Here is a 270,709-nt window from a genome sequence, read left to right on the forward strand (position 1 = left end):
AGCTAGTCGTCTTTTAGCTAACATTAGCTAGTCGTCTTTTAGCTAACATTAGCTAGTCATCTCTTAGCTAGTCATCTTTTAGCTAACATTAGCTAGTCATCTGTTAGCTAACAGATTACCTGCATCCATCAGCTTTACTGAACTCTGTCGGTTAGTTTGGGGGAAAAACTGTAAAGTTTTTTGTGTTTTGCTACCATGATTCTAACACACCTGAGCAGCTCTGCGCAGCAGCAGCAGGTCTCCTTCTGCTGCACAGGTATAAACTCAGCGCCAGCATCATAGCGCTCATGTTGCATTAAAGGCGGCTCGGAAGAACAGGTTACGTGTTAACAACGGATTAAAGTTTTAACTTCTGAAAAAAAGTGACAGAAGGCTTAGATATGGGAAGTGCGGAAGCCGCTACTGTATCAAACCGATATAGGAAAATCAGAGAATTGGCATTTTAAGGTAAAAACAACAAACAGCTTCCAGTCCAGGGGCTGATTCTGTGGGCCTGGACCAGGTGGATCTTCAGGTTCCTCATCACTGACATGAAGCAGGAAGTAAGTACACCCTCTGAACTGTCACTGAGAAACTCAGACATGAAAACAGAAACCTTAAAAATATTTCAGCTATTATTAAATCCAGAAAAACTTTATTAAAGATTTTAACTCTGATCTCCAAAAGTTCCTCTGAGTCGATGCTGATGGCAGCAAGGGGCTCCTGTAGCAGTCAGTGTTACAGTGGCTCTGAATTGGCCTCTGTATCCACTTTGCTCCATGGAACCAGAACTCCAACACCTGTCCAGCTGTTTGAATGGACTCTGATGAGCTTTGGGTCGTTGTTCTGGCAGAACCAGAACCAGGAGGTTCTACTGCTAGGAGCAGAACCTCCTGATTACAGCCCTCAGCATGACTCTGCCACCACCGTGTCTGACTGCAGCCATGATGCAACAGAACCAGCAGGTTCCATTGGGTCCAGGGTCCTGAGACGGGTCTCTGTTCTGCTGGGGCAGCAGAGGTTCTGGTCTGTCACGTTGACCTCTGACTTTTACTGGATGAGCCAGCATGGAAATGTTCTGGTTCTGCTGAGGAGTTCTGGACCTTCTGGACGGTTCTGAACCTGTTTGGTTCTGATCGTCTTTCTGATGGTTTTTAGTTTTTTGCAAATTTTTTCTTTGAAAATGAATATTTAAAATTTTCCTTCAGATTCAGATATATTTTTTTAAATGTTAAAATAATTAAAGCAAAAAATACAAAAACATCAAAATGACTGTTAACAAGTTTATTAGAAAAATAAGTTCATCATGTACAGTAGAAAACATTTAATCTGCAGGAGCGCGCACACACACACACACACACACTCACTCAGAAACACACACACTCAGATAACTCTCTGAAAGCAGCTCATCATCTCAGAATCCGACCAGAACCTCGATCCAGATTCTGTTTAATGGCAGAAAAGCAGCAACACGATCCTGTGCTCGACTACATCTCCCACAATGCCTTTCACCTCTGAGCCACCAAAGGAAGCCAGGCCAGCTTTCTGACCCAAACGGTCCTGGCTCTGGACCGGAACCGGGTCTGCAGAGGGAGTGTGGGGCGGGTCGTGACCGTTCCGGAACAGAACCGAATGAACCCGACGACCTTCGGGCTGTAGCTCAATATGTTGCCATGGCAACCCCGTCCTCAGCTGGGGAACCAGCGACCGGCAGAGTGGAGCCGGATCATCAGGAACCAGAACCCGGTTCTGACCACCGGTCCGGTTCTAGAGCTGGGATAACGAGGCGTTCAGGGTGAGAAATAAAAACCGGAAAATGGAGCTTTTCAGTGATTTTTGTAAAAATCCGTTTAAATCTGATTAGTTTCTGATCCGAGGAAACGGATTTAAAAATAATTCACTTGGTAAATTTATTTTAGATTTACGTGAAAAATATAACAATGTCAGATAATTAGCTTTTTAAGCACGTTGAATAAGTACACGATGCTAAAAGCGGAGCTAGCTCTTAGCTTTAGCTAACTTTGAAAACGTTTAGCGCTCTTAGCTCCAACATTTTCTACTTTTATTATGAATTTATTCTGGTGTAAATGAAACCAGCCACTATGTCGGGGTCATTTATCTCCTTCTGGGAGAAAGCAGAACTTTCAGTCGCTGATTTTAAGCCAAATTTGCTAAATATTTTAGTTTTGCGCTGCTCTGATGGAGGTCGGGTCCATTCGAGGCGGTTCTGATAAACATGTTTGACTAACTTCTGCTTGGCGCCTGATGATGGACTCCACGCAAGGGGTCCGTCGGGTCCCCTCCTCTGGGTCAGAACCGGAGGCCTGAGGACGGCCTGGGCCGGGGCGAACCTCCGGCGCCGTCCGGCCCGGACTCTGGGTCCTCTGAGGTAGTTAGCGGTCGGCTGGAACGGCTCGGCGCTGATCCCAGATCATCGAGTCCGTCTTCAGAACAAAACCAGAGTTCACTCCAAGCTAGCAGCAAAGCTCGGTCCAGAAGGATCCCGTCCAGCGCCGGAGGTTCCTCTGAGTCAGCTGACCTTACCGTTCCCTCCAGCAGGGGGCGCCGCCCGGCCCGGTCACAGCGACTCGTCGGCGGCGACCTCCGGCCCTTTTTCCTGCTAGTCGGGTAACAAAAGGAAGAATTAGAGACGGAAACGAGACGCGTCACATCGACACTCATCGTCTGCTGCAGCAGGAAGCATTCACAGCCTGACAGCGCATGCATGTGTTAATGCACACCACACGCTAGCAGGACACGCTAGCAGCACACGCTAAGACAGCAGGGAGCGGACAGGTGAGCAGCCATAGAGCTAGACTGGATAGATTGACGCTCAGGTGAGTCATGCAAAGAAGCAGCAGCACATGCAGGGTTAGCAGTGGTGGGCACGCTTCCGCTAATGCGCTAATACCGGTGCTAACTATTAGCTTAGCGTTTTAGCGAACTTTGAAAACACATAGCAAACTTTGGTTCGACTTTACTATAGTATTATTACGAATTGTCTTATTGTGAATTTTTTTAATTCTACGACTTCATTCACGTCACGACTTTTTTATATTACGAATTTTTTGCGAATTGTGACTTTATTTAATTCTCAGAAATCAAATTTATTCTCCTCATTTCCCATCTTCAAACTTTTTCCCGTAATATTGCGATTTTCTTACATTACAAATTTTCTCAACATTACAATTTTTTTCTTTATTGTCATAATATTACAACTAATATCCTATCACCAAGAATTTATTTTGGTAATATTACAATTTATTCTCATTGTATTGCGACTTTATTGCATTATTACATACTTTTTATGTAATAATGCAATTAATGACTGTCGTATATAACAACTTTATTCTTGGATTATTAGGAATTTAATCAATAAATGAAGTTTAATAAAAAGCAAACAAAGTCAAAGCACATTACAGAAAATGATGTCTAAATTAAATTGATGTTTCGACGCATCCACTGAATACGGCGTTGGTGTAGCACAGCGGCTAACGTTTTGCTTAGCGCAGCTAGCGTGTCGGTTAGCGGTCCCACCACTGCGGTTAGAATCCAGCAGGGAAACAGCGAGGAAGATCCTTCTGGGACAAGAAAAGCTTCGCTCTGAGACTAAAGTCAAATTGTGCTTCGACTCCCCCCCTCAGCTGTTGATGCTGCGTCCAGTGAATTTAGGACACCAATTTGTGAGACATTTATGTTTTTGGACATGAGAGGAACTGATAAGGATGGAGTATGTCACTACACATACAGAAGTAGGTGATCTGGGATCTGATGGCATGCAAGGTGACGCTGGAGCACGGGGCCAACACTGGCAAACCTTCAGTCCATTTCTTCCACAAGGAGCCTTAAATTTGAAGGAAATTTGAAGAGAGAATTTGCCCAAACATGAATTTAACACAATTTGAAGTAGTTTTTGTACACGAGTGTGTGTATGTTTATTAAAGCAGACAAACAGCAGAGAATACAAGCCGAACAGGACTGCTGGGTCCTCTGGTTCTTCTCAGGAACAACAAACGCAATACAAATCGTCATTTCACCGCTTTAAATACATGTTTAGGAGACAAATGCTTTGTTGCTGTTAGCTACTCAGAACATGGAAACCAGAGTGTGTAAAAACATACAGAAAGCTTGAGCCGCAGCACAAATCTGCCTCTAAAGTACGGCCTTTAAAAGTGGTCAAAACAAAGGGAAGAAGAAGAGCAGTTCGCCAGAAACAGGTGGGGGTGGGGTTATGTTTGGAGTCCAAGCTGATTTTTAAAATATGTACACACATCTTGCCAGATGTCACCAATTTGGAGGAAAACCTGCAGGCAACCAATCAGACCGAGTCTTTAACCAGAAGCGGGTTTGTTTTAGAGTGCTACTGGTTTCACTGGTTTCACTTCCACTGCTGCCCAAAAGAATCCTGATAAAATTCCTGGTTGTCAGATTTGTACCCGGAATAGTTACCAGCATGGTCCCCGCAGTGGAGCGGCTGCTGAGCAATGGGTTGGGAGCCCCAGTTCTGACTATTGGTCTGGCGGCGCTTGGAATCTGGCTGGCTGTAGCCGTCAGCTTTCCGCTTTCCTCCCACATTTCCACCGCGGCCGCCCCGCGCACCACGTACCCCGCCGCGCCCGCGCGCCGCCGCCACGCCTCCTCTTGGTCCGCGCCCGCCGCGGCCCGGCCCGGGCCCGACGCCGCGCTGCGAGAAGCCGGCCCGGCCTCGGGGAGCCCCGGCGCCGCCGCGACCTCTGACCGGCGAGGCTCCACCCCTCGGGCCCCTGCCGCTGCCCCGCCCCCGGCCCGGGGCCTGGAAGTCGTCATAGCCGTAGTAGGGGTCGTCGTAGCCGCCGCGGTAGTTGTGGTAGTCGTAGCCGTAGTAGTCGTAGTAATCCTCGTAGCTGTAGTAGTCCTGGGGGAAGCCGTAGCCCCCCCGGCCACCGCGGCCCCGCCCCCTGGAGGGGAGGGGCATGTGGGGCTGCGGCGAGTAGTAGTAATAATCATCATACCTGCAGGAGGGAGACAGGGCAAAGGTCACACACAGAGACCAGTTAGCATGGAGAGCGCCACCTACTCCTCAACCCGTCCTGACCAGAACCAGTGGAGGTCCATTTAAGGTTCTAAATGTCCCCAGTGGTGTGGGACCTGTCTTACATTTGGGACTTGGCAGCTTGTCTCTGGGCTTTCCTCTCCTTCCTTTTCTGATCAGGCGGTTTGGCAAAAACTATTTCGATGGGCTCTCCCTCCAGCTCCGTCCCGTTCAGCTCCTCCAGCGCCTGCAGCAGGACCAGAGTTCATTCAGCCGTCCAATCAGAGACAGGAAGCGTACGCCGGGGGCATGGCTGGTACCTTCACGGCTCCGTCCCGCTCTTCGAAGTGGACGAAGGCGTAGTCTTTGAGCTTCTTCACTCGCTCCAGCTTCCCAAACTGGCTGAAGGATTTCTCCAGGATCTCCTCTGTGACGCCGTTGGCCAAGTTCCTCACAAACAGGACCTTCACCTGCAGAGACAACGCCCAGACATTCAGTCTGTTCTTCCTTCCACCCAACTTTACAGCAATATTCTTCGATCAACCTTTGCTTCAGCAGTGGTTTCTGTAAGTTTCAAATTCCTTTAAGACCATTACGATTTGAATATTAACATAAAATAACCTGAAGCTGATGTAATAACTCCAGAGGAAAATCCATAAGGAACATTTATTTCAGCAGTAAAAGTAACAGATGTTTAGTTTTTATGAATATAAACCAAATTTTGTCACACAGATGTTGACATGTTTACACTGCAAGGCTTCCTGGATAGTTGATGTATGCTATGTGCTCTTGCTAAAGCTAGCTCCTAGTAATGCTGTTAGCTAATGTAGTAACCAGTAGATCCAATCAGGTGAGCTCATGTCAGCAGGTATCTGGTGTTTTTTGGGCCTCCTCAGCCTCCATCGCTGCCTTCCTGCAGCTCCTGATTGAAGCTCGTCTTCATCTCGCCCGGTGAGTTCTGGGTTTTGACTCACCTTGGCCATAACTTCCGGGTCGGGGTCCTCGATGGGGTCGGCCCACTCCACCGTCACCAGGTTGCCCCAGACCTTGACCTTTCCGCTCATGAGCCGGCGCCGGGCCTGCGCCGCCGTTTTGTGGTCTTCGTACTCCAGGAAGCAGAAACCGCGGTTCTTCTTCTTGTCGTCGGGTTGGTGGTAGAGGATGACATCACTGAGACCCTCTGGACGGACACAGCAGAGCCGGAGGTCAGGCCGGGCGGAACCGTCAGAACCGCCGCCGGGAGCGCTTCTTACCTGTAACCTTAGAAAACTCCTCCACGATCTGCTCCTTGGTTTTGCTCTTGGGTATGGAACCGACAAACAGCCTGTTGTTGGCCACAGATATGCAGACGCCGATGTGTTTGCCGGGCCGGATCTCGAAGTTATTGCACTGGAAGAGAGAGGAGAGGTTGTGGTACCGGGCCCGGCTGGGTCTATGTGCAGCGTGCGGCTTGCGGCCCTACCAGCTTGACCGCCTCCTGGGCGGACTCTTTGGCGCAGAAAGTGACGAAGGCGTAGCCGCGGTTCAGGCTGCTGAGCGGGTCCATCATCAGCCGCAGGTCCCAGATGGGCCCGGCCTTCTCGAAGAGAGGAACCAGCTCGTCTTCAAACAGATCGCGGGGAATCTTCCCCACGAAGATCTGCGGGGAGCGGCAGCCGTCAGGAGCGGGGCCGTTGCTAAGCAACAGCCTGCGGGCAGCAGGCCTACCTCGGTTCCCACTGTGGGCTGCGGCCCGGCGTAGACGGCGTCTGGCGGCGGGCCGCCGTACTTCCTCTGGCCCGTGGTGACGTCCAGCGTGTAGCCGGTTCTGTCCAGCAGCTCCCGGATCCGCACCTCGTCTGGACCTTTGGAGGCTGGAGACACTTTGGTGCCCTGCTTCTCCCGCTGCCGGTACGTCTTCATCACCCCGCACAGGAAGGCACTTTTATTCTGGAGGAGCACAAACGGGTAAGACGCCGCCGCTGGCTCCGCCCCCTCGCCCAGGGAAACTCACCTGGACGTGGGATAGGTCGCTCTCCTTGAACTGGACCAGAACCTGCAGCGCCCCGTCTTCGTTGAACTCCTTCAGAGCCTCCAGGGCGCGCTCGTCCAGGTCACTGTGAGCCACCAGGCCTGCAGGTTCAAAGGTCAGCATCAGGTCAAGCTCCACAAACATTTTTTAGAACTTAAGTAGCTCAATTTGTAACTCGCCATGTCAATCAGTCGACTGTAACAGTGGAGCCACCTGCAGGTGGGAGTTGGCATCACTGCACATGAATGTTTTTGAGCATTTTGAACGTTTATTATGGAAACACAGAAAGTGTGTCGGTGATGTTTCCTCCTAAAGAGCAGCTGGCAGGAACAGCAGCAGCTGTGTGTGTGTGTGTGTCCTGACCTGCTACATAAAGCTCGTCCAGCTTCTCAGCTACGTTCTGCGACAAGCCGGAGTCCAGCAGAGCCTGGAAATGTTCGGAGCGGGTCACGGTTGCCATGGTTTCCATGGGCTCCTCGGTGCCGTTCCCGTTCACGTGATCTGTGGCCAAATCTGCAGACATCTGGAACGAAGCGACGCAGAAACCTGTCAACTGTTTCCTGTGGGATTTAAACCGCAGGGTTTCCCCCGCCATGCTTTACAAGCTCCACCGCCAGGCTAGGCCTTTCTTGTTTATGTCTTTAGGAAAATAATAATGTAGAAAAATAAAAATCGCTTTTTTAAAGCTGCATTGCAAGACTCACACTGGCGGAGCAGATTTACTCCTAAAAGATGAGTTTATAGAAGATGGGTTTATTGTTTATGCATTTAAAGCCGGACCAATAGCACCGCTGGCGCCTGTGTGTGTTGCCTCGCGCGCTGCAGCAGCTGGATGTCTTAAGTTTACCTCAGATCGCGCACCTCCTTTCACTCAAACTGGACTCAGGCTGACCTGTATGGATATTTACATCAACCCCCTGTGAGGAATTGTTTCTTTCCAAAGTTTTTGATCAAGATAGGAGTTTAAACCCACCGTGTTAGCTCTGGTTGTGCAGCTCTATGTGAATAACTTGTAGTGGCTTTCAGAGGAGCGTTGAGCAAGTGGCGAGAATGATTTATATTTATGGACAAAGAATTTTGTGCGGCTTTTCCATCTCAACTTGCTGCCCAGCGCCTGGCTCTGTCTGCGCTGATAAAGGTTATGTATTGTCCCAGTTGGTCGGCGCGTTAGCGCTAACCTCATCATGCAGGTTCAGCCGGTGAGGAGCTTGGCGCTCTCCTCGTAGTCACGCTTCATGCTGGTTTTATATTATTTTATTATTATTTTTCCGGTTACGAAGCATCAAATCATACCAAATGCTTTGTCCACTTAGTCAGAGTTAATGAGCGAGGAGATCTGAGAAACTGGAGCAACCAAAACAGTTTCTGTGGCTCTTATTAAAAACTCAAGAGACAGAAATGTTAGAGCTCATAAAGCCACATTAGCATTAAATTAAATCTCAGTTTTTTGCTCATCTCTACGCAGCAGATTGAACTCATCCTGCAGGGCCGGTCCAAGGCTGCATGAGGACTGGAGCAGAATCTGACCTAGGGGCCCCTCTTGCTGCTAAAACCATCAGCACCTCTAACAGCTTCTGTGTTGGATTTAATCTGGGAGAGAGAGAGTAGATTAACTGGCCAACCTGAAAACAATCAGTGTAGCGGCTAAAATCCTATATTTTAGGCTACTGGTTGTTATGCTTGAAAGGCGTTGGTCTTACGTGCGTTCAGTAGAGATTTATCATGCCGATCTTTAGTTTGACTTATAAAAAGGTCATTTATTGTACAGAACAATGTCAATCGTTTTGCTACTTCCATGTAGTTACATGTAAATTCGACATCAAACCCAAACACAGTAGAAAACTGTTGCCTCTTCCCATTAACAACACCTGAACAGAATCAGGTTGACCTTAAATACCCATCCCCCATCAGACACACAGAACTCAAAATGAAATTCGCCCCCTGGTGGCGATAAACACAGAAAAGGATAAATGGCTCCTACAATCAGTTATAATTACAGTTTATTCATTTGCTCAAACTCAAAGATTCAACTCGCAGCATCAGATTGTTGCTATGGTAACAAAACAATCTAACTATGAATATTGTTCTTTGAACTTTTACAAAGTAAACTTGCCAGCTCCTTAAAATCTTACATTTAAATGTTAAACAATTTTAAATATTTTAATCTATTTATGCTGAAACCATCAAATCAAATTTAGCAGCATTGCTAATCTCAATAAATAAATGTTACATTTATGTATCTGTGTTAAAATATTATCATTTATGGCCCCTGAAGCCCTGGGGGCCCGATAGAGCCGCTGACTTCATTTGGATTAAACAAAAGTGCAAATAATTGATATTCATCTTAATTGTATTTTTTGATTTGTTGTTTTTCAGACTAGTTGTTGGTTTAAATATCGTTTCACTGGAGATGTTTTCCTGTAACATTTAATTACCCAGTAATATTTTTACATTTCCTGCCTAATTAACATCTTTTAGTACAAAAACAGGGCGGACGCCTCAGCAGGTTTACTGGGGGAAACTCTGAACCCGTTTGTGTGACTTTAATGTTTCGGCGTCCAGAGAATCAATTCTGAGTTTTAGGATCATGATTTGCTTGTTGTGTATTTATTTGTTATATCTAGTCATTTTGAACTTATCACTCTTATATACACTCAACAAAAATATAAACACAACACTTTTGTTTTTGCTCCCATTTTTCATGAGATGGACTCAAAGATCTAAAATTAATTCCAGATAAACAATATTACCATTTCTTTCAAATGTTGTCCACAAATCTGTCTAAATGTTTGATAGTGAGCACTTCTCCTGTGCTGAGATAGTCTATCCCACCTCACAGGTGTGCCACATCAAGATGCTGATCTGACATCATGATTAGTGCACAGGTGTACCTTATACTGCCCACAATAAAAGGCCACTCTGAAATGCGCAGTTTTGTCTCACAGCAAAATGCCACAGATGTCGCAAGCATTGAGGGAGCGTGCAATTGGCATGCTGACAGCAGGAATGTCAACCAGATCTGTTGCTCGTGCATTGAATGTTCATTTCTTCTCCTTAAGCTGTCTCCAAAGGCGTTTCAGAGAATTTGGCAGTACATCCAACCGGCCTCACAACCTCAGACCACGTGTAACCACACCAGCCCAGGACCTCCACATCCTGCAGGTTCACCTCCAAGATCGTCTGAGACCAGCCACTCAGACAGCTGCTGAAACAATTGGTTTGCATAACCAAAGAATTTCTGCACAAACTGCCAGAAACCGTCTCAGGGAAGCTCAACTGCATGCTCGTCGTCCTCATCGGGGTCTTAACCTGACTCCAGATCGTCGCCGTAACAGACTTGAGTGGGCAAATGCTCACATTCGATGGCGTCTGGCACGTTGGAGAGGTGTTCTCTTCACGGATGAATCTCGGTTTACATTGTTCAGGGAAGATGGCAGACAGCATGTGTGGCGTCGTGTGGGTGAGCGCTTTGCTGATGCCAATGTTGTGGATGGAGTGGCCCATGGTGGTGGTGGGGTTATGGTATGGGCAGGCATCTGTTATGGACGAAGAACACAGGTGCATTTTATTGATGGCATTTTGAATGCACAGAGATACCGTGATGAGATCCTGAGGCCCATTGTTGTGCCATATATCCATGAACGTCACCTCATGTTTCAGCAAGATAATGCACGGCCCCATGTTGCAAGGATCTGTACACAATTCTTGGAAGCTGAAAATGTCCCAGTTCTTGCATGGCCAGCATACTCACCGGACATGTCACCCATTGAGCATGTTTGGGATGTGCTTGACCGGCGTATACGAAAGCGTGTACCAGTTCCCACAAATATCCAGCAACTTCGCACAGCCATTGAAGGAGTGGACCAACATTCCACAGGCCACAATTGACAATCTGATAAACTCTATGCAAAGAAGATGTGTTGCACTGCATGAGGCAAATGGTGGTCACACCAGCTACTGACTGGTTCTGAGTCCCCACATCCCCAATAAAAGAAAAAAATGCACATTTCAGAGTGGCCTTTTATTGTGGGCAGTATAAGGTACACCTGTGCACTAATCATGATGTCAGATCAGCATCTTGATGTGGCACACCTGTGAGGTGGGATGGATTATCTCAGCACAGGAGAAGTACTCACTATCAAACATTTAGACAGATTTGTGGACAACATTTGAAAGAAATGATAATATTGTTTATCTGGAATGAATTTTAGATCTTTGAGTCCATCTCATGAAAAATGGGAGCAAAAACAAAAGTGTTGCGTTTATATTTTTGCTGAGTGTATATAAACTTTGCATTTATTACCTAAGATGGAGTAGCTTTCAACAAATAAGCAATTTTCCCTTGGGGATCGATAAAGTATATTCTATTCGTTTGACGAACATTTAATCTGAGTTTTGATAAAAACTTGTTTTAATATGAAAATGACAGGCTGACTTTTTAATCCAGAAACCTGTTTTTTAGTGATATTAGGAAGCTTCAATGTGTTAATTCTTGTTCTGTTGTTTTCAGTCAGATTAAGGTCAGAGTTCAGTCAGGATCCCGTTTCAGTGAGAGCAGCAGGATTGCTGCTCAGCATTTTTACAAAAAGATCATATTTCTTCAGGGGTATATCTTGTTATTTTGGAACTGATTCAACTTAAAAGCGAAGTATCCATGACAACAGTATCGGATCACCTTGATTATTTACCGCTGCTCCCAACTGGCCAATCAGAGATCACCTCTGGAGGTGTGCTCTGAATAAATGGACTGTTGGCGCCACCGTCCTGTTTATAATATTAGAAACTGGGCTGCTAGCTCATTAAATGGGTTTTCTGCACATGATAACTGAAGCCGAACATGTTCAACACGGAAACCAACATATATCTATGCTCTGCCAACAGTTAGAAGCATTTATAACGGATAAACTGAGCGCTGGAGCAGCCTGCAGGTTTCCTCTCACAGCCACACGCCGTTAGCCGGCAGCGCAGGCTTCTGCAGGCTGCAGGCCTCAGCGTTACACCAACCTAAGCAAACATCTTCGTCTCCTCTTCATTACCTCATTATAATGACCTTTTATGTAGCTGAAGTTACCTCATGTTCTCTGGCAGTGTCACGTTACTAGAATGGAACCGTTTCACCGCTTCAAAATGCCGGTTAGCCATCAGCAGAGGCCGGAGCGAACAGCATCTAACACCGGCTCTAGCTAAACACCCCACCCTCCAAAGAGCAAGCCTTTCCGGGTACATACCATGCGGATGTAACGTTGAGTGCACGATGCTGACCCGCTGTGGTGATGGTGGTCCGAATTAGGGAGGAATACTGACCCCGGTGATGTTCACTTGGTTTCCTTTTTTCACCCCGGGTTAGAAAATGGCGGCGAGGTAAAGTCCCGAGGTCCGCTTCTTCCCTTTTAGAGAAACAGGGTTTCTGAGGAGGGGATTCAGGGGCTGCTCCGGTTTCATTCATCTGGGTTACGGAGGCGGGAAACGGGTCTGGTGATTGCCATCACTGTAAATCCCAGTTAATGTAGTAATAACACGCTAACACATAGTTAATGTATAGCTCATGCTGTAATAAAACACGGTAACCATGACTTAATGGTCGTAATAAGGTTAAAAAACAGTAATGGACCACAATACCACCCGCCAAATGGTAATAACATAGATCAACACAGTAATAAAGTTACAGAAAATAATAACTTAGTGAAGATAGTCAGAGATCCCATAACGGATTCCAATTCACCCCAATCCTTCCAGTAATATAGACAGACTCAAAGTCAGCTTAATCTGTCAACATTTTTCTAGTTATAAAATAATGTTACAAAACAATGTTACATTGTACAACAATGTAAGTTTACATTAATGATAAAAAAACAGGTTAAATTTGATTATAAAAATTATAATTGTGATCCAAAATAGTATGAGAGTAATTTTCTTCATCTTTCTGTCTCCCGTTCTCTCTCCTGTATCCCCCAGTGCTTTTAGAATAGAATAGAATAGAATTACTTTATTCATCCCAGCAGGGAAAATACTTTGCAGTTACAGCAGCATAGAGACAAGACACACAACAACCACCACTGAGTAGCAGTTGTAGACAAAATAAAAAATAAAATATAATATGCTGTCAATATAAAAAGCAACTTAGAGCAGTCCTTGCAAAGATTCAAAAAATGCAGATATAGTATGTATATGTAAATATATGTACAGCAAGTGTGCCACAGTGCAGTTGTGCAAAATTGGACTGATTAGTGCAGAACAATGATTTAGCTTTTATTGATTTATCACTGTTTTCTTGTGTTGGTTAATAGTTGGATGCACCATTCATTGCTTTCCATTAGCACAGCCTGCTGGAAACTGCTTCTGAAAATATTTTTGGTGAAACCAACAGTTTTCTAACTTTTAAACAACTTCAGTATGAGAGGATCAGTAGGAAAGACAGGACCATCTCTATCTGAGGGCTCCACAAGATGTTTCCACCAGTGCCTAGGTAATGGGAAGACTTTTGAAAGTGAAAGTTAGTAAAATAAACAAAAAGCCCTGTGACAGGATTCAGGAGGAAGGACAAGTTATCTGTATTTTATAATTTTACTGATTAGTCCATGAAAAATTCTTGACTGTCACTTTAATTAAAACATTTTTTTAATTGATTTATTTTATTTTGACTCAATGTATTTTACTTTGTGATTTTTTAAAATTATTTTTGGTTTATTTTAAGCTAGTTTTGTTTGTACTGACAAGAACCTCCGCAATTCTGTACGTCACTTCCTGTTTCTCATCAGGGGCGTGCCTTATATGCATTGTTGGACGCCCATTGGTTGAGCGCGAAATTTTAAACGTAACACAGGAACAGAGCCAGCAACAGGAATTGTTATTGTAGTTAAAGTGCTAAAACAATTCAAAATGTACACAGTAATATAATCTCTGTTTATCCATAAGGTGAATCTATTAATAGTGAGTGAAGTTTTAGCCCGGGCTGAGATGGATATCGCTTCATATTTACGGTAAAAACGCTAGCCCGAGTTAGCCTCCTGTAGCTAATACCAGTTATTAGCTATATTTTGGACGCTGGGCTTTCCTCCTTAAAGTTATCTCCATATTTCCCCATTTTTAGGTGTTTTGAAGAAAGTTTGGCCTCCTACAGCGGAGACGACCCGCTGGATCCGTGGGACAGTTAAGTATTTCCGCTAATTCTGCTGTTTTAATCTGAACCGAGGTAGGTTAGTACTTCAGACATATAAATGAGCTTGAATTCAAAATCAATTTCTCTTCAGCTTTAAATAATAAAATCTTGTCTGATCAGATGAGTTAATTCAGCCGCTAGGAAGTCTCCTCTGATTTTTGTAGAACAGTTTGGAATCCTGACAGCTTTAATCTAGAGGTGGAGAAAATGGGTCTTAAAAACTAGAAAAGACGCAACAAATTTCTGAAAATGGACGATTTTATTTATCATAAAATAGTACAGGCCATTTTTTTTATTTCAGTGAAGGTTTTGAGGTAGCCTTGACTTTAATTCAGTCTTGAACATATTTATATAAACAGACACACCCATGAAATGTGTCTCCGCAACAACACAAAATGAAACTAACAATATAAGCCAGATTCAGCAGAATTTTCAACATAATAATGCAAGTTTGTTCTCTCAGAAACCAATACGCTTTAATTTTGTAATGACTGCTCAACAGTAGAACTGGAAGATATTTTAAATAACCAAAATAACACACAATAACCAAAAACGATAGATAAAACGGAAATATAACCACACACAGGCGAAACCACAAATAAAATGGATTATTATGTCTCAGTGGAAGATTTGCAGTAGAAAATATTAATCATCTGAATTGAAATCAAGCTCATTTTAATTTATTTATTCTATTAACTGATTGTTTATTGCTACAGGCTAAAGAAGTTCAAATTATGTTGCACAAGCTCACATAAATACAGTAAAGAATGCAAAGAAGTCTAATAAATAAATACAAAATCTGTTGAACAAAATATTTGTCTGCTGCCCCAGAGAAACGTTGCTTGCTGTGTTTGTGACTTTTCCGTTCTCGGGTCCTGCAGGTTTGTGGACTTCCTGGAGCAGAGGCAGCCAGCAGGGGGTAGCAGTGAGATGTCCCTGGTGTTTAAAGCGCTGGTCCAAAGGTTCCTCAACGTGGATCAATATGCCAACGACGTCCGCTACGTCAACTACTGCATCAGATGTGTAAGTCAGACTCGTTGTTCCGGCGCTGAGCAGTAGGACCGAACCGCTCATCCTAATTGGTTCGAGTTACTTAGAGCTAACTAGAAGTAGTTACAGCTAGTTACCTCAAACAGCGAGAGTGTCCTTTAAGTTTACTGATGGAGAAAGATGGAGGTGTGATTTAGTGAGTTTTAGGTTAGCTTGATGAATCTGAATGTTTTCATTAAAATTCAACCAGCAGTTTATTAGTCAGATGAGACCAATTCATATTCTGAATCCAGTCACAGATTTACTGAACTGAAATTGTTCCTGGAGCCAGAAGGACGCTTCCTTCCTTCCTTGCTTCCTTGCTTCCTTTTTGTTCCACCCTTTCTTCCTTCCTTAGTATCTCAGTCTTCTGCAGATTTAATTGAATCAGGTTTTCAGTGGACCATGATGAAGGTCCGGTTCTGTTGTAATCCCTGGTGCTGGAAGCTGTTGCATTGCTCAGGTTTCCATGGAAACCGTGTCTTCCAGGCCAGTTACTGCGCGGACCCCGCCAACCTGTACGCTCACGTCTTCAGTCGCGGCGTCGGCAGCAGGACGGCGGCTCTGTACCTGGCCTGGGCTCGGCACTTTGAGCAGAAGGGAATGAAGGATCAGGCTGATGCCGTTTACCTGAAGGCTCTGGAGAACCAGGCCCAGCCGGCGGACACGCTGCTCCACGAGTACAGGTGAGTACAGCTAAAGCGCTAAACCAACACTGTTTGCAGAAGAAGCTAATGCTAAAGCACTACACCAACATGGCATTTTGAGAAAGCTAATGCTAATGCACTAACCTGAAATAACATCTTTTCTTTAAAGATTACAACCCTTTAATTTCAAGCTGAAAATTAGCTCTGCTGTTAGCGTATTAGCAGATTAGCGGAGGTTTGCTGAGTGCAGTTTATGCTGATGTGAAGTGTGACCTGCAGGCAGTTCCAGAGCAGAACCAGAACCGAGCCTCCAGCGTCCGGTGAGAGTCTGTCGACCCGATTCTCTCATGATGCCATGTTGGATCAGCTGCTGATTCTTCCTGTGTTTCATTGGACAGGAGCCCAAGTCCCTCTGCAGAACTCCCAGCTGACCAATCAGATGTCTCCCCAGAAAAAGGTTCCTGTCTGTTACTGTTTGCAACGGTAGCACCAGTATGACCCACTAAACCTCTGGTTCTGTCCAGGCCGCCGCTGATTCTCCATCCAAACTGCCTCTGAGAAGAACCGTCACGACGTAAGTCCTCTGAGCTCGTTAGTCCTGGTCTTAACGAGGCGTCCGCTCACTTGTGGTGTGGTCCGCAGCGTGTCCCGCACCGAGACGTCGGGGACACAACCGTCCAGTCAGGATGCCGCCGCCCCAACGGTCTCCGAGTACAGCGAGGACGCGTTGGTCAGCGACGGCGTCGAGTTCTGCTTCGAAGAGGTCCGGGCCGAGAAATACTTCAGGAAGATCCAGGAGAGGCAGGAGCGGGAGTGGAGGGAGAAGAGTAAGAACCTGGCGTTCCCTGAGACGGGAAGTGACCCGTTTCTCCCTGAGACAGGAAGTGACCCGTTTCTTGTGTTGTCCTTGCAGTTCAGCTGCAGCTGCGGCAGCTGCCGCAGGAGGAGCAGGAGGTGCAGATGCTGCAGAGCATGCTGCAGCAGGTCAAGCAGAGCCTGCAGGCCTGTGGAGGATCTCCCTGCACAACGCTGCAGGTCACCATGGAGACGGAGCGCTGGCTGCCTTTCTCTCTTTCTCTCTGCCTTCTGCGTTTCTATTCCTTCCTCTGTCTGTCTCATCGTGTGACCTTTGACCCAGGTAACCTGGTGATGTTTCCCCCTCCAGGCCTCTGCTGCCCCCTTCATCTTCTCCTCCTCCTCCTCTCGTTCCTCTCGTTCCCGTCGCTCCGTCGGTCAGGGGCTTCTCTCCGACCTCAGCCTGATCCAGGAGGCTGCCGGTACCGGTTCTGGTTCTGAGGCGACCCGCCTTCTCCCCGTCCTGTCCGACTGCAGTGACGCAGCAGAACCTCAGGCTCCTGGGTCGTCAGCCCAGAGGAACCCGGAAGCCCGTCGGCCCGGCGGGCTCGGCGCGGCGCCGCTGTGAGTACCTGATGACCTCCGGAGGGGAAACTCGCACGACTTCCTCAAACTCTCTGACCCTCCATATTTCCCATCAGGCATTGCGGTCTGGTACCAGAACCTGAGGAGAAGCTTGATGGTGAGTGATCATCGCCCTCCTCCTTCTTCCTGCTCTTCATCCTCCTCATCATCCTCTTCTTCTTCATCGTTCCAGTGTCTCAGGGAGGAGCAGCCAACGTCTCCCACGTCACGCCCAACTCCTCTCTGGGCTTCGTCCAGGCCACGCCCTCCAGGGCGCTGCCGTCGCCCACCGTCAACACGCGGGAGGCCCTGGGTGAGCGCCCGGCTCAGGGGCCTCATGCATAAAGCGGCGTGCTCACAAAAAATGTGCAGCGCCATATTTTACGCACAAATCGGCATGTATAAAAATTAACTTTGCGTTAAAGTTTGCGTAAATATACGCAAACTTTTTCACTGGCGTGAAAATGTGCAGCAGCTGCACAAACTTTACTTGTGAACAATAATAAACTATAAACATGCATTTACAGGATCTCTTTATTTTTTTATATTTTTAATTTGGATTTTTTTTCTTTAAAATTTATTTTTATTTTTGTGAGGTGACATTATCTGTCCTCAAAGTGCCTTTTAAATAAAATATACAATTATTATTATAAATACTTATTCTGCTATAGACAAGGTCGTTGCCATGGTTACTGCTTCACGCAGCGACAGACCTCCTGGTATTTATACTAATTTACATTAATATGTATTTATGGAGGCGACAGCAGCTGCTCTGTTTCTGCAAATTAGGATTAATAAAGGAAACGTTCGAGGCCACCGATTTATGCATCCCAATTTTTTGTGCGCCGCGTTTTAATACATTTTTCCGCACGAAAAGTTTTAGTGTGAAAACCGCTCAGTGTTTTATGCATGAGGCCCCAGGTTCTGGTTCTGACTCGTTGTTCCCTCTAGGCGTCATCGTGTTCTGGTTCTGGTTCTGACCCGTTGTTCCCTCTAGGCGTCATCGTGTTCTGGTTCTGGTTCTGACCCGTTGTTCCCTCTAGGCGTTATCATGTTCTGGTTCTGACTCGTTGTTCCCTCTAGGCGTCATCATGTTCTGGTTCTGACTCGTTGTTCCCTCTAGGCGTCATCATGTTCTGGTTCTGGTTCTGACCCGTTGTTCCCTCTAGGCGTTATCATGTTCTGGTCCTGACCCGTTGTTCCCTCTAGGCGTTATCATGTTCTGGTCCTGACCCGTTGTTCCCTCTAGGCGTTATCATGAACATGTTCCAGGCTCCGACCTTCCTGGACGACCCGTTCCAGGGAGCCTCCATGCTGCACCGGGCTGCTGTTGAACCCGACCCGGACCTGGAGACCGGCGGTAAACGTTCTGGATCTGTAGAACTGCAGGCCGGTTCTGGTTAGCCCGGTTCTGACCCGTTCTCTCCTTCATTGGTCACAGTGGTCCCGCTGGTACCGGAGCCGCCGGCTGCCGCCCCGTTCACCATCTTCCAGGATTATGAAGACAAAGAGAACGGCAGGTAAACCTTCCTCATCATCAGAGGCTCCTGGAGCCTCCTTAAAGAGACAGTACCGTCCTGTGACCCTTCCTTACTTCCTTGTTCCCTTCCTTTCTGTTTTGATCTGTCTTGTTCTTGATTTCCTTTCCTAGTCGTTGATCTTTGGATCATCTTTCCTTCTGTCTCTGGATGCTCTGCAGCTGGAAGGATTCAAGCTCCTACGTTTTCAGTTTTGGACATTTATCATCTGTAACCATGGTAACACATGGACTGATTTGATGTTTTTGTTTCCTTCAGCACCGCGGTTCCATTTGAGAGGTCCAAACCGGCCAGGGCTCTGACAGAACTTGGCGGGCCGAGAGCGGACAGACCCAACGTGAGTTTGGGACAGTTGTTGGGAATCTCCGGCGGTTCTGGTCCAGCTGGTGCTGGCGGTTGTCGGGCTGAATCTCTGTCCGTGTCCACCAGGAGACGCCGTCGGAGCTGATCCCAGACGAGAGCACCATGTGGGGCGCGCGCCACAACTCGCTGGCCGCCTGTCCCAACAGCACCACCGACTTCGCCCCGCTGGCCCAGTTCGTCTCCACACCGTTCACTCACAAAACGCCGTTCAGCGGCGGCTTCTTCCTGGCTGAAGGTACCGGCGGAGGCTCCGCCTCCTCCTCCTCCTCCTCCTCCTCCTCCATGATGCTTCACTGGATGAGGCTCTGATTCTGATGTTCCTGCAGAGAATAACGGAGATGGCGGCGACGCAGACGAAAACGTCTTCATCAGACGGCAGACGAAAAAACTCAGGTGAGCCAACATGGGGGTCACAACCTGTAGGAGGGTCGCAGAGGTACTGCAATGGGGTCGTGAGATTTTCTGTATGTTTTTATTGAAGGTTTTGACTTTAAATACACATTAACATGAATCCAACATGAAACAAATTGATAGAGGTGTGATCACATTGGTTTGTTTTGATTAAAGTGTAACTAAAACCCAAATTAAGTTTTTTTTGCAGATAAAGTGTAAATTGGTACTTAAGGATCCGATCTTTGTTTCTGTGCACATTTTGACATTTTCCTGTAAATGTGTTTAGTTCTGCAATATTTGGCCTAAACCTGTCTGAGTGCTGCCACCTTGTGGTCGAAGTGTGGTACTGCAGTTGAATTGTCCCATTGGTTCCTCCGGTCCAGCTTGGTTGATGTCGACATCACACAGCTTCCCTCCGACCCGCCGACCTTTTTTTATAAGGAAAAAAAGTTGTTAGATTTGTCATGTGAATCACTTTTTCTTTTTTTAAAGAGTTGCTAGATTTGTTGCTATTTTCTTTTCGAAATAATAGGTGGATTTGTCAAAACAAGTTACTAGATTTATCACGAGTCACTTTTTTTAAAAGTAGTTAGTTTTTTCTTTTTTATACCCCTCCAGGGGGTCTTTTGTGGGCTCTAGTGTCCCTTATATGACAGCAGGCTGACAGGAGAGGGGGGGGAAGACATGCGGCAAATATCGTCGGGTCCGGGAGTCGAACCCGCGACATCCGCGTCGAGGACTAAGGCCTCCAAACGTGGGGCGTGCTAACCCCCTGCGCCACCACAGCACGGCCCATGTTTTTCTTTAATAAAAAGGTGAAATAAAGAAGCTGTGTGTTATTGGTATTAAGTGAAAGATGGTGTTGGTTCTCCCTCAGCCCCATCATGGAGCAGAGTCCAGCCGATGACGCGGCGTCGGAGGCGGCCGGCGCTCCGCTGCTGCCGTCCTCAGCGCGGCAGGGTACCATCATGGCCGACGGCTTCGCCTCCTCCTGCCTCAGCATGACGCAGCCGCCGCCGCCTGCCCTGCTCTCCTTCAGGGACCAGACGCTCTGCCCGGCAGAGGCCTCCGGGGCCGCCGGCTGGGAGGCCAGCCCTCTGCAGAACCCGCTCAGACCTAGCAGAGAACCGTTTCAGATCCTGGAGGACCCAGAGAGGCCCGGCAGCCCAGAACCAGACGAGAACCGGCTCGGTGACATTCCCATGAGCCCGCAGTGCGCCCCCACGGCGAACTGGCTGGACATCAGGAGTCCCGTCACCTCAGCAGAGCCGGACCTGGATGCCTTCCTGAGTCCCTGCCGACCCGGTTCGGCCAGAACCCGGGACGTCCCCATGAGCCCGGCGGAGCCCGGCGGCCTCCGGCTGGTGTCCGACCCCTGGGACGCCGACCGGATCTCGGACCTGCTGTCCCGGCTCCGCCCACCGCTGACCTCTCACCCCTGCTGCTACAGCTGGCCCTGCGCTGTCCCCAACATCGGCCCCAAGAACATCCTCAGCCTGGGTAGGACCAGCGGGGTCAGAGGTCACAGCCTGAACCGCTCACATCACATAATGAGTCAAACCAACATAAGCAGCAAATAAACAGCTGAAAAGTGTGGCATGCGCCTGAATTCACACCCTGATGTTTTTAGGGTGAAAGAGTTCCTGCTGGTATCAAATAAAGGAGCTCAGGTCTGATCTGATTGGCTCACACCTGACACGGTGGTGGCAGCATCATGCCTTGGTTTAGATCAGAGCAGAACGGCCTAGTCAAAGATCTGATTCGACTAAGAATCTGCAGAAGGACATGAAAGCTGAGTCTGACTGAGCTGCAGATGATATAAACCCGCTCCACACTTTTCAGATTTTTAGCAGTAAATTGTTAAATGACGTTTTAATTTCCAGCTGACAGAAAATCAGTTAAATCTAATAAACAGGGAAGATGTGGAAACTTTGAGTAGGACCTTCTCAGACGTCTTGCTGTCTCTCGTCCTGCAGGATCGTCGTCCCTCAGAGTGGACGCCGTCCTCGGACAGGGAGCCTTCGCCACGGTCTTCCAGGCCACCAACCCCGCGACCTCTGACAGGATGGTCCTGAAGGTCAGGAGGGGCCGCCCCGTACCACTTCTTGCTCTCCTTTCCTCTGTCCTTGGTTCCTTCTTCAGCTCATATTAGCTTTCCTCACTTCCTTTTATTTCCTTATTTCCTCCTTTCTATGTCATCATTTCCTGTCTTCTGCAGGTGCAGAAACCGGCCAATCCCTGGGAGTTTTACATCAACACCTGTCTGGACGCCCGCTTGCCTCCTTCTGTGCGCCACCTGTTGGGCAGCATCCGCTCTGCTCACCTGTTCCTGGACGGCAGCATCATGCTGGGGGAGCTGCACAACTACGGCACCCTGCTGGTGCGTCGCGGCCCGTGTGCTGACACAGCGTTTCCTGTGGTAACGCTCCGTGTCGCTGCGGTAACGCTCTTGTATTTTTTTCTCGCTGCAGAACGCCGTTAACCTGTTCCGGGCGCAGAGCGACAAGGTGATGCCGCCGCCGCTCGTGCTTCACTTCGCCATCTGCATCCTGCACACCGTGGAGCAGCTGCACGCCGCGCACATCATCCACGCCGACATCAAACCTGACAACTTCCTGCTGGGAGAGAGGTGTGTCTGTCTGCTGGTTCTGGTTCTGGTTCCGGTTCTGGTTCCGGCCCGTCTGACGCTGTCGTCCCGCCCCTGCAGGTTCCCGGAGAACCAGTGCTTCGACGCTGACGGCGTGGACCACGGCCTCGTTCTCATCGACCTGGGTCAGAGCATCGACATGGCGTTGTTCCCAGAATGCACTGCGTTCACCGCCAGGTGTCTGACATCCGGCTTCCAGTGCACCGAGATGCTGAGCGGGAAACCCTGGAGCTACCAGGTAGAGGGGCGGGGCTTGAGGAGGGGCGGAGCTGCAATTTGACTGGGTCTGCCATTAACCCTAAAGGAGATTTATTAAAGATCTAATTAATCAATAATAAGAAATGAAAGAAAACTAAAAGTCAGAACTGCGTGAAAAAAACATTTACTTATTTGTGACAATGTTTACCAGTTTACATTCATTTATTCTCATATTTATTTATTGTTATATTTTATTATTATTTTTATTTAATTATTATAATATTGTTATAGTGAGGTTTGGTAAAACTTTCTGCATCAATTTATTAACTATATTATACACATTTACATTGTTATTGATATTTATTGATCATTTTAATCTTTAATTTATATTTATTTTATATTTTTTCACTTACTGATTGGTTGGTAAATGTTTATCAGTTTGTATTCATTTATCTTTTAATGTAAATATTTAATATTTTTTAAATTTATTTCTTGATCATTAATATTTTTATTTCTTAATATAATTATATTTTAATGGAACTGGACACATCTGGTCACATTTCTGTAATAACACTTCAAAGTGATGAATCCACTGCACTGATTGGCTGAGCTGTGGCGGTCTGACCAATCAGAACCAGAGCTTCCATTTTAAACAGCCAATGAGTTAAAGGCAATCCGAGATGAACCAGTCAGAGAAAAGTTTGATCTTTGACCCTCAGAATGATTTCTGAACTAGATTAAAAAGTCAAAGCTAAATTATTGGCTGCAGATTAATTCTGGTACAGAGTGAACTCTGGGTTCTGGTCATCAGAACCACCAGAACCCGGACCAGGGTGTGAATGTAAATCTGCTCTGTGTTTCCAGACGGATTACTTTGGGATCGCGGGAACCGTCTACTGCCTGCTGTTTGGGACCTACATGCAGGTCGTTAACGAGGGCGGCGTCTGGCAGACCAATGGCATCTTCAGACGGTAACCCGATCACCTCCGGTCCCTCTGGATCCGGCTCGGTTCTCCCCCTAACCGCTTCCTCTCCCTCCAGGAAACCCCACGCCGACCTGTGGCTGGACTTCTTCCACACGCTGCTCAACGTGCCGGACTGCGGCGCTCTGCCCAGCCTGCAGGGCCTCCGCCGCCGCCTGGCCGCCGTCCTGCAGCAGCACTACAGGAGCAAGCTAGCTACGCTAAAGAGCCGCCTGGTGGTGCAGCTGATGGAGAACAACCGGGCCCGCAGGTGATCCTGTGGAGAACCGCTGGATCACACAGACTGGTTTCAGTTAATCACACCATCTGTAAATATCTTCTTTTTTTATGGGCTTCATTTTGTAGTTCTGTGAAATTACTCTTATGTTGTTGATGACAATAAAATGTGTTGGAGTCTTGTTGATTTTTGTGTTTCTGCTTCAAACGGACCTGAGTGGCAGCATATTGTCCCAATCCAGTTAAAATCGCAGAGGGAAATGTTTCAGGATTTCAGTTCTGATGGTTCTGGCTCATAAAAAACAAGAATTTAGTCTTAGATGATTGTAATATTTTAGCAGATCAGCAAAAAATGCTATGGTCATTAATGAAAAATACATTTTGTTTGAGAAACTTGTCTTACTTTCTAAATTCTAGTGAAGTAAAGATAAATCATTAAATGAGAAATGTTTTTGTTTAATTAAGACCATTAAATAAGGCTTTTATTCTGAAATTTTACCTGTTATGTAGGAATTTGGATTTGATTTAAAACAACTTCTTGTTTTATCAGAATTGATCCAAATTCAGGTGCAAATGTTTCCTTAAAATGTAAAATTTGAGTTTATTAGCATATTTAAAAAGTTGACATATTTTATTATTTTAATGTAATTAGCTTAAACTCAAACCGATATACTTTTGTAAATTTATTTATTTTGAAAGATTTGTTTGTTTTTGCACAGTCTGTGTGGCTGGTTGTTTTCACAGCGCTCCACATTCCTGCAGCACCTGAAGGCATCGTGAAGCCGGAGGAAGATCATCATCATCATCAGTCATGGCGGGCAGAGGACTGTCGGACGCCGCCTGCTCCGATGGACCCGCCGTCACCAAGGTAACGGGCGCAGCCTTCCCCTCCGCAGCGCGTCGTTTCCTCCTCTGAGCCAGAGAGGCGAGATTCAGACTCTTCTGGAGTTTTTTAGTTTGTTTTATGAAATCAGGTTTCTGTTACTGGAGCCCAAAGAAACGACCTAATCTGTCAGATTAAACAGAACAGTTCTGTTTAACCGGTTCTGTCAGATTAAAAAGAACTCTCTCAGTTTGATGGTTTGCAGCAACATGTTTGCTGAGAAGCCGAGCGTAAAGACGGAGTTTCCGTTGCCAAAGTTTTCCTTTCAGAGGGAAGGAAGAGCAACGACCCGTTTTATTTACAGGATCAAACTGAAAGGTTTCATCTGGAAATTTAAAAACTCAAACCCAAACCTTTATCTGGTTTTGGTTCTTCTTGTTCTGGATTCCTTGAGACAGAACCAGAGGTCACAAAGGTCAAGCTCATGTTGATGAACCATTTGATTGGACCAATCAGTGCTGATTGGCTGACTCCAGACTCATGTCAGCCAATCAGCTAGAGGAGGAAGTGAGGCAGTAATGTTTGAAAAAGGACGCCGTTCTGTTCGTCCAATCGGGTTTCTTCCTGAGAAACGTTTCTGCAGGCAGGAAACGGCTCCAGTAAAGAAGTAGGCCTGTCCCAATAACCAATTAATCAATTAAACACATCATAAACTAAAACAAATTCAATAGTTTCTCATTCTACCAACAACTGGATGGACTCTTCATTCTGCTTTTTCTTTTATTTTGAAGGATAATTTTGTTTCAGAGATTTCATAGTTCATTTTATTTGTTGTTTTATTTATTCTGGATATTTAAAATTTTCCACTCCAGTGTTAGATGTTCATTAGACTTCAGAGTTTATTGATCTTTGTGTTTTGCATTATTATTAAACCGTGATATTAGTTAAAAAGCCTCAGAAAAACAAAGTTCTGTTTTATTGTGAAGCCTTTGGGACGTTTGTGGCCCAGGAAGCGTTTTTGCAGCAGTGCAGTAAAACGGTTTCCTCTCCATGCTGCGGGTGAAGGACCCGGTCCGCTACACCTGGGCATGTCGTGAGCGCTCACAGTTCCTACGGTCTTTGAAGGCAGCAGGCGTAGGGCGGTGACTTCCTGTCTGCAGAAGATCGACTTCCCCTCCATGAGCTTCAGCCACAACGTCCTGGGATACGAGAGCAAATCCGAGATCCCGGCAGAGAGAGGCTGGCGCCGTAACGCAGCATGCACGCCCACATTTCCACTCTTTAACAAACTCAAACAGCCACAGCGTCCTTCACACTGGTTTCATTCTTAAACTTTGACCTCTACTGCCTTCAGTCTGAAACATGACCCACTTTCTACGGTGGCCCAGAAGGCTCAACAAAACGCAGAACAGCAGAAATCCACAACAGAAGTTCATTAAAAAACGGTTTCGGCAAAAATTTAGTTGTGTTGTATGTTTTTAGCATAACTTCAATTCTAGCTTAGTTTCAATTTTAGTATACAGTAAAATTTAGCATCACGTCCCTTCTGGGCCACCGTACTTTTAATCAGCAAAACATTGAACTGTGCAGCCATTTCTCTGAACTGAGAAACTTAACTTTAATATAATTATATAGATATATATGTTTATAATTATATCATATGATATACAGTATAATAATAATTTCATTCCTGTATTATTTTGTTGCTTTATTTCTTCTCTGGACTTAAACTTTTTCTCAGCCTGGTTCTGATTCTTTATCAGGAGAAATTTCACATTAAAACTTTTAAACAGATTTTAGATAAACAGTGAAACGGATGTGAAGGTGGTTCTGGTTCTGGTTCTGGTTCTGGTTCGACCATCAGAAATGGACAGGACGTGCTGCCGGGGTCAGAGGTCATAAGGCCCCCACCTCGGAGCTCCAGGGTGGGTGGGGGGGCTGTGAGGAAGAGGAGGAGGGGAGGAAGGGCAGAGCGAAGGGGAAGGAGAAGAGGGGGGCGGTGAGAGGAGGGGGCAGCAGGGAGGAAGAGGAAGAGGAGGAGGAAGGTGAAGGTGAGCTGGAGGTCACATCGTGCTGCAGCAGCTCCACCGGCCTCTGGGGGGCGCCGCCATCCGGTCCGAAAGGCGGCGGGCGCAGCGTCGCCACCCAGTGGCTGTAAGGGGGAGGGCGGGGCTGCAGGCGGGCCGTCATGGCGGCGGCGTCCCGCTGGGCCGCGCAGTAGCTGAGGTGGGCCAGCAGGCGGCGCCGCAGCGCATTGCAGGAGTCCAGGGGCTCCATGGCGCTCAGGTAGCAGAACGCTTCGTTCACACACTCCCTGAAGCCCAGAGACAGGAAGTCCAGCGCCAGCGCTTCCTGCTGACCTGACCAACAAACACGTCCATTTTGAATTGATTCATTTTTACAGGAAAAGAAATATTCATAAACAAACCAGTTAGCCAAACAGCTAACGCTAAAAAACACCTGAAGGAACAAAATTACATTACATCACTTCCTGTTGAACATTTATTTGCTCTCATACAGGAAGTATTCACCCCTCTACAGGAAGTGGCAGCACTGCTAGCTGGAGGAGCAGCTGAACTGCTTCCCCACCTGCTGTAGGTGTCTCTGCGTCGCCATGATTACCTGTTCCCTCCCCACCTGCTGCGGGTGTCTCTGCGTCGCCATGGTTACCTGTTCCCTCCCCACCTGCTGCAGGTGTTTCTGCGTCGCCATGGTTACCTGTGCCTCCCGCCTGCAGCGTCCTCAGATGCTCCACGGTCATCTGCAGGATCTCGGCTTTCTCCAGTTTAGCAGAACCCTGCGGGAAGCGGCGCCGTTAGCCGTTCTGATGCTAACAGACTGAAAATTCTCTAAAAGTTTAAAGATTTAAAATTTTGTCAATTTTTTTTCTCTCAGCTGGTGATTGACTATTTAAACAGATTCATAGATTTATTCTAGTTTCAAAGTTCTGATTTCCACTTTTCTTCTAAAAAACACATTTCTAGTAAACTACAGACGGAGTTCCTCAGGGCTCCGTATCACTTCGCTTTGATTCATGGATCCATTTTTCACCTGACAGGGAAAATATTTGAGGAATAAAATGTTCAGTTTTATATCAGAAAACTTTATTAAGATTTTTAGGTGGGAAACCGTCTGAGATCCAGATTCATTCTGGTGTTAAAATCCAGTAAAACTTTAGAACTGTTTATTATTTCATCTGATAATTTACATCTTTTTAAAAATAGAAAGTCAAAATGTAGAAACATTTTTAATAGTTTTAATTTTGCAATAAAACATAGATTTTTTTTAAACAATCTTTTAAAATAAAAAATCATTTTAAAATAAATTCCTTTTGAAAGGTGACAGACGAGTTTTTTATTAATTATAAAACTAAAAATTCACTGGTAATTTAGAGATTAAAAATGTGATAAATCATGATTATCTTCAGAAAATGTGGTTATTGTTTGTTTTGCTGCACAGATGCATCAAAAACACTGGAGCTGAGAGGTCAAAGGTCAGGCTGACCTGTTTCTCCCAGGCCGTCGGGACGAGTCGCCGTAACTCCGACAGGCTGCCGTTGATCCGATCCCTGCGCCGCTTCTCGATGATCTGGAACCGACAGGAAACTGAAGGAGCGTCGGAGGCGCCGGGCCTCCGGACGCGGCGAAGCGCCGGCCGACCTACCCCTCTGCGCCGCTTCCTCGCCATCAGCTGCGCCGCCGGAGACGCGCGTCCGACCGGATCCCTGCACAGGAATCCACAGAAATCACTGGAATCTGCAGCAGATTTTAATCCCTAATTTCACCTGGAACCTCAGAGAAAACAAACATTTTTAGTTTCTTTTAGGGTTAATGTGGTTTCCATTAAAAACAATAAATCCAGTTTATTCCACACTTTATATGAAAACAAATTCTGATTATTAACATTTTAACTATCAGTGTTGGATCTCAGTATCACTGCATCCAGAATAACACATTTCTGTTTGATTTAATTATTTGTTTTAGAACCAAAAAAATAACAATTTATAGCTTTTCAAGTTGATTTATGTAAAACAGAGAAATTATTGACTAGCAACTAAATATATTGGAGTTGCTAATGAAAAAAATAAATGAAGCAGCAAGAATAATTGTTTGCATGAATATTTCTGGACTTACAAACTGAAAAGACATTTTTAAACTTGCATAAACTCCTGAACATCTTTACAACAAACCTCCTAAAAATAACTATAGCAACTCTTTTATCTACAATAACACTGTAGAGTCTGAATTACTATTAACAACATTAAATTTCCCTTTGGGATGAATAAAATATTTTTGAATTTGAAGTGAATTGGAAAGATTTAAATCAATTAAATGTTAATTGAAAATTAACATTTAATTTTATTTTTATAGATTAATTTGATCTATCAACAAATTAGTAGATCTGCTTTTTCACAAAGAAAAACTAAAAAAGTTAAATAACAATAATGATGAATGATCACACAGTTAGTTGCAAAAAATCCTGAAATTATAAAGCCTGAATGTTAAAATAAGCCGGTTTTAAAATGATATTTTTTGTATTTTAAGACGAAATATTTGAGAGAATTTCTGCTAAATAAATAAAATGATCAACGCTGGGCATATTTTCATAAAGATTAGAACATTTCTTATAAAAGCAGAAAAGTTCATGACAAATTGTTGTCTTTAATTTTCATTTATTTTTGCTTTCTAAAGTCATAATTAGTGATGGGATGTTAAAGGTTCTCCAGGCAGGACGGGATGTTCTCACCCCGCAGGAAGCCTCTCACGCTCCGCCGGGCTGCTCTCCTCACACGGCCGCTTCATGGCGCCCGGCGGCGGGGAGAGCTGGCGGGAGTCCCCGGGGAGAGCCGGGTCACAGCCGGAGGAGACCCGGAGCCGGCATTCCTGGTTTGGACCCGAACCCGTTAGAGTCTCGGAAGTTTTCCAGAATCAGGAATCTCCTCCGGATTTCCTCCAGGAATCAGAACTTTTCTCTCGGATCCGGAGCGGATCTTCCAGCGGAGTGTCTCCGGTGAAAACCCCGCGGCGGGAGCCTGCGTGTCGGCGGCGGACTGGGCTGACGGCCGCTGTGTCCCGTCTCTTCATCCTCCTCCTCCTCCTCTGCTGCCGGAGCTTTCCCACGGAGCAACGCGCACGCGCACTCAACCATCTCCTCTGAAGCTGCTTCAGAGTGGGAGCGCGCGCGACAGAAATGTATGGAAAGCAAAAAGTGCCAAATATTATCACGGCTGAAAAGTCACGCAAAGAATTTACTATTTTTGTTAAATACGTTGAAAATACCTTCAAAACGCCACTTTCTACATCTTTATACAAGTACCTTCCAAATGGCGAAATTTACTCAGGTCATTGAACGCCACTTTTATACATAATGTTGTTCAAAAGTACTGCTTCTACTTAATTATACATCTATAAATCTGGGATTACTGGTGCTGTGCTTGTTTTTCTTTCATTGTGCTTGTGTTGTTTTTGTTTTTCTTAATTTATGAATTGTTGCTGAAAGAGTGCTTCTTCTTCGTCTTCTTGGCCCCCTAGCGGCATGGAGGGCTCAAAGCATCTGCTGGGTTTGCTTGGTTTCTTCCCGGTTCCAGAGAGATCAGGCTCCACTTGACTATATATATATATATTTATATATAATTTATTACCATATTAAATTATTAATTGTGTTTATTTTTACTTCTTATTTCTAGCTGTAGAAAACACTAGTTGCCGGGCAGATCCAGGAACTTTATTTTAATTTTCTAGGAAGCTGATTGGCTGACACTGATTGTCGTAGCTGACCAACATGTTTTACATCAGTGATGGAAACGCCCACCTGACTACCAAAAACTTTAGGGAAAAGTGTGAGGAAAAGTAAAAAGTAAATATATTAATAAATGGAATACATTAATATGGAAATAACTAATTACATTGATTTATTTACTTATTTCCAAAAATACATATTTAATTTTATTGTCTCCTATTTTTGATTATTTATTTACTCATTCAGCTTTTTTTTGGTAATAGTTTTATTTCCTATAATTTATTTACTTATTGACAGTTTTGGCAGGATCAGCCTTCCGTAGAATCAACTGCTTTGAATAAAAACAACTGAAAAAGGAAAACAGGTGAGGTTGTTTCATTACAAGTAATGAAATTAAGTTTATCTAAGTAGAAATATTAAATTTAATAAGTTCCAATGTTAAACAAACAAATAAATGAAGTTTGACTAATTTAATTTGATTAAATGTAACAAATTATCTGAGTTTTTTTAAAGTTTGAACTTCTCTTTTATCACTGCAGAAGTATGACTTTAAAACCAAAGTAATCCTTTTCCACTTTACCTTTTATTCTATGCTTTGTTTTAAATTCAATTAAATGTTTTTCCTTCTCATTTTGTTTCATTTTAGCGTTTAGTTCATTTATCGATTCGATTCTTTCAGATCAAACCAGAACCTGAAGTTTTTTCTTTATGCAAATTTTAAGGCACAGAAAATAAAACAAACAGTTTAATCATTAATAAAAACGTTTAGGTTTAAATTTTAGATGATGAAGGCCTGGAGGAGGATGAGGAGTGATGAAGGTGAAGACGTGTTGGAGACGCTGCGCTCCGTAATCTCCGAGCACTTGAACGCCTCACACAGCAGGAGGAAGATCTCCCTTCATCTTCATCGCGCCTGCAGCCGGCAGCAGATCGTCTCGGCTCACCGGCCGCTTTCGACACCCTCTTAAAACCCTCCAGAACCAGAACCGGGTCGAGCAGAACCAGAGATAGCTGCTGGACCTGAACTGATACCAAATAAAGAATAATCTGATTATCATCTGAGAAAACGAATAAAAACATCACATGAAAACAAATCTTTAATAAATCTATAAAGATTTGTAGGTTCTTGTTTTCAATATGCAGAAATGGGAAAACAGAATAAATCTCTGAGATTAACAGAGGGAATGATCCAGAAATAGAAATTAAATTTACATTTTTAATCATTTTTTAAACTTCTAAACTACTTTAAACTACCGTCATTAAATCCATTTTTTCCCCATGTTTTTTAGTTTTAACACTTTTTTGTGTGAAAAATATATTTTATGAGTGTTAAAACCTTTTATTTAACTATTTTAAATAAAAACGGAATATTTTTGTAATAGAAACGGGATCATAGATCCAGAAGTCCACCTGGTTTTTCCTTCTGAAAATTGTTTTTTCCCCTTAAATCCGTTTTTATTTCCATGAAAAACTTCCAGTTTGCTTCTTATTTTGGGTTTGATTGAATAAAAGTGAAGATATTTTGTCTCTTCTCAGATCAGTCTTCATTTGAAAACACTTCCTGCCTTCAGTTGAGTTTTAATCCAGCAGTTTAAAGCAGATCTGAGTCCCCAGGCTGTAATTTTGATGAGTAGATTTTAATGTAAAAGTCGTAGTTTTGACCTATATTACTCCTGAGCTGCGGCCGCAGACGGCCCTCGCCCCCCACTTTGAACACCTCAGTGTTCTCTCTTCTCTTTCCGGATCATTCCGATGTTTTCCAGCCGGCTGTCGCTCCGCATTCCTCCTGTTATCTGTCTGGGCCTTATCAGGAGCGCCGCCGGTCTGGAGCGGAGGACGGTGAGTGTTTCTGGTCACCAGAACCAGAACCAGAACCGGGCTGATGCTCATGTCAGCAGGTTCTGCTCTGCCTTAGTCACACCTCAGCAAAAACATTTCTTTACATTTGTTCCCTAAATCTGAGCCTAGAGTCAAAATCAAAAGTAAGACACTTTTGTTAATAGCAGAGCTAACTTTTAGCTTAGCGCTTAGCTTTGAATCATTTAGCTTAGCACTTAGCTTCCCCTAAATAAATTGTTCAGTTTCAGTTGGATAAAGTTCAACATCTGTGTTTAAGTTTTGGTTATTAACGTTTCATGCTCTTATTTTGAAGTTTGTTTACACTGCAGTTCCATTTCCTCTCCTTTTTTTCTTTAAACAAACTTTATTGAGCAAATGGCAAAAATTTAGCAAACAAAGGAATGAGGTGAACCGAAGAACCATCAAACTTCGGTCACTGCAGGTAAAAAGAAATTCATTTTCCACCAAAACAACTCAGAAATTTAGCAGAAAAAACAACAAGGACATTTCTGAGTTAGAAAAGTAAAACATTTCTGAGAAAAAACTAATTTTGAGATTAACCTTTGAACTTTGCTAAAAGAAATGAGTTTAAAAAATAAACTATTTTAGAAAAATTCCAGTATTTTTAGCTCAATCTCAGAAGATTTCTAGAAAAATTATGGACATTTGTGAGATTTAAAAGTTACATGATGTCAGTTGGTAAATCTTTAACTCTTCCGGATCAGCTGCATGTCACCAGAAATCCTCATTTTCTGCTCCGATGCTCAGCAGAGCGACAACAAACTCCTGGACTTCCTCTGGTTCCTCTGTTGGTGTCATCTGGCCACCGTCAGTCCACTTCATCGGACAAAACTTTGACTAAGCCACTGGTTAAAAACGGCACGAATCCAAATGAAGGTTTTTGTTTTTGATGTGCAGAAATGGAAACACATCTGAGTTTAACAGGAGGAAATGATCCAGAAATAGAAATTAAATCATTTTTCATTTATATCATAAAAAAGTGTTTTTTTTCCATTAAATCCGTTTTTATTTCCATATTTTGACACATTTTTCTCCTAAAATGATTTAATCTCATGATGAATGCAGAATGCTAGTAGCCATCGTTAGCATTGTTGCAACAGGAAAAGCTTTGGGCAGTTGCCCAGGGCTGCATATGGGGGGGGGGGGGGGTCACAAGAAAAAGTAAAATAGAATCTTTTCATCTCTTTGCTCAGCTAGAGGTTACTAAAGATACATTTAAGCTTTTAGCATTAACCTAATAAATATAAACCTGGAACATATCAAGAAACTGGTGAATAAAAGCCACAAGATTTTTTTCATTAAACAAAAAACAAAAAGAGAGTTTTCTAAATAAACTAAAGTTCTGCAAAGCTGGCAGTGCAGCAGCAGCCTCACTGCAGGCTGGTGATGTTCCCGCTGCATCGGGTCGACTCCGGAGATTTAGGTGTCTTTTTCCTGCCTGAGGGAAAAACATCCTGGAAAATTTCCTTTGAAATCAATCAGATACCAAACTGGAAGAATGAAGAACATGGAGACTGAATTCTCATTTCTACCAGAGTAAATGTTTAATATTTATGTTTATTATCAATTCAAAGTGACTAAAGATGAATTATTCTCAGGCTTTGCTACTTTTTCCACCAATCAGAACGCTCCTTTTTTATCATTTAGAAAATCTGGCATATAAAAAGTTTGCTGAAAATAAAAACATTTAAAAACAGACAGACATTGAGAAGCAGAATAATGATCTTTTATTCCAGTACCATCAGAACCTGAGGAGAAGCTGCTGTTTAAGGATCAGAACCTCAGCGATGGATCGGAGGGTGTTGGTGTGTTTCTGCGCTGAGAGACGGCTTTGTTCCCCGGTTCTGCTCATTGTTTTCTGGACCGGTCAGCAGAGATCGCACAGAACGACAATCACCTTCAGACCTGATGGCCACAAACCGACGGAGGAGGCTTACCCAAGATTATCTGCCTGATCCAACTGCAGCTGGTGTCCAATACAAAGTTCTGGAAATTAGACCCAAACAGCTTCATCACAGATGCATGATGGTCATTTCTATTGACGCATGTTTCAGTTCCAACCCACCGCAGCATCAGTGTTGGAGCGCATGCAGTCAGATGCAAACCGGACACGCCGTCCAATGTGGTGGCCAATAAGATAAATCATCACAAATCCCGGACGAGCCCCCAGTTTATCATGAACCAGTCCACCGGCTATGACCAGCGGTGGGGACCGCTAGCTAAGAAGTTAGCAGTATTAACCCAAAAACACTAATCACAAGCTTCAGGTCTGCTAAAGTACTATAACAATATAGTATTCAGCTTAAACTAATGCTAAGGTGCTAAAAAATTAGTCCAAGTTAATGCTAAAGTGCTACTGCAAAATAGCAATTAGTGGATGCTAATGCTAAATGCTATCAATACAGTATTTAATGGAAACTAACCATAAAAAGTGTCATACCAGTTACTTTAACGGACTTCAAATTAAGAGCATGAATATAAACCTCTGATATAAACTTCTTGGAGAATTCCTAACAGTTTACAATCAAACTTTCAACAGATGTTGAACTTTATTCAACTGAAAGTTTATAAAACAGCCAAGAAGTTTAGCTCTTTAGAATTTATCTGGAGAAATGAAAGTAGGGGAAGCTAAATGCTCTTTGCTCTCTGAAAGTCGCCAGCAGCAGCCTCCGCCCGCCTCTCCCCTGGTTTTCCCAGGCCTTCGCTCCCAGGGTGGTTTGACCTGACTTTCTGCCCCGCGCTGCCCTCTTTCTGCCCCGCGCTGCAGGGACACAGCGTCTCATTGTAGCTGGGCCCACGCCGCTCCGCCGGCTCCAACATGGAGGTCAAGCAGCAGGACAGGAGTCACATCTGATGTTCAGGAGAGAAGCCTGGCTTTATTTTATTCTACTGGAAATAAAGTAATAAATAAGAAACAGAAACTTTGCAGAAGGGAGAAGCTGCAGCCAATCTGTTGTGCTGACATGAATCCACCTCAGCTTTCTGTAAACTGGACTCTACAGCTGCTACTGCATGAACAACATCTGTATTTATGGGGTTTTAGGTCCCAACAAAGATTTATAAATGTGTTTCATTCAAGGAAACTTCCCCTTTCAGCTGAATTTAGTGGAAAAGACATAAAAACAACTTTTCATCCTGTTTATGATGAATAAATGTACTCTCTCTTACTGTTGGCCAGCAGGTAAAACTAAAACAATCATTAAACCTCAAATCAACTTTTCTTTGGCAGATAAACTCTCTAAATCTGTTGTTTGGGGTTCTTTCTTCATACTTCTGTACAAATTGTAACATTTTGGTGTAAATTTGTTTTATATAATTTTAACAATAATAATTTATTATTTACATGTGTATTTAAAATTAAAACTTTTCAGCTAACTATCTACCTATTATGTCAATTTAACATTTTGTTTATGTTTATGTTTTCAGGAGGATTGTGGCTCTTTTGGCCTGACAGTTTTCTGAAAAGTCAGACATTAATGTCGGTGTTCTGATGTATTTCCCAGTTGGATAACTGCAAATTAATTAAACTTGATGCCTCAAAATACACAACAGAGAAAAATAATAGAAAAACACTGAATAACAGACTAATTTCATAATCAGTTCTTTGTCTAATAGAATGAAAATTTGCATTTATTGCTGGAGCTCTGCAGAGCTTCTGGGTTATTTTTTGGTGAAACACCACCATCTAGTGGTAGAAAGAGGGATCGTCCTAAATGTCTCATCCGGGTTATCAAGTCAGCTGATCAAAACACGGAAGTGTTTTCAGCTGTGCAGCTTTTGGAGGAGCGAGTGGAGAATGTGAGGAGCAGAGGATCTGCTTACATGTGGAAAACCTTCTTTTTGTTCATTTTTAAACGGTTTTCATCAAAGTTTAACGGTTAAAAGAGACACTGGAGCGGAACCGGTGAGTTCGGACGGACTTGGGATTTTTTCTGGAATCAAACGCAGTTCAGTTAATTATTGGTTATTTAAGATTAATGTTAGAAACAGAAACCTGAGTCTCGAATGATTTCAGCTGAAAAAAGTCATTAACGTGTTTGCAGTGTATTTTCTGCGCAGCCGCAGTAAACTCAGCTTTGGGACCTGAAATCCAACAAATGGAACAAAAATAACGGATTAAATAATTCAGCATTTTTCTTCTAGCATTATTTACTGTAGAGATTTATTAACATTTCTATCGTATGTAAATATTTATCATCTAATCGTTTATGTTTTCTTAAGATACAGTTTGTTATTTTCTGTATTTGATTTTTAAAAGTGTATTTTGCCAAAAATTGTATATTTATATGTCATATTTTTAATTTTAAAAATTGTTTACAAATTAATTTTGTATTCTGAATTCCTACTATCCAGTTGCATCTTTCTGTGTTGAGGAATAAATAAATAAATAAATAAAAACATTGTAAATTGACTAAGATTGAATAAAAAAATATGAAAAAGGTTTAATTCTGATATATTACTTGGATAATTTTCTCAAAATGTATTGTGGAAAAAACATGTTGAATAACACAAAAATAAGTATATGGATAAAAAAATCAACTTTATTAATAAATTATTGCAGTTAAAAATTAAAAGCAAATTAAATGGACAGGGACACGGATGGTGGGTGAAATTGTATTGTTTTTTATCTCAGGTTATTTATAACCAGCTTGTTTATCACGTTGGTCACATTTTCTGTAAATTAATTATTGATCCTTCAGAGTATTTCTATAGTTTTCCTTTGAACTTTAACGTCTCCTCTGCAGTATCTGATGACGACGATGAAGGTGTTTCGCTGTCCTGGTCGCCATGGTTACGCTGTGGAGGCTTCGCCATTCCTCCCGAACCGACTGGCCTGCGCGGCGTCCCAGTACTACGGAATAACTGGTCAGTGTGGAGAGTCGGTTCATACCGAAATAAATCGCAGCAACAAAATAAAATAAAATTTATCAGTCAGAGCCACAAAACAGAACCTGGTTTTCCACTTCCTGGAAAAGATTCACATGAAATATAATCAGAGAGAAATGACCTCAACAAATATTTAAGATTAGATAATAATGAATGTTATTTTAATGAAAAGAAAGAATATAAAAAATGCTGAATTAAAATACAAAATTCAATGTAAATCAGATTTGGTAAATAATATCAGTAAAAATAGTAGAAAAATAAAAATAAATCTAAAGCATATATAAAAACTGTCAAACTCAAAATTAATAGTAAAATAAATTAATGAACACATGAGTAAAATTACAATAAAAATGCAGATTACAACATTAATGAGAATAATAATAATAATTGTTAATATAATGAAGAATAGAAAGTTACTGCAGAAGGTAAGATAATTTCTAGATGACTCAATGTGACTGATTTCCTAATAAAATAAAAAATGAAATATTTTAAATGAATATTTAAAAAAATAAGAAAACAAAATCTAAATAAAACTAAATAATTATTAATTAAATGAGTAAAAGACCTAAATGTATAAGAAAAAAGTAAATAAAGGGAGTATATGAATGAATATAAATAAATAAACTCTTTATAATAATATGAATATGAATGTCTCTGCAGGTTCTGGATCTCTGTTTGTTCTGGATCAGACAGAAACTGGGATTGTTTTAGTGAGAAGGTAAAGTTTCTGGATGCTTCATTTTTTATTTTTACCACAAACAGGAAGTGCAGATGTGTCCAGATTCGGGTTAGGATGTGTAAAACTCTTAGACCGCTCTAAGGTGGCGAAACGCTGAAAACACACAGAATGAATGATGCAAAATCCAAAACACACCAAGAAAACATTTGAATGCAACACAAAAACGCTGCAACCACAGGAAACAGAAGCAAAAGGGAAAACAAGCTACATAAAGCAGAAGACCTCCAGGCCACCAGGGGGAGTCTGGAGTCGGCCATATTAGCTACGTAAATATGCTGCTGCTCTCTACGATTGTAAAAACCATGAACCATAGAAAACCTTTTCCTTCTTCCACTCAACTTTCTTCTGGAATCTCGTCGTTCCTGAGTTTGTAGTTCCAGATGAAGCGGTCGGCTCCCCCTGCTGGTCTGGAGGACTAACGTCTGTGGAGTCAGTTTGGAGCCTTTTATTCTTGCTGATGTTTTTGTTTCTGTTTCCTGTTCTGGTGCGTTTTAATGTTAGCTGCAGTTTGGTTCCTTTCAGCCACCGTAGTTTCACTTCCTGCTGACAAACTTTTATGATCAGAGTCTCTGGAGGATTTCCAGAGATTTTATTGGGCTTGTGCTGCTTGTCACACTCTCTCTGTGTATGTGTGTGTGTGTGTGTCTCTCTCTCGCTGTGTGTGTGTCTGTGTGTATGTGTGTGTGTGTGTGTCTCTCTCTCGCTGTGTGTGTGTCTCTGTGTGTGTGTGTGTGTGTGTGTCTCTGTGTGTGTGTGTGTCTCAGCTGGCAGTGGGGTGACGGTCTCTTCGATGTTGCGTGGAGTGAAGCTAACGAACACGTCTTGGTGGCTGGAGGTGGAGACGGCAGCCTGCAGCTTTGGGACTCAGCCAATCAGAACGCTCCGCTGAAAGTGGCCAAGGAGCACACACAGGAGGTACGACGCACACACACACACACACACACACGCACCCCGCTGTGACTGACCGGTGTGTGTGTGTGAAGGTTTACTCTGTGGACTGGAGTCAGACCAGAGCAGAGAACCTGATCGCCTCCGGATCCTGGGACCGCTCTGTTAAAGTGGTGAGGCTCCGCCCCTTTATTTGAGGCTCCGCCATCATTTCACAGTGGCTCCGCCCATAACGCTCCTCTCTCTCTCCTGAAGTGGGACCAGAACCTCGGCGCCTCCCTGGCCACGCTCAGGGGTCACGAAGGGGTCGTCTACAGCTCTATCTGGTCTCCTCACATCCCAGGATGCATTGCTTCAGCCTCAGGTCAGCCGCCGCTCTCATTCTCCGTCAGGAATCCCAGAATTCCCAGCATTCAGCTGTGAAGGCTGATGGTTCAGCTTAGAGTTTGTTAGCAGCCTTTGGCCACAGGGGGGCGCCCTGCAGCGTGAAAGTAAATCCGTCTGATCTGATAGAAAATGGGCTTAAATATTTTTCACTCATGAAATCTGAAAAGTGTGGCGTGCTCAGCTCTAGTTCAGGTTTCAGTGATTTTAGGCTTTTAGGTTTTCTATTTTTAGCGCAGAATTCAGATCCAACTGGACCCAACCGGGTCGTCAGAGCTAAACTGGACCCGGTTCTGCTGTGGAAAGTCCTGGCCGGGCCTGAGGAATCCTGGCCCAATGGACCGGTCTGCTCAGCTGGGTCGCGTTCTGATCCGACAGGTCTACGTTATTTATTCAGAAAAAAGTTGGATTTAAAAATAAATGTCACCGTTCTTTTGTTTTTTTCAACATTTTACTTCTATCATGACTTTTTAAACATTTTAGGAAAATATATTAATTTGCTCCTTTTTCTGATTTTTATTATTTTTCTACTTTTTTAATGTGATCAAAAATACTTTGAAAAACTGACTTTCATTATTTCCTTCGTTTCTATTTGCATTTTTTTATTTATTTGTTTAATATTTTTTCTTTATTTATTTTGAAGAACAGCATTATTTCTATTTTTGTTTTTAATATATTTTTTATTTGTTTAGTTTATTTTCCTTTTTTGTAAAACTTTTTTTTGTCTTTCTTGTTTTGAACCTTCATTTTTCTTTTAAATCTGTTGCTCAGCAACCAGTCGGGTTCTGTTGGGTCAAAGTGGTGGGTTCTGGTCCTGTCGGGCTGGTTCTGTTTTGGACCTTTGAGCCAGCCGGTGCTGCAGCAGAACCCTGAAGCCCGGCGGCTCTTTGTGGACCCGACTCCGGCCGGTTCTGGCTCAGTTGAAACAGCGTCACATGGGTCTCTGGTCCCAACAGAACCGACCGCAGCTCACGAGACGGCCAGCGACCCGGTTCCTCACAAGCGCTGCTTTGTTTCTGAGCTTTTAGTCTCAGTTCTATCAGGAAAATGTCCCGGCTGAGTATTAAGTGTGATGTCATGGCTACATGTAGCGAAGGTTAGCATGTAGCTTCAGCTGCTAGCTAAACGTGGATCAGTGAGTCATCGTTCCACTACATGCCAACACAGTGTTTGGCTGAGGCTAACGCTAAATGCTAGTCACGAACATTCATTTTGCTTGTGGAAGTGATTCTGTGTGACTGAGCTTTCAGGTTTCAGGATTGTTGAGTTTTGCTAACTCTGCTGCTGCTTTAGCCTGATTGGCTGCAGTAGAGCTTCGGTCAGAAAACTTACCGGACAGTTTATAAACTGTTTACTGTGGAACTACAGCAATGCATTCTGGGTAGAGGATAATACCCTCAGATATTGTTTCATGTTTGTCTTCTTCTCTACTGTTGGCACATTTTCACACTGAAATATGTGAAAATGTTTTTTACCGTCTGCATGGATTCATCAGTTTAAAACCTAAAATCTGTCAAATTCTCCAGATTCATTTTCAGTGAAAGCATCTGGAGCTGCGTGTGTTTTCAGTCCCTGGATTAAACTCATCTCAGCAGCTGATGGCGGTTTTGTTGCTGTGATTGTTGTGATGCCGCCCGCGCGGCGCGTCGGTTCGCTCCGTAACGATGCTGCGGCGGATTAGAAGTGAAGGTGGCTGCGCTGCGCCGCGGCTGGCAGCTTCCTGCTCACCTACGCACTCGCTACCATCCGCCTCAACGCCGCTCAGCTAATGAGATAAAGGCTGTTTCAAAACATGCAGATGAAAAAGAAGCGGGGATTATCTGCAGGAGAACAGGCGGATCAGGTGGGAGCTGCTCTGATTGGTCAGGATGATCGTCAGCCAATCAGAGCGTCTCTGTGTGGGACGACTTTATGCTCATATTTAATCTGTTTGCTCTTTTTGCCTTTAATCCATTTAGATCAGATTAAGCAGAATTTAAACGCCGTGCAAAACATCATGAGTTTCAGCACAGCGGACTGAGGCCAGAAGGTCAAAGGTCAAAGATCTCCTCTGGCTCTACGGCCGTTCTGAGCATGTGCAGCACTTCAGAGATCGAGACTTGAGTCTACTGAGCTTCCTGTTGCCAGACGGCTAACAGGAAGCCCACACACCTCCAAATTGCACCCATCCCAGCTGTGCTGGTTGCTAGGCGACTGAGGGAGGGGGCTGGGCTTCCAGGCTGCTTTTTAAAACACAAACACCAAACGTGATTATATCAACTAAGTCAGCAACATTTTCAATTCAAAACGTTTTTGCTGCCAAGTTCATGAATAATTATCATTTTTAATCAACCATCAGCAAAGACTTTCAGGAAGAACTGAAACATGGAGCTAGCTCCTTTAGAAATGTGGACATTAGCACTAGCTGCTACCTGATAGCGTCAAGATGCTATTTCAGTTTAGGCTAACTCCTTTTAGCACAACCTGAACACAACAACAGTCTTTTCCAGCGTCCAATCAGATCAATTAGAAGCAGAAATGAACCCAGAGAAGAAGAAGCTTCATGGCTGCTGTTAGCGATGTAGCTTTAGCATCTCTGGTTCCAACAACGAGAACGCACCGCTAACCTCAGAGCCACCAAACGCCGCCTCAGCAAAAACAGCTGGAGGAAACGATTCTCCAGAGACGTGTGTGTGTGTGTGTGTGTGTGTGTGTGTGTGTGTGTGTGTGTGTGTGTGTGTGTGTGTGTTGTACGGTTCAAAACCGTCTCACATCAGTGATGATGAAAGAAGCTGCTGATGCAGCACTGATAGCAGGTTTAACAGAGGACTTACACACACACACACACACACACACACACACACACGCACACCCAGGCCTGGTTACCGGTGGTTAGCGGTTTAGCCGTGTTCTCCGCTGCGGCTCGTTCTCCCAGCGGTGTCTCTGTGCGAGTGAGGAAGAGGAGGAGGAGGAAGAGTGACTGTAATGTTTAATCTGATGTTTGTTTTTGCTCTTTAATGTCCTCTGTGCAGCAAATGATCAGAAACTGATTAGTGCGGCTGACTGAAGCAGCTGAGAGTCTGGGTTGTTCTGATGATGGAGTTTCTAACATGGCGCCGCCTCAGGACTTCCTGCCGTCGCCACGTTTAGCTTTTAGCTCTCAGGTCACGTGTTGGCCAACCGAACATTTAGAAATAAAAACCATCAAACTTTCAGAAATCGACTCAAGTGAAGCTTTTTGAGGTTTTATTCAATGTTCAGCTGATAGTTTAGTAATGCAGCGAAGCCCACCGACCCGTAACCAGTGGCAACGGTTTGGGGTCAGATGGGTTCATAAAACCAGACAAAGTTTTCATCCTTCAGTCTGAGAAACTTTAAAACTTCCTGCTCCCCGAGTTGCTGGAGGTGAAAGGTTTAATCTCAGCTCCGACGTCATCAGGTTGGATTATCCTGGAGGAAGTTTGAGGAGGAATTAATAATCTGTAATCCTGCATCGTGCTAGCACTTTGGCTGTCCTGACGCAGTGCATGCTGGGTAAAACCTGCGTCTGCTTCCAGGCGACGGGACGCTCAGAGTCTGGGATGTGAAGGCCGCTGCGTGCCGATTGGCTGTTCCTGCTCACAAAGCTGAGATCCTGAGCTGCGATTGGTGCAAATACGACCAGGTGGGTCAGACACGACTAATCGATCACAGAACTCGTTTTGATCACTGATCAGAGTTTAACCTGCTTTCATTTTCACCTGAAATTAACAGCAAAGTTAGAATAAAAATGATTTTTTAAATCAGATTATTTTAATCTGTCTGCAGAATAGGGGTTGAACGACTACATATTTTTTAAGGTCGACTACATCATGATAATAGTCGAGTCGATGTCGACTAGTCGCGGTGACGTCATAGTGACGTAAGCGCAAAAACCCTTCACAACTACTTGGAGGCTTTATTAGCTATTTTCACGGCAAATATTGACACCCCCCCCCCCACACACACACACACACACACACACACTCTCTCCCCTTCTCCTGCTTTTACTAAGTCTATTATGGAGATTCTTCGTGAGCAGCGGGGAAAAGTTTGCTGCACAAAGTCGGGTCTGACTTTTTTTTTCTAAACACCGGCTGATGCTGATGATCTCTGGATAGTTACTATAGGAGTCAAATGATCACACTGACTACATGGTGCTTTTGGAACATCACAAGCCGAACCTGTTATGAACGGATCCCGTTTGGTTACAGCTGAATTCAACGAAACCACCTGCTTCTCCTCCGCCCGATGCGCGGCAGGAAGCTCTGCTGACTCAGCAGATTGAACGATTTAAGATATTTTCTAGTCAACGTCAACATGATAAAAGTCGAGTCGATGTCGAGTTGACTAGTCGTTGTGACGTCATAGCAACGCAAGACGCAAAGCTTTGGAGTAACGTACAGGCTTTATTACCCGTTTTCACGGAAAAATACGGCATTTACACAGAACAGCAACAAGTGAAACAACAAAACATCGGGATAGTTTATGATGAATAACAAGTTGCTGGGAAACCAACATTCAAAAGGAACGCACATTTTTTAGATGGCATGTAAAAACAATAAAAAGAGGTGGCACGGGGGCGGGGGGGTAAATAAAGTTCACTCGCTGTCAATATTCTCTTCACTAAGAGTTGTTGGGGTTTTTTCTTGGTTGACATGTAGGAAAACAAGGGCATCAACATGAGCCGGATGAAGGCTTGCCCGCTTCCTCGTAATGGTATTCCCAGCGAGAGAGAAAATCCTCTCGCTGGGAGTGCTGGTTGCCGGAACAGCTAAATATTTTTAATATTTAAATATTTTAAATTTTTTCGTGACAAAGACACTCGCGAGCCGGCTAAGTGACATCATTAGCGGGAAGGGGGCGAGTTTTAGACGGCTCCTGTTTTGTAGTGGACTGCAGCTGCAACTCCATCTCCTTTTAAAAACACTGTAAAACCACAAATATGCATCCATCTACATATCATTTAAACTAATGTATTAACTTATTTTTCTTGTGTCTTGTGACGTATACTGTGCTGTCAGATCAGTACAGGCTGTCACCACCGGCAATCACATGACTGCGACTAGTCGACATGAAATGTAAAAACTCGCGAGACGTCCTAGAGTCGACTAGTCGACTAGTCGACTAATTGGTTCAACCCCTACTACAGAATCTGGTGGCTACAGGATCAGTGGACTGCAGCGTGTGTGTGTGGGACCTGAGGAACGTCACACAGCCCGTCAATCAGCTGCTGGGACACAGCTACGCCATCCGCAGGGTCAAGGTGCACACACACCCTCACACACACACCCACACACACACACACACACACACACACACACACACACACACACACACACACACACACAGATCTGTCCCTCTCCATCCCGCTGCCTCAAACTGAGAAACAGTCTGTTGGTCCTGACAGCATCAAAACTCCCACTTTAATGGCCCAAATAGGAATACACACATTAGCCTGTGTGTGTGTGTGTCTGTTTTTACTGCAGAAGCTAAACTCCGGTTATCAGCCGTTTAGCTGGAGTTGTGCTCCTGTAGCAGCGCTTGTTGCAGCTCATTCTGGGGGCAGACAGACATCACCAATCGATGAGACGATTCAGCACAAAGAAATCTTCTTCTTCTGACTCGGCAGGACTGAACTTCCTCCTCAGCATTTCATCACTTCTGGTTTCAAATCTAACAAATTAAGGAAGTTTATCATTTTATTTCCTTTAATTAAAATAACTTTAAAACTTACTGGCAGCTGGTGATAAAACTCTGAATTACATTTTCCTTTTATTTGTTGAATTATTTTATTTTCTTATTTATTTTTCCATTTAATTCTTATTATTTCTAAGCTATAATTTACTCTGGTTAATGGGTCGGTTCTGGTGGTTCTGCTGGGTCTCATTGACCAACTCATGGGGATCGGACCCGAAACAGATTAAACACAGAACGGTTCAGAAGGTCTGGATCAGCGGAGCAACCAAAAGGTTCTGTCAGCGTTTCTGAACTGGACTGGGTTCAATGAGCAGAACCGCTGAGTCTGCTCTGTCCTCTGGATCAGAACCGTCCTGCTGCTGCTCGCCTCAGAACCGACCGACCCAGAAACCTCTCAGGCCGAAGCTCCTCAAACGTTCTCCATGTTTCTGAAGAAATCGTCCAGGTTCTGCTCCGTGTCCGGTCAGATCCAGGTCTCTGCTCCAGAACCAGGAGATCCTGCCGGTTCTGCCGATCCCGCCTCTAATCCCGCCTCTGGTTCTCTCCGCAGTTCTCCCCATTCAGTCGGACCGTTCTGGCCTCCTGCTCCTACGACTTCACCGTCCGGTAAGTTCTGGACCGGTTCTGATTCAGTTTTAGACGTCTGAAAGAACCGCAGCCTCTAAACCCGGGGTGTCCAACATGTGGCCCGGGGGCCATTTATGGCCCTTGAGAGGATTTTGTTTGGCGAAGCAAAAACGGTAAAAATGTTTCCCAGAGACGGACTGAAGTTCTGTTTCTGTTCTGGATCTTTATGATGAACCGGTTTCACAAAAACTGTAAACTAGCAAATAAACAAATTTTTACATTTTAATTTCACAAAAGTGGTTTTCAGAGAGCCGAGCGTAAAAACATGGCGGCTCCAGAATATTCATCTTTTTATTGGATTATGGACTGAGGAAGAGGAGGAGGGAGTCTTCATCAGAGTAGCGATGATGATGATGTTTAATGATGATGATGATGATGGAGTGTGGGATGAAGATGAATCATTTCTGGCTCTGGGAAAATATCCAGAATAATAGAAAAATTCAAAACATATTAAATAATCCAGAATAAGTGGAGATTAATTTATATTTCCTTGATAATCTGCATAAAACTGGAGTTAAAAATTTATTCAGTTAATTATTATTTAAATTTATGCAACGTTAAAAACATTTTTAAAATCTCTCAAAATCAAAATTAAATTTGAGATTTTATTCCATGAAGAAATTATACTGAACAAAATCTAAACATGTGAAATATTGTTGCTACGTGGCGTCAACAGCTGATGTTTTATTGTTTAATAGTAATATTTCTCTTCAAGACGAAACAAAATAAATATTTAAAAAATACTTATTTAATTTGGGAGCTTATTTTGTCAATTACAAATTTTTAATTTTATTTCTTGACAAATTATATTAATAATAGTAAATATAATCATTAACATTAATTAAAAATATTTGTTATTATTAGTTAATGTTAATAAATTTTTTTCACTCTTGAATTAAATGAATAAAATCATTTAATTTATTTCCAGATTTCTATTTTCAGTCTTTGTTTCTTGAGAAATAAAAAGATAATAAGAGAAACTCCGCCCTCTTTTCAATATGGAAACTTGAATTCAAAGCTGAACTAACGTTAAATAATAAAAGCAATTATTTTACTTTTATTATTTAACTTTAGTTCAGCTTTATATGTGAAATATATTAATATAATATCCAGTGTCAGCTGGAGAAGTTAAACTTATTGATCTCTGATGATCAGTTTTCTCCGTCCTGCAGGTTAAATCATTTCAGCGTCATTGAAATAATTAAAGCTTTAATTGTTTGATTATGATGAGTAAACTGATAAAATGGCCGCCATGCTGGTGGTTTCATGTTTGCTCTAATGATTATTTCTGCTTGTTAACATTAATTTCCTGTGTAAGAGTCTCAGTGACTGACGCAGAAGAGCCGCCCTCTCGTCTTCATGTTTTCTCTGGTTTAGATTTCACCAAACGTCCATGAAGTTTCATTCTGCTCCAGTCTGCAGAGAACAAAGACGTTTTGTAATAAAGTTACATTAAAGTTAATTTAATTTGCCATTAATGCGGCGCCGTAACGGCACTTTAGACCCGATTCAGACTGAGGGGTCGCCATGGGTTCTCCAGGCTGGTTGAAGTTTTCTCTGATGGGTTTCATCTGTTCCACTGATCTCTGACACATTGAGGCGTTCCTGAAGTGAAGGGATGAACAGGCGAGTGACCCGGTACCGAACGGTTCTGTCCAGGTTACAGAACCGTTGGATGTAACAACCAGAATGTGGCTGGTCTCTGAAACCAGTGGACTAAAGTTCCTGAAGGTCGTGGAGAGTCTTCAGCGGCCGAACATCCTTAGTGACCGGTTGAATCGGTCCGTTCAGCTTTGTCCTCGTCTCCCATGCAGGGGATCGGCCAGGCTGAGCGCTCAGGGTTCAGGAGAACATCTTCCCTTCAAAATAAAAGGAGGTTTCTCCACTTTTCTGACACCCATCGAACGTCTGAATGGTTCTGCAGCAGAACGGTTCTTTAAGGAAAAGCCAAAGCACACCAGACCCGATCTGGCATCAAACCTACAGAAATCTAGTCTGATGAGGTACACAACAGTTGGATCACGTTAAAGTCAGGAGGATCTCGTTGACCGTTAGCCATTCCCTCTGAGGTCTACTTTCAATGAAACTACGCAGGAACCTGACAGGAAGTGAGGCGGTGTCCAAGTAAAACTCATCTGATTTGGATGAAAATACAAAGTAGAATCTTTTACTCAAAAACTCAGTGAACTTCGTCAGGGTGAGATCGTCAGACGGTGATCTGGTTCCAGCAGGTTTGAGTTTTACGGCCGGATGGTTTCTGGTACAAACTCTCGTGAAAACTCGACCCCACGAGTCTTCGGGTCTGTTGAGGAACCTCCGAGTCGGATCCTGTATGTCAGAGGAAAGGGGAGAGTTTTGGTCTGAAGACTGATTTCTGTCTGAACATCTAAATATCCCAAAGATGAGACAGTTTGACCTGTAAAAACAGGATGTTGGGCTCAACGTGGGACTCCAGAGGACCTGCTCGCTCTTCTGACTGTTGGTCCAAACGTTACAGTTTGGCTGCTTGGAAACAAACTTCATGATGGATGGAGATCATCCGCTGAACGCTTGTGATGTTTCCTTTGAACAAACCATGGTGTTTGCTTTAGATAATCGTTTCCCTGCCGTTGTGTGAGTTTGCGCTCGTCTGCATTAATTTCCTGCCTAAGCTATAATCATAACAGCCTGCAGACACGTCGTCCCTAAATATTCCATGGAAATACTGATTGTTTTCTCAGCCGTCGGTCTTTAGATCTCGGTCCGCATGCAGGTCCTGTCTGCTGTGACTGAACAGGTTTCATGTTAACGGCACAAAGCGGCGGCTGAATGGACGGTTCCACTGAATGAAACACAAAAGATGTTAAATAATTACCTGGAATCTGCAAACAAAAGAGACTTTTAGTTCCCAACCTGGACTCATTAAACCTCCTTTCACATCATTTAATCACAGCTTCTGCGTCTCCATGTTCCCTTCCACTATAATCCTTACTCCACTAAATATTATAGTTGTGCCTTCACTCCACATTTAACATCCCTGCAGCCAAATTACCACTGGATATGGATATCAACAATATGATCACATATCATGACTAGAGATATCCATGGCTGGGTTTCTCTCCTGGATCTGTTGCCTTCATTTGGTCAGCAGTTGTTAGTCTGTAGGGTTGGTTTGGTGGTTTAATGGTTTACTAGTCTGTTAGTTTGGGTGGAGTGGGTCAGATGGTCGGTCGGTCGATCTGAGCCTGCTGGTGGAAAATGTTTTGCTTTCTGTGCAGTCGTCCCTCCAGCCCAGTGAATCTCGGGCGTTGCTCAGTAGGGCAGCGATGAACGCTGCAGTGGCTCCATGCTGCAGGTCGTTATCGTTCCTCTAAAGCGCTGAGCGGCGCTACGACAGAAACGCTTTGGTATTTATGGCCACTGCATCCATTAAGCCAGAAAACTGATCTGCACTTTGGTTATTAAGTCTGAGGGTCTGTTAGCGGCACGTTGCTGCTCTATGGAAAACACACCAACAACCAGACATCAACTCTCTGATTGATGGATGAAAACTAACTAGTAGCTACTAACTAGTAGCGCCTGAGCTGTCGGTCCACTTTAACTACGTCACCATTTATTGGAATAAAACCATTTCTAATGTTGCTGAGCTAAAAAAATGGGTTGAGATTTTACACCAACAAGTCAATCAGTCATTGAGGAAAACCTCTCAGAGCCACACACACTCATCTGTGTGTGTGTGTGTGTGTGTGTGTGTGTGTGTGTGTGTGTGTGTGTGTGTGTGTGTGTGTGGGTGTGTGGGTGTGTGTGTGTGTGGTGGTTCCAGAATTAATACTGCACTAATGGAGCCCATTGAAACCTGCAGCCCCTCCCCCCCCCCCGGTCCGAAAATGATTTAATTGCATTTGCAAAGTGGATGAGTCTGGAGGGAGTGTTTGCTGCGTCAGGACACACACACACACACACACACACACAGTCTCGCTCTGTCAGGACCAGGAAGAGAAACGGTCTTTCAATTAGCCTGATTGGCTTCCTGAGCTGCTGCTTCGTTGCCTCTCTGCTCTCACGTCTCATAACCAGGTTTGGTGGACCATCGTCTTCCCCTCCGTGTCTCCTGGTCCGTGTCCCTCCGTGTCTCCTGGTCCATGTCCCTCCGTGTCTCCTGGTCCATGTCTCGTGCTCCGTGTCCCACCGTGTCTCCTGGTCCGTGTCCCTCCGTGTCTCCTGGTCCGTGTCCCTCCGTGTCTCCTGGTCCATGTCTCGTGCTCCGTGTCCCTCCGTGTCTCCTGGTCTGTGTCCTTCCGTGTCTCCTGCTCCGTGTCTCGTGCTCCGTGTCCCTCCGTGTCTCCTGGTCCGTGTCCCTCCGTGTCTCCTGGTCCATGTCTCGTGCTCTGTGTCCCACCGTGTCTCCTGGTCCGTGTCCCTCCGTGTCTCCACGGACCAGGAGACACCATGTCCCACCGTGTCTCCTGGTCCGTGTCCCACCGTGTCTTCTGGTCCGTGTCCCTCCGTGTTTCCTGGTCCGTGTCCCTCCGTGTTTCCTGGTCCGTGTCTCCTGGTCCGTGTCTCGTGCTCCGTGTCCCTCCATGTCTCCTGGTCCGTGTCCCTCCAGCCCGTTTCTGCTGCTCAGCCTCTATAATTCATCTGCGCTGTGACGTCATTATTATGTTGTAGGTTTTGTTGAGAATAAATAATTCTGTGTTTCCTCTTTTAGATACCTGCATGCTGATACACACACTCTGATACACACACTCTGATACACACACACTCTCACACACACGGAGCACAAAGCTAAGGTTAAAGGAAATGCTTCACTAGCCTCTTTGGGCGTAGCTTCAGTAGAAGCTAATAAAGAGGATTGTAAACTGATAGCATGCTAATGCTAATGGACTAGCGCTGTATTTTGGTCTTAATAAATGAAATTCATAAATTCAACTCTCCGACTCTCCTTCAGCCTCATACATCAAGAGCCTGATGGAGAACGGATAATCTTCAGTTTCATAAAACAACCAGAGAATCTGAATTGTGTCAAACCAGAAAAAGCTTTTGCTCATCAGAACCAGTAGAACCAGCAGAACACAAATCATCAGGAAATCTGCAGTTATTCTCCTGTTTCTACATCAGAGTCTGGATTTTTCCAGAACTTATCGATTGGCCCTGCAGATTAAACTTCCTGGAGGTTTCCCAGGTTCTTCCTGCTCCTCCTCTCGTCTCACGGTTTGTGTTTTTGTCCTCAGGTTCTGGGACTTCGGCAGACGTCTGCCTCTCCTGGACACAGTGGAGCATCATTCAGAGTTTGTCTGTGGATTGGACTTCAACCTCCACATCCCCCACCAGGTGATCCGTTTATCCCACTCATCCTCTTCACTTCCTGTTGTCGACCAACTAAAACACTCAACCTATATACCTTCATATGGTAAATTAAATTTCATCACCCAGCCCTAAATATCCCACTCATCCTCCTCCTCATCCTCCTCCTCTTCCTCATCCATCCAGTCTGACTTCTGTATCTTCCAGCCTGTAAATCTCTAAAATCGCAGCTGTTTCATGTCCTAACTGCATGAATGAAGTGAACTAAACGGTTCGGATCATCGGGAGTTTCCCTGATGTGGGAACATCCTTCCTGTCAGCGCTCCGCTCTGAGATAACAGAGTGTGTGTGTGTGTGTGTGTGTGTGTGTGTGTGTGTGCGTGCGTGCGTGCGTGCGTGCGTGCGTGGGTCCGGTCCAGGCCGTCGGGTCAGTCTGAGCTCAGAAGCTCACCATCAGGCGACGCAGATCAGCCTGGATCAAAACCAGCGTTTTATTGATCTGATGGCAGGTTCCCATTTTTGAGAAGCTGAATTTCAGGTTTTCTTTGAAATCCAGCAGATTTCAGAAACGAGTTTCACTTCTGGAGCAGATGAACCTTCAGCCACAGCGCTGAGCAGCCGCAGCACGGCTAACTTCCTCCTGATGATGATGATGAGCTGCATGTAGGTGAAGGGAAGAGATTCTACCTGAGCTTTTTAAAGAAGCTCATTTCCATAAACCTGACAGGAAGTTCAGACGGATGGTTAATCTCATCTTCGTCTTTAGCTTCGTCTTTAGCTCTGACTGAAATCCTGGCCGGGGTTTATGTTGTTTCCAGCTGTTTTTTACCTTCATGTTTTCTCCTGTGACTCTGAAAATGAATTCAAACTGGAGTTTTAAATGAAGCCAACAGTTTGACGCCGATGTACTGCGGGAATGTTCTGAAGCATTAGTTGTTTTTAATTAGTGTTTTTCTTTTTTTCTTGTAATCATTGGGAGACATTAAAGGTCTGTGTGGCTTTGAGGTCCGTCATCCCTCCGTCTGCGTCGCGTTCTGCTGCAGCCTTGGCTTCGCGAGCGCTTGTTAAAGGCGATGACAGAAGAGCCTTCCTGTCCTGAGGCTGAGTCACCGCGCTGCTGCTCCAGTCCTGAGAACACTTTCAGCTCCTTTCTGAGCTGGAGGTGGAACTGGAGTACAACCAGCAGGCCCGGCGGTATGGGCGGGAATTGGGCGTGTTGGAGGGCATTGGAGGGCATTACCCGCCCACAGAGTCAGCCCCTGGACTGGAAGCTGTTTGTTGTTTTTACCTTAAAATGCCAACTCTCTGATTTTCCTATATCGGTTTGATACAGTAGCGGCTTCCGCACTTCCCATATCTGAGCCTTCTGTCACTTTTTTTCAGCAGTTAAAACTTTAATCCGTTGTTAACACGTAACCTGTTCTTCCGAGCCGCCTTTAACGCAACATGAGCGCTATGATGCTGGCGCTGAGTTTATACCTGTGCGGCAGAAGGAGACCTGCTGCTGCTGCGCAGAGCTGCTCAGGTGTGTTAGAATCATGGTAGCAAAACACAAAAAACTTTACAGTTTTTCCCCCAAACTAACCAACTGAGTTCAGTAAAGCTGATGGATGCAGCTAATGTTAGCTAAAAGATGACTAGCTAATGTTAGCTAAAAGATGACTAGCTAATGTTAGCTAAAAGATGACTAGCTAAGAGATGACTAGCTAATGTTAGCTAAAAGATGACTAGCTAATGTTAGCTAAAAGATGACTAGCTAATGTTAGCTAAAAGATGACTAGCTAATGTTAGCTAAAATATGACTAGCTAATGTTAGCTAAAAGATGACTAGCTAATGTTAGCTAAAATATGACTAGCTAATGTTAGCTAAAAGATGATTAACTAACACCAGTACAGCACCTTGCGCTTGCTAACTAGCAGTCTGTAGGCTACTGGTGCTTATGTTCTGAAGTGGGAAGTACTTGTTACTTTCACTTGAGTAACAAGTACTTGGAAAAAGGTATTTATAAAAGTAGTTTTACTGCACTGTTCCTTTTTCTTTTACTTGAGTCGTATTATTGTTGCTACGTAGATTCATTTTGCCCCCGTCAGACTCGTCTGGAGCCGGGGCTGACAACCAGTATGACCAACATTCAGACTGGAACTGGTCATCTTGGCACCCAAAAACTTTAAAGAAATCTTTATCCAAACCCATGGTTAGCATACAGTTAGCGACAGATGGGACAGCTAGCATGAACTCAGCATATTACACGGCGCTGAAGCTAATTTAGATTTAGCCGAAGGCGATTCCACCGAATCCTTCACACATTTTATTAGCTGCAATCTTTAAATCTTTGTGATTCATGAAGACATTAATATGACCTTTAACAAACCAAATATCATGTTCTTCAGATGATTCCCAACCGCTTTATTCATGAATCACCCTGAATACAGTTAGTGTGGTTTAAGTCGTTTCCATGGTTACAGTATAAACGGTGCGTCTGCTTCATCGCTTTAAACGCCTCCAGGCTACAAAGTTTTTACTCTGAAGAAGCTCCAGTCACAAAAACAACAAAAACATTTATTCCAAAATAAAATCAGAGCAGATTTTTTCCCTGCAGCTGGAAACACGAACAGAATAAATAAAGCCGAAGGTAACGGTGGCTGAGCCGAAGCAGCAGCAGGATTAAAGGTTGGTTACAGGATGAAAGCTGCAGCCAGCTAAAGCTAATGAGGCTCTTTTTGATGGAAACTCGCTCACCGTCCGACCTGCCGCTGGGCCCGGACGGCCGCTTCCAGCAGAACATTCAGTCCGTCTAACAGAACCAGAACAGAAAGCAGATAAACATCACAGCAGCTTTTAGCTGCAGGCGGCATCTGTCTGCTGATCGTCACAGGCTGACGCTGGCAGCACACTTATCACCGAACAATAAACAATAAAAACTCTGAATTACACATTTATCTCTGCAGTGACAAACGGCAGAAGCTCCAAACAAACTGAAGAGTGCCAGAAAAACGTCTGAATACAGATTTTAATTCAGATTTTTCTTGTCATCCAACCTTACTGCAAGCAGAAAGCTAGCCGTGCTAACATAACGCGCTACATTAGTTCAGCTAATGCTAACGCTATACCAACCGGGTCAGCACCTGTTCCTGAGCGGGCCAAACATAATCTATTCCACCGTTCATCCTCCTCGGTCTCCATCTGATCCGGTCCGGACCAGTTCTGCTAAAGATGACCTTTGACCTGACCCTTCAGAGCCACATAAAGCCGGCTCCAGCGTGGTTCTTCTCCCAGCTGCAGAACATTTCCAGGACCAGAGACTAAAGTCTCGGATCAGAGAAACTCATCCAGGCTTTAGTTTCTCTTTAGTGGCTTTGATTCCTGCAGCAGCGCCTTCACAGGTCTGATTGACAACCCAGTGGTCCAGAACGCTGCTGCTGGAGTTCTGACTAGAACCAGGAGGATAGAGACACCACCTGGTTCTACACCATCTAGTTCTACATCACCCAGTAGTTTATAAATTACTGAAAGGATTAAAGATTTGCTGCTGGATCAACCTTCTGGTTCTGGTTCTGGTTCTGCTATGCATCAGAACCAGAACCAAACATGTAGAAGCAGCATTCAGCTTCTATTCACCACAGATCTGGAACAAACTTCCAGAAAACTGAAGACAGTCGAAACCCTGAGCTCCTTTAAATCCAGACTGAACCCAGCTGGTTGGAGCTGATTTAGAAACATAATCAATGAAACAATAATCAATAATCTGATGTACAACAACAACAAAATGTTTCTGTTTCTATGATTTTGTATATTTGTGTTTATGATGTAAATCATTTTTAACTGCCTTGCTGCTGAAAGGTGCTATACAAATAAAATTTTATTGATTGATTGATTGATTGATTAGTAACTGCAGCTGTTTGGTTCTGCAGGTGGTGGATTGTTCCTGGGACGAGACGGTGAAGATCTACTCACCTTCCTGCCTCACTGCAGCATCATAACACACACACACGCAGACACACACATCCTAACACACACACAGAGAGAGACACACACACACTAACACACACACACACACCCAAACACACACATCCTAACACACACACACACAGAGAGACACACACATCCTAACACACACACCGCTGGGCATCGTCAGGATAGTGGGCGGTTCTTCCGGCTGGATTTGAGCTCCTATTGGCTGATTGAACTCTGAGTTCATCGTGAAATATAATCATAAAGTGTCTTATGTAAATGATGTTTATAATGTAATAAATATTTTCTTTATCATCCAGCCGTTTCAGCAGCAGAACCTCCAAACCGTTTGGTAACTAAACCCTAAATCCATGTAGGATTCAGACAAACTGAATAGTTTTTATGTTTCTGTGCAAATTGTGTGATTGCAAGTGTCTCAGTGCTGCCCTCAGGGTTGCATGGTGGTACTGCAGCTGAATTTTCCTATTGGTTTCAGCGTTCCAGCCCTGTGATTGGCTATAAAACCCCCTCACTCTGACGCGCCCCCTGGTGGCGAGTCAGGAGGTGGAACAACGAACAGGGTGAGCGTTGATCAACAGCGTTGCCCTGTGATTTATTAGCAACGTTGACTGGAGCTGTTTGCTGCTGAACTCACTAGATTTGTTTCTAGTCACGTTTTTGAAAAGTTAACAGATTTGTTGTGAATTACTTTTACTGCTTTACAGTGAGACGGTGAATTAAACTGACTACATGGAGACATTATTATTATTATTATTATTATTGCCATCAGTTTTCAATGTTTTTGTTAAGAAATAAAAACATCCTCCATATTTTAGATTTCTTATTTTATCTTCCAGTTTGTCTCTGATGTCTGATGAAGAAACATTTTCACATTTAGTTGAAATTAAAAAGTATTTGAAGAGTAAATGTGAGTGAACCCGGAGCGCTCAGGTTTGTAATGGTTCCTGATCTTTTCTGTTCCTGAGGCCTGATGACCCGCCGGATGTGGGCGGGGCTTCCCGCCTGCCGCCCTGAAAACTGATTTTCTGATGAAATAGTTCAATTAAAAAGATTTCCCCGCCTGTTGGGAGCTCAGCTCAACCTGAACAGGAATCATTGTTAACATTCATCCCGAGAGAAAGCAGAACTTCAGCTCTGAATACATTCAGTTTGTTTAAAATGACGGCAGATGAATAAATCCAGAAACGTTCAGGAACCAGAAGGAAATCTGCTTTTAAAAATGAAAATAAACTATAAAAAGCGACTTTTATTTGAAGTGATTAGTGTTTTTAGCAACTATTTCATATTTTATTCTGTTTACCTTGTTTTGTTTAACTTTTCAGTCTTTTTATAAAATCGATTGTCTTTTAGTTTTTATTTGATTTAATATAATTTTATTTATTGCTCTTCATCTTTGTGTTGTCTTATTTTATTAAAGTTTCATTTTATATAATATTTTTGTCCATTCCGTTTGAATTTCACTCTTTTGGTCTTTTATTATTAAGCAGCCGTGTTGGACAGTAGTAGTTTTATTAGTGTTTTATCAAATCATCAGATTTGTTTCCTGAGAGGTTTTGGCGTCTTTAGAAACCGCAGCAGCAGCTCGGAGTTCCTGGGAAGTTTCTCCGTGGATGTGAGGAGTTTGGCCCCCGTGGAGGAGCTCCGGGCTCCGGGCTCCGGCTCCCCCTCCCCCCCGCTGCGGTAAAATCTCCTGAGTGGCTGCGGTTCCTCCCGCTCCGCCCCCCGCCGCGCCGCCTCCCCCTCAGTGCGGAGCCGGAGCGCAGAGAGGAGAATCCCTCCTGAGGATCAGCTGGAGGCCCCCCGCCGCCCGGGTCCAGGTGAAGCCATGGAGGTGTTCCGGAGCCGGCTGCTGGGGATCTCCGTGGCCGTGGCGCACGGCGTGTTCTCCGGGTCGCTCAACATCCTGCTCAAGTTCCTTATCAGTAACTACCAGTTCGGCTTCCTGACGCTCATCCAGTTCCTCACCAGCTTCACGGCCATGCTGGCGCTGGAGAGCCTGCGGCGGCTCGGGAGGATCCAGGTGCCGCCGTTCGGCATGCAGCTGGCCAAGGTAGGAGCCGGAACCGGTTCTGGTGTTCCACCTCAAGTTTTATAGGTTCTTTCTTTTTTCAGATTTCTGCTGCAGGTTGGATTTAGCTTCTGAAATAGTTTTTTAAATTTTTGATTCTAAATTGAGGAAAACCGTTCTGTAGAGCCGGACCTCTGTAGAACCGGACCGTAGAACCGAATCGGAAACTTTCTGCAGCTTTTCTCACTTTCATCAGGATGTTTTACTCCAACAGTCACCCATCCATTTCATCTCCAGTTTTCTATTACAAATTAATAACTTTTATTCACTTACCCATAAAAACCTCCTTCAGATCCTTTTTTCAAATATCAACATTTAATTCAAATTGATCCCAGAGGGAAATTAAATGTTGAAACTCATTCATTTCAATTCTCCAGAGTTATTGTTGTTATAACAGAGAGTCGTTCAGAGAATCCTTCAGATGATCAGATTTAAAACGTTCCTTCCTCACCAGAGGAGAAATTATTTTCTGACGTTTCTACATTAAAGGCGCTCTGCAGATGTTAGATCCAGAAAATGCCAACTAGAAGTCATTTTCCCCATTTCCTCGGCGCCCGTGTGGCGCAGCGCCCCTGTGGTTTATATGCAGTTCCGGTTCCGACACAGAAAATGTTTTGTTCTAATTATTATGTTTTTTTTAATCAGAATAAATCCGTGAATTTTCCGGAGCAGTTCCGTCTTTCTGAGGCAGAGAGGATCTCACTGCGCATGCGCAGCAGAGGGTGAAAAAATGATTTCTGTTCTGATTCCTTGAAAACAGGAATGTTTATTAATAAAGACGATGTAAATATGCTGCTGTTTTTTTCATAAATGGATCCTACTGGGCAGATCCACAACCTGGCAGATATCTTTACCGAACCGAACCGGGATCAGGCGGTTCCGAGGTTCTGAAAGCTCCGCTGCTGAACATCCGCATTCAGACTTTCTGTCACATTTAGTTCTGGACTCCGGTTCCGATGTTTCAGAACTTCAATGTTCCTATCATACATTGAGGAGCCCCCACAGCATGATGCTGCCACCGCCGTGTCTCAGAGTGGAGTCCCTCAGTGCTGGCAGCTGGGTCAGGCTCAGAACCCGACACCCACACACACCCACCCACCCACACATACACACACACACACACACACACACACACACACACACACACACACACGCACACACACACACACACACACACACACACACACACACACACACACACACACACACACACCTGTCTGCTCATCCAAGCCGGGAGGAAAGCAACAGAATCTGCAGCGACTGAAATATTTGAACCAAAGTTTCATGACGTCATATTTCTCCTTCCTAAATGTATTTAATGTTTGAATATTAGGGCCAGCTCAGAATATAAAAAATAAAACTACGACAGTAAAGTCGTAATGTTATGACTTTAGATTTTACTCTAGAAATATTGACTTTACAATCCTATTATTTCGTCTTCATTCTGGTAATAAAGTCACATTTATGACTTTTAATATAGTTATTACATCTGAAGTCCTGCTTCTGACTTTGATCTGGTAATATTTTTAATATTTTATGTTGCCCTAATACTCCCCGTGGTGCTGATGTTGTGTGTTTTGACTCTTTGCTCCTGTTTGCGCAGGAGTTTGCGCCAGTCTGCATCCTGTCCACGCTGCAGTCCACGCTGACGCTGTGGTCGCTGCGCGGCCTCAGTCTGCCCATGTACGTGGTGTTCAAGCGCTGCCTGCCGCTCTTCACGCTCTGCATCGGGGTGTGCGTTCTCCGGAACGCGCTGCCGTCTGTGGGCGTGGTGACCGCCGTGCTCATCACCACAGGGGGCGCTGTTCTGGCAGGTAAGAGCCAGGGGTCAACGTTGGTTGTGTTCATCCGTCCAGTGGCGCGCACATTTCTTCTAATCCGCTAATAACAGAGCTAGTTTTTAGCTTAGCACTTTAGCTAACTGAAAACATTTAGCGCTAATTTCCCTGATTGGTAAACAACTGAATAAAAGTTCAACGTCTGAGTTGGTTAAAAATTCTTCTAGTAGTTATGCTCTTATTTTGAAGTGGGTGAAGTCTGTTCAGTTTCCTGTCCTCAGTTCTCTTTTACTCAATAATTTGATTTTAAACAACAAACAGTAAAGAACAAAGCTAAGAACCATGTTAGCATTAAATAGCATGTTGGTATAGCACTTCACAATTAGCTTCCACAAACTGCCATGTTGGTAGTGTTTAGCATTAGCTTCCACTGATTACTGTGTAGCACTTTAGCTAATGATTGTGATGAACTCTTCAGCTAGCTGCTCAGGTGGAAACCTGCCTTCACCGACTGCAGGTTCACTTCTTGTCTTGATTGTTTCCTGCAGGAGCCGGAGACCTCACCGGGGATCCGTTTGGTTACGTCACCGGGGTTCTGGCTGTAATCATTCACGCCTCCTACCTGGTTCTGATCCAGAAAACCAGTCTGGAGAGCGAGCATGGACCTCTGACTGCACAGTACGCCATCACCATTATGGCGTCGCCGGTGTGGAACCTTGTTTCAGGAATTTCCTGCTTTCATCCTGTTTTTGTTGTCTGACGTTCTTCCTGTTTCCAGGTTCTGCTCGTCTGCTCCATCATCTCCATGGACGCTGTCAACATGTGGTCCTACGCGGGCTGGGAGGAACCGCAGATCACCATCATCTTCATCCTGTGCATCTTCATCGGCTGCGCCATGAACTTCACCACCCTGCACTGCACCTACATCAACTCGGCCGTCACCACCAGCTTCGTCGGCGTGGTCAAGAGCATCGCCACCATCACGGTTGGCATGCTGGCCTTCAAGGACGTGGCGCCCACGCGGCTCTTCATTGGCGGAGTGGTGGTGAACACCATTGGCTCCATCACCTACTGCGTGGTCAAATACTTTGAGACGCAGAAGAAGAGTTTGTACGAGGACCTGGAGAAGGACGCAGCGCAGCCTGGAGACCCCTACACCGAGAAACCACCGCTGAACGGGGAAGGGTCCGCCGCCGGTCCCGAGCCGGGGCCGTCGGAGAGCGGAGACGGGAAGGAGGACGAGGCGCCTCAGTTATCGAACGGAGCGCTGTCGGTGGAGGGCAGCGCCGGAGGAGACGGTGACCTGAAATCTGTTGTGATGACGGAGAGAGAGGCGCTGGAGATGCAAAGGGAGCACCTCCACCAGGAGAACGCCGCCGCTGGCCGGTCCGCCACCCAGAACCTCGTAGGAGCATTGAGGTCCATCAGGAGTCTGCAGCTCACCAAGAAGGAAAATCTGATTGATAACATAGAACTTCAGAGTCCATGAGGGCGGGATGGAGACCCAAATGGACTCCTGAGCCGAAACAGAAAGGAACTCAGCGGACATACTGGACAGACCGGACAGACTGAACAGAGACCGGACAGACCGAACAGACCGGACAGACTGAACAGACCAGACAGAGACTGGACAGACTGGACAGACCGAACAGACCGGACAGAGACCGGACAGACTGAACAGACTGAACAGAGACCGAACAGACCAAACAGACTGAACAGAGACCGGACAGACCGGACAGAGACTGGACAGAGACCGGACAGACCGAACAGACCGGACAGAGACTGGACAGAGACCGGACAGACCGAACAGACCGGACAGAGACTGGACAGACCGGAGGATGTCTTTCATTAGCATCGGCCCGCTTGACAAATGCTTGATGGTCTTGTTGGCTTCGTCTCTCTGCTGAAGATTTCACGTCCCAGAACTGCAGAACCAGGAGGCGACTGTCTGTGTCTCCATGGTAACGAGTATGAAGCAGTTCCAGTTTGAGCCAGCAGGGGGCGGAGCTTCTTCTCGGCATGTGGATTGGGCGGCGCAGAGCACGGCTAGCATGACGCGGTCTGTCTCCCAGGTCCGGTTAGAACCCGGCTGGACTGAACCCTGCAGGTCTAGTTTACTTTTCATTTGCTTCCATTTCATCATCAGATCCAAAATAATCAAAATGAATGTGTCGGCCATGACGGTACCGGGTTCTGTTCCGTGTCCTTTGGGTCATCCGGGTCACTGCTCAGAGGTTTGTCTGTTTACCTAAAAGCCAAACGAAGTTATAAATTCATAAAACTGAGAAGTTTGTTTCTATGACGTTTTACTTCTTCACCACACAGCAGGTGGATTTTATTTTAGGTTTTATTAAACTGCTTTTTTTTCTTTCTGGTTTGGTTCTGAACTCATGCGTCTCAAAATGCCAAAAATGTTTCTTATTTTATTTGATGTTTTCAGTGTTTTCACAGCTGAGAAGGAAAAACTCAGTCGCAACGATTTGATTTCCACTGTGGCCTTTTTATTTACCGTAAGTTTTTTATAAAGCCTCAAGAAGAGAACAACGTTTGATTGTTTTTGCTGTTTTATGATAAAAGGACTCCGTCATGTCAGCTGTTTATAAGATGTTTGTTGTGTGTAATATTCACTGAGTTCCTATTAAATGGCTGCCAGACTGATTTTGGCTTCTGCCTAATAATCTGTTATGGAAGCGAGAGAAATATGTTTTTATAATATTAACTAAACCAAAATAATATTAGCTCTTTATTTAAAATGTGAACAAGGTTTTTACAAGATAATGTTCTGTTTTAAGGTCAAATCAATAATAAGGTAATTATCCTATTATTATTATTATCCATCCATCTCATCCGGGGTCGCGGGGTCAGCAGCTTCAGAAGGGAGGCCCAGTCTTCCCTCTCCAGCCTCTTGTTCCAGTTCATCCAGGGGAATCCCAAGGCGTTCCCAGCAGAGGAACATCGTCCCTCCAGGGTGTCCCGGTTTTCCCCTCCTCCCGGTGGGACCTGAACTCCTCACCAGGGAGGCGTCCAGGAGGCATCCTGACCAGATGCTCCTCTACTGGCTCCTCTCAATGTGAAGGAGCAGCGGCTCTACTCTGAGTCCCTCCTGGATGACTGAGCTCCTCTCATGCAAAAAAAAGCATGCTAATATTCCATGGCTAAATAGTCAATATTTCAGCTGTTTTAGGAGATTTTTGGGAAATTTTGTCCTGAAATTCATCCAAACTGTCAACATGTCAGAAATATCTGCCCCCATGTCGTCGCAGGAATTTTCTGCTTTATCTACACACAGGATGTATTTATAATAATGATAATATCTGTGGTATTTTGAATGAACTTTCACCAAAAATATTCATAAGTTTTACCTCCAAATGAATCATTTATCATTTTATTCTGATAATTCTGTTGATTATTGAGTTTTGCTATAACTCACATTGTCACTAATTGAAGCTGTTCATTTTTGGGTAAACAGAATCGTTTCAAACCAACACACAGCTGGATGGATGAAACCTGTCGGACATTTTGTCAGCAGCTCGCCTCGTGTTTCTGTTCCCGCAGCAGCTTGTTGCTCTTGGTGGTTTAAGCGGCTCGGCGCTGACAGAAGCTCAGCAGAGCCGGTTCTGTGTCTGCGGAGGCCGTGTCCACCTCCAGGCGACCCGGCGACAGTTTCTAATGAAATCAGAGGGAATCAGGCGGGACGTGTGTGGGTCGGAGAGCCGAGCTAACGTCGAACAGAATTACTGCAGCGTCACGGACAAACACTTTCTATTCCAACCCTGGGCTGAAGCGTCCAGATGTTCCTCTCATGCTGATAAGACTGATGTCTTTACTCTGCTTTATTTCAGCGTTAGCCTCAGAGCTAGCTGATACTTCCGGTTCGGGGTTCGGCGGGTTGTGATCAGAAACCAGCAGCTTTTGGTTCCGGTTCGTAAAACGGAACATCAGCTGGTTGAGCAGTTGAATGTTTTTAAATCTGAAGCCTTGAAATGTGTTTACTGTAGTTAAAGCTGATGTGAAAACACAGAAAGACATTTATTTAAAAAAAACACCAGGTGGGCGGAGCCACGAGCCGCGGGGGGCGTGGCCTAGTCCGGAGATGAGAGACTTATCAAAAAGCGACTAGCTGGAAATTTAGCAATTTTTTTCCAGAAAGTTGAGTTGTGGAGTTTCATCTAAACCCAGCAGCTGGTTGAGACCCGATCCAGCAGCTCTCTGAGTCCAGACCGGTTTTGGTCGGATAAATCAGGCCAGCGTTGAGGTTCTGTGATGGTCTCCCTGTTGGTAAACTGTGAAACTTTGACTAGACCCTGAATGAAGCGTATCGTGATGCTGATTCCTGCTGAGGTCCGATCAGTGGTTCTGGTTCTGTTTTTTTCCTCTCTTGTTCTCCTCTGACCGGTGAAAAGCTGCCGGCGCCTTGGACTGAAGAAGCTGTCAAGTCCAGGTATTGATCCGTATTGATCTTCTGCTCTCACACTCTCCCAGCTTCATTTAACGCTCTGGCGGCGGCGGCGGCGGCGGATCATCAACACGTCCAGCAGAACGTCGATGAGGTTTCTGTTGACGCAGACGAACCAACTCCATTTTCCTGCTCATCCTGAAGTTCGATCATTCAGCGTCAGACGGATTCACTAAGACAAAAAGCAGGAATGTTCCGATTTTTTACTGCTTTAATGTTTAAACAGATAAAAACACGAGTTTTAATTTTTATATTTTATTCTTTTGCTCTGCAGGTTTGACAACAAACAAATCGACACCTACACATGTTCTTGGTTTTAACTCTTTCTTTGTGTCTGAGCCAAATGAAGGTCTAATTTAATTTTTATTCCCTCTATTAGCCACATGTAGCATTAGCTTACAGGGACCAGTAAGAATGAAGTTAATGATGGAAAAATCGACGGGCTGGTATTGTGTGAGAATGCTGATCAGAACTGGAGCAGAATTACAATGTCTTCCTTTTAAATCTCTGGGTGTGGTGACAGTTTGTTAGGTCTCCAATCTGCTGCTCTCAGTTTTATTTTCTGAACTCAAACCAGACACTTCGTTGTCTCTGCTTCTACGTCTGGTGGCCATTTTGAGTTTGATGTTCCTCTCGTGACATCATCGCTCAGCTGGGATTCCTGGCTGTTTCTGACTTTTCTGTTTTATGTTGTTGAAAATTTTCAGCTGAAAGACAAGTAGAAATAATCAATTTCTGCGCAGATTTGACTCAGAGTTAAAAGAGTCCTGAAGAATCTGCATCGTTTACCTGAAAGCTGATCAGCAGCTAAACTGCAGCCTGAATGAGGAGGAAGAGCAGATTAAAGGTCCGAGGCAGACAGACAGCAGGTGTGAGGAGGAGGAACGTTTGACACCCGGCTTTTATCTTCTCAGGGGAATTGGATTAAATTTGGCTCAGACTCTGACAGGCTGTGATTTCATCTCTGCTGAGGCTTTCAGACCCATTTTGTTATTAGCTTGTTGGCTCGTCGCGCTGCAAACCGACGTTTTCCTTCATTCTGAGGGTCAAAGAAACGTTTAGCTTCAATGTGAGAGAAACGGCTGAGCAGCTAAAATGTTTCTGCTCATCATCAAACAGGAAAATGTTCTGGAAGATTTCTGCAGAGCTCAGAGTCAAAGAGGAGTTTGTGCTGCAGGACTTTCATGTTTGACCTTTGGATCAGAACCGATGAGCTTCATTCTGAAACCTCCAGACGAAACAGCAACAGAGAAACGAGTTGAAACTTTTTATCATCAGTTCATTTAACAGATTTCAAGGCGGAAGTGTAACTGGACAGGATTTCTCAGGAATCGATGGTTTCTCGGTTTATTCCTGACGAGAAAGACAAACAGAAACTAGCGTAAGCGCGTTAGCGCACTGCAGCACAAAACCAGAATACATAACAGAACTAAAGTTAGTTTCTGTTGATTTGCATTCGGTTCATTTAAATATTTACATTACAGAATGGATTCATATATTACATTGATGATCTATAAATAAACTAGATGTCAAGTTGTCTCCCTCAGGATCACGTGAAAAAGGGGCGGGGCTAAGAGGCGCAAACAGTTTAAAAACAATACCACAGAAGAAGAAGTAGAAAGGCGGGGCTTCCAGTGGTTAAAACAATGACAGAGTTTCTAAAGGTGTTTGAGTCAGGAAGGAGCAACATGAATAACTAAAGAAAGACATTTTATGTAATTATAACAAAAGAGAAACACAACCAGGTTCCAGAACCAGAACCAGAACCAGATTTCCTGCATTTCTCTGGTCCTGAACTGGGCAGCAGAAACACCAGACAAACAAACAACAAGAACAAAACATGACAAAATGACCTTCCTGGCATCTATGGGACACAAACACTGAGAACGAAACAAAGGATGAATGGAAACTCAGTGGTGGTCGCGGCTAACTGCTAGCTAACGAACCAGCAGTTCTGCTAACGCTAAAGCGCTATGGTATTTAGAGGCTAATGCTAAAGTACTAAATTCAGCCATACTATCCCACCATGTCAATAATGATTCTGTGGGACAGAACTCCTGGATTCAGGTTGTGAAATTTTGACAACTATCAGTTTTCTAATTTTGCCCGATTCACCATGGCAACCACGTAAATTAGTGCCTTTTATGTATCCAGAAAGATTAATTTAGGAAAAGCTAAGTGTGCTAAACGTTTCCAAGTTAACAAAAATGCTAAAGCAGTAATCTAAAAATTAGCTCCATGTCAGCGTCAGATCAGCGGTGCTGTAAAAACCCAATAATGAAATAAAACTGTAAAAAGCTACATTTGAAACAAAAATGATTCATTTATTTCGTAGAACTTGTTCATTTCAGAGCGTTGATTTTATTTAAAAATAATGAAAACATAATGTTGTATTCATTGAAAGCCATTTCCGCTCAGCAGGAGGGATCGTCTCCATCAGTGAAGTGAGCCGTGAGCGGGTCAATAGAACCGGAACCATTTCACACTTCATCAGTGATGACAGCGGAGCTCTGGGCTCAGACTGACCCGGCGCTGCAGCTCTCAGCTCATTTCCTCAGCAAAATGTTCCGAGGACAAAGCGGCTCGGTGTGAAAATGAGAAACGTTTCTTTAAAAAATCTGACGGCAACATTTAGCGTCCAACCTGGAGCTTTATGGAGTAAAACAGACAAGAATCAAACATTCAGACTTTTGCCATCTGTCCTGCAGAAACACAAAGCAGGACCAACAACAATTCAAAACATTTTGTGTTTTTAATAACTGCTTTTTATGAGAACATCCAGATACCAGAACATGCGCGGACCGGTACCGGTTCTAATGACCGGACCAGCAGCTTGATCAGTACCAGGGCGCCCTCTGGTGGAGAGTCCGCGCTTCCGGCCCCGCAGGTGGATTTTTCTCCGTCCAGCCGTCAGACAGGTGAGCTGTGGACTCGGGTCTTCTTCACGCATGCGCGTAAGAGAACTGGCTGAAGCAGGTGCGTTTTGGTTATTATTTTTAGAGACCTCTGTTGCTGAGGTTGCCTCTGACGTAGGCCTTTGTTCGGCCTGCGACTGTGACGTCACAATTTGCCTATGATCTCGTGACGTGAACAGACGTCAGTCCCCGTTTCTCGGTCAGTTTGGATCATTTCAGTCCAGGAGCCGCTTGTTGTCGGTTGTTTGTTCCAAGAGGAGAAATAAATCAAGTTATTTTGAATCCAAAATGTCTTTCGATGATGTAGAGATGGTGAATGAACTGAGACAGAACCTGGTCTACGGTCCTCCTGGGAAAAAAGACAAGATCAACACCATGGTGTGTGTTATGATTGTCAGGACTCTCAGAAACTGCGACATGAAAGCCAAAGGCATCCTCTCAGAGAGCTGCATGGCGAAGATGAAGAAGCGTCTGAAGAAGCTGATGATTTCCACTGGGGACCCAGACGGAGTTCTGGTCATCATCACCAAAGACAACTTATCGGACATCGTGACCACCGTTTCTGAAGCTCTGCACCAGCGGTTCGGCTCGTGTGAAGACATGGTGAAGGCGGCGATGAAGAGAGACGAGGAGTTTGACGAGGCGCTCATTGAAGTTCTGGCAGAGCAGCTTGGAGTTCGAATCCCGGACTGCCACAGACACGATGCCAGCCCAGATCACGAGTCCGATTCGCCGTTTCCAGGACGCGCAGACAGCAGCGTCATCTTCTGCTGTCTGCTGCTCAGAAATATCATCAACGTCCCTGAGGAGCTTTACGAGTTCTTCCCCTCAGATGTTCGGAAAATTATGGTGAGCCGTCTGTGCGGGTTGATGGTCCAACAGAACCAGATGACTGCTTCCCAACTGGAGCTGCAGACAGAAAACCTGGAGCGCATCGCTGCGGCCATTTCCAAGGAACTCCACGAGGCTTTCGGGTCAATCCAGAGACTTTTTAAAATTGCTCTGCTTCCAAGAAACAGTTTCGACCTCTTGCTTCTGGATTACCTTGAAACCAGAATGAGCATCATAAGGAAACCCGAGAACACTCTGGCCCGAATGTTTGGAGCCTTCGACCGGGACCTGGAGAACATCTCCAGGTGGTTCTACCGGCTCCGCACTTCTCGCTATGCAGGCCTGTTCTGGTAGAGAACCGAAAACCTCCCGAACACAAATTTATGATTTCTGTCTCATTCCAACCAAAACAGATTCTCCTTTCAGCTACAGACATATCAATTATCTGGTCTTTAAAATGAAAAAGTTTCCTGCTTCCATAAAAACTGAGCCGGTTTGGTTTCAATCCCAGCCGATTGTTTCTACTCTTTTCTTTTTGGGTTTTCTCCGGGTAATCCGGGTTTTCCCATTTAATCCAAAACCACGAAACTAACTGGTCTCTAAATGATAAAAATAAATCTCTTCAGGATAAAATACAACCTGACGGAGATTCAGTCCAATCAATGGTTGGATTTTACACTTTTATTAATTTCTCTAAAGCACTTTTTGCTTCTTTCCTTTCTTAAAAACTTCTCTATTTAATGTCAGCAAATTATTTCTACTCTTTCTACTTTAGGCATAAAAATATATAAAATAACCAATAAAAATGATTAGTAAACAAAAAAATATAAATATATGGGGCTATCTTTGTATAGCTATCAACATAATGTTCTATGTTGCTAAATATCTATAGAGCTTTCTATGTAACTATATATCATTTATTTATTTATTTAGCTATCTAGCTATCAATGTGGCTATGTGATGGCTGTGTTGTTCTTTTACTTGATGGTTAATTTTATTTTATTTATTTATTTTTATATATTGTACGGTCTGTTTTATCTTGAAAGATTTTCTTCCTCTATGTATCGTTGTAGCTTCTAGCTATCTGTCTAGTATGTGTAGCTATTTATGGAGCATCTATATAACTGTCAATGTAGCTATCCAGCTATCTAGCTATCTATGTAGCTAACTAGCTAGCTAAGTAGCTTCACATCTATATAACCATCTATGTATCTGATGTCTGTCCAGCTGTGTGTAGCTATATTTATGTAGTTATATATCTATGCACTGAGTACAGTCAGATTTTCTCATCACTGCCATCATTTATTTGTGACTCAGTGAATAATATTGTGTCATGTTTATTTTTATCTCTTTTGTCTCTATAATAAAGATATGATGCTGCTGACGATATATGCTACACAAATATCTATGTAGCTAACTATTTATATAGCTACCTACTTGTTTATGTAGCTTTCCAGCTGTCAATGCAAAAATCTGTCCAGCGATGTTTGTGCTAACTAGCTGTTTATATCGCTAACTATGTAGCAATCTGTGCAGCTTTTTAACTAGCTATGAAGCACTGTACAGTAGTTATCTGTATAGATGTTTAGCTATCAAGCTATTCATGTAGCCATCCATCCATCCATCCATCCATCCATCCATCCATCCATCCATCCATCCATCCATCCATCCATCCATCCATCCATCCATCCATCCATCCATCCATCATCCATCCATCCATCCATCCATCCATCCATCCATCCATCCATCATCCATCCATCCATCCATCCATCCATCCATCCATCCATCCATCCATCCATCCATCCATCCATCCATCCATCCATCCATCCATCCATCCATATTGCTATATATTTATGTAGTTATCTAGTTTTTCTTATGCTTATTTTGGGTTATTTGTTTATTTTGGTCATTTTAGTGTTTAAAATACCATAATTTGCTCATAAGGTTAGAACTTTTCTGCCTAATTACTTAATTGGTAAATATTAAATTTGATCTCAATACTCTTGAGGATTTCTTGGATAGTTCCTTTAGATTTTTACTTGAATACATGATGCTAAAGCAGCGATGTTCTTCGCTGTGGTTCTGTTTTTATCTGTGATTCTGCTCTGATTGTTGTCATGTTGTTAATTATTGTCCGTAATGTCTTTCCATATTCTGGTGTTGTTAAGATCTTTCCATAGCGATTCATTCCTTTGTATTGAATAATTAAAATGTGTTTTTAAATAAGTCTGTGGTCTGACTGTAGTTCCGTGGCTGACGAGAGGGGGCGCTGCAACTCAGCACTCTGCTGGCCAAAGATATGCCTTTTTAAAAAGCAAAGAGGAAATAGTTTGAAAACATTGAAAATAGTTGAAGTTAGATCCAGTTTCAGAGCAGAGAGCAGATTTCTCACTGAGGAGGAGGAGGAGGAGGAGGAGGAGGAGGAGGAGGAGGAGGAGGAGGAGGAGGAGGAGGAGGAGGAGGAGGAGGAGGAGGAGGAGGAGGAGGAGGAGGAGGAGGAAGGCTGCTGATACCCAGCTGTCTGGAAAAGCCTGGGTCAGTGTTCCGCTGCCGGGCTGAGAGAATCGGTTAAATTTAGAGCAGAATCACCCCTGATGACCTCAACCAGCCGCCGTGAGTTCGGCCGGACGTCCTGAGGTCCAGAAAGTACCGGGCTGGACCCGCGGAGCTGCGCCACCTCCACCTGTCTGAGGCGGGACCGCAGTCCGGACTGAACACAGTAGGCGGTTCCGAAGGTTTGGATCGATCAGAGGGCAGAACAGGTGAGTGGTTCTTGTGGTTCTGGAGCGGCTGAAGATATTAATAATAATAATAATAATAATAGTCAGCTCTGCTTCTGTCTCCTTATTATCTGGTTGAACTAATGGTACCAGACCGGTTCTGGTTGGTTCTTTTAGCAAAACAACAGAAGTGATGAGAAGTTCTGTAAGGAAAACTAACAGAACTAATCGGACCCAAACAGCGGGTGGAACCAGAACCCTGCTGGACCGGGTCAGATCAGAGAGGTTTGGGTTTCCCAGCTCCAGCCTCCTCCCAGAGGGTTTCCACGCTGGACCCGTCCAGAACCGGCCCGCTGATAAACACCATGAGATCATCGCTCTAATTCGGTACCGTCGCCCCGCTGTTTGGGTCATAACAGCTGGTTGCCATGGCAGCAGGCTCAGTGTCTGTCACCCGGATCTCTGTGGGAGTGATGAAGAGGAAGTCCGGATTCTTCCTCAGCTCTGGCTGAAGTCCCAGTTAAATCACGGAGATTTCTCAGCTTCCTCACACATTTAAAGGGCCAGTGTTGTTAGAAATGGATGTTTTCTGATTTTCTATGTTTGAGAAATCCTTTAGTCTCCATGGCAACCATTCAGCTGCACTAAACACCTGGATGGACCTAGCCCCGCCTTCGAGGCGCAGCTCCTCCCCCACTCAGATCCTTCAGACTAGCCAGCAGCAATTAGCAAACAGCTGCTGAGCTCGTTGTAGGAGCAACGCTGGTAAAAACCTTATAGGGTTAAAGAGGAGCCATGTTGGGATGACTTCCTGGAGGCGGAGCTCCAGAAAGAGCAGGAGCTTCTTAAAGAGACACAGACACAATTTGAAGATTTTAAATCAGGATTGAAATGTCTTTTAAATTATGTTTGATATGTAATATTTTTATAACACATGACACTAGCCCTTTAAGAGGATCACAGGTCACCATCAGAGAGCAGGCTGACTGCTCTTCCTCTTCTGTTGTTTCCTTTCATAACTTTTACAGACAGAATTAGTTGGCACGGCAACGGGCCTCCAGGTTTCACCCATTGACCTCTGACTTTCTAGGTTCACCCAGCGCAATGAGCTCTGGGTCACAGAATGAGATCAGACAGATGGATGTTTCAGCCTGGTCCTGTTAGCAGGTTCACCTGGTTCTGGTTCTGGATGATCCGGGTCCAAACATCTTCCTCCTCCTCTTCCTCGGTCCTGGAGGGAAGTGACCTCATGGTGAAGGCCTTGACTCCTCCGAACCCCAGACGGAGCGGTTCTGTTCTGTTGGACCGGGCCTGGGAAAGTTCCCCGGGCCCCCAGGGAGCGCCGGCTCATGGTGTTGGCTCGGTACGGCGAGCAGCAGCTGGACCCGTGTGAAGCGCCTCAGTTTCTTCTTCTCTGACCAACAGCTGCAGCAGAGAGACGGGTTGGTCAGGAAGGTCCGGTTCCTCTGATCCGGTTCCTCTGACCCGGTTCCTCTGATCCGGTTCCTCTGACTCGGTTCCTTAAAGTTGCGCAGTCAGAAATGAACTGGACCCCTCTGAGTTATTCGAGGTTCATATTTTCAACCAGGTTTATTTTTGTTTTCCTCAATAAAAACATAATTTATCAAACAAACAATAAATAATAATCATCAACCCTCGGTGTTTTTTATTTTTTTTATCATCGTTGTGAGCCTAGCTACATATTAATCCATCTGGAAAGAGGTTAAACTGGAACCAGTTCAGACTGGGAGGACCTGGACTTCAGTCCACTGGTTAAACTGGTCCCAGTGGAAATCTAAGAATTACAATTTTTGCCTTAAACATAAAAAATTAAAGATAAGAAACAAATAAACCCTAATAGGGCATATTTTGTGTTAACTGCAGTTTGTTTAATTTCATGGTGTTGGTCTCCTAGCAGCAGTAAGCTCTGGTTCCCAGTGCTAACTGGGAGCCAAACTGGTCTGGTGTTGCTCCTCATGTTGTTGTTGTGATATTTTTATGTTGGTATTCCAGAGTAAAAAATAGATGCTGCAGATGCCGTTCCAGCTAAAAGCAGCCGGATACGATCCAGTTGTCTTCAGTTACCGGCAGCAGATCAGAACCCAGAAGTATTCTCACCCGGCAGGTTCTTCTCTCTTTACGCTTTCGGGTCTCAGCGTCTCGTCCTGGATGGACCGGTTTCGCTCTGCAGGGTGTGAATTCTTCTGGTTCTGTGAATGACCTGGTCGTCTCGTCAGGTTTAGAATATAAAGTCATCCAGATTATGTGGAGAGGTGATGAGCAGTCAGTATCTGCTGTGGATTAATGCCTTAGATTAGAACGTCTTCATCTGCTGAATGAAGCTGCCTGGTTCTTTCTGCTTCCCTGCAGATGAGAAATGCGATCCAGGAGCTGCAGCACCGCAGGTCCAGAGGATGGACGCATCCAGACGCACGGCAAGGCCTTCACCAAGCAGCAACAGGTGGAGGAAGGGGAGAAAGAAGCACCAGAGGTGATGAAGAGGAGGAAGAAAATCCAAAAACAGGAGAAAGATGACCGAACGGCCACGACGCAGTCAGGAGACAAAACTGCAAAATGTCCAGAGAGCTGCAGGACAAATCCTCCGGGCCCGACCAGAACCGACCTGCTGCAGCTGCTGGGGATCATGGAGGGGGAGCTGCAGGTAGCACAGCTGGGGTAAAACAGCTGGAGGGTAAAACAGCTGCAGGTAGCACAGCTAGGGTGAAACAGCTGGAGGGTAAAACAGCTGCAGGTAGCACAGCTAGGGTGAAACAGCTGGAGGGTAAAACAGCTGCAGGTAGCACAGCTAGGGTAAAACAGCTGGAGGGTAAAACAGCTGCAGGTAGCACAGCTAGGGTGAAACAGCTGGAGGGTAAAACAGCTGCAGGTAGCACAGCTAGGGTAAAACAGCTGGAGGGTAAAACAGCTGCAGGTAGCACAGCTGGGGTAAAACAGCTGGAGGGTAAAACAGCTGCAGGTAGCACAGCTGGGGTAAAACAGCTGGAGGGTAAAACAGCTGCAGGTAGCACAGCTGGGGTAAAACAGCTGGAGGGTAAAACAGCTGCAGGTAGCACAGCTGGGGTAAAACAGCTGGAGGGTAAAACAGCTGGGGGCGGGGGGGTTGACTGTTTGTGGATTTTTTTATCTGAAATATTCTAAAGAAAATCCCAAAGCATAATGCTGACACGCGATTGGCTGGCCTTTCTTTTCCTTGATGCTGATTGGCTAAAGACCGGCTGTTAGCTTGTGCATTAGCGTCCAGGTCACCGTGTCTCTGCTGGTTCAGCAGCTGCCAGATTAAACCTCAACCTGGATTTTATTCAGGTATTTGTATAATAAATTAAAAACTTCCCAATAATTTTTACCACAGTTGTTAAAGAAATGCTCCTTTAAGATGGCTGAAAAGCCGCCATGTTGAGAAACATTTGACTCCCAGCTGGTCTGCACTTCCTGCCGCTGCAGCCTGTTTCCTGTCTGAGATGAATTATGATGATTATTGTGATTTTTAATGGAATTTTGACTTTAATCATTTTGGGTTTTAAATATTTCAAATGTTTTTAGTCACAGTGTTAAATGTTCTTTAGGTGATGATGAATGGAAACATGGCTGCACAGTGGCGCAGTTGGTAGCACTGTTGCTTTGCAGCAAGAAGGTCCTGGGTTCGATTCCCGGCCCGGGGTCTTTCTGCATGAAGTTTGCATGTTCTCCCTGTGCATGCGTGGGTTCTCTCCGGGTACTCCGGTACTCCGGCTTCCTCCCACAGTCCAAAAACATGACTGTCAGGTTAATTGGTCTCTCTAAATTCTCCCTGTGTGAGTGTGTGTGTGTGTCCTGTCTGTCTCTGTGTTGCCCTGCGACAGACTGGCGACCTATCCAGGTTGACCCCGCCTCTCGCCTGGAACGTAGCTGGAGAGGCAGCAGCTCCTCCTGACCCCATTAGGGACAAGGGGTGAACAGAAAATGGATGGATGGATGGAAACATATGATAAAAACACAGAGATCGACTGATTGATTATCTGGTTGATTGATTTATTCTGTTTCTGTCGGACTCTTCTCGATGTTCCGGTTTCTCTTTCCTCCGGATCAGAACCGATCTGAGCTGCTTTCTGTCCTCAGGCCCGGGATGATGTCATCGGGCTGCTGCGGTCCGACAGAACCGGACCGGAGACCCTGGAGGCCCACTATGGCTCTGCTGCCCCCTGCAGGCCGCTGCAGGCGCTGCAGAGGGACGCGGCGCTTCTCCATGGCAACCAGCGCACAGAGGACGTGTACGAGAGGCCGATGGCTGAGGTCAGAAGGTCAAAGCGGGTCTGGCTGTCTCCTTCCAGCTGATTGGTCACTTTGACCCGGTCCGGTTCTGATTGGTTTAGATGTTTGTCTTCACATTCTGAGCTAAACCTCAAACAAGCCCTCAAACTCAGCATGATGCTGCCACCACCGTACTTGGCAGTTGGTATCATTTTTTTATTGGTCGATTTTTAAAATTTATGTTTAAATTATTTATTTTGTTTATTTTTTATTTGTTACAAATATTTCAATTTAATTTTATTAATTTTGTATGTTTTTTCCTTTTTTATTTATCTTTTGTATTATTTTTCCTTTTTTAATATTTTTCATATTTGTTCTTTTAAGTTTTTTCTTATTTGTTATTCTTTTATTTTCTTTCTTTATTTTTATTTTTTCAAAGACTATTTGTTATTTATTAAACAGAATTAAATTAACGGTGTGGTCCAAAGCTGCAGCAGGCTCCCCAGGCTCTCTGGAGCTGCCGGTTCCAGCGTGGGAACTGGACCGGACCGGACCGGGCGGATTGTGCTGACAGGCTCTCGTCTGGTCCTTGCAGCTGGACCGTCTGGAGGACAAGCAGAAGGAGACGTACAGGCGGATGCTGGAGCAGCTGCTGCTGGCGGAGAAATGCCACCGCCGCACCGTCATGGAGCTGGACGGCGAGAAGCGGAAACACGCCGACTTCATCAACAAGAGCGACGACTTCACCAACCTGCTGGAGCAGGAGAGGGAGAGGTGAGCGCAGCGCCTGCTTCTGCCTGGGCCCGGCTGAGCTCAGCTGATTTATGAGCTTCTAGTTGTCCAGAACTCCTGATCCGAAGAGACGAACCGGAACCGGAGCAAAGATCCGGCTCCAAACCGGATCTGAAGCTCTGAAGCAGCTGTTGTTGCTTCGCTGCGTTTAGTTCAGTTCAATTTAAATTCTGTTAAATTAATTTAAAATATTAATTACATTTTTTAAATATTCAATTTTAATTTCATCTTTTGTGATTTAATTTCCTTTTAAATTAATTAATTAAAATTAATACATTTTAAATTAATTTAACATTTTCCTTTCATTAATTTAAGATTTAATTGAAGGACTCTGTCTTGGCCCGGTTCGGTCCGCTGACGTTTTCCTTCCTCAGACTGAAGCGGCTGCTGGAGCAGGAGAAGGTCCTGCAGGCCCGGCGGGACCAGCAGCACCGCAGGAGGCTGCAGGAGCTGCAGGACCAGCTGGGGAAGCTCAGGTCCTTCACTCTGCTGCTGGCGGACGAGCGGCAGCTGCACGTCGAACACATCGACCAGCAGAACCAGAAGATCCAGGATCTCAGCCAGAAGCTGCGGGACCGGGAGCAGCGGCTGGCTGCGACCAGCGACGCCGCCCTGCAGGACGGGCAGAAGGCGCTGCGCCTGGAGGCGGAGCTGGAGGCCCAACAGGCGACCTTCAGGCAGGAGAACCAAGACCTGCTGGCCAAGATGGCCGACCAGGAGTCCCAGAACCAGCAGCTGAGGCTGAAGCTGGATGGGCTGGCGCAGAGGGCTGGGGAGCTGCAGGAGAGGAACGCCCTGCTGCAGAAATCAGAGGAGGACCTGCAGCAGCTGAGAGAGAAGATCAGCAGCGGAGAGTGCGGGAACTCCTCGCTCACCGCAGAGCTGGAGAACCTGAGGAAGAAAGTCCTGGAGATGGAGGGCAAAGATGAAGAGATCACCAAGACCGAGACGATGTGCAGGGAGCTGAGGAACCAGCTGCAGGACCAGCAGAACCGCAACCAGGAGCTGCGGCTGCAGGTGGACAGCCTCCAGAAGAGGATGGCGGAGCTGGAGAGGCTGGAGGCGGCGTTCGGCAGGAGCCGGACGGAGAGCGCCCAGCTGCACCAAAACCTGGAGAAGGAGAGGAAGGTGGTGAAAGACCTGGGCACAGACCTGGAACGGCTTCGGACTCGGCTGAAGGAGCTGGAGTCGTCCGAGTCCAAGCTGGAGACAAACGAGTCGGCCCTCAGAGAGGAACTGCTGAAGCTGAAGTCCTTCACCGTCATCCTGGCGGACGAGAGGAAGACGATGGGGGAGCGGCTGAAGCAGGAGGAGCAGAAACACGAAGACTTGAGTACGATGCTGAAGGCAGAGCAAGGGAAGGTCACGGAAGTTACCGAGAAGCTGATAGAGGAGAGCAAGAAGTTCTTCAAGTTCAAGTCAGAGACAGAAGTCCAGCTGGAAGGTCTGACTCTGGAGAGGGAGGAGCTCCGATCGATGCTGAGGAACAGCGAGGAAGAGCGTGACGAACTGAACGAGAAGCTGAAGAAGATGAGAGCAGACAGACTGGAGGAGACGGAAAACAGAGACCGAGAAGAAGACAACCGAGTCCAGAAGCTCACCACCGAGATAGAGAGGCTTAGAGGCCGGCTGGAGCAGCTGCAGGTGGTGGAGGGAGACCTGATGAGGTCAGAGGACGAGTATGACCTGCTGGAGAAGAAGTTCAGACACGAGCAGGACCGAGCAAACACGCTGTCCAACCTGGTGGACGAGATGAAGGCTCAGGTGGCCAGGAGCAAAGCAGTGGAGCGAGGTGAGGCCAAGAGTCTGGAGGCCCAGCTGAGGATCCGCTGCAAGGTGGAGGAGGCCAAGACCAGAGAGCTGCGGGTCGAAGTCCTAGCGCTCAAGGAGAAAATCCACGACCTCATGAACAAGGAGGACCAGCTCTCCCAGCTGCAGGTGGATTTCTCTGTCCTCCAGCAGAGGTTCCTGGAGGAAGGAGAGAAGAAGAGGCGCCTGAGTGTGGATCTGGAGAACCTCGCCAGGGAGCTGGAGGCCTCGAAGCGCTACAGCCGAGCCCTGAGGCCCGGTGTGAACGGCAGGAGGATGGTGGACGTCCCTGTCACCTCCACAGCGGTCCAAACGGAGTCAAACGGGTCGGCCGAGGATGAGACCGCAGCCGGATTCATCCGGAAATCCGTTCAGGAGGAGAACCACCTCATGAACAACCTCAGACAACACAGCCTGAAGAGGCCCGCGGTTCTGGATCGATACCCTCCGGCGTCAGCAGACCATGGAGGGAGACCCTCAACGCCCTGGATGGGCAAGAAGGAGGCCGTCACGCCGACTCAGACCAGAGGTTCCTCATCAATGTCCCCGAATCTGGGACGACCTCTTCACATCCGTGTGACACCAGACCACGGGACGAGCACGGCCACCCTGGAGATCACCAGCCCGCGGTCTGAGGACTTCTTCTCCAGCACGACCATCATCCCAACGCTTGGTCTTCAGCAGCCTCGCATCACCATAGTCCCCAAACCCTCAACTGTCTGCACTGTAAGCGGAGATTCTGATCGGGTCAAGTCTCCAGTTACGATCACCAGCATCTCCAGGACCAAGAGTCCAGAAAAGCCCCACAGCATTGCTGGGGTCCTGCAGTCGCCGGTGTCCATCATCACAGTCAGCACCACCCCGGTAGCCGAGGTGTGTGCTTCCTCCGACCCTCACGAGAGCACCGCCAGGCGGACGCTGATCAAGATGACCTCCGAGAAACCACCAGAGAGGAAGTTCAACAGCAACATCGTAACGACAGAGGACAACAAGATCCACATCCACCTGGGCTCCCAGTTCCAGAGGAGCTCTGAGGGCAGCAGCAGTCCTCTACTGACCCTCAGACCAACAGGAAGTAGCTGCGACTGCCAGGAAACTGGAACGGTGCTCCGCTCCCCGCGCCTGAACAAGATGACCAGCAGTATAACCATCAACCCTGTCACCTCTGCAGCGTCCAGACCCACGCAGCCTCTGGTGAGTGTCTGAAGATCTCGAGTGACATCTGATCTTCTGACACTTCAAATGATTCTGAATTGTTTCAGGTGACTGAGGATTCTGCAGGTATCAGATGGTGTCAGGACCAAAACACACTGGATCCGTTTTGGCATCCGATCCAATGGAAAGTTCGGTCTGACAATGTACGCAGCAATTAGAAGACGTTAAAGTCAGTGGGTCCTCACAGACCACTAGCGATTTCCTACAACAGCATTTCCGACTGCCCAACCACCCGAAACATCAGGTCTATTTTTGTTGAAACTACGCAACAATTAGAACAAGTTAAAGTCCATGAGGCCTTGTTAGCCACTGCTAGCCATTCCCTGCGACAGCATCTCCAACTGCCCAACCAAAGGAGACCTGGGGTCTATTTTTGTCGGACAGTTGACTGTCCAACTGATGGACCAAGCAAGACCTTTGGTCTATTTTTGTTGAAACCTTGTAGCAGTTAGAATAAGTTAAAGTCATTGTGACCTTGCTAGCTACTGCTAGCCATTCCATGTGACTGCGTCTCAGGTTGACTGACCATGACAGACCTTGGGTGTGTTTTGGTTGGACGGTTGGCAACTGCATCTTCGACTGTCTGACCAAGATGGACCGGGAGTCATATTTAGGCCCTGAATTTGATGGGAATGTCATGAGTGAGAGAAGAACTTAGAACGGTAGAAAAGTAAGATGCAGAAGTACAGCACAAGAGAGAAATGGAGATCTTATGTGAACATTTTTGAGTTTTACTTCCAGACCGTGTTGTTTATGCTAACAGAGTTTCATTGACACATGGTGGGTATCAACATGGCTGAAATGAGTGCTTTAGTGCTTCATCAGTAGCTTCCACTTATTGCTGTGTTGGTATAACTTGTTAGTGTTAGCAGAGCTAATGTTTATGATTAGTGCTTTATAGTTAGCTCAGATAGCTTTTTAGTTAGCGGTGCCCACCACTGGTCGTTAGCTTGAAATGTGGAACACGCTAACAAAATCTACTGCTGGTAACTGCTTAAAACTTTACGTGAAAAGTCCAGTACTATCCCTTTAAGAGTCGGGTCTTCAAGGTTTCTCCATCCAGGACCTGTGTCTCCTGTTCATCCTGGGTTTTATGTTTTCAGCTCAGTTCAGATATGCAGTCGGCTCCGAGCGCAGCCTCACGGGTCCCTGTGCAGCTCAACGGGAAGACGGTTGTGGGTGTGTCCGCTGTGACGAGGTTGGAGTCTCGGGCCGAAGGCCAGGCGATGAAGATCGAGCTGAGGAAGTCGACGGTGTGCAGCTCGGCGTCTGCAGCAGCAGGAAAGAGCTGAGAACCTGATGAGGATCCGCTCCCAGCAAGCGGCTCCGGCTGCTCATCGGTCCCTTCTTCGGTTTGCTGCTTTGAACGGACGCAGATCCCAGCCTGGTTCTGTTGGGTTCTGTTTGCACCGTCACCATGCTGCCATCACTGTTCCTGTTTGATGCCGTGTAGCTTCGCTGCTGCTCGTGCAGGTTTGGACTTCCAGAGGTACCGTGAAACATTTCTGACCAGAACCAAATAAACTGTTTATCTAAACTTCAGCTTCTTTCTCTTGTCTCAGCTCTCTGAGTCAAACCTCATGGTGAACGACTTTGACATGTTCACCTTTCTGAATTTTAAATCAAGTGGCTTTTTAAGCCACACGTTTCGGGTAAATTGAAATTAAATTAATTTAGCTATTTTGTCTGACTGAAATCGTCCATAAAAATGTCCAAAAACACGCAAATGTATGTTAATTCATCACACAGATTAGTGCTGCATATTTTGTACTTAGTTTGTCAGTTTGTTACATTTTATTTCAGCAAATATTTCTTTAGTCAAGTACAATATTTTGAACAGATCATCACTGTTTAAGTCAGTATAATTATTTTTGATGTTTCAATTAATTAAAATGTTTCATTTTTTCATCATTTATTAGTTTTACTGCTTTATGTGTCCCATAACTGCAGCTACATTATTTATATAGTTTTGATTGACTTTAAATCATTTTTCTGAGTTTTATATTCTGTTTGTATTTTTACTTCAATCTATGGAGGAGATATAGGGGTCACTGAAAAGGGAATTCTGAGATGTAAGTCAGAATTTAATTGCGTCTTTTATTTAAAGTCCATTTTAATTATTATTTTTTTCGGCTTTGGTGTTTTGTTATTTTAAGTTTCTAATTCCAGATTTATTAACTGTATTACCAAAACGAGCCAGAAGATGGCGCTTTTGAGACAGAAAACAAACACTGTCCTTATCTGGACGGCAGGGGGCAGCACTGGACCTAGAGAAGTAGGAGGAAGACGTTGGTGGCTGCTGTGATTTTATAACAATGCTTTGAATCCGACAGTTTAACGGTCAACAATTGTTTTATAAACCTCTCACTGGAAACAACCGCGGACAATGATGGCCTCCAGCTACAAAGACGAGGACGGACACATCACCGTGTCGGGGTCCGGAGCCGCGGCCGGGGCCGGGGGCGGCTCTCTGCGGAGCAAGAAGCCTGAAAACACCGCGTTCAAGCAGCAGAGACTCCCGGCCTGGCAGCCCATCCTGACCGCAGGGACCGTCCTGCCAGCCTTCTTCATCATCGGCCTCATGTTCATCCCCATCGGCATCGGCCTCTACGTGACGTCCAACAACATCAAGGAGTTCGAGGTAGCCATGTTTGTTAGGGAATCAACAGAAACCGTTAATCAACCCAGTGACGCGCTGTTGTAGCCCAACCAAACTCCGCTCAGAAATCTGGTGTTTTAGAGACATTTCCTCCTGGCCGGTTTAAACAGCTCTCTCTGTTGGAAAGTGAACATTTGTTTCGAAGACGTGGCTCCTCCGGATGATTCCGCAAAAAGAAAAGAAAAACATAATTAACACCAAAGATATTAGCGGAACTTTAAAAAACTTGCAACCAGACTTCTAAAATATGGCATTTTAGTGACATTTTATTCCAATTTATTTTATAAAACACGCCCTTTATTACAATTTCATAAAGATTTATTTAAAACACTGTTATTCTTGATGATTCGGCATAAATAAAAATTTCAAATATTAGCATCAAAGCCCTAAGACCAAGTTTTAAAAAATTGTCAACCAAACACCATCCAGAATGTTGGTGTTTTAGTGACATTTCTTTCCTTTGTACAGTGGTATGAACATTAATTTAAAATACTGTGTCCTGTTCTTAGTTTTATGGATTGAACCAGCTCTATATTTACTGTTTCTATGGAGGATTTGACAAATGGAAATAAAATAAAAACTGAATCCTTCAACGAAGCTCCATTTTTTCTGTCTTTGTAAAACATTCTCTTTATCACATCTGCATAAAGATTTCTTTAAAAAGCTGAGGTCCTCTGGATGATTTGGCAAAATTTTAAGTGAAAAACATAATTAACAGTAAAGCCAAGTTTTAAAATGTTTCAACAAACTCCATCCAAAAATCCTTCATGTTAGTGACGATGTGTGTCTGGTGTGTAGTGCAGCTGCTGGGTTATAAAGTTTCAGATCCATGATGCTGAGTGATTATGTACTGTGTATTTTGTAACTCCAGATCGATTACACGGGAGTAGAAATGTCCAGTCCGTGTTTTACCTGCGCACAGAACTTCAGCTGGAACGGCACCAAGCCGTGCACCTGCTCCGTCCCCTTCCACCTGGACCAGCCGTACGAAGTAAGACCCGCTGCTTTCCGGGTCAAAGCCCGCTGCATCCGGGGCATAACCGTCTCTCTTCCACCCGCAGAGCAACGTCTTCATGTATTACGGACTCTCCAACTTCTACCAGAACCACCGGCGGTACGTCAAGTCCCGAGACGACAGCCAGCTGAACGGAAACGAGGAGTCCCTCAGGGTGAGGCTGCGCTGCGGAGGGCTCCCGACGTTCTGCTTCATCCAGCCGTTACGTTTATTTCTCTGCTTCCCAACAGAAACCCAGTAAGGAGTGCGAACCGTACGCCAAGCACGGCAACAAGCCCATCGCGCCGTGCGGCGCCATCGCGAACAGCATGTTTAACGGTGACGACTCAGAGTTTCCCCTCAGATCCGCTCCACATCTTCTCCTGAATTCATTCAATATTTGTATTTTTTAGACTCACTGGAGCTGATTTACAACGACCCAAACGGCACGAAGGTCCAGATCCCGCTGACGGCCACGGGAATCGCCTGGTGGACGGACAAACACGTGAAGTTCAGGAATCCTGGAGCAGAAAACACGAACCTGACCGTCGTTTTCCAAGGTAACGAGCCGCTACTGATCTACTGGATCCAGATCTCTGCTTCTGATTCCCGAGGAATCAAAGTTGACAGAACCTGGTGACGCAACTGGACCGGCTGCAATACATCAGTTAATCACACCATATATTAAAATGAGATCAATAATTTCCTTTTACAGAAATGATTGTTTTTCTCTTTCTCGCCGTTCTGCTGCTCTTCGTTTTTTCATTTTATTTCTTGTTTTGTTGATTTATTTTGGATATTTAAAATGTTTTCTAGTTCCAGAGTTAAATGTTCATTAGAATATAAAGTCTTTATTATTATATCTTCATCATTATGTTAGTGAAAAATGGCTCCAAAACAACAATATCATCATTTATCAGAAAAACTTCTTGGTTGATTTATTTATCACTGTGAGAAATGTAAAGAAATAAAGTAAAATAACTCAAATGTACAATATAATAATAGATTAGACCATCAGGTTGGTTTTGGTCTCTAAAGACAAAATTAGATTTTCTGACATTTCACTCAAATTTCCATCGTAAACAAAATGTTTTCCTTTATACAAGTGGAATGTGGCTAAACTGGTGCTGACCCAGTCGCTGTTGACCTCTGACCTTCCTCCGGTTCAGGAACGACGCAGCCGGTGAACTGGCGCCGGCCCGTGTTCCAGCTGGACTCCGACCCGGACAACAACGGATTCATCAACGAGGATTTCATCGTGTGGATGCGGACCGCCGCCCTGCCCACGTTCCGGAAGCTGTACAGGATCATCCAGAGGCGGAGCAACGTGCATCCCACGCTGCCGCGCGGCAACTACACCCTGGAGGTGGTGTACAGTATCCTGACAGAGGTCAGAGGTCAGTTTGAGCTCTACCACAGTAATCCATGTTCCCAGTAGAAACCCAGGTGGGATCCAGTCTTCCTCCTTAACGAGCGGATCCCAGATTATCCGGTGCGGAGCTTCGAGGGCCGGAAGCGGATGATCCTGAGCACCATCTCCTGGATGGGCGGGAAGAACCCGTTCCTGGGCATCGCCTACATCAGCGTGGGCTCCGTCTGCTTCCTGCTGGGCGTCGTCCTCCTCATCATCCACCACAAATACGGGAACCGCAACAACGCCGCCGAGATCTCCCACTGAGAGCCAGCCGGGCCGGGCCGGTTCTGCTGCAGACAGCAGCGTTGAGGTTGAAATCAGCTTTTTTAGATCCTAACAACACGGCAGGGCGAGGCGGAGCAGGACAGGAAAACAAACCCGATAAGTTCTGGAGCGACCCGCCGGGTCGCAGACGTAACGTCCCCACTGCAGGAACCAGGTCCAGCTACCAGAACCGACCCAGGTCGTTGGGATGGGTGGTCAGGAAGTCCGGTCGGTTCCGTTCTGACGTCTCAGTAAAATCAGTGCAGCTGCAGGAGTCTGTGCGCAGGGAGCTGGTTAATCCTTCTGACTGAAGCGTTCAGCGGTTCTGTTCTGACCCGGATGACCAGACAGCGCCTGCGGTTCTTTTGAAATGAACTTCCTCAGAGCTCATCCTCAGAACCTCTGGGTTTAGTGAGTTTCTCGCTTTCATTCAGTTTGGAGACATTTTTATTTTTTGGTTTTAACGAGAAACTAATTTTCTTGTTGTACCGAGTTTTGGCATCATTTTCATGAGAAGGTTTTCTTGATTAGTCAGAAACTTTCTCCTCCTGGCGATAAAAAGCTTCTGAATCTGTTCCAGGATGGAAACGCTGTGAGACAAACGGATTTGAACCTTTTGGTTTTCTGCCCCGTTGTGAAGCTTCCTCCCATCCTGCAGGGGGCGCTAACCCCATCCAACTGTGAATGTTAGCGCTAGCGTTAGTAGAGTAGCTGAGGCAGCAACACCTGGTTAGATAAGGCTATAATAATAATAATAATAATAATCTGTCTGCAGAAAAGCAGGATGATCATTTAAAGACAATTCCTTCACATTTTGGTCATAAATATTTCCAGCATTTAGATCCAGGAATTATCCAGGTCCATTCATCATTTCTTTACATTTTCCTTCTAATCAGTTTAATTTTAATTGTTTTTAAAAATTAATGTAGAAGAAAAAGCAGGAATAGATCTAGAAGAACCTCCGCTGTATCAGAGAACAGCGATCCGTCTGAGCGGTCCTGGTTCTGGTCCTGGTTCTGGTCCTGGTTCCTGCGGTGGGTCTGAGCGTTGCGTTGCTGCATGTGATCACGGCGCTGCCGGCGTCTTGGTGCCTCGTCTTCACTTCCTGAAGCGATGACCTGATTAAACTCTGTGGTTCTTGGTGTCTCTGTGCTGCATGAACTAAATGCCTCTTTTGTTTCATTTCTGCACTGATGACGTTTGTTTTTAATATTATTGTTGCTTTAAATTAATAAATTCTTCATTTTTAAAACATGATTGTTGTTCCTTTGACTGCTCTTCACTTCCTGTCTGGAAAATGTCCTTCATCCACATCAGAGAGTGACGAAGACGAGGAGAAAGTTCCTCAGATTTGCAGCTTTTGGGCTTTAACCTGGAACATCTCACTGTCTGGTCGGGACTCGGAGGAAACCAGTTCCTCTTACTGGTCTGGACAGTTGAAACCTGCAATGTGAACAAAGTTCAATGGATTTCAAAATGGAATAAAGAAGTTTTTAGGAGGGAAAACTTTAGCTTTAACTGCTGGACTGCAGAGAAATCTGGGCAGGAACGTTTCTGAAGCCTCCTTTCAGGATTCGGAGTGAATTACAGTCCTGAACATCTAGAACTGAAATTAGAAAATGATCTGAAAGATTATTCACTTCAATCAGAAAGTAAAGCTCACGTGAAGCTTTTCCTCTCAGAGAGAAACAACTGGCGTTTATTCTGATGGTTCTGGTTCCGGGACATGAAAGCCTAAACTTTAGACCCACTGAACAGAATCTCCATTTTCTGTTCAGTTTTTGCTCAGTTCTGGGTCTGGGCTCCTTTTACTTGGAGGAGATCAGGCGTAGTTCTGCTGAGGTCTGGAAGTCCAGGCAACAATAAAACACACATGATTATTTAATACCCTTCAATCTGAACGTGAATGCGCAAACACTACTTTTTTTGGGGGACTGGAGGTTAAACTGAACATGTAGTTTGGCTGAGTCTCCAGCAGGGGGAAGCGCAGCGCTCAAAGCGGAAAACTTCACCCAGCGAAGAAGAAGCAGCAGCAGCATCAGTTGAGTTCCGGTGTCCTTGTGTTAGAATCGCGCTACCAGACGGGTCCACTAAGATGTTCAGAACCATGAATGTGAGTAGATTTTACTGGTTATTAACCTTTCGGCTGTTGGCGCCCATTTAGTTCTGACCAGTTACATTAAAGCGGCTCAACTCAACGGCTAGTTTTAGCTTCACTTAGCTAGCCGGGGTCAGAGAGCTTCCGGACCGGCTCTACCTGTAACAGAACCTCCTGTCAGCCTCCAGCTGGTTCTGGTTCTGGTTATGAACCCGGTCAAGAGGAAGTTTATTAAAATGTTGTAGCGGGTGTGTGTCTGTGAGTGAGTTTGACCGGTGTCCGGCTGCGTTTCCCAGGCGGTCCAGCAGATGGCGCGGCGCAGCATCTGCAGCTCTGCGCGCCGGCAAGTGGAGAACAAGGTTTCCCAAAAGCAGAAGATGTTCCAGGTGAGCAAACGCCCCAACACACTCCTCATGCGTCCAGGTCCACGTTCATACACCGGTGACGTCACGCTGGGTCAGAGGTCAGGCTCCCGGAAGCTGAATGGAGGTCAAACTGTTGATCTGCTCAACAGTACTGCAGGTTTTCTTTGCTGGTTCTCTGTCTTGTTTGGATCATTTATCCCCCAGAACCGAACAGAACCTCTTAATTTAATAAAGAACTGAATGTTATTGATAATAACCCAGAACCTTTTCAGAACCAGACCCAGTTTAGATAGTTAAGGTGTCAACTGAAGAACTTCAGCAACTGAAACGACACATAAAACTGACAGTTTTACAGAAGAAGAAGAAGGAGACAAAACTTTTGGGCTCGAAGCAGAGAAGAAACTTCAGAGGTTTTGGGTTCTGCTGAATAAACGAGTAGTCGGTGTTCATGTTAAGTATGATTAAAAAATACAAATGGCTTCCTGTGATGATGTCATAAAGGAGCGTCGGGCATTCTGAAATAATCGAAACTCTTTGACTCAGATCGACTCTGTTGCAGAATAATACAAAAATATAGTTGAAATAATACAAGAATAAAGTTATAACATTTGGACAATTAAGTATTTTTAAAGAATTCCTCCACAAACATATTGGAAAAGATAACTATTGAGCGTCTTGTGAAGTTTTTTGGTATCAGTTTTAGAAATAATAAATATTTTATCTTTTAACTCATCAGCATCAAATAGAACCAAACGGATCATATCAGATATCAACTATCGAAGCTTTTTATTAAAATCACATTTTTCTCATAATTTAAAAAGATTCTTAGTATAAAACTCAAATATCCACCACAGGAGAAATAATATCTGGAAGGTTTTTATTAAACGACCTTTTGACCTTTGACTGATCTCTGGTCCTATTGGTCCATGTCTAACCCGTCTGCTGACCCGGCAGCAGGTTCTGACCCTGTTTCTCTGATGGTTCTGTTGCAGGAGGATAACGGGATGCCGATCCATTTGAAGGGCGGCAGCAGCGACGCCCTGCTATACCGGGCCACCATGGTTCTGACCGTCCTGGGTGAGAAAAGTTCTGATCGATCCGATCCAGATGTCCGGTCCGGTTCTGTTCTGACGCTCCGTTCCTCATTGCAGGAGTCGGCTTCACTCTGTACGAACTGGTGAAGGCGTCGTTCCCTCAGAAGAAGGACTGACTCCGATCCGGATCGTTGTTCCGGTCCGGATCGTGGTTCTGGTTCCAGCCAGGCCCATTTGTATAAAGAGATGATATTCCAGGATCAGATCCGACCCGTTTCCTGCTCTCTCTGTGTTCTTGTTTCATGTTCTTGGAGCGATAACTTGATATTTCTGTTCACTTGAGGATCAATAAACACAAAATACCTCTGATGACCCAGAACTGCGGATCCGACCCGTTTGTTCCAGAACCAGAGCGGTCCACGCAGTTGACTTTTATCTGCAGCAACTTTAATATTTCATTAATGTCTAAACTTAAAATTCAGCTATCAATTAAAAGCTGAATTTATGTCTATTTATATTTTTCTGTTGCAGCAAATCATGATTTTATTAAAAAGGGGTGGGGCTTATGCGGTTGGGAACAAGCTGATTGGTCCCCAGGTTGACCAACCAGATAACAGGTGGAGTCAAAATATTTAAATAATGACATCATTCGTTTTCTTCCTATTTTAATCACTTTATTTTTTTGTGTGAATTTTGTTGCGTAAAACATTTTTTAATTAACATTTTGTTTAGAATATTTATTGCACATTTAATCTAATTTTCTATTAAAATTTTAGCTAATAAATTCAGGGGAAAAAAATAAAATTTCAACAAAATATTCAGAAGAAGCGGTCCATAAATATCCAGGTTTTCATTTGTCGGACCTCGCTGCTGCAGCGCCACTGGTGGAAAACATTAGTGCGGCCGGCTGGCCGCCGCCAGGGGGCGCCGCAGGCCGCGCAGTTCCCTCCTGACTCCAGTTGTTGGCTCCGATTAAAACGTCAAAATGCGGCCAGACAGCAGTGATGACGTCATGTTTAATTCCTGCCAGCATGTTCTGGTTCCGATCCAACTTCAACAGAACCAGGCTTCAACTCATTAATACACGAACATCTGCAGATATTTATTATTCTGACTGAAATGAGTTCTGGATGTTTGACTCTGAAACCTGCAGATGATCCAGAAAAACTTTCCCAGTTTTCCAGACAGTTTTCTGCCTCCTTCCCTTCCCGGCCTGCTGCGCCGCCGTCTCCATCTGCAGCCGCGCGCGCCTCCATCATTGGAAAGGAATGCAGAAATATGGAAAAGTTTCCGTGCGCGTGCCAGCCCTCTCAGAGATTACGCACCACTTTCTGGCCCGGCTGCGTGTCGTAAGCGCTGGGAGCGCTGGGAGTGCTGGGAGCAGCCCCCCTGTTAAGTAGCGGGCCGCGTGGAAACCCTCCCCACTTGGAAGAGGCTCCCCGACGCGTCTGGGAAGCCACAGAACCCACGGAGATCCCGAACCGGACCGGACCAGCCCGCGCGCCACCGAAGCTTCCTGCTTTCTTCCCGTTTTCAGAGCAGAACCAGCAGCTTCCCGCAGGTCAGTCCGGTTTCTGCTTCGTTTAGAGAAACCTTTTTTATCCGCTTAGCGCGCGGAGCAGGTCTTGGCACCGCAGTGCGTAATTGCGCACGGTGCCAAAACTTCTCCACCTTTTTCCTCACCAATGGAAACATTTCCCCTCTTCGCAGTGAATTTCTCCCGTTAGGCAGGAGTTAAACTGCGTTTGTGTCTGATAGTTGTGCATCAGAACCGAACCGAACCGGACCGGGAGAAGGAGCGCGGAGTTTCTCCAGCTGCTTCCTCACATGATGAATGTTAGATTTGTGATTTAATGTTTAAAAGTGTTTGTTTGTTTTTTCGGTTAGTCGGTTCTTTGTCAGGTTTCCTCTCTGACCTTCTTCTTCTTCTCGCAGCTCGTCGCATGCTGAGCTGAGGAAGAGGAGCAGAAGATGAAGAGCGCCCTGCTGGCCCTGCTGCTGCTCCTGCTGGCCTCCTCCCGGGCCCAGGACCAAGGTAAAGCTTCCTCCTCCTCCTCCTCCTCCTCCTCCTCCTCCTCCTCCTCCTCCTCCTCCTCCTCCTCCTCCTCCTCCTCCTCCTCCTCCTCTCTGCTCCCTGCAGTAAATCCTGAATAAACTCTGAGAAACAAAACGCGTGTTTGTGATTTGATTTGTTGGATTATTTTCTCTCTGCTGCCTCAGTTTTGCTTCTTTTTGCAGGAATTTGAAAAATGTGTCTCAGATTTATGGATGGCAGCTTTCAGACCAGATGTTCTCTCTAAATCATGACTTCAGCTTCAGCGCAGTGCTGATCGTGACTCTTAAATATATGTTCAAAACCATAAATCACGAGAGAATATCACACACTTTACCACTTTATTACATTTTAAAGGACAGAATTTGTTTTTTCTGTTTCTGCGGCTCTTTGTGTCAGATGGAGTTCATTCCTGTCACAGCAGGAGGCGCTCTAGCCTAAAGTCTAACCAGAAACCTTTTAGACGAAATGTTCCAGTTTAGTGAAACAGGAGCGAAGGGCCCCCTTGGATTCAGGTGGCCAAGGTTCCTCCCAGCGTCTTTCCTCCTGACTGAATGGAAAAAGACTAAATATGACTTCCAGCTTATTTTCCAGAGCAGAAAATCTGGATTTGCTCAGAGGTCAGAGCCTCTCCTGCATGGGGCCTCCTCTGCGTCATTTAGAGCCCTGTCCGGGGCCCCGCGCAGCTTCTCCGGGGTCACGAAGAGGCCAAACGCTACAGAACAGGAGAAGGTCCGGGTTGTGTGTGAGGCTCGGTGTGTGTGTGTGAGCGTGTGTGTGTGTGTGTGTGGAAACGGATTCCCCCCGGTTGTTTCTGGACCCGTCGAGAAGCGGAAGGCCCCCCACCGCCCGGGGCCCCCGCCGCCCCAGGGATGGACTCACCAGGTTGGTGGCCCCTCCAGCTCTGATGTTCTGTGGTCTTCCGGTCAAGCCGCGGCTCGGCCTCCGGGTCTCGGCTTCACGATGATATTTCACGGTGATGCTCTTCACAAACCCTCTGACCGGTTGGTGGTTTAGGCTCTTCTCTGCTCTCTAGCTAGAACCAGAACCAGAACCAGCTGCTCGGGTTCATTCAGATCAGATTCTTCTTTATCCAGGTCCAGTGAACGTTTAGTCGGTTCATGGAGTCAGAACCGTTTCTCCTGCTTAGAGAAGGTCAGTTTCTCTGGATTCATCAGTTTGCATGAAGCTTTAATCCAGATGACCAGAAGCTACTAGCTAGCTAGCTAGCGAGGCGCCGGTAGCTCCGCACACCCCAACCTGAAGAGGATCATGGTGAAATATTGAGGTCCATTGGCCCTCTGTCCACTCGTCCCTCTGTCCACTCGTCCCTCTGTCCACTCGTCCCTCTGTACACGGAGACTTTCTTTTTGTCGCTCCAAGTTGTCCAAAGCAACTTTCCGTGTACAGCTGCATGTCCTGCTGTTCCTCTGGTTCCTCTGCTGAGAACTTTGGTTCTTAAACTGGTTTTTGCTGAATTCACAACAGAACCAGTGAACTCGCTCACCGAATCACCGGCCACTTTATTAGGTACACATGTAGACCAAACGGCTAGTCAGCCAATCAGATGGCAGAGGATGAAGATGGCGACCAGAACTAAACCAGAACCGGACCAGAACCTTAACCCAACCCGGTTTCTGGACCTTCACACGTCTCTCCAGTCAGCAGGTCTTCATCCAGCGGAGAACCTTCGGGATGTGGTGGATCCTCAGGTTCTGGTCGATCGGGTCCAATTGGGTCGTAGCAAGGTGGCCCCGACAAAGAGTCTGGTTGGCGGCGGGAGAACCTGAGCGGTTCTGGTGTTTGTGGTGAAGCAGGTTAAGAACCTGTGGAGCAGAAGGAGAAAAGATGCAGCGGCTCAGAGGAACCGCTGCGTCTTTTAGGTCTGCAATGGAGGCGACAGAAAAGTCTCAGATCAACGACCTGATCGGGTCGTCTGGTCGATCCGACACCAGGAGCTGGACTGAGGTCAGGGAGGTCAGGGAGCGTCCGCTGGTGCCGCCGCATGGTGGGTTCCGGAAAACGTTCAGCAACCCGAATTACTGAGACTGGAAAGGGAAGAAAATTCAGTTCAACATCATATTATCACCGTTTGTTCACTCACGAATAAATGTCACTGTGTCAAGCTAAACGTGTAGCGTGAAGCTAAATTAGTTAGCATGTAAACATGTAGTTAGCGTGTTAAACATGTAGTTAGCATGTAAACATGTAGTTAGCGTGTTAAACATGTAGTTAGCTTGCTGGTTAGCGATCTGTGACATGTATACATGAATGAATAACTTGGAGATAATGTGACTTTAAAAAATAAGCCTCCATTTTTTTCTCCTGATTAAGAAAATAACCCAAATTATTTCTGCAGTTTTCGACCTGAACTCGTGTAAAACAGTTTATTCCGGCTGCTGGGTCTGACGGTTCCGGTCCAGTCCAGTTTCACAGCAGAACCAGACATGGAGACGTTTCTCTGGTTCAACACCAGTTCAACTTATTTCAGTTTCACTGGTTTTTCTTTAAGCCAATGGTTTTTTCTAAGAACATTAGATAGATAATAAATAATTCCTCGCAGTTTCATTTACTGATGTTTTAATGTCTAAATTCATTTATTTTACTTCATCGGTTGAAGAACTGAGATAAACTCTGTTCACATTCAGGTTTTCAGTCACTGCTTCCTTCCTGATCAGATCCTGAACTCTCCCAGTGTTCCCAGTATTCCCAGTATTCCCAGAACAGAATCACCTCTGGGTTTGGTTCTTCTTCTTGTCGTGTCGTCTCTCTCTGTCTGTTCGTCTGTTTCCTCCAACAGTGAGCTGCTCTGACTTCCTCCAGGAAGCGTTGACTGTTGGCCGCCCTTCAGATTACCCTCTGAGCCACAGCGCTAACCGCTAACCGCTAACTGCTGACGTTTTGTCTCCACAGTGGACGCGCCGAGCGATTTAAGGTTTAAGATTTTAAATGAGAACACGGTTCAGATGATCTGGAGCCGGCCGCTCAGCAGGATACAGGGCTACAGGATACACATGACCTCTGACTCAGGTAGGAGCTCCTGATGATGTAACGATGACATCATTACATGCGTGGCTAGAGCAGATCATGTGACCTTCATCACATCTGAGACGTTCTGATAAAACTCATCATCCGTCCAAAGAAAACGGCAATCAAAACGAAGCTCAGTAGCAGAAACTGCTAGCTAAAAAATGTGTTTAGCAGGTTAGCATTAGCATCTGCTAATTTTTTATGTGTTTATCGCTGGCTTCCATAGTTTTTCTTTTTGTGTTTAGCATTAGCATGGCTAAGATTCTTGTTTAGCGAATTAGTGTTTAGTGAAGCTAACGTTTTGGTTAGCTGTGCCCACCGCCGTCAGTAACTGCTGATGATTTTAGGGCAAACACATATAGTCTCCATTACCACCATGGCGGCCATTTTGAGAAATATTCACAAGAACAAAAGAAACAAGATAAAAAAAAATAAATGATTCAAAATATGTAGTTTATTAGTTGACACATTAATATTTTAGTGCAAAAATTAATTTTCTATGACAACTGTGGCAGCCATCTTGAAATGTACATAAATGATCAATAAATACGACTTTAGTGAGTCTGATAATCTATGATTTGACACCAAAAATATAAATCTGGGAATTATATTGGCACATTTGTATTGACAACCATCTTTAAAAATGGCGGCCATTTTGAATTTTTCAGGGGCTTGTGTTTATTTAGTGTTTTAAAAAATGTCCCTGGGAACATTTGTGCCATTTTGCTGAATTATTCAGTCGTCATGTCAGCCTGATTTCATTTTGGTCAGAATGAAAACAGACACTTCCTGTTGGCTGGCTAGCAGCTTTGAAGCACGGTGATGGCAGCGTTATGCTGTGGGTTCTGCCCTAAAGCCATCTGAAGGTCTGGCTGACTGTGGAGAGTCTGAAGGTTCTTCAACCCACTCAGCTGTGGGTGTAAATACTTTTTCACATCAGGTTTCTCTTTTCCTCCACTCTGGAAAAGTTTGCGAAGGTTTTTTCGCTCTGCGCTTCGTGGAAACGTTTCAGGGAAAACATGAACCCACCATGACTGACAGAGATGAAAAACAACATTCCTCTAAATGTCTTCCAGCGTTCAGCTCCTGATCCAGGATTCGTCTCCTCTCTACCTGGAACCAGGAGATGTTTTTCTGCAGCAGTTACCAACCATTTAATGCCAGATTTGAGAGTATTAAGGAGTTAAAGCATGTGTTGAGCTTTAATGTGGAAAGTTTTCATTAAACTGTTGTTTCCTCAGCTCTTCCAGCGCTGCAGGTCAGCACTTGGAGTCAGATTTGACTCTTGGAGAGATGAAGTCATGTCATAGTTTCCTAATGGCTTCCTTCTGACTCTCTACTTTGTTGCAGGCGAAGCGGCGAGACAGTTTTCTCTGCCTGCCTCTGCGACTCAAACCTCCATCTCAGAGCTGAGTCCTGATGTGGACTATGTGGTTACGATCGTGGCGTTCGCCGGATCCCAGCAGAGTCTGCCCATCTCTGGCCAGCTCACACGTGAGTCACCAAACGGAAAGCTGAACGCCGTCCAACCGAGCACTTCAGCAGCTGGTAGCTCCAACACACCAGCAGCAGTAACTGGGAGACATAACAGGAAGATGGCTGATGAGTCAGCGGACGCCTGGATTTCTGATTTAAACAGAAACTTTGTCATTTATTTTAGACGTGTTGCTGCCAGGCGTTCAAAGCTGGAGCTGAGATTTTATTACTAATGCTGCTACTAAACAGTTTTAGGAGAAAGTTCATTTCCTCTGATCAGGTCAGTAAAAACTTTAAGGTGGCACAAATAAATAAATGTATTTATTTTATATAATTCATAAAACTGTTGTTTTGATGCCCACCTTATCCAGTGGAGTGGGCTCTGGCCCCCACCGGCCCTCCCTTTTGTTTGTCACTGCTTCACTTATGTTCCCACAAACAATCAATCTGTTAGAAGCTAAAAACCTTCAGAGGAATCCAGTTTGATTGATTTGAGTTATTCTTTCCAACGAGAACAAACTGAACGGTGTTTATTTAATCAATGTTACGTAAGATAGTCCAACATTCCTGATCCGAGCCAGAAGAAGAATTTAAACTACCTGATTCCAGGCAGACATAAAATGAATGTGAATGTTTTCTAGAACCAGTGGATCCAGGGTTTGTAATGAAGGGAAGCAAGATGTTAAAGTTAACGACACTGGAAAAGTCCCAGTTCCTCCTTCATGATCCAGTTAAGAACAGCTGGTTCTGGTACCAGTCTGCTGCTGGAACATGGCGGCTGAAGGAGCTAATGTAGATCAAACTAAACTCAGAGATCTGAGGATGAACGTCCAGCAGGTTGTTTCAGTTCTGGCTTCAGGTTTTAGAGCAACAGATTGTTAATGTTCTCACTTTAACGACGGCTGAACCGTTTCTCTTCCAGTTGAGTCGAGCAGCAGCTCCAGAGGAGGAACCAGGAAACCCGATTCCTCCGATCCAGTCAGTAAGTTCTGATCTGCTTCTTCTAAACAGGAAAACTTCCTGCTTTACAGCAGAGGCACTCAGCAGCCCAGCGTCCAAAACAACTAAAACTTACAAAGACAACATAGCAGTTTCATTAAGAGCAAAGTGTTTAACCAAACTAATTTACTACCAGAACTGCTGTTGTGCTGGTTTAGCTGACTAATCTAACCTGCTAATTACTAGAATAATTAAATAACAAGAACATAAAAATAATAATGTATCAATGTCAGTTGAAATCTTGGTTCTGTTAGCAGCTACGAGCTAGCTGGCTTTAATATGCGTTTAGCTTTTAGCTGGAGGTGAAACTGTTGCGCTAGCTGACCTCATTAACTCAGAACCTTTTTCATTTAAAAACCTGATGTTACTGAACGTTTTAATATCCAGTTTCTGTCGCTGCAGGGTGGGTTTCATGTTATCTTCAGGCTAACGGTAGCAGAAGTTGGTTCCCAACAAACTGGACCCAACTGTACAGTAATATTCCTGATTGGACCCAATAAAGCTCAAATGTTCTTGGTCGTCAGGGACGGTTTTCTGCCAAAAAGTGGTGCCAGTTTCTGAATCAGCTGCAGGCGCTCACTGCGGGGGTCATAGGTCAGGACTGAGGCTGTTGTTGGGAGTCCAGCTCTGATGCCCTGGTGGAAATGGAAACCATTACAGATCTGCTGGTTTATAGGAACGCTGCTGCTGCCTCTGTGGGCCCAGATCTGCAAACGATGACGAACTTGGACTGAATTTTCCTCCTTTTCACAAGAGGAAAGTCAGAAGGAAACTTCCAGAAGGCAGCTGGTTGTTGCCTCTGCCTACAACAGGCTGATCTAATGTGCAGCGTGAGCCAAGCCTTGTGAAAGCCCTGATGATTCCACTGAAACACTGAAACCATGATTTAGAAAAACCAGTAAATGTACAACCCAACGCTTCCTGCTGGAGCTCCTTTTAAACTCCTTCTGCTTTTCAGACTTTATTTGTGACTCACTGCTGCTGAGTCATTTAGTGGAGTTTATTACTGCAAAAATATTTCAAGGATACAACTTTTAAAAAGCAGCATTCTCACCTCAGGTCATATGTTATTCATATTTCCCATTAGCCACTTGGGTTTCAAGATGGCCGCCATTTTGAACCTTTTAAGCCAGTTATTTTTATAAAATGTTACCCATTTTATGACTTGGATGAACTTTATGTTTGGTTGTCGTGTATATTCAACTTTAAAGTAATAAAATGCAGCAGAATCAGAAACAGGACTTTACTGTTGGTGAGTTTCAACTGGGAGAAGAAGAAGAAGAAACAGACTTAGAGACGGTCGTCCCAACGACTAGCATTAGCTTCAGTCATTTTTTTGTACTTAGCAATAGCATAGCTCTTTCTTATGTGCTTAGTGGTTTGCCTTTAGTTTCCAGTAATCTTTTTAAATATTTGGTAGTTTAGCATCAGCTTCTGCTAATTTTATTATGTATTTAGCGGTTCAGCAATAGCAAAGCTAACTTTTTAAATGTGCTCTGTGGTTTAGTGTTAGCAGAGCTAAAACGATTGTTCAGTGGATTAGTGGTTAGTGGCTAGCGGCTAACTGACAATAACTACTTCAGACTTTAGTGAAACATAAACATGATAAAGAAAATATGTCTATGATTCAAAATAGGCTGCAGCTTAACAACAAACACTTTCATATAGTTAGCAAATCCAGGGTAAAAATTAATTTGGCCATTTTAAAAAACAAAACAAAACGATTTCTATGGATCCACTTAGTATGACTTTAACTGGTCCAGAGGTGACTCTGACTGGTTCCGACTCTGACTGGACCTGGTTCTCACTGGTTCTGGTTCTGGTTCTTTCCCAGGGTGCCCGGCCTCTGCTGCCGCTGACCTGCTCTTCCTGGTCGACGGCTCCTGGAGCGTTGGCAGGCCGAACTTTAAGCACATCCGCAGCTTCATGGCGGCGGTGGCCGGAGCGTTCCAGATCGGCGAGGACAGAACCCGCGTTGGCCTGGTCCAGTACAGCGACGACCCGCGGACCGAGTTCAGCCTGAACCAACACCTGACCCGACCCGCTCTGATGAAGGCCATCGGCTCGCTGCCGTACAAGGGAGGCAACACCAGGACAGGTGAGACTCGCTGGTGGCGCCCCCTGCTGGTTTTACTTCCTTTTAAATCACCACACTGAAAAAATCTGAAACTTTCTCAACATTTACTCAGTTTTGTTCTTTTAATCTGAATAAAACTTCTTTAAACCCAGACGATCTACGCTTTAATTACACATCTATGTTATTTAGTTCTATATTCAGGAACGTTCAGCTTCTTTTAACAGTTTTTTTTTTAAATCCTCAACATGTGGAGGGATTTTCTGACTCCTCAACCTTCAGGTAAAAACAGAAAAACTGGGTTTGAAACCCATTGCCATAGCAACAGTGACAAGTGCTCAGCTGGTTGTGTTCCTCCCGCCCAGACAGGAGGTCTCACTCCTGACATTTTCTCTGACTGTAGAGAAAACTAATGTTTGGTTTTTGTAATCATTTTTCAGTTCTCTGGACTGCGACCCGGTTCTCTTCGTCCACACAGAACCGGGTCACTAACTGTCCGGCTGCTGGTTTCGTGATGCATTCACTTGCACTCTGACATCTGATATCTCCTCATTTAAACACAGATTCAGATGATAAATTCAAAATCTGCACTAAATATGAGAAGCTATTTTAATTTGTGTTATTGTTTTTATTATAACATAATTAGCTTCAATATTATCATTATTAGTATTGTTAATACTATTAGTAATATTGTATTATTGAATGTATTGCATTAATCAATCATCTGACAGTAGATTGCTATATTGATTATAAACAGGAGATCATAAATGTGATGTTGCTGCAGATTTTAATATGATTATATTTCTCCCCACTCTGCAATATAACTGCAATATTATTTATTGCAGTTATTTGTAATTTATGATGTTTAATAAAAATAGGAATATGCGGGTTCATATGGGATTAAATGTTTCTTTTTCTGTAATAAATTCATTTTAATATGTAGATCAATTCTGCGACAGACTGGCGACCTCCAGGTGACCCCGCCTCTCGCCCTGAACGTTAGCTGGAGAGGCAGCAGCTCCTCCTAACGCCGTTAGAGAAAATGGATGGATGGAAGTAGATCAGTTCAGATCAATAAAACTTTATTTGTGGAGCAGCATAAACACAGAAACATTAAAAACATAAAAAAGATTAAAAGTTTGAATTTGAATCTGGAGAAATAAATATTTCATTAATGTTCTGCTGCAGGTTTCTGTTTCTATTCACTAAACTCTGTTTTGTCTTCATAAATCATAATCCAGATTGAGGTTTAGATAATCTGGTTATTTAGATAATCTAGGTTTTCAGTCGAAATGTTTCTGTCTGGTTTCTGCTCAGGCGATGCGCTCAGCCATCTGCTGGCCAGCGGCTTCACCGAGGTGGCCGGCTCCAGGAAGGGCTTCCCCAAGCTGCTGCTGATCATCACGGACGGGAAGTCTGACGACCCGGTGGAGGGCGCCGCCCGGCAGCTGAGGAGCCGGGGCGTGGACGTGTTCGTCCTGGGTGAGCCGCCGGACCTTCTGGCATGAGAAGCAGCGAACAAAACGCGTTTACATTCCGGCTCCCCGCCAACTTTCCACAGACTCAGACTGTTGCCACGGCGATAACAGGGGGAACTGACGCAGCCCATCCTTTAGACGGCAGAGGTGGAAAAAAGGGTTTATGAGTTATTAAAGCAAACATTTTTCCAAACTGTGCAGCAGACGCTGATAACAGCCATAAATATAGACTTTGTTTCATGTGGCAGGATGAGTTAGAGCTGCAGGAAAACTTTCCATCCAGATTAGTTTGAAAATACAGCAGACGGAAAGTTAATAGAAAGTTGCCTCTGTTCAGGCAATACTAACATTAATACCAACATTAATACCGAAATTATGACCAACATTATAACTGAAATTATTGATTGATTTTTGTTGGTTTTTGTTGGTTTCTGTTGGTTTTTGTTGGTTTCTGTTGGTTTCTGTTGGTTTCTGTAGGTTTCTGTTGGTTTTTGTTGGTTTCTGTAGGTTTCTGTTGGTTTTTGTTGATTTTTGTTGGTTTCTGTTTGTTTTTGTTAGTTTCCGTTGGTTTCTGTTGGTTTCTGTTGGTTTCTGTTGATTTTTGTTGGTTTCTGTTGGTTTCTGTTGATTTTTGTTGGTTTCTGTTGGTTTCTGTTGATTTTTGTTGGTTTCTGTTGGTTTCTGTTGGTTTCTGTTGGTTTCTGTTGATTTTTGTTGGTTTCTGTTGGTTTCTGTTTGTTTTTGTTAGTTTCCGTTGGTTTCTGTTGGTTTTTGTTGGTTTCTGAGCTGAAAATGTCCCAGACTGGAAAAATAAATCTGGATAATTTCCATTTCTTATAACTGGTTTCTTCATGATCTGATCTGAGTGTTATTGTTCCTGAATGTTTTTTTCAGATCTCAGAGAACATGTGCACAGAGACTTCAGAGATTTTATATTAATACTCTGAAGTGTTTGGCTGCTACAGTAAAGCTGTTTTCCTCTCTGCAGTGACTCATTCAGTTGAACTTTAAAGAAACCGACAGGCTGCAGCTCGTATAACAATGTCAGAGTATTACAGAGCATTATAGGACTGTTAAACTCCAACCAGCTTCATATTTACGGCACTTATTGTCAGACTTTCCTGCCAGAATGGAACAAAATCTCCTCAGTCAGCGAACGTGGAAAAGTCATGCTCATTTTCCACTTTTTACTGGCTTGGAGCGAAAGCAGAATGAAATTTCCTTCAGTAAATTATAACGGGGTCGCCTTAGAGCTCAGGACGGATTTGGCAGACGGACGGGAACCAAAGAAGCTTCATGTTTGTGATGGGAGTGAGAATATCACGCACTGAGAGAGTTTCTGTCCCCGCCAGGTGTCCACCATGCTGACGAAGAGGAAATGAGGCTCATGGCGTCCACGCCCTACAGCCGCCGCGTGTTCGCCGTGGCGAACTTTGAGCAGATCCGGTCGGTGCAGAAGGATCTGATCAGCCAGATGTGCTCCAGCGTGGAGGATCAACTCGGCTCGCTGGTCAGCGGAGATGAAGGTGAGGCTGCCCCGCCTTGCTCTGCCCCGCCTTGCTCTGCCCCGCCTATTTCTGCCCCACCCTTCTCTGCCCCGCCTATTTCTGCCCCACCCTGCTCTGCCCCGCCCCTACATGTTGCTGAGACGTTAACTGTGAGCTCATTTTGTCTTATTTCAATTGTCTTATTTTCTCTAAAAACTGAAATACTTGTTAAGATTTATTGTTTTTTGCTGTGTGGATCTTTATCATCTTTATTGTCGAGTTTTTCTTTTTTCAGTTTAGAAGAATCTTCCTTTTTTGTGGAATTTGTTGATTTTCGTTCTAAAACCTTTTTAAGGCATCAATCAGTTAATTTCCTTCTTCAGACTCTGTCATGTTTAGCAGGGACAGTTCAGGTTGAAACATCTTGTTCCTTCAATAATCACCTGTTTATTTCAGAGAACATTTTGTTTTCCTCTCTGCTGCAGGAAAACTAAAGTTTCTTTGTTTCCTGACATGTTTGCACAGTCGCCTGATTCCCTGTAATTTACAGATTTCTGACTCTAATCAGCCATAATAAAGCAGCTGAAAGGGAAAACATTGACTTTTGGGTTGCCATGGTTACCGCCTGTTGGTGGCTTCAGGTTCCTCCAGTCTGCAGGAAATTACATCTCCGTTTACAGAAGCATCATAAACAGAAACACCTACTACTAATCAGAAGCTTTTAGCACAGCGCCGCTAACCTGCTAAAAGCAGTGCTAGTTTTTCATTTAGTGCATTAGCATATTTGCTAAGATTTAGCACACTTATCTTCCCCTAAATGAATTTTACAGTGCTACATTATTTGGCTGCTTTGTAATCTTTTAGTTGAATAAAGTTACAAGGTTTTTTTGACCCATCAGTTACTGAAGCTTTGCCATGTTGGCATGTTGGCTCAACACTTTAGCATTAGCTTCTGCTAAATACCATGCTAGTTTAGTTCTTTAGTGTTAGCTTCTGAAAAATACAGTAAGTTTAGCACGATAATGTTAACTGTCAGTACCATGTTAGTTTAGCTGGTTAGCGTTAGCAGAACTGTTTTTTATTAGCTGGTTAATGAATCTTATAAACTCGGAGATAGAGCAGCGAAAAAGTACTTGCACCGTTAAAAGTTATTCTAGTTTTGCTTATTTTTTCCACTTTAATGTTTCAGATCATCAGACGTCTTCAATAATAATAAAAAGAACAGAGTTAATAGAGTTTATTTTAGTTTAAAATTGAGCTTAGTTTATTTCCCAGCAGCTGTTTTAGGTTTGGTTTTGGCTGTTTTTTTCTGCAGCTTTCACTCTTCAGATGAGAAGAAACAAAATAAAAACCAGCTGTTTGGTGTTTGCAGTAGTGGATCCAGCCTCTAACCTCCGAATCCTGGAGGTGGCCTCCAAGTCCATGCGAGTGAGCTGGGACGCCTCTGGCGGAGACGTTTCAGGCTACCGGGTCCAGATGATCCCCATGATGGCCGGCAGCAAGCAGCAGGATTTGTACCTGGCCTCCACTCAGACCTCCGTGGTGGTCAGAGACCTTTCTCCTGACACCGTGTACCAAGTCAACGTTTTCACCATGAAGGACCTGATGTCCAGCGAGCCTGTGACGGTCATGCAGAAGACAGAACCTGTTAAAGTCTCCCTGGGTGCGTCCATGAAAATGTTTGACTCTATTAAAGCTGAAGGAATGTTTTCTTGTTGTTTGAGCTGAGTTTAAAGAAGCACTTGGTGTTTGTGGTTTCCATCCAGAGTGCTCTCTTGGAGTGGATGTGCAGGCTGACGTTGTGCTCCTGGTTGATGGATCCTACAGCATCGGCGTGACAAACTTTGCCAAAGTGAGAGCTTTCCTTGAAGTTCTGGTGAACACCTTTGACATCGGCCTAAACAAAGTCCAGATCGCCTTGGTGCAGTACAGCAGGGACTCATACACCGAGTTCTACCTGAACACTCACCAAGACGTCAACGCCGTGGTCAAGGCGGTGAGGACTTTCCCGTATCGCGGCGGCTCTACCAACACCGGCAGGGCCATGACCTACGTCAGGGAGAAGATCTTCCAGACCAGCAGGGGGGCACGTGCCAACGTGCCCCGCGTCACCATCCTCATCACCGACGGCAAGTCGTCCGACGCTTTCAAAGATCCAGCCACCAAGCTGAGGAACGCAGATGTGGAGATCTTTGCCGTGGGCGTTAAAGACGCCGTACGAAGTGAGCTGGAGGCTATCGCCAACGCCCCCGCGGAGACTCACGTCTACACGGTGGAGGACTTCGACGCCTTCCAGAGAATATCCAAGGAGCTGACGCAATCCATCTGCCTGAGGATCGAGCAGGAAATCCGCAGCATCTTCCAGAGACGTAAGTCATATTTACGCTTTACGCAGACGACGCTGTGGTGTGTTCAGATTTATCGGCAGAGGTTTAGTATCGAAAGACAAGCAAGAAGCAGAGTTAGATCTCTGTTGTAGCTTCGTTTATGAAAAATCTGAATAAGTTTATAATTTTCCTAAAGCCACAGAGGCCATTTTATCTCTCATTGTACACACTGTCTTTATGAAATTAATATCTGTACCTCATTGTATTGGGATTGGCTTCAGAAAGGTTTTTATCTGTATGAACCAACATAAATACACTCTTGAATGTTGCTTTAAACCAAACCTACAGGGGGCAGTGTAGCGCTAAACTGCTTTTAAACATCAGAATGTAAAGTTATTAAAACATAAGACGATATATGTGGCAATATTAGCTCATTATTTGTCGCAGTAATTTGAAGGACCGTAAATCTCCGTTTTTTTTCATGAACACAAATACAGAGTTTTCTCAAATCTAGTCATAGTTTTTATAAATTATCATTTTTAGTAATATAAAACTCTACTATAAAAATGTATCTGTGTATGTTTGGACTAGGCCTGAGTGGGACTGTGCTGACTAGGAAATGGTGAACAATCACCTGTGTGTTTGGTTGTTTCTGGTTCTGTTAACCTGGCAGATTCTGGGTTAACATCTCACACAGCTGTGCTGTCATCACGCAGGATTATGACCTCTGACCTCTGCTATAGTCTCAGGAATTACATGCCGGTTCCAGAGCCAGACGTCCACCTGAGCCGATGCTGTGGTTAGGTGGAAACAGATGTGGAACCGTCACAACATCTGTTCTGGGGTTTAGCAGCGGAGCGTGTAAAGTGAAACATGTCCATGTGTTGCTGCGCGGCGGTTTATTAGCGTCCAGAGGAATGCGGGTCAGAACCGTGGTTCAGGATCCTCCAGTCAGAGCCAGGCTGCCCCCGTAATTATCTGGTCTCCTGCTCAGTTAATTATCAGTCTGTGTGGAATGATGTCAGAACTCCAGGTGGTGTCTGGAACCAGCTGCACTGGTTGACATTAAACCAGTTCAGCACCAGCCACGTCAGCGAAAGCCAATAAAAAACGTCCTTTCTATTTTACCTCCACTGGTGGAAAGCACGAAGTTTCCTCATCCTCACTGACTGCTGCACTTCATCTGATCTGTACCATTGCGTCTGTTTCTGCTGGTTGAAGAGGCTCCAGGTTTTTTCTGCTGGTTTTAAATCTGGCTGATCATCAGCGAGAAGGCCTGTTTCTGTTTGATTCAATGAAACCAAAGAATGTGAATCCTTACTTAAGTTTAAAAATGTAGCTTCTTCTGCTTCCACATCTGCTGCGTAGAATGAGTAACGTTTCCACACGAAGAACCTTTTCCAAGAACCAGAGTCGTTTTCTGGATCCACCAGAGAAAACGGCTCATTTCCTGTTCGACCAAACGAACATGGAAACGGCAGAGAGGCCGGGAACTTTCACTCTGACTGGAGAAGACATCCGCCTCTGCAGAAAACATTTAGTGAGTTTTTCATTAGACATTTTATCACAATGTTCTGAAACACAAATAAAGTCTCCAAGATGGTGGAAACATTTCAGTTTGGAAACGAGGCGACGCAGCAACGAGTTTTAGGATCAGGCCGTTACCCAGGAGAGTTTTCTACATTAATAGCATAAAGTTTAAATAATGCGAGAAAGAGACGCTACATTAAAATAAATCTGATGACACGTACGGTTTATGAAATAAGTCGTATTTCAGAAACTTTATTTCATAATAAAGTTGTTTCAACCAGAATAAAGTCATAATAATACAATAATTAAGTTGTAATATTAGGAGAATATAGTCGTTATAACATGAGAATAGTTGTAATAATACAAGATTAAAGTCATCACAATACGAAACCAAAGTAGCAGCAATGTGTGAATAAAGTTGTTATTCTATGAAAATAGTAATTAGGTCATAATATTACCAGAATGAAGTTGTAATAATAAGAGATTTTTGCTGTAATATAAACAAAAAACTCATATTAGGAGATGAATTAATATTTTTATGAAACCTGCAGGTTTAATGAATCTAATTTATTCCAGCTGTTCTGTTTCTTCTGCTGACTCTGTGTTGCGGAAACTATCCACTGTGCCACAACCATTGGCCACAAAGGCCAGTGGGCAGCCAATCAGAGTCACTGGGGCTGGAAAACAACAAAATGTTAGTTTGGTGTAAGGAGCTGAGCTTCAGTTTTCTGTGAGTTTGATGTTGGAGACGACAGAAAGGACAACATTTAGTCTTTAAATCATTAAATCATTTAGTCCTTAAATCATTTAGTCATTTAATCATTTAGTCCTTAAATCATTTAATCATTTAGTTTTTAAATAATTTAGTCATTTAGTCCTTACAGGCTTTCTGCCTTACAATCCTTTCACTTTGGCCCTTATGAATTTCATAACCAGTATCTGAAATAATTCACCAGCCAAAACTATTCATCAGAGCCGTAAACAGCAGAAACCTGAGCAGCCTTCAAACGTTGCTCCTCATCCTCAGGCTGCTTTTATGTTTCATGTGTTCATGCTGCGTTTCCCTGGATGTGTAAGACACATGGCCACCTTTTGATCTCTGAGTCCAGAGAGAGTCCAGCATGTGGAAACAGTAAAACTGGGTCAAAGTGTTGTTGTTCTGCAGAGTCGCCGCCCGTCACGTCTTCTGATGTGATCAGACGCGGCGCGGCGTTCCTGCAGCTGAGGTGACTCACACCGCCTCTTATCGCTGATTATATAATCCTTACACAATGAGGGCTGGATGTGAGGGTGGCGGCGGCGGCGGCCATGCTGCTGCTGACTGATGGAGCCGTCGGGCCTCCAGCCTCTTCATCTCCATCAGAAGACACCGAGGTCGGCCTCTCCACCTCCTGAACTACCGTTTTCCTTTCAGCGCTCCTAAAAGCTCCCATGATTTGTGTTTGTCTCCCTTCTGGCTCGGAGAAAAGCATCAGTGAGTTATTGAGATGCTTTACGTTTTCCAGATGAAACAGAGGTGATTGATGAGGCCGGTTCCTACCATCATGTGTTCACCGTGCCATGATGAATAAAGACCAGAAGGATAAACTGCAGACTTCATTATCAGATCTGAAAGAATCCAATGAATAAAATCTGCTTTTTACAAGACCATCAAAGCATTTCTATGCGATGACTTTCAAAGGAAGACTTTATTTTTGTTTTTACTTGAATTATTTAATTCTGAACACTAAAAGTAAACTCACCTATTATTTTTTATTGAATAAAGCATCTGTGGCCCACATGGTGAGGAGAAATCCACTGGCAGACATCCAGCCTGTAGTCAGAAAAAACCCAACATGGCTGAAATTCAGCGTCTGAAAGATGATGGTTTCTGGTTCAGATGAGTGGAAATCACAGCGTGGAAGCTGGAATTATATGATCCTGACCCGAATCCACTCAGCTCTGAATATGTCAGCTAATGGACTCTCCACCAGGTGATATATTTAAACAAAGGTTATTAAAAACAAACCAATTTCTTGGTTTGTTAAACTTTATGTCCAGTTTTATGAACAGACATCAGTTTCATCTAGTTCAAGTGATTTATCTTCTGAAGCCCCAAACAGACCCTGAACCTTAAAGTTCCAGAGAAAAACTGTCTAATGGAGCACCGGCTACAGAAGTTAGCTACAAATAGCTAACCTGTAATTTCTGAAGGATAATTTGAAAATCAGAGGCGGTAACAAGGTAATCTTGTCACCACTCAGTTTCGTAGAAAATAACGTCAAAAATACATGAAACAAAATCTGACGTATAGAAATGTATCTAAAAGTTAAAGATAAGATTCAGATGAGATAAAGCTGTTTTTGACACATGGTAGCATCAACATGGCTAAAGTAACGCTTTGGCATTAGCTTCCACCAAATACAGTGCTGTTACAGTGACTTAGCATTAGCTTCTGCTACATACCATTTTAGCATAATGTTTTAGTGTTAGCTATTGCATGACGTCGGAAGTGACTGTGAGGGAAGGCAGTACTGGTCTGGTGAACTCAGGTGACGACAGGATTTATAAAAGTTGCAAATAGCTAGCTTCAAAATCGACCCGATCCTCCTCCCTCCCAGCATGTTGCTCAAACTACCAACTTTGCCTGAATTCACACCACAATTCACGATTATTCTTTGTTGAGTTGCATTCATCGTTGCAAAATACCATCCGTATCTGGAGGAAATGTGTGTTAAAAACTGTTATGTAACGCCTCCGTGTGTGTATTCAGTAGCATTGAAGCTAAAGTGGGGAAATGCCGCTGCACCAGTGTGTCGTTAGGGCCACAGTCAGCGCTAACCAACAGGAACACGTCTTACATCATGAAACAAATTTAAAGCTCGCACAAATTTTAAACAAATTGAAACATTTACCCCTAAAATAGAAGATAATTACAAACAAACCTGTGACAACAATATTACAGTAGAAGAACTTAATAAGGCTGTTAATCATTAACCAAAGCACCGGGTCCAGATGGACTGACTGGAAACTTTTAGAAACACTTTTGGGAAGACATAAAAATATTACTGCATCAGGTTTTTACAGAAATGTTTAAAAATCATACAATACAAGGAATAATCATATGTAAACCCAAACCAGACAAGGATCCAAGATTTATTGAGAATAGAAAATGTATTGCTCTCAGAAATTCAGATTATAAATGACTAACATCCATATTTACCAAACATCTAAACATTATTACAGAATCACAATCTGGCTTCTTAAAACGAAGGTCAATCCACAACATCATCAGCCTGATGAAGGACCTGATTAAATATAGGGACATGATCAATAATGATCAATAATGATCGATGATGATCAATAATGATGACATTATTCTTTTCCTTGACTTTTATAAAGCTTTTGACTCGGTGCAACACCAATTCTTACTCTCGGTTCTTGAACATTTAGGTTTTGGAGAAAACTTTATTAACTTAATTAGAGGTTTATATCAAACATTAATAGTTGTGTAATATTACCTAAACCACAGCTAGATTTAACATTAATGTTTTAATCCTCGGGGTTTCCTATTTCCCCGTATCTCTATAATTTAGTTACGGAAATGTTAGCAATCTATCTTAAAAACTCAGCAGACATCGAGAAACTAGACGTTTTCTGTATATAATTAATCATTAACCAGTTAATATGACGCCACCGTTTTCTTAAAAAATCACAAGCAGGTTCCAATTGTAATTGATAAAATGAAACTTTTTTCAGAGGCTCCAGGACTAATGATAAGTTTTAAAAAGTGTGAGCTTATAGCCATTCATGGCACCAACCTCAAAGAAATATCTAGCATTCCAATTAAATCTGAAATTATATACTTGGGAACTGTTATAACCAAAAACCAAGAACCAACCTTAACTATTGAAAACAAGATTAAAGAAGATAAATTCAAACTTAACTCGTGGCTCCAAGAGACGTTTCTATTTTAGGACTAATTTACTTATCAAAAATGGAAAGTTTGTCAATATTAATTTATTCAACCCTTAGTACTGCTGTCCCAAATAATTTAACTAAAACTATTAATCAAATGAACATGAACTTTATTTGGAGAAACAGGCCACACCACCTAAGGAAAGGTCATAGGTCAAAGAAATCAAAGATGGCAGTCTGAAAGTAATTGACTTTGAATGTTTTAACGGAACCTGATATTAATTCTTTCCCCCAAAAGCTGAATTTACCAGATTATTTAATGCCTTACCAAAACAATTTATTAATCAGATTAAAAATATAATAACATATCATCCCACAATTCCCCAATTTATCTATTAATGGAATACCATTCACTGACCAAAAATTCAATAACCACACAATTAGAAGCTGTCTAAATGAAACTTTATTCCCTGGGAAAATGAATAAAAATAACTTTCTTTGCACGTTTGAAAAAACTCAACTGAAAGTTTAAGAAATCTTAATTTAAAATTCCCCATAAAACCAAAAGCTAAAGAAACGAAACACAATTTAAAGTTTTAAATGCAATTTACCCCCCAAAAGAGCTGCTAATAAATGGCTTTAATATGGATGACAATAAATGCTCATTCTGTGAAAGTGATGTAGAAACGATGGATCATATCTTCTATGAATGCAATCAAACCAAAACTTTCTGGAATTGCTTAGAAATGTGGATCAAATCTAAAATAACACTTCCTGAATCTATTTCTAGAGATATGGTAACTTTTGGAGAGTTATTGAAAAACAAAACAATAAAACTCTGTTGTAATATTTTGTTGACAAGTTTGGTTTTTGTCCTTGTCTTTCTCTGCAGCCGACCGCGCAGCGCCCTGTGAACATTTTTAATGACTAAATATCAACTAAATGGAAGTGATATTAGGTTACAGATGCTGTTAGACGAGCTTTACAAGGCGGCACTGGTTGATTTGACGTCCATCATGGCGCAGTGGGCGGGGTTTCGAAGAGAGTGACGTCACGTGAAAAGGGTCAAAATATTTCTGTATCTAAATAGCATGCTACGGGTAATATGCTAAGTATATGTATAGTAAAGTAACAACTAAACTATTAAAATAGTAAAAATCTGAATATTTCAGTTTTAGTAATTCATAAACGTGTACCTAAAGCATACTTTAATAAATAATTAAAATATGGAGCAGGACTGGCAGTATAGAACAGTATAGATAAGAGTATCTGTGATATAATACAGTAAATTGTGAACCAAAGTTAATACGTCACGTGAAAAGGGCTAATGTCACGTTTACATCAGTGGAACTAATGATTAGTGCTGCAGGCGCAAGCTGTTAGCTTGAAATTAGTTGTTAGCGCAGCTAACTTTAAGCTGTTAGCTTGAAGTTAGCTGTTAGCGCAGCTAACTTTTTAAATTCTGTTGAAGGTCCATGAAGGAAACCTGTACGTTTCCTATGAACGTTACCCGTATGATATCATTTATGATTTGATTTATATAATTTTTAAATGTTGCTTTTGTTCTCAATTTATCACAAAAAGATGATAAATAAATGATTTAATCTTGATAAAAAATTAAAATTCAGAAATACTTTATTAATCCCAAAGGGAAATTAAATGTTTCTGTAGCTTATTAATTTAGATTCTTCAAAGAGTTATTGAAGATGGTGATGGTTGTTGGCAAGAAAGATCTCCTGTAGCAGTCTGTACTGCACTGAATCTGAAGAACCCTCTGACTGGAGATGCTCTCCCTTCCTGAGACATGAAGAGGATGGTCAGGGTTGTCCATCATTTCCTTAATAATCTTGCAGTAATCCATCTTTCATGATCAAACAGAATCTGATGAATATTTGAAATAAAAACTGTTCTGTTAAAACGTCTTCTGGGTCTCCCCGGCCCGGTTCTGTTAGCAGGATGTCTTACCTGTGCGTGTCTCTCTCCAGAACTCGTCCAGCCCAAAGCGCTGACCTTCTCTGACGTCGGCTCCAGGAGCTTCAGGACCTCCTGGGAGATCGATGCCGACAACGTGGACTTCTTCTTGGTCCAGTTCAAGCCGGAGGAAGACGCAGAGGGACACTACGTGTCCATGTCTGTCTCAGGGGACACCCGCACCACCGTCCTGCCCCACCTCACCCCTCTGACCCGCTACGAAGTCAGGGTGTCGGCTCAGTACGCCAAAGGGGAGAGCCTAGCGGTTAGCGGCTACGAGACGACCACAGAAGGTACGCACCAGAAAACCACAGCACTGCTTCCATTTGACCTCTGACCCACTGACCGGACAGTTTATCATTCAGTCTGTGGAAAGTATGTTGTTCAGGGTTACACTTTGACTAGGCCACTCTTTACACCACTCTAAAAGCGCTGCCCTCCCCCAGCAGCGCAAGGTTGACGGCAGTAAAGATGGCCGCCGTCTCTGATGGATTGTAAAGTTGCTGAGAGCGACGGCCATAAAACGGTCACCAGCTGGAGGCAGCTGATAAAAGCTAACAGCTAACAGCAGCGGCTTTTAGCATTGACTGCAGCTTCTGACCCGGTTCTGACCCGGTTTTGTTGGGATGTGGAGTCGGATCAGCAGTGGTGGGGTTGGGATGTGATGCGTTCCCTGAGTCAGGCTGCTGAGTCACTTTATTATCATTTCTGTTGTTTACGTCCAGATTCTTCTTCTGCTGCTGAATTAAGATGCTTGTCTCACGTTGATGATGTCACCGTCGATAAAACGTTTAAATTCAGACGCTTGGAAACAGTTCACATCATAATTAGATCCACATAGAGCGGATCAGATCGGATTCTTGTCAGGTAAGAGGATCAGAATCGGGTTATTCAGACTGCTGGGACCGGGTTGGACTGGACCAGACCGGGTCGGACCGGATCGTCCTGCTGTGAGCGCAGCCTTTCATGTGAGGAATGTAAACAGGTCGAGTTGTTTGATCTGGTTCAGGCCAGGGTGACCGCGTTCGGCCCAACAGAACCAACCGAGCCACTGAAGCTCTGGCTGGAATGTTTCTGGACTCTTTGAAGGTTCTGCTGGGTTTCCAGTAAACTGTCTGACAGTTTTAGAGCGGCGCCGTTTCCTCCTCCTGGCTGGGTCCAGAACTAAAAGCCCTGTGAGTGGTTCCGACCCGCAGGCAGTAAAACCAAACTTTAATCTTTAAAGCTGTAAACGTCCCGATTATTGGAGGAGATCCTCTGGTTGTTCCCGCTGACCTTTACCCTACGACCCCCAAGGAGGGTCGGGGCCTCACACATTGCTGACCTCCTGACCCAGGAGGCTCCGGGTCGGACCGGACCGCCCTGACAGGCAGCAGACGGAGGCATCGGTGCGGGCCGGTCGCCATGGTAATGAGGGGAGGATCTTCCTCCTCCAGAGGGCCGCAGCACTGCTCTGGTTCTGGTCCAGATTCTGTCCCTGGCCCGGTTCTGGGAACAAGCAGCCATAAGCCATGTTGTGTAATGATCAGTAAGTGTTAACAACGCGCTGTAAAAATGACTCACTGGTTCATTTAACTGATTTTTTAGCATCAGTTATTCCAGGAGCAGCTGCTGCTGGAGGCGCTGCTTTCCCAGTTGGCCCAGTATAAACAGCGTGCTGGTCCGCAGGAGCAGCTGGGAGTTGGGTTCCGGGTCAGCGGATGAAAGTTTTCTGCGGCTGAAGCCGGAAAGCCGGTTTGGATCCACGTCGCATTTTATAAAACATTGGTTTCATCTCAGAGTGACGACATTAATCTCCTGTTCATGAAAATGAACCAGCTGGGAAGTTTCTGAGGCGGGTCTAAATGCCACATGATGGACATGAAATAATGTCAAGAAGAAGAGGAACACGGCTCTGTTTCTGGTTCTGGGTCGGGTCCAGCAGTTCTGCTGTGAAACGTCCGGGCCAGGAGGAACCGTGTTCTGGTTCTAGACAACCCGTTTCCCTGTTGCTGCAGGTTATGTACTGTCCCTAAACTCACCGGTTGCTATGGTGATTAGCGCCTTTTTTTAAAACTTAAAGGTTAACTAAATCACAAATGAATTTATTTTGCAGATTAATTGATCTAGATGTGTTGCTAATCACCTTTAAAAAAAAAAAGTCAGATCTGTTGGTTTCTGTTTTGATAAAAATTTGCTGGAATTGTCACTTTAGAAAAAAGTCACTAGATTTATTGCTTTTTTGAAAAAATGTCGCTAAATTTGTACTTTTTAAAGAAGTTGTCAGATTTGTCGCTATTTTGAAAAAGCACAAGTAGATTTGTTGCTCATTTTGTTGTTTTTTAAGTTGCTTGCAGTGTCTGAAAAGTTGCTACATGTTCATTGACTTAGCAACAACAGACTTGGCTCCACCCACTTTGGTTGGAGGCGGGGCTTTGCTGACACGGGGGACTAGTGACCCTTAAAGTTAGTGGTTGCCATGGTGATTCCCACCATTTTTTCTGTAAATTTTTCTCGTGCACGGACTCTGACGGATCAAACAGAACCTTCAGGTCCGGTTTCTCCAGAACCAATCAGCTGAAATTTACTGGGAGTGGATGAAAGTGGGCGTGGCTCTGTGCACTCTGGGCTCTGATTGGACAGGAACCTCTGGCAGTGGCTGGAAGGAGAATTGGATTGAAGCAGGTTAAATCCAGAAGATTCTGAAGATTTAATTGGGTCAGAACCACCATCATTCTCTAAGATGAAGATTCTGGGGGAAAATCAGTAAAAAAACGTAAAAGTTAAACTGTAAAATGGATCAGAATGATTAAACTGAACGATGCTTCTGGTGTTTTCTAGAGTGTCTTTTGGAGTAATAACTTATTGTTGACATGCAGAGCTGAAATAGATTTATTATAATTTCTTGATCTGTGCTTAAACGTCTGATGTTGACACGTGAGACAAACATTGATGTTTAAATCCCTTAATGACTGAGTCAGTGGAGTTTTAAAGGGTGGCCCAAAGATGCTGATCCTTTAAAACCATCAGCTTTTATGGCCTGTGCAACTCAGCTAATGGTTGAGGTTTACAGTAATTGCTCTATAAACTCTGGCAGAATACCAAATCCTAAATCACACAAGTCTGAGGCTGCAGCAGAGAGCTGCGGCGATCCGGCTTTACAGACTCACAGGCTCTGCCTTCATTAAGGGAAGGTTACCTGTTAAACCACAGGGTGAAGCACTGAGCATGCTCAGTAGGTGTTAGCGCTGACTAGGTATTAGCGCTCTGTAGGTGTTAGTGCTGAGTGGGTGTTAGCGTTGAGTGGGTGTTAGCATTCAGTAGGTATTAGCGCTCTGTAGGTGTTAGCGCTGAGTGGGTGTTAGCGTTCAGTGGGTGTTAGCGTTCAGTAGGTGTTAGCGCTCTGTAGGTGTTAGCGCTGAGTGGGTGTTAGCGTTCAGTGGGTGTTAGCGTTCAGTAGGTGTTAGCGCTGTGTAGGTGTTAGCGCTGTGTAGGTGTTAGCGCTGAGTGGTGTTAGCGTTTAGTAGGTGTTAGCGCTCTGTAGATGTTAGCACTCAGTAAGTGATACTGGAGCTAATTTCTGTTGCCATTTGGCTAACATTTAGTCAACTTAGCTTCCCCTAAATTAATTTTTTAAAATTCTAATTAATTCAAAGATTGTATTAATTCAAAAGTGCTAATTTTCTTGCCTGTTTTGTAAACCTGCAGCTGAATAAAATTCAATGTCTGTGCTGACGTTTTTAGACGTTTATATTCATGCTCTTAGTTTGAAGACGCATTTGAAGCAGCAGTTGTTTCCTCTCCTCATGTTCACTCCTTTTCCCCAATAAATTTATTTCAAACAAGCAACATACAGAAACAACATTAAAGAACCAGATACAAACATAAATTCAATATCTAATAGCATTGCAGAACATGTAAATTGTAATGTCCAATTGAAGTTGGTAATCAAGGACAAATGTAATTTGAATTGAAGTTAACAATTTAGCATTAGCTTCCACTTGATATTGTGTTGGTATAACGCTTTAATATTAACTTTGCTAAGTACTGTCTTGGTGCCGAGTTTTAGCGTTAGCTTCTGCTAATAACTTGGGTGATATAGTGATTTAGCATTAGCTTTGGCCACATTCTTTGTTGACGTAGCATTTAGCGTTTGTGGAACAAATGTTTGTGATTAGTGCGTTGGTGTTAGCGCTGCTAGCGTCTTAGTTAGGAATGCAGCATGGGAGCTTCTGATTAGCAGGGAAAACTCATTCCTCCCCGGCTCCGCCTCCTTGTTCCTCAGTTGTTCCCCCCCAGTGGGGCAGAAGTCTCCCTCCTGCCCCAGCGGGGCGTTTCCGTCCTTCAGCGCCGCCCTAGTGGCCGTCTGGCTGTGAAGGGTCCAGGAGGCTTTCCAGGTGTTCCTGGATTTGGGCCACATGGCAACAGGAGGTTCTGATTCTGGACCCACATAAGGCCCGGTGAGGTCAGCCCACTGGCGGGAGGCTCTTACTGCGGAGTCCGGACCCGTTCAGAACCTCACCTGGATCTCGTTACGGAGGTTGTAGGGGAAACATGCGCTGCGGGCCAGAATCCAGTGTTCCCGACAGATTCCCGGGTTTTATCATCAGGCAGTAAACGTGGCTCCCTGAGCAGCTTTTCGGCTCGGCGTTTCGATCGGACCGACTCGGAAACTCTGACGTCCTCCAGAACTGTCTGGGTCCAGTGGAGCGGAAAACCTCTCAGTCAGGATCATGTCTGGGGTTCTGCAGAGTGATGTAATGTTGTCATTAGTTTCCACTGAGTGATGAAACAAGAACCATCCAGAACGTTCCTCACCGAACCTGGTCCCCTGGTTCTGGTTCTCTTTTTCACATCAGAACTGGTTCTGAATAAAGTTTCATGAAGTCCATTGAGCCTGGCAGAAGTTTTCACACCCTTTGGTCTGAACTTCCTGTCACAGAGTTCTGCTTCCCAGCAAAGGTCATCCAACCGTTCATCCAACCGTTCAACCGATTCGTTCATCCAACCGTTCAACCGATTCGTTCATCCAACCGTTCAACCGATTCGTTCATCCAACCGTTCAACCCATTCATTCAACCAACCGTTCATCCAACCGTTCAACCAACTGTTCATCCAACCGTTCAACCCATTCATTCAACCAACCGTTCATCCAACCGTTCAACCGATCCGTTTTTTTTCATTGGATCCGTTTTGGTTTCATTCCTGGAGTTTGGATCTTTTCTTGCCGTCTGTTTTCAGCGTTCAGGAAGCAGCAGAAGGTTCTGTGTGGTGTTTATGGCTCCGCTGTTCACTCTGTGACATCATTCTTTCCATTTTAAAGATATTTTCATCTGCCAGTAGATCTAACTGGTCCCTTTGTTTTGAAGAGACGATGGATTTTAAAAATGTTCTTGGCCACTGAAGACCTGGAAGACTGTGACTTTAAGCTTGAAAACATCTGGGATGCGGGGAGAGAGTTTCACCAAGCGAACAAAATCAGATCTAGAACAAACATTTCTTTGAAAAGTGAACATAATCCTGAGGCCCAAAGTTGATTTACTTTAGTAAAAATCAACATGTTGATTTCAGAGGCCGGGCCGGCTAAGAACCTGGTCACCAGCGACGTCAGCGCCTCCAGCTTCAGGGCGTCCTGGACAGCGGCGCCCGGAAGAGTCCAGGCCTACAAGGTCCGCTGGAAGTCCCTGTTCTCTGGGGAGCAGGGGGACAAAACCGTCCCAGGGGACGAGACGTCCACCGTCCTGGACGGTCTGAGTCCAGAGACCCGATACCAAGTGTCTGTGATCGCCGCCTACGACCACAAAGACAGCGAGTCGCTGACCGGGCTGGAGACCACCGACGGTAAGAGGCTCCATAAGCTAAATGTTTAGCTGGCTCAATATATAGTTAGATGTCTAGCATGCTAAATACTTAGCTTCAAGCTAAATATTAGATTAACAAGCTAAATATTTAGCTTTAGGCTAAGCATTCAGCCTGAAGCTAAATATTTAGTATCAAGCTAAATGAACCAGAAAAAGTAACAGCAAACATTAAGCTGCTGCACCGAACCTAAACCAGACAAAATGATCGATTTTTATTTTCTAAAGCTACGGTGAGTCAGGAGGCACAATCTAGACAAACAAAAGTAAAAAAAGAATTATGACTATGATTATTTAATGTTGTAATTATCATGAGTTGTAGTTAAAATGCTCCTTTATAAGGTATCATTTGTAAAGTTAAACTTTAAAAATAAACAGCAATAATTAACATTATTTAGCCTATTGCAAAAGAGAAGACTGGGGATTAATTTTTAAAGTCATATTTTTACAATGTTATTCATTATTTTATAAATGTCACACCTTCAAACTCAATATTTAGTTAGCAAGCTAAGTATTTAACTCCAAAGGTTAGTTTCAATTAAATGTTTAGTTCGAAGCTAAATGTTTATCTTTGAGTTCATTATTTAGTTATTAAAGTAATTATGTAGTTTGAAGTTACATAAAATTTCCAGGTAGAAAGCTAAATATTTACTTTGAAGATGGATGTTTATCAAGCTAAATATCTATCCCTGGGCAGTTAGCTTTGAGCTAAGTTTTTAGCATAGCAGAAAGAACCATTAGCGCTGTAATGTAGCGCTACGCAGAGCTAACGCAGTGAAACATGTTTCATTGGAACAACAAGTGTAGCTCCAGCATAAAGTTAGCATAAATAATTGTTGTGTATTTTCTCTCTGAGAGCGGCTAACTGTCCGTCTTTAAGAACCCCGCTGCTAAGCTAACCAGCTGAACATGACAGCTGTCAGAAAACCTGGAGCTGCTGCTGCGTTTCCACGGCTCTGCCTGGTGGCTAACGCATTCATATCAATCTGTAATTTAACAGATATTATACCAAATCAATAAAAAGTTCATATTAATAATAAATATTAGTCATGGTGTTGTGTAAATAAGTATCTCACACAGTGTGTTAGCTCCTCATGATGGGACACACTACCTAGTTCTTTGGAAAAAAGATCGCTCTGATCTATTTTATAGGAAATTCATAACATTAAATTTGTAAAAGTGTGTGAATACTTTCTGGTGACGAAATATTTAAAAACAGACGTATTATCACCTTTAAGAGTTAAAAAACTGCAGCTGAGAGAAGTTTAGAGTCTGACTGTGCCTCCCAATAAAATCCTTCCAGGATGAAATGAGGCATTTAGAGACCGTGGGAGCGCTAACAGTCCATACCGCAGCGTTCCCCCGCATGGCTTCTTTATCACTTCCAGATGCATCACAATGCTTCAGCTGTTCCAGGTCCATCGCTCAATACCTGGGGAGCTGCAGCCTGAGGCAGGGGACGATGGTGGGGACAGAAGGGCACAAGGACTGTCCCTCATTAATTGAACTGAGGATCGGTGGTGTTTGTGTCCCCAGCGTCTCCAGCGGCTAAGTCTCTGACGGTGTCCCATGAGACGGAGCGGACCATGAAGGTCACATGGACACCGGCTCCAGGGAACGTCCTCAACTACCGTCTGAAGTACGTCCCCATGGACGGAGGCAAAGAGGTAATCCTGAAGCTGCCGGGGACGGCGGCGTCCACCGTCCTGAAGCGCCTGCAGCCTGACACGTCCTACAACGTCTCCGTCCTGCCCGTCTACAAGCGCGGGGACGGAAAACCAAGGCAAGGAGTAGGAACGACACGTACGTTGGTCCAAGATTCAGCCTGCTCACCAAGAGACACGTCCACAGAGACAGAAACACGTCCACAGAAACACATCCACAGAGACACGTCCACAGAGACATGTCCACAGAAACACGTCCACAGAGACAGAGACACGTCCACAGAGACAGAAACACGTCCACACAAACACGTCCACAGAGACAGAGACACGTCCACAGAGACAGACACGTCCACAGAGACAGAAACACGTCCACACAAACACGTCCACAGAAACAGAGACACGTCCACAGCAACACGTCCACAGAGATAGAAACACGTCCACAGAAACACATCCACAGAGACAGAGACACGTCCACAGAGACAGTAGCTGCTTTTCTGTTACAAATGTGAACAAATTTCTGTCAATTTTCTGTTAATTTCGAAAAAAAACACAATTTCCTAATTTCTGTTTCCATTAAATAAGAAACTAAATTAAAATCATTTAGAAATATTTTTGTTTTTTAATAATGTGATAAATATTAGGAATCATCAAACTACTTCCTGTTGTCTTCTTCTTTGTTTTATTGGCGGTTGGCAAATAAGTTTTGGAGTACTACTGCCCCCAACTGGTGAAGATTATGAACAACATTCCTGTTTGCTTCGTGTTATTAAATTGTTTTTTTCCCATTAATTACATTTATTTTCATAATTCTAATTTTGCAATTTTATTGTTAATAGAAACGCAGCTGCTGTAAACTCCAGTTTTATTAGTGAAGAACATTTCAGCAAGAATCCAGATTTTATATTAAAAAAACATCATAAATTATGGCCAAGCAACAAACAAACGTTACATTTTGTCAAACATATCAATCAATGATTCATCTACTGTTAATCTGATCAGATCCAACCAACTGGCTTCAGTCTGGGTTTAAAGGAGCTCAGGGTTTCACCTGGTTTCAGTTTTCTGGAAGTTTGTTGCAGATCTGTGGAGAACAGAAGCTGAATGCTGCTCCTCCATGTTTGGTTCTGGTTCTGCTCTGTATCAGATCAGCAGGTTGATCCAGCAGCAGCAGATCTTTAATCCGTTCAGTGATTTATAAACTACTGGGTGGTGTAGAACCGGGTGGTGTCTCTATCCTCCTGGTTCTAGTCAGAACTCCAGCAGCAGCGTTCTGGACCGTTGGGTTGTCAATCAGACCTGTGAAGACGCTGCTGCAGGAATCAAAGCCACTAAAGAGAAACGCCTGGATGAGTTTCTTGATCTGAGACTTTAGTCCTCTGGTCCTGGAAATGTTCTAATGTTTGCCTCAGCGATGCTAGCTACTTTTACACCATTCAGATTCATTATACACTGGCCTCCAGAAGGGGGCGCTGGTCCACTCTGGTTTCCTCTGGCCCCCTCTGGTCTCCTCTGGCCCCCTCTGGTCTCCTCTGGCCTCCTCTGGTCTCCTCTGGCCTCCTCTGGCCCCCTCTGGTTTCCTCTGGCCCCCTCTGGTCTCCTCTGGCCCCCTCTGGTTTCCTCTGGCCCCATCTGGTCTCCTCTGGTTTCCTCTGGCCCCCTCTGGCCTCCTCTGGTCTCCTCTGGCCTCGTCTGGCCCCCTCTGGCCTCCTCTGGTCTCCTCTGGCCCCCTTTGGCCCCCTCTGGTCTCCTCTGGCCTCGTCTGGCCCCATCTGGTCTCCTCTGGTTTCCTCTGGCCCCCTCTGGCCTCCTCTGGTCTCCTCTGGCCTCGTCTGGCCCCCTCTGGCCTCCTCTGGTCTCCTCTGGCCCCCTTTGGCCCGGCCCCCTCTGGTCTCCTCTGGCCTCGTCTGGCCCCCTCTGGCCTCCTCTGGTCTCCTCTGGCCCCCTCTGGCCTCCTCTGGTCTCCTCTGGCCCCCTCTGGCCTCCTCTGGTCTCCTCTGGCCTCCTCTGGTCTCCTCTGGTCTCCTCTGGCCCCCTCTGGCCTCCTCTGGTCTCCTCTGGCCCCCTCTGGTTTCCTCTGGCCCCCTCTCGTTTCCTCTGGCCCCATCTGGTCTCCTCTGGCCTCCTCTGGCCCCCTCTGGTCTCCTCTGGCCTTGTCTGGCCCCCTCTGGCCCCCTCTGGTCTCCTCTGGCCCCCTCTGGCCCCCTCTGGCCCCCGCTGGTCTCCTCTGGTTTCCTCTGGTCTCCTCTGGTTTCCTCTGGCTCCCTCTGGTCTCCTCCCACCCAGAAGGAGGTCCTGACTCCTCCTCCTCTGTCCCTTGTAGTGCCGGCCTTCAAGGCCCCCAGGAACCTGCAGACCTCTGAACCCACTAAGACCAGCTTCAGGGTTTCCTGGGACCCGGCTCCGGGGGACGTGCGGGGCTACAGGGTGACCTTTCACCCCTCTGGGAACGATGTGGACCCGGGGGAGCTCATGGTCGGTCCGTACGACAACACCGTGGTTCTGGAGGAGCTCAGGTACGCTCACCTGCAGGTGTTTGGTTCATTCTGGTCAGAAAGGCTCATAAGTATACATACAGGCTCTGACATGTCCTGCTATGTAACTTTTATAACAAATAGGATTTTACATTTTTGCCTGTTATGATAATAAATTCAGCTACACGATAAACAAGTTATTGCGATAAATGATAATATTGTTGTTTTGAGACCATTTTCCAGTAATCAATGGTAATTATTAATGACATAATAATTTTATTCTCAAAGAATAAACTTTAAACTCGAATAAACATTTAACTGGAACTGGGAAACATTTTAAATATCCAGAATAAGTAATTAAATAAATTATTAAGTCTACGTAACAAAGTTATCTTTTTTGCTCCCTGCTAGTCTACAGCTAGCATGAATGCTAAGGCTAGTTAGCATAGCCACAGTTTTTCTGTAACAGTAAGCGGTTTCTCCTCCACTAGCATATTTAGCAGCACCAGCATAAGGTTAGTTGACAGCGCTAAGCCCCGCCTCCTGGCTCTGATTAGTTGTTTTTGGTCCAGATCAAACTGACAGTTTAATAAATATGTAATAAACCTTTTTTAGTTTTTAATAAGCCTTTCAAATGAAGAGACCTGCTTCCTCTTCCTCCACCAGAGGTCAGAGCGTTGGGATCATCTCTCTGTGTTCATGTTTCATTGTTCCACTTGTAATGATGCTGCCACCGCCGTGCCTTGCAGCTCCTCCTCTTTAGTTTGACTCCAAACATGTTTCCTGAAAGTTGAGGATCTTTCATCTGGAGAAATGGTTGGCGGTCCGATGAGACGAACGTTGAGCTGAGGCTTGGTGGTGGCAGCATCATGCTGTGCAGGAACTGATCGGAATGCTGAAGAAGTGGGCCCAGCTGGGTTCTGATTGGGGTGAAAGTCTTCCTGAAGCTCCGCCCCTCTCTGTCAGGGAAGAGGAAGTGATGTCATTTGTCTCCCTGCAGGGTGGGAACCAAGTACTCTGTGGCTGTTTTTGGGATGTTTGACGGCGGCGTGAGCTCGCCACTGGCCGGGGAGGAGAAAACCACACTGATGGACGAACCGGAACCTCTGCCTCTGGACCCCTCTGGTAAAACCAGATCATCCTCCTCACGCCACTTCCTGTCAGAACCAGGCGCTGCCGCTTCACTTCCTGCCTCTGGCCAGCTGCCGAGCGGCCCACGCTTTCCTCCGGTCAGGCCAGTTGGTTTGGAAATTGCTGATTGAAACTTGGTGCAGATTTCAGGTTCTGCTTTCATTTTACTTCAGAATAATCTGAAACGCTCTTTAAAGGTGACCTACTGCACTTCCTTTAGCGGGTTAGCATCAATCTGTGGCCTATACAAAACATGTTCATTACAGTGTTTGCACAGAATCATTCTTACATAGCGAGCTTTTTTAGGGCTTCTGTGTCTTTAAATCTAAAAGAGCTGCTGGCCACGCCCTCAACTCACCTAAAAATGGCTGCAAACAAATGTGCAATTTTACAACTGTACAACTTTGAAAAGCATTAGTGGAGCCTCCTGCACAACCACACAGACAGCAGCAAGTCAACAACTGAACTCTTGTCTTATCCAGCAGTCATTGTATAGCGAATATCGCAGCAAACCAGCTGACCAAACATAATGCTTGGGTTGCTAGGTAACGGGCTGAACTCTCCAGGGGTTGCTAGGTAACGGGCTGTGTGACTTAAGAGGTTTTTGAAACAGCTCGTTTTCCAGAAACCAAAGAACGTGAACTTCCTGCCAGAAAGCAGCTGGCTGTTTTTTAGAAGCAGTTTGAACTAAAAAATTTGTAAAATGTGAATTTTTGCGTAACAGGCTGTAATGTTTAGACGTTGTTTGGATGATTGGCTCATCTTGATCTTTCATGGAACAAACTGTTTCATCCGTTCAGCAAATGCTCCTCCACTCATGAAAAATGACATATTTCCATATTTACGTTTCCTGAAATATGGAACAAGCAGCTTTTGTTAATCTGAACCAGAAGGTGAGCTGCTGCAAATGGAGGATTTTGTTTCTCAGTGCTCCTCATGTATGGAAACCCTGTAGGGCCAAAAAACATGCAGCATTTCATTTGTCTTTCACACGTAGAGTTTTTTAACGTTCATAACTTAAAGCCGATCAGAGACGATTGGTTTTCATCTGATCCATTTGTCAGATGAAAAAGCAAATCAAAATACTGCCCCTAGTGGCAGAAATTATAAAAAATGTAAAAATGAAAATGTAGAAAAACTAAAGGAGTGTGTAAACGTTTGTTTTTATTATTTAAACATTTTTCTGTTTAAATCGGAATAGTTTCCGTCCCGACTGGACGTGTGTTTATGTGATGAGATGATCCTCAGACCGCTGGATCTGCACCAAGTTCCTGTCAGATGCTTCACACCTGCTGCTGCTTTCGGGCTTACAGGAAACTGTGGGGTTGCTGGCTCTATTCCAGCGGCGCCAGAGCAACTGCAGAGCACCTGGTTCTGCAGGGCAAAGAGGCAGCGCTGTATGTAACGCCGGGCGTCTGGCGGCGTGCCGTCCTGCAGAGGGACGAGCCCATGTTTTTCCTCTTGCAGGTCGCTGAGGGAGTGCCGAGCGTTCGCCGAGCGTTCGCCAAGCGTTTGCCGCTGCTGCAGGAAAACAACGCAGCCGACCTGCTGGAGACACTGGATCTGCTGCAGCAACATGAACTGTCACTGCTGTTATATGATGTTACTGAATCATCTGTAAAGTGATTGGTTGTGATTTGCAGCTTCTCTTCTTCTTCTTCTTCTTCTTCTTCTTCTTCTTCTTCTTCTTCTTCTTCTTCTTCTTTTCTGTCGCTTCTCGTCACGTGAACCGATCCGACGCGGTGGAGCTCAGCAGGACACTGTCATTAAAACCAGATCAATTCAAAGCTTTTCTGACCTCTAATGAGACGATAATCAGCTGGAAAACCAACAAATCAGAGGGAGGAACATAAACAATAAACAGCCAGAATAAGTATTCACGCCGGCCCTTTAAGCAGCTTTTCATTCCAACTTTAATCAAACACTTAAGACCTCAATTTATATTCAATGGTTCAAAAAGTGTGTTGTGAATTAATCAGAGTATCAATCTGAACATTTTATCTGTAACTAGTGTCAACTTAGCCATGATGCTAATTAGCGACAGCAGGCACTTAAGAAATTAAACGTTTCAGATTATTTTACTGCTGTTTAACCAAGACTTTCAATATGTATTTGAACATTAATTGATTTAGCGTCATTACAGTTTTCAGTTGAATTCCTTTGCGTCACGCTCCCAGGAGCTTCTGGATCCTTTTTGCAACATAAAATCAGTTTTACAAACTGAATATGAACATAAAATATACATATTAATATTTGTCCTGCAGTGTTTCAGCTGAATACTGAAATCTGTCCTTGACGCTTTTATCCCATTTCGCAGTAAAAAAAAACGTTGTATTTGGGTAGTTATATATAAATTATTTACGGAGATTTCCGGCCATTGTTTTTAAGAAACATGTAGTTCACACTCCAACCACTAGATGGTGTCAGAGCACGTCTAAAAGCAGCCTTACTGTGAGAGGAAAAGGCATCGGCCAACATTTGTAGCTTCACTGACTAAACCAAAAAGAAGTTCCCAGATATCTGTTGAACAAATTTATCAGTCAGGAGAAGGGTTACAAAAATCCCACAGCATTATTCACACACTACTGTGCAGTGAAGACAGTTTAAACATATCAGAGAGGAAACGTCTCATTAAAGACGAATGAAAATCTTTAGAATGATCCAACATGGCGGCTGAGGTCCTCTGAGCTCCAGTGAACCGGCCGGTTCTGGTCGGCCGGCGTGACGCAGGCTCGCCTCGTGTCTCTGCAGACAGCCAGTGCCGGACGTCGGCCAAGGCTGACATCGTCCTGCTGGTGGACGGCTCCTGGAGCATTGGACGCATCAACTTCAAAACCATCCGCAGCTTCATTGGCCGCATGGTCGGCGTGTTCGACATCGGCCCCAACAACGTCCAGATCGGTAACCGGCCCTCGCTTTCACGCCGCCATTTGAAGCTTAGCAACATTTCGGAGCATCAGTACAACCCCAGTATAATCCCAGTACACCCCCAGTATAACCCCAGTATAATCCCAGTATAACCCCAGTATAATCCCAGTATAACCCCAGTATAATCCCAGTACAACCCCAGTATAACCCCAGTACAGCCCTAGTATAATCCCAGTACAATCCCAGTACAACCCCAGTATAACCCCAGTATAATCCCAGTACAATCCCAGTATAACCCCAGTATAACCCCAGTACAATCCCAGTATAACCCCAGTACAACCCCAGTATAACCCCAGTACAACCCCAGTACAATCCCAGTATAACTCCAGTATAACCCCAGTATAATCCCAGTATAACCCCAGTATAATCCCAGTACAACTCCAGTATAACCCCAGTACAACCCCAGTACAACCCCAGTATAACCCCAGTACAACCCCAGTATAACCCCAGTATAACCCCAGTACAACCCCAGTACAATCCCAGTATAACCCCAGTATAATCCCAGTATAACCCCAGTACAACCCCAGTATAACCCCAGTATAACCCCAGTACAACCCCAGTACAATCCCAGTATAACCCCAGTACAACCCCAGTACAACCCCAGTACAATCCCAGTATAACCCCAGTATAACCCCAGTATAATCCTAGTACAACCCCAGTATAATCCCAGTATAATCCCAGTATAAGCCTAGTACAACCCCAGTATAATCCCAGTATAACCCCAGAGTTCCCGTGGTTCGGTCAGCAGACGACCAATCATCAGGATGATCGATCATTCAGTTAAAGATACTTTATTGATCCAGAGGAAATGAAATGCAGCAGCTGAAGCTTCAACATTTCAGCAGCTTTGCAGACTAACAGGGATTAAAGAGCCGAAAGTCGTCTGCATAGAAACGGTCAGGGGTCAAGGGTCAGGATGTCGTTGTTAACTGATGGTTCTGTTTGTCTTGCAGCTCTGGCCCAGTACAGTGGCGACCCGAGAACCGAGTGGCAACTGAACACACACCCGACCCGAGAGTCACTGCTGAAGGCCATCAGCGAGCTGCCGTACAAAGGAGGGAACACCATGACAGGTGAGGGAACACCTGGAGAGGGAACACCTGGGGAGGGAACACCTGGAGGAGGGAACACCTGGGGAGGGAACACCTGGAGGAGGGAACACCTGGGGAGGGAACACCTGGAGGAGGGAACACCTGGAGGAGGGAACACCTGGAGGAGGGAACACCTGGAGGAGGGAACAGGATTTATTGAAGAGGATTATCATTACTGAAAAAAGGCTTAGAAAATCCTGAATTGTGAGAATTTGTTGGTTAAAGTTACAATTTTGTCTTTCATCTTAAAGTGCAGATTTTTTTAAATTTGTACTTTAAATTCAAACTGTAACTTTAATATCAAAATTCTGACTTTAAGGTTAGGATTTTGACATTATTCAGAATTTTGCCACTAATGTTAAAAAATAATTTTTAACAATTTTGTTTTATTTTTCAGAATTCTCTTTTTTTTTAAAAAAAAAAAACAGAATTCCTGAAGAATTTTGTCTTAAATTTCAGAATTCTGAGATCAAAATCAGAATTGCTCAGAATGCTGAGTTTTAGTGTTGACGTTGAACCGTAGATGAAGCGTTTTTGACGAGCGCGCTGTTAAACCCAGATTTTATCAGCCCTGCAGCGTCTCCTCTCTGATCCGGTTCTTTCTCTGGTTCTGGTTCTGACTCAGTGAAAGTGAAGCAAAGGAAGTTCTGGCTCCAAGCAGAACCGGGTGTTAAATGTTGCCACATGTTGGTTTTATAGCAGCGCAGGACGTTTTTAAGGCCGATGATTTATTTCCTCTGAGTGAGTTAATAGTGACCCGGATGTTGTCGGTGTTCTGGATGTTCTGGTTAACCTTTTTGGACCGGCATTCCCGGTTCTGCTCAACACCTCTTAAAATAATCTTTCCAGTCTGCTGCAGTTTGACAGCCAGATCAGGATGGTGAATGTCCTGAGACAGCTTCCTTCTAACCTTCAAAATAAAAGTGCTCACAATATAATACCATAAAAATATAATATTTCTGCTTAGATCCTGACGACATGAACCCAAAATTATCACAATATTTTCATTTAACAGTTTTGATAATTAGTTTAAATAAAAAATAATGTTTCAGTTAGTAGAGCTAATGTTTATGGTCAGTACTTTAGCATTAGCACCTGTTAAATATGTTGGTGTAGTGTTTTAGCGTTAGCACCTGTTAAATATGTTGGTGTAGCGTTTTAGCGTTAGCACCTGTTAAATATGTTGGTGTAGCGTTTTAGCGTTAGCTCCTGTTAAGTATCATGTTGGTGTAGCGTTTTAGCGTTAGCTCCTGTTAAGTATCATGTTGGTATAGCATTTTAGCGTTAGCTCCTGTTAAGTATCATATTGGTGTAGCGTTTTAGCGTTAGCTCCTGTTACGTATCATGTTGGTGTAGCGTTTTAGCGTTAGCTCCTGTTAAGTATCATGTTGGTGTAGCGTTTTAGCGTTAGCTCCTGTTACGTATCATGTTGGTGTAGCGTTTTAGCGTTAGCTCCTGTTAAGTATCATATTGGTGTAGCGTTTTAGCGTTAGCTCCTGTTACGTATCATGTTGGTGTAGCGTTTTAGCGTTAGCTCCTGTTACGTATCATGTTGGTGTAGCGTTTTAGCGTTAGCTCCTGTTACGTATCATGTTGGTGTAGCGTTTTAGCGTTAGCTCCTGTTAAGTATCATATTGGTGTAGCGTTTTAGCGTTAGCTCCTGTTAAGTATCATGTTGGTGTAGCGTTTTAGCGTTAGCTCCTGTTAAGTATCATGTTGGTGTAGCGTTTTAGCGTTAGCACCTGTTAAATATGTTGGTGTAGCGTTTTAGCGTTAGCTCCTGTTAAGTATCATGTTGGTGTAGCGTTTTAGCGTTAGCTCCTGTTAAGTATCATGTTGGTATAGCATTTTAGCGTTAGCTCCTGTTAAGTATCATATTGGTGTAGCGTTTTAGCGTTAGCTCCTGTTACGTATCATGTTGGTGTAGCGTTTTAGCGTTAGCTCCTGTTAAGTATCATGTTGGTGTAGCGTTTTAGCGTTAGCTCCTGTTACGTATCATGTTGGTGTAGCGTTTTAGCGTTAGCTCCTGTTAAGTATCATATTGGTGTAGCGTTTTAGCGTTAGCTCCTGTTACGTATCATGTTGGTGTAGCGTTTTAGCGTTAGCTCCTGTTACGTATCATGTTGGTGTAGCGTTTTAGCGTTAGCTCCTGTTACGTATCATGTTGGTGTAGCGTTTTAGCGTTAGCTCCTGTTAAGTATCATATTGGTGTAGCGTTTTAGCGTTAGCTCCTGTTACGTATCATGTTGGTGTAGCGTTTTAGCGTTAGCTCCTGTTACGTATCATGTTGGTGTAGCGTTGAGGTGCTGGTGTCTTTCTCCAGCAAGACATTTCGGGCAAGAGGCAAGGTCACCTGGACAGGTCTCCAGTCTATCGCAGGTAGAAATCCCAATTTTAATCTAATCTGATATTTGTTTGCCATGGCAACGAGTTTGGCATCAGGAGGTCCTTTTTCCAGGTTCCTTTTTAAGATAGAAAACCCAAATCTGTGGGAAGGAAATTTCATGTTAAGTTCAGTTTTCTGCTTTATGAACTTCCTTGTTTGATAAATGCTGCATTCTTATTGGTTGAGCATAATGCCCTATAGATCAGGGTAGACGGAGTTTTCCTGTCAGTCCCGGTTCATTGGTTGGGCCTCTGCTCCTCGCTCAGGAATGGCTCTCCGCTACATCCTGCAGACCAACTTCCAGCCGTCGGTGGGGATGCGTCCCGACGCCCGGAAGATCGGCGTTCTGATCACCGACGGGAAGTCGCAGGATGAGATCATCGTGAACTCCCAGACCCTCAGGGACAGCGGCATCGAGCTGTACGCCGTCGGTGAGCGCCGCCGCCCGCTCTCCGGCTGCTTCCTGCGATCAGGCGGAGCGGATCTCTCATCATGTTCCCCGCAGGCGTGAAGAACGCCGACGAGAACGAGCTGCGCTCCATCGCCTCCGACCCGGACGAGATCCACATGTACAACGTGGCCGACTTCCGCTTCCTGCTGGACATCGTGGACGACCTGTCCAGCAACCTGTGCAACAGCGTCAAGGGCCCAGGTAGGACGGGGCCGTGGAACCAAGGTTCCCCCTCACGGCGTACGGCTCACTCTGCCTCACTCTGCCTCACTCTGCCTCACTCTGCCTCCAGATTCTGGTTCCGAGCTGGGCCCGCCCACCGACCTGGTGACTTCTGAGGTCACGCAGTACTCCTTCAGAGCCTCCTGGATGCCACCAGAGGTCCCCGTCGAGCAGTTCAGGGTCACCTACAGGATGGCCGCCGGAGGCCCCACCATGGAGGTGAGCCGCAGCCCGACCCGGTTCTGGGTCCGGTTCTGAACTGTGGTGTAAAAACCACAGAAACTGTGAACCTGCTGGGGCGGCAGGCGGGCGGTGAATATTTATCACGTTTATTGGAAGTATTTTTATCAGTTCTCATTTTAAAGCTTTTCTCTGAATTAGGATGATTTGTTTACCTAAAATACAAAGAAAGAACCACAGACAACGTTTGAGTTTTCAACCAAGCTTTTGCAAAAGGAGAAAACAGAGAGAACTGTTCCTCTGAACAGCTCACCATGTGTTCTGAAGCTCTGCAGTAGAACTTGTCTTTTATTAACACAAAATAAAAAGAAAGGGGGCTGGAGGTGATAAGACCAGCAGTCACTCAGGAACTAACACACAACAAAAGATAGATTTACGACTAAGGAATCTCTACATAGGAGGCACAGAGTAAAACAAACTGGTTTACGACTAAGGAAACTCTCAGAAGACCATCTACAAATAACATGTTTTAAGGCTTAAAGAAAGGTTAGCTCTCTCTCACACATGTTCACTTTAACCTATAAATGTACTAGTAATACTACTAATGTAACAATGATAATAAAATTATTCCAACACAGGACTTTTTCACTAATATGAAGGAAATCTGGACTGAAAGCAAGTTTTCAGTGAGATGTTGTTATTTTAGTTTCCTTTCCAGATATTTGTGCTGACAGTGACGTAAACTCCCGGCTTGGTTTTTCTTCCGTGCCGTAGAGCGATGGTTTCTGAGCGGGTCAGCCGGTTCTGGTAGAGAAGATGGGATTATTAAAGAACAAAGACCCGTCGTGGGATTTAACGAGCGCCCTCATCGCTCAGGAATAATTAAACCTCTTCACTTTCAGGCAGAATGTTTTCCAAGCTGTTCCTGATTTTCCAGCAGGAGTTCTGAGTAGATCTCGTCATTAAATGACGTAACGGCTGTAAAAGCAGGATTCCTGACACATCACTGATGAGTAACAGCTGATTCTTTTCCTTTAGTCTCTAATCAGCTTCATTACAAACACAGCCGGCTGCTTGCTGCTTGTCAGCAGCAGGAATGAAGTCACTTCCTGCACCAAGCCGGACGGATTCTCCCAGCGACATGTTGGAGTCCCGCATGTTTTAATGATCAGCTGGCAGAGAAACTTGTGGAGCGTCAGCAGGATGTATGAGAGCAGGAAGTCATAATGTTACAGCAAAGTTGTTCTAAAGCCACATCAACTCTGACATCCTGGATAAAAACCCAATTAGGCCAGAATTCATTCTTAATATGAAAATACTAGAAGGTTTTTATCATTAATCTATTCTGATCATGCTGTGACGTCATGCTGGAGGTTGAAGTGAAGCGTCGCTCCGTTCCAGGTTCTGGTGGACGGCGAGGTGACCACCACGGTTCTGGAGAACCTGACGCCGCTGACCCAGTACGTGGTGAACGTGTTCGCCGTGCTGGAGGGCGTCAGCAGCGAGCCTCTGAAGGGAACCGAGACCACCTGTGAGTGTTCACCCCGCTTCCTGCTCCTCCTCCAATCAGCAGCCGCTCACACAGAAAGTTAGCGTCATGGCTAATAGCTAGCGCGCTTCCTGCTGCTCTTACGGGCCGAGTCGGTTCAGACGACCAGGTGAACTCTGACCCGGCTGGATTCGGGTTAGAGTTCACTGCTTCACCTTCACAGACAACGCTACACACAAGAGCACTCCACACTTTTCAGATTTGTTCACTGGAGTTTGTTTGGACCAGAACAAAGTTTAAAAGGTGTGAATACTTTACTCTTCTAGCTGGTTTTAACTGGTTCTAACTGGTTCTGACTGGTTCTAACTGTTTCTGACTGGTTCTAACTGTTTCTGACTGGTTCTAACTGGTTCTGACTGGTTTTAACTTTTTTAACTGGTTCTGACTGGTTTTAAGTGATTCTAACTGGTTTTGACTGGTTCTGACTGGGTTTAACTGGTTTTGACTGGTTCTGACTGGTTCTAACTGGTTCCGACTGGTTCTAACTGGTTCTGACTGGTTCTGACTGGTTTTAACTGGTTTTGACTGGTTCTGACTGGTTTTAACTGGTTTTAACTGGTTCTGACTGGTTCTAACCGGTTCTGACTGGTTTTAACTGGTTTTAACTTTTTTAACTGGTTCTGACTGGTTTCAACTGGATCTAACTGGTTCTGGCTGGTTCTAACTTGTTCCGCTTGGTTTTAACTGGTTCTGACTTTCTTTTGACTGGTTCTGACTGATTTTAACTTGTTCTGGCTGGTTTTAACTGGTTCTGACTGGTTTTAACTTTTTTAACTGGTTCTGATTGGTTTTAACTGGTTCTGACTGGTCTTAACTGATTCTGACTGGTTTTAACTGGTTCTGACTGGTCTTAACTGGTTCTGACTGGTTTCAACTGGTTCTGACTGGTTTTAACTGGTTCTAACTGGTTCCGACTGGTTTTAACTGGTTCTGACTGGTTTTAACTGGTTCTGACTGGTTTTAACTGGTTTTAACTGGCTCCCTCCCCCAGTGCCGCTGCCTGCTGCGAGCAACCTGAAGGTTTACGACGAGACGTCCAGCAGCATGAGGGTGAGCTGGGAGGCGGCGGCCGGAGCGAGCGGCTACGTGCTGCTGTACCGCTCCATCAACGCCTCGGAGCCTCAGGAGGAGCAGGAGGTGAGGATCCCATTTAATCTGCTTTGACGCGACTCCGGTCCGGTTGGTGAGGTGTGAACGCTAACTGACCTCTGGTCCTCCAAACTACAGTCTGGGTTTGGTTTGTATGTGAACACCAAGTGCACTACAGCGAAGGGCATTCTGGGTAAATACAGTTGCGCTCAGTGTCTCCAGAGGTTGTTGGTGCAGCGCCTCCACAGGCGCCACATTGCTAATGTTGCCTCTTTGGTCCCAGTTGAACCAACTCTACAGACTCGGGGTGATGTCACATAAACTCAGTTGGGCACATGTGAAACTCTCCAGCTTTTGTTCGTTTGTGCTATAAAATGGAAATACGTGATACCGGCCCTTTAAGAGGAACCATCGCTCAGAAAAGTCTGAATTGGATTCAAGTATTTTTCAGGTTTGGATTCTGATGGAAACAGAGACAAGAGAACAGAAAAAATATTTACGTCTGTACTAAACTGTTGTTCCGCCCCCAGACTGCGGCGCCCTGAGTGGAGAGCCTCAGACCCACCCGGGGATTTCAGTTTAGAAATTAAAACGTCAGATGAGTTTTCAGGAAACACCTCGAGATGATTCGAAGCCTCAGTCGGCGTGTGTGTGTGTGTATGTGTGTGATATAGCTGACGTCTCTGATGTTCTGCAGAACCCAGTTCTGTAATTTTCTTCTTGGGTCCGTCAGAGACACAAGGCGGTTCTGGCGCCGACCCGGACCCAAACACTCAGAACTACGCAAGTCTGCCCGGTTCACATCTGGACCAGGTCGGCCCAGCGCCGCTCGGCGGGTCGGGTTTCAGCTTCCAGATGGAGGTGCAGCTGCAGCACCAGAACCGGCCCTTTAAAGAGACGGAGGGATGAGCTCATGTTCTGATGGGCCGGGTCAGAACCTCTGAGAGTTACGCTGCCGCCATGTCCTGATTCCTTTGCTGCTGCCGTGCCGGAGCGGCTCAAGGTGACCTTGACCTTCTGGATGACCTTGATGACTAAAGCCGGCTGAGGTTCCTCTGACGTTGATCAGACATTAGATTCCAACCACAAAACAACTTTGACCCACTGGATCTGGAAATCTAGAAACCCGAGATCTAGAAACCTGCCTGGACTTCCTGAGCCTGGAGGATTTTCAGGTCTGATCTCCTGCATTTTGTCTGAGCTTTTCCTTCATGGTTCCGTTGGATTCGTCCCGATTCTTTCTGGTTCTGGACGATGTTTACGTTTCATTTCATCGTTTGTTTAATCAAGGCAGATCTTCTGTGTGGCTGCATCACAGATTAGACATAGTAACACAAATGAAAGAATGTGTTTAAAAACAATTAAAATATTTAACAATCAGTTCAGTTCTGGTTCATCTTTATCCCGTTCTGAAGCCACATTAAGCTGAATATTACAAGGTGAGTCCTGGTTCTGCGTCAGACGGTGATGCGCAGCGGTCTGAGCATGCTCAGTGCCTCCAGGTTTCACTTTGGTCCGTTTGTCTCTGCAGGTTCGCGTTGCTGGAGACGTGACGAACACCCAGCTGCTGCAGCTCATCCCCAACACGCAGTACGCCATCACACTCATGGCTCTGCACGACGAGGCCACCAGCGAGGCCCTGGAGGGCCGCGGGGTCACCTGTACGTAACCCGGCTCCGGTATCATCGGGTCGCTAGCAACATGGCCGCCTCCTGGGAAAATGGGTTCAAAGCCAAAACCTCCAGCAGCTCCACACAGATCAGTCACTTAACAACTAACAGCAATAGCCTGGGTCAGACAGACAGAACTAAACATTTAACTATATATGTGCCGATCGATCGGCCATCCATCATAATCGGCCGATTTCCGTGAAAAAGTGTCTGATCGGTGATCGATCAGCGTCTCTAGTTGCAGATCACCTGTATCCTCCTTCTCGGCCTGCAGCTGGTCTCCTGCCTTCTCGCTGCGCAGCATCAAATCCTGTAGTGAGGAACTTTAACCCTCTGAGTGAACCAGGATGTTTGCTTGTTGATGTGGGAAATGACCTTGGGGGAGAAGCTCTCCACAACGCATCAACACAACCAATCTAATATGATATTTAAAAAACAAACACTTGATTGATTTGGCTGCACGGAGGCTCAACGCAGGAACAAAATACCGCCGCTACTGTGGTGATGTTTCCCAGACGGAGCCACTGAACCTTCAGACGGTGAACTGTCACAGCGAGCAGCTGCTGAGAGCTGCAGCAGGGAACTTAGAAAGATTTTAGATATGTGGTAAAATATGTCTAACAGCTCTACATCAGGTCAGTTTATTGCCAGATAACAGAATCATTTATACCTAAAGTGAAAAATTAACAGCCAGGTGATCAGCAGAGATCGGTGATCGGCCTCATGGATGATCGGTATCGGAACCGGCAGCAAACAACCTGATCGGACCGTCACTAGTTTAAACTAAATGTTTAGCCTGCTAAATAAATACTTAGATAAGTTATATATTTATCTCAAAATAAAATATTTAGCTTGCTAACTAATTAGCTTGAACATTTTTTTTTGCTTCAAACTAAATATTTAGCCCTTAGATATTTAGTTTAATTAAATATTTAGTTTGAAGCTGTGACATTTTTAAATGAGTGAATCCCAAGGTGAAAATATAAATTTGAATAATAAACTTCACTCTTTCTTCTTATGACTGGCTAAATTAGCCCCAAAAAATTGAGTTTGACCTTTAACCTTTGTTGGACCAGAGGAAGCTCCCAGTTTTCTGAATGAGCAGCTCGGCAGTCTGACTGCATCCAGTGAGCCGGACTGACCTGGTGGTCCGTTCCTGGTTCCGGTTCTGGTTCCGGTTCTAACAGGTCTCTGTCCTCCCTCAGTACCCCTGTCCCCTGCTGGAGAGCTGAGGATCAGCGGCGTCACACACAGCAGCATGATGCTGAACTGGGACGCAGCTCCTGGAGCCGTACGCAGATACATGATCGCCTACAAACCTGAGGAGGGGGAGCTGAAGGAGGTAAACAAGGAAGTTACAGGAAGTACCCTGTAGCTAACAGGAAGTACCCTTTGGCTAACAGGAAGTACTCTTTAACTAATAGGAAGTACTTTTAGGTTGCAGGAGGTAAACATTAGATTTCAGGAAGTAGCCTGTCAGATCCAGAGCCGTTCCCTCAGACTAGACATTTTTATTTGAATCAGCTGAGCGACTCGGAGCACTCCAAGTTGCTCTGACTCGTATGAAACATCGTGACAGGAAGCGTACCAGGCCCGGTTCCAGGAGGTTCTGCTCTCGCTGTTGGCTGCAGTCATGGCCGAAGCGGTCCGCCGGGCTGGGTTCTGGTTCTGGCTGGATTTTCACAGATCCTCCCTGTCCTCCCCACTTTCCTTCTGGACGTCAGCAGAGTCTCTGACGCCTCCAGGAGGTTCTGATGGATGACCCGGATTGGCCCGGATCAGCCTGGCGGTTCATCTCTGCTTCCTGCTGCCCTGGAACATTTTCCTTCAGATAAAAACGGTTTCACCTCCAGACTCTCCTGGGTCTCGGTTCTGATTAAAGCTCTTCAGGTTTTGCAGATCCAGATCTAGATGCAGCGCTGCAGCGCTGCAGCTTTCTGGACCCGGTTCTGACCGGTACCTGTCTCCTGCAGGTGGAGGTGAACGGTGACATCACCACATTGCAGCTGACCAGCCTGATCTCCCAGACGGAGTACGACGTCGCCGTCACCCCCATGTACGACGAGGGACCCACTGCCCCCATGCTCGGAACCGCCATCACAGGTCCGGACCCGGCTCATTCAGGCTCAGATCACTTCCAGCTGCAGTTAGTCCTTCAGTTTGTCAGTTTTATGGCTCTGGTTCTGAGATGTCCCGACCTTTTCTGGCCCGGTTCTACATTTCATCGTGAAGCTACAGGTTTTTAGGGTGAATATCAGATCAGACTCATGGAGTAATCACAGTTCTGTTGGGCTACAGGACCGGACCTGGTGCTGTTGGATTACCAGGACAAACCTCAGAATTAAAGTGTTGACAGTTTTATTACCTCTGCTGGTTCTGGTCCAGTTTGCAGACAGGAAGTTCTGAGCAGCTGGTGTCATTTCTGGAAGCGTTCCGTTTTTTTAAGCAGAACTTTGGTCTTGAGAGTTTTAGTCTTCTGAACCAGAACCACTGAGGTTCTGATTGAGTCCCAGCAGCCTCATCTGTCTTCCTGCACAGCCAGACGTTTGTAGATTCATGGCTTAGAGGTCGCTCCGGTTCTTTCCTCTGGAGTCTGCAGGAATGTTGGAGTAAAATCTGATTCCTGCTCCAGTTTTCAGGCTTTTTCCCGACTCCAGGTTCTGCTGGTACCAGCTGGGACTCGCGCTGCCTCCAGCCTGCGAACCCCAGGCTGTTTCACTCCAACCTGTGGTCAGATCTGCTTCCTGTCTCCTTAAACAGATGTTGTCCCGGCTCCAAAGAACCTGCAGTTCTCCGAGGTGACCCAGAACTCCTTCAGAGCCACCTGGGAACATGGCGCTCCAGATGTGGCGCTCTACCGGATCTCATGGACCAGGAAGGGCGAGAACGACTTCAAGAACGTAAGCTGTCATTATCCCTGAGAAACTATCTAGTTAGACTCTTTACCTGCTGTTAGAAGCACGGTGGTGGCAGCATTATTCTGTGTGGCTGTTTCACTGGGAAGTAATGACCTCACACCATCAGTTTAGATGGTTGAAATCTGGACCCGGTGGTGGGCAGCACCAACCATAAAGAAGCATTACCTCTGCTAATGCTAAAGCGCTACACCAAAATGGTATTTAGCAGAAGCTAGCACTAGGTCGCTATACCAATATAGTATTTAACAGAACACAATGAATGCTAAATGCCAAATCAACAAAGTAATTTAGCACTTCAGAATTTTTCTGGAAAAATGAATCTATGGGAAGCTAAGTGCACTGCACAGTTTCAAAGTTAGCAGCGATGCTAAGTTTTGGAATGTTTCTTGGTTCCGTCCTCAACAGGAAATCCTGAACAGCGATGAGAACTCGTACGTTCTGGAGAACCTGGACCCGGACACGGAGTACACGGTGACCGTCACGGCCATCTATCCCGACGAGTCGGAGAGCGAGGACCTGATCGGAACCGAGCGGACCTGTAAGTGATCCCGCCCCCCCAGCAGAACCTTCTGCTCTGGGCCGACCTGGAATAACGCTCTTCTTCTTGACGTCTCTTTCTAGTGCTGAAGGCTCCAGATGGTAGGTCATTGAGAGGTCACGACCTTCTCAGAGTTTGTTCACGCTTTGAGGCGACGGGCAGCATGTTTGTGTTTCAGAGCTTCGCTCTGCGTTCACACCACCAGCAGCATCTCCTTTAGCTGTGGGTTAGCTTAGCTTCCTTTCAGGGTTAGCATAGCTGCAGTAAACCAGGTGGAGCCCGGTGGAGCCTGCTTCTGGCTGTGGTGTGAACGCAGAGTCAGGATCATCGTCATCAGCTGTGTGTGTCTCCATAACCTCACCATCGTGTGAATCCATGTTGTCGCATGTTGTTCAGCCATCCTGCTGCAGCGATGGAGCTCAGTCTAACTTCATCGCCATGGCAGCCCCTGCTGCTGCTATAGGCTTAGCCTGATCCTGGATTTTCATCCGTATGCTGCACTATTAGGGTCCAAGTTCATAATGTAGGGGTGAATAGTACAGACGCCATATTCAGTCCAAAGCTAGCTACTGATCTGATCAACGATAAACTGACACCGCTAACTGAACATCCGACCCTGGCCAATCAGAAGGAGACAACTCACTAGCGTTAGCTTTGTAGAAGCTAGTGACTAGCATGCCTAGGATGGTCTTCTTCCCCTACTGTGTGCTAATGTGTACATTAGCACAGCAGTCTAAAAATAGCCTATGATAGCTTAGCGTTATCCTTAGTAAGCCTATTGTTATCCTGGATATGTTAGCATTATTGCTGGTTAGCCTAGCATTAGCATTTGATAGTTTAGCATTAGCCCTGGTTAGCTGAGTGTTAGACATTGATAAGTTAGCATTAGCCCTGGTTAGCCTAGCGTTAAACTCTGATAGATTAGTATTAGCCTTTGTTAGCCCAGCGTTAGCCCTGGTTAGCCTAGCATTAAACTCTCATAGGTTAGCATTAGCCTTGGTTAGCCTAGTGTTACCCCAGAGCTGTCCTCTGGTCCTCGGTCTTCATGGTGCTGCTTGTGAAGCCGGGTCAGATAACTGGTTCTGGACCAACCAGAACCATTGGGTTTGGGTTGAACAGTCAGGGTTCTGAAGTCCAGTTCTGCTCCAGCTTCACTCATCATCATCATCATCATCATCATCATCATCATCATCATCATCATCATCATCATCATCATCCTGCTTCCATCCTAATCCTGACCTTTGCAGCTCCATGACCTGCTGCAGAGGAACCACCACCATCATCATCATCATCATCATCATCATCATCATCATCATCACCACCTCCCCCACCTCACTGTGTCCTGTCTCTGCCTCCAGTGCGACCCGAGCCGCCGCGGAACCTGAGGGTGTTCAACGCCACCGTCTCCTCGCTGACCGTGAAGTGGGACGCTGCTCCCGGTCCCGTCAAGAACTACAAGGTCACGTACCTGCCGGTCGCCGGCGGCGAGCCTCAGACGGTAAGGCCCGGCCCTGATTCTGGAGGGGATTCATTATGATGATCAGAGAGCAAAGGGGTAACACTTCAAAAAGTTTGATAATAACAGAATAAAGTCAGAACTTTACAAAAAACAGTGGGAATTATGTGAGACCGACCTTATTTAGTGATTTTCAATCAGTTTTGACCAATAAAACGGCTTTACAACCAGAGAAACGTCATAATACAAGAATATACGGACCGGATCCGCCTCTGTCTACGGACCGGATCCGTCTCTGACTGCAGACTGCAGAAAGGAATGCTGGGAATATGAGTCTTTGAGATGTTCTGACTTCGGGCAGCAGGTCGGGGTGGCGGACTGATGGACCTCAGAACCAGGAGAGGCCCGGCAGAACCTTCTGTCCCAGATATCAGACATCATATCTGAAGGATCTGGACTTTGACTAGGCCGTTAGTTCTTCTGTTTCAGCCGTCCTGTCCAGTTTGGACCAAGCTGCAGCCGTCAGACTGGAATCCTTTAGGAGTTGAAGGTCCCGCAGCATGACTCCTCCTGTGTTGACCTCACACCGACTGGTGTGCACAGGTTGAGACGCCGTCAGCCAAACTCTGTTCCTCTGGTTCAGAACCGAGGCACCGGGTTTGTTTCAGGCTGCAGAGATCCAACAAACAGTCTGCTGGGACATTAGAAACCATAATCTGAGATTATAGAGCCTGTGTGTAATCTGACTCTGTGTTTCCCGTGAGCAGCTGCAGGTCGGTGGGAAGAAGACCAACGTCGTCCTGCAGCAGCTGCAGCCCGACACGCCGTACTCCGTTACCGTGGCAGCCGTCTACCCATCAGGCGCCAGCAGGGACATCAATGGAGAGGGGAAAACCAGTAAGAGTCCGCAGGAACTGGGAGCTACTGGGATGAACTGTTAATCCAGTAAATCACAGAGAAAACTGACAGAATAAAGCTGTTTTCAATTGAATAATCCCAGATTGAAGCTGTGTTTCAGTGAATAATCCCATTTTGAAGCTGTGTTTCAGTGAATAATCCCAGATTGAAGCTGTGTTTCAGTGAATAATCCCAGATTGAAGCTGTGTTTCAGTGAATAATCCCATTTTGAAGCTGTGTTTGCCGTTGCAGAGCCCCTAGGCGGCGTGAGGAACCTGCAGGTGCTCAACCCCACCATGACCACGCTGAACGTGCGCTGGGAGCCGGCGGAGGGCCGGGTCAGCGAGTACAAAGTGATTTACGCTCCGGCAGCCGGAGGAGCGGAGAGCATGGTAGGACTGGTAGGAACCTGCTTCCCTCAGCGCTTCACTGGCCTAGTTAAAGTTCTGCCGCTGGGTCAGGCTGAGCTGAGCTTATATTCTGATCTGGAAACCTGGCAGAGTTTCAGTCTTTAATGTGTTGAAAGAAGCTGTAGGGTGAAGCTGGGAAATGCTGAGTCAGCGGTTGTTATGGAAACACCCTGGTTTCCTGTTGAGCACAGGAACTTTAGCTGCACCAACTCTTCAGGTGTCTTCAGCTTGGTTATCAGTGCTAATGTGCTAACAGCAGAGCTAACTTTTCATTTAGCGATAGCCGCCACAGCTAAATGAAAACATAATCTGGGCCAGAGCAGACAGTTGTTCATAATGTGAAACAGCAGATTATATTCTGAGAAAGCTGCAGGTCACGTCGGTCTGATGCTGAGGCTGTCTCCAAGCGGCTGATTAGTGTGGCCTGTTGCTGCAAACAGGAAACGGTGTCGGCGGGAACCACGGCCACCATCCTGCGCGGCCTGCAGCCCGACACGCTGTACTCCGTCACGCTGGTTCCAGTTTACGCTGAGGGAGACGGGAAGAGGATGTCTGAAAACGGGAAAACCAGTAAGTCCCAAACCCGACATGACTCGGAGAAAAACTCCGTCGGCTCAGCGGCGGTCTGTCTGCTTCAGGAGCGTTAGGCGGCGTGAAGAACCTGATGGTGACCGACCCCACCATGACCTCCCTGAACGTCCGTTGGGAACCCGCCGACGGTGCCGTGCGCCTCTACAAGGTCTTCTATGTCCCCTCCGCCGGCGGCCGAGAGGAAATGGTGAGAACCGCCGACCGGGCCGCCGTCGGTCCGACTGACCAGGCGGCGTTCTGACCCTCTCCGTCCGTTACAGGAACAAGTTCCCACAGGAACCACGGCCATCGTCCTGAGGAACCTGCAGCCCGACACGCAGTACACCGTGTCCGTGGTGCCGGTGTACCCGGCGCGCGAAGGCCGGCGGCAGTCTGAGGACGGGAAGACGTGTACGCTGCTGCAGAACGTTTGGGCTCGCCCTCCCTCACACTCGACCTCTGACTCCACATGTCGGCATGTTTCTGCCCACAGTGCCTCTGAGCGGCGTCAGCGGCATGAGGGTCAGCAACCCCACCATCACCACGCTCACCGTCAACTGGGACGCCGCCGACGGCAACGTCCAGGGCTACAAGGTTATCTACATCCCGGTGAACGGCGGCCTGGAAATCGTGGTGAGGTCATCAAACTACCGACCCGAAAACTACTGAAAACTACCAGATCAGAACCTGAAGGGAAAATAATCCAGCGAGAGCAAAAACATTAAGAAAGAGGAAGAAAAAGAGAAAAACTGTTCTCACATGAGAGTAGAAATACTTCAAAGTTACTCAAGTAAAAGTACAGCGAAGTAAAAATACTCCTAACAGTACATCTTTTCAAAACAGGTACTGAAGTAACTGTAACTGTAACAAAAGTAACTAGTTACTAGCCGACTCCTGAAAAGTAACTGGACACAGAAACAGTAAAATGAACTTCAGCTCCAATTATCTCTGCAGCTTGAAGTTTCAGGAGGTCAAAGGTCATTTCCTGATGATTCTCCGAAGATTATATAATAAAAAGTTTTTCTTTCTCTCGTTGAGTTCAGAAACTTCAGTATAAAATATTCATTTTATTAAGAGTTTTATTTTTATTAAACTTCAGGATTCTGGCTTAACGTTGAATTAAAACTCAACGTTTCCCAGAAAATATTAAAAGTAATTTAATAGCTGAACAGAAGTTCTCAGTAACTGCACACGGCTCTGAAATGACTACATTTTCCTTCCACTCAACTTTCCGTCAACATGCTTGGATATAGGCAGCTGCTTGTTTAGAGCTTTTCTCTGTTAAAATACTTTTCAAACTTTCTTTGGGCTTTAATTAGTGAAATGTTTTCTTTAGGTCACATTTCTGCCTGAGGAATCGTCTCTGAGCGTTTCAGCTTTGCTCCCATCGCAGTAACTCGGGGATGAAAAATAATCCTGCTGATCGTTTTTCAGCCTGACATGTTGAGCCTCCTGCTGCAGGGCGGCTAGCGGCTGTCGGGGTTTCGTACCGTCGTCTCCGGAGAGCCGATCAAAGCCTTTGCAGGGATTTATGGAGCGCTGCCTCTGATGGGATAATCCCTGCACTCCGCTGCCAGACGGCAGCACCGGCTGCTGCCAGGAAACTCCGACCTCAGCTGGTCCGGACGGATTCTTCAGTTTGTGGATTTACTGTTTTTAAATCCCGGCGATCCGACGGAGAAACATCTGACTCCTCAGACGCTGCGGAGATCCAAATCCTTCTGCCGTTACAATACGTTCAAACCAAACGTCTCCGTCAGCTTCCTCTGCAGGACCCGCTGCTGGTTCTACAGAACTCTGACTGTTTTGGCCTCACTTCCTGTCCTGACCTCACTTCCTGTGTCTCCGGCAGGAACAAGTGTCTGAGAGCACCACCTCCACTGTCCTGCAGAAGCTGCTGCCCGACACCAGCTACACCGTCACCGTGGTGCCGGTGTACGCTGAGGGAGACGGGCCCAGCCTGACCGACACCGGCAAGACCAGTGAGTACTGGCCGGCCCGGAGGGGGCGGGGGCAGAGCGTGTTCTGGGACGTGATTAGTCAGTTGGCTCCAGCAGCCCAATGAGTCAATAAATTGGTTGGAAGTTAACGTGTGATAAACAGATTTAAACGAGCATTAAAGGGCCGGTATCATCTGAACTCAATTTTTTTAACTTCTATTGTTTTCATGTTTTGCCTGCAGTGTTGCTATGATTCTTTCATGTTTGAGAAATCCTTTAATCTCCATGGCAACCGTTCAGGTGTTAAAACACCTGGGTGGACCTAGCCCTGCCTTCCAGGTTTAGCTCCTCCCCCTCCCAGCTCTTTCAGACTAGTCAGCAGCAATTAGCAAACAGCTGAGCTCAATATAGGAGCTGCTGCTCAGAGCAACGCTAGTGAAAACTTTAAAGGGTTAAAGAGGAGCCATGTTGGGATTACTTCCTGGAGGCGGAGCTTCAGAAAGAGCAGGAGCTTCTTAAAGAGACAGAGACACAATTTCAAGGCATTAAATTTGGAGTAAACATAGTTTCTGCATTTGTTGTATAAAATGTGTTTGTGCCTGGAAAACATGTAACACTGGCCTTTTAAATGAAGTTGCTTATGGAGAGTGAAAAGTGATAAATTACGATAAATACATAACTGTCGTTAATTTACTAAAACTGGAGAGAAATACAAAAATAATCGATTGAATACAGCTATAACTTTATAATTGTTACATTTGAATAAATTTCATGTTTCGGCTCCACCTGTAGTGGATCAGTTAACAGACGTTTTTGGCCGACGGATCAGGAACCGACGTGAAGACAAAACCACGTTTCCTCTGCTTGATCATGTCACTCAGTGGGCGGGATCAGAGGAAACCCTGACGTCTGATTGGCTGCTTCAACAGCAACGCGACTCCTTCCTGTTTGCTTCACTCTGTTGTCACAATAACTGCTATAATAAATTACATATAAATATTTATATCCAGTTTTTAAAATGAAATCAATACATTTAACTGAAGAATATACAATTAATTCTATATTTATTTCCAGTTTTAATTGACTGTTTCATATTGAACTGTTGTAAAGCTGCTGTTAAAGTAGAAACCTGATATTAACGCAAATACTGAAGATAAAGGCTCAGATCCACTTAAATCCATAGGATTTGAAGGGATAAAGCGGATCCGGTGGGACGGTTTGTGATGTTTGTGGCTGTGCGCTCAGGGCCGCTGGGATCCGTCAGGAACCTGCAGGTGACCGACCCCACCACCAGCACCCTGAACGTCCGCTGGGAGCCGCCCGAGGGAAAAGTCCGCGAATACATCGTGATCTGGGAGCCGACGGCCGGGGGAGAGCAGGAAGTGGTGAGAGCCGCTCCGAAGACGCCCAGATGCTCATTCCTGACCGACATGTTGGACAAATAACTTGAAACCGATTTTAAGATTTAAATGAAAATATCAGTGGCTTTCCTTTTCTTCTGCTGCTCAGTCTTAACCTGAAGTTAGTTTCCAGACCTCAGCAGGTTGATTGTTGAGGTTTTCCTTCTTCCTGAATGAATGTCTGTAGTCCTGAACAGATTCAGTTCCACCATCAGATTCTCCTTTGTTTGGGATCCCTGAATTCCTTCACATTTCTAAAGCCAGGCTCAAAATTCTGTTTCCACTCAAATTTTGGACAAATTTAAATTATAAATACAAAATTTCAGTCAGAATTTCTTGCATTTCTGTCAATGTCTGGTTTGAAATGCACAGAGAGGAGGAACCTGGTCTTATTTTTCATATTTATCCTGGAGAAAGCTGAGATTCCAAACTGAGTTTCCTCCAGTGGATCCAGCAGTGATCCCTCTTCCTGTCAAACTAGGACCAGGTCCCTGGAACCGTGTCCAGCACCGTCCTGAAGCAGCTGCAGCCGGACACGGAGTACTCGGTCACCGTTGTCCCCGTCTATCCGGAGATGGAGGGGAAGTCCATGTCTGAGACGGGGAAGACAAGTGAGACGCTTTCCTCCCCGGGATGAACGCCGGCTGGATTTACAGTTCAATCCGAAAGAGCTCTGATAAAAATCTGCGTGTTTCTCCAGATCCGCTGGGCGGAGTGAAGAACCTGAAGGTGGTGGATCCCTCCATCAGCACGCTGACCGTCCGCTGGGACCCGGCCGTGGGAAACGTCCGGACGTATAAGGTTTTCTACGCCGCCCAGCCAGGAGGAGAACAGGAAGTGGTGAGAGCCGTTTCCTCTTCCAGATGACCTGAGGAGAAGCAAACAATCATCCTCAGGTCCAGCAGAAACTGATGGGGTCTTATCGATGGATGTCCAACAGGAGGAGGTTTCCGGCGGCACCACCACCACCGTCCTGAGGAACCTGGAGGCCGACACGCTCTACAACGTGGCCGTGGTTCCCGTCTACCCCGACGTGGAGGGGATCCGGCAGGAGGACCAGGGCAGAACGAGTAGGTCCACCAGAACCGCTTCGTGTGTGACCGACCCGCAGACCGGTCCGACCCGGTCCAAACGCGTCCGACCTGATTAGAGCCGCTTCTCTGCATGGCAAACCAGCCAGGAGAGATGGCAGCCTGAAGGGGTCAGGGTTGGTTGTAAGGTCAGGGTTCGTTTTAAGAAAATCAACTGGAGCTTCACTACTTGTTAAGTATTCGTAGAATCCTAGTTTATAATTAGTCTACCTTACTCTACTTCTGCTCCATATTTTAATTATTTATTAAAGTATGCTTTAGGTACACGTTTATGAATTACTAAAACTGAAATATTCAGATTTTTACTATTTTAATAGTTTAGTTGTTACCTTACTATACATATACTTAGCATATTACCCGTAGCATGCTATTTACATACAGAAATATTTTGACCCTTTTCACGTGACATCACTCTCTTCGAAACCCCGCCCACTGCGCCATGATGGACGTCAAATCAACCAGTGCCGCCCTGTAAACCTCGTTTAACAGCATCTGTGACCTAATATCACTTCCATTTAGTTGATATTTAGTCATTAAAAATGTTCACAGGGCGCTGCGCGGTCGGCTGCAGAGAAAGACAAGGACAAAAACCAAACTTGTCATTTGGTAACTTTTAACAAGGAAAGATGGCGGCTATGGACAGCAGCCATGTAGCCTAGCATGTATGGAAACAACTGGTTACATTTTTAAGGCTGCTCTGGTTTAAGGGGAAACGCCATTTATGACATAGTGACATAAATCATGTGGTGTGAATTCAGGCAAAGTCAGTAGTTTGATCAACTCGTCAGGAGGGAGGAGGCTCGGCTCAGTTTTCAAGCTAGCTTCTGTAAATCCCACCGTCTGAGTTACGTTCACAGACAAATTAGCTCGACTCGAACAAGGAGAAGCCATGAATAAACTGGCAAAAACAACTTCAGTCGCTTTGTTCGGTACTTTCGTCCCTCACTTCTGACGTCCATCATGGCGCTTCGAATCATTAAGTGACGTTGTTGAAAAGAGTCAATATTTCTCTGTGTAGCTAGTTAGCCATCTAGTTTAGTTATATCTAGTCCTGTCTATCCAGGTAAACTAGCTAGCTAGCTAAAAACCTGTTTCTGGATCAGCAGTTCCTCTCTTAGGTTTCGGATGTTGCCGTGTTGCTAGTTGCTGTCCTTTGACCCAAACGTCTGTTTTCAGTTTTTCAGTTTAAAAGGTTAAAATGTGCAGCAGCTCTTCAGATGGAAACTCCTTAAATCAACATGCTTACAGCAGGATGGGATAATGCTTTTAGAGCTTGGCTGCTCGATGTTCCCAGGAATCCAGACAGATTAATCCCCAACAGAAGAGCTTGGGCTGGTTTGCAGCACTTGAGTCACTTCAGATGTTTGGATGTGTTTTACTGTGAAGCCTGAGGACAGGGATCCTGCTCAGAGTTTATCAGCTGCCAGTGGAAGCTGAAGCCCCTCATAAATCAGCGTTAAGGAGCAGGACACCGACACAACCCGTTTCCAGTTGGTGACAGTTGGGTTCGTTCCTTTCAGAGTCTCTGGGCGGAGTGAAGAACCTGCAGGTCACCGACCCGACCACCAGCTCCCTGAGGGTCCGCTGGGAGGCGGCCGAGGGCGACGTCCGTCAGTACCGGGTCCTGTACGCGCCAGCGGCTGGCGGCGCCGAGAGCGCGGTGGGTGGGAGTTTAACTCCGGTTCCACCTGGACCGGTCCGGAACCTCATCGTTATCTGAATGAGGACGGGTCGGGAGCGAGGAGCTGATGCTGTGTTTGTGCTGCAGACGCAGGTTTCGGGGCTCACCACCAGCATGGTTCTGACGGAGCTCAGCCCGGATACCGAGTACAGAGTGACCGTCTTCCCCGTCTACGAGGACGTGGAGGGAAAGCGCATGTCTGAGAACGGGAAAACCAGTGAGTTCCTCCCGAACCGGACCGGGCCGTGGTTCTGCAGACCGCCGGGGGTTCTGACCGCTTTCTGTGGTCCGTTCGCAGAGGTTCTGGGCGGGGTGAAGAACCTGCAGGTCACCGACCCGACCACCAGCTCCCTGAGGGTCCGCTGGGAGGCGGCCGAGGGCAACGTCCGCCAGTACCGCATCTTCTACGTCCCAGCAGCCGGTGGCGCCGAGGACATGGTGGGCGGGCCGGGCCGGGCCGGACCGGACCGGACCGGACTGGTTCTAGATTAAACTCAGTATTTCTCTGGATTCTGAGGAAAGCTTTCAAACTTTAAAGGGCCGGTATCGTGTAAAACCAACTTTTTTCATCTTTCCATCGTGTTTTTGTCTTTTCCCAGGAGAACTCAGCTCCTTCAGACTAGCCAGCAGCAATTAGCAAACATCTGTGAGCTCATTATAGGAGCTGCTGCTCAGAGCAGCGCTGGTAGAAACGTTAAGGGTAATACAGGAGTCATGACTTCCTGGAGGCGGAGTTTCAGAAAGAGCAGGAGCTTCTTAAAGAGACAGAGACACAATTTCAAGGTGTTAAATCAGGAAGTAAAAGTTCCCGTTGAGTCATATCATGAAGGTACCGTAGTTCCTGCCTGGAAAACACAAGGCACCGGCCCTTTAAGAGGAAAGCTTCCTGGCTTAGTTCCCCTCAGAACCGACCCGCCTCTCTGTCTCTGTGGGAAACAGGAGCAGGTTTCGGGCGGAACCACGGACACGGTGCTGAAGAACCTGCTGTCGGACACGCCCTACACCGTTACCGTGGTTCCCGTTTACCCCGAGGGCGAAGGCCTGCGCCAGGCCGACAGAGGAAAGACCCGTAAGTACCGACCCGGTTCGTCAGAACCCACCGTTCACCTCTCTGGTATGTCAGCTGTGTTTTCCCCTGCTTCAGCTTCCTGGGTTTGGACCCGGTTCTGACTGGACCCAGTCAGTCAGGGTTGATGTTCTGGCCTCAGTGTTTTCCTCCTTGAGCAACATTAATGGATCCAGAACCGCCAGAACTGAACTAGTTTGTATGTGGACAAAATAAAAATAAATAAATTTTCTGCTGAATTATTGGCTGAAGATCCATCAGAAATATTTCTAGTTTTTAATCTTCAGAATTTAGCAAAGAGTTTCAGGATCCTGATCATTCATGGAGCTTCTTTACAAATGTGGGCGCTAACATTAGCGTTAGCTGCTACATGTTAGCATTGAGATGCTATTTCAGACTATTTCAGACTAGCATAGCTTCACTGATATGCTAACTCCTTTTAGCACAACCTAAACACAACAGCAGCGTTTTCCAGCATCCAATCAGATTGTTTGAAGCAGAAATGAACGGAGAGAAGCTGCTTCTATCGCTAATGTTAGCGGATGTAGCGGTGCGCCAGATTTACGGTCGTATTAGAAACATTCACACAAAAAGGTTGCAGCTGGAATGAAAATGTGATTAATAGCATTAAAATTTTTTAAATGTTAACAGTTTTTCATCAGTGACTCCAGTTTTCCCAGTAGGTGATGGTGAGCCTGGAACAGAACCTTCTGCTTTTACTGCGTCGTTTTGCACATCTGGTTGTTTATCTGTTGCTGTAAAACTGGTATTTTCCCCCCAACCGGGTCGACGGGTTCAGAGTGAGACCAAATGACCTCTGACCCCCGGAGGAACCCGGACCGGGCCGCTCTCGGTGTGTTTCTGCCTGACCTTGTTTTGACCTCTGACCCCTGCAGTTCCGCGGACGCCGCCCAGGAACATCCAGGTGTACAACCCGACGCCCAACAGCCTGAACGTCCGCTGGGAGGCGGCGTCGGGCCTGGTGCAACAGTACCGCGTGGCCTACTCCCCCCTGAGTGGCGCCCGGCCCGCCGAGTCGGTGAGTCACACCCCGCCGCAGAAACCGGGTCAGAACCGGGTCGCAAACGGGCCGACATGAACCGGATAATGGAACCGGTTTGGTCCAATCAGCTTTGTTTTGTTTCATTTAGTAAATTATTTTGTGTGAATCTGAAGAAGTTTAAAACGTCAAGCTGAGGGTTTAGATGTTTGGATTTGTTCTCTGCACAGATACGAAATGTTTTTAGTGATCCGGTTCCGGCTGGTTCTGGTCCAAACCGAACCAGTCGGGTCAGGAATTGAGTCAGAACGTTTTAACTTCCTGGAAGTTCAGGATTTATTTTGGTCCAACAGCAGGATCGTCTCTGTCTGTAACCCGGTCCTGATCCGGTCCAGGTCTCCCAGCTGGCCGTCCTGCTGGGATTCGCTCCCAGCCCAGTAAACCAGTCAGGGCTTCCAGTCCCGAGACCCGATCCGGGACCAGGACCCGATCTGGCCCAGAAGTCCTTTTTGTTGTTTTTGTTCATTTTAACAATGTTTTGTTTATTTTATTATATTTTTATCATTAATTTCATGAATTTTACTGAGAGCGTTCTGCACATCTGGTTCCCATTCTCCTCACTTTTACATTTTTAACTTTTATACATTTTTTGTATTATTAATAATTGTTAATTATATTTATTAAATAATAAATGTTTTATTTATTATTAATATTTTTTTGTTTATTATTAGTATTTATTTACATTTATTTCCGTGTTGGTGGTTCCCATGACGTCAGCTCTGGTCTTTGGCCCATAAATGGCGTTCTGGGCCGAGCCTGGAGAACCTGGCGACCCGTGTTGCTAGGAAACACGGCGGGCAGAAGAGCGGGGCGGTTAGCGTTAGCTCTGATGAACTTCCTGTCTCAGAGTTTTCTAAGCCGGACCGAAGTGATTGTTTCTGGAATCTGAGCCGAAGTCGGTTCTGGAAAATCGAGCAGAACTGGACCTCATTTCCTGTTTTTGCTTTCTCTCTGGTCCTGGAAGGTTCTGATTCCCGGAAGCATCACCAACGCCTACCTGGACAACCTAATCCCGGACACGCCCTACGCCATCACCGTCTCAGCGCTGTACGCCGACGCTGAGGGGGCGCCGGTCAAGGGCGACGGCAAAACACGTAAGAACCCGACCGAATGCAGAACCGGCCCGGTTCTGGTTCTCTGCAACCAAATCACTGAGAGTTATTGAAAGAACCGGGTCAGGAGAACCGCACTTTAAAGCAAAACAGGATTCCTGTAAAAAATTAGATTGTCATTTTTAGGTAAATAATTTATTTCTTCCTTTATAATCTGTAATGTGATTAATCAGAATAAAATAATAAACAGTAACAGAGAAAAAATGGAGAAATGCATTTTATTTTCCACTGATGTTTAATCTTTGCCTCACCATGACAACCATGACAAACATTATCACAGCATAAAACCGTCACAAACAGAGCCTGAAACAACAACGTCCAAAATTCACATCCTACAAATTCAAATGGCGTAGATTAATTACTTAAAGTTCAATTTAGTCTAATTTTAGTTTATACCACAGCAGTTAATATTTAACTCAGATGTATTTTCATAAACTATGTGACAAGGTTATTTGCTTTGGTTATTTTTTATTAATTTTCATTTATTTTTATTGGTCTTTATAATTTTATTTTTAATGGCCATTTTTTGTTTACATTAGTAATTTATATTTTTAAATGTATTAACATTTTTAATGTTTATTTAAAAAATTTTATTGGTATTTTTCTTTATTTAATTTTTAAAGATTTCATTAAAATGTTAGATCATAATTTTTATTTATCTACTTTTATTCATTTATTTTTATTTGATAAAATTGGTTAATGATCATTTTCAAACTTTAAAAGTTCCTGATATTTTTTCTTTTTGTTTTCGTTGACGCCGAGTCGTTGATGTGATTCGCTGAGTTTCAGTTTCCAGACAGAATAAAAACCAGAATCACCTGCAGACAGAAACTAAAGGGAGCCGGACAACGTCCCTGTGGCGCTCCGGACAGACTTCCTCTCCCTGCAGGTTTCAAATCCCAGGTGTTTTTTCCAACCGTGTGTGTGTGTGTTCCAGTGCCCCGAGCCGGCCCTAGGAATATGCGCGTGTACGACGCCACCACCAGCAGCCTGACGATCGGCTGGGACCACGCCGAGGGCCCGGTCCGCCAGTACAGGATCGCCTACGCTCCCATGACCGGAGACCCCATCACAGAGTTTGTGAGTTCAGCTTTCTGCCTTGGACTGGAAACAGGAATCGATAAAAACCCGAAAGGTAGACCAGCGGTTCTGGTTCTGTTAGCAGAACCTGGGCTGAGATCCAGACGGAGGAGTCTCAGCTGAAGTCATTCTAGCTCTCGGCACAAACTGCTTCGTTAAAACCCGTCTGCTGAAAACAAATGGTCTGTTTTTACGCTCTGGCTTTGTTTTGGGTAAACTCTGCTGACGTTGCGGCTAAGCTATGCGGTGAGGTCACTTCCCAGGACTCCCTGGCCTCCTCCAGCCTATGAATCACCATTAGCGCGGCTAATTACGGCCTCTGTTGGACCAACACTGTCACGAGGAGCATAATGACGTTATTAATAGCTCTGGGAACTCCCGGTGAGTCGCTGCAGACTGAGCAGAACCTCTGCGGTCCAGAACCGTTAGCTTCACCAGAAGTGCCAACCGTTCTGCAGTGACTCAGCTTTTGGTCCCACAGGAATTTAAGCTGTAAAATTCCAGTTTTCCTCATTAAAACAGTCTTTAATTTAATTACGCTGCTGTTGCTGGAAATCCACATGCCACTGTTGGACAACATGCTGCTAACAGCACTTAGCTGACATTAGCCTTTTGGCTAATTTTAGCTTACATGTTAGTGTTTGCGTACTGAATGGAGTACGCTGATGTTAGTCAACATGTTAGTAATAACCTACATCCTGATGATAGCAGTTAACTTTCCATTAGCATTGTAGCTAATTTGGATTTAGAAGCTAAACTTAACAAATTGAATGGAATAACTCAATGCTAGTCAACATGCTATCAATACCCTACATAATATTGACATAATTTTAGCTAACATAAGCACTTTACCTAAACTTAGCTATCACACTTGATTACATATTAGATGGAGTCCATAACTGAAGGTCAACATGCTACTGATAGCCCTCATGCTAATGAGAGCATTTAAGCTAAAATTAGCATTTTAGTTAATTTTGATATGCATGCTAAACTTAGCACTTACATTCAGGGTCTTCCTAATAAAACAGAATAAAAAGCAGATGAAGTCCAAAAACTTCAGAACCTCAGTGGAAGTGTTGAGCCAAATCTCCTGAACCGGAGAACCAAAGTGGCTCAGTAGAACATCTTAAACCCTGCTCTGTGAAACTGTGACGCCTTTCTGTCTCCTGATGTCCCAGACAATGGTTCCAGGGAACCGGAACAACGCCATGCTGCCCAATCTGCTCCCAGACACGCCCTACAACATCACCGTGGAGGCCATCTATGCCGAGGGGCCCGGAGGGTCCCTGAACGGGATCGGACGGACAAGTGAGGAAGCCCAGCCTGGCTCAAAACCGCTAGCTTAGCAAGAACCGTTAGCTTAGCGAGTAGCTAATGGGATATAAAAGCTGTTAGCTTAGCGAGTAGCTAATGGCGTATCAAAACCGTTAGCTTAACAAGTAGCTAATGGCATATAAAAGCTGTTAGCTTAACGAGTAGCTAATGGTGTATCAAAACCGTTAGCTTAGCTCTTCCAGATCCACTGGAATTGACGGCTCCTCTCCCGTCTCTCCAGTCGGCATGCTGAGTCCCAGAAACCTGCGGGTCTCAGATGAGTGGTACACCAGGTTCCGGGTGTCCTGGGAGCCCGTCTCTGCTCCGGTTCAGGGATACCGGCTCACCTACTCGCCTCAAGGTGAGCGCTGCTCCATCTGTCTCACCTGGTTCCTCTGGTTCCTCTGTTTCCTGTGGTTCCTTTGGTTCCTGTGGTTCCTCTGGTTCCTCTGTTTCCTCTGTTTCCTCTGGTTCCTGTTGGATCTAGCAGCCTCTGTTGTGTTTCCAGGTAAGAACCAGCCTGTGGACTTCTTTGTGGGTGACGTCACCTCGTTCACTCTGACCAACCTGGAGCCTGGAACCACCTACGATGTGAAGGTTCTGGCTCAGTACAACACCGGCATCAGCGCGCCGCTCATGGGAGAGGGAACCACGCGTAGGTCCCACCCAGATGCATGATGGGAGTTCAGGTTAACATGGAGGCTGCTGTCATGATGGCTTGTTGTTCTGATCACTGCAGTTTATCTGAACGTCACCAACATCGAGACCTACGACGTCGGCCATGACAGCTTCTGCATCAAGTGGAGTCCGCACCGCGCGGCAACGTCCTACCGCATCAAACTCAACCCTGTGGACCGTAAGTCGCCTCCCTCTTTAGTCCACACACTGCCTGGAAACATCCTGGAACTTCCTGGAAACATTCTGGAAACATCCTGGATTATTGATCAACAATTTTATCTTCTATTATTATTATTTTTACTATTATTATGGTCTTTAGTATTACTATATTTGGTCATAGTAATAACAGAAAACATGTTAATTGTAACAACAGTTTAATTTTATCTTTAGAACATAAACATAATGTTATATGTAACTTTTATTATTACTATTCCTCAAGGTAGGAACAGTTGTTTTTTATTATTAAATTTTATCATGATTTATTACTTATAATACAATATTAATTATATTATTTACATGTAAACTTGGTATTATTGTTATTATTATTGGTTATAGTAGTAATAGAGATTATTTTAATAGTAATAGTGAAATCATTTTGCTTGTGATTTCCATTTTATCTTTATTGTTTCTGTTATATAATTACCTTGATAACAAAGTAATAACCTGATTTATTGTGTAATTTTATTGTTTGTTGGATGATAATAATGTATCAACAGTTGTATAAATATTATTAACAGTGATAATAGTAATAAATAATATCGATGAAGTCCATATGGATCAGAGGAGGACATGTTGTTCCCCTCGGGACGAGCCGGTGTGGCCGGTTCTCCGACCTTTGACCTGGACTGGATCATGCAGAAGCGGTTCTGGTTCCGACCCCCGGCAGCTGGAACCGGGTTTGGGTTTGACAGGAATCCGTGGTGTTGGTTCCCTCCAGCTCTCTGAGGCCCATCTGGTTCCTGTTGCTGCTCAGACTCGGGTTTGGAGATGAAGCATCGCTGGATGTGTTAGTCGTTAGCCGTCCGAGTTGCCGGAACAAATCGATTTGTGTGAAGGTGGAGAACCGCACAGACGGAGAACCGCAGACAGACGGAGACTCTGCTGGGAGCCTGTCCAGTGAAACCAGTGGCTTCTCCAGAGAAACAAAGGCTCAGTGTGAGGAAGAAGCTGGCAGCTCTCATCTGCAGTTGGCTAGCTTCCTGATGTCAGCCTGAAGGTGGGATTCATCGGTGTTCCGGTGAGCAGCAGCTGGTCGTCACAGATCCATCCTGTTCCCAGAACGCTTTCAGCTCATCCGGACCTGAAGACTGCTAAGCGCTGCGTTTAGCACTTTTAGCTCTCCATAAATCAATTCTTCTGGATAAATTCTAAAGCGCTAATTTAATCGGCTGTTTCATAAACTTTCAGTTGAATAAAATTTGGCGTTTGTATTGAAGTTTTGGTTGACTTTAGGAGTTCCTCAAGTAGTTTGATATTTGTATTCATGCTCTTATTTTGAAGTCAGTTTATGTAGCAGTTCAGTTTCTCCTCCTCAACTTTATTGGACAAAAGCTAAAATCATGCAGCTTTTGGATCAATCAGTGAGAGATACTCAACAGCTAAAACACTGAGGCATGCTGGGAACCAACAGTGTGGAGTTTAGCGATTTAGCATTAGCTTCTGCTTAATATCATGTTGGCTTAGCATTAATGGCTGGTTCCACTTGGTTCTGGTTGGTTCCACTTGGTTCTGGTTGGTTCCTGTTGGTTTCTGTTGGCTCCAGTCGGTTCCTGTCTCTGACCCGTTCCCGTGTTCATCTTCCTCAGCCTCCAGTTTGGGTCAGCAGGAGGTCACCATCCCGGCCGGCCTGCCCCAGTACTGCTTCGACGAACTCTCTCCGGACTCTCTGTACACGGCCACCGTCTTCGTTCAGACTCCCAACCTGGAAGGTCCAGGAGTCAGCGCCAAGGAGCGGACACGTGAGTCCAGAAGGTTGCTGAACTGTTGGTGGTTCTGCTCGGTTCTGAAACATCTTGTTCATGTTGCAGAACCGAGTCTTCAGTTCTAGTTTGCTGGAGTAAGGTGACATTTTCCTGCATTTTTTTTGCTACAGTGAGATTAAAATATGAACCAAAGTCAAACTGGGTTCCTTAGCTGCAACTGGTTTGTTGCTGGTTCCGGTTTATTGATCACATGTTGGTTATTCTGTTTGCTCACAGTGGTGAAACCGACTCCGGTTCCGACTCTGCCCCCGACCCCGACGCCGCCCCCCACCATCCCACCTGGATGGGCAGGTGAGTCTGGAGCAGAGAGAGAGTTTACCTGGGCGAGAAGCGGTTCTGATCTTTGTTTTGTGTGTGTGTGTGCGTGTGCAGTGTGTAAAGGAGCCAAAGCAGACGTTGTGTTCGTCATCGACGGCTCCTGGAGCATCGGGGAGGAGAGCTTCACCAAGGTCATCCACTTCGTCTCCAGCATCATCGCCGCCTTCGACGTCGTCGGACCGTCAGGGATGCAGGTCAAAGTTCAAACATCATCATTCATCTGAAAATCATTGATAAATCATTTCATAATCTGCTGATCAGCAAATTATTTATATTTAAAATAAAGGAAATTATATTATTAGATTTTTACACATAAATGATTTTCACATAAAGATTCAAACAAAATAAATAGAATAAATAAATCTTTGATGGATGCAGAACACGATTAGAGCCACTAACAAAATCTGACTCTTTTCTCACAATTTAATTCTGAAAAAAAAAAACTTAAGAAAGATTTTTTTTGTGGCCCTGATTCTGTTCCATAGCGATGGGATGTATTATATTTATATACAAATATTATCATAAGGTCACATTTCAAGAATAAATATTTTAATCTTTGTAAAATAATCTAACTTAAACAGTAAAGCTTCACATTGCACAGATTTTCCTTCCACTCAACTTTCCATTTTAATACAGCGCTCCCTGTATCACATGCTCACTACAAAACATTTCTGTTGAATTCATTTGAATTGTTGCTGTGATGTGATGAGAAGCAGAAGGTTTGCTTTCCACTCACTGTAAAACAGAACCGGCCGTGTTTAGTTTATCCTGGATCTCCGTCGGCGAGGATCTGGATTCATTTCTGGATTCTGATGAAGTTCTGTTCTGATGAAGCCGCTCCTCTTCCAGGTTTCCTTCGTTCAGTACAGCGACGGCTCAAAGACCGAGTTCAAGCTCAACTCATACACAGACAAAGGCGTCGCCATGGCAGCGGTGCATCACATCCGCTACCGAGGAGGAAACACCAAGACAGGTGTGTTTGGGTGGTCTGGTCTGGTCTGGTCTGGTCCGGTCCAGTCCCGGTCCGGGTCCTGGTCCTGGTCCCTGTCCGGTCCTGTCCTGGTCCAGTCCGGTTCGGTCCGGGTCCTGGTCCCTGTCCGGTCCTGTCCTGGTCCGGTCCAGGTCCGGGTCCTGGTCCCTGTCCGGTCCTGTCCTGGTCCGGTCCAGTCCAGGTCCAGTCCGGGTCCCTGTCTGGTCCAGGTCTGGTTCGGTCCAGGTCCGGTCCTGGTCCCGGCCCGTCTGTCTCCAGCCGGCCGCTCTAACCTGTGGGTGTGAACAGGCGAGGCGCTGAAGCACACGTATGAGAAGGCGTTCTCGGTGGAGAACGGGATGCGGAGGAACGTCCCCAAGGTGGTCGTGGCCATCACGGACGGCCGGTCACAGGATGAGGTGAAGAAGAACGCCGCCAAGCTGCAGCATGCAGGTAACCGCCGCCACAGGCTCTCCCCAACGCCGCCGCCGCCGCCGCCGATTGGCTCAGGGAAACTTAGACCTAAAACATCTGCTGAGTCTAAATGTGGCCGTTTGTCAGCTTGCTGGATTTGACTGTTTGCTGATGATGCAGCGATTTACGGCTCTGTTTCCTCCTAAAGGTTTATTATCCACGCTACCAGCAGAGGGCACTAATGTGCTAGTAGAGGAGCTATTTTTTTGTTTGTTTGCTAACTTTGAAAACATCTAGCGCAAAGTGCTAATTTACTCAGCTGTTTGGTAAACATTCAGCTAAAGGAAGTTTTATGTAGTTTTGGTTATCAGCTGTTATCAGATATTTATATTCACGCTCTTATTTTGAAGTTGGTGAACACTGTTTTATGCACTTCCTGCAGCGCAAACTGTACAGGTCGGTGTGTAATTACACATGTAACCCTGCAGAGGGCGACATACTGTGTAGTACAGTAAGTCCAGTCCTCCAGAGCCGTCCTGTAACTTTGAGATACATCTTTACTCCAAAAGACTGGGACGGACTCAGAACCGGCCTGCAGCGGTCCGATCATCTGATTCAGGTCTGCTGGAGCAGGAAGCAGCCGAGAGCTGCAGGACGGCTGTGGAGAGCCTGAGCACCGCTGGGCTGGTACAGCATATTGTGTCATTGACACATGGTTGAAGTTAGCGCTTTAGCATTAGCTTCTGCTACATGCTGCATTGGTACAGCGCTTTAGCATTAGCTTCTGCTACATGCTGTATTGGTACAGCGCTTTAGCATTAGCTTCTGCTACGTGCTGTATTGGTACAGCGCTTTAGCATTAGCTTCTGCTACATGCTGTATTGGTACAGCGCTTTAGCATTAGCGGAACTAGCTTTGTAGCGCTCCAGGCTAACAGCTGGAAGTTATTTGTTGCTGCTTATCTTTTGGACCCTGAGGGAACCAGGAACTGTTTCTCTCTGGGAAGCCATTTTGTGTCCGTTATTGTCTCCATGTTGACCCAAACATCTGGACGTCCTCAGTTTCACCAAATGGACCAAAATGTCCAAAGTCTGAACTTTTCCAAACTTACATCAGGATTCCTCTGATCTGAGGTTGTTTCAGATGTTGGAGACAGAAATCAATGAGGTTCTGACCCGTGGTTCTGGTTCTGACCCCTGGTTCTGCGCCCAGGTTACAGCGTTTTCGCCATCGGCGTGGCGGACGTGGACTTCGTGGAGCTGCAGGAGATTGGCAGCAAGCCGAGCGACAGACACGTGTTCGTGGTGGACGACTTCGACGCCTTCGACTCCATCAAGGAGAATCTGATCACCTTCATCTGCGAAACGTCGACTTCCTGTCAGTCCGCCTCCGTTTCTGCCTCACACTCTGAAACCGTTCCCCAATGATCGCTCTGTTCCCTCCGCAGCCTGTCCTCTCATCTACCTCAACGGCTTCACCTCACCTGGTGAGTTCTAGCTTCAGGTGGACCGGGTCAGAACCCTGCTCCTCCTCTTCATCCTCCTCCTCTTCCTCAGGGTTCAGGATGCTGGAGGCCTTCAACCTGACGGAGAAAACCTACAGCTCCGTCCCCGGCGTCTCCATGGAGCCCGGATCCTTCAACAGCTACACGGCGTACCGGCTGCACCGCAACGCCTTCCTGACCCAGCCCAGCACGTGAGTCTCAGCCGGGCCGCCGGGTCTGCTCACTGGTTCTGGTCCAGAACCGATGACCTGGTTCTGGTCCAGATTTATGTTGCGTTAAAGCTGCTTCTCCATGCTAACCAGAGGACCTGAGGGTTCTGGAAGGCAGGCCCAGCAGCAGCAGATCTATGCTGTGTTTTCTGGATGTTCTCCAGGCGCTGACACCCCTGCATTGATTTGTTGTGACTGTTCAGAGATTGGCTGGTTCAGAGGCACCTGGTGACATCACAATATGGTAGTCATGGTAACTGATCTCAGTGCTATAGCAGTGACAGCTTATAGAAATGAGAGGAGTCCCTGGACTGAGCCCTGGGGAACCCCACATGTGATTCAGTCCAATAGGGCCAAAGCATTCTAACTGAGCGACTCTATGGCAGCTTCTAGTTTCAGCTCTATGTTTCCTGAGCAGAGAGCTCCACCCAGACGGCCTCCCTGACACCTACACCATCATCCTGATGTTCCGCCTGCTGCCCGACTCGCCCGCCGAGCCCTTTGACCTCTGGCAGGTCTCCTCCAAGGACCACAAGCCTGAGACCGGCGTCACCGTGGACGGTGAGTCCGCCGCAGTGCTGCAGGGCAACACAGAGCAACACAGGGCAACACAGGGTAAATCAGAGCAACTCAGAGTGAATCAGAGCAACACAGGGTGAATCAGAGCAACACAGGGCTCTGCAGCTGGGCTTCAGAACCTGCAGAGCAGTGTTGGTAAACAGGCTCATGAAGTCATGGCGGCACTATATTGGTGATGCTACGCTAATGATGCTACGCTAATGATGCCACACTAGCTACAGTATACTAGCAACACTTCGATGGCAGAGCTATGCTAGAGACTCTATGCTAATGACGCTATTCTAGTGACGTTACTATGTTGATGCTATGCTAGCAGTCCTCAGCTAGCGATGCTATGCTAGCAGTGCTCAGCTAGCGATGCTATGCTAGTGGTGCTCATAAAGCTCCAGTTGATTCTCCTTGCTTCCAGTTAAAACCTATCAGATTCCTTAATATCTTGGTTTTGACATCTGACTGAACAAATTCCTTATTCTGAACAGATTTTTTTATCTTGAACAGTTCTTCTGTCTCTGATCTGAACAGTTCTTCTCTCTCCTCCAGGTTCTGCTCAGACCGTTTCGTTTTACAATAAGGACGAAACCGGAGAAATCCAGAGAGTCACGTTTGACCACAGCCTGGTGAGGAAGATTTTCCATGGCAGCTTCCACAAGGTAAGCCGTCCAGGCCCCTCCCCCACCCGCTGCTGCTCACATCAGAACGTCTGAATCATGAAACGTTTTCCTGCTCTGAGGAGAAAAACGTGAGGGGGGGCGTCTCTTTGTTCCTCCCAGTCCTCCCAGTCCAGATGAGAAAATGGAGCGCTAACATCTGAGGAGGTCAGACTGCGCCCCCTGCAGGTTACAGGCAGCGCTGGGCGCAAAAGGCAACGCTCGTGTCGATGAACCATTCCCAGAGAGCCAGACCATCCATAAATATATCAGGAATATTCCACAGCGCCGTTATTTTTTATCCAAATATATCCCAGGAAACATTTGATGTTTTGATACGTAAACAATGAATTCTTCCCATAAACCGTTTAGTTTTTATTCATTAGATGTGAGAGTTGCTGCTAAACGCTTCATGTCTGACTTCATGACGATTAGTAATAAACACACAGCAGCGATGTTCAGTTAGCCACTTCCTGCCGCCAGGCGCCACTTCCTGCTGCCACTTCCTGCCGCCAGGCACCACTTCCTGCTGCCACTTCCTGGTGCCGTTGTGCTGCAGGAAGTGAGCAGTAAATAACCAACAGGATGTTTGGGATTCCAGTGGCCTGAGAAACGGGTTCAGTAAACCCAGTGGCGGTTCTGGAGAGGAGGCGACCCGGTCCGGTTGTCCTCTGGTTCTGCGCGGCACCTGAAGGTTTTTCTGATCTCAGATCAAAGTTCTGGACTCAGTTCCTCCTTTGTTCTGGTTCCAAGTCCAGTCAGGGTTTTCCAGGAAACCTTGATTCATGTTTCCTGTAAATCAGTCCGAGTGAGATGCTGTCAGTGTGATCCTATCTGTGTTTTCCAGTTAAACCTAGGCTCAGGTTCTGGAGCTCAGGCCCGGTTCTGATCTCTATGGGTTCAAACCATTAGATGTTCTCACAGAAACTGAGATGTTTTACTCTGACATGTGAACCAGAACCAGAACCGGGCCCAGAAGGCCCACTGACCCGTTTTCTCCTCCCTCAGCTCCACATCCTGGTTTCCTCCAACAGCGTGAAGCTGAAGGTCGACTGCCAGGAAGTGGAGGAGAAGAAGACGAAGGCGGCCGGCAACGTGTCCAGAGACGGTTACCAGGTTCTGGGCAAGATGACCAAGTCCATCGGGTCCAAGGGCCAGTCGGCTACGGTGAGTCAGTGGCCCCCGAACCACCACCAGGAACCCTGGACCCGGCCAGGAGAAACCATTTCATCCCCAACTGTCTGGAAACATACAACTAAATATCAGAGCAGAAACAGACAGATTATCACCGGTACAGGCAAGAGGATGTGACATGAGGCATGGAATAAATCATAATAATGTGAAATAAATCATAATAATATGGAATAAATAACAATAATATATAGAATAAATCACAATAATGTATAAAGTATAAAGATATATTAATATATAATTATCTATAGTAATATATAAATATCAGTAATATATAAAGATCTATAATAAACTATGAGGAAGCGACAGCAGCAGGTCTGGATCGCAGGCTGCAGTAACTGGATCCAGACCTGCTGCTGCTGTTCCTGTTCACGGATCAGAACCGTGTCCAACATCATGTTGTTCTGTTCCCTCCTCAGTTCCAGCTCCAGATGTTTGACATCGTCTGCAACCTGGCCTGGACCAGCCGGGACCGCTGCTGCGACCTGCCCTCCACGGTGAGAGTCTTTCACCCTGCAGCCGTCGGCTGGCCCGATCTTTGCTGCTGCACTTGGAGCTCAAAACCCGCAGGGTTCTGTTCCTGACCCGGTTTCCCTCTGAGGTTCTGTTGGGTTTGTTCCAGAACTTACAGGTCACTTTCAGAATAAGGGTCGTATCTTGTTCGTTCTGGAACCCGAAGGTTCCTAGTCTGCATCTCTGGACCAGAGCTCAGGTTATGGGAACTTGCAAGTCAGTCCGGTCCGGTCCAGTTCGTTCCCCTGGAGGTTCTGGACGGTCAGGCTGCTTTAGGCTGATGGCGGTTCCGTTTGGACCCAGACTGAGCCGATCAGCGATCTCTGAGGAAACGTGAGCTGTAAATTCATCAAAACCGGTTTTACCGACAGTACCTGAACGTCCCATCGGCTCAACAACCAGAGAGAGCAACGTCCCGTCTGCAGCTCAACGTCCCGTCTGCAGCTCAACGTCCCGTCTGCAGCTCAACGTCCCGACTGCAGCTCAACGTCCCGACTGCAGCTCAACGTCCCGACTGCAGCTCAACGTCCCGACTGCAGCTCAACGTCCCGACTGCAGCTCAACGTCCCGACTGCAGCTCAACGTCCCGTCTGCAGCTCAACGTCCCGTCTGCAGCGCAACGTCCCGACTGCAGCTCAAAACAAGGAAACACAGCCGACATGTTTGGCTGGAGTCTCCAGAGCTTTTGAGAGTTTCACAGGAAAATGTGGAGGAAGGAAAAACTGCAGCTCAGCATGAAGATTTTCTGAAAGAAGCAACTAATGGCATAGCAGCTAACATCGTAGCAGCTAACAGCTGATTTAAAGAGTCTATTCATGTAAACCTAACAGAACTTTTTTTCCAGTCTGAAGTTCTGGCTGAGCTGATCAGGCTGCTTTCTGCATCACGTTTTCCTTCCACTCAACTTTCCATTGACCTTCAGCAGCTTCCTCTCAGATTGAAACAGGAATGGATGCGCTGCTGACAGATAGAACTTTCACTTCTGGAAGCAGAACTCTGATCAGTTCTGCTTCCGGTTGAGAACCAGAACTATAGGCGGTTTGGTACCAGTTTCCTCCGTCTGGGTCGCATTGACCTTTGACCTTTGACCTGTGTTTGTCCTGCAGAGAGATGAGCTGAAGTGCCCCGCCCTGCCCAACGCCTGCACCTGCACGTCGGAGGCCAGCGGCCAGCCGGGTCCCCAGGGGCCGGTGGTGAGTCAGCGCTCAGGCCCGCTTCACAAACCCGGCAGAACCGCCCATCTGGAACCGGCGGTTCTGGAGACTCTGGAATCGGACCGGAACCGATGATGCAACCATTCAGCAAACACAGGAAGGATGCAACATGCTGCAACTTCTGACCGGCAACATGTTGCCTCTGGTTGCTGCAACATGTTGCCCCTGGTTGCATCATTCATGTGTTCATGTTGCGATTCCTGTCGGCTCTGTCGACGATCAGAAGGTTTTCATACAACAGAGACTCGACTGCTGCAGCAACTAGAGGTTGCTGCAGCAACTTGCTGCATTGTGTTGCTGCAGCAGGTTGCTGCAGCGTGTTGCTGCTGCAGCAGCCTGGCCTCCTGCAGCTTGCTGTGTGTCCCCGCAGGGCGCTCCCGGCAGTAAGGGGCCCCGAGGTGAGCGAGGCGAGGCCGGAGCTTCGGTGAGTTTCTCTGATCAAAGATCCTCTCCGCTGCAGGACGCTCCACTCGTTACATGTTTCATTCTGCTCTCTGTGCCTCAGGGGCCGGCGGGGCCGCCAGGAAACATCGGATCCCCGGGGCCCATGGGTCTGCCCGGCCCCCAGGGGCCCAGTGGCATGTCCATCCCTGGAGAGGCCGTAAGTCCGACTCACACACCTGGAACACACCTGGACTTCCTGTCAGATTTTAACATCCATCAGTTTCCTGTGAAACCGAAAAGGAAAAAGATTCTTTATTGTTACCATAAACCCCTCGGTCAGTTCTGACCCGGTCGGTTGGTCGGTTCTGACCCGGTCAAAAAGGGAATCCTGATATGTTCTGCTGGCAGTTTTTCCTTCCACTAACTGCAGGCAACAGATTCTCCTCCATGTTGCTCCGAATCGTTTAAACCCGACCGGTTTCCAGAGGATCGGAGCTTCATGATGCTGGAGGTTAACTTCAGAACCAGAACCGATGCCGTCAGCCTCAGAGGATTTTATTTTGTAGTTGTCAGTTTGATCATGAATCAAGTTTTTCCGAATAAGGTCATCATATTCCTGACCGGACCGGGTCGAATCGGGTCAGATCAGACTGGGTTGGACCTTTTGGGATGAAGTCCGATCCGATTAGGAAGAGGAATCCTGAGGAACATTCCTGATGAAAAGTTAATCAGGAAATTTCCAGCGTTCCCTGCTGAAACTCTGGGAGAACGCGGATCCTCAGAAAGGTTCTGATCCGACTGCAGCAGCAGTCCGGCTGCTTCTGCAGAATCCTCCGGATCTGTAGAGCTACATCTACCAGAATTCAGAGGATCAGGATTGAACCTGGATCAGAACCGGATGGGTTCTGCTGTCAGTGGACCGGGCGGTTCTGATCCGACTCCCTCTGCTGTCGTCCTCAGGGTCGGCCGGGACCGAAGGGAGAACCCGGAGACTCCGGCCTGCCGGGACAGAAGGTAAGCCCGGTTCTGCTCCGGTTCTGGACCGGAAGCAGATATAACTTATGTTCTGACAACCGGACCGGATCCGGGCAAAAAGCCTGAACCGTAAAATCCCCATTACTTGGTCTCTGACACTAACGACAATAAACCACGTAATATACTTGAAAACAAGGTAAAAACATTGTCCGTTAGAATGGATGAAAAATGTTTAAATACTTAAATAGCACATTTTTACAAGAAAAATGTCTAGCATAAGCTAAAGCTAATGTTAGCCACAAAGTTTAAAGAAAGTAAAACTTTGTATCTGTGAACGTATAACAAGACGAACATCTTAAAACTTTTCTCCAGCTACATGTTGGGGCTTCAGATCGATGTTCATCATTAACTGTTACCTTGGAAACACCCAGTGGAAAGAGACATTTTCACCAGACTGGAAACGATCGAGCCGCTTTTCCCCGAACGCAGAAACTGAGGAGCAAAGAGCCCATTGGGTCAAAGTTTGTTGTTAGTGTAGGAACACACTTCCTGTTTAGAATCGTGCATCTGCTGGTTACCGTGGGAACTGCAGCGCCTCTGACGTTAATCCAGCTGCAGCTTTAATCTGGAGTAACAGAGACGGAGCCAGAGCTCATGATGGGAAGGTTCTGATGGCGGTCCGATCAGAACCTTCCTGCTGCTGATCCAAACAAAAAAACAGAGGAATGAGAGGAGCCCGGAATTACAGGGTGGAAGGAAGATTTGGGATTATTTTAGATTATTTAGAGACGTAAAAACCCAAACATTTAGTTCCAGAACCGGATCGGACCTTCAGGACCTTCAGGAGCCTCCAGGTTGGTTCTGACCCAGTTTTTGTTCAGCTAGAACCAGAACCAGACGTTTACAGCTCCAGATTCTCAGTTTTAAAGAAACAATCCAACAGCAGAACCTCTCTGAATCCGATCAGAACCAGCTGGACCTGATGGTTCTGATCTGCAGGTGAACCCGCTCCGACAGAACCAAGTCATTAATCACTCCCAGCCAACCCGACCCGTAGATTGGGTATGGACCGGATTACCATACTAATAAATCAGAAACATCAGAGGAGCCGCAGAGTTCTGACAAACGACCCGGTACCGGGTCCAACACCTCTGGGTCCGGACAGCAGAACTTCAACTTGTTCTCTGGTTCCGCAGGGTTCTCCTGGTGCCGTCGGTCCCGTTGGACCCGTCGGACCTTCTGGAGTGAGGGTGAGTACCGAGCGGCTCGGTTCTATCAGAACACAGGAAGTTCTGGTTCTGAAGCCTGGTTCTCCTGTTTCCAGGGACCTTCAGGAAAGGAGGGACCAGCTGGACCCAGAGGACCACCAGGACCCATGGTGAGACCGCCAGAGGTTCTGGACCTGCTGGACCTACTGGACCTGCTGGACCTACTGGACCTACTGGACCTGACCTCTGTGTGTTTCCTTGCAGGGCCCTCCAGGAACTCCAGGAATTCAAGGCCCTTCAGGACAGCCTGGGAACCCCGGGGATCTTGGTCCCTCGGTGAGTGTCGGGAATCTCAGAACGTTTCTGGAGTTCTGCCGTTGAAGGTCCAAATGTTCTGGTTCTGTTCTGCTTCCAGGGAGCCGTCGGTCCAAAAGGAGACAAAGGAGAGCGGGTGAGTCCGGTCGTCTCCAGCTGAACACGTCAGAATAACAAAAAAAACATTTCTTTATTTACTGTTCACCTGCGCAATGCATTCTGGGACGTTAACGCTGTTCGGTAAAAATGGACTGGAGGCAAAAAACGTCCAGAAAAACTGCCGTTAAACACGACGTTGGCTCAAACTAGCTCACTTCACACCATTAGCGGGAGCCGTAGAGCTAACACCGTTAGCAGGAGCCATAGAGCTAGCACCTTTTGATGGAGCTGTAGAGCTAACAACGTTAGCGGGAGCCGTAGCGCTAACACCGTTAGAGCTAATACCGTTAGCAGGAGCCGTAGAGCTAGCACCTTTAGATGGAGCCGTAGAGCTAACACCGTTAGCGGGAGCCATGAGGAGTTATTTTTTGAGAAAGTTTTATTTCAAATGTAAAAAGATTGAGATTGTTTAGTGCCGTCAGTAGGTGCTATGTAGCTAAAACCGTTAGCCATTTTCTTGATTAGGAAGCTGCAATCAGAAGAAATCTTCGTCTTGGGATTTTGTTCCGTCTCGCTCCTCTTCCTCAGTTTGTTCCTCTTTATCTCCTCATTGTTTCTGTTTTCTTCTGTTTCAATGCGCTCTGGTCCAAAAGCCTGAAGGTTAATCATTCTGCTGTAGTGGCTAGCATACATCATGTTGCAGGAAGCACGCTAACGTCAACAACATGTCGTCATGGTGATTTTATCAGACTCTAAGCCGGCTGCTCTGTGTTGCCGCAGGGCGACTTCGCCCCCCAGAACATGATGCGCTCCATCGCCCGCTCAGTCTGCTCCCAGCTGGTCAGCGGTACGTAGCCGCCGCTAAGCTAAGCTAAGCTCCACCCCCTGCTGGTTCTGCTCAGGAATACTCTCCGTTCTGTTTCAGACCAGATGAGCCGGGTCAACACCATGCTGAACCAGATCCCCAACGAGAACCACCGCAGCAGCAGTCCGGGCCCCCCGGGGCCGCCGGGGCTGCCGGGCAGGCAGGGGCCCCGCGGGGAGCCCGGCGCCGGAGGCAGGAACGGGTTCCCCGGCAGCCCAGGCCAACCCGGCCAGCAGGGCGAGAGAGGTAGGTCCGGAACCGGAACTGGAACCAGAACCAGAACCCGGTGAGGACGGATCAACATGTGACCTGCGGTGTGTTCAGGTCCCGCAGGAGAAAAAGGCGACCGAGGAGTCCCAGGAGTCGGACAGAAAGGACCCAGAGGGCCGCCAGGTACCAGAACCCAGAACAGAACCAGACTGCTGAGAGATCAGCTGTTCACACGCTGGTTTACCAGATAATTAATCTGGATTATTAAACCAGATGAAATTAAGCCAGTGATCTTAGATTAGAGTCATCCTGAACTTTTATTGTTTATAAATAATTCATTTGTTTGCTCCATTAACAGTCACTATGCAGTTAATGGTCGTCATAGCAACCAGGACCTTTCTGGTCCCACCCAGAATCAGCATCAGTGTTTATGTTCTGGATGTTTGTAGAAACGGAACCAGGAAAGAGGCAAAGCTTTTATTTTGAAAAGTATCTGAAGGATAAATTATTCTCTATAGAATATTGATCATACTTTAGAAAAAAAACCATATGAAATATTTATATAAAAGCTCAGTAGCTTTTATTTTGAAAAGCCAACAGGATTACTGACTAGAGGCTTTTATTGTCTAATGAGACAGGAAATGCTCCTGTTCCTAACCATACAGAACCAGGAAGTGTTTGACTTGAACTCTGACCCCCAGGTCCTCCAGGAGAGAGTCGGACCGGGACCCCGGGTCCCTCTGGCTCCCCCGGGCCCCGCGGCCCTCCAGGACGTCCAGGCTACGCCGGGGCCCGCGGCCCCCCAGGGCCCCCCGGCTACTGCGACTCCTCGCAGTGCGTGGGGATTCCCTACAACGGCCAGGGATACATAGGTACGTAGGAGGAGGAATGGTGATGTGGGAACGATCCTCTGGTGACGAGTCTGGGTCCAGGAGTGGATCAGAACCGCACCACTGAACCGGGTCACAGACCCAGTACAGTTCCAGTTCAATTCTGGCCCTCACTGGATGGTTCTGACCTTTCCTGACCGGTTCTGAAATGGTTCTGACCCATTATGGAACAGCAGAACCTCTGAATGACAGTCCGGTCCGAAGCCCCGCCATGCAGCCGGCGGGTCGGAACCTGGACCCAGACTCTGAGCTGTTGTGCATGTGTTGAGCTGATGGTTCTGACCCGGTCCATCCTGTCTGGCCCGTTTCAGGTTCACCGTATAATTAGCCTTGTAATGCCGCCTGTGCTGCTTTCACTGACTGCCAGAACAAACACTGTTAGAACCGCTTAGAGGAAACCGCCACCGGAAACACTTAACCAGCAGCGAGGGGAGCCGTACTAACCGCAGCGGCGCCGGCGCCACCAACCCGCCCGGCTCAGTGGAGGAGCATGAGCAGAACCGCGGCCCATACTAACAGAGGTGGATTAACAGAGGCGGGTCGTCCTGAACCCGGCTTTAACTCGTAACCCGGCACCGCTCCTCTGTGACCCCGGAGGGTCCGGTTCCTCTCCATCCACAGAACCTTTCCTCTGTGTTCTCCTAAACTGGGTTTCTGTCAGTAACCAACTCCGCTTCAATCTGTGTGATCAGGTCACCTGACTAACACCTGCAGGGGGCGTGGCCTCTGCATCTGACAGCTCAACGAGTCCTAAATGAAAATCTGTTGGAAGGACAAAAGTTCTGGATATTTACTCAAACTTTCTGGATTATTTTTAGAAGAAGTGGATAACGCCAACTAAAAAGTTAGCTGCGCAACTCTAAAACACTAATGCTAACGCTAAGGCACTTTACTAATGTGGTATTTAGTGAAAGCTATAGCTAATCCTGAAGCACTAATAATAAATATCAGTAATGCTAACACTGAAGCGCTATCTTGACATTGTATTTATCCAACGCTAATGCTAACCTTAAAGCAATAATGCAAAAATATTATTTCAGCTAATGCTAAAGCGCTAAACCAATGTGGTATTAAACTAAAGCTAATGCTAATCATAAACATTAGTTGAGCTAATGCTGAAGCTTTGTACCAATGTAGTATTGAGCTAATGCTAACCCTAAAGCAACCATGTCTGCTATAACTAAAGCCTATATAAACCTGGTATTTAGCCAAAGCTAATGCTTGACCCTAAAACATGAATTGTAAACAATAGTTCAACTAATACTATATAGCACTTTAGTAACATTTAGATTAAGCTAATGCTAACACTTAAGCATTAAAACAATAACATTACTTCTGCTAATGCTAATTTGCTGTACTGACAAGGTATTTACTAGAAGCTAGTGCTAAAATGCTAACTTCAAATGCGCCAAGAGGAAATGAGACTGTTGAGTAAACAGCATTCAGCCCCTTCAAAATAAGGGCACGAATGTAATCGTCTACCTACTTGAAGAATTCTTAGCAGTCGATAATCAAAACAAACTTTATAAAACTGAAAGTTTATAAAACAGCCAAATGGATCATTTCAGAATTTATAGCTGAATGTTTTCAAAGTTAGCAAACAAAAAGTTTCCCTGCTATTAGCAGAAATGTTCCCACCGCTAGTTTTTAGGATGAATCAGGCCCAATCAACCGGACTGAACAGAACTCTTCCGGTTCTGTGTTGGTTGCTAGGCAGCGCTGGTCCTTTTTCAAACAACTGGAGGTTCTGATTCCAGGTTCTGGACCAGAACATGAAGGACCTGAAGGTTCTGCAGGGCCAGGCTCGGTCCAGGAGTGGAAACCTCCAGAACTGACCTGCTGTCGACCCGGCAGAACCCAGAGCTGACGATGATGATTATGGATTCACCGTCAGAACCAGGATGTGTTCTGGTCCACATACAGACCAGCGGTTGGTTCTGTGTGGCGTTACCGAGGCAACCGACCGTCAGAGCACTGAGGCGGGCTCACACGGGGGGATCTGGTTGAGGCCCGGTGGACCCGTTCTGGTTCTGATGCTGTTGGGTGTTTTGGTTCCCTGTTGGGTCCGGTTTGGATCAGAACTCTGGTTCTGTCAGTGAGTCCAGTTTTAGTCCAGTCTGGATCAGAACCAGAACAGAACCTCTCCCTGCTAGCTGCCGTTAGCCGTCAGACGCATTGGCCACGCCCCCTCTCCATGTGGCCACGCCCCCTGCTGTGACTAACCTGTTCTGTCTCACTAACCTGAGCATGCTCAGAGCGTGCGGTCGTCTGTCCGGTCGTCTGTCCTCGTTAATCTCAACGCAGCGTCTCCGAGCAGGAACCCGGGCCGGCGCCGCCCCCCAGGAGAACCAGCTGCTCCAGAACCAGCGCCGGAAGAGGTCGCTGCCCAGAACGCCGTCTGGCGGGCTGACGTCATAAAAGCGGCGGCTGAACGCCTGAAGGTGTTTGTGAATACTGTTGGCGCGGCGGTGTCGGCACTGGAGGAGGCGAGTGTTTGACCCAGTTCTTAGAACCGGAGGAGGTTCTGCTTGGGACCAGTAAACCCAGTAAACCCTGTGAGCTTCCCGTTTTCCTGCCTGTACCATATTTGCATAGAGTGAGTGTTAAAGCCGCAGCTTCAGGTCCAGTATAACTCGGCTCTCATGTGTATCTTAGTATTTATCAGTTTGCCTTCATTCTGCCACGCGCTGCTTCTCCGTCCTGTTGTTCTACCGGGTCGAGTCAGAACTTTTCAGACGCAGCATCACTTTTTTATTGTTTTAGCTGCAGATTGTGAAATCCACAGCCGTATTTTCTTATTTATTTCTGAAAACGGAAGAGGCATTTTTCAATAAAACTACTGAAAATCTCATGTGGGTGGCCTGGAGTTTGTGGTTCCTGACGAGACAAAGAGCTCAGGACGTCCAGAGGACAAACGTCTGTCTGCAGAGGACGGACACGGTTTGACCCATCAGTCTCTGGTTCTGGTTGTTAACTGGTCCATAAAACCAGTCATGGAGAAAATAGAGATAGAAAATATCCTGGATGGATGGATGAACCAACTGTTGAATGAGTGGTTGGATGAACGCCTCTGTCTGGTATCCGTTCTTCTTCTTCTCTGGTTCTGGGTTCTGGTTGGATGTTCTGGATCTTCTCGCCTCCAGCTGCTCTGGGTCGTCATGGTTTCAGGACCTGAGCTGGTACTGCTGACGACGTCACCCAGTGCTCCCAGTGCTCCCAGCAGCAGCAACTGTATCTGCTGCGCTGTTGAAGCTAGAGGAGCTTCAGGCGGCTCTCCCCACAGCGCCCCTGCTGGTTGCCTCCTGTCTTTACATCGGTTCAATGAATCGATCAATAAATGATCAAACTGTTTATGATCTTCACTCTGAAATTAAGACATTTAAAAAATAAGAACAGAGTCACATTAGTGCAACAAAATGTTTTATTTCAGTAATTATCCGCCAGTGCAGCAAGAAAATTACATTAAAATTTAAAAAAGCACTTAATGTAAAATTTTAGAAATATCAATTTAAGCACTTAATGCTTAAAATAGTGAGATTTTAAAACTAATTTATGAATTTATTTCAAGGTTGATGAAAAACAAGCAGATGTTTCTTTATTCATGTCTGCAGTTCAGGACTTTATTACATTTCACTGAAAAATGTTTTTATTGTTAAAACCTTTGTGAACATTTTAAACATCCAGTTTGAATAAAAATATTAAATTTATTAAATCTGATCAGATGGATTCAGACGATCTCTGATTAATTTTAAATGAAGTTTTTCTCTGAATAAATGAAATAATTTGATCTTTATGGTTTTAAATGTGTCTATTTTCCACCCCTTCATGGTTTCCATGGTTACTGGAAGCGATGCTGGAAACCAGTTCATGGAATATTTACACACAGGAAGTGAAAACTTGATTTTAATTCAGTTACAAATAATAAGCTGAATTTGGTGAATATCTGTGAATCTGTTAATAAACTGAATAAAATTTTTAGTATTTTAAATTAAAATGAGTTCCAGACTTTAATGAGTTGCATTATGGGATGCTGCGGCGGTGATGGCGGCGCTGCGGTGCTGCACCACCCACATGGAGGCCCCTGTTCTCGCCGTCGCTGGTTCGATTCCTGGCCTGGTGACCTTTGCCCCCTGTCCTCTCTTTCCTGTTAATTCACTATGAAATAAAGGAAATGATAAAACCTTTAAAATGAGCTGAGTTATGAAAACATGACAGTTTCAGTTGATCAGATTTCAACGTCTCCTGGTTCTGAGTGAAAATGATAATTTCAGTAAAATAATGAATATATTTATTTAACTTTATTTAAGGAAAGTTGATTTTATTGAGCAGAAATAAAGCAATCCAAACAGAACTGGACCCGGTTCTGGAAGCTGCTCTCAATGTTTAGTCATAAGACTTCATGGTGACAGCTGCTGTTGGTAAAATTAACTCAATACTTTGAGTTATTCATCCATAAGAGGGAAATATGTTATTATGTTTATTAATGTCTCAGTTTCAACTAAACATTTAGCTTCATAATTCAATATTTAGTCTCCATGAGTTTTCAGGACTTTAGTCAGTCTGAAGTTCAGAGAGCTTTTAAATCCCTGGTGGGGTTCCGGTCTGTTGGGTTTGACTATCTGCACTTCATCACCAGTTTTCAGACTCGTTTCGTTTTTCTCTCTGAATCAGAATCATTTCAGCAACATGGAAACGTCAACGGTCCGAGTGTCTCCGGGTCCGCCGGGCCCACTGTGAGGGCCCACACACCGGGCCCTCACAGTGGGCCCTCACACCGGGGCCCTCACAGTGGGCCCTCACACCGGGCCCTCACAGTGGGCCCTCACACCAGGCCCTCACACCGGGGCCCTCACAGTGGGCCCTCACACCAGGCCCTCACACCGGGGCCCTCACAGTGGGCCCTCACACCAGGCCCTCACAGTGGGCCCTCACACCGGGCCCTCACATCGGGGCCCTCACAGTGGGCCCTCACACCAGGCCCTCACACCGGGGCCCTCACACCGGGGCCCTCACAGTGGGCCCTCACACCGGGGCCCTCACAGTGGGCCCTCACACCGGGGCCCTCACAGTGGGCCCTCACACCGGGCCCTCACAGTGGGCCCTCACACCAGGCCCTCACACCGGGGCCCTCACAGTGGGCCCTCACACCAGGCCCTCACACCAGGCCCTCACACCGGGGCCCTCACAGTGGGCCCTCACACCGGGCCCTCACATCGGGGCCCTCACAGTGGGCCCTCACACCAGGCCCTCACACCGGGGCCCTCACACCGGGGCCCTCACAGTGGGCCCTCACACCGGGGCCCTCACAGTGGGCCCTCACACCGGGGCCCTCACAGTGGGCCCTCACACCGGGCCCTCACAGTGGGCCCTCACACCGGGCCCTCACAGTGGGCCCTCACACCAGGCCCTCACAGTGGGCCCTCACACCAGGCCCTCACAGTGGGCCCTCACACCGGGCCCTCACATCGGGGCCCTCACAGTGGGCCCTCACACCGGGGCCCTCACAGTGGGCCCTCACACCGGGCCCTCACAGTGGGCCCTCACACCAGGCCCTCACACCGGGGCCCTCACAGTGGGCCCTCACACCAGGCCCTCACACCAGGCCCTCACACCGGGGCCCTCACAGTGGGCCCTCACACCAGGCCCTCACAGTGGGCCCTCACACCGGGCCCTCACATCGGGGCCCTCACAGTGGGCCCTCACACCAGGCCCTCACACCGGGGCCCTCACAGCGCTAAACCAACGATTTTTAAATTTTTTTTACTTTAAACAAAATAAGCACAAACAAGTGCATATATTCCAGCAGTGCAACTCTGTAGAGGCAGATTTTGAAATGGAAATACGAAGTAACATTGATAAAGAAAAAAATAACTAAAATGGCAACAGGGGGATTCATATGTTAGGATTAATACTGTGATGGAAAAATTACATTAAGGTCACAGCTGCTAGTCATGTTATATGAATGATTGTGAACTCTCACCAAAAGAACTATTTGGGTTACATGTAGAAGGTTGGAAGCTGTTTTCTACAGTTGCATCAGAACCAGACTGTCTCTGCTTTGTTGTTAATTCTTTTCTTTGGTATAAAACTCATGTGTTTCTCTGCCTGACAGCTTTTCATCCAGACCTGCTTCATTACTGATTGTCTCTGTATTGTGCACAATATATGAATAAACCTGATTGAGTGATTTCACCTGAACAGTGCTTGGAAATAGTTTTTTTTCCACAACAAATATACATCAATTCCATTAATAATTCAGTCAGGTATTCATATGATTCAATACATGTCAGAGATTTCAAATATAACTGGAGTTCAGATAAAAAATGTTAAAAACTGCGGATGATCTCAGCACTCTTTGTTTATGAATAAAGAATGTTGCCAAACAAAATATTACAACAGAGTTTTATTGTTTTGTTTTTCAATAACTCTCCAAAAGTTACCATATCTCTAGAAATAGATTCAGGAAGTGTAATTTTAGATTTGATCCACATTTCTAAGCAATTCCAGAAAGTTTTGGTTTGATTGCATTCATAGAAGATATGATCCATCGTTTCTACATCACTTTCACAGAATGAGCATTTATTGTCATCCATATTAAAGCCATTTATTAGCAGCTCTTTTGGGGGGTAAATTGCATTTAAGACTTTAAATTGTGTTTTGTTTCTTTAGCTTTTGGTTTTATGGGGAATTTTAAATTAAGATTTCTTAAACTTTCAATTGAGTTTTTTCAAACTTGCAAAGAATGTTATTTTTATTCATTTTCCCAGGGAATAAAGTTTCATTTAGACAGCTTCTAATTGTGTGGTTATTGAATTTTTGGTCAGTGAATGATATTCCATTAATAGATAAATTGGGGAATTGTGGGATGGCTTAGCACTTTGGCAAACTTTGAAAACGGTTAGCACACTTAGCTTCCCCTAAAATTATTTTCCAGATCAGTTCTAAAGTGTTAATTTACTGCTTTGTAAACTTTTAGTTGCGCAAATTACAACATCTGTTGAAGTTTTTATTATCGACTTTTAAGATTTCTTTAAGTTTATGTTCATGCTCTTATTTTGAAATGTGTTCAAAGACTGTTAAGGCAGCAGTTCTGTTTTCTCTCATGTTCTTTTTTTTCTGAAGAAACTTTTAGGGCTGGACAACAAATCAATAGCATTATAGACACATGATCAATATTAATAGATAATACTGATAGAATAGTCAATACTTTTACTGAACTTTGATCCACAACCGCACAGCATTCTGGGAGATGTAGGCAGAAGACAAGGTCTTAGCTAGCTAAGGGAGGTTGGTGGCGTCACTCACTCACTCTCTGGTTGCCTAGCAACAACGTGCTGGCAGAGCTGGTGGATGTCAACATAGTTGAATTTAGTGCTTTAGCATTAGCTTTCCCTAATTATCATATTGGTATTACTCTTTAGCCTTAGCATCATTTTAGCAGAGCTAAATTATAATGTTGTATTTAGCTAGAAACTTAAATATTTATCTAGCAAGCTAAATATTAAGTTAGCAAGCTAAGTATTTAGCTTCAGAGTGAATATTCTGTTGGGTCAGGGGAAGGAGCCGTCCGGCGGAGCGGACCGGGTTCCCGGGTTCCCGGGTTCCCGGGTCGGATTTGGTTCTGAAGCTTAAGCAATGTTTAAAGACGGAAACTTTTACAACCAGCTGGTTTCCAAACATCTGGCATGTTGACAGGCGATTCCATGTTTGGGGGCTTTGCTGGACTAAAGGTCATGTCTGTGACCTCTACAGGCCGGCTGTTCGCTGCAGAGCAAATGGTTGCTGAAGCCACACACAGCAGAGTGTTGGTGGATGAGGAGCTGAATCATCGGTCATTGGGTCCAGATGTGGAGAAGTGAACACATCTGTCTGGTGGACCGGCCTGGTTTCATAACCGAGATTCTGCAGAACAAGATTTACTCAACACACTTGGTTCCACCGCAGCTCGGCTCGTCATGCGTCCAATAACTGTCAGAGCGATCAGCCTGAAGCCAGCGCGGTCTGCACGCCTTCGTCTCCCGGGTCTCGGCGCTTTTCTTCATTTGTTCTGAATTAGCAGAACAAAAGCAGCTTAATGTGAGCAGAGAGAGCAGAACCGCAGATCGGGCAGCGCCGCGGGCCGCGATGATTGAAAGCTTTAATGTTTCTCATTTATGAAATAAACAACTTTAGTTTGCTAACTGGACCCAGTCGCTGCACCTTCCACCAGACTGGGCCGGTTCTGCTGTGAGACCGCAAGGTGTTGGCTCAGGCAAAACATTATGACTACATACCGTCAGCGTAACCCTAACCGTACGGCGGCCATTTTTACAGTGACAGTCAAAACCGAAGGCAATAATCTGTCAAAGCAACATCCAGTCATATTTCCACCATCTTCTTAGAGTTTTTAGCTAAATATTTAGTTTGAAATTATTTTGCTTGCTAACTAAATATTTAGCTTCACATTGAACATTTAGTTTGAAACTGTGAGGTTCATAAATGAAGGCAATAACAAGGAGTTAATGGTGCTAAATATTTAGCTAAAGAAAGTTTGAAGCTAAATATCTAGCTAGAAAGCTACCAAGCTACGTGTTTAGCTTGCTAGCTAAAAATGCTTAGTTTAATATTCATCCAAATTAGTAGCCAAGTATTTTTTTAACTCCTTAGCTAAATGTTTATCTGTGTTTTTAGTTCTTTCTGCTCTGAGCCGACCTGCTAAAAGGTCAAGCTAACCCAATTAGCTTGATTTGATCCTGTAGCTCCGGACTGGAGCTTTCTTTTCTCTTCACTGAAGAATCGCTGAACATATAACATATAACGAAACAAGGAGTGCGCAGTGGAGCAGTGGGTTGAGCTGTTGCCTTCCAGCAAGAAGGTTCTGGGTTCGATTCCCGGCCCAGTTTTCATGTTCTCTCTGTGCATGGTGGGTTCTCTCCGGTTCTCCGGCTTCCTCCCACACTCCAGAAACATGACTGCCAGGTAAACTGGTCTCTCTAAATTCTGTGTGTGTGTGTGTTGCCTGGCGACAGACTGGTGACCTGTCCAGGTGACCCCGCCTCTCGCCTGAAACGTTAGCAGGAGAGGCAGCAGCTCCTCCTGACCTTTTAATGACAAGGTGTTAGAAAATGGATCGATGGATATAACTAAACGTTTTTAAAATTAACAATTTGGTTGCCATGACAACCAGAACCCTTTCCGTGACGCCTGAACTCCAGAACCAGAATCGAGCTGCTGGTTCTGGACCTGGTTCTGACCCAGAGCAGCTGCTGCTGCATTCCTTCTGTCATGTAGAGAAGATGGAAACCAGTCCAGGTCTGAGGATCAAACAGAGCCGACACACACACACACACACACACACACACACACACACTGCGCCGCCTCTTTCTCTTTTCGCCTCCAGCTGAAATGTGTTGGTGGATAAAGTCTTCATCATCTTGCTCCTCTTCCTCCGGCTGCAGTCTGGAGGAGATGGAAAATAAAAACCCTGAATCCTCCAGAAAGCTCTGCTGCCCCCTGATGGCCGCATGCTGAACAGCTGCCACTGGTCTTACTGGTTCTGCTGGGCCCAGACTGCAGCTTCCTCCTGGTCAAACATGAAATATGAATTATGTGGAAACTTTTCCACTTCAGAATAACAAATTTGTTATGGTCCAGATTTTTTCCTTCATTCTTTGATTTTATAATTTCTACAATAAAAATCGTCTGATTTTGAGTTTCAGTTGGTTTTTATTGGAACAGCCTGAAACCACAGTGAAGCACGGTGGTGGCAGCATCATGCACCGTGATGGGAGGATAAAGGAGAATCTGCTGTTTCTCCTTCAGCGTTGTGACGGCGGCTCAGGGAATAATCATTTTTCGAGTCTCGACTTGTTTTCCTGGATCTGAACCTGCCGAGGAGCGAGAAGGAGAACAGGCCGAAGGGGAGGGCGGCGATCCGTCAGTCATTATTCTGGAGATCCATCAACGCTTGTTTTTATAGAAATATTGTTCCAGGACAGGCTCAGAAATACCTGCTGCGACCTTTGACCCTCAAACATGTTGAGGCGTTTTCTGCCTGTTGATGCAGAAAATCAGGGAAATATTTTCTATTTCAGGTTTTAATAACTGATAAAAGTGATTTATGCACCAGTCAGAGTAAAAGTTAAATGTTTTCATCTTCATAGGATGAGATTCATGTTGTCATAAATCTGTAAAAAGATGCATCAAAAGTACTTTTATTTTGAAAAGACAAATTTGTAATTCATTGTAATAAAACATAAAAGTGATTTGTCCAGAGCAACAGGAAGACGTTCACTTTTCACATTTATACGTTTGTAAACATGTTTTTTTCTGCTCCATTTTCACCAAATTAGACGGAAATAACTGGGATTGACGTTGCCGGGGCAACAGAAATGATCATGAGACAAAAATCAGCTCAAAAAGTATAAATGTAATTAAAAGTTTGATTAACACAGAAAGTTTCTGGCTGCTTTCTGTGAACTCAGAGCTGATCGTTGTTATGCTGGACCTCCAGATTTAATCTCTTCTCTTTCTGTTGCTTTTTACTCCCATATTTCATCATTTCTAACATGGAGATGAATAAAACTAAGAAGCACCAGCCTGAAATCACTTCCTGAAGTTTAATGTGTTGATAAAAGTTGACCTTCAGGTTCATCCGTTCAGGTTTTGGACTCTTGATGTTCATTGAGGTGAAGATGTGATTTTATCATCATCTGATCAGATCCAGTTTTATTTTATTCCAGACATTGAAGATTTTTTTCTGAAAGTTGAGGAAACATTGTTTGTTCAGACTCGGAGGGTTTGGTGCCATAAACTCTGTGACGACTCATGAAAATGAGAAACAGTCGTGAATATTTGGGAAATGCTAATTAAAGCTAAATCTGCTGCTAACCGCTAACAGACCCAACATTTCCCAACTCCAGGAATTCAACTCATAAAACGCGGCGGCGTTCCGCCTCTCCAGCATCACTCAGACCGTCTTCTCTTCACAAACCACCAACACAAAGAAAACATCTGTCCTCCTGGGAATCCGGTTTGGTCTGAGGCAAAACGCTGCATCACTGACTCAGAGTGACTTCAGTTAGAAGCTTTAACATGCAGCTGTAGTTAGAAAGGCCAGCAGAGACGCTGGAGTCTGGGAGACGTTGGAGTCTGAGAGACGCTGGAGTCTGAGAAACGCTGGATATGAGAGACGTTGGTGTCTGAGAGACATTGGAGTCTGGGAGACGTTGGAGTCTGAGAGATGCTGGAGTCTGAGAGACGTTGGAGTCTGAGAGACGCTGGAGTCTGAGAGACGTTGGAGTCTGAGAGACGTTGGAGTCTGAGAGACGCTGGAGTCTGGGAGACGTTGGAGTCTGAGAGACGCTGGAGTCTGAGAGACGTTGGAGTCTGAGAGACGCTGGAGTCTGGGAGACGCTGGAGTCTGGGAGACGTTGGAGTCTGAGAGACGCTGGAGTCTGAGAGACGTTGGAGTCTGAGAGACGCTGGAGTCTGGGAGACGTTGGAGTCTGAGAGACGCTGGAGTCTGAGAGATGCTGGAGTCAGGGATGAAACCAGAATCATGTGAAACTCGGGTTTGAATTTCCTCCATTTTGTTTTCATCTTTACGGAAAACATCTTTAACTTCATCCTTCTGCCTCTGTTCAGCTCCTCTGGGATCTGAAGTCAAAGGTCAGGTGTCATTTCAGCTTCTCCTGGTTGTGAAAACAAAACCTGGTTGTCATGGTTATGCATCAAAACAAAAGGTAAATCTTTTTCTTCAGTTTGTGGTTTATTTATGTTAATTAGTTTAATAATCGTAGTTTTGAGTCTCCAATAAATATTCTGCAGATTTTGGTTCATTTTGGTCATTTTATTGATTTCCAGTTTTGATTTTGGTGATTTGAAATAAAATGTGAATTTTGAGGAAGATCTGGGAACTCTGCTTCCCATAATGCATCCTGCTTCCAGTTCTGACTTAACATGGAATAAAAATGTTTTTCTATATTTTATTTTCCTTTTTCCAGGCCGACGTAAAACATTCTACTGATTACGGCCCATTTCGGGCCGGTTTGTTTTGTTCAGTTTTAGCTTTTATGAGTCAGAATCTGAAAAGTGTGGAGTGCATTAGTGTTCAGTCCTGTGTGGCAACGTGCTAGTAGCTCCCGTGGCTGCAGGCTGAGTAAAGGCACGCCACACTTTTCAGATCAGCTCCTGTTTCTGCTCCATTGGAGTTAAAAACCCGATGAAACCGTCTGGAAGTCTGAGCGGGTCGGACGCTGGAAAAGTTCTGGTTCTAATCTAAACCCACTGAAACACTTCCTCTGCAGCTCGGTCCGGATCCCTGGTTCTGGTTCTGGTTCTATTCTGCATCAAACTTCTAGAAAACTGATAAACAGCTGAAACCCCGAGTTCCTTTAGATCCAGACTGAAACCAGTTTGAAGCATCGATTCAGAACCAAATGTTTCGATTATTGATCCTGTTTCTGACTTTGTTTTAATGATGTAAAGAGATTAACATTTGATTGATTGATTGATTGATTGATTGATTGATTGATTGATTGATTGATTGATTGATTGATTGATTGATTGATTGATTCTGCTCTGTCTCCTCAAACCTCCAGTGGGTCGGATCAGATGGCTGCTGGTACTGAACCAGGCTCTGGTTCTGGTTCTGCTGCAGGTTTCTTCCTGTTAAAATGAAGCTTTTCCTCTCCACTGTCGCCCCCTGCTGGTCAGGAAGAGTGTGGGACAATGACTTGATGCTTTGTTTAGAGGTAGGAACTTTTAAAGCTAATTTGAATAATGAATTGATCTTAATGCATTGATTGATAACTGGATCAGTCGACTGATCAGTTTTTATTTGAATTCAACTTCATTTTGAATATTATTGATCATTTTCTCAATCAGTTCCCTCAGGTGTCTGCAGCCAGTTTACCAGGGTGATGATGATGATGAAGGTCCCTCTGTGAAGCAAGGCTGCCCCCTGCTGGCCGAGCTGAGAACTTAGAGCGCAAAAATACAAATCAAACACCGGATTAAATTTAAACTCATATTCCTGCTGTTATTAGAGTCCAGATGAAGAAGGTCGTTGTTAGAGAACCTGCTGCTGTTCTGATGGATCGGCGTTGCCATGGCGACGAACCTGCGTTTGGACTCCTGGACCTCCGTTCAGGTCATCATGAGACAAACAGATCCAGTTTAGAAACAACCTGATAAAATATTCAAGCCCTGATCTTTAACTAACTCAAGCCATTCTAGTGTTAACATGAACAAAATATTAATATTTAAAATAAGTTCAATAAAAATATTCTATATTTATTCTGAGTTTGTCAGATTAATCTGAGCTTTTATTAAGACTTGTCATGTTTCGTTGTTTCGTTTTGAGCTGTAAATGTTTTGGACCTTCAGAGGTTCTGCAGTAACTTCACTTCCCAGCCGCAGGACGCATTAATGAAAGCTAAAATAGTAGCTCACACGCTAACCGCTAATCCTGAAGCTAACCGCTAACACTCAAGCTAATAGCTGAGCATGTAATAGCATCGGGATGCGGCGTTTCTGGAGGTTCTGGTCGATGTGGGCTTCCTGATGAATACATGAAATGTTTAAATCATTTTCTGCTTTTAGCCAAAGATTCAGCGCTGAAAGCTCTGAATCCTTAACCTGCTGCTTGTCTGCTTTAATTAGGCCGTTCAGCTCTCGGTCTCTGATCCACTAATGGCCTGAAGGTGCAAACATGATTCTTCTGATCCAGATCTGCTTCAAACTTTCCTCAGACTGAGCATAAACATGATTTCATTGGTTCAAACTTTTATTCTAGTTTTATTCCTGAAAACCCGAAGAAGCCAGAGGAAGAAATTCAGCCAGAACTCAGAATCTCTCACATTTCATTCTCATTTAACCCGCTGCAGGCCGGACGCCCCGCTGGCTGCTGGCTGTGTTGCCTTCAGGCGCTGAAGATGAGGAAGAGGAGGAGCAGCGAGGGCAGGAAGTGGCGGCTGCAGCGCGACGCGCCGTTCAGCTCGTAGTCGTTGTTCGCTCGGCATCGGCTGCAGTCGTCTCCGCAGAAGGAGCAGGAGGAGACGTCGCTCCGCAAAGACGATCGGTACGACCGCACCGTCCTGCGCCCTGCAGGGGGCGCCAGAGCCCAGAATCAGCTGCACTCACTGCGCTTCAGTTCAGTTTACAGGTTTTTACCATTTCAATTAACTAATTATTCTGGTTTAAAGTGAAACTCATTAATATTCTGCAGTTTGCCTTTAAATCAGCAGAAATGGATGCAGAAGAAAATCTGGGATTCCTGAGAGAAAGTTAGTACACCCCATGAAAATCTTTAGATGTGTGAATATTTTTTTATATTTTAACAATAATGTGAACTTCAGGTAAAATAATAAATATTTAAAAATCTTTTACATTTTTCAGAACAATGTCAATAAAACTAACATTTCTGGTCATGTATAAATTAAATTTATAGATATCACAGTTTGAAACAAAATATTTACTTTACCAGCTAAATACTGAGCTAGCTAAAACGTGTTAGCTGCTCAGAGCTAGCTAAATATTTAGCTTACAGAGTAAATATTTAGCACTCAGCCAGCTAAGTATCTAGCTAAATACGTTTCTAGTTAGAACCAGTCAGAAATTTTCTGAGCTAAACATTAAGCTAATATGCAAATATGCAAATGTGGAAGTGGACTATCAAAATAAAAGCTGGGTGTTGATAGCTTCTATATAAACTGCTGTGGAGACTGATGATCTCTGCTGCCAAAAGTCTGGATTTAAAGCGGCTCATCTTTGCTTCAGAGTGAAATGTTGAAGCAACACCAAGCGATTGGAGAAGACCCAGCTTTTATTTTGGTAGTCCACATTCGGGTCAAAGCCCGGCTCTCCAGCAGAACCATCAGAACCTTACGTGGCTCGTAGTAGTCGTAAACGCTGACTGAGGCTTCCTGGACCCGGGCCACCTTGAACTCCTCCAGCAGCGGGACGAGCAGACACGACTCCTGGGTCGACACCTGCAGAACCAGAACCAGACAGAACTGCAGTTGGTTCTGGTGCCCAAACAGAACCAGACATTACCGACCAGCCGGATCAGGTTTCAGCTCACAGAGTCCAGGTACAGAACCGCCCTGCCCGGCTCGGTCTCCACTCGCTTCACGGCACCGTCCAGCGGTACCAGGTCCAGTCGGGCGCTGAAGCCGCTCAGCAGACCCACCTCCATCAGAACCATCCCGGTCTCATTCAAGCCCAGGTGGCGGGCCAGGCTGAGGGCAGCAGAACCAGAACCAGTTAGAACCCGAACAGACCCGGTCACAAAGCAGCAGAAACATTCTGTGAGGAATCTGTCAAAATATTATTTTATCTGTTATTTTATATTTCTGGAAGTTTCAATGTTTTCAGCTTTATTTTATTTATTTTTTTAATTTACAAAAATCTAAAATCTCCTGATTTTTTTCATGATTTGACTCAAAGAAACAATAAATTATGTCAGGAATGAAATCAGTCCAGAGTGAAGCAGTGAGGGTCATGTGACCTGGTGCAGATGAACAGGTGGGCGTGGCTCTGCTCCTCAAACAGCGCCACCTTCAGGTCAAACGCTTCCTGTTCTTCGGCGTCCCTCCTCCTCCTCAGCAGCTCCTCGCTGCGGACGTTGTAAAAAACGTTGAGCTGAAAAAGAGACGAAGGTGAGGAGGAAGAGCGCGGCACCGTTACCATGGAGACACGCAGGTACCTGGAACAGAGCGAGTCCGCGACCCGATGCCGTCACCTGCAGGTCCAGAACAGGTTCTGGATCAATCTGGAAAAAATAATCAACATTTAAAGACCTGAAGCCACCTAGTCAGCAGAGACTGGGACTAGAATGGGAGTAGACTGAGACTAGACTGAGATTAGAATGGGACTAGACTGGGACTAGACTGAGACTAGACTGAGACTAGATTGGGACTAGACTGGGACTAGACTGAGACTAGACTGGGACTAGACTGAGATTAGAATGGGACTAGAATGGGACTAGACTGGGACTAGACTGGGACTAGACTGAGACTAGACTGAGACTAGATTGGGACTAGACTGGGACTAGACTGAGACTAGACTGGGACTAGACTGAGATTAGAATGGGACTAGAATGGGACTAGACTGGGACTAGACTGAGATTAGAATGGGACTAGACTGGGACTAGAATGGGAGTAGACTGAGACTAGACTGAGACTAGATTGGGACTAGACTGGGACTAGACTGAGACTAGACTGGGACTAGACTGAGATTAGAATGGGACTAGAATGGGACTAGACTGGGACTAGACTGAGATTAGAATGGGACTAGACTGGGACTAGAATGGGAGTAGACTGAGACTAGAATGGGACTAGATTGGGACTAGACTGGGACTAGACTGAGACTAGATTGGGACTAGACTGAGACTAGACTGGGACTAGACTGAGATTAGAATGGGACTAGACTGGGACTAGAATGGGAGTAGACTGAGACTAGAATGGGACTAGACTGGGACTAGAATGGGAGTAGACTGAGACTAGAATGGGACTAGACTGGGACTAGACTGAGACTAGACTGGGACTAGACTGAGACTAGAATGGGACTAGACTGGGACTAGACTGAGACTAGATTGGGACTAGACTGGGACTAGACTGAGACTAGACTGAGATTAGAATGGGACTAGACTGGGACTAGACTGGGACTCGCTCCGTAGCGCGATTATTCCACTAGTAACTAACGTCACTGCGGTACTTTTAACGTCACAAATCTTTGGTCGTCTCCATGGTTACCTGGCGACTCTGGAGCAGCAGGAAGTTGTTGTGGTTGATGTGGAAGGAGGCGATGACGCCCGAGTCCCCGTTGGTCACCGTGACGTCCAGGTCAGAGGGCTCTGACCCCTGCAGAGCGGCGAAGGCCGACAGAGCCTGCAGAGCCACCACCGTGTCCTGGACAGAGGGGGGGGGAGAGGCAGCGGACTGAAGTAGACTGAAACCGGTTTGAGTCCAGTAAGCCCAGTTTAAACCGGTTTACTCCAGTTCCGGACCTGCGTGCTGCCGTATCCTCCCAGGTGGTTCCTCTGCTGACTCAGCCACTTCATCAGACTCAGACCTTCGTTGACCCGGTTCAGTTTGTAGAGTGAAAGCAGAACGTAGGACGCCATCTCGATGTCTGCCGAGCGAGGTTGCCATGACGACGACAGGCCAGCGTCAGGCGACGACCAGGTCGGGACGCCGTCTGTTCACAGAGGGACAGAGCGGGACGTGACACGTAACGACTCCGACCGCGTCGGGACTTAGAGCTAATGAACGTACCCCTCAGGTCAGCTCGGCCAATCAGATGGTTGAGCGCGGCGTGGGAGGCGGGGCTTCCTGCCAGGGCCAGAGCGTAGCTCAGCAGGCTCAGGCTGTAGTTGCTGGAGACGCCCTGGACCAGCCGGGCCTCCAGGTAGGCGAGGGCAGAGGTCACCCGGGAGGCGTACTGCGCCTGGCAGACAGAGAGCGGGGCAGCAGCTCGTCAGCGCCGCTCGCCCGACAGAACCAGAACCGGGTCGGACCCGCTCACCCTGATGTAGCCGTCCTCCAGTAGGGCGACCAGGACGTAGGCGGTGAGGGACACGGGTCCGTCCAGGCCGCCCTGCAGCTCCGAGTGGATCACGGTGCCGGGCTCCGCCGCGGCGCCGCCCGCCGCCTGCTGCGCCGCCAGCCACGCCGCCGCGCTCTTCAGAACCCGGCCGTCCACGCCAACCCACGGCCGCGCCTGCAGCAGGCAGCGCAGCACGAAGGCCGTCAGCCTGCGCAGAGAGACGGTCAGAGGAGGTTCTGGTCCGGTACTGGTCCGGTACTGGTCCAGTCCCGGTACTGAATCCTACCAGGTGCTGCCTGACGAGTCCTGCTGGCCGAAGGCGCTGAAGGAGCCGTCGGCCCGCTGGTAGGACAGCTGCTGCTCATAACCTGCCGGAGAACGGGACCATCACGACCCGGTTCACGTCTTGGGAAGGTTCTGCTGGTTCTGGGTGTGCTACCTTTCAGCATGTAGTCAATGGCCCGGTTCTGCAGCACCGGGTCCAGTGAGCCTCTGGCGCTGAGGTACCGCAGGACGTAGATGTTTGGAGCGAAGTGGATCATGTTCTGCTCGCCGCAGCCGTACGGCATCTGGACCAGCGAGTCCAAACCGCTGATGGACGGACCCAGCAGGTCGCCTTCAGCACACACAGGTTAGACAGGCTGAATGGACCGGAACCAGGACACTAATGGTTCTGGAGAACCAGCATGGACACCGTCTGCACAGCTGGCACCGATCCAAACGAAACAAACAGAAACTGCAGCGACAGAAGAACCGGAAGAGATGTTCTGGTTCCAGTGATGGCCGGTTAACTTCACAGTTCCCCTCACAGTTTCCCTCACAGTTCCCCTCACAGTTCCCCTCACAGTTCTCTCCTCGGTTTTTTTTATTTTATTCTGTTTTTTATTCATTAAAAAAACTAAACTGGCCTTTATAGGGTTAACCAAACCCTACTTACTTACCCTTACTCCAGTTCTCTGCTGAGAACTGGAGTAAAAAATGAGACAAATTAAAGAAATCTGAAAAATAGAAGTTGGTGAATTTGACCCAGATGGAGAAAATCATGCAGCACCAGCCCGGTTGGACCGGGTCCGAACAGAACCATCAGGTAAACTTACCGACGGCCGTCACCGAGACGCGCTGGCTGCCGTCCACCACGCCTGGAGGGAACTGGAACGCCACGGAACCGGAGCCGCCGGCAGGAAGATCCAGGAGGAGGGAGGAGGAGAAGCTCTGAGGCCGACCTTCAGCCTGACGGAGCAGAAACAGGAGAAGGAAATGAAACCTGAAGGTTTCCTCAGTGGAGCCCCTTTATGCTGACGACCCTAAATAAAATGGCCTCCAGCAGTCAGCTGGTGAGCGATCAGGTCCACCTGCAGTGGTTCTGGTTCTGATTCTGGTTCTGGTTCTGCAGAGGACAACCAGCATTGTGGGGACCATTTTCTTAAACTTTAAAATTACATCCTGAGAACTTAAGTTTATCAAGTCCTGCTACAGATTCTCAGTCTGGACTTTAACTAGGCCATTCTGACCCGTGAGTCAGCTCGTTCCTCCTCCCACCTTAACCAGGACGGTTGTGCGAACGAAGTCGGCCGCCGCGGAGGACACGGCCTTCACGGCGATGGGGACGTCTCCCAGGACCAGAGGCCTGATGGGAACCAGGACAGTGGCGCCGCCCTCCGGCTCCACCAGGAGGCGCCGCACGCTGGCCATGGCGACGGCCTCGCTGTCCGGGAACACGAACTCGAAGGCGTCGCTCTCTGCGACGATCACGGTGACCTGGAGACAGACGGACGGAGACAGACGGACGGAGACACGCCCGGATCAGATTCAGCTCCAGACAAAGCTGGCAGGACGAGTTTCTGGGTCGGAGACGCCCAGAACCGCCCGGCTCATTCACCGCTGAAATTAGACGCCATCAGTGTTCCTGATGATGCACGGAAATATTAGACAGTAGAAGAAGAAAATAAAGACGAGTTTCTGTCCCGCCCTGCAGATGAAAACACTTCAAACGACATTAACTGTGATTTTCCTGACGCTGTTCTCACTTCATTAATGATCAATAAATTTATAAGAATCAGTCAGTTTGTTTCTGCTGCATTTCTTCTGCTTTTGCTTTTTTCAGCTCATCAAACTCCTGCTAGATTCTGGCTAACGCTAGTTAGCGCTAATGCTAGTTAGTCAGAATTTACAGAAAACGACAGTGAGAACCAGTGATGGACACCGCTAACTACATAGCTAGCTGTGCTAACCCTAAACATTAAACATAAGTTCTGCTCACGTTAAAGCGCTGTACCAGCTTCATATTTAGCGGAAGCTAATGCTAAATAGCTATATTAACACCATGTTGAGCACAAGCTAATAATAAAAATAATATAAAGACAGTAATTAGTGTAAGTTAATGCTAAAGTGCTACATCAACACAATGTTTAGCAGAAGCTAATGCTTAAGTGCTATAAAGACAGTAATTGGTGAAAGCTATGCTAAGCGCTAGGATGCTGTGGCTTCACTGAGAACAGCTCTGCAGACTGACCTCCAGCTCCTCTTGGAGGTAGTTGAACAGAACCACCTCCAGAACCAGCTCCTCTCCTCTGATGATGTAGGCAGGGAGGTTCAGGGACAGGAAGAAGTCCTGGAACACTGTGAGCTACAGGAGGAGTCACAGAGATGATGAGAACAGGTTCTGATCCGCTGCAGACAAAACAGCCGCAGGAGGTTCTGGGATTACCTCTGCCGGTTTCTCTGTGAGTCCCAGACCCAGATTCTCCGACACGACGAAGGCGGAGGCCGTCCAGGTGGTGATGCTGTCAGGAACTGACAGAGAAATCTGCATCCTGTCGGAATCCCTGCAGGAACATTTCAGGTCACATTCAGACAGGAAACCAAGGAGGAACGTTTGGGTCCCACAACCGGGACAGAACCACAAGGTTCACGTCTGTATCCCCAACTTTACCTGCTTCAACACACCTGAACTAAAAGAATGAACCATTAACTGGGTTCTGCAGAACCTGAAGACAAACTGAGGAGATAAATCAAGATGTTCTGCAGCTGAAAACCTCTGAAAGAAAATCTAAAAGTTGCTCCTCTACCAGCAGTGGACTGGCTCAGCCTGGGAGGTTCTGGTACCACAAGGTTTAGAGGTCAGATACTGGTTCTGAAAGCTGAAGCATCACCCTGTGTTGATGTCCATCCAGACCCAGGTCTCTGGAAAGTTCTGGCGCTGGTGAGGTTCTGGTTGTTTCCTGAAATGTTCTCCGTCCGTCTGGAGGAAAAAACCCGGATCATCTTCTGCTGATCAGAACAGAAATATTAGTTTCATTAGTGAGAAGAAAATCCAACTAATTATTAATTATCATTTGATTCTCAGCAAACATCTGCAGCTCCACGGTGGATCAGCAGGGAGGCCAACTTCCTGTAGAACCTCTAACTTCCTGTAGAACCTCCAACTTCCTGTAGAACCTCCAACTTCCTGTAGAACCTCCAACTTCCTGTAAAACCTCTAACTTCCTGTAGAACTTTTTTTTTCTTTCTTAATTATCTTCTGTTCTTAGAAGAGTCTGCTGGGCTTTTGAGGATCCTAGGTTGAAGTTTGAACTTTGACTAGGCCAGAGCCTCAGCCTGCAGCCATCAGGTGTTGATCACCCACAGATTCAGTTCAGGTGGCAGAAGAGAAACACCTGAAACATGCAGGGCAGAAAAGATTGGACTAGGCCGTTCTTTTGTCTTTCAGCCGTTCTGTCGTAGATCAGCTGCTGTGTTTGGGTTCGTGGTTCTGTTGCTGACCCAGTTTGGACAGATGGACTCGCATCTGACTGTAGGAGACTTTAGTCTACAGAGGAGGCCTTGCTCTATTGACCATCCTGCCAGGACCCATGACCTTTAACCTGCTAACTGAGAGTCCCATTGCTCTTCTGGTAGGTCTGAAGTGTTTTCCTCTCTGGAAGATGATGGACTCCGGTAGTCTGGAGGTGACCTTTGACCTTTCTCAGCTTGATGATTTGAAGTCAGAAGAAAATCTGACAGAAACTGAATCAGTCCTGAAATAAATCCAGGCCTGAAGCAGGAACCAGGTTAGAATAAATGCAATGTTTAGACCTGCTGAGGATCAGATGGTTCTGAGGCTAAAAACCGGACCTGGGTCAGGACCTGGATCAAGTCTGGACCAGGTCTTGTAGTGATGCTGTGAAGGAAAAGCTGCTCAGTAAGCTACTCAGTAAGCTACTTACTGAGCAGCCATGTTGGATCCGCTCTGAGCACGCTGGCGTCAGTCATCACAGTCAGGTCACATGACTGCAGGAGCAAAGCTCAGGTTAGTTCTGCTGTTCTGGAACCGGACCAGCTGGTTCTGGATGAATGCAACCGAGTTAGGTTTCTGACGAGGATCACCTGGAAAACAGAGAACGGATCTCCCATTGTCATCCCATCGCCGAGGGCGCCGTCCATCGACGACTCTGTCATCTGCTCCTGCACCTGGAAACGGCGGAAAGAACCACTCAGAACCAGTCAAAACCAGTCGGAACCAGTCGGAACCAGTCAAAACCAGTCGGAACCAGTCAAAACCAGTTGGAACCAGTCGGAACCAGTCAAAACCAGTCAGAACCAGTCGGAACCAGTTGGAACCAGTCAGAACCAGTCAAAACCAGTTTGATTGTTTTCATCTAAACATGCGGTTCTGTGGTTCTGAGTTCAGGTGAGATCAAATGTTGTGTTGGCGGTACTGACCGTTTCCATGGTGATGTCATTGTTAGACCCCGCACACCGCGTGGCTTTGTCGACCACCAGGATCCCGACCAGAGAGTCCGGTTCCTCCACCGACACCTTCAGGGTCACGGCCTCTGCTGGCTTCAGCAGGTCACTGCTCCACCTCAGAGACACCTGCAGATCACAGGATGACCAATCGATCACTGGTCGATGGATCACAGGATGACCAATCGATCACTGGTCGATGGGAAAACATAACGCTGTGTCAGGAAGTCCTGAGCAGGTGGGTGACCTTGTTCTGCAGGAAGTGTGTGATGGGCAGATGGATGACATCATTGATGACCTCACCGCCAGGATGGACGCAATAAACAACGATGGAGGCCAGAGGAGCCCAGGACGCCTCAGGAACCAGACTCACATCACCTGAGCTCCTCCCAGCAGAAACCACCTGACCTCTGGACTTCACCTGCAGACACGGAGCATCAGCAAGGCATCATGGGTAGGAAACGCTCCGGGCTCCAGGAGAAAATGCTCACCAAGTAGTGAACGTCAGGAATCCCAAAATTCCTCTCCACCCTGAACCGAAGACGGGAACCGACCTGGAGGAGACAGAGAAATAAAAACCGGATGGATGGATGGATGGATGGATGGATGATGGATTGTGAAATCTTTATTTCATGTTTTTCCCATAATGCACCTCTACTGCTGCTGTTATTGTGAATGACTGAATGACTGAATGACTGAATGAGTGAATGAGTGAATGAGTGAACGTTGACATTAATCCTGCTCAGTGGTTAAAGTCAGAAGCTCTGAGCGACTGAGGAACGGAGAGGTGAAAGGTCAGCAGCCTGTGGTTCAGATGTTCAGTTTTCAGCCACAGATTCAGGAATCACTCCGGATGTTTCTGGCTGCTTGTCCCTCTGGATGGACCGGCTGTGTGAAGAGCGTTACCTGTGCAGGTGAGGAGGGTCTCTGGACCTGCAGGTAGGCGCCGCTCTGGGAGCGGAAGCTCCTGTCCACAGAAAGAGTCTTCTCACAGTCCTCCAAAGAAACCTGGAGAAAAATAAAATCAGATGAGAAAATCCTGAAGGAAACAGGAAAACCTGTAAGTATTCAGGCAACAGACATCTGTCCTGTAACCATGGCAACGTCATCTCAGCATCAGACAAAAGATTAAAAAGTTACTAGAGTTGAAGCAGTTCAGTTTTGCTATCTGTTATTTTGATATATTTAGCTAGTAGCATAAGCATTTAGTTAGTAAAATACATTTTTATTTCTGAGGAAAATATTGATTTATTAGTGTAGCTGGGCCATCTGCTTCCTGGAAGTGAGCCCATATATGGACGACGCAGCTGGTTTGTTATGGAGGCAGGTGAATCCATAGACACAATAAAATATGTGTTTATGGGTAAATCAGCACTCAGGTGGATTGCTGATCCGATCCGATCCGATCCGATCCCAGGCTGAGGAGTCTGGCATGAAGTGACGCATGAAGAGCCAATTTAACTGGTTTCACTTGCCAGGAGGTTGGTCTGCTACTGATCCAGTTTAGTTTCAGGTTAGGATTATTTCTTATTATCAATTAAACATGTTTTTGGTTGGTTTGGTTTGGTTGGGTTGGGTTGGGTTGGGTTGGGTTGGGATTGGATTGGATTGGTTTGGTTTGGTTTGGTTTGGTTTGGTTTGGTTGGTTGGTTGGTTGGTTGGTTGGTTGGTTGGTTGGTTGGTTGGTTGGTTGGTTGGTTGGTTGGTTGGTTGGTTGGTTGGTTGGTTGGTTGGTTTGGTTTGGTTTGGTTTGGTTTGGTTTGGTTTGGTTTGGTTTGGTTGGGTTGGGTTGGGTTGGGTTGGGTTGGGTTGGGTTTGGTTTGGTTGGCTGGTTGGTTGGTTGGTTGGTTGGTTGGTTGGTTGGTTGGGTTTGGTTTGGTTTGGTTTGGTTTGGTTTGGTTGGTTTGGTTTGGTTTGGTTTGGTTGGATTGGTTTGGTTTGGTTGGTTTGGTTGATTTGGTTGGTTTGGTTTGGTTGGTTTGGTTTGGTTTGGTTTGGTTGGATTGGATTGGTTGATTTGGTTTGGTTTGGTTGGATTGGTTGGTTTGGTTTGGTTTGGTTTGGTTTGGTTGGGTTTGGTTTGGTTGGCTGGTTGGTTGGTTGGTTGGTTGGTTGGTTGGGTTTGGTTTGGTTTGGTTTGGTTTGGTTGGTTTGGTTTGGTTGGATTGGTTTGGTTGGTTTGGTTGATTTGGTTGGTTTGGTTTGGTTTGGTTTGGTTTGGTTTGGTTTGGTTGGATTGGATTGGTTGATTTGGTTGGTTTGGTTTGGTTTGGTTGGATTGGTTGGTTTGGTTTGGTTTGGTTTGGTTGGGTTTGGTTGGGTTGGATTGGTTTGGTTTGGTTTGGTTTGGTTGGGTTGGGTTGGGTTTGGTTGGATTGGTTGGTTTGGTTTGGTTTGGTTTGGTTTGGTTTGGTTTGGTTGGATTTGGTTTGGTTTGGTTTGGTTGGTTTGGTTGGATTGGTTGGTTTGGTTTGGTTTGGTTTGGTTGGATTGGTTGGTTTGGTTTGGTTTGGTTTGGTTGGTTTGGTTTGGTTTGGTTGGATTGGTTGGTTTGGTTTGGTTGGATTGGTTGGATTGGTTTGTTTGGTTTGTTTGGTTGGGTTTGGTTTGGTTTGGTTTGGTTTGGTTTGGTTTGGTTTGGTTTGGTTGGTTTGGTTGGTTTGGTTTGGTTTGGTTTGGTTTGGTTTGGTTTGGTTTGGTTTGGTTTGGTTTGGTTTGGTTGGTTTGGTTTGGTTTGGTTTGGTTGGTTTGGTTTGGTTTGGTTTGGTTGGGCCTTGTTTTTTCTTGGACCCCAGGCTCTTTGATTTAGGCTGGAGAGACCAGTGGAGGGGAGGTTTATTTGTGTGTTTTTGTTGGGAGCTGCCAGGCGTTTTTAATGATCTTTTTATTATTTCTCCCCCAGGCAGTCTATTTTATTCAAATGGGTTTTAACTAGACTAGAGCAGGAGGTTCCCAGGGACAGCTTAGAACTTTAGAACTTTGTTTTAGCTTTTGTCTCTGTGAGCTCTTCACTCAGGGCTTCAGTTCATTCTTATTCATTCTTATCAGAGTGAAGGTTTGGTCAAAGCAGGACGGAGGTTTTCCTGACGCTCTCTGCTGACTGACCCAAAGTCACATTTAGTTCTGAAAATAAATATTTACTGTGGAGCTAAATATTTCACGAGCAAACTAAATACACAGCCTGGAACTATGACAGTTATGAATGTATGCAGAACATGGTGGCAATATGACTGAACACCCATTTTTTTCTCTAAATAAACCAAAATTTTGCTGTTCAGTTTTAACAGTGTAACTTTCTATAGACTTCCTTTCTAAAGCAAGTTTGATCTTTTCAAAATTCAAACATTTAAAAATAAATATTGAATAAAATGAAGGCTGAACGTTGTTTCTGTGAATCTCCTGAGTTTAATGATGCAGTGAAGATTATTGCAGTGATGTTTTGCAGTGAAGATTATTGCAGTGATGTTTTGCAGTGAAGATTATTGCAGTGATGTTTTGCAGTGATGTTTTGTAGTGTTCTTACCTCCACAGTGAGGCTCTGTGTGTCTTTCTGGACCTGGATGTGCAGAGGGACCAGTCCGTCCGCTGGGACAGGCAGCTCCATGTCCTCTGAGGACAACTCGTTCCCGTTCATCCATGAGGAATCTGAACTGTTCTTTGGGAAAAGAATCTGTTCGTCCACCGTCTCTCGGCTCCACTGCTGCTCCCGCTGCTTCACCGACACGCGGAGCTTCTGGTCCTGCAGCGGCTCGCCGTTATACGTCGACACTTTCAGCTGCAGCAGAGGAGCAAGCGGCTGGTTACAGAGCGTCAGGGACAGCGAAAAGTTCTGGTTCTGGTTCTGGTTCCCTTACAGTGCCGCTGAAGCTGAGAGACGGCCTGAGGACTTTAGGAAAGTCTTCAAAGGTAACGGAGAATCTGCTTTTAGCCAGAGCGACGCTCACTGTGCTCTTACAGGTCAGACCTGCAGAGAAACAATCAGCTCAGCAGATCACCACGGTAACCACGGTAACCACGGTAACCAGCCCATGTGGAAACTATTCACTCCCCTGGCCCGAACAATCTGCTTTAGATTCACGTCAGAAACAAACTGCTGATGTTTCTGGATCGTAGTTCAGCAGCTGGAGGCCCAGAGCATCACACTGCCACCGCCGTGTCTGACTGCAGGTTCTGGTTCTGATGCTCTCATTAATAAAAGCTCCACTGACAGGATATTGTTTCTGGGTCTTTGTGTTCCTTTGGGTCAGCAGTGGTTCTGGTTCTGGAGGCCGTTTTGTAGAACGTTGACCTCTGACCCTGAGGAGGCCTTTCTCACAGCTTGAACGTTTTCCCTCATAAATCAAATCACTTTTTTTAATCAGGTTGTTTTTCTGCAGCCGCTACCTGTCAGGTGTTCGGTCACAGACACCTGGATGCTCAGGAAGTCGGGCCCCTCGTCTCGGATCGTCGTTCTCCTCCACGGCAGAGAAAACGTCGAAACATCAAACCTGAACTTCTCAGATCCGTCCATCTGGAGGAAAACTGGATTTTAGGAGAATTTTCCAACATTTTGCTGTAAATCTTGTCTTGGCTTCCCGACCTCCGCCTCCTGGCTATGAGTCTGATCGTTGCCGTGGTAACGGCGGCTGAAGGTGACGACCATGCGTCCGCGGACGGGTTTGCCGTAGAAGTACCTGGAACAGAACACAGCAGGTCCAGTGTCATCAGGAACACAGGGACGTCCCTCAAACACGAGGACAGGCCTCACTTTGCAGAGACGAAGCCTTTCAGGACGTCCTCCCGGTGGACCACCTCCGGGACTTTGATTAGTACCTCGAACTTGGGCAGAACTGGAAGCAAGCAGACAGGAAGTGGGTCAGAGTCTCTGCGGTTGGTTCTGCTCAGCTAATGGTGAGGAGGAGGAGCAGACATACCATAATAATCCACGCTGAAATGCTTCACACTGGAAACGCCCTTCAGACACACAAACCAGCAGAGTTACTGGGAGGACACTGGTTATAGACTGGGCTAACTCCCTGTTCCTGATCCGGTCAGCAGGTCTGAACCGGATCAGAACACTAGAACAAAATCTTCTTCCTCCTTTTGCTTCCATTTTCAGCTTCTGTGTGAATCTAGATAGAAACTTTGTTGATGCTTCGTTCTGAACAGATGAGATGAAGCAATATTTCTCATGTAGCGCTTTAGCATTAGCTTCAGCTAAAGACCGTATGATGTAGCGCTTTAGCATTAGCTTCAGCTAAAGACTGTATGGTGTAGCGCTTTAGCATTAGCTTCAGTTAAAGACCGTATAATGTAGCACTTTAGCATTATATCTGAGGTGCTAGCTTCAGGTTCTGTTGTTGTTGGAAAGTCAAACGTGGTTTTTTGCCCCAGATTACAGATACTGAGAAAACATTTCAATCCTCATCTCTACTTTAAATCAGACAGGAAAATTTTATAAAATCTGTAAAAATAATTTGAAAGTTCTCAGGAGAACTTTCAAATTATTTTTAAATGATTTTACAGAACCGTTAAAACTGTTTAAACGATTAAATAGTTTTAACGGTTCTGATTCAACAGGTTCATGTGGCTCTTCTTCTGCTGTTAAATGAAGGTGAGCCCCGGCGCACCTCGACGGTGGCCATGATGCTCCACTCGCCCAGTGGGGGGTTCTCCGACAGCTGGAACTCTGTGGACACCACACCCAGGACGCCGTCTTTGTCCAGCCACTGTCTCAGAAGGTTTCCTCTCGGATCCTGCATCAGAAAACACAAACCTGAAAACCAACCACACTGAAGGATCCAAACCCACAGCCTTTCTGAACATCCTGCTCCAACACCAACACAGAAGAACACTAACTACAGTGAAGCATGGTGGAGGCAGCATCATGCTTTGGGAAGATGGATGGAGTAAGACCTGAGACTGGGCTAGAGGTTATCCCTGGGTTTCACGCCACACTTTTCAGATTTCTTTCCCGGCTCTCCGCTGATTTGTGTTGGTTTCTCTCATCAAACCCTAAACATGCAACTGGATTGGCGTTTCTGATCAGAGCAACAGGTTCTGATTCTGGGTTCTGATTGAACGGAGTTCCGCCTCACTCGGATCAGAACGTCTGCTGGTTTGGAACAGGGCTTCCCGTCGGAGCGAACCGACACGGTTCGGATCTTCACCACCTGGCCCGGCAGGTAGCGCGGCTGGTTGGTCTGGATGAAGGTGGAGACGCCCCGGGGGGCCGCGTGCAGCTCCGTGGAGTTGGAGAAGAGCTGCACCGAACCGCGGCGACCTCTGACCTTTAGGGTGTAGGTCCGTCCGGGGCTGGACCCGACTTGGTGGATCTGCCGAGATAAAGAGCGGACCAAAGGATGACCAGGAGACCCGGATGTTTCCAGAACCAGAGGAGGGTTCGGAGCTTACAGCAGGAAGGATCAGCAGCCTGGTGGATCCTGCGGGGAAACATGCGGTTAAAGTTCTGATCCGAAACCGATCACCGACCCAAAACGGTTCCGAACTCATCACACACCTCCTTTAATCGTGGTAGAGTTGGAGGACAGCGTCTCGTTCTCATAGACGATCTCAGCGGAGACGGAGACGGACGAGGAGCCCAAGATGGCGACCGACACAGAGGAGGGAAGACCGGGCCGGAGAGCCGCGGGGGCCAGCAGCAGGTAGGACGGCTGGGGGTCCGGTTCGGAGTCGGAATTGGGTCGGGTTACGGGTCCGGGCTCGGTTCGGTTGGCTGGTCGGGTGACGGGTCCGGGGTCGGTTCGGTTGGCGGTTCGGGTGACGGGTCCGAGGTCGGGTCGGGTGACGGGTCCTGGGTCGGTTCGGTTGGCGGTTCGGGTGACGGGTCCGAGGTCGGTTCGGGTGACGGGTCCGAGGTCGGGTCGGGTGACGGGTCCTGGGTCGGTTCGGTTGGCGGTTCGGGTGACGGGTCCGAGGTCGGTTCGGGTGACGGGTCCGGGGTCGGGTCGGGTGACGGGTCCTGGGTCGGTTCGGTTGGCGGTTTGGGTGACGGGTCCTGGGTCGGGTCGGGTGACGGGTCCGGGGTCGGGTCGGGTGACGGGTCCTGGGTCGGTTCGGTTGGCGGTTCGGGTGACGGGTCCGAGGTCGGTTCGGGTGACGGGTCTGGGGTCGGGTCGGGTGACGGGTCCTGGGTCGGTTCGGTTGGCGGTTCGGGTGACGGGTCCGAGGTCGGGTCGGGTGACGGGTCCTGGGTCGGTTCGGTTGGCGGTTTGGGTGACGGGTCCTGGGTCGGGTCGGGTGACGGGGCTGGTGACGTTCCAAGCGTCCAGCCTGGAGAACCAGAGGACGGACATCAGAACCGGATCAGAACCTCCAGGTTTTTATTTCTGTTCTTTCATCAGAAAAACTCAGATTGCTGCTGATCGATCAGAACGGGTCGGTGGTTCTGATCTGATCGATCAGAACCACCGACCCGTTTCAAACAAACCGGGATCTGAAATATTTATTCACTCTGTTAAAAATAAAAACATGTTGAATTTTCTCACTTTTTTCTCGCGATGTTATGATTTTGTTCTGGTTTCATGAAATTTGTCTCGTATTATTATGACGTCATTCTCCTCATTTAATTTTCTCTTAGTTTGGTCAGAGAACATAAAGTCTAAATCATAAAAACAATAAAAAATATGAAGAAAAAAATCAAAATGTAAATTGTTTAATCTTAAAAAGCAAAGATCAATTATTTACTTTATGGAAAACTAATTAGTAAAAATTAATAACAGAGTCAAATGCTTTAGTGATGAAAGAAATATTATTACAATGTTAAATTTAAAACAATATTTCAAAGACAACCTAGTAATTATTTTTAAAAAACTGATAATTGATGAAAATCTTCATGAATACATTATAATATTCCTGCAGGTGACGTCAGTTTACCTGTCAGCGGGGATGAGGAGGAGGAGGAGGAAGAATCCGCACAGCCGCAGCAGACCCTTCATCATGGCGGAAGTTCGTCTGTTAGCCGCTGAGCTCAGCAGCGGCTTCACACCTGAGCCGTGGCCACGCCCCCCGCACCTGAGCAGTTCAGGTCTGAGGAGTTTTAACCCTTTAGCTTCTGGCCTGCTGGACCTCCAACCCGTCCAGAACCCAGCAGGTTCTGGTTCTGGATGATTTTCACACTTACCTGATTTTTTTCTAGTTTTGAGCAGAACTTTGAACTTTAAATGTACAATAGAATCAACTTTGACTTTTGCATTTATTTATTGGTTGTTTTTTATGTTTATCTGTAAGTTTGTTATCTTGTTTGTACTTTTTGTATTTATTTATTCTTCTATTCATTTAGTTACTTTTATCCTGTTGCTAAACTGACTCAACTTTGTGGCTGAAGCTCCAGCAGAACCAGAACCAGAACAGCCTGACTGGGTCTGATGGTTTGGTAACCTTTCGCCATACTTCATCATTTACAGTAGATTTATTATCAGCAGTGATCACAGTAACAGTTGGCAACCCAACATGTTCAAAGAGCCATTTTGGACCAAAAAAAACCCAAATCTGTCTGGACGTGACTCTGTTGTACGATGGAGCTTTAAGTTTACCTTCAGTTACAATATTAATGTTTTATGTTTCGTTACATAAAATTAAAGAAATAAAGAAATCAGATTTTGATGTCATTTTTATTATGAAGATCGACAGGAAAGGGTCATTTTTCCCCTTTTGGAACCTTGAAGATCTGCTGCCAAATGCAGTTTGTATAACGACGATCTCTTTATGAATAATCACGTTAAATATGTGATGAACAAACAACAAAACGGAATCAACGTGCCTCTTATCTGGGCAACAGCCGGAATGAAATAAAACGCAACCTGCAGTTATAAAATTAAGCAGCAGCCTTTTGAAAAGGAAAAGTATATAAAAAATCACTAATCAGTTTATAAAAACAACAACTTTGTCACTAAATATATGTGCCGATGGCAGGATTGTGTTCTTGATGTGATTTCTGGACAGTTTCTCAACTTCGGGCTTGTAAGATGTAACTTTCATCTTGATGCAGCAGCTGATGTAACAAACATTCCCTAAATGTCTTTCCACATTACCGGAGTTTTTGGACTTTAAGCCGCTACTTCGTAGTCCGGAAAGTACGGTACTCTTTTTACTCTTTTTGATATTTGACAACTTCTCGCTGCAGAGCAAACATTCAGGTAATCCTTCCGCTTTGGCAATGAATGCAAATGATTTGGTCCAATACGTGGAGAATCTCTCCTCGGCTACGTTTCTCTTTTCCTCTTTGCTCTCCATGGCCCACCACACACTACACCCCCCTGCCTCGCGCCCCGCCCAGCTGGCAACGTCACAGGCTATGACGCAAATCTTCGTTGACAGAAATGTTGAAATTTAATATTTATTCTACTCATTTTTATAGCATTGGGAAAATAATGACTGTGTCATGTTTGTCCTCCTACAGAAACCATATTAAACCAAAAAATATATTTCCCACCCCCATCTTTTTCCATTTCCAAACAGTTTAGAAAAAGCTCCAGGGAGCCACTAGGGCGGCGCTAAAGAGCCGACCCCTGTCCCAGGCCGACCTGTGATTTCTCTACTTGTGTGGAGTAGTTCCGCTCTGGCCCAGCAGGGGGCAGACATGGCCATGGAGAGGCTGCAGCGCTCGCTGGTTCCAGCAGAGGGAGCTACCGGTGGTAGTGGCTGGTGTTCGAGCTCCTCCTCTTCCTCAGTGGACAGCAACGGCAGCAGGAGGAAGATGACTTCGTTACGGCCGTTTACCTGCGACGATCTGTTTAAATTCAACAACATGTGAGTCAGAACCAGTCCGTCTGTTCCGAACCCAGCCGGTGGGTTCTACCCGGACCCGGTCAGATACCTGGGATTACCTCAGATTATCTGATCAGTTCAAACATTTGCTTCCTTCAAGCTGATGCCGAATTATCCTTCAGGCCCATCGGAACCATCTGGGTTAATGTTTGATTCCAGCCTGATGTTTCAACTCGTTAATCTAACGGAAAATCTTATTTTTTAGCACAAATATGTTCAGAGTTCGTTAATGTTGACTTACTGGCCGTTTCCGCCCGTATTTGTGATCAATAATTTTTTTTCCCAGAAGCAGCAAAGTGATCAATAAAAGGAAATTTAACCATTAAATGTTTTCAATCTTTCATCAGAAACCTGGATCCTCTCACAGAAACTGTATCCTTCTCTAATCAGATATTTATTTCTCTCGTTTGTTTCATGCCTTTTATTTTCTTCGTAGATGTTTAGATAACTGATATTTTAGAATTTAAGATTTACAGGCCCACAGTTACATTAAGTAGAAATAATTGTTTTCTGTATATTGTCCTTTTACATCTGCAGTGTCTGCTAAAGTATTCACACCCAGAAACCTTTATGTTTTCCCCATCTAACTGAAAAGCATGTTATGTGACCAACATGATGTGTATAGTTTAGTGGAAGTATGATTTTATTACATTTTACAGATAAAATCTGAATTGTTAAACGTTTGATCCTGTAGTAGTAAAATAAGACAAACTGCTCATCTCTAAGTGACGCGTGGTGGCGGCAGCATCATGCTGTGGGACAGGAAAGCAGGTAGAGTTGACTGGAAGCTGGAGCTAATCCAGCAGGAAACCTGAGTGTGGATGAGTTTCACCTTCAGATGTTCAGAGCTGCTGAATACAAAAGCACTCCACACTTTTCAGATTTTTTAATCATTAAAAACCTTGAATTATTCCCCTCCACTCCCCGGCTGTGCAGCCCTTTGCGTTGCTGTGCCCGTTTCCTCAGCCGGCCTGCAGTATGGGATCCCGTTCTACCTGCAGTACCTGGCCCACTGGCCCGAGTATTTCATCGTGGCTGAAGCTCCGGGCGGAGAGCTGATGGGCTACAGTAAGTGCAGCCTGGAGCTCTGCTGCAGCACGCTGCGGCGTGGCTACTGCAGCATCATGTCTCTCTCTCTGTGGTCAGTCATGGGGAAGGCGGAGGGATCGGTGGCGCGGGAGGAGTGGCACGGCCACGTCACGGCGCTGTCGGTGGCCCCGGAGTTCAGACGCCTCGGCCTGGCCGCCAAGCTCATGGAGATGCTGGAGGAGATCTCAGAGAGGTGAGTGACCTCTGACCCCTAGAGGGAGGCTCTGCAGGGTGTGTGTGACCCCTGAAGGTTTGACCTTTGACCTGCAGGAAGGGCGGGTTCTTCGTGGATCTGTTTGTGAGAGTCTCCAACCAGGTGGCCGTCAACATGTACAAGCGTCTGGGCTACAGCGTCTACCGCACCGTCATTGAGTATTACTCTGCCAGCAACGGGGAGCCGGACGAGGACGCATACGGTACGCCACCCAGCAGCGCCTTACTTTGACTAGGCCACAGCTCAACTCCATCCTGATGGTCAGAACTGGGATCATTCTGGATCTGCTGATCCGATTGAACCTGAGAGTTTTAACTCAGCAGATTTTTCTGAGTATTTAAGTCAGAATAATCACCTGGTAAAAAGTTCCAGCAGCGATGGAAAACAAAGCTGTGACCACATGAGGGCGCTCTTTACACTTGAAGGAACCTTAAGCCCCACCTGACAAATTTAGAAAGACTCCAACATGGCCGGGCCAAGCCAGGGGGCGTGGTCAATGGGGAAAGGGGCGTGGTCAGGACCAGAGAATGTTGCCAAGCAACATTGATTAAAAAAAAAACCCAACAAATGTAGCAATTTTTTATAAAAAAGCTCCTGAAAACGACGTAAACATAAACCAAGCAGATTGTTGGAACCAATGGGAAAATTGATCTGCAGTAGCACTGTTCAACCCACAGAGGGCAGCACTGAGCACCCAGCTAATTTACATGCTGACGGGCAGAGAGGCGTTAAGGTCGGTGGGTTTGGGTTCAGTTTCTCTGTGAAGGAGTTTCAGATCATCTCTGCGCTCCTGAAGAGTTCATTAAAATTTTATGTTAATAAAATCTAAATTTATATTAGAAAAAAAAGGAACAACCTATTTATATTATTTTAGGTTATATTGTTTCTCCAGCTGCTCCCGGGTCGGTTCTGGAGCACAGAACTGAACCAGTTCGTTCTGGTCGGGTCATCGGCCCCTGAAGCCTCTATAAAGAAGAAGAAGAAGAAGAAAATAATCTGATCACTTCCTGGGTTTCTGCCCCCTGCTGGCTGTGTGGGGTAAACCTCTCCTGACTTCCTGTTGGGTTAAAAGCTTCCTGACTTTTAGGCTGCCGGCCGTTTCTTCTTCTACTGAAACACTCCAAAAGTGTCAGAAATGCATTTAGGTAGAAAACGGTTTTTATTGTTGTCCTGACTGGAGCACGGTTTCCCTGCAGACATGAGGAAAGCTCTGTCCAGAGACACGGAGAAGAAGTCCATCATCCCGCTACCGCACCCCGTCCGGCCGGAGGACATCGAATAACGTGGGGCCGCGGCTCCCTGACCCGCCGACACCCCCTGACCTCAGAGAGCCGCTGGATGTACAAAATGTTTCAACATTTAATTTGCTGTAAATTCTAATGAACGTTTGTTTCAGAAACTGAGTCTGAGTCGTGTCTGATACAGAAACATCTACTCTTTGTCTTCCTCACTGCCCCGTTTCTTCCCTCCATCCTCTTCCTCACTCTCGCTGCTGCTGCTGTCGTCTCGGTCGTCGTACGTTTTCTCCATCTGGGCCTCGCCCTCCGGCGGTTTGTCAGGAGCTGCTGCCGGGTCCTCAGAGCGCTCTTCCTCCTGCTCTTCCTCCTCTGGAGGGTTTGCAGGACGCTCCTCCTCCTCTTCTTCCTCCTCCTCCTCCTCTTCGTCGTCCTTGGCCTGCTGCCTCTTCCACATCTTGGCCATGGCGAGCAGCTTGAGGTTGGGCTGGTTGGCGGCGTCCTCAGGGAAGATGTAGTCGTAGTATTCCTCCCAGCCGGCGTCCGACTGCAGAAAGAGCAACATTAATAACCACAGAAGAAGAAGCTGCTTTTCAGTAAAAACACGATTCCTCTGCATCACTCAAGGAACAATCAGATCTTCACATTCATAGGAAACAGTTCAGGTTTTAAGGCTGATATTTCTACAATCAACAGAATGAAAAATAGTTTTAATTACAAGAATAAGGTCAGTCAAATTATGTGGGAATAAAGTCAGAAAATAATACAAAAATAAAAAAACAAGAAGTCGAAATAAAATGAGAATGACATAAAAGAAGAATAAAGTAATAATCTGATGTCTTATCGCTGCGTTAAATCGAGGAACGTTGAGCTTTTAGTGAATTTCAACTTTGAGAAATAAGGAAATATTTTCAGGTAAGTTTTCTTCTCATTAAAACAGCTTGTAATTTTGTGACTTTCTGGTAATACTGAGTCTTTATTCTGCTAATATGATTTATTTCTTATAATATGACTTTGTTCCTGTAATTAATTATTCTTTAAACTGAGAAAAGTGATAAGGGACGGATAAAGTTCCTGCAGCTCTCCTAACGCTCCAGAACAAAGCGGCCCATTTCCCAGCATTCCCGGTCTCTGCCGTTCTTACCCCGTCCTCGGCTGTCAGCTTCCTCCTCTTCTTCACCTTCTCCGGCAGCAGCTTCCGGACTCGCTCCCTGGTGCCGTCGGAGCCAAACTCCCTCTCAAAGTCCCTCCAGGACTCGAGCAGCATCAGTCGCTCTTCCTTCTCCTCGCAGCTCCTCATGCTCTTGTTGGCGTCTTCGTAGGTCTGGCGGCTGCGCTGCAGCCGGTCGGGTTCGTCCACCGACAGCTCGAACTTGGCGTAACTGATCCAGACCTGCGCAGCGCGAGGAAGTCAGTCGCTTTTCGACCTTCGTGTGGCTTTCATCAGAGCGACAGAGCGGCGGCCCGTACTCACCTTGACGTGCTGCGTGCGCTGCAGCAGCCTCTTGTAGAGGCTCCTCGTGTTCTCAAACTGCTCCTGCTCGATCTCAAAGTCGATGTAGGATTTCCAGAGAACCTGGAAGGACAGCAGGACATAGAGACAAACCCGATGAACCGTCCCCAGTGGCAGGAAGACTCACAGCAGAACCATATATAAGAAGAAAAATACACAACCCACAGAAGTCTCTCTCTCTCTGTTCTTTCCATTTTTATTAGCATTTCTACTGCGATTCTCTTTAATCAGCCAAATATAAAGACATGAGGAGTTGGACTCCTGTGTGTTGATGATATTTCTGGTCAAAATGTTTCTCTCTCCTCCTCATGACTGAAATAAAATAATAATTTGTCTCCAGCATTCCAAGCTGCAGATAAGAGAGTAGAACATGGACCGGGCTGATCAGAACCAGAACTAGGATCCAAACCTCAGGCATGTCCAGTCTGGGCTGGCTGATGGCGAGCTCAAAGATGGCGCGGGCTCGCTCCACGTCACCCAGGATGGTCTCCAGCTCGGCGAACTTGATCCAGGTGGTGCAGTTCTCTGGGCTGAACTCCAGGTACTTCTCATACAGCTTCCTGCAGCGGTCGAACTCTCGCAGTTGCAGCTCCAGCTCGATGTAGCCCTTCAGCAGCTTGTTCTTGGGACATTTCCCGATGGCCGTGCCCTGGCAGCACAGAACGGGTCAGAACCAGCAGCACCGACCGGCAGGAGGTCAGACCTGCTCAGCTCAGGCTCTCACCATGATCTTTCTGGCTCCTGGCAGGTTCTTCTGTCGGATCTCAAACTGGGCAAAGAGCAGCCAAATCTTTGCGAAGGTGAACTGAAACAGAACCAGAACCAGAACCGTCAGAAGCAGAGAGTGGCAGCAGAGCGACGGCTCCAGGTGTTCACTTACCTTTTTATGAGGGATGAGCTCCAGACACGCCTGGTAGACCTGCCTCGTCCTCTCAGGGTCCTGCCAAACATCAACAGCTTAGGCCCGGTTCTGCTGGTTCTGGCTGCTCTGAGCTGTTGGAAAACCCACCTTGGTCTCCAGCTCCTCGTACAGGGCGTAGTTGATCCACAGGTAGACGTAGCGCCTCCAGTGTCTCTTCTCCTGGATGGGCGGCACGTTGGCGATGGCTCTCTCGTAGATCTCTCTCACCGTGTCGGCGTCCGTGTCGCTCTCCACCAGGCGCAGGTAGTCGAACCAGGCGTCGTAGTTGTGTGGGTTTGCCTGCGTTTAACCACAGAAGAAGAGTGCGTCAGTCTGGATCAGCCGGTCGCCCTGACCTCCAGCGGCTCCTCGCCCACCTTGACCTCCTCTTCGTACTGGAACCTTCTCTTGCTGACGATGACGTCCTCGATTCCTCTGCGGTCTCCGAACTTCTTCTCAAACATGGTGTAGTTCTTGAAGAGCTCCTGCGCCTGATGCTTGGGGATCCTGTCCAGGGCGTACTTGTAGATGACTCGGACCCGCTCAAACTGTTGACCACACAGAGTCAGAAAAACACTGGAGCAGTAACCGGGTCAAAGGTCACGGCTCTGTCAGAACTTGCCTCCTTCTGGGTCTCCTCGAACCTGGCGAAGGCCACAAACAGATTCTCGTCCACGTATTCCTCCCCGAAGAACTCCACGGCTCGCTCGTACACCTTCCTGCTGTGCGCCACGTAGCCATGCCTCTCCTCGAAGCGAGCGTACTTGATCCAGTTCTTCACCTCGGGGTGGACCATGACGAGTTCACAGGAGTCAAGGAAACAACGGCTGGCGACCTGAAAGCGCTCCGGATTGGTTTCTGAATCACTTCCATTTGTTTACCTAAAGAATCTGATGTGAAAATGATCATGCAGTATTGATACATTAATATTCAACCAAATCAGGATGAAAAACCCTGGAAATCGCCCTGAACATAAACTTTGAGCAGCTCCTACAACAATCTGGGGTAAAAGCTGAAAACGGGCCTCCAGATTGTCCCTAAATGTTCCTGGGATGATTTAAAACACCATCAAACCAAACATCAGGATATATCGCTCATAGATGCTCCGGGCTTTGTCCACTTCCTTATAGCGCAGCTCAAAGTTGATGTAGGAGTGCCAGGCCTGTTCCTCCGGCTCCCACTCCATCCAGCGCTCGAACACCTGCCTGCAGCCGGCCACGTTGCCCAGCATCTCCTCCATGTAGGTGTATTTGTACCTGCAGGAGCAGCAGAGGCTCAGCGTCACGTTACTGTGAGAAACACTGACAGCTAAATCGTCTAAAACAATTATCAACAAAAACAACTTCTACAAAACAATATTTACACATGCAATAGTTTAAAACTGTAATAAAAGACACGTCTATCTAGATGTGAAATCAATTAAACTGAATTCATCATATGAAATAATTTCAGTATTTGTGGAAACGTGTCAGATACTCTAACATGATTGGCTGACCTGCACAGCAGTCTAACCAATCAGCCCATTTCAAATCAGGCGGACATATGAACTATTGATCATTTGAATTCATTTTATTTTTTATAATAAAAATAAATCTAGAATTATATTTTAATAATAAACAAAAGTGGAGCAGCTTTAGAAAGCAGAAAGGGTCCAAACAGCTCACTGGTCCAATATGGACGCCCGTGAACTGGGAGTCCTGGTCCTACCAGAACTGGTTGACCCGGGGCAGGATGGTGATGGCTCTGTCCCAGATGTTGCGGGCGTGGTTCACCTGGCGGCTCTTCATCTCCATCTCTGCGTACTTCAGCCACAGAGTGATGTTTCTGTGATCGACGTCCAGCGCTCGCTCGTAGATGGACCGAGCTCTGAAAGCAAACGGCAACTTGAATGCATCGTTTAGAAACTCACTCCACAGTTCAGACTGGAGGAAATGAGGTCAAGCTTCTCCTTATAAACTTTAATGTGGAAAAAATGAAGCAAATGAAAGCAGGGGTCAGAGGTCAGTAAGCCAGCCGTCAGGTAAATACCTCTGGATCTCCTTCAGGCTTTCCTCCCATTGTGCGTATTTAATCCAGTTACTGATGACGGTCCGGTTCTTTCTGATGTTGTCTTCAAAGCCCTTTCAGAGGAAGTTTGACAGAATCAGAACATGGTTTCCTTCAGCAGAAACAAGTCTAAACCATTTCATAGCATCAAAGTGTGTCTGGTGAGTGAGCTGACCTTCCTCTTCTTCAGCTTGTAGTCATTGAGCTCCTCTTTATCAGTGATCTTCTGTTTGGGCGGAGGAGGCAGAAGCTCGAGCTCCCTCTCTTTGGCCTCTCTGAGCAGCTGCTCAGCAGTGATCTGAACCTCTGCAGGAGCTTTATTCTTCACCTGAAACAACACAAACACCTGAGCCCCAAATGTCTCTGTCTCTACTTCAGAAAAACACAAAGTAGTGGTTGTGGGTGCAAATGCACTTCTCTTAGTCTCAGAGTTTGATTTAAAACAAAGCAAATAAGGTGGAATAATCTGTAGCATTTAAGAACAATAAACATACTGAAATTAACAAATTTTAGACAAATCAGTCCTGCACTGAACTGTTCATAAAAGTTCTTTAAAACAAAGTTCTTTAAAACATATATAAAATCATATACTTCAGTTTTATTCCACTTTTAAAGGTGTTTGGGGGAAAAAGAGATTCCCCCAAAGAGAGTTTTGCTCAGATGGGTCAGATGGGGCTCAGTGAGAGTTTTGCTCACTCTCAACTAAAGTGAACAAAAACTGACTTAAAGAATCATGAAAAATAACCCAGCTCACCGTTTGATCTGTCTTTTTTAAGCACACCTTTATCTAATGATGCTAATGACGTTTTAAAAAACCACAGAACTTTCATAACTATGCAGAATAACTCCGGTTTTTTTCTGGTCAAATTACTGATGTTTTGGTGCTTTACCCCATCGAAGGTGGTCCCGATGCCAAAAAATGTAGAATTTAAAATTATTGCAACTAAGTATTCTATAAAATATCTAAACAGACATAGATGAATTGACTCTCTTTGCTTATTTAAAGCTGCTGGAAACAAGAAGCATCCCAGAACAATAAAATTCAGATTTGTCCCGATAACTAAAACTGCAAACATTTTCAAAATAAAGGGGAAATAAAACTGGTCTTTTGTGTTTTAATGAATTTGATGAAAGTGTAAAATGCACTGATCTGTGTTTGATAGACTTTAGTACGTTAGATATGTATCTAATATAAACTACGTCAAAAACAAAACAAAAAACAGTAGAAAAACTCTTTAGTCCAGCCGGAAGCTAACATTAGCATTGTTGAAACAAACTAATAGAAGAAGAAAAAAAATTATTTGAGCCTGAATAACCCCACAAAGCTTAAATAGTATATAAATGAGTAAAATCAATCAGAGTTTATAGATATAAAATCTACCTATTATTAAATCTGCCCCCTTCTTTAGCGGCTGTTAGCATTAGCCGCTAGGTGCTAATCTTCCTCGGGGTTTCTTACCTTCGCCACCTTCGGTATGCGCTGCTTTCCCGCCGCTGTGGACGCCATGTTGCCGGTGACTCCAACTGATACCGCAGCTGGCAAACTATTAAAGAAAATAACACCACCCAACACCACCTGCAGCAGCTTCCAGGAGACACACTCTGAAACGTTTTTCTATCACCAGCAGGTGGCCGCCATGACAGCACCCACAATGCCGCGCGGCTCCAAAGTGCCGCGAGAGCGTTCGCTGTAGGCGGCGTGCTGTTGCTATAGCAACGGAATCAACTGAACTTCATAAGCAGACAGAAAAGAGCCGTTTATCGAGTTAAAGTAAAAAAGCTTGAATCAAAAACGACCAACCGAGATTTGGTAGGAAGAAGCCACTGAGTTTCCATTCCATAATAATCCCAGGAGAGGATGAGGTCGACCAGGAGCCCCGAGGAAAATCTGACCGTCAGAAGGAGCCGTTCAGCGGACGCTCGGTGGATCCAGAAGCTGATTGGGTCATCTGATCAGGCTATCTTCGGGAGGATCAATGTCAATGATCTGCTGTGAGAAAAAATCACCATCCTTCCAGGATTGTTCCTGAAAATAGTTTATATCAGCGTCACCGGGGCTGGTCATCACATGAAACTACTTTTATTTTCATTTATTGTTATTTACATTATCTAAATGACTCATTTCTTCCTAAAATCAAAGGTTCCACAGCCAAATTAGCCAATTACTGCTTGAATAGGTGGATAGAGCAACTAAAGATGGCACTAAAGTAAGAGCATCACTAGGTTAGAGAAGCGCTCAACAAAGATCCTCTCTGAAACAGATCTCACACTCAGACAGAAAAAACACCCACCCACCAGAAAACTACGCAGTTAAAAAAAAAAAGACAAAATAACTGAATACATAATTAAATTATGAATTAAATGTAGTATAAAATAAATAAATGTTTCATAAAATATCAATAAGTCATTAAATGCAAACTTATCATAGCCAAGGCAGAAATGTAATGAAATGTATATTTAATTATTTCATGGTTCCTGTTCAGCATCACCATAAAATAATTTCATATGTCCAACTCACCCATCAAGGTCGTGGGCGGAGTTATTATAAGTTTACATTTTAATGCTTTAATGTTGGACTGAAATGATTAATCAGATTAGTTGTGATTAATCAATCAATTCAATAATCATCAAGTGATTGCTTAGTAGTTAACTGGAGTTTACAGATTCATAGTCAGAGTAGTAATTAAGCCAAAACGGCAAAATAAATAAATAAAAAAAACGTTTAGCATGAAAGATGAAAACTTTGTAAATCTGTTCTACCAGAATTTTATCGCCTTCTGGTGGCAGCTTCACATTCTGGATATGAATCTTTTCTGAAACACCTCTAGCTATCCAGTTATTAATCAGCTAATCAATATTAATATCCAGATCAGCTGTATGTTAATGTTCAGCGCAGCAGAAAGGCCTGAGCGTTTCACATGTTGATGTTCAAACCATTTTCATCTTCAGATGCTACAAAAGATCAAACATTCACTGAAAGTGCTCTTGTTGCATTTTAGGCAACAAACTGTTTATTATTAAAAACTGAATGAAATGATTTGTGTCCCTGCAGGGAGAAGGCCAACCTTTCCCTGACGGTGGGCGGTCGGTCGGGCGACGTTGTGGCTCACGCCTCCTTCAGCGACAGCCCTGCCACCGCCTTCGCCGCCGTGGACCGCCACGACGCCTGGGAGGCCTTCCTGCGCTCACACTGGCCCACCGCCAGATGCACTGTGGGTAATATTGTACAGTCAGGGCTTCTCTCACTGCTTTCACTTCATATGAGTGAGAACCGGGTCAGGTGGTCATAATGTTCTGCCCGTTTCTCCTCTGCAGCCGCTGAACTCTCTGTTCCTGCATCTGTTCGTGTCTGAGCCCAGAGTGGCTGAAGCCAGCCTGGAGAAGCTCCTCAGGTAGGCAGAACCAGAACCAGAACTAGACTCTGAGCGGTCCTGGGTCACCAGAACCTTCCTGATCTTCCTACAGAACCGCCTTCAGCATCACCTCGGACCTGGAGCACGTCCTTCTGCTCTGCCCGGACCACTGTCCTCTAGGTGAGACCGGCTGCTGACCAGGCCCGGCTTGAGTTCTGCTTTTGCGCCCTCACTCTCTGACGACCCGTTCTGTGAGCAGAACCGGTTCTGGAGGAGACGTTCCAGCTGCTGCAGTGGGCAGCCGACAGCGAGGCGCCGTGTTCGGCTCGGATCTGCAGACGGGTGGATCAATGCAAGCGGCTGCATGTCCGCCGAGCCCGGTGAGCTCCCCATCTGGACCTTCAGCACCAGAACCAGAACTGGCAGAAGCAGGTCTCTCTGTCTGCCACTAGGCGCTAGTGAGATGATTTAACAGGTTTAGCATGCTATCCGGTCCTGGTGTTACCAATCCTCTGGGTTCCTGTAGTTTTCTGCTTTGTCCTTCCACCAAACTTTCCTTCCTGCTATTCGTTCTGTGAACAGCATGTTTTCTCCAACATGCTGGACTAGATCCTTCCTGATGGACCAGAGCTCCAGAACTAACAGCAGAACTCTGAGCTGATTTGGATGCTGTCAGTAAAAATATATGGGTGACCAGCTGGGGACGCTGTCCGACAGAGGGATGACTTTTCTATTTCTATAGAAATATTTTGGTGATGTCTTAGCAAAATATTAAGTTAGGAAGCTAAATATTTAGTTTGGACATTCAAAGTTAAATATTTATCTTCAAGCTATTTAGTTTATAACCTACCCCCCTTAGTCCTATCCCACATGAGGCTTTGCGTGAATCATGGGCGCGATTTCCGCCTCAAACCGGAACCAGCATTGTTTTTTTTTTTATTTGTTTGTTATTATCATCATGTACAACAAACATGGTATCTTCATCAGATGTACACAAACCTGAAAAACTTGAAGAAGCCAACCCAGGTTGCTTCCATACTTACAGAGACGGAACCAGCATTGTTTACATGTTAGCAACGCGCTAACCGGCTTTAGTCAGAGGTAGTAGGCTATAAAATATGAGAACACCAGCTATCACAGCTTTTATTTATCTTGGTTATTTAGTTTCCAACTATTTAGTTTGCATATCTAGCTTGTTAATTAAATATTTAGTCTGAATTTAAATATTTAGCTCAAACTAAATATTAATTTGGATTGAAGGTTATTTAGCTTAGCAGCTAAATATTTAGCTTTTGGCTAAAATCTAAATATTTAGCTATCAGTTAAATATTTACTTGGTAAGATAAATAGCCTAACTATATAGTTTATAAACTAGATATTTAGTTTATAAACAATAAATTTAGGTTATTTAGCTTAGCAAATGAAAATGTAGGTGGCAAGCTAAATATTTGGCTCCAAGCTAAATGTTTTGTCTGTCAACCAGGTCGTTTAGCTTGCTAACATTTAGTTAGCTCTCTGACCTTCAGCTTGTCGTTGCTTCAGCAGCAGCTGACCTCTAATGATCTGATGGAGTCTGAGAAGACTTCATCTGTTGGTCACATGACAGGAAGTCAGACTGATGAGTTCTCCAGAACCAGAATCTTGTCTCTGCTGCTCTGAGCTCGGCTCGTTTTGTCTTCCAGGGTTGCAGATTACGATGACATCATGGTGATCGTGGACAAGAAGACCACAGAGTGCTGCTGCCCTCTGCAGCCCTACGCCCTGATAGACGTCATCGAGTACCAGAACCAGAGGAGCCATTCTGCCGTCCTCCAGGTCTGTCCCGGTCAGCCTCTGCTGTTGGGTTGGTTCCTTCACGACCGGTTCTGGACCGGTTCTGGACCACCCCCCACTGCATCCCTGAATATCATTATCAACTATCAATGCTACTCTTTCCTGAGTAACATTTCTGGATACTGAGGAATGTCACTGGAAGGAGAACAAACAATTTTTTTTTACCCCTCCAGGGGGTCTTTTGTGGGCTCTAGTGTCCCTTATATGACAGTGGGCTGACAGGAGAGGGGGGAAGACATGCGGCAAATATCGTCGGGTCCGGGAGTCGAACCCACGATGGCCGCATCGAGGACTCAAGGCCTCCAAACGTGGGTTGCGCTGTCCCCTACGCCACCACGGCTCGCCCGAACAAACACATTTTAACTGAAACCAGAAACAAACACAACTATTCATTCTGTTCAAGTGAAACTGCAATGAATAAAAACTGTTAGCTCTGCTGAGACAACGACACACAGTCAGCCTGTCAACCCTCCAGGATTCCTGTGTGGAATACCTTCAGAAATACCTGCGAGGATTTATCAATATTTATATAACAAGAACAACTATTATAACCAGCAGTTCCACTAAGCATTACACCAACATGGCGTTTAGTGGTATTTAGTGGAAGCTAATGCTAAACATGGCACTAACCTAACCCTAAACTAATGCTAATGATAAAGCTAAAGCGCTACACCTACATGACATTTAGTGGAAGCTAATGCTAACACTAAAGCAATATACCAACATGACTTTAGAGAATGCTAAGCTAAAGAGTTACACTTATGTGGCATTTAGTGCCACATAAGTGGCACTAAATGCCAAAAGCATTTTGGCATTTAATGCCAAAATGCTTGGCTAGTATAATGCCAAAAGCACTATACTAGCCTGTTATTTGGTGGAAGCCAATGCTAAAGCGCTAAATTCAAACATTTTGTATTATTTGTAGCATGCTACAAACAGTACAGCGCCCTCAACTGTGCCAAATCTGTCCCTACATGCCGACCTGTACAGTTTGCTCCTCAGGAAGAGATTCTTTGGACCAGGCTGTTGCTTCCTGTTTTCAGTTTGTTGAGTTTTGCTAACTGTGTTGCTGATTCAGCCTAACTGACCACAGTACAAATGTTTACTGTGGAACTACAAGTGAAGTTTCCTGAGGTTTTTCCTCCACAGGATGAAGGACGCGTCGTTGGCTTTATCGCTGCCAGCTCGTCTCCTAACGACCAGAAACTTCTGGAGCATTTTGACCTCAGGGAGTTTGATGGATTCTACAAACACAAACAACCAGAGCAGGTACTGTAAGCCCCGCCCACTTTACACAGCCGCATTCAGCAGGACCAGAACCAGAATCATGTCTGTCCCTGTGGCTTTAGGAGGAAAAGGAACCGAGCCGCCAGACTCCCAGGAAGTCTAACTCCTTCTGCATTCAGCACTTCATATCCGACGAGGACCACCAGACCCGGTAAACACCGTCCATGAGAACCAGAACCACGCCCACTTCCTGTTTCCTGCAGCTGGAAAAACATCTGCTCAGGCTGGGACCTTTACCTGACATCATGGAAGGAACTGGGAGCACTGGGTCTGACTGGTTCTGACTAGGTCTAACTGGGTTTAGCTGGTTCTGACTAGGTCATGGAGAAGTCTGTTCACAGTCAGGATCCACTTCAACTTTCCTGTCTTGTCCCAATTCTGTTGGTTTCTGAAGCAGCGGATCAGAACCTCCTGACCCATCAGAACCTCCTGACCCATCAGAACCTCCTGGAGGAGTTCTGGTCCAACACTTTCGTCCAACGTTGCTTCAGCTCTCTGAAGAGCCGCTGCATCATTTGGACTTTGACTCTCCTTCACCACCGTGCTGAGCTGCTTGGTTTGGTCATGACCTTTGACCTGTTTTCTGTCTGGTGGACTTCAGGTGGTCTTAGGATGACTGTTGACCCTTCCCGGGTAGCTTCCTGTCATCTCCCCATCCTGACTGGAAAATGGAGTGTGTTATAGTACCTTGTGGATTTCCCATCAGATGTAACTGGTTCTGGTTCTGGTTCTGGTCCCGTCCCGGTGACATCGTTCCCGGTTTCCGTGTTGCAGCTGAAGCGCGGCAGCGGCAGTGGCAGCCGTCCAGCGTCAGTCATCTGCTGGCAGCGCTACCTGGCTCCCGCGGCACGGCTCGCCTCCCAGCTGTTCCCCCCCAGGGGGCCCGGCGCCGGGCCCGCCGCCCCCCACAGAGACCCGGCGCGGCAGAGCCCAGCGGAGAGCCACGGAGCGCCAGAAGCAGCAGATTGCTCCTCCAGTTGTTCCTCCGCTCAGCTTGGCTCCAAACTCACTTAACTTCTTCTGTCCACAGATCAACAGACGGTCTACCGTACATGTTCCTGCACTTCCTGGTAAGTTTTAAACCAGAGACTCTTTTCAGAAAAAGACACAATCTTGTTTTAAGTCTGTAATCACCGAATATTGATTTAAGAACCAGATTATTTCACAGACACTTTCCCATGTTAATAAGTGAAATTATCTACTAGTGGAACTACAACTTTTTCATCAATATTAAGGAATTGCTAGAAATACTTGGTATTATTTTGGGATTTTGCAGTTTACCCATCGACTTCAAGATAGTATAACCACAGAACTGGAGTCCCATTAGAACCAACAGAACCGTGTTCTCAGGGTTCAATTACCTGGAATTACTCTGGGTGTTTAAAATGTTTAGTTTCTCTTTTCCACAGCAGGTTCCTGCTGACCAGCACACAACCTGGATTGTTATTCCATTCTGACTCTCTGCTTCCTGCAGGACCTGGACTATTGCCTGATCTTCGTTCCATCTGCTAGTCCAGAGTCACCGTGGTTACAGAACTTTGTTCTGGTGCGGTCCCGTCCTAGCAGCCTGCAACTCACCAGCCTCTACGTCACCCATAGGTCCAGGTTCAGGTAGGCGCCGGGTCCGGAAGCAGATTCTGGCGGTCCATAAGCAGTGTTCCAGTGGAAACCATCTAGTCTCTGTTGAAGGACTGTGGATGTGAGGCAGGCGGTGCCTGCAGACAGAGAAGCTGTTTCTGATCTACTGAACAGTTTCAATCTCACCTGTTCGGTTCTGGAGGATCTGGACTGTTTCTACCGGACCCGCAGCGACCCGGTGAGTCTGGATAAACTCATAGAAACAACAAATCTATCGGCTTTTTTCTGAAGAAGCGACTTGCCGAGTATGGATCAATGCTCAGTAGTGCGTCTCCTGACTACCGGGGGGCATGTCTGAGTGAGATGGTTAAATACTCTAATCCACGTGTGTCAAACTCGAGGCCCGTGGGCCAAATCTGGCCCACCACAGCTTTTTATGCAGCCCTCTGGGTTCTTGACTAAACATTAACTGCTTAACCATTATGTTGTCAATCAAATCAATGCAGTTTTTATCTGTTTACTACCAAATTATATCATTCAGTCCCTCCAGTGTCTTGCGAACTATTGTGGACATTCATGCAAAATCAACAAATCCTCGCAAGGCCAAATATTGCAGAGTTGAACAATTTAAATATTTCGTTTATTTGTTAAAATAAAGATAGAACTCAGTTTGGTGTGGTGAAACGGAGCTGCTCTGATCTGGTGTGTGCTTCCTGTCAGGATGGTGTTCGTCTGCAGGCCTTCGTGGTTCTGGTGGAGCGGCAGCTGGTCGGCGTGATGATCATCAGGGATGAACAGGTAGCCCCGCCCCCTCTGCCGCAGGCGGGACGCGCCGCCGCCCCTTCTCACCGCACGCCGTGTCTTCCAGGACGTAGAGTACCTGCGAGCTCGCTACGACATCGACAGCTTCATCAGCTTCGGTCACCATGGCTACCAGGAGCACGCTCACATGCTGCACTTCCTGCTGAAGCCCTGCTGCTACCATGTGACCCGGCACTGGCTGAAGGAGGTGCTGCGGCTGGCCCACCGGTCCTGCCTGTACCACCGGGTCTACTCGCCGCTGCTGGGAGAGCAGGTGAGTGGACCGAAACTGGGCCAGCCTGACCTTCTCTCTGAACCTGCTTGACCTTTGTCTCTCCCCTCAGACCTCCTGCTTCCACCCTCTGGAGTTCATCCTGAACTGCTTGGTGCAGGTCCGGCCCCGCCAGCAGGTGGAGTACCCGCTGCAGGAGCTCGGCATCAACGCCCCGTCCCGTAGGATCACAGAGGAACAGGTGGGCCGGGCAGCAGCCAGCAGGGGGCGTCACACTGCTTAGGGTTAAAAACCAGGAAATGAGAAGCTCTTAATCTGCCTGGTGACAGGTGATGCTGAGTTGGACTTCTGGTTCTGGTTCCTTCATCAGAACCTGCAGCAGCTTCTGCAGCTTCACCTTCATCCTCAGCATTTCAGATTTATCTAAAAGGCTCCTGATTGGTGCAACACAGTCATGTGACTTCGCAGCACAACTTCTGCTTGTTTCAATTAGCACACTTAGCTCAGCATTTATTTTTCCTGATAAATTTTAAATGTTGCTTTGTAAACTTTCAGTTTGATATAGTTCAATGTTCAGGTTTTGGTCATTTACTATTAAAAATCTTTCAGATAGATGTTTATATTCATGCTCTTATTTTGAAGGGGTTGAAGACTGTTTATGCAGCTGTTCTGCTTCCTCTCCTCATATCCTCTTTTTCTTTTCCCAAGAAATTTTATTCATCAAATGTTAAGTATATAAGACATAATTGATTTTACAGAATAATGCAACACTGACATGAACGAACAACGACAGGTGAGAACTAAACAAAGACACAGAAATTCACATGAATGAATTTAGTGTCGTCTTCATCTAATTAGCATGTTGGAATAACCTACTAGGGACAAGGTTGTACAGAAAATGGATGGATGGAATAGCGATTAGCATTAGCAGAATTAGCGACTATTTTTAATCCCTTAGGGTTAGCACAGCTAACATTTATTTTTAGTGCTTTAGGGTTAGCACTACTAGCTTCTTAGTCCCCCGCCGCTGCAGAGCGGGTCCTGCTCAGTGAACTGGAGTCACCTCCTGCCTGTACACTGAACTGTGTGGTCTGTAATGGTCCAGATTAAACTGTTTCCTGATATTTAAATGTGTCTCTTTGTCTCCTCTAATCTTCCTCACCAGCCGATGTGTCTGCAGCTTTGATTTATTTTATTGTCCTTTAAATATTTACCACACATTCAGGGGTCACCATGCAGGCCCTGCTCACGTCTCTCGGTCGTCTCTGTGACGCAGAGCTGCTGATAAGAGCTTCATCCTGAGCTTTGTCTCAGCCTCCTCTTCCTCAGGATGATTTACACCACCTTCTCCACCTCACATGCAGATGAGACTTCAGTTTTCATCCGATCATCTCCTCACCTTCATTCCTGCAGATCACACGGAAACATGCAGGCATTGCATTGGCTGCCCAACAGCAGCCAATCAGGAAGTCCCACTGCTGCCTCTGCTCTAAAATCTGCCTTCATCTTAGTAATAACAGCAAATCAAAAACATGCTTATTAATCTACAAACTGCTGCCTGTAAGGATACTACAGTGGAAAACTTTCAAAATAAAAGAATCATTGGTTCGTCTAACAGAGATGTTTGGACCAAGTTCTGATTGGTTCTACTGACACATGGTGGGGTCAGCATGGTTGAAGTTAGCGTGTTAGCATGATCATTGGCTAACTATCATGTTGCTGTAACCCAGCCTGCTTTACACCCGGGGAATCTGTGTTGCTAACGACATTCTGTTAGCTGCGGCGGGTGACGAAGCAGATGTTCCATCATGATGGGACCAACGATGGCTCCCTTCAGTCCATCCACAGACGAGGACGACTAAATCTGTGTCCAACCATCAGAAACGTGTTTCTGATCAGAACGGCTAACGGAGCGTTATCAATCGCCTGTCATGTTGAGCAGAAATCAGCTTTTTTTATCTCCCAGCCTGCAGAGGCTTCAATCCACCAGCCGGATCAGAACCGGCTCCAGACGCTGTCCTCTCTATCCCCTCCAGGCGCCGTTCGCACTCAGCCTGATCAGTAGGAAGTTGACCTTGGAGTCGAAGGTCAGGGTGAACGCCAGCATCGTGGTGGTGGGGGCTTCAGACACCGGCCTGTCCCTGCTGGAGGAGCTCAGCTTCAGGTGAGTTTCAGGTTTCTGAGCTGAAAATGCCCAGCTGTTCATACCAGAACCAGAACCAGAACCTGGTTCCTACTGGAGACCGGGCCGGGTCGGGTCGGATGTTTTAGGTCCGTTTTGAGCTTTAGCACAGATTTAGGAGCAGGTTGATGCTGCAGCAGTTGAAGCGGCGCCGCAGCAGGAGCAACGAGTTGCTGCTGCTGCAGATAGTTGCTAGGCAACAATGATACCGCCGTCCTGGTATCAGGTGAGGATGAGGAGCAGCTGTTTGCCGCCTCTAATGAGGCTGATGAGGCAGTTAGAGTTCTGCCGAGGCGGGTCAGGCCGGCCCGCCGGGCCTTATCAGCTCCACCCAAACCTCATCACCGGGTCGGGTCGCTCAGATAAGGAGCCGCTCGGCCCGCTGCGGTCAGGCTGCTGGTCGCCTGATAACAGAACCCATCTGGTTCTGTTTCAGAATGAACCTGCAGATGGAACCAAACAGAACCGGTTCTGCTGCTGCTCTTTCTGGAGAGCCCGGTGGCGCCGATCGGACCGGCACCCATTGGGCTGTCCTGAACCGCTTCTGGCACCGCTTCCATCCATTGTCATGGATCGTTTCCATGACAACCCCAATGAAGGCGGCAGACAACTTCCTGGTTTACAGGACAGGTTGACATCCGACTTTAGGACAGACCTGGAAGTTCAGACCAGAACCAGGCAGCTGGCGATCCTCAGCATGGTCTCATGTTGGACATGAACCACTGGAGCCAGAACAACGTCTGGACTGCAGTGAATGTTAGCTAATCATTCAGACTCTTTAGCCATTTTTCCACCAAAGATTGTCTTATTCACATTTTAACTCATTTAATCGCAGATTTGTTCCCACCGGAACCTTTGTGTTCTTGTGTTTCTGGTCCGGCTGTAAATTTGATGCACTGCTACCAGGAAGCTGCTTATATCAGATCATTTCTGCTCCTAACTGATCTGATTGGACGCTGGAAGAGACTTGTGCTAAAAGGACTTAGCCTATCAGAAGTTATGCTAACATAATTAGCATGTCAATGCTAAACATGGAGTCTCTGCACTAATAAATATTAATGAGTCAGAGTTTCTGCTATATTGTTTTTCCTTCATTGTTTCATTTGGACACGTTTCCATCTGGTTCTGTTCTGCTTGTCCTCTTCCAGCTCTCATCTGCGGTTCAACAACCTCACCCTCATCTCCACTCACGGTTTTCCTGGAAACTACGACCATGAGGACGTCGGCTTCCTGTCCACCAGGTGCTGGATGCAGAGATGTTTGGTTTGTTTTTTTTTCCTGCAGCCTTCTTAGGCAGGAAGTGACATCACAGTGACTTCCTGCCATGTGTCGTGCAGCCACGCCTTCAGCAGCAGAGACCTGGCCCAGACCTTCCTGCTGTCCTGTGTCCGCGTGGTGAAGGGGAAGATCGTGAAGATCAACAGGAAGTCCAAATACGTCCTGGTGTCAGACGGGCAGAAGGTGGCCTACGACTTCCTGGTCCTCTGTACGGGCCTGCAGTACCGGGTGAGCCCGGCCCCAGTCCACAGGAACCACGGGAACCAGCATGCTGCTGGGAAATATGGGAACTCAAAATCAACCCTCACCGAAAGGAGGCAAAACCACCGACTTCTTCTGTGGTATTTTACACCACAGAAGAAGTCGGTTGGTAACAGTTTGCAGCTCTGAGCTTATCAGCTGCTTAGACTCTGACACGTTGGGAAAACGAAACAGAAAACGCTGCAAGCAGAAATAGAAAGAAAAGAGCAAAAATATCACAAATAGAGAAAACAGCAAGTATTATAAGCTACAAAGTGGCTCCGCTAGACGTTAGTCCTCCAGACCACTAGGGGGAGTCTGGAGTCTGTAAAAAGACATGAAGCGTAGTAAAAACATGTTCTTCCTCACATCCCGTCTTTCCTAAGTCGGATCCTAGAAGATGTAACGGTTGGCTCCCCCTGGTGGTCTGGAGGTGGAGCCAGTTCCAAAGTTTCTGTTGGTTTTGCTGCTTGCTGCATTTTTTGCTTTTATTTTCTGCAGCTGCATCATTTCTTACGGAGCCCTCTAGGGGACATGGGATATTTTTATCTTTTCCGTTCCCTCGCAGTAATGTCCATGTTCATGTGTTATGACTGAATACTGTAAGCCTTTCTTATGGTGGCCATAATACTTTCTGCTATTATATGAGGTTTTCATGAGGCTTTTCCATGTTTCTTAATATCTCGTTGTGGAATATCTGAAGTTTTATATCTTTTTCTTCAGGATAGAAAGGCACCACGAACCTCTGATATAAACAGAAACTTTTCATAAGTAGGAAAGAAAAACAAATACATCAAAACTATTTGGACTATTTCTGCGTTATCACGGGTAATAAATCATCTGACAGCTCTGAAAGGTTAAAGGTCGTTTCCATCTCAACCTACAATCAAACATGCAGTGAATAAATTGATTTTCAATCAACAGCAAATATTGCATTAAACATACTGCGAGGAAACGCAAAAGAAACATTTTCCCCATGTCCCTTAGAGGGCTCCGTAATGTTTCAGTTTTATTTGTTTCTTTGTGTTTGTTTTGGAGTTTTCCCTGATTTTTCAGCATAGCGCCACCTGTAGGCTGAAACCCTCAGACAGAAATAACTTTATTGTGAGCATATTTAGTGGAGAACCAGATGATGAATATTAATAATATTAATATTATTGTCCTCCAGCTCTCGCCCTGATCATACTGGACAAGCTTCATAGCTCCCAGTTTGTCCTGAAGCAGCAACTTTATTCGGTTCAGAAGGTTTTTGTTGCCATGTTTCTCGTTGCCTGACCAGCCGGTTGCCGTTGCAGCTCCCCTGCCCCACCGGAGTTGATGTTTCCCAGCAGGTCAACAACAGCCAGCTGGATCCTGATTGGTCCTGCCGCAGATACACGGGGCCCGTCCCCTCCAACCTGCTGACCATCAACGACCTCCATGACGCCGTTGCCGCCCGCCGCTGGTTGCAGGAGAACTTTGTGGACCTGCAGGGTGAGTTGCCGGTTCCCAGCAGGAGCAGCGGGAAGTGCTGAGCTGTGTGAACGCGGCGACCGCTTCCAGTCTCATCAGTCTGAAGGAATGATGCTCTCTGATTGGCTGATCGGATTCATGACATCAGCAGCTTCATGTTTCACTGAGAGCAGCTAACGGCTCTGATCCCAAAAGAAAAACTTTCTGCTCAGATGTTCCTAAATGTTTTAATAAAACGCTCTGTGGCTGCCATGGTGACGCTGTGCTCTGGTTCTGGGATTTAACTAGACCGTCCACTTCCTGGTCTGATGAGGCTGAAGCTAATGGTTAGTTATTGATTATCCTGATGATTAATTGAATTTAAAAAATGGCTCATTCTGCTGATTTTTTAGGCCTTTTTATTCAATATTAAAAATAAATCCACAGATGCATTAAACCATTACATCTGTTTTTAAAGTGCGACTGATGCTGTAGCTAACAGTCGGATTGTAACAGCGACCATCCTGTCCTCCATGCTGCTTCCTTCCTTCAGACTTATTGATTAGTGATAACCAATAATTACTAACCTGAGGAGGAAATGATTCGTCTGTCCCCGATGTTTGACCTCTGACCCCAGATAATGCCGTCGTCTACGGAAACACCCTGGACGTCTACGTCACCGTCCGGACCCTACTCTCCCTCGGTGTCCAGGGATCCCGGATCCACCTGGTTCTGCCCCCCCCGCCGCCCCGCCCCGCCCCTTTCCCGGACTCGGCTGTGGACAGAGCCGTGGCGGCGGCCATGACGGGCGCCCAGGTCCAGGTCCATCAGAACTGTGTACTGGCTCAGATAAACGACGGCGAGCATCCCGACCCCATCGCCCGCGTCTCCTTCACCAGCGACTCCGAGCCGCTCAGGCTGCAGTGTGCAGTGAGTTTCTCCTCTGGTCCACGGGCCGTTTCTGGACCGCTACTGGACTGCTTCTGGACCACTACTGGACCGCTACTGGACCGGTTCTGGCTTTTCAGAACTAGCTTAAATGTTGAGCTGGACTCTGTGAAGGTTCTGCTCAAGGTTCAGTGTTAGCAGCTGGTAGCTGCTAGCATTCTCGGCTAGTTAGCTGGTAGCTGGTCGGCTGCTAGCCGAATGCTCGGCTACCAGAATGCTAGCCGAGCATTCTGAGCTAGCTCAACTAGCATTCTGTTAGCTCAGAATGCTAGCAGCTCTTAGCTCAGGGTGTTAGCAGCTATTAGCTCAGAATGCTAGCAGCTCTTAGCTCAGGGTGTTAGCAGCTGTTAGCTCAGAATGCTAGCAGATGTTAGCTCGGTGAATTTTGTGTTTTCATGAACTAGAATCCAGAATCATCTGAATGAATGGATTAGAGATGTTTTCTTCTTTAAGATGCTCTTCTCGTCCTGCTCCAGGTGTTCCTCAACCTGTCCAGTGAGGGAGTGGACTATGACTCCTTCCACAGCATCAGAGGCTGCTTTCTGCCCTTCGATGGCCGCCTGGTGATTAACAACCGCTTCCTGACAAGCGACGCCTCCATCTACGGCGCCGGCCCGCTCACCAGGTTCTCCTGCAGCTACTACGCAGACGAATGGTCGCATGCCAACTTCAGCTCCCAGGACGTGGGCCGTGACGTGGCGGCGGCGCTGCTGGAGCTGCTGGACCCGACCTGGGAGGCGCCGGCCGACCCGCCCTCTGAGCCCGAGCCGCTTGTCCCGCTCTACAGTCGGCCCAAGATCCGAGGTTCGTTTCCCGCGTCCTTTCAGAACGCGTCTAGGGTCTCTGCGCTGGGCAGGAACAGCGAGCTCTCACCCTCTCAGCCGCCCACACGCTGGCGGCTCAGAGCGCCACAAAGGCCGACGACAACAGCCACTCGGCGCAGCCTCCTGACCTGCAGCAACACGCAGGATGACCTTTCACTGCCACAGACTGAGAGCTGCTGAGTGGGAGGAAGCTGATGTTGCTGCTGCTGTTGTTGTTGCTGCTGCTGCTGCTGTTGTTGTTGCTGCTGCTGTTGTTGTTGTTACTGTTGTTGTTGTTGCTGCTCCTGTTGTTGCTGCTGCTGCTGCTGTTGCTGTTGTTGTTGCTGCTGCTCCTGTTGTTGTTGTTACTGTTGTTGTTGTTGCTGCTCCTGTTGTTGCTGCTGCTGCTGCTGTTGCTGTTGTTGTTGCTGCTGCTCCTGTTGTTGCTGCTGCTGCTGTTGTTGTTGTTGTTACTGTTGCTGTTGTTGTTGTTGCTGCTCCTGTTGTTGCTGCTGTTGCTGTCATTCAACCACAGAAACCAAACCTCGGCTAAACATCTCCACATTCTCCTGGACCCGGCCTGAGGCTCGGGTCTCCTGTCCGTCTGTAACGTCCAGCTTGTCCCCGTCTGTCTGCAGGAGCAACTCTTCCTGGTGGATTTTACTTCCTGCATGTGACCAAACCCAGTCCCAGCTTCCAGACCAGTTGTCGTTTCCAGCTGGTGAGTTCCTGTCAGACTCGGTTAGTCCACTTTACCTGAACCGGCTGCTTCTTCGTTCATTAGCCGCCAGGGAGGAGATCTACCTAACCAGCACCAGGACAGGGCTTTAAAAGCGCTCTGTGGTGATTCTGATTCATGACCCAAACCGGTAGCAGCAAATCTACCCTGATAGAAACTCAAGTGAAATTAAAAAGTTGATGTCCAAACGTATTTACTATAAATGTTACTTCAGAACGTCTGACCAGCAGTGACGTGCGGTCAGGGGAGGCAGGTGAGGCAGTGCCTCACCTGCCATCATGGAAAGAAAGAAAATATATAATCATAAAGTAATTTAAATTGTTATATTCATCCGGTGGTTTGTACTAAAAAATATTTATTTTTCATGTAGCTTCACCAATTTCGATTTTTATTTGTTCAAAATCTCTGAATTTTCTTATTTTCCCATTTAAATGCTTGGAAGCGATGCCGGTGAGGCAGCAGCGAGCTCTGCCTCACCTTGGATTGCGCAACCCCTGGCTCTGCGCTGGCTGCTAAGCGGAGAGAGCATGTTGCTGTACGGCGTCAATAAAATGGTTTAAACAAATTTAATATGTGAACTTATTTCCAATAATTTAGCTTATGTATATAATGTACAGTGCTTTTTGTCACCAACTGTGTTTGTGTAACGTGTTTCGTGTAATGAGCGATTATAAACGGCAGAGAACAGGTTCGAGGTGAGGCAGGCAGTTCTCTTGCCTCATGGCAGGGGGCGCTCAAGATCCCAGACGTTCGTCTTGTTCACTCCTCAACTGCCGAGTAAGTGACAGCGAGCTAGGCTAAACGATTCGGGAAGCAAGTCAAGTGCAGCGATAGATTATAATAGAGATAGTGATTTTTTTCCTCTCGCTTATCCCGACTTTTGACATGGATGACTACATTACAACACTAAAAAAGTTTTCTCAAGTGGACTTTCAATCGAAGCAGGTAAGACTGTAATAACATTTATTTTGTTTTGTTTTTTAAGGAAATGTGTGTTTTGTGAGCTACAGTTTGTATGTGTAAGGATGCAGAAGTGAAACATAACCTGTAAACTGCTGTCAATCTATGCATCTATTTGCAAATCTGATTCTGATGACGTCAGTGCCTCACCAGCTATGAACCTCACCGCACGTCACTGCTGACCAGAACCTTCTTGTTGGTACTCATCATGTTCTCCTTAATTCAGTTGGCATCAACATTGTTGAATTTAGCACGTTAGCTTTAGCTAAACAGCAACATAATTTGTGCTTCAGGGTTAGTGCAGCTAACTTTCTAGTTAGCAGTGCTAACTGCTATACACATCTATATACCTGGTAATACTAATGGCTTCTGATAATGTTAAAAAGTTAAAGACCTAAAGTAAGGGGCGTGCTGTGGTGGCGCAGGGGGTTAGCACGCCCACGTTTGGAGGCCTTAGTCCTCGACGCGGACGTCATGGGTTCGACTCCCGGTCCCGACGACCTTTACCACATGTCTTCCCCCCTCTCCTCACCGTCCTTCCTGTCTGCCTACTGGAGAAAAAATACGACCCACTAGCGCCGCAAAAACTCTTCAGAGGAAAAAAATGGAAAAAAAAAGAAAAAGACCTAAAGTAAACGTAACTAGTTACTTCCGGAATCCAAACCGGGTCAGTGGTTTGGTCCAGTAGATCCACGGTAAAGGAAGTGGTTGTACAGGTTCAGCCATCTTTAGCTGATATCTCCTGACTCTGTCGGGTCTGGGGGTTTCCTGCTGGTTTCGTTGCCATGGAAACGGACCAGAACCAGTCAGATTTTCCTCCGTGTGGCGCCGCAGGATGAAGCGGTTGTGACGGGAGCAGCGCAGAGCGGGGACTACTTCCGGCTGCAGCTGAGCGACCTGCAGCTGGTGGAGAGCCTCACCTGTCTGTCCCTGAAGCCCTTCCCAGTGGGGAACTACCTGAGCCTGTTCGGCCGGCACCAGGAGCTGCTGGGCCAGCTGCTGGACCGGTACCGCCTGGGCCTGGTGCCCGACCTCTACAGGTGGGACTGGAACCAACCCTGTTCTGGTTCTGGTCAAAGTGAACCCGGTTCTGACCCGTCTGCTCCTGTTCTGGTGTCTTTCTAGTTTCTTCACACAGAGGGGCTGTCTGCCCATTTTCCACGACCGCTTCCCGGACCTCCACCAGAGGGCACTGCAGCTGCTGACCCGCCGGCTCACGGTGAGTCAGCTCCTTGCTGAGGAGGATGATGGAGGCCTTCATCTTCCCCCTCAGCCTCAGAGTCACTTTGGTAGAGAAGGAAAAGCAACTTCCTGTAGAAACCAGTGTTTCCTCCTCTGTAGCGCTTCGGAGACCTGGAGTACCTCAGCCTCCATCGGCCAATCAGTATGGACCCAGAGACCCGGGCCGCTCTGAGGAACCGAGCGCTGGCCCTGCTGGTGGACAACCAGAACCTGCTGCCCATGTTCTACATCCCAGAGCGACCCGCACCCTTCGGACACTCTGGGCACTCCCCAGGACACTACGGACACTTCAGACACAGTGACCACCCTGGACACCCCGGACACTCTGGACACTCCCCGGGACACTTCAGACACAGTGACCACCCTGGACACCCCGGACACTATGGACACTCTGGACACTCCGAACACTCAGGACACCGCGGACACTCTGGACACCGTGGACACTCTGGACACCCTGGACACTCTGGACACTCTGGACACCCCGGACACTCTGGACACTCCGGAACTTCGGCTCAGATCTGACCTTCCTAGTTTCACTGGAACTATTCTCATCTAAAGGCTCAATAAAAAGCTGTGACCTTTGACCTTTTGTCTTGTGGTATTTACACTCTGCGGTTTTAAAGGTCCTAGAAACCTTTAAAACCCAGAGAACCAACAGAGACGCTGTGATGTAAACGTCGATCCACCAACACAAAACACAGAAGAAGAAAACCTGGAGAGCAGAACTGCTGATCAATAAAACTACATGGATCCTGTTTGACCCTGAATGACCTCAGATTGGATGATCTGAGATGATCCAGATGTTAATCAGAACCAGCAGAATAAGTTCTGATTGGTCCGGTTCTGGCAGAACCCGATCTGAGCTTCAGCATTTTTTCTCAGCAGAGATGTGTGTGTGTGTGTGTGTGTGTGTGTGTGTGTGTGTGTGTGTGTGTGTGTGTGTGTGTGTGTGTGTGTGTGTGTGTGTGTGCAGCTGTATGCTAATGCCCCCCCACCCCAAACATATGTCTGGACCGGTCCAGACTGCTGGTCCAAACATGGAGTCCTGCTAAGAACTGGCCAGTTCTGCTTGGTCCTTCTTCTCCTGTTAACATCTCTGATATTTAGTTTAGCAGAACCGGAACCAGGTTCGGTATGAGACACGATCAGAACCAGAGGAAACACCGAACCAGGAGTACTTTCTGTTGGACCTCAGGCAGAACCACCGAAGAACCGGCCGGAGTTCTGACCCGGTTCCGATCCGGTTTGATTTGCTCTGCCCCATTTGGAGACGCAGAAAGCGCGCGCTGATTAGCACAGCACGCGCCATGTTGGGGGGGGGGGGGATTTCCTTTCAATCAGCGGACCAGCGCCGCCATTATGATGCAAAGCGGACCGGCCTCTGCTCATCAATTATGGATGGGACGGAGTAAAGGTTCGGTTCGGATCTGAGCGGGAAGAGAATTAAATCTGAGCCGAATTTCATTTATTTGAAGATTTAAAAAAAAGAAAGAAAATTAAATATTGAATTTCTGTAAAAGTCCAAACCTACCAGAACACGAACCAAACCGACCAGAACACGCTAGTTGAAAGTCATCAGACCGTGAAAGCAGGAGGCTGCTGGCCGAGGAGGGAGTGTGTGTGTTGTGTGTGAAACACAATAAAGCCCCCAGGTACATCTGCTCCCCTCCTCCCCCCGGGGGGAGCGGAGTAGCTCCTGATTGGTGGAGGCGCAGGCCGGCGCGGTGTCATCCTGTGGTTTTAAAGCGGAGTGTTGTTGTTGTGAGAGGAGACTGGATCAGAACCACGCGGTGGATGTTCGGCTTTACGCGCAGCTCCGCGTGGATTTGTTTCGCCCCCCGCAGAGCCTCCCCGTCCGGACCGAACATGCCCAGAGGCTTCCTGGTGAAGCGGAGCCGGAAGCCTGCCGCGGCGTCCTACAGGGTCCGCTCCGGGGAGGAGGACGCGCGGGGAGCCGCCGCCGATGCGCCGCCGCAGCAGCAGCAGCATCGTTTCTCCATCCCGAAGCTCGAGCATACCTGCAAGGCGGCGGCCGCTGCTCCGGAACCGGACCCCACCGCCAAGCCGGTGCAGTTCGGTAACCCGGAGACGGTGTACCGGGTTCTGTACAGCCCGACCCGGCCCGTCAGCCGGGACCATGAGGGCTCCCCGGAGCGGCGCTGTAGCCTCGGATCCCCGGCCTCAGCAGAGTCCTTCCCCGCACTGGAGCACCTGTTCGGCCCGGCGGACCTGAGGGCCAGCGCGGCGGCCGCCGGGGCGCTCCATGCCGCGGGCGCAAAGCAGGCGACAGGCGACGCAGAGCGCCGGGGCAAAGCTGCCAGCAAGAGGACCAAAGCCATTCGGAAGCTGCACTTTGAGGATGACGTCACCACGTCCCCGGTCCTGGGACTCAAGATCAAAGAGGCTCCGGTGGAGCCGAGGCCGGCGGAGGGAGAGCCCCCCCCGCCGGGGGGGCTGGTGTGCCAGCTGTGCCGGGAAGCCTACCCGGACCCGTTCTCCCTGGCGCAGCACCGCTGCTCCAGGATCGTCCGGGTCGAGTACCGCTGCCCCGACTGCGACAAGGTGTTCAGCTGCCCGGCCAACCTGGCGTCCCACCGCCGCTGGCACAAACCCAAACCGCACGGCGAGCCGCCCGCGCCCTCCAAAGACAGCAGCGACCGGGACTCCTCCAGCCCCGAACCGTCCGAGTCCGGTTCCGAGGACGGGCTGTACGACTGCCCGCGGTGCGGGAAGCGCTTCAAGCGCCAAGCGTACCTGCGGAAGCACCTGGCGGCTCACCGCGGCCCGCGCAACCGCGCAGAGCTGCGGCCGCTCAACCCGAGCGCGTACCCCAGCCACGCGTGTCCGGTGTGCGGGGAGCGCTTCAGCAGCAGCGGGGGCAGAGAGCGCCACCTGCGGCTGCTGCACTCCGCCCAGGTGTTCCCCTGCCAGCACTGCCCCGCCCTGCTGCACAGCTCGCCGGGACTCACCCGACACGTCAACAAGTGCCACCCGTCCGAGAGCAGCCAGGTGATCCTGCTGCAGGTGCCGCTGCGCCCCGCCTGCTGAGGCTCCGGTCCGGTTCGGTCCGGTCCGGATGGGACCACACCGGAAGTGATCCCAGAACATTTTCCCAGTTTCTCCTGGAAGTTTCTGCCTTGCTCAAGGACACTTCGTCTCAGTCAGAGGGAGTCCAGAAGATTCCGACTCTTGAAGAGCCTGTAGAATCTAAAGTGCTATTAGCTGTAGACCTAAGAGAGGGCCGGTCCGGTTCGGTTCGGTCCGCTCCGGTTCTGTTCCCGTCACTGAGTAGCTATAATAGATCCGTGGATCAGAGAGTAGCCGCGCTGCCTGCTGGGAAACCGCCTTAAATCATCTTATTGTTATTTATTTATGACTGTATATTATCACTATTATTAAGTTATTGCTGTGATTTCTGGTGCGTTCAAGTGTCTTTTAAACAATTAGTGGTTTTCTGACCCGCTTCTGCAATCATCATCATCATCTTCCTCTTCCTCTTCATTTATTGTCGCTCTCTTGTTCTGGATGTTTTTTATTTTTGCTAAATGTCCAAAAACAATAAAACCAAACTGAGAATCAGATTTTCTGCTTTCTGTTGAATTTTTCTGCAACCAAATAATCAGGTTATTAATAATTAGTTCAATTTATTATCATCTGAGCTTGAAGGCATCTTCAATCAGATTTTTCTCAACTTTGATATTATTTTTTGGTTTTCAGCCGTTTTAAAATTAAATATATTTTTAACATCTTTCTGTATTACAAATATTCTAATCCTCATTTCTGCTGCAGGATTCTCTGGTTTACAGTCATTCAATAAATTAGAATATTATTGAAACTTTATCACAAAATGAAACATAATGGAGATGAATTACACACATTTTGCAGCCTTTATTTCTGTCACTTCTGCTGAAAACTCCACATTTCAAATGATTGGATATTGAATATATAAGTCAGCTCAGGTTATTCTCAAAAGGTATTTTTTATCAGACAAATGTGACTCATCGAAATATATTCTAATTTATGACTAAACTCATATTTGCTTCAGTAAAAAGTATAAAGATGGAGAATAGTTTTTAAGTGTATTTTCAACAGATACCTGAGAATACATTTAAAACTAATATTTTTACATTTATTACCATTTTTATGTCAAAGGAACATTTCAAAATAATAAAAAAAATCACAGTAATCATAAAATTATATATTTCAAATAAACTTTTAGCTTCTAATAATAAATGTAATGATATAAATGAGAAAAATAAAGTTTCTTTTCATAAGTTTATCATTCATGTTTTTAGATGAAATCATGAACCAAAAGACGCCAAAAAGATAAATTATTTCCATCTTCTGATCAGAAAAGCAGCAGCTATTAACTATTATTTTAATAAATAAAGAAAAACAGAAACAATGAAAATGTTTCAGTGGACACAAGTCAGAGCTCCTCTCTGATCTGTGGGCCCAGATATGAGGTCAGAGGTCAACCTGTCATCCGTGTTTCACTCGGATTATTCCATTTAATGCAGTCGATGATGGAAAACATCAACAGGTGACCTTTCGTCCAGCGCTGGAAGCTGATTGGTTAGAACCCACCTGTCAACAGGTATGGATCTGATTGGCCGAAGAAGAAAACAGCAGCTGATCGATGCTGCCAGTTATTTCCTGCTTCATCGATACCTCATTTCCTGTCAGAGCGTTAGCTGGACGTCGTAGAAGAATCTGTTAAAAACTGTGAGCTGCGCTGGAAAGAATAAAAGAGAGAAGTTCAAATACATGCTGAGAGTGAAACTCCTTCCTAAAGGTGAAGATGTAGCACAGATTTCAAAAGGAAATAAAAACGGGAGGCCGTGGATAATATAGGAAATAGCGCCCCCTTCACTTCCGGAGTGCAATGGTCCCGTCTGAGACCGCCAGTGGTCCGTCCCGCCCCTTCCTGTTTGCTGCAGCAGGTCCTTCTCACTGAAAGTGACAAACTAACAACCTGCTGATCCTCGCCAAATTCTTCATCCACTCATGTAAATGGGGAAATAGAAATCCTGACTTTTCAGCTTTTAAAAACCTTTTAATGGACAAAAATCACTTCATAACCTTAAAACTGATGAAAAACAAACAGGAATAAATACAGCTTTTAGACGCCTAGAATGGTGTGAATTTATTTGAAAACTAAGGCCTCTTTGTTTCTGTTTTTTTTGGTTTGTTTTTGTCGTTATGCTATCCCTCTGTTTGATGTCTGATAAATTTTATTTATTTATAATTTTATTTTACCTGTTTAATTTTTTTTCATTGTCATAATTATATGTGTGCCTTAAGCCTGTAAGACTTGTTTTCTTCATGTATGTACATGCCACGTGATATTGTACACTTGTTCAAAATGTTTAATAAAAAAAAAAGAAAAAAGAAAAAGACAAACTGCGTTCATTTCCAGTTCCTCCGTTAGGGGGCACTGTGTGTGAAGTTATACAGTCAGAAGTTAGAAATTATATTTTTACCATGTTATTCATTTATTTACAAATGTCACAGTTTCAAGCTAAATATGTAGCTTCAGGCTATCGTTAGCATTAACAAGCCAAAACCGAAAATATTTCGTTTATCAACTAAACATTCAACCCGTGAGCTAAATATTTAGCCACAGAGTTTCATGTTTCCACTTCTGGTGGTGAACTTGTGAGTTCTGGAACGGTTCTGAGTGAATGTGGGTCAGCTTGGTGTCAGACCCGTGTTCTGGTTCTGTTGGTGTTGATTATCTGATGAATGAAACATTTTGCTGATCGTTGTTCACTGAAAAAACTGATCAGTTGATCCAACTTAAATCTAGTGAGATAACCAATAACAAGGAACCAAGTTAAGTTTGAGTAACTTTGTTAAGTCGTCAAGATTAATAAACATGAATAAGGTAAATCTGATAAACTTCATCCAATTGCTTGTGACCAATTAGAGCAATTTATTTAAGTTGAAGCTCCAATCACTTTATTTTTACAGTGTTTCATTTTTGCAGTTGTTGTTGATTTGTTCAAATGTAACATTTTTTAAATTTAACTCTGACTAAATAAGACGCCTTTGCGTCTGGTTTGTAATTCCTTCAACCCCTGAAAACAGGGATTTCTCTCATCCTTAGGGAGCGCTGGGTGGCCCCCAGGGGCCCCACGGGGGGTAAACAGGGCAGCTGAGAGCTCAATGTGGTCCGGAGCGCCTGAAACACATGAAATCTGTCAAAATCAGCTTCTCCTGATTCACAACCCAGTAATCGCTCCTCCACTATTAATTATTATATTTAGAAAAGGGGTCAACATATTTCTACAGGTATGTTTTTAGCTTGAACTCAGAGATTGAAATGATAAAAGTGGAAACAGCTTTTGGACTGAATTTTGAACAGATTCTAGCTGCCGATATCAGAGGAAAATGTTATTTCAGGAACTTATGGATCATTTCCTGAAACAAGTGGATATTTTTTCTATCTTCCAGGAAACTTTCCAGAACGAAAACATTTTTATGTCTTTTAGCTTCACAGATTCTTTGCTTTGCAGAACCTACTGTTACTGTAACTTTGACTTTATTATTTGGAACTAACTTTTTTTACTTCAACTTTCCAGAACTTATAAAGTACTTTCAAAACTACAACTCCTGTTGGAGTTAGCCTGTTGGAGTTAGCTTGTTGGAGTTAGCTTGTTTCAGTTAGCTTGTTGGAGTTAGCCTGTTGGAGTTAGATTGTTGGAGTTAGCTTGTTGGAGTTAGCTTGTTGGAGTTAGCCTGTTAGAGTTAGCTGGTTGGAGTTAAATTGCTGGAGATAGATTGTTGGAGTTAGCTTGTTGGAGTTAGATTGTTGGATTTAGCTTGTTGGAGTTAGCTTGTTGGAGTTAGCCTGTTAGAGTTAGAGTGTTGGAGTTAGCTTGTTGGAGTTAGATTGTTGGAGTTAGCTTGTTGGAGTTAGCCTGTTAGAGTTAGCTTGTTGGAGTTAAATTGCTGGAGTTAGATTGTTGGAGTTAGCCTGTTGGAGTTAGCTTGTTGGAGTTAGATTGTTGGAATTAGATTGTTGGAGTTAGCTTGTTGGAGTTAGCTTATTGGAGTTAGCCTGTTAGAGTTAGCTTGTTGGAGTTAAATTGCTGGAGTTAGATTGTTGGAGTTAGCCTGTTGGAGTTAGCTTGTTGGAGTTAGATTGTTGGAATTAGATTGTTGGAGTTAGCTTGTTGGAGTTAGCTTATTGGAGTTAGCCTGTTAGAGTTAGCTTGTTGGAGTTAAATTGCTGGAGTTAGATTGTTGGAGTTAGCCTGTTTTAGTTAGCTTGTTGGAGCTAGCTTGTTGGAGTTAGCCTGTTGGAGTTAGCAGCTAAGTCTGACCGCTTCTCTTTGGCAAAAGACAAGTGTTTGTGTCCTTGTGATCTTTTCAGAGTTCATTTGAGGAATAAACCTAACAGTAACCATACAGCATTCTTTGTAGAAGTTTAATTTCTCAGACCTGCAGGTTGAATTATTTTGCGCAGCATCTTATTTTTTCAAACCTTGTGCCTTTCCAGAACTTTCTCAGTCTGACTCGATTCTTTCTAGAACTGAAACCTTCATGTTCTATCTGACCAGATCTTTTCTTTCACTTCCAGACTACCAGGCAGCGTCTGGTGACGAACGGACCGACCCAACTGACAGCAGATCTGCTGCTAATGAAAAGCCTGCAGAGATGGGGGGGCGGTTGCCAGGGACGACGGCGGCTCCTGGGGCCCCCGGCTGACAGCAGCAGCTTGTGGGGCCGAGCGGCCGTCTGCTGCTCCGCGGTGAGCTGGCACACGCCGACACAGCAGCCTGAGGCGAGCCCCCGGGGGGTCCGATTCTGGTTCTGGTACCTGACGGTACAGCGACCCAATGACAGGGTGACCCGCCGGTACCATGGCTAGCTTGGAGCTAGTTTGAAACCAGCCTATTTAGTTCAGCAGTATAATTTGTGAAGTAAATATTTGGTTTGGAGGTAAATAATAATTAGTTCACATGTTTGAGATGAGAAGTTGTTTCCTAATATTTAGCTATTTAGTTTTAAAACTTTTAGTTCCATTTTATTTTGAATTTTAAACTAAATATTGAGTTAGCTCTGTGACATTTATAATAATTAAATAATAAGGTGAAAATGTGATTTGAAATATTTTTCCTCTGTGATTCTCTGAATAAACCAGATTATTGCTAATATTTTCAAAGATCTGGACCCGGATGTCCCTCTGCTGTCGGCGCTGAACATCGAGCAGCAGTGATGGAAACGCCACTGGTTCCCCGGGGACAGCTGGAGTCAGGGTGCGGCTGTTTGCAGAGCAGAATCAATAAAGGTCAGGGGGGAAAGGTCGTCTGAAGGTTGCAACGCGGCTGATTAAAGCCCCGCACTCAGACATCTTGATCCACAGAGCATTACTGCGATGGCAGACCGTGACGAGAAGCCTGGCCTCAAACAGGACGTCCATCTGAGGCGGAGGGGGCGGGGCTTCAGACTCCATTGGGAACAGTTCAAGCCCAGCAGGGAGATCTGGAGCCGCAGGAAGCTGCTGCTCTCCGCTCTCCTCAGCCGGACTGACCGTCCTGAGCTCAGCAGGGTTTATCACCTACTAGCATCTGGAGGATCCGTTAGCGGCTAACATTCTCCATTAGATTAGCTTCATAATTAGCAACCCTCTCTGCACATAATCTGGTGTTTAGCATCAGAAAGTCTCCACCACTAACTAGTTTATGTTTTACTGGGGTAGCTAAAACCAGTTAGCTATACCAGTAGTGCTAAATGGTTAGCTTAAAAACATAAATATTTAGCTTGCTAATGAAATATTAAGCTAATTAGAAATTTAGTTTGAATCCAGGATATTTATAAATGAATGGATAACCTGGTAAAAATATGACTTTTAAAAATGAACCCCCATTTTTTTCTTATGACAGGATAAATAAATATTGCTGTTAATTTTGGCACAATCAGTTATTTAGTGTAAAATATGTGAAGCAGTTTAACAGATAATGTTGGCATCCCTCAGGGTTCTGCATCAGTTCTCGTTTTTTTCCACTCTTATGATTTCATCTGTTATGTTCTAATGATAGGACTCCAGTTCTTCCTACCAATAATCATATTGGGGGGAAAAGAGAAACCAGGATGTGTTTAGGCAGTGGTGGGCACACATCTGCTAACATGCTAATAGCAAATCTAATTTTTGGTTTAGTATTTTCACACACTTAGCTTCCCCTAAATTAGTTTTTTGGGATAAATTCTAAAATGCTCATTTACTTAGCAGTCTTGTAAACTTCTGGTTGAATAAAGTTCAACATCTATGTTTATATTCATGCTGTTATTTTAAAATAAAAATTTATGCTCGTGTTTTATTAATTCAAGGGAAAATACAGTTTGAATTGAAGTTAGCACTTTAGCTTTATCCATCCATCCATTTTCTAACACCTCGTCTCTACTGGGCTCAGGAGGAGCTGCTGCCTCTCCAGCTAACGTTCCGGGCTAGAGACGGGGTCACCTGGACAGGTCAGTCTGTCGCAGGGCCACTTTAGCATTAGCTCCTGCTAAACACCGTGGTGGTGTAGTGCTTTAGCGTCAGAGCAGCTAATGTTTATGATGAGCCCTGCAGGGTTAGTGCAGCTAGCTTTTTAGTTAGCAGTGCTCACCACTGATTTTAGAGTTTTTGTGCAGGAAGGAGAAAGGAATTGTTCTGGTCCCAACAGCAGTGAAGTGAACTGTTGCAGGTCCAAAGCAGCTGGACGGAGATCCGGACCAGAGCTTCCGGAGGAGATGCTGGTCGACCCGGTTCCGGGTTCTGGAGCAGAACTGGTCCGTCTGCTGCCAGCTCCTCATATCTCCTCCATCGCTAGCTAAAAGAGCCGAGGTGGTAAACGTCCCAGGTGTCGGATCAGCACACACATAATCACATTTCCATCTCCATTACCCAAATTAGAGAGCAGATTAAATGTTACCTGCTCCAGGGAGATGAAGATGAGGATGAGGAGAGGCTCCGTTTCTAAGAGACGGAAAAAATCAGGATTTTATCTCCACTCTGACGTTTGTCCTCTGAGCTTAGAGAGACTCTCTCATCCAGGCCCAGTAGATCCATGTCTGACTGGATGTGGAGGAACTGAGGTTCTGGAGTAACTGAGGTTCTGTTTAACCCAATGGACCTCCTGCAGGAAACCAGAAGGTTCTGACTACACAGGATTTAAACTTCTCCAGTTTTCAGGTTGAAATTCTTGGTTCTGTTTACCTGCCTGATGAAAAGAGCTGTTGGCTCCGCCTGGACCACACCTGGACCACAGCTGCCATGGCAACCAGTGATTCAGTATCACCTGAACAGCAAAGTTTTTAAGACCTGCTGTTAGCATAATGCTGTTAGCACATAGCAGTTAGCACACAGCAGTTAGCACACTGCAGCGGCTCTGAGCTGTCAGAAAGCCGGCTCTGTGATCAGGGCGTCCCTGCAGTCGGGCCCCGTCCCCCGGCGCTGCAGGCGGCTAATGAAGGCTGAGCGTTCCTGTGGCGGCTCGCTAATTGAACCTGGGGGACATTTTCTCTCTCAGTTAGCTGCTGCAGCCGGTCAGGTTCTGCTGGCTGGTTGTTTTTCCTACTGGGTGGAGGAGATGGAGGAGGTGGAGGAGGGTTAGATAATATTTCGTTAGAAAATAAAACTATTTTAAACACATGGCTACAAAGAGATCTTTCAATATTTGGAAGAATTTTACCCTCCAAAATGGAAAGTCTATCAAGACCCATTTATCCGTCTTATTCCTTAGAAATGTCTGATAACATAATTTAAAAAGTTAATCAAAATAATTTTAAAGTTATTTGGAAAAACAAACATCACTACATTAGAAAACAAGGTATTATAAACACACTGGAAGAAGGAGAACTCAGTGTCATTGATATTGACTCAGTAAATGTTGCTTAAAACTTCGGTGGTTCCTAAACTTCCTTCAACATCATGAGAGTTTTTAGTTTCTCCTTCCTGTGAAAATCTTTAGTCTTTGGTTGAATTCCTTCGAAAATGTGACTTTAAATTAATAAACTTCCAGTTAAACTTTTTCAGTTTCTCCAAAAGGTCCTTCAGTATAAAAAATTAATCTTTAAGCAGAACTTTCCCCATGAAACTAAAACTGGGAACGACAGATAGAACTTACTGAGGAAAAAGGCTTTTATTTTGAAGAATGGATGGAAGAAGGCTTCTGGTCTGGGAGAGGAGGGGGGGCATCCATCCATCATCCATCCATCATCCATCCATCGTCCATCCATCATCCATCCATCGTCCATCCATCGTCCATCCATCATCCATCCATCATCCATCCATCATCCATCTATCATCCATCATCCATCCATCATCCATCCATCCATCCATCCATCCATCATCCATCCATCCATCAATCATCCATCCATCGTCCATCCATCATCCATCATCCATCCATCATCCATCAGCAACATCAAACAGAAACAGTTTGATTACAGGGAGGTGAAAAATACAAATACTAAAGAAAGAACAGGACATGAACTAATTCATTCATTCATTCATTCATTCATTCATTCATTCATTCATTCATTCATTCATTCATTCATTCATTCAGTAGTTCATTCATTCATTCATTCAGTAGTTCAGCTCTTGATGCTCGTTCTTGCTCTGGTAAAGTCTGGTTCTTGTTCACTTCCTGCTTGTTGCTTCCTGCTCTGACACCGTTACCATGGTGACCTGACCTTCTCCTCCCCCTGCCTCCAACCCGATGCTCCAGATGAGCCCGGCCCCCCCGGACCCCCCGGGGCCCCAGGAGGGAACATAACGAGGCTGAGCAGGACGACGAGTCGCTGCCAGAAACACTGATGAGGTCCTGGAAGGGATTCAGCATCATTAAGGATTTTTCTGGCCGAATCGTCGGCTTTGTTTGGACGTCATGCTTTTATTTTGAAGGGTAATTGTGCTGAATGACCTTTGACCACATGTTCAGTTTCCTTATATGTAGGAAAAATTAGCTGGAAACCAGAATCAGAACCAGACCCAGAACGAGTTTTATTTTATTACATTAAAGCTTAAACATAAAATAAATAATTTTACTTTTTCATTTCTACCTGAATGAATTTTAAATTCGCCCGTTTGGTAAAACCTGCTGGTCCGTTCTTTGACCTGCAGCGCCATCTAGAGGCTGAGCGTGGTCAACACAGAACCAGTCCGGACCTGCGGGTTCTGGTTCTAAATAAAGAACGTTCTTTTCTCAAAGAATCTCCTGTTGAATCCAGTCATCAGGTCTGAGGAAGATGAAGATGAAGATGAAGATGTCGCTTTAATCCCGGTTTTTTCCAGAGTTTTGTCTTTCAGGTTCTGTGAAGTTCTGGATCCATCCCGAACTCTCCGATGGTTCAGGTTTTTCTCACGGTCCAAAACCAGACCTGTTCATCTACCAGGTTTCTATGGAAACCAGCTCAGCCTGTTAACTCACCCTACGCTTTATGAACCAAAAGGTAGGAATAAAGATTTAATCTGGAAACGGATTTGATTTGATTTTGCAGGTCAGTTTGAGAAATGATGAGTTTCTGCAGACGGTTTGACATCATTTCATTTGGATCTGAGTTTTATTTAAGAAATTATTTGTTTAATTTCTTTATCATATATATTTTTTTTACTGAGTTTCGAAATGAATATAATTTTTGTCTTTGCACTTTCTTGTATTTCTTCTTTAATGTATTTACTTATAATAAAATAATTGTTCTTTATCTAAAAATGTCTTTTTTAAATTAACATTTCACACTGTAAATATTCATTAAGACATTTTTCACTAAGAGTCTGGAAGGTTTGTAGATTTTATTCAGGAGTATAAATAAATAATAATTCATATTTATGTTGATTTATGTTTTGTTTTTATTTTATGAATTACTGATTTATCGGACCGTTTGCTGCAGATCTCCAGTTCGGCCAGCAGGTGGCAGTCAAACACCGGAAAGAAAACAATCAGCAGCGATGCGAAATAAAAGCAGGTAAAACCGGAACATAAAAGCTATTTCAGATTTTATGAAGTTTATGACCTTTTATCCAGAATTTCTCCGAGATATAAATTATATTCCAACATCAATATTCAGATTAAATATGATTGTTATTCACGTAAATGTTTGTCAGATTTAATAATTATCTAATTAAATAATGGAGATTTTTTATTTAACAAAATTTGTAAATGAACTTAATTAAATTTATTGTTAAACAAAAATCTGTACAAGTAATTCGGTTTCCTGCAGTTTTTTTTAATAAATAATGGATAATTTGGTTCATATTTCGCTGTGACTTGTTGCTGCTCTGGGTTGTTAATAAAGTTTTAGGAGCGTAGAACAAAGGTGAAGAAGTGAGTGTTGTGCGCATGCTCAGTTCGTTTCTGTGGAGTTTGATCCCTGAGCTGCAGCAGGATGGTGAGTTGGACTTTCTTTATGTTCTGGTTCTGGTTCTGATCTGAAGCCGAACTTTTATTCGGGTTCCAGCAGAATAAACAGATGAAGGATCAGTTTCCAGTTTCCAGTTTCCTGTTTCCTGTTGGACAGAACAGCAGGAAAACGTTCAACTTTGACCCAAAGTGCCAGCATCGTTATCTGGAAATGATTAATTTTCTACTTCAACTGCAGGTGACTGTCCAGAATTCTGGTTTTGGATGTTTGGACCCGTTAAATGATCCGAATGTGTTGAAATAAATTTATGTTCAGAATCAGCAGCAGATGGAATAAATTCAGATAAAATAGTAAATAAAAATCAAATAAATAAAACGGTACTAAACAGAGTGGAGCCGCTGCTCCGGCTGAGGGATATCTGGTCAGGATGGAGCCCAGGGCCCACCGGGAGACCCAGGGGACGACCCGGACACTCTGGACCCAGGGGACGACCCGGACACTCTGGACCTAGGGGACGACCCGGACACTCTGGACCCAGGGGACGACCCGGACACTCTGGACCCAGGGGACGACCCGGACACTCTGGACCTAGGGGACGACCCGGACACTCTGGACCTAGGGGACGACCCGGACACTCTGGACCCAGGGGACGACCCGGACACTCTGGACCTAGGGGACGACCCGGACACTCTGGACCTAGGGGACGACCCGGACACTCTGGACCCAGGGGACGACCCGGACACTCGGGGACCCAGGGGACGACCCGGACACTCTGGACCCAGGGGACGACCCGGACACTCTGGACCCAGGGGACGACCCGGACACTCTGGACCTAGGGGACGACCCGGACACTCGGGGACCCAGGGGACGACCCGGACACTCTGGACCCAGGGGACGACCCGGACACTCGGGGACCCAGGGGACGACCTGGACACTCGGGGACCCAGGGGACGACCCGGACACTCGGGGACCCAGGGGACGACCCGGACACTCGGGGACCCAGGGGACGACCTGGACACTCGGGGACCCAGGGGACGACCTGGACACTCGGGGACCCAGGGGACGACCTGGACACTCGGGGACCCAGGGGACGACCCGGACACTCGGGGACCCAGGGGACGACCTGGACACTCGGGGACCCAGGGGACGACCTGGACATTCGGGACCCAGGGGACGACCCGGACACTCTGGACCTAGGGGACGACCCGGACACTCTGGACCTAGGGGACGACCCGGACACTCTGGACCCAGGGGACGACCCGGACACTCGGGGACCCAGGGGACGACCCGGACACTCTGGACCCAGGGGACGACCCGGACACTCTGGACCCAGGGGACGACCCGGACACTCTGGACCTAGGGGACGACCCGGACACTCGGGGACCCAGGGGACGACCCGGACACTCTGGACCCAGGGGACGACCCGGACACTCGGGGACCCAGGGGACGACCTGGACACTCGGGGACCCAGGGGACGACCCGGACACTCGGGGACCCAGGGGACGACCCGGACACTCGGGGACCCAGGGGACGACCTGGACACTCGGGGACCCAGGGGACGACCTGGACACTCGGGGACCCAGGGGACGACCTGGACACTCGGGGACCCAGGGGACGACCCGGACACTCGGGGACCCAGGGGACGACCTGGACACTCGGGGACCCAGGGGACGACCTGGACACTCGGGACCCAGGAGACGACCCGGACATTCGGGACCCAGGGGACGACCCGGACAGGCTGGAGAGACGATGTTCCTCTGCTGGGAACGCTGTGGGATTCCTGGAGGCTGGCAGAGGGACGTCTGGGCCTCCTGCTGAGGCTGCTGACCCCGTGACTCTGTGACCCTGTGACCCCGTGACCCCGGATAAGAGGAAGATGGATGGATAAAATATAAATCATACCAGAACTCATAAATTAATTAACTGAAGAATAAAGAAAATGAGTTAATTAACAATTATATAAATATAAATCATAATTGTAGGAATTATTTATTCTTTATTTTTATTATTGAATTTAATTTGTTGTTAGTTTATTTGATAGTTTTGGGTTATTTACAAGTTAAGAATTTTTTATTTTGTTATTGTTGGTCTATTTTATGAAGAATTGTGGAGCCATTTTCTCTAAATTTTTAATTTTTAAATTTTTTGTTTGACTAATAAACTCCACTGTAAAAGTTCTGAACATCCAATCGGACCTGTTAACGAATATTTAAATATTGAGCTTTAAAATACATAAATAAAAATAAAATGAATCATTTAAAAGATGAGGACATTTTTCAATAAATGATTTATTAAATTTGTAACTTATATAACAATAATGGAGAAAAAAATAATAAATTGTTAAATTATATAAATCAAGTTGATCTATTAAAAAAATATCTTTTAAAATAATACATTTATATAAAGAAAAATTATCCATTTCAAAAATAAATATATGAATAAATGAAATAAGACATTTATAGAAATAGTAACAAAAAAAACTATGGATTTAACATTTGATTCATTTAATTTATGGATAAAATTAAAATTAATACAAATTATTAAATTATTATTAAAACTTTAATTAAAAACTGATCCATGAATGAATGAAGTGACCTACTTTATTCCTTCAGAACCAGCGGATTGGACCCAAATAAACTCAACAGAACCGCAAGAGAAACAAACCCTCTGGTTCTGGTTCAGACCCGGTTCAGACCCGCCGCCTGCAGGTTTAACCACCCGCCCCCGCCCCCCTGCAGGGTCAGAGGTCAGCCCGCTGTTTGCTTTGGCGCTGATCCTGTTACAGACCCGAACGGGCCACACGCAGCGTTCAGCGGCTTCTGGATCCTCGGAACCAGAGGATCAGAAGATTTAGTCTGTCAGAATTTTTAACATTTCTGAAACTTTTTCTTCGTCTGGGTTCTTTTGTTTGGTTCTGGTTGTTCGGGTCCAAATGAGCCTCGACCCACTGCGGGACAGAAACATGAACCATAAAAAACAAACGGTAAAAATAAAATGAGACCGCAGAGAAAATCTCAGTTTCTTGTTATATAAAAGAAATAATAATAATGAACAATTATCCAGTTTTTCAAAAGCATTACATTTAAATTTTTATTTATCATTACTTTATGGATCTGAGCCTCTGAAAAACAGGTTTCATTTTTATCTCCAGCCAGACGGAGGATAAGAATCAGATGCACATCTTTTATTTTTTTACTTTGTATTTTAATTTATGTCTTTAAATTTACATTATTAACATTTAATTCTTCACTTTATTTTTATTTACATTATTATTATTATTTGCAGTAATTTTGTAGTTCAACTCAATAACTGACAGAAATATGAATTTACATAAACTAATCAGTCTGATGTTTAGAAAATGATCAACTGTTTATCTGAGAACCATTCTGGCCCTGCAGGCGGCCGGGTCGGGGCTGCGGGTCCATGCGGTCCGGTTCGGTCCGGGTCAGGAACTGCTGGGATCGCTGCAGGCGTTTGTGGAAGAGCAACGACTCAGAGCGCCCTTCGTCATCACCTGTGTGGGCAGCGTTACCAGGGCAACGCTCAGGCTAGCAAACGCCACGGCAACAAATACTAACGAGGTAGGAGAAGGAACTGTTCAGGGGAACTGGTTCATGTTCAGTGATCGGTTTGACTTGTGAACAGTTCAGTCCGGCTGTCCAGGTTCTGACCCGGTTCTGCTCCCAGGTCCTGCAGCTCAGCGGTCGCTATGAGATCGTCTCTCTGGTCGGGACGCTCAACAGCGACGCCCACCTCCACATCAGCCTGGCAGACGCCCAGGGCGCCATGGTGGGCGGCCATGTTCTGGGCGGCCTGGAGGTGTTCACCACCGCTGAGGTCGTCGTGGGCGACGCCGTCGACCTGCGTTTCAGCAGGGAGCCCGACCCGAAGACGGGCTTCCCCGAGCTGGTGGTTCTGACCTGATCAGAGGTGGAGAGAGCCGCCTGAAGAGGGTTCAGGACCCGGACCCGGAAACGGTTCTGTCTGATAAAAATGTCCCTCATTAAATCGCTGTCAGCTTTCCGTAGCCGACCCAGAACCTGTGGCCAGCAAATCAGAATCAGAACCAGAATCAGAACCAATCGTTTGTAAACAGCGTTTCTGTGAAATAATTGACCTTTGACCCCAGCCTCTCTGTTCCTGCTGAGCTGTGAGCGGTTGCTATGGAAACAGATGAAATAAAAGCCTGTTGGTTTGTTTTGAAGCTGATTTTCATGGATGAAAAGTTTCCAGATTTGTGTGGAAACTTTAAATGGCCGCTTTGCTTTGTTGTTTCTCGCTAAGATAATCCTAAATCTCCCAGCATGCCTCCTGCCCCTCGCCCCCACGCGCCGCCGCGCGCCATTAAAGCGGAGCTACAAAGCGCCGTTTGGAGGCGTTGGTGGTCTGCGGCCCCCCGGGGCCCGGCTTCCTGATCTGAGGCGTCTGATCAGGCGGGCTGTTGTCACGGCGATTACCGCTCTGAGCTGCTTTCAGCCTCATTTCACATAATAAGAGCAGCGGCCATGTTGGCTCACTGCCTCAGAGATCGGCTTTATTGATCCTTAATGATCGGCTTTATTGATCCTTGATGATCGGCTTTGTTGATCCTTAATGATCGGCTTCATTGATCATTAATGATCGGCTTCAGTGATTGTTAATGATCGGCTTCATTGATCCTTAATGATCGGCTTCATTGATCATTAATGATCGGCTTTAGCCTTCAGTAAATCTGCTGATCTGAACTCTGACTCCACACAGTAACTCTCCTCGTGACCTTTGACATGCTATCTAAGTCTGTCTCTGAGCTTCACTGGGAGGCTTTCCTGTCTGGTTTGGAGATGACCTTTGACCCCTCCCAGGTTGATGAACAACAGTTGCTTCCTCTAAGCTTCTGATTATGAGGCAGACAGGCTCTGTTAAAACTAGAATGTGATGTGTCATGTGTTGCTAGGCAGATTTAACTTTAGATAGTTATTAGATACCAGTGGTGGCTATCGCTAGCTGCTAGCCCTACGGCACTAGTCATAAACATTAGCTCTGCTGATACGCTGTGCTACATGGTATTTAGCTGAAGCTAATGCTATAGCGTTATACCAACACAGTATTTCCTAAAAGCTAATGCTAAAGCTAAAGCACAATACCAACATGGTATTTAGCTGAAGCTAATGCTATTGCGCTAACCCTTGAGCACCAATTTGCTGTTGATGTTAAAATTCATATGTCCTACAAGTTTTTGAAAACAAATAAGTGTAGCGAAAACCTGTTCATACATAACAAAGGACTTTATGTCTTTATTAGACAAAAAGACAAAACCTGAATTATAAACAGGCTTCACCACTTCAAAATAAAAGCATGAATTTGAACGTTAGAAGATTTCTGAACAGTTTATAACCAAACCTTCAACTAAAACTTTACAAAACAGCCAAAACAGTAAATTAACACTCAGAATGTATCCTGAGAAGAAGAAGCTAAGAGCTAAAGGAAAAGCTAGCGCTGCTATAAATAAAGAGGTGATGGATCTCAGAGGAACTAATTCCTCCGTCCTTCCTCTCATTTGCAGCTTCTCCTCCCAGCTGCCTCCCTGCTCCTGTTATCGGTGAATAATGAGCGGGATGCAGCGGGATGCAGCGGGGCCCCGCCGCTCTGAAGCCGCCCCCTCTCCGCCTCACTTCTGACGGCCAGCCCAGGTCGTTTGTCCGGCTGATCCGGCTAATGACGGCCGGCTGTGTGAAGCTCTCAGCGGGAGGCCGATCTCACACACCGATCAAACATCAGAGCCCGAGCTTCACAGATTCACACAACAATGAGCACAATTAGGAAGGTTTTCCTCCAGACGAGGAGGAGGAGGAGGAGGAGGAGGAGGAGGAGGAGGAGGAGGAGGAGGAGGAGGAGGAGGAGACCAGAGTGCGGCTCCGGTTCTGCTCCCTTCAGGTGGAACCGGACCTGAACCTGATCATGACCTTCATCATGACCTTCAGCTCTAAATGAAATAAAAACATTTTCAGTTTGTTTTTATTTATTTACTTTTGTATTCATTTCCGTTTCTTTATTTCCTGCTGCTTTTAATAAATTCACATTTCTAATTTAAAAACAAATCAAAGTGATTCAAGCAATAAATATAAATATTAAACGGTATTTAAATTGCTTAAAAAACATTTCAAATGTTTTAAAAATAATATTCTAATAAATGTTTTTTTTTTAATGTTAATGTTTTTTTTATCTGAATCAAAATTTTAAAAAATCAAACGTCTCTAACAGGAGAAATAAATCCGAGTTTATTGCTTCAGTATAATAAATGTATTTTTAGAAAATTATCTCATTTTTCTGGAGGATTTAGTTTTAATGTTTGTCCAGAAAACATTAATTCTGTTTCATCTGGTGAATTCATCTCCATCAACATGTTTAATACTCCACTTCCGAAATTAATTCTCTCCTTTAGGAGATAAATTATTGCGTTAGTATTGTAAAGTTTTTGTTATGAAAGATTAAATTAAAAATCATCTGACTGAAAATATCTGAAATCATCCAAACTATTTTTAATTCCTTCCGCAGAATAAAATATATTTATGATTGTATTTATTAACAATGTTCATTAAATTCTAATTGAATAAAACAGATTTGGAGCGGAACGATCTGAGGCCTCCGGCTGCAGCTGCTGCTGTTTTCCACCAGGGGGCAGCAGGAGCAGCTTCATGAGGTTGCTGTGGGTCGGAACCAGAAGGTTCTGCTTTAGGTCCGAGGGAAGCTCCAGAACCGAACCGGGGTTCTTCTTCTTTAAATCTGTGATGCTACAGAACCGGACAGAGCTCAACTCTCTGTCAGAGTAATCAGAGTACTCAGCTGTAATTAGAGTAGTCCACTTATTGAGACTTGGGTTAAACAGGTTTGTGGTTCCCGGAAGCTGGAGGTTCTGGTCAGTAAAGTGTCTCTTTGTTTTGGGCAAAGCAGAATCAGAACTGCCCATAATGACCCCCTGCTGAGCCCGGCTACGGAGCCACGGGGCCACGGAGCAGGGGCACACCGAGCTGATCTTCCTGAAACACGGTGTCTCAGTCTATCAGTGTATATCAGTGTATCAATCTATCAGTATATCAATCTATCAGTGTATCAATCTATCAGTGTATCAATCTATCAATATATCAATCTATCAATATATCAATCTATCAATAAATCAATCTATTAGTATATCAATCTATCAGTATATCAATCGATCAGTGTATCAATCTATCAATATATCAATCTATCAATATATCAATCTATCAATATATCAATCTATCAGTATATCAATCTATCAATAAATCAATCTATTAGTATATCAATCTATCAGTATATCAATCGATCAGTGTATCAATCTATCAGTATATCAATCTATCAGTGTATCAATATATCAATCTATCAGTATATCAATCGATCAGTGTATCAATCTATCAATATATCAATCTATCAGTGTATCAATCTATCAATCTATCAATCTATCAATCTATCAGTGTATCAATCTATCAATATATCAATCGATCAGTGTATCAATCTATCAATATATCAATCGATCAGTGTATCAATCTATCAATATATCAATCTATCAGTATATCAATCTATCAGTATATCAATCTATCAGTGTATCAATCTATCAGTGTATCAATCTATCAGTATATCAATCTATCAGTCTATCAATCTATCAGTGTATCAATCTATCAATATATCAATCGATCAGTGTATCAATCTATCAATATATCAATCTATCAATATATCAATCTATCAGTATATCAATCTATCAGTGTATCAATCTATCAGTATATCAATCTATCAGTATATCAATCTATCAGTATATCAATCTATCAGTGTCTCAGTCTCAATCTACCTCGTCATGTCCTGGTCTGATGATCTAACTAATCAGCAGAACTTGATTAGTTCTCATCCGACTCGCTTCAGTTTTGAAGCGTTTTGCTCTTTGCTTATAAAATCCAGTTTCTCTCCACATCATCAGCTTTTGCTCTTCATGAATTTGTGCGCAGTTGATCTGCTGAATCCAGAGGATCTTCTGGATCTTTTCTGTCCTGATCTGCGGTCAAAGCCTCTATCTGGCGGAAACCTTCCGCATGGGGGCGCTCTCCCTCCGTCACAAACCTGCTGAATTCTGTTGTGTCTGCAGATCTGTTCCGGTTTTCTGTGTTTTTTAAATTTTCTTGTTAAACACTTTGAACAATACAAGATGACGTGGCATGTACATACACGAAGAAGGCTTAAGGCACATATAATTATAAGACAACAATGGAGAAAGTAAAATAAAAATATAAATAAATAAAATGTGACATCAAACAGAGGAGAACAGAACAATAAAAACAGAAAAAGACAGAGAGGAATTAGTTCTCAAATCAATTCAGATCATTCTAGGCTGTAATGATCAACAAGATATTTCCTGCTTGTTCTTCATCAGTTTTAAGGTTCTGAAGTGATTTTTGTCCATTAAAAGGTTTTTAAAGGCTGAAAAGTCAGGATTTCTATTTCCCCTTTTACAGGAGTGAGTGAAGAATTTGACGAGGATCAGCAGGTTGTTAAGAATGAGGTTCTTCTGTCTCTGTGGGTCCAAATATTAGATCCTCTGTTTTTAAGGAATGATGGAGGGAAGGTTTTGATGAGATCAAGTCCTGAAAGTTTCTCCAAAATGTTCCAGTTTGCACACAATAGAAAAAGAGATCCTAAAAAGCGGTCCAAATTATATAACAAGCAAAATTCGTCATAAGACAACCATCATTAAAAAAATGTCTTATGGACCAAATTCCTTTTTCCATCCAGTGATCCGAACACAGAGACTTATTCCTGTGTAACGTCTCTGTTGCTCCAGATGGAGTTTGGTGAGGAGTGAAGCTGTTCATGTTCAGAAGTTTCCAACAAAACATACTAAAGCTTTTTATTATTCTACAGAAGTTTGGTCCAAATCCAAACAAGTGCAAAACTTTGAAGAGAAACTGATGTTCCAACATGTCAAAGACTTTGTCTAGGAAAAGGATGAAGCCTTTATCCTCAGTCAGGTCACTGTACTGGAGTAAATCCTGCACCAGCCTGATGTTATCATGTATTGATCTTTTGGACATAAAACCTGTGTGTGTTTCAGAAATAACCTCCTTAAGGCCAGTCTTTAATCTATTTGTGTAGATATACATCAGTAGTTTGTAATCACAGTGTAGAAGGTGGTTGTCTAGAACCTTGCTGTCTCTTCCTGTTTGGGTTTCAGGGTGATGACGCCCTGCTTCAGGCTGAGAGGAAGTGAATTATTACATAAGATCTCTGTAAAAACATGGAATATAAATTCTAAGATAATCCCAGAAATGTCTGTATAGATTGGCAGTAAGGCCGTCAGGGCCGGGGGTTTATCCAGTTTCAAGCACATGGTGGCGCTGTCTAGTTCTTCCATATTAATATCTTTGTCACAGTTTTTCTTGAAATCCTCAGAGATTTGAGGGACGAAGTCTTTGACTTGGTCTAGCAGAAGGTTTTGATGAAAGTTGCTAATTTCTTTTGCAATTAGAATTTGGTCTGTGTTGATGGTTCAGAGTCCAGCTCTTCTTCTGTTCTCTGCTTTCAGCCAATCACCTGCAGCTCCGCGGTAACCATGGTAACGGTTTATGGAAAGTCTCGCCAGAACAGACCGAGTGTTTGCGTCGGCAGCTTTGTGCTGCAATAATCGTGCAGAGGAGAAGCTGATGGCTCCGTCTCCCTCCATGATTCAGGAAACCCGCTGAAGGACATTTCAGTCTGTTTCACATATAAAAGTTTAATGTTTGTCATGTTTACCAAGCTTTTCACAATAACTCATTTAAATGTCCGTCTGTGTCAGTTTGATCCAAATTAGTTTCAGTTGAAGCTAAATAAGAACATAAAGAGCAACAAAGACTTTGGGCTGAAGTCAGGTTGTTCTGTTGAATTTAACTGATGCTCAGAGAAATCCACAGACATTATTGTAAATTATCACACATCCACTTTATATAATATTTAGTATGTTTGTCATTTAAATCTGACTAATTACATGAACAGTTTGTTTTGTAGGGTGCTTTCTGTGTGTTCGGGTTAACAGAACCTTTCTGAAAAGTTAAATTTCAACCTACAGGGTTTTTACTGGGACTTTATGAAACAGAAACCTTCAAAATTTCTGTTAAAGTTTCAAGTTCTACGCTTGTGTGGAAATTTAAAACTATGCAGATTTTTGAACTTATTTTAAAAAAATTAATCATGATATTGTGGTAAATCCAGTGGTGATGATGTCGATAAAACAATAATGCCCATTATTATCCTTTTCTATCCAATAATTACTATTGTTGACAGACTTCCGTCCACTGGGGGCGCCGCAGGAACTGTCGTTCCAAACCGCCACCGGAAGTGGTGGATTTGACCCGGAGAAAGTTCGCAAAGCTGCTTCTATAACAGCATGTAGCCGCATCGTTGGAGCGCAGCAGAACCCAGAACCGGATCCGAAATTCACCCGTGGTCCTTTTTAACCTTTTAGGATTTTATAAACCGACCGAAAAAAGTCTGCAAATATGGGAGTTCCGGCTTTTTTCCGCTGGCTGAGCCGGAAGTACCCGTCGATAATCGTCCACTGTGTGGAGGAGAAGGTGAGCTAGCATCGTTAGCACGGAAAACAACCCGGGTTGGCTTCACGTACCAGCCTGGAGAGACACAATTAAACAGCCTTTAATGTTCATGAACCCGTTTAAACCTGTTTAAACCGGGAGAAGGAGGCATGTTAAGGGAAATATCCCGGGTTATCCTCCAGTTCCAGTCTGGAACTGTTTGTGCAGTAAAGCAGCAGTTTTAGTAGCTGTGTTTACGTATCGACGTGATCAGGTTCCCGTGGAACAGGTGGATTTTCTGGAGCATCTGCTCCTCATCAGAAATAAGTTCTGGTTGTTTCAGGACGATCTACTGCTTCCTCGTGGTTTTGTCTTGCATCCCAGTGAAACCAGTTGGTTTTTTCCACAGGGGAAGGAGTGTAACGGCGTTCGCATCCCGGTGGACACGACCAAGCCGAACCCCAACGAGGTGGAGTTTGATAACCTGTACCTGGACATGAACGGGATCATCCACCCGTGCACCCACCCTGAGGACAAGTAGGAGCCTGATTCTGCAGCTCAGCTCTCATGTAGTTAGAAATAGAAACTTTTTGGCTTCAGAATGAAAAGATAAAGATGTTTTTTTTCCAGGCCCGCTCCAAAGAATGAGGATGAGATGATGGTGGCGATATTTGAGTACATCGACCGCCTGTTCAACATCGTGCGCCCCAGGCGGGTTCTCTACATGGCCATCGACGGAGTGGTGAGTCCCTCACGTCTGAATCAAACCTCTGAGAACCGCGGTTCACGGGCCTTCTCCTGGCCACTCCTCAGGCTCCTCGGGCCAAAATGAACCAGCAGCGCTCCCGGCGGTTCCGGGCCTCCAAGGAGGGGGCGGAGCTGACGGAGGAGAAGAACCGCATGAGGGAGGAGGTCATCCAGAGAGGTGTGTGACATGTTTAACCTGCCTTATGGGGTTAAATCGACCTGAACCTGAATCAGCTCCAGGTCCGGGCGATGTGGGTGGAGCAGCAGTCGGCCATCATGGCTTCACAGCCAGACTTTCTGTTCCTCTTTGCTCCAGAGAAACGGGAAACCATTGTGACTATTTTCATCCGTCTGCAGGAACGGATCAAAGATGGCGACTAGTTGAACGCGTTGATGCTCATGTTCTTCTTTCTGCACATAGTTATGTTTCACATGGACCGATTCATGAACTGTTAGCAGGAATCATCTGTTTTACATCACAGAACCTGAAATCTGATCTGTAATGAATGAGAAATATTTATAACATAATCTAAATGCCTTTATTAAACGCCGATCAATAGATACCATGTTGTTAAAATAATCTTAACAGATTTTTTTTGATAATTGTTGTAATCAAACATCTTATATTGATACACTCAGAAGAGTAGGAAGTGTTTTTTTAATCAGAATGCTGATGTGAACAATTAGAAAATGAGAGGAATCACCTGTGAGGTGAAGCTCCGCCCACTTTGCATCTGCTTGTTGGCAGGAGGATATCTTCCACCAGAGGAGATCAAGGAGCGATTCGACAGCAACTGCATCACTCCTGTAAGTGCTGCGCTGGCTGTGATTGGTTGGTGTCTGCAGGGTTAAAGGTCACATTTTTCTGCAGGGCACAGAGTTCATGGATAACCTGGCTCAGTGTCTACGTTACTACGTGGCGGAGCGGCTCAGCAACGACCCGGGATGGAAGAACGTGGTGGTGAGTTTCTCCTGACAGAACCGCACTCCGGACGCGATGCATTTCACTCCGATCCGTTTGTTCCCGTCCAGGTTTTCCTGTCTGACGCCAGCGTTCCAGGGGAAGGAGAACACAAGATCATGGATTTCATCAGGAGACAGAGAGGTACGCTCCAAGACTTCTGCACAGACCCGCTCAGCCGTGGCACCAAAAACATAGAATAGCAATCACTTTTAACCAATGTTACAAAGTAATTTACATAAAAACATCATAAATGGCATGAGACACAAAAATTATACCAACCACCTTAAATACATAATTTAATACAAAATGAAATAATAAAAATACAAAATTAATTCAAATATTAAAAGCTTTATTATGGAAGCTAGTTTAAACTAACGTTTTAAAAGACGGCGAACTAAATAAAAAATGAATTCTGGCAGAAAACCTGCAGCCGAGCAAAAACATAAAAACCTTTTTCATCTCATTAAAGGATTTAATGCCGTTTTATATTTAGTAACAGAAATGTGAAAAACATGAAAATTAATATCGGGAGAGATTTTCACACACACACAGAATAACAAGGCGTGTCCTCTACAGCTCAGCCCAACCACGACCCGAACACACACCACTGTCTGTGCGGCGCCGACGGTAAGACCTCTCTCTCTGTTGGTCCTGGTTCCAGTCCTGGTCCTGGTTCTACCATGGTTCTGCTCTGTTCCCCAGCTGACCTCATCATGCTGGGCCTGGCCACCCATGAGCCAAACTTCACCATCATCAGGGAGGAGTTCAAGCCCAACAAGCCGCGGCCGTGTTCGTTGTGCGGCCAGACGGGCCACGAGATCAAGGACTGTCAGGGCGTGGCGCGCCAGAAGCAGGGAGAGGTCTGCCTGCACCCGCCGCGCACTTCACTATGTTACACTGTATTCACTTTTGCTGGGAGTCTCCTTGTCTTTGTTGGAGCTTTATTTAAAGTTTTTTTTTTCTTCTGTATTATTCCTTTTTGGTATTTGTTTTCTTTTTATTATATTTTAGTATATTTCTTTACATTTTGTTTGTGTTAAAAAATTTTATATTTAGCATTTTGTCATTATTATATTTAAAATATATTTATTTTTAATTGAAATGTTTATTTTTTGCATTTATTTTTCGTTGTTTTTTCTTTCTTTAAATGACAATAGTTGAAATAAATCCATCTGTCTTTCAGCATGATGAGTTCGCCGGCGCCATGCCTGCAGCCGAGCAGGAGTTCATCTTCATCAGGCTCTGCGTCCTGAGGGAGGTCTGTCACTCTTCATCACTCTTCATCACTCTGGTCCAGTTTTAGTCAGGATCCAGTTCAGGTTCTGTAGTTGGTGTCAGATAAACATGGAGGATCCAAACCAAACATTTATTAATTGTATGTGGAGTTGAATCACGGACCTGCAGCTGAGTGCTGGGTGTGTGTGTGTGTGGTCAGTACCTGTCCAGAGAGCTGACCATGGCCAGCCTGCCGTTCCCCTTCGACTTTGAGAGGAGCGTGGACGACTGGGTCTTCATGTGCTTCTTCGTGGGAAACGACTTCCTGCCTCACCTTCCTTCCCTGGAGATCAGGTGAGTCTGCAGGAAGATAAACTACTTTCCTGATTGGACAATAACTGTAATAATTATTTAATGATGATGTAAATGTTAATCTGGATTATTTAATCCCTGGTGACAAGGCAAACTTTTCTATAAAACTGTAGAAATGAGCAGAAAATAATTGAACATTCAGCAGCTTGAGTTTATTTATTTTGATCATTTCTCTGTTTTTATCTTTGGCTGTTTGTGGAGATTTATCAGATGATTTAACTTCAGGCTAGTTCAAGTTTAGCTTTTCTAAATTCGAATAAAAATCTCAACATGAGTTTGTCAGGACAGCAGACGGCCTTTAGTTGTGCTGAGAAGCAGCTGATTGTAGCGGTTCTGATTGACAGCGGCGCTCCGTCTGGTTTGGTGTTTCAGGTCCGAAGCGTTTATGGGTGCAGATGAGGTTCCAGTTAATCAGCTAATCCTCGCGGCTCCTGGTTGATCCTCTGAATGAGCGCTGGCATTTTAATCACGATCCATAATTAGCATTTTAAATCAGCGCCTCGGTTCTGCTCCTCTCTGCGCTCAGCCTGCCGTTCTGCTGCTGCAGAGGTTTGGGGCTGAAAAGGTTCAGAAATGAGACTTTTTGTGATTGTCGGATGGAAACATTTTAAACGTGTTCGACGCTCCACTCTGGAGGTTTTCTGTTGAATCCAATAAAAACTGAAATGATCTGAAGCTGAAACACGGACCGGACCGGGTTTCCACGTGGACTTGAAAAGTCTGGAAAACTATGGCACCGCTAGCTAAACTGTTAGCTGTGCTAACCTTAAAGCAGTAATCATAAGCTTTAGTTTGGCTAACGGTAAAGCTCTATATTAACATGATAGTCAGCAGAGGCTAATGCTAAGGCGCTACGCTATCACAGTACGTAGCAAATCACAGGTGTAGAATATAAAAATGTTAAAAAATTATACCAGAACTGTATTTAGTGTAAGCTAATGCTAATACTCTTTCCATACTAACACATGTGCTACAACATGGTACATCACCCCCTGCAGGGCTGTATTTGTCATTACACACATTCCTGCAGCTTTGATCCTCAGGAAGTGATTCTTTAGAACAAACCTTTCATGGTTTAGTTTTGCTAACTCTGCTAGTGATTTAACGTAGCTCACCACAGAACTGGACATCAGCAGATCTCCAAACAGTGATGCATTCTGGGTACAGAATAAACGCCAACTTCTGCAGCAAATCACAGGTGTAGAATACAAAAGGAAACAGAACTGCTGCCTAAATGGACTTCAAAATAAGAGCATGAACTTGAACAGTTCAAAATCTGAATTAATGGGGCCAATGAGAAAACTGCTGGTTCTGGTCCAGTCAAGCAGCTGATCTGAGGTTTCCAGATAATCAGAAATCAATTATCTAAAGATGATGTAAGCTTCTGGACTCCAAAAAATAAAATTATTTACTGGAGCAGAACCAGCCCGGAGTCTCAGATCTAGTTAATAAATTACAGCTTAAGAACTTCAGCTCCTCTTCATCTTCATCTCCTGTCGTCCCCACAGAGAAGGCGCCATCGACCGGCTGGTCAGCATCTACAAGGACGTGGTGCACAAGACCGGAGTGAGTATCCGACTCGGTCCGGTCAGACCCGGTCTGTCCGGTCGGTCTGTCTCTGACCTCCGGCGTTCTTCTGCAGGGCTACCTGACACAGAACGGGTTCGTGAACCTGGAGCGGGTGGAGTTGATCATGCAGGCGGTGGGCGTGGCCGAGGATAACATCTTCAGGAAGCGCAAAGAGGACGATGTGAGACGCCGGAGGACGGAGGAACCGCGCTTTGTGGCTGCTCCTCTAAACTTCCTCTTTCTTCCTGCAGGAGAACTTCAAGAGGAGAAACAAGGAGAAACGGAAGAGGATGAAGGTGAGTCCAGCTGCCAGTCCCGACCTCTGACCCGTCCTTCTGGTGCGTCATGCGTTTTCTCCACCCACAGGCCGAGCAGCAGGGTCCGGCTTTCATGACCTCGGGTCAGTTCGCCCCCCAGGCCCTGGGCAGGAGGGACCGTCCTGAGCCGGTCCACAACGCTCGCTACCAGGCCTACGACATGAGGATGCAGTCGGTCGAGCAGCACAACAAGGTAGCATCAGCTCAGCTAACGTTCAGCTAGCAATCAGCTAACGTTCAGGTGGCGATCAGGTAGCATTGTCTCTGTGGTCAGAAGGCTCCGCCCCCTCTGCAGATGTTCTTGTTTTTATAAATGTTTCCAGCATGATAAATGAAGATGGTGAACCTTAGAAATGTCTGAAGCAGAAAAGATTTGAGGTTATGAGTGGAATCCTGTCGGTGTGCAGGGACGGGTTCTGGAGGCCAGTTCAGACTGAATGCAGAGTTTAAATCCTCGTTTTCTCCAATCGTTTGTTTCTGTCTGGTTTCTCCTGCAGGATGCAGCTCAGTCTCTGAAGTCCATGATGAGGAACGGAGGCAGGGTGAGTTCACTCACTTCTCTCTCACGTTCTTTTTCTTTTTACATATTTAGAATATTTTCTACACATTTAAACTCAAAGGGAAACATGAAGGTACTGACAGTGCAGACTGTATATTTGATTTATTATTTTCTATTCAGGAACGCTCAGTAGTTTCTAGAACAGCTGGTTCCGGAGCAGATCTGCCCCCTGGCCTCAGTAAATGAGTATTGTTGCCATAGACTGACTGCAGCTGTTTGTGGGTTTTGTTGCCCTGCTCAGTCGTCTGCAGGCGTGAGCGACGGCACAGACCGAGGAGTCAAAAGGAAATGTGAGGACAGCGACAGTGAGCCGGAGCCCGAAGACAACGTCAGGTCAGGCGTTTACCATCACTCTGACTGCAGGCCGGAACCGGGTCAGAACCAGACACTGACACCGCTCCAGTCACAACTCCTGAGTATCTGTCTTGAAAACATCAGAACTGCTTCTAAGCTAAACTTTGAACTGATTCCACTCCTGAATCAGATCAGCTGCAGGCACTGAACCCTCCCCATTGCTCCCAGTGCTTCCAGTGCTCCCAGTGCTCTGCTTCCCTCCCAGCCTGATTAATATGGAAATCAGGAACGTGGCAGTAAATTCCTCAGTGATGCTCTCCTCAAAGCTCCTAAATCCACCAAGCTAAATTGGTATTCATGCTGCCTCCCCCCCCCCCGCCACTTACACACACTTACCCCCTTGTGTGTAAGTGTGTGTCTGTGTGTGTAAGTGTGTGTCTGTGTGTGTGTTGCTGCAGGCTGTGGGAGGAGGGCTGGAAGCAGAGATACTATAAGACCAAGTTTGACGTGGACGTGTCCGACGACGGCTTCAGGAAGAAGGTGGTGCGCTCCTACGTGGAGGGGCTGTGCTGGGTGCTGCGCTACTACTACCAGGTAATCGGGACACGCTGGCTGGTTCTGGCTGAACCGGAACCAGAACCTGGACCCATCACTAGTCGGTTCCGCCTGTGCTGTTGCAGTACTCCAGTATTAACTTCCACTAAATATCATGTTAGCATAGCGCTTTAGCATTAGCTTCCTCTACATACCATGTTGTTGTAGAGCGTTAGCGTAGCTAGCTTTTAGCGTCGGAGCGTCAGGAAACTGGTTGGCCAGAATCCCAGAATGTTTCCCAACAGGACAGTGATCCCAAACACGAGTCCAATCGGGAACATTTTGGTTCTGATCCGGTCCGTTTGCTTCTCACACACAAGGAAAATTGTTCTGTGGGTTCTTTAATAGAAGTTTGAGGTCAAAGGTCATGGTTCTTTAGTTTTTCACTGAGCTTAGAGAGCTTCAGAGTTTTTTTCTCTTGATGCATTTAAGGACTGGAAATGGTGGGAATTCTTAGTTCTGATGCATTCAAAGGAACCGGATTATTCAGGATAACCGAAACCAAAACGTTCCAAATAAATTACTAAAACTCCCAGGTGGTCCTTGTGGATCGGCTGGAGTTCTGACTGGACCGCTCCGGTTCCGGCCCCGTTCTCCTTGTAGATGTTGAAGCAGCCGGGTGAAATGTTTGGGAATCCCTCCAACAACAGGATGCTGCTGGTCCAAACTGGGAGCGCTGTTTTTCCGGCTGGTTCCTCTCAGGAGAGCCTAACCGGACGGGCTGCAGCGACCCGGCCCTGGTTGAAGTGTGACCTTTGACCCCAGAGCTCCTCCTGAATCTCTAATGCAGCTGATGAACTCTTTGATTGGCCCGGTCCAGTCCGGTTCTGCTCGTTCTGAATGTGAGCGGGAGTGGTGCTAACGCTGCGGCGCCAGCCCTCAGAGGTTCATCATCCCGGACGGATCGGCCCGGTTCTGCTCTCCGCCTTTGGTCCCGGGGGTCGGTTCTGAAGGGCCCGGCGACCCCCGGTGGACGGGGACGTGCCTGTCCTCTACTGCTGCAGATTATGATCAGGCACGCCTCGGCCGACCCAAACCTCACAGGACCCCAGGACACTGAGAGGATCAGAACCAAACCTGGGCTCTGGGTCAGAACCGCTCTGTTTAAATCCTCCAGCTGGTTGCCATGGAAACGGCTCCCTAATCGGCCGATTCGTTTAATCTTTATTTTTTTAACTACAATTCTTTTAGTTGAGTTTTAAATTTTTTATCTAAACTTTTTATTTAAAAAATGTTAGTTTAGTTAAACATTTTATTATTTTATTGTTATTTAATTACAGATCTTTTCATCTTTTTAGTAGTTACTCTAATGTTTAAATATTTAGAACATTTAATTCTAAATTAATAAATTGAAACTATGTTTTAATTAGTTATGAATATAATTTGTTTATTTATGGATCTGATTTGTAGTGTGATCACATCTATGGATGAAACTCATTAATCGGTTCTGGTTCTGTTGGGTCGCTCTGATGAGAAGCCGCCCGTTTTGCTGAGGTTGATTGTGGCGGTTCAGATGGAGATCGGGTCGCTGAACGCCGTGGCGGCTTCTTAAAGCGACGAAGGCCGGCTGGGATTACTGGGATTATTCCCGGGAATAAATGGCGGTCAAAAAGCATTTCGTCATTGCAGCTTCTGATTGATTGATCTGGGATCTGTTATAGATTTTATATCGATTCAACATTCTTATCAGTTTCTGATTACTTTCTAAAATAATTTAATCCAGATTATTGTTTTCATTTTCCTTCCTGATTTATTTTAGAATGAACACTTTGACGCTTCTAGGAAATTTATTTGGTTTTCTTAAACCGGTGCTGGACCTTGATCAGAATCAGTGCCGGGCCTGGTTCTGGTTATGGTTCTGACCCGTTCCCTCCTGCAGGGCTGCGCCTCCTGGAAGTGGTTCTTCCCGTTCCACTACGCTCCGTTCGCCTCCGACTTCAGAGACATCCAGGAAATGTTTTCAGAGTTCGAGAAGGACACCAAGCCGGTGAGGAGGTTCTGGGTTTATCGGGTTGGGCCGGAACCGCTCGCCCGTCCGGTTCTGACCGCTCTGCTGTTCTGTTCAGTTCAAGCCTCTGGAGCAGCTGATGGGAGTGTTTCCTGCCGCCAGTGGGAACTTCCTGCCGCCCACATGGAGGAACCTGATGATGAGCGCGGTGAGTTGGCCAGCAGGAAGTGATGCGCAGGAAGTTACCTGTTTGACCCGCTGCTGTGCTGCAGGATTCCTCCATCATCGACTTTTACCCCGACGACTTCGCCATCGACCTGAATGGGAAGAAGTACGCCTGGCAGGGTGAGATCACTTCCTGTCAGCATGCTGATGACATCATTATGACATCATAGCGCAGCTTTCAGCAGACGGTATTTTTTTCCTCCAATCTGTCTTGTTCCTGCTCCCTCCTGAAGGCGTGGCCCTGCTGCCGTTTGTGGATGAGCGCCGACTGAGGGCGGCTCTGGCTGACGTTTACCCCGACCTGACGCCCGAAGAAGGTGAGACCAGGTCACCGCACCTGGTGGGAAGGGGTCGCCTGGTGGGAAGGGGTCGCCTGGTGGGAAGGGGTCGCCTGGTGGGAAGGGGTCACCTGGTGTTGTCTTGGTGTTTGGTGGGGTTAAGGCGACCTCTAGTGGTGGGACATGATGCTCCAGTCGGACCCAAACGGCCTCCTGTAGCTGTGTTGCATTATGGGATGCGGTGAACAAACATTTCCTGAAAGTGTAAAGCTGCAACTTTCAGGACGTCTGGCAACCCGAAAACGCAACAAGCTGCAAATACAGCAACTTTGTTAAAAAAAAACGGGTTCTGCTGCCTCGGACCCGTCCAGAACCCGGTCCGGTTCTGCTGCCTCGGACCCGTTCAGAACCTGCCTCTCTCTGTGTTGCAGTGCGGAGGAACAGTCTGGGCAGCGACATCTTGTTCCTGGGCAGATCTCACCCGCTGTTCGACTTCATCCATGAGCTGTACCGCTCAGAGACCCAGGAGGTACCAGAACCAGACCCAGAACCTCTGTTGTGGGGTTTCTGGTGGTAAAGCAGCTCTGCGTCTCTTCCAGGAGGCCCCGGTTCCGGCAGAGCTCTGCCACGGCATCCAGGGAACGCTGAACCTGGACGACAACCCCATCCTTCCAGACGAGTAAGAACCTGAGCAGGCTTTTCCCAGAGTTCTGCTGGAACCTGACCCAGAAATGAGCTGGTTCTGTTTGTGCTCCTCAGGACAGTGAAGTCGCCTGTTCCTCTACTCAGAGACATTTCACTCAACAGCTCCATCAAGTGAGTCCATGTTAAAAAATCATTGTTCTTGTATTTAACTAAACTTTTTAATGAACAAAAATAAGTGTAAATTAAATACTAATAAATAAAATTAATAAGGTATTCAATTAGTTTTTTATGAGCAAAATAAAATCTAAAGTTTTATTTATTTTTAACTAACTTTGCAGCATGTTTGGCCCCGGGGGGCCACCGTAGAAGCTGCTGTTTGGCTCATTCAGACCAGTTTTTAATGGTCTCCGTCGGCTGGGAGCAGAAATGCTGTAAACTCTTTTCTCTCCCTGCAGTGTGAAGTTCAGGGATCCTCAGTTCGCTGAAGGCTTCGTGTTCAAAGCGGTTCTTCTGCCGGGAGCCAAGTAAGAACGTTTCCTTCCAGGAACCAGTTGTTGTTCTTTCTGCTGCTGGTTTTACTGGGAACCTCCAGGATTATCTGGAAACAAAGACGTTTCACATCTCATTCAGAGTCCTTGTGGGATTTTATAGAAGTGAAGGCAGACGGCACCAGTTTAACCAGTTTATCTTTTCCAGGATGCCCAGCAAGGTGCTGAAACCAGAAGACTATGAGCGAGGGGCCCGGGGCCCCTGGAGGCCCCAGCTGGGCTTCAACCCCAACAGGCAGCAGGCCCACCTGGACCAGGCTGGCTTCCGGGCGCTGGGGTAACCATGGCAACGCTCAGACCGTCTGAACAAAAACAACCAATCAGAGCCAGGAGGATGAGTGCTGCCAATCATCCTCATGGACACGCTGCTAAATGTGCTAATGGTTACTGAAAAACTGGCTATGCCAACTAGCATTAGCATTCGTACAGGCTTTGTGGCAAACTAGCTGTAGCGTAGCAGCAAGTACATCAGTGTGATTGACAGCGCTAAGACCCTCCTCCTGGCTCTGATTGGTAGATTGTGACTGGTGTGTTTCTAATGTGGGACTGGGAGGACTGGGATAGTAGATTGATGTGATCTGGTGATCATTTGAACAAATGTGTAAAAATAAGATTTGTTAAGAAAGTAAAATTCTGCAGCTTTGATTTCTGAGTTCCAGATGAAATGGAAACCAGCAGAACCTGCATCAGCTGTGCTGCTCATCAGCGGGCCCAATGCGCCCCCCCCCCCCCCCCCCCCCCCCCCCCCCCCCGGCTGGCGGGGCGCGGCCCCCATCAGCCAGCTGTGATTGCAGTCTGCAGCAGGCTGGAATTATCATCAGGGAAATGGGAATAATTGAACATCTGGACGTTTCTGTTTGGAAGATAATTAGTCAGCGATTAGAGGATCAGAACCAGCAGAGTCCAGTTAGAGAGCAATCAGAGCTCAGTGGTTTACTGGTTTTACTGGTTTGTGCCCCTGCAGCCACAGCCTGCCCAGAGCCCAGCAGTTCAGAGGTCAGTACAGCAACGCTGCACCGCCCAGCAGCTACCACCAGGGGAGCTACAGCCGCCACGCCCACAGCAGCGGCCAGCAGCACTTCCAGCGTAAGACTCCGCCGCCTCTGACCCGACCTCTGACCCACCAGACACAACCTCCGTCTGCCGGGCCACTAGGGGGCAGCACCTTCCTCGGGAAGCTGATGGGAATGAGATGAGACAGGAAGTGACATGGAATTTATAGAGACTTTGTATAGGCCATTTGCTGAAAGAGCAACGCACTGAGTGGGAATGAAGACAAACTGAACTATAATTAATATTTTCCATTAAAGATAAAAACTTCTTGGCCTGTGAATTCTAGCAGAACTCCTCTAGTCTGAGCTTCAGCTGGTTCACATTCTGGAAAATAATCTGTTAGCATCCAGTTATCAATCAGTTGATCAATAACTGGTGGAAATGCTGGAGGAGCCGCTGGACTCTGAGTCGCCGCTCCGTCTGACTCCAGACGCTCCAGATTTCAGGTTAGATACTGACGGCTATATCCTCTGAGCAGAACCTCTGCAGCGGCCCGTTAGCAGGCTGCAGCTGCTGAGGGCAGTTACTAATTACAGAGACTGACAGCGGCCCTCTTGTCCTCTTTGAGGGACGCGATGGACAGGACAGTGCCTCATAATTGGACTGACTGACTGGGTGGGTGGGTGGTCCACTTCAACTCTGCTGCTGGAGATCAACCAGAGAGAGAGAATGGGCCTGCTGCTTGACCCCACACACACACCAACACGTACACACTCTTGCACTCACTCCCATCAGCCTGATAAACTGACCAACCGATTCCAGAACGTTGGAAAGGATTCATGGATTCAGCAACTTTTATTAATAAAATCTGAAAACTGCGGCTTGCTCTCACTTTACTGCACTTCAATCCTGGCCACTTGATTGGTAGAAAGCTGTGATGACGTCAGAGCTTGATCTCCAGAGGATCTCCAGAGATCCACAGCTCAAGTGGGAGGCCTGGCCAACATGGAGGAGTTCTGCTGGTCGAACACAGTTAGCATGCTAGCACCCATCGCTCCGAATTAGCATGCTAGCACCCATCGCTCTGAATTAGCATGCTAGCACTGATCAGTAGATGTTAGCATGATGGGTTAGCATGCTAGCAGGATGGGTTCACTGCTGCTTCACTGGAGGTGAAGCAGCGATGCCGGGAGGCGAACCTCCCGGCATCGATGATCATCGATGATTGAAAGCGATGATTGGAGCTGCAGGTTGATGGTTCTGATCCCACCAGGACAGACCGAGCCTCAGAGTTCTGGTTCTGCGTCCATGGTGAAGCTCTGGTTTCCTGGTTCTGGAAGGTTCTAACAGCGTTCGGGTCTGGACCTCCAGTGAAGCAGCTCCTGGTCCCTCTGACCCGCTTAACCCCCCCCCAGCCACTCGACCCCGACCCCCCCCCCCCCCCCCCCCCCTGTTAACAAACAGGCCTGCTGCAGCTGGTCGTCGCCGTGGTAACCGGTTCTTTGTGAGTCGCTGCAGCGACGGAGCCCAGGTACTTGAGGCGTCCACAATGCCGCCTGCTGAATGCTTCCCTCGTTTTCCCAACTGGAGAATGTTAATGCAGTGTTCCGGACCCGACCCCCACCGGACCCGACCCGACCCGGAGCCACTCTGAAAACCCGACAGCTGACAGTTATAAATGTTTCTACAGTCAAACTGAGTCTTGGGAATGTTCCTACAATAAAACCCAAAAGTTCCTGGAACCGGAACCGGTCCTGATCCTGACTCCAGAACCGGTCCTGATTCTGTTTTGTTCCCTGCAGATTCCAGGCAGAACGCACCGCAGCGTCCGCCGCCGTCCTTCAGCAGCGTCCCGCCACCGTTCCCCAGGTGAGTTTGACGCTCCGATCCTGGTTCTGATCCGAATCACTTCAACCCAGCAAACTGTTTTACTGTCCTATGTTTGTTTTTCCAGGGAATGTTTCTGTTTAACTGTTAAAATTGAATAATTTTCCGGGTGTTTTTGTTTCTCCTGTAAAACCTCCCGGCGTTCCCGTCAGTATTCCCGCCTGCAGGCGGGTGCAGCTTCATGACTAACGCTGCGGCGGCTGTCCAGTCCGGATCCGGCTCCTGGACGCAGCTTCCCGTCGATCCGGGTCGATCCGGGTCGCTCCTCATTCCCGGAGGCTGAGCGGTTTCCTTAAGCCTCTCAGGAACTCTGAGTGGGGATTAGGCAGCGGCGTTCCGATCGGAACGCCGCTCTGAGTGTGACATGGTTCAGTAATGAGGGATGGGAGCGTCTTCATTATCCGGCCGGACGCTCCGGGAGCCGCTCCGACCCGAGCCAGAACTCCAGAACCAAACAGGAAGTTCAGCCGCTCTGTGTTTCATTGAAACTCCCAGATTCAGGAATGTTTTTATAAAAACTCTCCATTTTCAGGACCGGAAAACTTTGGTTTCAGGAAAGAAGTGACGCTGTAAAAGTTTCCTTCAGAATCAACAAATTCACTGCAAAAACAACAAACCAGTTTTGTGGTTTCTAAACTCGTTTCTAAGGACAGGAGCTGATTTAATCATTCATATCATTTTAAAAAGTTGGATTATTTCAGTGAGAAAACATTTTTCCATGTTGTAAGTGAAGCGTTCTGCCAGCTTTCCCAACACCAGTGAATAATTTAGCTAGCTAGCTCCTGGCTTCATTGGTCTTTCAGTTCTACTGAAACTGCAGAAATATTTGGTCAAATTTAGTTTTACTAAATTAATTTCCCGCTTTTGGGGACGACCAGTTCAGAGAAATCCGGGTTTTCCTTTTAAGTGAAATAAAAGCAGATTATTTATTCCTGATTTAGTTGACTTGTCAACGTTCAGTTTCCTTCCAATGTGACACACCGGCAATGAGATGTTGACCTCTGACCTGCAGAGTGATGAGATCTAAACTGCAGAGCTCCCTGCTGTTGGGATCCGGTTCTGTCCAACCAGAACCAGTCCACTTACCGGAGTTGGCCGGAGCTAAAGACTGAGCTAGCTGAAGTGCTGTAGCTAGCCGAAGCTAACAGGAGTTAACCGGAGCTAGCCGAAGCTAACCGGCTGAACGTTGGTGTGTGCAGGCAGCAGCAGCCGTACCGCGGCGGGGGCCACGGCTGGGACCGGGCCGTCCAGGCTCAGCGGTCTGCGTACCAGCAGAACCTGAGCCGCGGCGGGGGGGGACCGGGAGGCTACCAGCAGCGCTACGACCAGCGCCAGGAAGACTGGGGCGACCGCCGTGACAACCGGGGCCAGCAGCAGGTAAACATCTGGAAACCTGTGGGATCAGATGGATCCCAGTTTAACTCTGGTTCTGACCCAGTTCTGCTCATCACATCCCGACCGGCCAGTCAGACCAGAACCACTTTGATTTTTCTGGATTTTCATCTTAAAAAAACAAAACATAAAAATCAATGTGAAACTTTAAATAAACTGAGCTGCTGCTCATTTTATTTAAACTTCTGACTAAATTTAGTCAATATTTTAATTTTTACTTCAGATTTCTTGCATTTTTTATTTTCCCGCAGTCCGATCCGAGCTGAGTGGTGCTCCAGTTTAAACTGGCAGAGTCCCAGTTTGACTAAGAAAGTCCAGTTGATCAGAACCGAATCCGGAACCCGTCTGGGTTTTATTCCGCTCTGACATTGGAACCAAGTTAATCATCAATCTGTTTTCCTGCTTTTATTTTCATCCAGATTTTTTTTTCCTCAACTGATCAAAAACGAAAAAGTCCCCCTTTTATTTAAAAATGTATTTACAGTTTGAAATGATGAAATCTGTTTAAAATGATTAAAACAGTTTGTTAAATGTGATTATTGAAAGCAGCTTCTTTGTTTTCCAGGCCAGAGGATTCCCTCTTCCTCCTCCATCCAGACATATCCGCTGGAATAACTGAATTTTCCAGGACGGGAAATTTTTTAATGTTTTAATTTTCTCTGTACAATATTTTCATCTTTTTAAAACCAGCTTGTAAACCGTGATGTTGAAGTTTTGTTTCTGAGAGAAAATTGTGGAATAAAACTAATGTTGCTGGGATTAAATGTCTTCGGATTATTATTTTTCTCATTTTATTTAGATTCAGTTCATTGAGACAAAAGAAATAATTTTAAATACAATAAAAATCCAGTTTTTTACATGAAATATTCCATTTTTAAAACGGAAACAGTCATGCCTGAACGGAACCGACTTTCATTTCCGCTTCAGTTCTGATACCAGCGTTCCCAGCAGACTGAACCAGTTTGCTACCAGTGAACCGGAATTCTGAGGAATATTCCTGTTAATCCAGGAGGAAGTTCTGGTTCAGTTCGGTTTTATTTTTCCTCCATCCCGCTGGATGTCCGAGTCTCTGCGTAAAGGAACCGAGGTTTTACGCGCGGAAATAAAAACTGGATCATTTTCCCTCCTGCGGTCCTGGGTCGGGAATGTTCTCTAGTTTTCCCGGTTCTACCAGGTTCGGCCGTACAGTAAATTGGACCCGAGCATGCTGCTGGTGTATTCGATGAGCGCCGCGTCCGTCTGCGTCAGGTTGATGTGCGGCTGCAGGCCGAGCGGCGGGCTGGGGCACAGATCCTCCAGCTGCTCCGGGGAGGACCGCTGGTTCTGGTTCTGGTTGGCTACCGCGTCAGCAGAGCCGGCCTGGCGGGTCCCGGTGTGGCTCGGTTCGCCCCGGCAGCTCCGATCTGCCTTGGAGAGGAGCGGGGACCTGGCGGAGGAGCGGCGGGAGGCCGCGCTCTGGCCGCCGGCCTCCTGCTGCTGCTGCTGGGCGGCCTTGTCTTTGGCCTGCCGCTTCAGCTTGTAGCGGTGGTTCTGGAACCAGATCTTGACCTGGTTCGGGCTGAGGTGGATGAGGCCGGCCAGGTGTTCCCGCTCCGGGGCGGACAGGTACTTCTGCTGCTTGAAGCGCCGCTCCAGCTCGAACACCTGCGCCTGGGAGAAAAGGACCCGCCGCTTGCGGCGCGGCGCGGCGTGGAGCGACAGCACCGGCTTGGAGCCGGGATCCATCCCGGAGAGGCTCACCGCGCCCGGGGCGCCCATCAGCCTGGAGACTGGGAGAGACCGAGTTAAAAAGTAACCTGGAAAACCCGCCAGTCAGAAATAAAAAAATATTTATGGTTAATTTTACTTTTATTCTAGTTCCTTTCTTCTCTAAATAATGAAAAATTTTAAACACATTTAAATGTTGAAAAAAAAATATTGAAATTGCAACGAAATTCTTTCCTTTAAGCAGATTAAAAAGTCATTTAGACTTTTATCTGCAATTCGACTAAAATTCAATTTTAAAGATTCATTTTCTTCTTTTCATGAAATTGTTTTAACTCAATTTATAAAAATGATACTTATTTTAATAAAACTTAAACAGAAAGCTGAACTATTAAATTAAAGTTTAATTCTATAGCTGCAATTCACAACAAATGTCTCAAGGTTTTTTTTACAAAAATACAATCATTTCGATTTAATCATCCAAATATCCAAAATGTTCCCAGCTATAAAACTAATTATTCAAAGCAGAATAAAAAGTTTCTATCTCAGCAGACTGACTGATGAACACAGAAACAGTTTAAAGCAGCAGTTAGCATTTTAAATAAATCACGGAGCGGTTCCGGTCGGACTCACTGCTCTGGTAGCGGGGCTCCGGGCCGCCGTACCAGGCGGCGGGCCCTCCGCCCCGCCCCGGCTCCGGGAGTAGCTCCCCGCCGCCGAAGCCCGCCGCGGCCCCGGAGAACTGCGGCACCCCGGGGGAAGCGTGGTAGGCGGGCCCGGGGCCCAGAGCTGAGGAAGAGGAGGGAGCGGACAGGTGATGATGATGATGGTGGTGGTGGTACAGGTGGTTCTGGTTCTGGATCTGGGTCCCAGCCTGCCGGTAGGCCCCCAGCGGGCCGGGCTCCATCCCTCCGAACCGGCGGTACGCCTCCTCCATCGGGCTCAGGATGTCTGTAACTGAGAACGGCGTGGACAGCTTTGGGCTCATGGACAAGCTGCGCGGTCCGGTTCGGTTCGGTTCGGCTCTGTGCTGGATGCTCGTCCTCCTCCGTCTCTCTGAGGCGCGGGGGCCGCGGGCCCCGTCCCGGTGGGGGCGGAGTGACGGAGAGGTTCGGTTCGGTTCTTCAGAACTTTCTCAGATCTGCAGCAGGAAACCGCGCGTGCAGCTTTCACCTGTTCAGGAGGTTCCTGCGATGCGGGGCGCGTGAAGAAGCGCGTGCACGAGGAGCATTCATGTGGAAAACCACGTGAGGTTTCCACCTGTTGGAGGAACACAGGTCCAGATGCTCGGAACCAGCGGGTCCTGCCGCCTGCAGCGGATTTTCCTAAATGATCCAGAATAATCCAGAAACTCAATAATCCAGATCAGTTGAGTGTTTTAATAATCTGTTCATTGTTGTTTAATTTAACATTTTAATAACATTTGTACAGAAAATAAAATCATTTAAGATCAAAAACAAAAACCTTTTTATTCAGATTTTATCAGATTTTCTGGAACTTTATGTCTTTAACTGTGAAGTAAATTTAAAATATATTTACTCTAATTTCAGTTTTCATTCTTTTTTCAAAGTTACTTTTTAAATCGGAACTGATCGATCCGGAATTTTTCTCATGAAAGACGCGCATGCGCTCTGTTGAACCAAAAAGCTGCTGACCTGCAGCATCACGTAGTGTGTGTGTGTGTGTGTGTGTGTGTGTGTGTGTGTGTGTGTGTGTGTGTGTGTGTGTATTTACAGTCAGATACTGTTGTACCGAACCGAACCGAACGTTCTGATCTCGGATTAAAACAAAGTTCAGCTTCCTGACGTCATCAGCTGTGACGTCACATAATGATGAGTCTGAGAATCTTTATCCTGTCAGAATGAAGGTTTTATTTCATATCTCTTGTATTTCATTTTGACACATTTATGTTTTTAATTTTTGTGCGACCCGTTAGAACCGACTCGTTTATTTATTACCTTTCATTTGATTTCATAATTCAGTGGAAGAAATAAATTAAATCCCATCCAGCTCCCAGCATGCATGAGGCGACAGTGGAGAGGAAAAACTCCTGTTTAACAGAATGAAACCTCCAGCAGAACCAGAACCAGGAGTGTCCAGGATCACTTCCTGATCCGCTCCACGTTTCCTGCCTCTCCGCTCCTTCGCTCTCGGTCAGTTAAATCGCGGCCCCTCAGGAGGAGGAGCGGGGCCCCAGTGGGGCCCCAGTGGGGCCCCAGCGGGGCGCAGCGGGCGAGTGGCTCTTAGCCAAGGGGGGTTGGGGGGGGTAAAGGCGCAGGATCTGTGTTTCCATGGAGACAAACAGTTAGATCTCCATGGCAACCAAACATTGAAGCAACCCCAGAACTCTGGAAAACTTCCCATAAATATTTCCACAGTGGAAACTTTTCCTCAAAGCTCCGACCAAAACAACCCCAGAATGGTATAGTCAAAGTCCAGACCCCAACCCAACTCTTTGACTATAAATTCTGGCTGAGGAATTATTATTCCTCCAGTTTCACAGTTCTGACCCGTTCTGATGTTCTGAAGTTTGGGAAAGTATGAAAACTTTCTAACTGAGCACAGGTTCTGGTTCTGGGTCTGGGTCTGGGTCTGGTTCTGGTTCTGGATCAATAAACAGCACCCTCTCCACCACATAGTGGACAGACAGCGGAGCACCTTCTCACATAGGCTGCTCCAGCTCCGCTGTCGTAGGGACAGATACAGGAAATCCTTCCTGCCACATGCCATCTCACTGTACAATAAAAACTAAATCATTGTTCTGCACTAATCAGTCCAATTTTGCACAACTGCACTGTAGCACACTTGCTGTACATATATTTACATATACATACTATATCTGCATTTTTTGAATCTTTGCAAGGACTGCTCTAAGCTGCTTTTTATATTGACAGCATGTTATATTTTATTTTTATTTTATCTTGTCTACATTGCTGCTCAGTGGTGGTTGTTGTGTGTCTTGTCTCTATGCTGCGGTAACTGTGAAGTAATTTCCCTGCTGGGATGAATAAAGTAATTCTATTCTGGTTCTGGGTCTGGTTCTGGTTCTAAAGCTAAAATAAATCAGTTTTTACAGGAAAACATAAAACATGTCAACAGATTTTTAAACAAATAAAAATTTATTTTAACTTTTTTTCTGTTTGGAAATTGAAACATTTGCAAAGACAGAAAACAGAACCAGACTGGACTCGGTTCTGATCCGATCCGGTCTCGGTTCTGTGGATGTTTTTTATGTTGGGAGAGTCGGATTTACTTTCAGCTGCGGATGAATCCAGTGTCGTTGATGAGGCGCTCCGTGTCGCCATGGCAACCAGTGAAGTCAAAGGTCAGCAGACGTGATGTTCAAAATCCAGCAGCAGGTTTAAAGGACGACTCTTCATCTCTGATGAAGACCATGGTGAGGTTCTGACCCTTGTAGTAACCAGGTTCTGATTGGTCCAGAAGTTCCCAACGGAACCCTCAGTACCGGACTGCAGGTGGTTCCGATAGGTTACCCCACTCTGCTGCCACCAGGGGGCGCTGCTACTAGTGGCTAGCTTTTTGGAAAAGCAAGCATTAACCAACAATACAAATCAAGATGGCCGCCATAGATGTTATCGCAGATGAATGCTTTTAGTGTCAAATTATAGTCAGGAAAACATAAAACATAGAACATAGAAATCAGATTTACTGATCATTTTTTATTTTTCAAGATGGCTGCAAAGGTTGTCATGGAGAATTAATTTTGGCACTAAATTTTAAAATTGTAAAATTTTAGCCAACATATTTTGAACCACAGAAATCCACAGAAACTCACCACCACCACCTGGTGGTGAGTTGGCTCCGGTGGTGGGGGAGGATGCCGGTCTGACCTGCACGGACTGTTTTCTTCACACACACGTTATACCTGCAAATTTTATCTGCCATTATTTATCTATAATCCATTCCCTAACATTCTTGTATATTCTGTATAATCTGTGCCCATATTTATATTTATACACAATATCTATATCTCTTGCTATAACCCCTTATAGTCCATACATACATAGTCTTGTACATCCGTAAATAAATATTTATATCTCGTAGAGCACTTCTGGATAGATGCAAACTACATCTCGTTGCTTGTACTTGTGACAGTGCAATGACAATAAAGTTGAATTCTATTCTATTCTATTCTATCAGACCTGAACCTGATGCAGACCTGATGCATGAGGTCCAGGTCTGATGCATCAGGTCACAACCCTCAGCAGTTGTGAGGGTCTGCTGGGAACGTCTGGCGGAATCCCCTGTGAGACGGAGCTTTAACTCCCATCTCCGGCAGAACTTCGAACACGTCCCGGGGGAGGTGGGGGACATGGAGTCTGAGTGGACCGTGTTCCGTGCCTCCATTGTCGAGGCGGCCGATCGGAGCTCTGGCCGCAAGGTTGTTGGTGCCTGTCGCGGCGGAAACCCTCGAACCCGTTGGTGGACACCTTTGGTGAGGGATGCTGTCAGGCTGAAGAAGGAGTCCTATCGGGTCTTTTTGGCCTGTGGGACTCCAGAAGCAGCTGATGGGTACCGGTGGGTGAAGCGGCTTGCGGCTCGGGTGGTTGCTGAGGCAAAAACACGGGCGTGGGAGGAGCTTGGAGAGGCCATGGAGAAAGACTTCCGTACGGCTACGAGGCGATTCTGGTCCACCATCCGGCGTCTCAGGGGAGGGAAGCAGTGCAGCATCAACACTGTTTATACTGGGGATGGTGTGCTGCTGACCTCTACTCGGGACGTTGTGGGCCGGTGGGCAGAATACTTCGAAAACCTCCTCAATCCCACCAACATGTCTTCCATTGAGGAAGCTGAGCCTGGGGACTCTGGATTGGGCTCTCCAATCTCTGGGGGCGAGGTCGCCGAGGTGGTTAAAAAGCTCCTCGGTGGCAAGGCCCCAGGGGTGGATGGGATCCGCCCGGAGTTCCTTAAGGCTCTGGATGTTGTAGGGTTGTGTTGGCTGACGCGACTCTGCAATATCGCATGGACATCGGGGGCAGTTCCCCTGGATTGGCAGACTGGGGTGGTGGTCCCCCTGTTCAAAAAGGGGGACCGGCGGGTGTGCTCCAATTACAGGGGGGTGACACTCTTAAGCCTCCCTGGCAAGGTCTATTGAGGGGTCCTGGAGAGGAGGGTCCGTCGGATAGTTGAACTTCGGATTCAGGAGGAACTCCCCAAGTGGAGGAGTTCAAGTATCTCGGGATCTTGTTCACGAATGAGGGAATAAGGGAGCGGGAGGTCGATAGGCGGATTGGCACAGCGTCTGCCATCAAGCAGGCGCTGTACCGGTCCGTCGTGGTGAAGAGAGCTGAGCCAAACAGCGAGGCTCTCGATTTACCGGTCGATCTACATTCCCACCCTCATCTATGGTCATAAGCTTTGGGTCATGACCGAAAGAACAAGATCGCGGATACAAGCGGCAGAAATGGGTTTTCTCCGTAGGGTGTCTGGGCTCTCCCTTAGAGAGAAGCTCAGTCATCCGGGAGGGACTCAGAGTAGAGCCACTGCTCCTTCACATCGAGAGGAGCCAGTTGAGGAGCATCTGGTCAGGACGCCTCCCTGGTGAGGCGTTCAGGTCCCACCGGGAGGAGGGGAAAACTGGGACACGCTGGAGGGACGATGTTCCTCTACTGGGAACGCCTTGGGATTCCCCTGGATGAACTGGAACAAGAGACTGGAGAGGGAAGTCTGGGCCTTCTGGAGGAGAAAATGGATGGATGGATGGATGGATGGATGGATGGATGGATGGATGGATGGATGGATGGATGGATGGATGGATGGATGGATGGATGGATGGATGGATGGATCCTTCATATTTTCTTGATTTTCTGTTTCACTTTTCTGGTGGACATGTTTCAAAATGGCTGCCATTGTTGTAATGGAGAAAATATGAGCCAAAAGGTTAGCTTCACTAGCCATTAATTCGCTAAACAAGAATCATAGCTATGCTAACCTTAAACAACTAAACACCTAAAAATAATAAGCAGAACAATGCTAAGCTGCTAAACAGATAAAACTAAGCAGACGCAAACATTTAGCTGCTAAGCATAAAACAATTAGCAGAAGCTAATGCTAATGTCTCTCAGTCTGTTTCTTCTTCTTCTTCTTCTCCCAGTTGAAACTCACCAACAGTAAAGTCCTGTTTCTGATTCTGCTGTATTTTATTACTTTAAAGTTGAATAAACACGACAACCAAACATAAAGTTCATCCAAGTCATAAAATGGGTAACATTTTATAAAAATAACTGGCTGAAAAGGTTCAAAAAGGTTGAAACCCAAGTGGCTAATGGGAAATATGTGAGTGAAAACGTTATGATCTGAATGTGAGGAGAGGAAGTTTGCTGGTGGTGCAGAGCAGCTTTTAAATATTAACGTATTAAAAAAAACAGAAATTATCACTAAATTATAACAAAACTAAATTTGTAATATTTAGCAACAAGCAAATATAAAAATCAGGTTAAACTCATAAAGAATATTGAAATAGAAGTGACACCAGAAATTTTAGCTTTTCATATTATCCATGAAAAACTAAAATGTCAAAAATTATTGTAACATTAAATAAAATTAAATATTTTCTGAATAAAACATTGACTTTACATGTTTTACTTGTGATTAATATTTCCATATTTAGAAATCTGGGGGAAAAAATAACAACAACAACAACAAAAAAAAAAAATAATAATAATAATTATTATAATAATAATAATAACAATAATAATAATTATAATAATGACAATAATAATAGTAATACTAATAAATGCATCAGATTATTTTCATCCATCTAATTAAATATATTCTTAACTTGATTCTAAGGTTTAAAAAGAATTAAGAGACAAAAGTTTATTTAAAAGAATAAAAGTAAAGAATATTTTAATTTCTGTCACGAAGCGTCGGTGAAACTGATTATTGAAATCAAAAGAATCAAATATTTCTAAAACATCTCCAGGAAATTCCAGTTGAATCTGCAGAGAAACTCAAAAATCAAAATAAATATAATTTATTGTAAACAGTTTTAATTTGTTTTTAAAATCTATTTCTGTCCTTTTTTATTTATTCAGCATTTTGTGTTTTTCCACCTCAGTTGTGTAATTATTACATTATTTACATTAATTTAAATCTTCATGTTTTTGATTCTTTGTTATTTTATATAATCTCTTACGGTTTAATTTAATCTGTTGAATCTGAATATTTGTTAATAAATCATTGGCTGGATGAATCGCTGCTTTTCTTAAATCCTTTTTGCTCCGGATTATAATCTGGGGAGGAAAAATATTCCCAGATTTACTGGGAATCTGAAAGTTTCCGCCATTGATTGAAGATTATCGATTATCAGAGGACAGACCTAAAACGCTGCTGCCCCCTGCTGGCTGCGCTAAAAATGACACCAGAGTCAAATTAAAACATTTCAAATAAAAATCTGAAAATTCTCAAATTTCCCCCAAAATTAAATCTGAATATTTTATCAGCAAAAACTCTAGAAATAAATAAATTAGTAAATTTTCACTGGTTGGAGATTTTTAAAATTAGTTTCTTTAAATGAACAAAAAGATTTTGAAACAATTTTCAAATATAAAACAGAATTATTTTTGTTTTGAACCAGAAATAATTTAATCTGCAGAAAAATAAAACAGAATTTATTATTTCATTCAGAATGTATTTCCTGCTTCCGTACTTTAACTAGGCCTCCTTTAATAATCAATGATTATTGATTATTGATTATCAGATCAAAGCCCGCCGCTGCGATCTGACCTTTGACCCGCGGGAACCAGAAAGACTCGGAGCGGGA

At 45.8% G+C, this 270,709-nt stretch overlaps 17 protein-coding genes and 1 long non-coding RNA gene across 34 annotated transcripts; 13 read left to right on the forward strand and 5 right to left on the reverse strand.

Annotated features, from left to right (window-relative positions):
• Nucleotides 1-1,290: 1,290 nt before the first annotated feature.
• On the reverse strand, nt 1,291-12,410 carry LOC102217556 (heterogeneous nuclear ribonucleoprotein Q). Of its 6 annotated transcripts, none has more exons than XM_023347765.1 (11): nt 12,230-12,410; nt 7,365-7,524; nt 6,984-7,102; nt 6,698-6,919; nt 6,453-6,629; nt 6,244-6,379; nt 5,965-6,170; nt 5,311-5,460; nt 5,116-5,237; nt 4,429-4,970; nt 1,291-2,596 (listed from the first exon to the last, which is right to left on the reverse strand). In XM_023347765.1, the coding sequence occupies exons 1-11, from the start codon at nt 12,230-12,232 to the stop codon at nt 2,520-2,522; spliced, it is 1,914 nt and encodes a 637-aa protein (XP_023203533.1). In that variant the 5' UTR covers nt 12,233-12,410; the 3' UTR covers nt 1,291-2,519. The 6 variants fall into 6 exon arrangements, with proteins under 6 accessions (XP_023203533.1, XP_023203532.1, XP_023203536.1 ...); XM_023347764.1 differs by having other exon boundaries at nt 1,291-2,599; XM_023347768.1 differs by having other exon boundaries at nt 4,586-4,970; nt 12,230-12,409.
• A 1,402-nt stretch (nt 12,411-13,812) lies between these two features.
• On the forward strand, nt 13,813-23,769 carry bub1 (BUB1 mitotic checkpoint serine/threonine kinase). Its single transcript, XM_023347228.1, has 24 exons — nt 13,813-13,981; nt 14,092-14,151; nt 15,042-15,183; nt 15,679-15,875; nt 16,116-16,156; nt 16,235-16,293; nt 16,361-16,410; nt 16,479-16,663; nt 16,750-16,871; nt 17,002-17,255; nt 17,333-17,373; nt 17,449-17,568; nt 18,505-18,615; nt 18,697-18,775; nt 19,052-19,130; nt 19,223-19,391; nt 19,483-19,549; nt 20,427-21,049; nt 21,526-21,626; nt 21,768-21,929; nt 22,021-22,178; nt 22,257-22,434; nt 23,259-23,365; nt 23,436-23,769. The coding sequence occupies exons 1-24, from the start codon at nt 13,959-13,961 to the stop codon at nt 23,629-23,631; spliced, it is 3,324 nt and encodes a 1,107-aa protein (XP_023202996.1). The 5' UTR covers nt 13,813-13,958; the 3' UTR covers nt 23,632-23,769.
• A 1,489-nt stretch (nt 23,770-25,258) lies between these two features.
• LOC111611358 (hairy/enhancer-of-split related with YRPW motif protein 2-like) lies at nt 25,259-29,521 on the reverse strand. 2 transcript variants are annotated; one of them, XM_023347520.1, is made up of 5 exons: nt 29,163-29,521; nt 28,080-28,140; nt 27,921-28,004; nt 27,135-27,213; nt 25,259-26,776 (listed from the first exon to the last, which is right to left on the reverse strand). In XM_023347520.1, exons 1-5 carry the CDS (start codon nt 29,216-29,218, stop codon nt 26,313-26,315), a joined length of 744 nt encoding a protein of 247 aa, XP_023203288.1. In that variant the 5' UTR covers nt 29,219-29,521; the 3' UTR covers nt 25,259-26,312. The 2 variants fall into 2 exon arrangements, with proteins under 2 accessions (XP_023203288.1, XP_023203287.1); XM_023347519.1 differs by having other exon boundaries at nt 27,921-28,140.
• Nucleotides 29,522-35,756: 6,235 nt separating this feature from the next.
• On the forward strand, nt 35,757-55,811 carry pex7 (peroxisomal biogenesis factor 7). 2 transcript variants are annotated; one of them, XM_023348080.1, is made up of 12 exons: nt 35,757-35,919; nt 36,761-36,881; nt 37,563-37,620; nt 38,406-38,556; nt 38,625-38,702; nt 38,785-38,893; nt 42,450-42,556; nt 44,063-44,176; nt 44,957-45,083; nt 45,161-45,216; nt 50,451-50,550; nt 54,436-55,811. In XM_023348080.1, the coding sequence occupies exons 2-12, from the start codon at nt 36,767-36,769 to the stop codon at nt 54,564-54,566; spliced, it is 1,146 nt and encodes a 381-aa protein (XP_023203848.1). In that variant the 5' UTR covers nt 35,757-35,919; nt 36,761-36,766; the 3' UTR covers nt 54,567-55,811. The 2 variants fall into 2 exon arrangements, with proteins under 2 accessions (XP_023203848.1, XP_023203849.1); XM_023348081.1 differs by lacking the exon at nt 44,957-45,083 and having other exon boundaries at nt 35,758-35,919.
• Nucleotides 55,812-56,280: 469 nt separating this feature from the next.
• slc35d3 (solute carrier family 35 member D3) lies at nt 56,281-59,946 on the forward strand. Its single transcript, XM_005813117.2, has 4 exons — nt 56,281-56,546; nt 58,168-58,378; nt 58,891-59,048; nt 59,121-59,946. The coding sequence occupies exons 1-4, from the start codon at nt 56,322-56,324 to the stop codon at nt 59,829-59,831; spliced, it is 1,305 nt and encodes a 434-aa protein (XP_005813174.1). The 5' UTR covers nt 56,281-56,321; the 3' UTR covers nt 59,832-59,946.
• A 9,118-nt stretch (nt 59,947-69,064) lies between these two features.
• On the forward strand, nt 69,065-78,870 carry LOC102216538 (filamin-A-interacting protein 1-like). Of its 2 annotated transcripts, XM_023347620.1 has the most exons (7): nt 69,065-69,306; nt 71,635-71,926; nt 73,381-73,554; nt 74,108-74,286; nt 74,679-77,307; nt 77,376-77,471; nt 78,432-78,870. In XM_023347620.1, the coding sequence occupies exons 2-7, from the start codon at nt 71,642-71,644 to the stop codon at nt 78,618-78,620; spliced, it is 3,552 nt and encodes a 1,183-aa protein (XP_023203388.1). In that variant the 5' UTR covers nt 69,065-69,306; nt 71,635-71,641; the 3' UTR covers nt 78,621-78,870. The 2 variants fall into 2 exon arrangements, with proteins under 2 accessions (XP_023203388.1, XP_023203389.1); XM_023347621.1 differs by lacking the exon at nt 77,376-77,471.
• A 686-nt stretch (nt 78,871-79,556) lies between these two features.
• LOC102237389 (cell cycle control protein 50A-like) lies at nt 79,557-83,905 on the forward strand. Its single transcript, XM_005813113.2, has 7 exons — nt 79,557-79,969; nt 80,859-80,978; nt 81,049-81,156; nt 81,233-81,320; nt 81,395-81,541; nt 82,151-82,357; nt 82,466-83,905. The coding sequence occupies exons 1-7, from the start codon at nt 79,715-79,717 to the stop codon at nt 82,657-82,659; spliced, it is 1,119 nt and encodes a 372-aa protein (XP_005813170.1). The 5' UTR covers nt 79,557-79,714; the 3' UTR covers nt 82,660-83,905.
• Nucleotides 83,906-84,664: 759 nt separating this feature from the next.
• LOC102237133 (cytochrome c oxidase subunit 7A2, mitochondrial) lies at nt 84,665-86,535 on the forward strand. The gene is made up of 4 exons (XM_005813112.2): nt 84,665-84,772; nt 85,054-85,143; nt 86,115-86,199; nt 86,274-86,535. The coding sequence occupies exons 1-4, from the start codon at nt 84,755-84,757 to the stop codon at nt 86,330-86,332; spliced, it is 252 nt and encodes an 83-aa protein (XP_005813169.1). The 5' UTR covers nt 84,665-84,754; the 3' UTR covers nt 86,333-86,535.
• A 923-nt stretch (nt 86,536-87,458) lies between these two features.
• Nucleotides 87,459-167,694, forward strand: LOC102238352 (collagen alpha-1(XII) chain-like). Of its 6 annotated transcripts, none has more exons than XM_023347411.1 (76): nt 87,460-87,717; nt 88,092-88,191; nt 91,123-91,239; nt 92,590-92,733; nt 93,638-93,697; nt 95,549-95,812; nt 97,106-97,270; nt 98,619-98,792; nt 100,126-100,416; nt 100,520-101,122; nt 108,493-108,771; nt 114,029-114,298; nt 115,852-116,118; nt 118,300-118,492; nt 119,451-119,575; nt 122,333-122,482; nt 123,463-123,582; nt 126,253-126,417; nt 126,492-126,638; nt 126,730-126,878; nt 128,241-128,370; nt 129,380-129,525; nt 131,009-131,138; nt 132,353-132,489; nt 133,121-133,250; nt 133,908-134,047; nt 134,471-134,603; nt 134,687-134,704; nt 135,962-136,101; nt 136,827-136,956; nt 137,209-137,357; nt 137,807-137,936; nt 138,005-138,144; nt 138,218-138,347; nt 138,430-138,569; nt 139,789-139,918; nt 141,122-141,261; nt 141,758-141,887; nt 141,977-142,116; nt 142,217-142,346; nt 143,888-144,027; nt 144,136-144,265; nt 144,347-144,486; nt 144,988-145,117; nt 146,011-146,153; nt 147,139-147,268; nt 148,224-148,366; nt 149,545-149,674; nt 149,922-150,041; nt 150,189-150,335; nt 150,420-150,536; nt 152,164-152,316; nt 152,557-152,631; nt 152,713-152,852; nt 153,508-153,631; nt 153,938-154,081; nt 155,255-155,419; nt 155,490-155,528; nt 155,599-155,737; nt 156,174-156,316; nt 156,875-156,984; nt 157,990-158,148; nt 158,592-158,669; nt 159,792-159,878; nt 160,270-160,323; nt 160,405-160,500; nt 161,244-161,297; nt 162,455-162,508; nt 162,583-162,636; nt 162,731-162,802; nt 162,882-162,917; nt 163,661-163,727; nt 163,806-163,991; nt 164,070-164,138; nt 164,657-164,827; nt 167,163-167,694. In XM_023347411.1, exons 2-76 carry the CDS (start codon nt 88,128-88,130, stop codon nt 167,261-167,263), a joined length of 10,380 nt encoding a protein of 3,459 aa, XP_023203179.1. In that variant the 5' UTR covers nt 87,460-87,717; nt 88,092-88,127; the 3' UTR covers nt 167,264-167,694. The 6 variants fall into 6 exon arrangements, with proteins under 6 accessions (XP_023203184.1, XP_023203179.1, XP_023203183.1 ...); XM_023347415.1 differs by having other exon boundaries at nt 165,157-167,308; XM_023347412.1 differs by having other exon boundaries at nt 87,461-87,717; nt 137,209-137,348.
• A 105-nt stretch (nt 167,695-167,799) lies between these two features.
• LOC111611347 (translation initiation factor IF-2) lies at nt 167,800-170,672 on the forward strand. Its single transcript, XM_023347478.1, has one exon. The coding sequence runs from the start codon at nt 169,381-169,383 to the stop codon at nt 170,581-170,583; it is 1,203 nt and encodes a 400-aa protein (XP_023203246.1). The 5' UTR covers nt 167,800-169,380; the 3' UTR covers nt 170,584-170,672.
• A 5,608-nt stretch (nt 170,673-176,280) lies between these two features.
• LOC111611352 lies at nt 176,281-178,788 on the forward strand. Its single transcript, XR_002754009.1, has 4 exons — nt 176,281-176,568; nt 177,427-177,579; nt 177,713-177,977; nt 178,714-178,788. It is a non-coding gene; the product is annotated as an uncharacterized LOC111611352 (long non-coding RNA).
• cd109 (CD109 molecule) lies at nt 178,022-193,615 on the reverse strand. Of its 2 annotated transcripts, none has more exons than XM_023347420.1 (31): nt 193,493-193,615; nt 193,177-193,413; nt 192,709-192,834; nt 192,013-192,052; nt 191,847-191,928; nt 191,679-191,772; nt 191,483-191,609; nt 190,954-191,063; nt 190,623-190,874; nt 188,006-188,107; nt 187,591-187,653; nt 187,347-187,520; nt 187,076-187,228; nt 186,740-186,823; nt 186,580-186,643; nt 185,527-185,641; nt 185,082-185,199; nt 184,887-185,000; nt 183,914-184,132; nt 183,472-183,604; nt 182,814-182,990; nt 182,661-182,742; nt 182,354-182,582; nt 182,104-182,275; nt 181,836-182,026; nt 181,582-181,737; nt 180,534-180,599; nt 180,336-180,469; nt 179,910-180,066; nt 179,715-179,817; nt 178,022-178,930 (listed from the first exon to the last, which is right to left on the reverse strand). In XM_023347420.1, exons 1-31 carry the CDS (start codon nt 193,589-193,591, stop codon nt 178,749-178,751), a joined length of 4,155 nt encoding a protein of 1,384 aa, XP_023203188.1. In that variant the 5' UTR covers nt 193,592-193,615; the 3' UTR covers nt 178,022-178,748. The 2 variants fall into 2 exon arrangements, with proteins under 2 accessions (XP_023203188.1, XP_023203187.1); XM_023347419.1 differs by having other exon boundaries at nt 185,527-185,644.
• A 40-nt stretch (nt 193,616-193,655) lies between these two features.
• Nucleotides 193,656-199,569, forward strand: naa20 (N(alpha)-acetyltransferase 20, NatB catalytic subunit). Of its 2 annotated transcripts, XM_023347484.1 has the most exons (7): nt 193,656-193,743; nt 194,960-196,849; nt 197,215-197,239; nt 197,845-197,935; nt 198,014-198,149; nt 198,227-198,372; nt 199,367-199,569. In XM_023347484.1, the coding sequence occupies exons 2-7, from the start codon at nt 196,680-196,682 to the stop codon at nt 199,450-199,452; spliced, it is 654 nt and encodes a 217-aa protein (XP_023203252.1). In that variant the 5' UTR covers nt 193,656-193,743; nt 194,960-196,679; the 3' UTR covers nt 199,453-199,569. The 2 variants fall into 2 exon arrangements, with proteins under 2 accessions (XP_023203252.1, XP_023203253.1); XM_023347485.1 differs by lacking the exon at nt 193,656-193,743 and having other exon boundaries at nt 196,780-196,849; nt 197,154-197,239; nt 197,804-197,935.
• A 12-nt stretch (nt 199,570-199,581) lies between these two features.
• Nucleotides 199,582-205,518, reverse strand: crnkl1 (crooked neck pre-mRNA splicing factor 1). The gene is made up of 14 exons (XM_005816110.2): nt 205,325-205,518; nt 204,041-204,193; nt 203,848-203,939; nt 203,527-203,685; nt 202,909-203,075; nt 202,442-202,620; nt 202,197-202,367; nt 201,928-202,119; nt 201,799-201,858; nt 201,643-201,723; nt 201,328-201,567; nt 200,880-200,981; nt 200,550-200,798; nt 199,582-199,952 (listed from the first exon to the last, which is right to left on the reverse strand). The coding sequence occupies exons 1-14, from the start codon at nt 205,370-205,372 to the stop codon at nt 199,602-199,604; spliced, it is 2,244 nt and encodes a 747-aa protein (XP_005816167.1). The 5' UTR covers nt 205,373-205,518; the 3' UTR covers nt 199,582-199,601.
• A 68-nt stretch (nt 205,519-205,586) lies between these two features.
• On the forward strand, nt 205,587-223,356 carry cfap61 (cilia and flagella associated protein 61). 2 transcript variants are annotated; one of them, XM_023347440.1, is made up of 24 exons: nt 205,587-205,857; nt 206,918-207,077; nt 207,181-207,257; nt 207,331-207,398; nt 207,478-207,598; nt 208,901-209,033; nt 210,201-210,320; nt 210,401-210,489; nt 211,369-211,408; nt 211,813-211,949; nt 212,028-212,154; nt 212,637-212,714; nt 212,785-212,991; nt 213,062-213,190; nt 214,986-215,113; nt 216,280-216,372; nt 216,469-216,637; nt 217,945-218,122; nt 218,718-219,010; nt 219,505-219,832; nt 220,470-220,552; nt 222,365-222,570; nt 222,656-222,749; nt 222,872-223,356. In XM_023347440.1, exons 1-24 carry the CDS (start codon nt 205,724-205,726, stop codon nt 223,292-223,294), a joined length of 3,615 nt encoding a protein of 1,204 aa, XP_023203208.1. In that variant the 5' UTR covers nt 205,587-205,723; the 3' UTR covers nt 223,295-223,356. The 2 variants fall into 2 exon arrangements, with proteins under 2 accessions (XP_023203208.1, XP_023203209.1); XM_023347441.1 differs by lacking the exon at nt 222,365-222,570 and having other exon boundaries at nt 222,872-223,158.
• A 1,198-nt stretch (nt 223,357-224,554) lies between these two features.
• Nucleotides 224,555-226,270, forward strand: LOC102222997 (insulinoma-associated protein 1a-like). The gene has a single exon (XM_023347477.1). It carries the CDS (start codon nt 224,567-224,569, stop codon nt 225,818-225,820), a length of 1,254 nt encoding a protein of 417 aa, XP_023203245.1. The 5' UTR covers nt 224,555-224,566; the 3' UTR covers nt 225,821-226,270.
• A 20,213-nt stretch (nt 226,271-246,483) lies between these two features.
• xrn2 (5'-3' exoribonuclease 2) lies at nt 246,484-261,978 on the forward strand. Its single transcript, XM_023347449.1, has 31 exons — nt 246,484-246,714; nt 247,082-247,209; nt 247,303-247,414; nt 247,486-247,597; nt 248,168-248,226; nt 248,291-248,380; nt 248,452-248,524; nt 248,960-249,010; nt 249,086-249,243; nt 249,567-249,641; nt 249,819-249,952; nt 251,479-251,536; nt 251,613-251,720; nt 251,791-251,835; nt 251,906-252,049; nt 252,354-252,398; nt 252,657-252,748; nt 253,168-253,303; nt 255,183-255,290; nt 255,370-255,459; nt 255,524-255,596; nt 255,710-255,793; nt 256,186-256,283; nt 256,354-256,433; nt 256,514-256,570; nt 256,855-256,923; nt 257,096-257,224; nt 257,912-258,033; nt 259,743-259,809; nt 261,027-261,204; nt 261,785-261,978. Exons 1-31 carry the CDS (start codon nt 246,640-246,642, stop codon nt 261,836-261,838), a joined length of 2,904 nt encoding a protein of 967 aa, XP_023203217.1. The 5' UTR covers nt 246,484-246,639; the 3' UTR covers nt 261,839-261,978.
• Nucleotides 261,979-262,089: 111 nt separating this feature from the next.
• LOC102237702 (homeobox protein Nkx-2.4-like) lies at nt 262,090-264,587 on the reverse strand. Its single transcript, XM_023348229.1, has 4 exons — nt 264,579-264,587; nt 264,146-264,248; nt 263,557-264,057; nt 262,090-262,988 (listed from the first exon to the last, which is right to left on the reverse strand). The coding sequence occupies exons 1-4, from the start codon at nt 264,585-264,587 to the stop codon at nt 262,387-262,389; spliced, it is 1,215 nt and encodes a 404-aa protein (XP_023203997.1). The 3' UTR covers nt 262,090-262,386.
• Between the last annotated feature and the right edge of the window lie 6,122 nt (nt 264,588-270,709).

The sequence above is a fragment of the Xiphophorus maculatus genome, chromosome 15, assembly GCF_002775205.1.
Source record: "Xiphophorus maculatus strain JP 163 A chromosome 15, X_maculatus-5.0-male, whole genome shotgun sequence".
Taxonomy (NCBI): domain Eukaryota; kingdom Metazoa; phylum Chordata; class Actinopteri; order Cyprinodontiformes; family Poeciliidae; genus Xiphophorus; species Xiphophorus maculatus.

Excerpts from the sequence above, each read along its gene's own strand:
- bub1 (XM_023347228.1), top strand. The coding sequence starts at position 13,959 with ATGGATATCGCTTCATATTTACG. Across the intron at positions 15,184-15,678 it reads TCAACTACTGCATCAGATGT|GCCAGTTACTGCGCGGACCC; the intron begins GTAAGTCAGACT and ends CGTGTCTTCCAG. Across the intron at positions 22,435-23,258 it reads GGAAACCCTGGAGCTACCAG|ACGGATTACTTTGGGATCGC; the intron begins GTAGAGGGGCGG and ends CTGTGTTTCCAG.
- pex7 (XM_023348080.1), top strand. The coding sequence starts at position 36,767 with ATGACGACGATGAAGGTGTTTCGCTGTCCTGGTCGCCATGGTTACGCT. Across the intron at positions 37,621-38,405 it reads GGGATTGTTTTAGTGAGAAG|CTGGCAGTGGGGTGACGGTC; the intron begins GTAAAGTTTCTG and ends TGTGTGTCTCAG. Across the intron at positions 38,894-42,449 it reads ATGCATTGCTTCAGCCTCAG|GCGACGGGACGCTCAGAGTC; the intron begins GTCAGCCGCCGC and ends GTCTGCTTCCAG.
- LOC111611358 (XM_023347519.1), bottom strand. The coding sequence starts at position 29,218 with ATGAAGCGGCCGTGTGAGGAGAGCAGCCCGGCGGAGCGTGAGAGGCTT. Across the intron at positions 28,141-29,162 it reads CGTGAGAGGCTTCCTGCGGG|GGATCCGGTCGGACGCGCGT; the intron begins GTGAGAACATCC and ends ATTCCTGTGCAG. Across the intron at positions 26,777-27,134 it reads GCTGCAGGCGGGAGGCACAG|GTCAGCAGGAAGCGCTGGCG; the intron begins GTAACCATGGCG and ends TTTGTTGGTCAG.
- LOC102237133 (XM_005813112.2), top strand. Across the intron at positions 85,144-86,114 it reads AAAAGCAGAAGATGTTCCAG|GAGGATAACGGGATGCCGAT; the intron begins GTGAGCAAACGC and ends GTTCTGTTGCAG. Across the intron at positions 86,200-86,273 it reads CATGGTTCTGACCGTCCTGG|GAGTCGGCTTCACTCTGTAC; the intron begins GTGAGAAAAGTT and ends TCCTCATTGCAG.
- LOC111611347 (XM_023347478.1), top strand. The coding sequence starts at position 169,381 with ATGAGTTTTCAGGACTTTAGTCAGTCTGAAGTTCAGAGAGCTTTTAAA.
- cd109 (XM_023347419.1), bottom strand. The coding sequence starts at position 193,591 with ATGAGTTCGGAACCGTTTTGGGTCGGTGATCGGTTTCGGATCAGAACT. Across the intron at positions 184,133-184,886 it reads ACCTCCAAGAGGAGCTGGAG|GTCACCGTGATCGTCGCAGA; the intron begins GTCAGTCTGCAG and ends GTCTGTCTCCAG. Across the intron at positions 178,931-179,714 it reads TTACGACTACTACGAGCCAC|GGCGCAGGACGGTGCGGTCG; the intron begins GTAAGGTTCTGA and ends CGCCCCCTGCAG.
- LOC102217556 (XM_023347764.1), bottom strand. Across the intron at positions 6,920-6,983 it reads GCGACCTATCCCACGTCCAG|AATAAAAGTGCCTTCCTGTG; the intron begins GTGAGTTTCCCT and ends GTGCTCCTCCAG. Across the intron at positions 2,600-4,428 it reads CCACTGCGGGGACCATGCTG|CAGGAAAAAGGGCCGGAGGT; the intron begins GTAACTATTCCG and ends TTACCCGACTAG.
- LOC102238352 (XM_023347411.1), top strand. The coding sequence starts at position 88,128 with ATGAAGAGCGCCCTGCTGGCCCTGCTGCTGCTCCTGCTGGCCTCCTCC. Across the intron at positions 162,918-163,660 it reads AAGGAGACAAAGGAGAGCGG|GGCGACTTCGCCCCCCAGAA; the intron begins GTGAGTCCGGTC and ends GTGTTGCCGCAG. Across the intron at positions 164,139-164,656 it reads AGGACCCAGAGGGCCGCCAG|GTCCTCCAGGAGAGAGTCGG; the intron begins GTACCAGAACCC and ends TCTGACCCCCAG.
- LOC102216538 (XM_023347620.1), top strand. The coding sequence starts at position 71,642 with ATGCGATCCAGGAGCTGCAGCACCGCAGGTCCAGAGGATGGACGCATC. Across the intron at positions 73,555-74,107 it reads ACGAGAGGCCGATGGCTGAG|CTGGACCGTCTGGAGGACAA; the intron begins GTCAGAAGGTCA and ends TGGTCCTTGCAG. Across the intron at positions 74,287-74,678 it reads CTGGAGCAGGAGAGGGAGAG|ACTGAAGCGGCTGCTGGAGC; the intron begins GTGAGCGCAGCG and ends TTCCTTCCTCAG.
- crnkl1 (XM_005816110.2), bottom strand. The coding sequence starts at position 205,372 with ATGGCGTCCACAGCGGCGGGAAAGCAGCGCATACCGAAGGTGGCGAAG. Across the intron at positions 201,859-201,927 it reads ACGAGGAGCTGGAGACCAAG|GACCCTGAGAGGACGAGGCA; the intron begins GTGGGTTTTCCA and ends GATGTTTGGCAG. Across the intron at positions 201,724-201,798 it reads AGCTCATCCCTCATAAAAAG|TTCACCTTCGCAAAGATTTG; the intron begins GTAAGTGAACAC and ends GTTCTGTTTCAG.
- LOC102237702 (XM_023348229.1), bottom strand. Across the intron at positions 264,058-264,145 it reads TTTCCACATGAATGCTCCTC|AAAGTTCTGAAGAACCGAAC; the intron begins GTGCACGCGCTT and ends TGCAGATCTGAG. Across the intron at positions 262,989-263,556 it reads GGAGCCCCGCTACCAGAGCA|TCTCCAGGCTGATGGGCGCC; the intron begins GTGAGTCCGACC and ends GGTCTCTCCCAG.
- LOC102237389 (XM_005813113.2), top strand. The coding sequence starts at position 79,715 with ATGATGGCCTCCAGCTACAAAGACGAGGACGGACACATCACCGTGTCG. Across the intron at positions 81,542-82,150 it reads CCTGACCGTCGTTTTCCAAG|GAACGACGCAGCCGGTGAAC; the intron begins GTAACGAGCCGC and ends CCTCCGGTTCAG. Across the intron at positions 82,358-82,465 it reads CACCCTGGAGGTGGTGTACA|ATTATCCGGTGCGGAGCTTC; the intron begins GTATCCTGACAG and ends AGCGGATCCCAG.
- xrn2 (XM_023347449.1), top strand. The coding sequence starts at position 246,640 with ATGGGAGTTCCGGCTTTTTTCCGCTGGCTGAGCCGGAAGTACCCGTCG. Across the intron at positions 251,721-251,790 it reads GGAAGCGCAAAGAGGACGAT|GAGAACTTCAAGAGGAGAAA; the intron begins GTGAGACGCCGG and ends TTCTTCCTGCAG. Across the intron at positions 259,810-261,026 it reads GTCCCGCCACCGTTCCCCAG|GCAGCAGCAGCCGTACCGCG; the intron begins GTGAGTTTGACG and ends TGGTGTGTGCAG.
- naa20 (XM_023347484.1), top strand. The coding sequence starts at position 196,680 with ATGGCCATGGAGAGGCTGCAGCGCTCGCTGGTTCCAGCAGAGGGAGCT. Across the intron at positions 197,240-197,844 it reads TGGATCCTCTCACAGAAACT|TATGGGATCCCGTTCTACCT; the intron begins GTATCCTTCTCT and ends GCCGGCCTGCAG. Across the intron at positions 197,936-198,013 it reads CGGAGAGCTGATGGGCTACA|TCATGGGGAAGGCGGAGGGA; the intron begins GTAAGTGCAGCC and ends CTCTGTGGTCAG.
- slc35d3 (XM_005813117.2), top strand. The coding sequence starts at position 56,322 with ATGGAGGTGTTCCGGAGCCGGCTGCTGGGGATCTCCGTGGCCGTGGCG. Across the intron at positions 58,379-58,890 it reads AGGGGGCGCTGTTCTGGCAG|GAGCCGGAGACCTCACCGGG; the intron begins GTAAGAGCCAGG and ends TGTTTCCTGCAG. Across the intron at positions 59,049-59,120 it reads TCACCATTATGGCGTCGCCG|GTTCTGCTCGTCTGCTCCAT; the intron begins GTGTGGAACCTT and ends TCCTGTTTCCAG.
- cfap61 (XM_023347440.1), top strand. The coding sequence starts at position 205,724 with ATGAGGTCGACCAGGAGCCCCGAGGAAAATCTGACCGTCAGAAGGAGC. Across the intron at positions 207,258-207,330 it reads AGCCTGGAGAAGCTCCTCAG|AACCGCCTTCAGCATCACCT; the intron begins GTAGGCAGAACC and ends ATCTTCCTACAG. Across the intron at positions 219,011-219,504 it reads CGCTCAGGCTGCAGTGTGCA|GTGTTCCTCAACCTGTCCAG; the intron begins GTGAGTTTCTCC and ends GTCCTGCTCCAG.
- LOC102222997 (XM_023347477.1), top strand. The coding sequence starts at position 224,567 with ATGTTCGGCTTTACGCGCAGCTCCGCGTGGATTTGTTTCGCCCCCCGC.